At 39.3% G+C, this 288,358-nt stretch overlaps 1 protein-coding gene across 3 annotated transcripts; it reads right to left on the bottom strand.

The window, feature by feature from the left end:
- Positions 1-76,578: 76,578 nt before the first annotated feature.
- On the bottom strand, positions 76,579-285,385 carry SH3GL2 (SH3 domain containing GRB2 like 2, endophilin A1). Of its 3 annotated transcripts, none has more exons than XM_039475016.2 (9): positions 285,158-285,385; positions 122,555-122,623; positions 107,819-107,891; positions 88,104-88,247; positions 87,134-87,267; positions 85,098-85,256; positions 83,359-83,462; positions 80,205-80,335; positions 76,579-78,161 (listed from the first exon to the last, which is right to left on the bottom strand). In XM_039475016.2, exons 1-9 carry the CDS (start codon positions 285,200-285,202, stop codon positions 77,962-77,964), a joined length of 1,059 nt encoding a protein of 352 aa, XP_039330950.1. In that variant the 5' UTR covers positions 285,203-285,385; the 3' UTR covers positions 76,579-77,961. The 3 variants fall into 3 exon arrangements, with proteins under 3 accessions (XP_039330950.1, XP_074250993.1, XP_074250994.1); XM_074394892.1 differs by lacking the exon at positions 285,158-285,385 and adding an exon at positions 230,423-233,018; XM_074394893.1 differs by lacking the exon at positions 285,158-285,385 and adding an exon at positions 210,630-212,049.
- Positions 285,386-288,358: the final 2,973 nt, after the last annotated feature.

Below are 288,358 nucleotides of genomic sequence, written 5' to 3'. Positions count from 1 at the left end.
TGGTGTTGGCAAAGCTGCATTCATTCTAGAGGCTCTAAAGGAAAATCTCTCATCTTTCCCTTGCTTTTTTCAGTCTCTAAGCTGCCAGAACTCCTTTTCTCATAAGCACTCCACTCTCTGCATCTGTCACCACAGCTCTCTTTGACTGGTTCTTCTTCCTCCTTTCAGTTATAAAGGGCATCTGTGGCTACATTGGGCCCACCTGGATAATTCAGAATACTCACTCCGCCTCTATATTCTGATCTGAACTTAATCCCAGCTGCACAGTCTACTTTCAGCTGTGAAGATGTAGCAAAGATTTGATTTCCCTTCCTCGAATAAATAATTCGAAAGCTAGAGGGGGGAAATGAAACAGCTGTTTGCAGCCATTGGCCAACATGCGCAGCAGGATTCTGATCTCTAAGGAAAAGGAAAAAAGAAAGATGATTCCCACAATTAAGCTTACTTTCTGCTTGAAATCATATTGCAGGCCATGAAGGAAGGTGGGGGTCTCCCAAGCATGGCATGGCAGTTTTACTAACTTAAGGAGATAGAGAATCAGACTTCAGGAAGCCTAAAAGAGCTAAAAGTTGCAAGGAAGTTCAGGGACCCCTATGCAGAAAAATAGTTTCTGAAATCTGCATAAAGTCCTCTTAAGTCTTAGCTGAATACTAAGATCTTATGCAGAGGGTAGAAAATCAAGGGACTAGGTAAGCAGTAGCTCAGGAGTTATGAACTGAATGGTTTCCAGAGCTCACCTGGGGCTGAGCTGAAAAATGAATGTGATGTGATCACTCTGGAATGTACTAGATAATAACAAGTGGTCTAACATATGTATATTTACAGTCCAAGGAGTGGGAGAACAGGAGGCGTGAAAGAACACAAATTTTGGGAGAAATAATGGCTGAAATTTGTTCTGAATTTCAGGATAGAAAAAGCTCAATGAACCCAATGAAAAATATATATGAAACAAAAAATAAGAGGAGGTATTATATTCCTGACAAGATAAGACAGAAAGTCTTGACCACTTCAGGCATTCAGTAGAAACACCAGAAAGGCTATACTTTAGAAGGGGATTTAAATATCTGTAAAGTGTAGGATACTCTACAATCACCCTAATAAGTTTTAAAAAGTCTCAAGAGAATAAAAATGAACAGCAAACCAACACCAAAAGAAATGCCAGGACTCTTTAAAAGACGACAACAAAATCCAGACAGTTGATGACATAATATTCAAAAATTTCAGCATACAACAATATATTATCAAATATTCCAAAAGCAGGAAAATGCAGTTTATAACCAAGATAAAAATGTTTCAAAAGAAATGCATCAGCAAATGATGAAAATGATGAAATTGCAATCAAAGTTATTAAAACAACTATTTTAACTACATTCAAGTATTTAATAAAACACATGAACATAGTGAGGATATAAATGGAAAATATAAAAATAAACATAATGAGGATATAAATGGAAAATATAAAAATAAACCAAACAAAGTATCTAGGAAAAAAACCAACAATATCTTAAATGAAAAGGATTAAACCTTCTAAAAGAAAAGATTAGTAAAACTGAAGACACAGTAATACAAATTATCCAAATGAAGCAGAAATAGGGGTAAAAGACTGAAAAATTATTTGTGAGATAACAGCAAGAGGTCTAACATGTATTTCATAATCTGTGAAGGGGAGAACAGAAAGAGTGAAAGAATAAAAATTGTGGGAGACATAATGGCTGAAATTTGTTCCAAATTTGATGCTACAAAAATCTCAATGAGCCCAAAGAAAGCTATATACAAAACAAAAACGAAAAAAATAATTCAAGGTACAGTACATACTAATCACATTTCTTTTAAAAAGTCATGGAAGAGGCTGGATGCTGTAATCCCAGCACTTTAGGAGGCCTAGGTGGGTGGATCACATGAGGTCAGGAATTTGAGACCAGCCTGGCTGACGCGGCAAAACCCCATCTCTACTAAGAATACAAAAATAATTAGGCAGTATGGTGGCGCACACCTGTAGTCCCAGCTGCTCAGGAGGCTGAGGCAGGAGAATCGCTTTAACCTGGGAGGAGGAGGTTACAGTGAGTCGAGATCACACCACTGTATTCCAGCCTGGGCAACAGAGCAAGACTCCGTGTTTAAAAAAAAAAAAAAAAAGCATAAAAGAAAAATCTTAAAAGCAGAGAAAAAAAAGATGGCCATTGCTTAACATTACTTATGTGAAACTAAGGTAACACACATAATAGATTTCTTGGCAGTAACTATGAAGCCTAAAGACAAAGGAATAACATACTTAAAGTGCTTAAAGTTAAAAAGAAAACAACAAAAAAAAACTTATCAACCTCTAATTCCAAATCAAGGAAAAATTTCTAAAATAAGGAACAATATAGACTTTTTCAGACAAACAGAAAAACAGAGAGAATTCATTTCCAGTCAAAGCATGAGCACTCCAGTAATGCTATTTGAATAAATATTTTTAAACTTTCTATTTTATTTTACTTGAGATAAAGCAAAACTAGTAGAAATTTATTGTGAAATGTATGACATATGTACATTTAAAGTAAAAATAAGAAAAATGTATTATGAGTTTTATACTATATGACTTTAATAGCCAAAGTACTGACAATAGAAATGAGGATATATTGTGGTAAAGTTCTTTCTTTATAAATGAAATAGTGTAGTATCATTTTAAAATAGAAAGTGAAAATTTTAAGCGGAAGACTGTAAATCTAGAGAAACTATTAAAAACTAAATCAACAAGTTCTGGATAATGAGCTGTTAAGTGGTCATAAAATAAAATCATGAAAATTTCTCAATTAATTCAAAAGAAGGCAGAAAATGAGGAAAATCAAGGAAGAAAGAACAGATGTCACAAAAAATGAACAGCAAGATGGCTGACTTAAACCCAACCAGATCAATAATCACCTTAAGTGTGAATGAAGTAAACTACAATAAGTGGAGATTTTCATAATGAATAAAAAAGCAAGATTAACCCTATGTTATCTATTTAAAAAGACATGAATCTGGCTAGGCATGGTGGCTCACGCCTGTAATCCCAGCACTTTCAGAGGCCAATGCAGGCGGATCACCTGAGGTCAGGAGTTCGAGATCAGCCTGATCAACATGAAGAAACCCTGTCTCCACTAAAAATACAAAATAAAAATTTTTTTAAAAGCCAGGCATGGTCGTTCATGCCTGTAATCCCAGCTACTTGGGAGGCTGAGGCAGGAGAATCTGGGAGGCAGAGGTTGCGGTGAGCCAAGATTGTGCCATTGCACTCCAGCTTGGGTAATAAGAGTGAAACTCTGTCTCAAAAAAAAAAAAAATGAATCTTAATGTAAAGACACAAACCGGTTAAAAGTAGAAAGGGTGGAAAAAATATGCCACAGAAACACTAATCGTGATCATGACAGCAAACAGCTGTCTTACTGTTCTTTCTTGTTTTTTATATGAGGTGGTGCTGTGCAACAATTCCCAGAACAAAATGGGTCCAAGAAATGTGCATGTGACACTTCTGAACTGAAGAACCAAAGATGTTAACAGGTATGAGGCTGAGAGTACACAGGAGAGACAGGCATAGGTTTGTATTTTATTTGCTATGGAATGAAAGCTAAACAAAGCATTTTGAAGTTCAAAGCAGGGCTCTTTGCCTGTAGGTTGGGTCCCCTGTGAAGCAGTTTGACTTCTCATCTGTTTATGAAGCATGTGCAGTTTCAGGCCTCCTCCTCAGCAACAGAGAGCCTGTCCAAAAAGCGTTAACCAAGAATTAGAAAGAGCAGGCCAGGGACATTCTAAACAATGATTTCATACTCTGGGTTTATCCTGGGTTTCCCTGAGTTTCCAGGGTAACAATTTATCGTAAAGTCTTGGCATCTTTTGGGTTAAGCTATAGGGCAAAATCCTATAAAATTAGTAAAACAAAGATCTTCTGGGTCCTTGAGTGTATCAAGCAGGCCAAGACAAGGTTTGATCTGAGACTACATCTAGCTCCTCTATTCCTACACCCTCTGTGATTCTCCTGGGACGGAGAGGCAGTGGAATAGCAAAGATTCCACTGAATCTTCAGTGAAATCTTCAGTGATTCTGTTTCGTCACTGGGGACTGTCTAGTCGAGAGAGAAATAGAGGAAAAAGTCCTGATATTAATTCATCACTCTAGCAAGGATCATGATAAGAACCTGATCTGGAACTCTTAAGAACACTGGAATAAAAAGCATGGCCACTAGGAAAGTGTGTGCACGAGATCATCTAGGCCATCTGGAAGAAAGATACTTCAGTAGAAATACTGTTAATGCTCTCTTTAACTCCTCTCTCCACTCCTCAGTGGGTCTCAGAGATAAAGGCTCCTGAAAAAAGAAAGGCAGAAGAAATCTCTGCCAGCACCTGAGAGGGAGGTCCCTGGAAAATAAACTAGCTGTCCACAAGGCATAGAATTAATCAGTACATCTCAGAATAGAGATTCAATTAGGAATGCTAACTATGTATCCCAGACTGATAGTGCACGTAGACCCAGCTGCTAGGGATCCTCTCAAGAACACTTCAGTAGCAAGAGAGATATATAGATATCATCTCCTGACAAACTGTCAGCATATATATGTTCACAGTCATAAAGTGATATCCCAAAGCCAAATACTGTGAACTCTGCCACCCACCACAGGTGCTGTCATTGGTCATATTTAAGGTTCAACTTTCCTCTCTCTGTTAGTCCACACTGCGATGCCTCTCTTTCTGTTATTTCTGGAAGTGCTTACTTTTTGTAAGTACAAAGGCACTGAGAACTTTGAAAGTGCTATTTAAAAAGTTTCTGATGGTCATGGAAACAAAATTCAAAAGTAGAAAAAATGAAAATTGCCAAGAAAATGACAGGTGCCCACAGATACCTGGGAGGAAGGAGGAGCCATTCCTCTGCTTAAGTAATTTTGAAGGACAAAGAACAAATCATGCAGTGTGAAGGTCTCTAAGCAAAGTATAATAATCAGCAAGAAACAAGGAAAAGGAGGTGATGAAATATTTAGTCTTAGTATCATAAGTCTAGTAGCCTAAAGTTAATTCAGGAGAAGTCCAGGAGCATGTTGGAGAACTTAACTGTAAAAATCTGCTGCAGAAACTTGTTTTCAGTGCTTCTCATGGACTGCACAGCATCAAAGGGAGTGTTGTTGATTGTGGATACAGTAGCTGCTAAAGTATTCCGGATATAACCTGCAAAGATCATGAGGCAAGGTGGGGTGGGGTGTAGATAGAGAGTGGTCCTATTACATTAGAACTTCAAGATGGGCAGAACTGGTTTTACTTTTTCAAAAGAGGATGCTCAATAGAACATATATCAGCACAAAAGAAAATTACATGCCTAGTTTTAAACCTTTAATCATGAAGGACTTGGAAACAAATGGATCTAGAAACAGACTTTGAAAGCTGTGTAAACAGAGGTATTTGAAATGGATTAAAGCCACCTCGTGGTGCTCTAATTGAAGGGTCCTCATGGGGCCTGGCCCAATGCAGGGAAACATCGGTCCTGAACTGGGATGAGAACAGCAACAGTTCTCAGCAGACTGTTTGGTCCCCAGCGTTGCATGTGGCACGGCAGAGGAAACAGGGAGCAGCAGTCTCTTGGAACCGCAGGGAGATTTTAGAAAAGAACTGGAAAAACAACCACCACCACCTGTGTCTGTCCCATTTCTACTCAGGACAAAATGGGGATGGAATTGACAGAGGAGAAATCCCAGGGCCTTTATTATTCCACCTCACGGCTGCTGTGGTCAATAAAAAAGGGCTACTCCTCTACCATGCCTATGGAGGGAGTAGATTTAAAAGACTTTGATGTCTTGGCTTCCATAGATGTTCAAAAAGTACTTTTACTGATTGAATAATAGGTGTGTAGTGATGCCGCCAAGCGAGAATTCCTTGAACATAATTACTTAACTATGCTGAGTAGTAGAATTCCTTAGAGGAGAGAACCATCTTTGTTTAGACTTAGTGGGCTTATTTGGGAATGCAGTTAAGGACAAACTTAGATGGGTCTGAATTGAAACGTAAGATTAGCTAAACTGATCTCTATATAAATAAGTAAGAATTCGAGGGGAGGAGAATGAGGTGTAAGCTGAAGAGTCGAAGGGAGGTGAGCAGGAGAAAAGAAGGAAGAATGATGAATGAGTTGGAGACAAACAGCAACGTGGCAAAGCAAGTATTACAGTTCCAGAAATTATCCCAGTAAGAAAGATGTAAAGTTTCCATTTGATTTTTACATTGTGTAATCCTAGTCCCAAACTGTTAGTGAAGACTGCCATACAGTCAGTGCACTTTGGATAAGAAGGGATTAGGGCTGGGCATGGTGGCTCATGCCTGTGATGCCAGAACTTTGGGAGGCCAATACAGGAGGGTCCTTTGAAGCCAAGAATTCAACACTAGCATGGGCAACAAAGTGAGACTCCCCATATCTATACAAAACACTTTTAAAAAATAGAAAGGTGTAGCTGCACACACCTGCAATCGCAGCTACTTGGGAGCCTGAGGCTAGAGGATCACCGAAGCCCAAGAGTTTAAGTTTACAGTGAGCTATGATCATGCCACTGGCCACTGCACTTGTGTGTGAGCAACAGAGTGAGACCCTGTCTCTAAAGAAAAGAAAGAAGTGGGGGTGGGAGAGGGAAAGAAAGAGAGAGAAGGGGAAGGGAGGAAAGGGGAGGGAGGACTGGGCACAAGTGGAGATTGGGATTATGCCCAGTAGATGACATGGTGAAGGAAAACAACAGGAAGAAACAGCCAAGATGGCCCAGAGAATTCATTGCAAGTAATAATTAAGAGTCAGAGCACCAAGAGAAAGCTCCCTGCCCCAACACCAGACACACACACACACACACACACACACACACACACACACACACACCATCACTACCATCATCACCACCACCAAGAATCTCTAGATATGTTAGAAAAGACACCAGATATACCACTATATTTTTAATGGGCCTCATATTCATTGTTGCTTAAATCTTAAAGGGCAGAGAAGTCCAAGCAATTGGGGATCTTGGACACATCCAAGAACTAACATCTGAGTCTGCACTCTAAGCAGGCCACCCTGAACTCACACTGTCTCTAACAACAGCACAGTTCTGAATCCTAGGGCTTCCTTTTATTCTTCTTAATGACTTCCAGAGCACATCTCAAAGATGGGAAGAAAAGCCCCACAAGAAAAAAAATCAAGCAGATTGCAGGCCTTGATGTAGCCAACCTACCTCTATTAGAGCAATCCCTGGGCAATTTCCCTGGGAGCAAGGTTCATCGCTTCTAGTTCTTCTGGTAGAACCACTATGTATGCAAATATATTTACTTCTCATTTTCCACTGGCATGGGAATAGGATGTAGAAATCTCCAGCTACAAGTGTTGATATTTAGAGCTTATATTAAGTCAGACAATTTAAAATACCTAGAAGCTAAGGTAAGGGTGTGTTGTGTGTCTTAGAGATATCCAACTGTAAAGAACTCTGTTGTTAGAGACAAACTAAAGGAGGTTTCTAATGCTCATTCAGAGACCTGTAATTTGGTTTTGGTTTTTGTTTTTGGTTTTGGTTTTTGCTTAACTCTGATGAAATACAGAATTTAATACGGAATCTAACCAAGAGGGTTAAACCCTACAGCTTTGGTATTGTCTGTATTTTCTGATTAGAGTGTGCAGCTAGACTATTTGCACACTCAAAATCCATCATTAGATGTTCATACAACATCAGATTGACAGACTCTGTCATTGGGGACTGTTTCTTCAGCTTTTCTCCAAACAGCCTGTAACTCCCCTCTTCCTCATAAACTGTGGCCAAGAACTTTGTGTTATTATCTTAAGTCTTTTTCAACATGGCATCTTTTTGCGATAATAATTTTGCAAAGTAGCTCTCTTTTCACAATAAGTTGGTTCCTGAAAAGTGGTATACCCATTGGATTATTGGAAATCAAATATGTATTAGATATAATCAGGAAGCTTATCCCTTATGGAAACTCTAGCAAAAAACAAAGAATTTGTATAATATAAACAATAGTTCTTAATTCATTTGTTCTATAAGTTTGTATGGGAGCAGAGTTTCTTAAAGTCAGTGATGTGTGGGTCCTTTTAAATGTAATGTTATTTATTTTTTGCCATCAGATATTTATTTTAAAATTTCCTTTTATTTCTCCACCCTCAATTAGACTGGAAGTCTACAGTCCTACAGCAAATTTTAGCCACACTAGTGTCCCACTGGCACTTCCTGTCTTCATGAAATTACTTTCTAATTGGCTTAAATATAGAATAATTGTGTCACAAAAGAAAAATGCCCATTACCATTCAACCCAGCACTCTGGACTATTAACATTAACAAACAGGGAGGAGGGGTTGAGGAAGACTGACTTCCTCAAACTCCTAACCTAGGATTAAATGTGTGCTAATCTATCATTGTATCAGTCTGTAAAAGCATTCTGCTGCTGCCTCAGCCTTCACACTGCACAGAATCAGTTCATATATATTTCCCATTTGGGGTGTTGGGCAAAGTTCCATTGAGGTCTGGTCCAGGAAATTTCCCCCAGGGCCTTCAGGGTCATAAGTCCTGCAGGTTTATGATGGCTTGATTTTAACTTCTGACTACACTGGGCAAGATTTTACATACCTGATGATAGCAAGCCTCACTCTGGGCCAAAAAGCTCTGCAATCCAATTGGTGGTAAGTCCTGCTAATTCCCTAAAGCCTAGCAAGGAAGCTGAGAAAAAGGATAAAACACACACAAAAAATAGAATTGTTGCTAGGCATACGAAATCTGGCCCTCCGAAAGTGTTACAGGATTGACTTGAGAATATATACGCTTGTGAATTTTTATGTAGCGAGTGTGTCTTTTGAATTCTATGGCCATGCTGCCCTTGATGATGTGTCCCCTAAAATCACTTTGAAAACCTTGTGGAATCAAAGACCTGAATCATGAAAGTAATCACCAATAAGGAGGCATAGGACCAACAAACCTCCTTGACTTCTGACAACATGCTTGCTCCCTACCTTTTGTCAACCTGCTTACATCTTCTGTGGAGTTTCCTGATCATTCTCTCTCCTTCAAACCTACATAGTTCTCACAATTAAGTTAAAGATTATTAGATGTTTAGAAGTTTATTTTCTAGAAAATATTTTTGGGTGGGGTTTATAATTCTGGTTAATGATCTCAATCCTGTATTTCTTCTGCTTCCTAGGAAAGGAAGAAAAAGCACAAACAACTTCATTTATCATTATTTATTGTTTTCTTCCTTTTCTTCAACTTATATTTGGAGCCAAACATCAACCTATATAGATGAAGAGAGGCTCTGCTTGCAAAGAGAGCCAGAGTTCCCTAAAAGGAACTGCTTTACTCCAACATTCTGTCAAAATGTCACTTCTCCAACAGCCTTTTTCTTCTAGTTTAAACCTATAGCCACATTTATAATCACTAATGTTTTCCACATTTCTCTTAGAAAATGTAAGAATACGAGTTTTAATCAGTATGGAGACATGTTTTAATCACATCTGATGCAGCGTTTCACAGACATATTGTAGGACATGGTACAAGGGACTGTAGGCACCCTTCACCCACCAGAAGGGGTCCACAGACAGACTGACTCTGCTACCATCAGAGTTTTCTGTTGTTTTTGTTTCATATTATTTTTTCCTCTACATGCCTTCAGCATCGTTGTTAAATGTTTCACTTGTTAGCACCCTGGTGGTTATGATGATGGTATTTTAAAAACTCTTAGTTGAGTAATTAACAAATATTTCTTGAACTTTCATCAAGTGTTCAGCCTACGCTACAAGTTATAGAATATACGTAAGTCATGGAGGATATGTTTAATTCCCTCAAGAAAGTCACAATATAGATGAAGAAAGGGAGCTAACAGCATGCAACAATATCCAGCATACAAGGTAGTATATGACAAGGGTCAATAGTTCATCTCTGCTCAATGGTTCAGAACCTATTCTGGGTCCAATACCATTTTGATGTTCGCATGAATACGATGTAGCCTCTCCCGAGAAGATGCATATGGTTCACACAAAAAATATTTCATATTGATTCCAGAGGACAGAAAGGCAATGTATGAACTTTTGAAATCCATTCATGAACCCAGGAGCAGGCTACAGATCTCTCCCGTAGAGAACCGCAGATATTCAGAAGAGAAGAAGCTCAATTAATTCAGAAGGAAGTTAAAGGTGTTTTAGGGGAGGCATTGGAATATAAGGTTGACCTTTGATAATGAATGAGATTTAGGAAAAGGGAAATGACATTAATTTTTATGAGAGTCATAGTAGATAATTTGCATAGGATATCTCATTTAATCTGCAGAGCAATGCAGTAAAGAAGGCCCTGTGTCTCCATGCTACATATAAATAAATGGAGACTGGAAAAGTGCAAAAAACGGCCCCAAATTCCTCTTAGCTATTTAGTTCCTGAGTTGTACTGAAACTCACATCCATATGAAAACAGATCCCAAGCAATTTCCACTATATACCCCCTTGAAGAGGAGAGACAATAAATCTTCTATAATCAGATGAATATGTCCTCTAGTGTGCATACATAATCAGATGGAGACATTAGGTGTGGGAAGTAGTGGAAGAATTCTTTCTTTCCTAGTTTTCTAGGAAAATTAAATTAAATGAGGCCATGATTGAGACAGGCAGTCTTCTGTGATTATGTTACCTATTATACTACCTTGGAACTAAGAACATCTCGTAATAATAGGCATGTATTATGGTGAACCTTTATTCAGGTCATTATATGGTTTGTGTGGTTGAAAAGATTTTTTTTCAAATCTTTGCTCTGTCCCTACAATAGGGAAACACACCTTTATCCATTTTCACTAAACATGCCCATACTTTCTAGTAGGCAGAGTACACAACTTCACCCCATTGACTTTGGACTTGTGAATTAATTACTTTGACCAACAAACTGTGAATGGAAACGTCAGTGTGCCAGTTCTGAGCAGAAGCTTTCAAGAGGGGTGTTTTTTTCTCACTCATCCCAACGTTCTGCCCTCCTTCACAAGGACAAGCTGCTCCACAAAGGAAAGACTGTGGCTGCCCCTCTACCTGGATGATATGATGAGAAAACATATGGAGCCAATCTATAGTCCAGAGGCAACTCCAGCTGATCCCAAGCAAGACAATAGAGCTCCAGCTGACTTCCTGAACCATGAAAACTGTTTCAGGTGGTGAGTGGTTGAGATGTTGAGGTTGTCTGTTACCACAGAAAACCCCAACTTAAACTCATTCATCAAGCATGGCCTCAAGATTTTGAGACCAATCAAGAGTCTAAGTCTCACCAGAGAAACTCAAATGACATCAGGGGAAATTCCAGAATCAACCCAAAGTAACCCAGTTGCCTGAAATCAGGGACAAACAGGATTTTTGGCCTGATCATTTTCTTTCCTATCAGCATAAGGCTCAGCCTTCAGGGAGTCAGCAGGAGGCTAAATGCCATTTGCAGATTTAGCTCTTGGTGAGATGGTATTCACCAGAAATAAGCTCAAGAATCTGATTTGATTGTAGGTTTTTCCTTCTCTTCCTCATTATCTATGTGGAAGAGGGAAGTAAGATAGATATAAGACAGAAAAAAATACAAGACGATGAAAAGCACTTAGGCAGCCCACAATGCTGACAACCAGAGTGAATGAGAGCACGCTGTACTTTTAGAATCTACACATGCACACTGAAACAGGCATACACATTTTCTAGCTCCTACAAATGATTTCTGTGAGATCATCATTTCAATCATTGGCCACACAATCTCAATGCCAACCCTGAGAAGGACTAATTAGCATTCTCACATATGTAATTCTCTACTGAGAGTTGTGCAGATGATGGAGTATCAGTGAGCAGATACACTACCACCAACTTCTTATTAGTCCAACCCCAACACCTAATTACTTTAATGCATTTAAAAATCAATATGTGGCCTCAGCAAAAAAGACTTTTAAAGACATTTCAGTTGTTTTATTTGAGCCTGTCTCTTAGCCATCCATGCTGTTCTACTAAAATGTAATGAACCAGGCTTACAGTCTTTGCGTTCTGGAAAAAGAAAAGAACAAGAAGAACAAACAAACTTGCAAATTCCTTTTTATTCCACCCAACCAAACTCATCCTTTGGCCCTTTCTGAAATCACCAGTGTGCAGGGCAGTCCATCAAACTGAGTCTAGACTGACACTTGGTTAAAATCAAGTTTTGTAAAGCAAGCTGCTAGGACTCTGTGGATTTGGCTGCAGGACTTTGTTGGGCTTCAGCAACTCAAATGTTGGAGCCCAAGTCGTGTTCCAGTGCCAAACATTTGTCCACACGCTGTTCCCATGCAGCAAAGACTCAGCTCTGTCAACATCCTTGTGACTAGAGGAAGGCACTCCTCTTCCCATCCCACATGTGGGAAGTGTCCCCTGGTAATGAAGTCATAGTGGGCTGAGTGCACATGCCTGAAATGAGCTACAGCACCAATCCTCAGGAGAGACAGGGAAATTGGTCAACATCCCACAGCAACTGACCCTTGAGCAAGGAAAACACAATCTGCTCTTGGGGTTGCATGGCTTTTTCATTCAGGTGTTTCCAAGCTCTGCTATTGGATCATTACAATTTACAGAATCATTCCACACAAGGTGAACGGGTTAAAAGATCAGATGGTTTCATCAATGTAGTCTTTCTGTCAGTGCAGTCTCTGCAGACAATAAGGACTTTTGTTCCATGAAATCTAGTCCTCATTAGCCATCTCTCTGCCTTAGAGAACTAGTCCCAGCTGAATAGACTTTTCTTTCCTGTCATGTACATGATGCGTTATCTACAAGGATATCAACATAACCATGTTTTTAACTAAAAGCCTTTTTACTTTTAAGAAATGAAGACTCAGAGAAAGTTGGGTTTAAAAATGGCATCTGGCTTAGAGGCCCTTATTCATTCAATGTCTCTCAAAAAGCTAACAAACTACATATAAAGACACACAAAAAAATGAAAACTTATGCCACCACCCAAACAGGAACTAAATAATCTATTTTCAGAATCCAGGATCAATTTTTATTAGCTGCAAAGCTGGAAAAATGGGATTAAGAGCACAATCTAAGATCCTCTGTGCTATGACCACTCAAAATAGAGTTAGCTTCTCCCTGTCTCCCCCCACAATAGGCAGGAAGTAGGTAAAAAGCCCCTGCACCCTTTCAAAATCCAAGCTCTGGCTCAGAAATGCAACACAGACACTAACTGGATCCAGAGAGCCTCTCTCTAGGTGGGTGATACACCTTGAGGCCTGCTGCCATCCTTTAATCCATTCTTCATTCCCGCCCAGATCTCTCTTTTCTATATCCAGTCAGAAATGGGCATTCCAAGAAAGTGAATGGAAGGTACAATCCCCTTAAGTAAATCACAATAAGCGGGATTGCTTCTCAGAAGCCATCTTGGGAGCAGTACATGCTAAGGATTATAGCCTTCTAAGATTTCCACCAGGCTCAACGTCAGGCAATGGGAGTGAGGTGTGTTCAACTAACAGAGATTTCTCAGCCTAGGGTTTGACAATGGACCTGGAAACTGTGAACTGCTAACACACTGTTCAACTGCTCATCTAAAGAAGATCAAAAAGAACAGCAAACTTTGCCTTTGAAAAATATTGTATCCCTCCTTCTTTAAAAATAAGCAAGAGTGGAGAAGGCATAACATCAAAACTATTAAAACACCAGACCATTAAAAGAGACTCTAACACTAATGATTTACAAGATTAACGAAAGTTTGAAGACAATTTATTACAGCACCCAGAAGGAAAAGACAGAGGAACAAAAACCTCACTGAAAATAGGATAAAATGCTAAAGCACCAGGTAAGAGAAAATGAATGATAAGTAGGTAAGACACAAATTGCCATGAAACTAAACATCGAATGGCAGAATTTCAACCTGTATTAGAAATTAAGAAAAAACTGACACTAAGCAAAAACTGAATTAGTGTAAGACAGTATTATGTACCAGTGTTCAATTGCTATTTGTTGAATATACAGTAGAGAGGTCTATAATAATACTGATGGTGCTATGACCTCTCTGAAAATGCTTGGTTGTTCAGAGGAACTGATTGGAGGGAGAAATGAACTCTTCAGCAGCTACTGAAGAGTTCATTTCTCCCTCCAATCAGTTCCTCCCTCCAATCAGTTTGCAATTTCCTTTTGGTGAATGTTATATGAGTAGCTCACAGTGGAGGAGGGAGAATGTAAAGAAACAACCTGGCACATAAGTAGGACCCTAGAATTGACATGTACTTCTCTAACTAGTGAATCTCAGGTGCACCAAGACCAGGGCTGTGTTTCCCCAGACACAGGTGGAAATGAGGGGATACAGCAATGGGGGACTTATGTTGCACCAAGACAACAGATTTATCGAGGAATAGATAGCAGACCTCCTTAAAACTCTCTTGGCAAATAAATGGAGAGCCTACTTGGTGAGTCCCACTTTAATGGTCAGCGTGGAAAAACTTTGGGGATGTCGATGAACATCTGGAAAGTCAGCGAGAACAAGCAGCCTGCAACTACAACAGGCTGGAAGATGACACACGCCATGCTGTTAAGCATCTAAATTTAGTCCCTGGTTTCATGTTAGATATGTTTATATGTTTATTCTGAATTCCTTGTTATGCAGCTCCCACAAATCAAATCATGCTACGGTACACACTTAATTGGGGTTGAAATTCTTCCAAACATGTTTGGTGCTTGCTAGCTTCCTCTTTATTCGAGATTAATCAAAAGACATTGATGAAAATCTCCAGCACCAGCCATCTAAAAGGAAATGGATGAAGTGCTAAAACAAGAACACCCAATGGTAAGACCATAACAAATATCATCAATCAGACCACTGGCAGGCTGGCTACACCTCCAGCTGTGAGGCTGTCAGGGCTCATCATTTTGATAGGGCTAGGCAGGAGCAGAGGGTCAAAAGCAGTCTTCCCAAGAGAGCCAGCCACTGATTCATTGGTTGGTTCTTTTCCCCGTCAATTAAACTCCAGAACATGGACAATCAGGAGGCTGGAGCTATTGAGGTAGCCTCAACCTGGTTGGCTGCCCTGCATAGGAGAGAGGTTTTCGAGTTGGTTGGTGGGTGGCAGTTGTGTGGGCATGGGTGTGGTGAAGTGGAAAGAGGGCAAAGGACTTTGAAATCAGACTCATGGCCAATTCTGGTTTTGCCACTTAAGAGCTGTGTGATTTAATTTCCCTGAGCCTCTGCCTCTGTTTCTTCAACTGTAAAATGACGATATTAGTAAAATTAGCCTATTACCTTGCAGAGTTGTTGAGAGGAATAAATAATGAATAGGCACTTAGGATTGTAGTCAATATCAAAGCTCTCTGGAGGGATGAAGAGTTTGTGAGTGACAGCCTGGGGAACAGCCCAGCAAGTAAGTAGCTAATGAGAAGAAATGGCGGTGCTTACAGGATCAGAATACTAACTCCAACACAGTGAGGCTCAAATCCTGGCTTATCCTCTTGGAAGCTCTGTGAGCACACGAATGATCTTTAAGGCACCACAACACATGCACACACATATACTGTGCATACACACACAAACACATATAACAGACTGTCTCATCCATAAAGCAAAAATAACAGGAATACCTACATGGAAGAGTTGATGTAGAATTAAATGAGATCACATTTGCAAAGTGCTTTGTGTAATACCTGGCATATAGAGAGGACTCCACAAATTAGCTATGATATTTACAATGATTAGTACATGCAGCTTGTATATACTAATATATGACATATTTTATCCAACATATGAGTATGCAATAACGTAATATAATACAGGTTATAATATACAACATAATTATATGTAGTTTTTCCCATATATAATATGATGGTATTTATTTCCTATGAATTACAAGAGATACAAGCCTAAATTGTTGGTTTAGGAAATCTCCCACACATATTTGATGTTGGCTAACTTCTTTAAGTGGTTAAAATAACCATTAACTGTATGTAAGTATACAGACACATACATCTATTAGAGTGACTTTCCAAGAATCCTTGTTCATTTTTATCACTGAACACTTACTTGTGTCAGGAATGATGCTATGCACTTTGCATATATTATTTTAAATTAATCCTTACTCATCCTACTCATGGGGTCATTTTATCACAATAATATTATTATTAGACTCAGAGAGTATGTGTCTTGACATTATCCCACTTCCATCCCCTCGAATAAAATCCATGTGCTTGAAAATATTCCCGATGGTGGGATGAGCTTACTAATGATACCACGAGGGTATGGAATTTTTTTCAGAAATCATAAACTCAGTCGTGATCATATTGATGGTACCTGCGTGACACAAAACTACCTTTTAGGAAAAAGGAGACTTAGTTACAAAATGGTGTTGTGCGACTGCATAGTCCATGGAAACCTGATGAGGCCACCAGATCTGCCTGAGAAAATTCTCAGCAAGCTCAGAGGACAGGTGAGTGGCAAAACGCCCGAAGCCCTTATCCTAACTGGCCCCGAGCACCAGTCAGGGACCCCCTCACCCCCAACTGCAGAGAGGCAAGAATGCCACTGAAATTCAAGTTCTTGGCAACATCAATCTTAAGAAGGAAAAACTAACTCAATATTGCCTGAGTAGTCACCCAGGTCATCCAGGGAGAGGCTCAAACCGCAGTCAAGCGAATGATGAAGGCGAACTCGGAAAGGGAATCCAGAAGCCCAGATCTGATGGGCTTCTACTCGGCAAGCTCTGGCCAGAGGCAGCAGAGCAAGCCATGTGGGAGCTGGGATTGCTGCCTTTCCCATGGTTCTCTCTGAATTTTGAGGCCTCTGGACCTTTTCCAACATGCCCACAATTTAGTTATTTATGATCTCAAAAGACGTAAGTAATTCAAACATAGTTGGTACCGCAAAGCCCCACTATTGGATCAATCACCCAGATATAGTATGATTTTCTTATCATTTTATACACACACACACACACACACACACACACACACACACGAAAAGATTTGCAACATTTCTTCCTGGAACAATGTGAACATTTCTGTACTCTTTGACACTGATGATATTTTAGTTGTAAGTGAACAGGCACTTCTGTTTGAACAGAAATGTGAGTCCAAAGCATTATGTTCTTGTTCAACCATCATATAAATCCCATCATCACAAATCATTTAAGAGACTAAGACAAGGCCTGTCAAGTGGTTAAAATAATTGATAAAACTGGGATGAGACTAACGCCCGATAGGAATGATGCAATTATGTTCAAAGGAGAGCAATTCCAGTTTTGCACTGTCCAATGCCATGTTCAAACTTCTTGTAGAACGGGACCTGGACAGAGGCAGGACTGGAAAAGCAAAGGAGTAGGGGGCAAAAGCAGCAGAGGCGATGTGAGACAAAGAGAAGGCAGGTAGGGAGTTAAACAGAACCCAGGACAGCAGAGAATCTAGCTTGTTCCCTCCCCCTCACAAGCTGGAGCCCACCTCATTCTCCAGAAGCCCCTCTCCTGCTGCTCAGCATCCTAGAAGGAGCTACCCCATTCCTCAGCCAGCAAAATAACTGCCCCCACTAGTCCATCCTCTTAGGCCACATTTCCTCCTGACTTCACCTTCTCTTCAACTCACCCCTTCTATACAAGTCCAGGAATCAGGGAAAGGAAAAGGCCCTCTCAAAATACACATCAAGTTTAAGAGGTCAGCATTCTAAATGAAAAAGTTAAGCCCCTCTTGCAATCTATTACTGAAGACATTACGAGTTCTTCTGGAATTCACAGTAAGTGAAAAACATAAGGTTGGTGTAGCTCATACAAATTCTAACAAACATCCCTTCTATGCTAAAGAATCACAATCTTTGTTTCCTTAGAGGGCAGGTGATGCTCTCCCTGGCCCTGGGGAAGAAATTTTTAAAATACATTGGATTTCAGGTAAAACAGCAGAACAAATCCTGATTACAAAATGTTTTCCTCTGGTACTTAACAAAATGCATTAAAAATTTATAAACCAATAGTCAAAAACAGCTAAAAAAGGAAAAAGGATTAAACTTCATAATATAAATGTTAGGGAAAAGTCGGTGAAAAACAACAAAAGATTCCTTTGTGGCTTGCTTTCTAACCCCACCCTCTAGAAATCATAGTAAAGAAAGAAGAATAGACAAAATTCTGTGCTTCTTAGAAATATCTTCTAATTTGAAAAAAGCAGCCTGTGGGAGAGAGTGGGCAGCTCAGGAGAAAGTCAAGGAAAAGTCTTAAAGGGTAGAAAGGCTGTACATGCCTGAAGGACCCAAGGCTGAGGCAGGAAATGCTGCCTGGGCTCTGAGGTGGTTGGGGAACAGCACAAAATCACAGGAGTCAGGTATATTTCTGGAAAAGTGGAGCTTCCTGATACAAAGAATTAAGAAAACAAACCCCAAAAAGCCAGAGAATTCATGTCCCCTGACAAAGATTGTATTCAGCCCCCAGATAATCTCTTTTGCTTTCCCCAATCCTTACAGAAAAGTGAACAGAAATCTAAACTTATCCTCAAACTGTAGCTGAGAGAGGAAGAAAGAAGTAGGCTCAGAAAAAGAAGAAAGGGTGGCAAGGAGTATGTGGTCATAAACTCTCAGAGCAAAGAGAAGACTGGTTAGAGCCACCTATGTTATACATTAAATATAAACAGGGAGAGAAGAGGAATGGCAATTATGCAAACTTATTAGAAAAAAAAAAGAAAAAGACACAAAGCAACATAACAGACAAAAGAGAGATGCCAAACCTATTCTCAAGGAAAACCTGTGCCAAAAAAGCAGATCGATACTCCTTGGAAAAGCTTTAGGATACATTTTAAAAATATCTTAATTCTATATATGAGGATAATAAAACTATAGAATGAGTTGAAAACACATACTGTAAAAATAAGGAAATTAATTGATTACCAAAACAAGAGTATGCCATATCTAAGAAGTAATAGCAACAAACAAAATAGATATGTCTGAATTCATTAACTTAAAAGAAGACTTGAATTTATCACAGTGCATATAGATGAGAATGACAAAGTAATTACAGTAAATAGAGAAGAGATACTCTATATAGAGAATAGATCAAGAAAGGGTCCACCACTTCATAACCATTAGGTAGCTATTATTAAAACAAAAACAAAAAATAGAAGACAAGTACTGGTGAGAATATGGAGAAATTAGAACCTTTATGCAATGCTGGTTGGAATGCAAACTTGTGCAGCCACTGTGGATCATGTTATGGCAGTTCCTCAAAAAATAAAACATGATCCAGCAATTCTACTTTTGTGTATATACTCCAAAGAACTGACAGTGGAAACTCAAACAGATATGGGTGTACCCATGTTCATAGCAGCATTATTCACAATAGCCAAAAGACAGAAGCAACCCAAGCCCATTGACCTATAAAAGGATAAACAAAATGTGGTAATATATATACAGTGGAATATTAGCATTAAAAAGGAATGAAATTCTGACACACACTGCAACTGTAAATGAACCTTGAAAACATCATGTTAAGTGAAATAAGCTAGTCATAAAAGAACAACTATTGTCTGATTCCACTTGTGAGTTGCCTAAACTAGTTAAGTTCATAGACAGATAGTAAAATGGTGGTTGCTAAGGTGGGTGGAAGAAGGAACAGGGAGTTGTTTAATGAGTAGAGAGTTTCAGTTTTGCAAAATGAAAAGAGTTCTGGAAATGGTTGGTGGATATGGTTGCACAACAGTGTGAATATACTTAATGCTACTTAAATGTGCACTCTAAAATGGATAGAATGATAAAGTTTTTGGTCATGCTTCTTTTATCACAATTTTTAAAAATAGGAAACTCAAACAAATGATCCACTATGTGGAGAATTTACTGTCCTTGTAGTAGAGAATACAATAAATTAAACAGAAGAAAATATTCAAAGCTATAATAAAGGGAAATTCCATGAAATAAAAAATCTAGATAGAAAAAGCCTAAAAATTGATATTAATGATTCATGTATACACATATCCTGCTTTACTTACTGAAATTCAAACAAACAAATGAAGAATATATGAGGTATTCAGGCAAAAGGAAAAATTATGTATAAGGGAAAATCGTATCAGCCTGGCCTTTGAATTTTTCTATAAGCATCATTTAACTATTGTTATATTTCTTTTGATGCTGTCAAAACTCTAAGGTGAAAAAATTATAATTCAAGAATACTATGAACAGCCAAATTGGTATTCAAGTAGATAAGGGCTACAAGAAGGTATTCACAAATCTGAAAAACTCAAAACACAGCAACCGCGAACCCTACTGGAAAAATCACCTTGGATGATGAAATCTAGCTCATCAAGAGATAAATCAAGATAAATCATTCAGAAAAGGACAAGCAACAGTAGAGGAATTGGTGTTCAACATTAAATCCACTTAACTATAAAACTAGGACTAAACAATTGAAGAAACTGTGTTTATAGGACAGAAAATATATAGTTTTGTTAAGTTCCTACTTTGGATGCTGTAACAAACAAAACTTATATTCTACTGGCTTACAATAACAAACATTTTTATCTCGCTCACACATTAGATAAGGGCAGTGAATCAGTTGTGATTCTGTTGGGTTCAGCTCCACATATTTTCTTCTTGCTGAATCCAGACTGAACAAGTAGTCCCTTTTTAGAACATGCTATTTTCACTGTGGAGGGCTAAACCAAGAGTCCCACACCAAAGCAGATGCTCACAGAGAAACCTTTTGCTTAAGAGGCACACATTATATACAATCACAATCCATTGGCCAAAGTAGGTAACATAGCCAAGCCCAAAGTCACTGAGATGGGATTTTAATGAAATACGGGGACTTGAGGGAGGGTATGGGAGAGGAAGTATAAAAATAGGAATCTCATCTTTTTAATCAGGCAATCAATTAATAAAGTCCAATGGTATTTTTATAAAAATATATAAGGATTTTAACCTCCTAATGTTTTCCCTCTTAATTTTCAAAGATTCTTATACAAACTAGTATTTCTTCTGATAAAGAAGTAATGATATAAAGCATTGCAAATTCCTTTAGTTTTCGTTCTGCATTTTTTTCCTGTATTAAATATTAAATTCAAATAAAATTAAGTGTAATTTTTTTTTTTTTTTTGAGACAGAGTCTCACTCTGTTGCCCAGGCTGGAGTGCAATGGCGTGATCTTGGCTAACTGTAACATCTGTCTTCTGGGTTTAAGCTATTCTTCTGCCTCAGCTTCCAGAGTAGCTGGGATTACAGGTGCCCGCCACCACGCCCAGCAAATTTTGTGTGTGTGTATTTTTAGCAGAGGCAGGGTTTCACCATGCTGGCCAGGCTGGTCTCAAACTCCCAACCTCAGGAAATCCACCTACCTTGGCCTCCCAAAGTGCTGGGATTACAGGTGTGAGCCACTGTGCACAGCCAGTGTAATCTTTTTTTATTTAAATATAGCATATGTAGTATGATGCCCTTTTAATAAAATCCTATCTCTCTCTCTTCTCTCCATCCTTTTATCTGTGACTATCCATGGAGATATGTCTAGAATGAGGCTCACCAACTGTTAATATAGGTTATCTCTATGTGGTAGTATTTGTTGTGAAACTATCTTTGCTTTCTTCTTTGTTTATTGTTATTTACACACACACACACACACACACACATATATATATATGTGTAATATTATTGCACTTTAGGTTCTGGGGTACATGGGAAGAACATGCAAGATTGTTGCATAGGTACATACATGGCAATGTGGTTTGCTGCCTCTATTCCCATCACCTATATCTGACATTTCTCCCCATGTTATCCCTCCGCAACTCCCTACCCCCGACTGTCCCTCCCTTAGTCCCCCACAACAGACCCCAGTATGTGATGCTCCCCTCTCTATGTCCATGTGTTCTCATGGTTCAACACCCGCCTATGAGTGAGAACATGCAGTGTTTGATTTTCTGTTCATGTCAGTTTGCTGAGAATGATGGATTCCAGTTTCATCCATGTCCCTACAAAGGACAGGAACTCATTGTTTTTTACAGTTGCATAGTATTCCATGGTGTATATGTGCCACATTTTCCCTGTCCAGTCTATCATCGATGGGAATTTGGGTTGGTTCCAGGTCTTTGCTATTGTAAACAGTGCCACAATGAACATACGTGTGCATGTGTCTTTATCAGAGAATGATTTATAATCCTTTGGATATATACCCAGTAATGGGATTGCTGGGTCAAATAGAATTTCTATTTCTAGGTCCTTGAGGAATCGCCACACCTTCTTCCACAATGGTTGAACTAATTTACACTCCCACCAACAGTGTAAAAGTGTTCCTATTTCTCCACATCCTCTCCAGCATCTGTTGTCTCCAGGTGTTTTAATGATCGCCATTCTAACTGGCATGAGATGGTATCTCAATGTGGTTTTGATTTGCATTTCTCTAATGACTAGTGATGATGAGCATTTTTTCATATGTTTGATGGCCTCATAAAAGTCTTCTTTTGAAAAGTATCTGTTCACGTCCTTTGCCCACTGTTGAATGGGTTTGTTTGTTTTTTTTTCTTGTAAATCTGTTTTAGTTCTTTGTAGATTCTGGATATTAGCCCTTTGTTAGATGGGTAGATTGCAAAAATTTTTTCCCATTCTGTTGGTTGCTGGTTCACTCTAGTGATTGTTTCTTTTGCAGTGCAGAAGCTCTGGAATTTAATTAGATCCAATTTGTCTATTTTGGCTTCTGTTGCCAAATCTTTTCATGTTTTAGTCATGAAGTCCTTGCCTATGCCTATGTCCTGAATGGTTTTGCCTAGGTTTTCTTCTAGGGTTTTTATGATGTTAGGTCTTATGTGTAAGTCTTTAATCCATCTGGAGTTAATTTTAGTGTAAGGTGTCAGGAAGGGGTCCAGTTTCTGCTTTCTGCACTTGGCTAGCCAGTTTTCCCAACACCATTTATTAAACAGGGAATCCTTTCCCCATTGCTTGTTTTTGTCAGGTTTGTCAAAGCCCAGATGGTTGTAAATGTATGGTGTTGCCTCCAAGGACTCTGTTCTGTTCCATTAGTGTATATCTCTGTTTTGGTACCAGTATCATGATGTTTTGATTACTGTAGCCTTGTAGTATAGTTTGAAGTCCGGTAGCGTGATGCCTCCAGCTTTGTTCTTTTTGCTTAGAATTGACTTGGGTATGCAGGCTCTCTTTTGGTTCCATATGAAGTTTAAGGTGGTTTTTAATCAGTTTTGTGAAGAGGGTCATAGGTAGCTTGATGGGGATAGCGTTAAATCTATAAATTACTTTGGGCAATGTGGCCATTTTCACAATATTGATTCTTCCTAACCGGGATCATGGAATGTTTTTCCATCTGTTTGTGTCCTCTCTTATTTCCTTGAGCAGTGGTTTGTAGTTCTCCTTGAAGAGGTCCTTTACATCCTTTGTCAGTTTAATTCCTAGGTATTTTATTCTCTTTGTAGCAATTGTGAATGGCAATTTGTTCTTGATTTGGCTCTCTTTAAGTCTGTTATTGGTTTATAGGAATGCTTGTGATTTCTGCACATTGATTTTGTATCCCGAGACTTTGCTGAAGTTGCTTATGAGTTTCAGGAGATTTTGGGTAGAGATGACGGGGTCTTCTAAATATACAATCAGGTCACCTGCAAATAGAGAAAATTTGACTTCCTCCTTTCCTAAATGAATACCCTTTATTTCTTTTTCTTGCCTGATTGCTCTGGCTAGAACTTCCAATACTATATTGAATAGGAGTGGTGAGAGAGGGCATCCTTGTCTAGTGCCAGATTTCAAAGGGAATGCTTCCAGTTTTTGCTCATTCAATATGATATTGGCTGTGGGTTTGTCATAAATAGCTTTTATTATTTTGATGTATGTTCCATTGATACGTAGTTAATATATTGGGAGTTTTTAGCATAAAGGACTTCTGAATTTTGTTGAAGGCCTTCTCTTGGCATCTATTGAGATAATCATGTGGTTTTCGTCTTTGGTTCTGTTTATGTGGTGATTACGTTTATAGACTTGCACACGTTGAACCAACCTTTCATCCGTGAGATGAAGTGTACTTGATGGTAATAGATAAGCTTTTTGATGTGCTGTTGCAATCCGTCTGCCAGTATTGTTTTTTATTATTATAAGCATTTATCCGTTTTACAAATGAAATAAGTCACTGTTGTAAAATTGCAACAAAATGTCAAACATATGAATGTAGTGAGTCTTTATTTCATTTACTACTCAAAAAATCTAAAAATATTTTTAAATGTTTTAATTTAATATAATTTAATATCTCTCTCAGGCTTCCATAATTTTCAAGAATGTGTGCCATCATAACAGGAAAGCTATTTGTAGTGGGTGGGAGGGTGGAACATTTGATCCTCAACTCCTCTCTATGCTGGAGGTCCTGCCACAGCTGCTATTATTGTCGGCCTAAACTCATGTGTTGAAACATAATTGCTATTGTAACAATCTTAAGAGGTAGGGCCTTTAAGAGGCAATTAAGTCATGAAGGCAGAGCACTTAAAAATGGGATTAGGATGTTTATAAAGAGGCTTCATCTAGCATTTAGCCCTTTTTTGCTCTTCTTCCATGTGAGGATGCAGCAATAAAGCATCATATAGGAAGCCAGGAACTCTCACCAAACACTGAAGGCTGGCACCCTGATCTTGGACTTCCCAGACTTCATCATTTTGAGAATTAAATTTCTGGTTTTTACAAATTATCCAGTCTGTGATATTTGGTTATAGCAGCACAAACAAACAACAGCTTTCATTTATGTCCACATGGCCCCTGTAGTCTGGAGGCTTTCTCCTCTTTTACTCATTGCAGGCACACAGATTTCATCAGGGCTGACTGTGGCGTCATGTACCTAAATGCAGCAGGGAACAATTTCCTCCCTGGTCTCTTGACAGCTCCCTGGGATCTACTGTGGTTAATGATAGCATGAGGTCTGAGTCCCCTGTGGCCCCACTAATTGAAGACTAGGAAACTCCAAAACTGTGATAATAGCATCTCTCTGCCTCCAGCCTATACCCTAATTCTTGGGGACACCCCAGGGACAACTGAGAAAAAGGAAGCCTGCTCCGTTTCTTGAAGCAGAGAATAAAGTTACCATCTCAGGCTCTTGGATGATGCCCCCTCTCTCCTGAGCTTTGCCTCAGAGGCACCCAGGATAATTTTGTTAATGTGCTTAGGTGTTTGGAATACGTACTCAGGAAAGTTTTACATCCTATTGTAGCTCTTCTCTGTGGCTTGTTGAATGGAAGCAAAGGAAAGGAAAAAATCTACTTACAGGGAGGTAGGAGGAAACCCATATTGTTTTACCATATTAACACTGAGTTTTAAAACTCTGTGAGCTCAACCTAGAAAATAGTGTACCTGCCAGGTTACAGACTATTATCTTTGCTTTTGGAAAGGAGATGCTCACAGTTGATGATGAAGAGGTTGAGAGTTAGCATGATTTGCTTAAAGACTGTTCTCAGTTTACCTCCCAAAGAGGATCGCCCTTTCTCTTCTCCAACAGCCAAGTGCTCTTCAGACCAAGAGGATGCTAAGGAAGCGTCTGAGATACTGGCTAGGGGAGCAAGCAGGATATTCAAGCAGGCCAACAAGCAGATTTATGGCTAGTGAGATACTACAGCCAGCCAGGCTCCTCATTCAGAGAGAAGGCTAAAGGAAGAGAACAAAATCAACAACACAGCAGAAGGAGAAAAGGAAATGTGCTAATAAAGAGGTAGAAATTTTAAAAGGTTATTATGGATCTGAATTGAGGAAATCTTTCTGGACCAATAAGTGTACACGAATGCAGGGTAAGTCAAACAATTTCTAGGGCTTTCTTGAGATTTAAAGGTATACGTGCATAATGCATACAGGATGACTCATATGGTGTGTATAAAATTTTGAAAACACCTTCACATTCTACTGGCCCATTCATCATAGGTCCATTTAAAATGAAGAGAACATCTGCTCAAAAAACAAGTATACAAAATTGTCTTTGGAGAGCTTATATGCCACAGATGCCACATCTTCTAGCTTAAATACTTGGGATGTTTTCTGTATTCCTATAGGGAATCACTCCAGCAATATCACGTTTCCAAAACAAGTCGTAGTGGTGATGGTGTTTTTACCTTAGCTAAAACAGGAAAGATTATTTTTTTAAAAATCTCACAAGGAAACAAAGCTTAAAAATATGTAGGGATTTAGAAATATTATCAGAGAGGATCCTAAAGTTAATTTTATGCATTTGAAAGAAAAATCTTTGCTCAATTATGCCTGGGTACCTTATTAAAATGTATTTGTTCCATGTCATTCCAAAAGAATCTGACGCATGTGATATGTACAATGTATACAGTTGTGACATAAGCATTGGCAACCTCCCATAGATCTCTCTGTTTTCCTTGATATTCATCACCAGAAGTTCAAGTTTCCAAAACCACTAACCCCTGAAGACTTCTGCTGTTGTCTGAGAGAATACTATTGAAATTTATCTTACCAGTGACTTTAAGTCTTTTTTGAACATCAATATTAAATGCTTACTGGCTCAATTATTATTATTATTATTATTATTATTATTATTATTATTAGTTGAGACAGAGTTTCGCTCTTGTTGCCCAGACTGGAGTGCAGTGGCATGATCTCAGCTCACTGCAACCTCTGCTTCCCAGGTTCACATGATTCGCCTGCCTCAGCCTCCCAAGTAGCTGGCATTACAGGCGCCTGCCATCACACCCAGCTGTATTTTTAGTAGAGATGGGTTTCACCAATTATTTCTCAAGAATGAAATGAGGTGAAGTTTCTAATGCCTTTGAGAGAACTATTGCCTGGCAACTCCCTGGTCATCATTTCTGATCCTTGCCTTCCCAGCATTTCCCATGGGTTCAGAGCTAGATTGGTATTTAGTCTATCACCTGCTCTTAACCTCTCAGTAACTTCAAGCCAAAGGAATCTTACTCTGTCTCTTAGGACTAGCATTCAACTAAAGGAGTTTATAAAGCACCAAATGTTGACTTTTCTAAATAAATGTAGTCTTGAAGTAGGAGCTCATATATTTTATTTGGTAAATTATCACCAGGATTATTGGCTATTTTTAATTTCTTTTTTTTAGCACAGCTGTGGTTTGAATGTTTGTGTTCCTCCAAAATGTATGTTGAAAGTGATCCTCAATGCAATATTAGAAGGTGATTTGGTTATGAGGGCTCTGCCCTCATGAATGGGATTAGTGCCCTAATAAAAGGCCTGTTTTGCTTTTTTTTTTGGCCTTGTGCCAAGTGAGGACACAACATTCATCCTCTTGAGAGGACAGAGCAGCAAAATGCCATCTTATCAGACATGAATCTGCTGGCACCTTCTGGATGTCCCAGCCTTCAGAACTGTGAGAGCTGTGAGAGTCTGTTTTTTAACTGTGAGTTCTATTATTTCATCAATTGCCCGGTCTGTGGTATTTTGTCATAGCAGCAGCAACAGACAAAGACAAGTATTCTTTAAAGGGATTTGTCACAAACGTTGACATACTGTTTTATCTCTTATTTTATCTTTCATCCTAAAGATTATAAGTTATTAGAAGTATACTTCATACAATGATCTTAAGGAATTTTAGAAGAATTGATGCCCAAAGTAAATACATTGGGCAGAATAGAAGAACGTGGCTTACTAGATTGTTCCATGTTAGTCCTACGAAACCATTCCAGTTTTACCAGTGCTCCAAAAAGGATATGGGCCTTGGAGCTCACCTCAACATTTATAAAAGATTGGTACCAAGTTAAGAATTGTGATCTTTATGGAGCAGAAGATCCACACCTACCTGAATCTGCTCTTAAATACAATTGATTTTTAAATTAGACTCTTAGACTATAAATAAGGAACTTCCTCTGTTTCCATTTTGAAAAGAGTTCACATACTATGCTACAGAATTCCGATATTTCTTAGTCAACCCTAAATTGTTCATGGGTTTTATACCTACATAAGAATGAGAGAGCATTTCTTGGTACATAGCCGTTCAACCTCCTGAACACATTTTCTAATCAAATCCTCATGTTCTGTTCATAGATGTTCTTCATATCTGGGTGGGAACAATCTCCCCAAAGTTCAAGTCTGAGGTCACAGGCCTCTGTTGAAACCACAGGGACTGAGGGCCTGGCAGGAGTTGGGGGGATGAACGGGGAGAGCGGCAGGCATTCAGGGAGCTGGGCCGCCTTCCTGCCCCTGTGAATTCTGTGTGACAGCTGATACCACAGGGAGCTTTCTAAAGAATGAACAATGCTAGTTCCCCATATATACATCAGCTGCTGAGAATTTGCCATGATTCTTGATTGAGAATGAAACCATGGATCCACAAGTGTGTACAACTAATAGTAAAATTGGTTTTCCCAGGGGCTGGAGAAAGGAACACTGTAATTGGGAACACGGCAGGGATATATAAGATGAGCATTCTATGATGGAAAACATTAAACAGGAGGTTTTACAGTACGTAAAATCCAGCACAGTTTTTCTTTACGCTCCTTCATGGAGACAGAAATTGTTACATCATCCTCTCTGGGGACAAATCACCCATTGGGTAAAAAGAGCCACACCATGAATGAGGGGCAAGACCAGTTTCATCAACACAGATGTCTTTTTTGAACTAGTGAAAAGGGGAAAACGTCTTTTTTTCTTTTCAATAAAATATGCTTTGAGCTCTTTCAGTGGGTCATTTCTCTCTTGTAACTTGTATGGCCTAAATAGCACTGAATTCTCAGATTGTAGAAGGAATATTACCAAATGCAACCTTGATTCTCAAGGAGATATGGGACACTGACTTTGAAATAAAACAAGTGAGCAGAGTTCCCTTCCCAGCCCATAGGCAAGAGAGAGGCTTGGTAATGACGTTGGAGCCATTTGCAGGCAGGTGTGAGCCAGCTTCCCAATAGGGAAGTTCCACTTCAGAGACCCCAGCATCACACCTGGAACTAATTGCCCTCCTTTTTGGCAAATTCAGTAACTGGGCCAAAGATTAAATATACCTTGGAGACTGTACAGCCACTTCCGTCTCTAAGTGCCGTCAACCCCAGGGCAGGAAGGAGGAATGCTGGGGAGGTGGCCCAGAGAAAGGGCTGCCCCACAGGCCCCGCACCTGCATGAGACACACCAAACACCCGTCAGTATTCAAAGCACCAAAATTAAATGTCTGAGCATTAGGTTGATGATTTCTTTCAAGTTGTATTTTTCTGCATTTTTTCCTAGGAACATTCATTTCAAAAGGCATGTAGGTACACAAATACAAAATAATACTTTCAGTAACTGCATATTTCAGAGAAAGTTGCATGTAAAATAGAAAAATCATTTCATTAGGAAGGTGAGTTATTTTTAAATAACTTGGGGTATTTTCCATTTTAAAAAGATTACTGTCTTTTCCTTTCAATTTCTGTGAATAAAATTAATGTGTTTGTTAAAATTATATTCACTCATCATCTTTTCAATGAATATCTCCTCTGTGCCATGTGCTAGTCTTCCTTAAAGAGTCTGAGCATAGAAACAATACATGAGGAGACCTTGTCCACAAGGAACTTACTGTGTGATGGAAGAGATAGATTAATCAGGAGACAATTACAATGAAGTGTTATAATGACATCACTGTCAAAGGCAAACACAAGGCCCTATGTGGATCCAGAGAGGGCTGGGGCAGGAAGCAGTGGGAGCTGTGTGTTTTGTTTGTGCTGGAGTCCATGAAGAGTCTCAGCTCAGAATGGCCCCTCCCAGTCCATGCCCAGCTGTCTCTCTAGAATGTCCTGGTTCTTGAACCAGGTGAAGCAGGAGTTGTGTGGTGAAGGTGAAAGGGGTTGTGTGGCTATGAATAACTGGGAAGAGGGTAGGCAGAACTCTGAGTTTAAGAGAAAAGCTACTACAGATAAGGCTGTAGACACATGGAAGCCAAATTGTCAAGATCTAGGTATGTCATGCAAAAGAGGTTGGGTTTACCCTGAGGGAAAAATGGAAGACTTCGGAATTTTCTTTTTATTGCATTTTAAGTTTGGGGGTACATGTGAAGAACATGTAAGATTGTTGCATACGTACACACGTGACAGTGTGATTTGCTGCCTTCCTCCCCTTCACCTATATCTGGCATGTCTCCCCATGCTGACTTTGGAATTTTTTAAGTGCAGACAGTGTCATTAGTTGCTTTGTGTCTTGGAAACACCCTCTGGCTGCCGTGAAAGGATGATTTGGAAGGCGATGAACTTATCTCACAGAAAACAGGTATGAGGCTGAGCCACGGCTTGAAAGGTGATGTGGGTCTGAATGGGAATGAGGGCAGGGAGACTGGAGCTAAGTTAAGAGACATGAAATAGGTAGAAACTTAATTGAGTCCTACTGAATGGTGGGGAGAGGAAAAGGCCTAGGGTAAATCCCCAGTTTCTGGCGTGGTTTACCTGGGGTAGTTTAAAATACACTGTCTAACTTACCCACTCTCACAAAAGGAGATATCATTCATTCATTCATTCATCTATTCAACAAACATGTATTATGTGTGCTGGGCCCTGTCTGAGACACTGGAGATACAGCACTGAATAAAGCAGCAGAAATTCCTGGCCTTCTGAAGCGTATGTTCCATAGAGAGAGAAGAACAATAGCCAAATAGATTAAAATGTCAGATGGTGATAACTGCTAAGGAGAAGGGAGACAAATCAATTAAAAAGGATGGAGGGTAATGGAGGGGTGCTAGGTAACATAAAGTGGTCAGAGAAGGTGATACTTGAGCAGAGACCTGCAGAAAGAGAGGAGGAAAGTGCAGAGTTTTCCACACAGAGGGAGCTGCTATTGCAAAGGTTTGGAGGCTACAGCAAGGTTCCGTTGGAAAGAGTCCTTATCCACACAGGAGCAGTCACTGCCCAAGAGCACACCCTGTCTTCCTTGGAAGGTAGTATTGTATTCCTGTGACAAGGCCTGACTGGGATGGTCCTTCCCACCCTCCTCAAATGCTGTAATTCTCTCTGAAACAAATGTCTAAGACAAGTTAAAATAACTAATTGGGAAGCCATTAGACTGAGGGCAACTTCAATACCCTGGGTTTCTATGTGAGCAAACCAAAACCCAACTCAGCGGAATTGGTCATATTCTAGGAAAACAAAATTTAAACTTAACCAATCAGAAACCTCCCACTAACCTCTGACAATGGAATGATCATTCCACTGGAATGATCCAAATAAGGCTACTGCTCAACTGTAACCAATCAAATATTTTCTTTGCCTTGCTTCTTCGATCATGCTATAAAAGCTTCCTTCTCATGCTGTTAGAGGAGTCCTGGAAAAAAAAAAAAACACACACACACACTTCCAGTTCAGAGTTCCTCATTCAAGGATTGTTGTCATTCAAATAAACTCTAAAATTTTAATGTGCCAAAGTTTATCTTTCAACAGAGTTCAGAGAGCAAATTATCTTCTGCTTGTTGGGCAGGAGGACTTTCAAGTCATTGGAAAAAGCAAGGTTGTTAACACCAGGGAGTGGACCACGAAAAAGACTCCATCTACTCCTGCAAAATCCATGGTATTGGAAAGCTAGAACTGCATTTCCAAAATTATGATAGTAAGAGTAATCTGACATAGTTGACTACATCTTGTTTCTGACCTCCAAACTACCCTTGGTCATTCCTGAATGTGAGCCAAGCTAACTTTGTGAGGAAATTTAGTTTACAATTTAACTTAAAAACATAGATGATAATAGCTTCTCCCTAAAACGAACCCCCTTCTTGCTCAGGGACTGAAAACAACCTTTATAAGACTAATAAAAGGCCACAAAATTAGGAATGTTGGAGGCCCCAAGTTCTGTGAAGATATAGGTGTACCTTCTCTAATCCCATACTGCTCAGGAGTCATGTAGCCAGAGGTCACAAGATTCGTGTCTTCCCCAATTGCTCCTATAGATAACATCATTATTATAGAACCTAAGACTGGATTTTTGAGATACTTTTCAGACTGGCCCCACTTAGACTCAGGACTCAACTGATCCTATGACCCCACCCAAGGGTGTACGCAGCACATGAGACCCATTTTCCACACCTCTATGATTTTATACCATAAAATCATTGGTTAATCAGCAGCACTCATTCCTTAGTTTCTTGCCCACCAAGTTGTCCTAAAAAACCCTAGCCTCTCAGTTCTCAGAGAGGCTAAGCTGAGTAATAATTCCATCTCCTGCACAGCCAGTCTCATGTCAATTAAAGTCTTTCTTTACACAATCCCATGGTCTCTGTGCATTTAGTTTGTCTATGCAGCAGGTGGGAAGAACCCATCAGGTGATTATAAAGGCAGGATCAAAAGTGTGCTTAGGACAGAAAGAGGCCTGCCAGAGCCTAGAGAATCCCCATGCTGGCAGACCTTACCAGCCTTTAAAAACAAAGAGAGGGGGCAACATTTCCCAGATAAAGAGCAACCCCCTCAGCACCACCCACCACCCTGCAAAGTCACCTTCAGTTGGGAGCTAAAGAGGAATGTGTTGAGGGGCCAGCTCCCAGGGAAACAAAGAAGAAACTATAAAGGGTTAGATGGCAGATGCAAAGGGAACATCTGATGGTCTCTAAGTCTTTGGGCATGGGCAAGTTCACTTGAGAGAGGATGTAAGTAGAAAGACAGCCACAGACAGTACCCAGACAACAACAACATGAAAAGGGTGTGTACGGCTTGAGGAGCTCTGCTCTAGGTTGGCTGAGAGAAAGTAGGGAGGAACGAGGAAAGGCAGGAACAGAGCTTTAAGAAGCCAGGGGTCAACAGAAGCAGTGCTGCTGAGAGGTCAAGTGAGATGAGGCTGACACATGCCCACTGAATTTGCACATAAAAATGAAAGGAGCAAGAAGTGAGGAATGGATGGTGATTATGCTCTTCTTTCAGGAAACTCATGGAGGCTGGCCAGGAGTAGTGGCTCAAGCCTGTAATCCTAGCACTTTGGAAGGCTGAGATATTTGGATCCCCTGAGCCCAGAAGTTCAAGACAAGCCTGGGCAACATAGAGAGGCCTTGTCTCTCAAAAATCTTAAAAATTAGCTAGGCATGGTGGTGATGCTACTTGGGAGGCTGAGGTGGGAGGATCGCTTGAGCCCAGGAGGGAGAGGCTACAGTGAGCTGAGACACTGTTTTAAAAAAAAAAAGGAAAGAAAGGAGTTAGAGAGGAGAGCCAGAGGCAAGCCAGCTCTATGTGACTCCTCAAGGTCAAAACCAGTGGTGAGGGAGGGAGACAGGATGGAAATACTAGACAGTCTTGGGAAACTGAAGTACCTCCCAGGGTATCTCAGTTGCCATGGGCCAGCCAGAATAGAGAAAATACTTAGCCCATCTTCCATCCTCAGGGATCCAGACTGATGCAGGAGTCGCCATCTTGGATATTGCTGGGTGCTACTGCAGAGGAAAGAGGATTCTGGAGGATCATGCTCAGACAATTAGATGTTTAGCTTGACTCATCTAATTTTGGTGATTAGTTAACAAATCACATGGCCTCAGCCACCCATAATGGGGCCCAGGAGGTAATCCAGAGTTGGCACTGTTGGTTTAGCCACCCATAATGGGGCCCAGGAGGTAATCCAGAGTTGGCACTGTTGGTTAACAGTGCTAAAGATTACCACAGTTTCCATGGTAAGGGAAGTACATGTGCCAGCCAAAGGATTGGGTGGCTTAGGGAGAGGGCACAGCTAGGAACTAGATGAGGACAGAGGTGAGTGTCAGGGTCAACGATGCTGTGAGCTAAGGGAGCTGAGGCTGCAGGGGTGCTGGCAGAGGTGTAGGGGGAGATGGCAGCAGCAACAGCAGCTCCAGACACTTCAGCAGAGGGTGTAGAGAGCTGAGGCCCACAACACAGCCTGGGGGGACAAGACAGCCCAGAAACAGTCAAACAGTCCACAAAGAATGGAGGACACAGGCATGAGACCATCTCCCCTGGGCTAGGAAAGCCACTGGGAAGGTAGACTGAATTGAAAGAATTAAATTCAAAATTGACCACTTTTAAAACTGTAAGTGAGTAAGTTATCTTGAAGTGGCAAAAAATAAAAAGTAGCCATCAGAGGAAAAAGGGGAAATTGTGAGAAATCCTACGGCTATGGAGTAGTCAATAAAGAGAGGCTGCACCTCTAAGCACTGACCAGGACTCTTCTGCTATGATGGGAAGGAGGGGACAGAGATTAGCAACACCATCAATATCAGATCCTACACATGCAAAAGGCCTCTATTTTCTTTCTGAATGAAGAGACAAGGTCACCTGAGACTCTGCTCTGAAGGTCCAAACACCTGGAAATGTGATAGTGACCCAAGAGCCATAAATTAACCCTGAGTGATCTCTACATCAATGGGAACCAACACTGTCTGTACCTGTGTCCCCAAGGACAGGCATGCAGCATCCCGGGCCTTAACGGAATGGAGCACCAACTCTTGCTCAGACAGGACAAGCTACTTCAGTGATGGTCATGCATTCCTGGAGAGAAGTCAAAAAATGGACCCTTCCTCAGACAGGGGCAGAAGGAGGCAGCAAGGATTCCCTTCACATGGCTTTGACATCTGCAGTGAGGTCACATTGGTTTCCTGTATGTATCTGAAGCTAATGAATGAGGAGTGAACAGATATTGGAATCAGGCTGAGGTTCAAGTCTTGGCTCTTCCAGCTACCACTACATTACAACCGTTCTGAGTCAGTTTTCCCCCCTATAAAATGGGGAGAAGTGAGTCTCCCTGGAGTGTTTGAATGAGGACCAAATGAGATAATTCATGGAGACTCCCTGGCACATAGGAAACATTTGTAGACATGGGAAGCACTTGTAAAATATGAGTTTCCATGCCCATTTTTTGTCCACTGGTGACCTATCTCGACGTGCTGAGAGTTTACACCCTGACTTCATGATGTAAATTAATTTTTAGCAGTCCCAGTAAATCATTTGGAAAATCAAATCCAAAGGCATGTTGGACATGGCAGAAGTATAAATGTCATGTAATGAACTATACAGCTACCTTGAGCTTTGACCATCCCATCCTACCTCCACCCGCATCAAACCTATTCTGTGGCATCATATGGCAACAAGGGAGTAAAAGGCTGACAAGGAATTTTCTTTTGGAGCTCTGATCACTGCCCCTCAATCCAACAAGGAAAATTTTTAATTTTTTTTTTAATATATAGAGACAGAGTCTTACTCTGTCACCCAGGCTGAAGCGTAGTGGCACTATCATAGCTTACTGTAATCTGGAACTCCTGCACTCAAGCAATCCTCCTGCCTTTGCCTCCCAAGTAGCTGGGACTACAGGTATGCGCCACTGTGCCTGGTTAATTTATAAAAAGTACTTGTTGACATGAGGTCTCATTATGTTATTTAGACTGTTCTTGAACTCCTGGCCTCAAGTGATCTTCCCACTTTGGCCTCCCAAATCATTCAGATTACAGGCGTGAACCACCATGCCTGGCCAACAAAATTTTATTGAGTGACTAGTAGTCGGTAGTAGGAGATGTTTCTGCATTAGACATTATATATAAGAAACTAAATGACATAGAAAAAAATATTAATTTGCTAAAAGTAATATTCTGGTTATGTATATTATGTATATTAATTTTATAAAAGTAATATTCTGGTTATGTATATTATTCTGGTTATGTATTCTACTGACACATAACACACTTCCCAACACTTAGTTTCTTAAAACAATTTAGTTTTCTTTCTCATAGTTGTAGGGTTGAGGGACTCAGATGGGCAGTTCTCACCTCTGGTCTCTCATGGTCAGATTCAGGCTGGGGCTGGAGTCATCTGATGGGAAGGTACCAGGACAGCGAACGGCTAAACCAGCTGATGACTAGGTGAGCATACCCTGATGGGGCCTCTCCTTTCTCAGGGAAAATGATGGAATTATTTTGTTTAAAGCATGGGAATGCATTTCCCTAGAGGGTAACATTGGGAGATTTATAATAATCCTGACACTTACCCTGAAAGGAAGCAGGGTATGGGTCAGGGACAGGGCACAGCCTTCAGATGAGGCTGCCTCCAGTGGAGGCAGCAGGGCATAGCCATTAAGAAGATGGGCTTTGGAGATGAAGACCTTAGCGTCTATGGGCCACTTAGATACTCAGGCTGTGCAGCCTTGGGGCAGGTCCTCATCCTTTCTGAACTTCATTTTCTCACCTCCAAAATGGGGCTAATAATGCCTACCTTGCAGGGTATTTGTGGATTCTGAATAAGGTAATGGAGTGCAATGTTGTGTGTTTCGATGGGGTTTGTCAATTGTTCGATGTTGTCAGAAGGCAGCATTTTAGGGGTTGAGCCTAGATGCAACCCAAGAAATGAGAAATCCCAGTGCTAAGAAACGTGGTTGATTCTAGGATCTCCTACAATGGCTAGAATCAGACATTCCCTGTACTATTTTAAGCCAAGGCAGAAAAATACACTTTTGATGAGTAAACTTGCTTTTGAATACTTGTTTCTACCTGCATCAATGTCCTTGTAGGGTGTTCCCACCCCCGCAAAAAAAAAACTCTGGCTATGGCTTTTTCTGGTGTTTTGTACATGGGGGGATTTTATTGTTGTTGTTGATTTGTTTTGTTTTTACAGCGGTTGAAGCTTCTCTTCATTCTTGTATGTTTGGCTCCAGGGAAAAAGGAAGCTCAGATCACAGCATGCCGTAAGTGGGTGTGGTCTGGGAATGCCCACTGCTGGTCCTTTGTACACAGCACCTCTCCCAGAAACTGTCAGCTCTCTTGGTGACAGCTAAATACATGCTTTAGACATGTGTTAAAAATCAAGCCTACCAGGCCGGCTCAGATTTCACCCTACTGAACCATCTTCTGCGTCGGTCCTTAGGAAGAGGGCAACAACCTCAAATGTGGATTAAGTTGCTTCCAGGTAGAATTACAGGACAAGGGGGCTGGCTGGGGAAATGTTCTTATGATTTAAGGGTATCAGAGAGGACCTACTGCTTGAGTGCTTTAAGAAATAAAGAAATTGGCAAGTGTTTTGCTTTTTACTTTTAAAAAATATGTGTGAGGCCTTAAGAACTGGTTAAAAACTAGAAAGGCAGCAAGAATTTACATCTATGTCAATATTAATGCTGGGGGCGAGCCCTCCACCCAAGTGACAGGAAAGCATCCAGAACTAATTTGAGTCCCCAGGCAGATTTAGAAAATTACTATGCCTCAACAGGGGGTAGAACTGAATTTATCTGCCTTTGGCCCACTTTGGAAGATGATCTCTTCCCACTGCAAATAAACAAATAATGGAAAATTCAGGCCAGAGTTGGAGAGAGCCTGACTAGGTAATTTTAGCCATTGACACAGAGAATTTTTCTACTTACCAAGACCAAGGCTAAACCTGGAGTGGGCAGAGTTCCTCAGTATCTTCTGTGGTCAAATATGCAGCTTGGCAATTAATCAGGAGAGGAATGAGCACAGGATGCATCCTCTTCCGCCAGGACATGTCTCGGCCAGGCGCATCACAGCAGGGTCTGTTTGCTTATTTCTCCTCTGTGGAAAAGGCATTAAAAAAAGAGGACCAGCAAAAATCCTTGGCCGAATTTGGACTATGAGGTCAAGGAGTAAACTCATCAGCAAGCTTAAGTGGAAATAGACATTGAGGCAATCAATTACTCTGAAATAAGATACACTGAATATAAAAGAACTTAACAAATGCTTCTTGAAGCCCTATGTATTCAGCTGTTATTTCTAAACCTATCTTATTTAACCATATTTAGATTAAAATGCACTTCTCAAGGTAATTAACCCAATAATGTGAAAACTAAATAAAATGTAGGCAGCACTAGAAGTACAGGAACTAGAAAGAGGAAGGTAATGCTATTGCTCCCCCTGTGCTGTGGGTTCCAAACTCCACATTTTAAGAGGGAGTAGGGATGACCTGGGGCCTGTTAAAAGGAGAGAAACCAGGGTGATAGAAAGATGCAAAACCCTGTCATTTAGAGACTGTTCACGGACTAGGATTGCTTTGCCGGGGTGGGTAGGGATCAAGGGGCAAAGGGGCATGATATCCTTTTTAAAAACACGTAAAATCAATGATGTGATTTTAAATTTGTTGGTATAACAGTTGCAGGACTAAGTTACCATGGAATGGAGTGCCACAGTGGTAGTAAGTTCCCCTTCACAGGAAGGGCAGATGGTCCATTGACAGTGGCATGGTAGACATATTTGAGCACTGGATGAAATTGGATTGGGATGAGAGGGACTGAGAAACAGGATGGTGCAATGGTTACACCAAGAGCTCAGCTCCAGAAGTTGACACACTTGAGGGCCTTGCCCACTCATTTTCCCTGACTCTAAACACTCTTCTTAACTTGTCTGAGCTTCAGTTGCTTCACCAGGAAATGGAGATAACAGTCTGTCTCGTAAGGTTGTTTTGAGAAATAAACGCATTAATCCATATAGAGAGCTTCACGTTCTGCTTGGCTTGTAGTGTCTAATACAGGACATCTGTTCTTACCGTTAATTACAAGCTTTGTGGTTTTTATTACCCTGATAGTCAAGTGTAAACTTTTCCAAATTCTCTAGATTCAAGGAACCTAAGGGACAACACTTATGTTTCTAACCACAAGGTGGCAGACAGATTGTCACCTTAACTATTATACTCTGGGACAGAGCTTGGAGATAAGCGATGAGAAAGCAGTAACAGGATGAAAGGGGAAAAAGAAATGAACCTGGAGCTAGTGGGACCCTGGTGGGTCCCTGGTGAGAGCTGTGAAATCGGGCCATGGATTCAGAGATTTTACTGTGCTTTGACTTTTATATAATTACTTTTTTGGTTTGGCTTTTATGGGAATAAAATATCTTTTGAATAAATAAGAGTTTTCCTGAAAGCGGATGCTTACGGTGACTTTACTCCATGATAGCAAGACAAGCGGAAAAAGATGGCTAGAAAATGGGAGTGTGTGTTTACTGTCATGCAAGGAAGACACCAGACATAAATATGGCAACACCCTTCCCACCCATCCACAGCTGCCTCAGACTCAGGCTCACATCTACACGCAAGAAGATATAACCCACTCATATAGGCATCTGAGAGTTCTCTCTTGCCTGCTTTTTTCCCAAGCTTACCCCCTCCAGACTCCTAGGAAAATAAATATAAAAGGATAACTTTCCCCTGGGCGAGGACAGACATGGGACCGATGAGTGGATTCTAGTGCCACTTTGGCCACTTAAAGAGATATTTTGGTTTGGACAAGTCAGTCAGTCAGTGTTCTTATCTCCATGGTGAAGGGCATAACCTGGTCCTGATCCATCTCTAAGAGGCTCTTTCATCCTAATAATCTCTCACTCTCTAAAGCAGAGAAGACCTGTCTCTGAAGCCTAGCATCTAATCTTAGCTACCTGAATCATAGGCCACAATTCACACAAAAGCACCCCGATGCATAGAATGTTAGAACTGGAAGAAACTTCGGAAATTAAGTAGTCCTGCCCTTTTGCTTTATAGATGAAAAAATTGATAAGGGAATTTTACCAAGGACAGACAGTTAACTCAAGATTAGGCTGGGACTAGGGCTCAAGCCGTCAGAAATTCTGAGAATCATTCCCAAACATGTACATACACACATCCCACACCCCACACATAGTACCATTTTGAAGAGCATTGTTAAACATAATTTAGATTCCATAAAATTCATCCACTTTAATTATGCAATTTAAAAATTTTTAGTGAATTGACAGTTGTGAAACTATCTCCAAAATCCAATTTTAGCATATTTTTATTCCCCTATTATCTGCCTTTATAGATTTACTTTCATCAATACATTTACATAAATAGAATCATGCAATATGTAGTCCTTCCCACAATTTTAGAGGAAAAAGCAGTCAATCTTTAACCAATAAGTTATATGATGCTACTTACAGATTTTTCATGGAATTCCTCTATCAGGTTGAGAAAATTATTTTCCATTTCCAGTTTACTAAAAAATTTTATCATGAATGAGGGAATAGATTTTTGACAAATGTTTCTGTGCATCTATTCAGATGATCATGTGATTTTGCTCCTTATTCATATTATTATATTAATATGACATTACATTAATTGATTTTTACATAGTAAACCAACCTTCTATTACTAGGGGAAATCCTACTTTGCCATGGTGTATAATCATTTCATATGTTGCTGGATTCATTTTGCTAATGAGTCTATTTTCTATTTCTTCCTTAGTCAGTTTCATTAATTGGTATCATGCTATGAAGTATTTCATCTAAATTGACCAATTCGTTAGCTGAAAGTTGTTCATCATGTGCCTTATAATCCTCTTAATTTCTGTGAGATTAGTAGTGATGTCTCCTTTTTCATTTTCATTCTTTCTTTTCTCTTTTTTGGTCAATTTAGATCAGGTTTCTCAACCTCAGTACTATTGATATTTGGGCACAGTAATTTTAATATGGAGTGGTTGTCATACATTGTAGAATATTCAGGAGCATTTCTCACCTCTATCCACAAGTTGTCAGTCACACACACACACAAAGTATTACAATTAAAATTTCCTCCAGACATTGACAAAATATCCCTTGGGGGACAAAATCACCCCTGACTGAGAACTACTGGTGTATATCAGATTTTAATTTTGTTGGTCTTTTCAAATAATCAACTTTTGTTTTCCTTGATTTTACCAAATTTTCTGTTTTCAATTTCCTTAGTGCCTGCTCTAATCTTTATTAAATCCTACACTCTACTTGCTTTGGCCTTAATTTACCTTTTATTTCAGTTTCTTAAGGTGGAAGCTTTGGCTATTAATTTGGGATATGCAAGGTCATTTTATGACAAATTATATTTTGGACAACTTGGATTTTAGAAAACCTATCCTCTTAGCTAGAGGAAATGTTTATATGTTAAAAACTAGAAAGTAGTAAAGAAAAGCTTCCTACCCTCTCAAAACAAAACACTATGTAAAAGAAATAGCCACGGTGCCCTTCTAGCCGCTCTTACCTTTTAACCTAGTCTTCCTTAAATTACAGGAATCTTCAGCCTTTTCTTGAAGCTTCCTTCCCACCTCCCATCTACATCTGGATTTATGGTTCCTCTTTTCATTCACTCACACTGATAGATTAGCTAATCTGATTGAGCAACTATTACTGGCAATATAAGAGAATATTTTGACTTTATAACTATGCAATCTATCCATGTAACAAAATTCCTTTTAGGAAAATTAGAGTTTTTTTGTTTTTGTTTTTGTTTTGTTTTGTTTTGTTTTTTTGAGATGGAGTCTTGCTCTGTTGCCAGGCTGGAGTGCAATGGTGCAATATTGGCTCACTGCAACCTCTGCCTTCCGGGTTCAAATGATTCTCCTGCCTCAGCCTCCAGAGTAGCTAGGATTACAGGTGTGCACCACCACATCCAGCTAATTTTGTACTTTTAGTAGAGACAGATGGTCTTGATCTCTTGACCTCGTGATCCACCCACCTCAGCCTCCCAAAATGCTGGGATTACAGGCATGAGCCAGCCACTGTGCCCAGCCAGAAAGTTAGACTTTAAAACAAAGACATTTCCAAATCATGGAAGGACAGAGAAAATACAGCTGAACACACCAGAAAGGAAAACTTAATTTGGTCAGGCTGAGATCAAACCCCATTCCATGAGCCGGTGCTAAAGCTGGGATGAGACTACCCCTGGGAGTTAAAGGGAGAGATTCCTTAAGACTCCTTGGTTAGTATTAGAGCTGACCCCTGGAAACCAAATTTAGTGCATGAGCACCAAGATCATCAGGGCAGAGCTGACAACAGGAGACTGGACAAAAATGGGGAGCAGGGCAAAATATGAGCAACGCAAAAAGGAAAGAGGGTCTTGATATTTCCAGTTAGTTTGCAGGTTACCTTTCTGGGTTCACCAGGCATCTTGGCTATGTCAATGATCTGGTGGCCTTATTAATTACAGGAAATCTGGCCATCAGCATCAGCCTGTTCTGCTCGTGTGCTGTGCACAGGGCACAGGTGCCATGCCCTGTCTGCCTGTGAGGCACATGTATGCTCTGAACGGCCTAGCAAGAGGAAGGCAGGTCAGCCCTACATATCCTTCCTTGACTCCAGTTCCGCTCTCAATCTCTATCCTTGTCCCAGTCCCTTTACCAGTCTCAATTTACCTTCTATCCTCCTTCACCCTTTAGTTTCTCTCTCTCTGCTCAGACCTGGCTTCTCTCACATATTACATTACCCAGAGTTATAAGCAGAATTAATAAGTTCAGGGCTGTAAGAAATATTCCTTTCCCTCCTCACTCTCTGCTTCTTACGCAACACCAGTTCTTCCTATTGCAGGACAATCTGGGTGTGGTACACTGGTGTTTACAGTACAAGAACATATTGCAGCATTCCATAGCCACACAACTGGGAAAATGCTGAAATGGGAAAACTTGGGCTGGAGCTGAGATCCTGTGGCTACATTGTTCTAAGCCATGAAGCATGTGTATCAGTTGGAGAATGAGGAAGTTAAAGGGGAAAGTTAGCAGAAAGAGGTTTTCTAAAAAGAGGGAAAAGGGAACCCACACGGTGCTACCTGTGTGTGATAAGAGCTTTACATGCACAGTCCTATTCACTACACAGCGATGGTTCAGTGAACAGTGGACCACATTCGTGGCGGTGGTCCCGTAAGATTATGACAGAGCCGAGAAATTCCTTTTACCCACTGACGTCATAGGCATATGACATATTGCTATAATGCAATGGATTACTCACATGTTTGTAGTGACACTGGTGGAAACAAATCTACACTACCAGTCGCATAGAAGTATAGCATATACAATTATGTACAGTAAATAACAATAAAAAACTATGGTATTAGTTTATGTATTTCCTATACTATTGATTGTTATTTTGGAATATAATCCTTCTACTTATTAAAAAAAAAAAAGTCAACTTTAAAACAGTCCCAGGCAGGTCCTTCAGTGGGTATTCCAGAAGAAGGCATTGTCTACATAGGAGTGACAGCTCTGTGCATGTTACTGACCATGGAGACCTTCAGTGGGACAAAATGTAAAGCTGGAATACAGCGACACTGATGACCCTGACTCTGTGTGGATCTAGGTTAATTGTGTGTTTGTGTCTTAGTTTTCAACAAAAAAGTCTAAAAAGCAGGAAAAAAAAATAAAGAAAATAAAGAAAGAAAATAGTTTTGTACAGCTGGACAATGTGTTTTAAGCTAAGTGTTTTTACACAAGAGTCCAAAATTTTAAAAAATTAAAAGGTTTATAAAGAATGAAAGGTTATAATAAGCTAAAGTTAATTTATTATTGAAGAAAGCAAAGCTTTTAAAATAAATTTGTTGTAGCCTAAGGATACAATGTTTATAAAGTCTACCATTGTGTACAATAATGTCTTAGGCCTTCACATTCACTCACTACTCACTCACTGACTCACCCAGAGCGACTCCAGTCTCGTAAGCTTCATGGTAGTACCCTATACAGATGTACCATTTTTTATCTTTCATATATTTTTCTGTACCTTTTCTATGTTTACATACGTTTAGATGCACAGACAGCATTGTGCTACAGTTGCCTACAGTGTTCAGTACAGTCACATTCTGTGCAGGTTTGCAGTCTGGGAGCAATGGGCTATACCACAGAGCCTAGGTGTGTAGTAGGCTCTAGCATCTAGGTTTGTGTGAGTACACTCTAAGATGTTTGCACAATGATTAAATCACCCAAACTGCACTTCTCAGAACATGTCCCTGCCAAGGAACACATGACTGTATTGTCTAATTTAATCTTTGCAACTCTATCAAGGAGCTCTTACCTTCCCAATTTTACAAAGGATGAAAGTAAGGCCCATAGACCTTAAGTAGCTTGCTCACTATGAGTAAGTGGCAAAGTTGGAATTCTAACCCAGGACTGAATGACTCCAAAGCCTCCTCTTTTACCGCCAGACTGTTTTATACACCATTCAGTGGAGAAAATGATGGCTACCTCAGTAATCTCTCCAGTTTTTTTTTCTTTCTTTCTCTCTTTCTTTTCTTCTCCCTCCCTCTATCCCTTTCTCTCTTTCTCTCTCTCTCCTTCCTTCCTTCCTTTTCTTCCTTTCTTCCTTTCTCTCTCTCTCTCCTCTTTCTTTCTTTTTCTTTCTCTCTTTCTTTCAGGGTCTCACTCTGTTGCCCAGGCTGGAGTGCAGTGACATGATCTTGACTCATGTCCCATGACACAGACAGCCCTTAGGAGGTCCCGAGAACATGTGGTCAAGTCTTAGTTTTATACATTTTAGAAAGGAATGAGACATCAGTCAAATACATTTGATTTGGTAGTCTCAACTCCTACATTCCCATGATCCTCCTACCTCATCCATCCTCCCTCAAAACTAGGTCTACAGGCATAAGCCACCATATCTGGCTAATTTATTTGATTTTTTTTAATTATATTTTTTTATTTATTATTTATTTTATTTTTTTTTTTTGAGACGGAGTTTCGCTCTTGTTACCCAGGCTGGAGTGCAATGGCGCGATCTTGGCTCACCGCAACCTCCGCCTCCTGGGTTCAGACAATTCTCCTGCCTCAGCCTCCTGAGTAGCTGGGATCACAGGCACGCGCCACCATGCCCAGCTAATTTTTTGTATTTTTAGTAGAGACGGGGTTTCACCATGTTGACCAGGATAGTCTCGATCTCTTGACCTCGTGATTCACCCGCCTCGGCCTCCCAAAGTGCTGTGATTACAGGCGTGAGCCACCGCGCCCGGCTGATTTTTTTTTTTAATAGAGATGAGGTATCACTACCTTTCCCAGGTTGGTCTTGAATTCCTGGGCTCAAGTTATCCTCCCACCTCACCCATCCAAAGTGCTGGGATTACAGGCATAAGCCACCATGCCCAGCCTGTGATTAGTTTTCTTTTGTTTAACAATAGACTCTAAAGCAGAGAATTCTAGAAAGATGGCAGCTCAAATGTGTCCTGATTCTTCGGTCTCTTCTCTAACCAAGCTAACTTCCGAGTCAAGCACTGCCCTGCTGCAATTGTCAATGGTAAAGGTAGAGATCATGAGGTGTGCAGGACTTTGCCCACCTGGCCAGGTGCGAGCCTGGAAACAGCATTAGAGACCTTGAGGTAAAGGACTAGAATATATGTATTTAAGAGGAGAACTTAGTCCATTGCGATCCACGAATAAGCACCACCTCCCACCCCAACATCATTACAAAGGAAAAAACAACTAGGCCTAGATAAGCCAGCATCTCTGGCTCCCTGCTCCTGAGATGCTGAAGAAGAGCTGAAAAGGGGGACTTTTGTCTCTTTACTCCTAGAGTGGGAGAACACAAGAAAGGTAGGAAACAGAATGTTCCGATGCTGACACCTCAGTCAGCTTGACCTTGAGGAAGGGGCTAGATCATGAAGGCCATTGTATCTCATTCTAAGAAAATAATACTTTTTCCTATTGGCAATGAGTAGCCTCTGCTTTCTTAAAGGAGAAAAGGAGAGGAGTATCAAATAGAATTGTGCACGAAATAAAGATAGAGAAGTCAATTTGAAGTCTGGGAGAATATGGTGGCCCAAATTAAAACAGGGGCAATGGAGTGGACATAAGAGAATAGCATTAAGAGGCATTTAGCAAGCAGAATCCAGATATTCAGGCAAAAACATTGCCAGGTCTTGGTGGTGGATGAGACATGGGCAGCGAGGGCACTAGAGGCATCACGAATGAGCCTAGATACCTGGCTCATGCAGTTGGGTGTGTGGTAGTATCCTTCCCTAGGAAAAGCCCAGGAGGTAGAGAGGGTAATGATGAATTGGAGCACCCTAAGCCCAAGATATCCAGGAGATTTTCGTGGGCAGCTGGGAATACAACTCTGGTGCTCAACAGTAACCTGCAAGCAAAGTGGGCCCCTTAAGACAATTACTCTTACTGGCTGTGTGGCACTCTTCCTTGGCACACACTGGTCCCTGGGGAAGCCACATGTTTTCTAGCATCACTGATGCTGCCTGCTCCTCACTATACTTGAAGAAAGCTGAAATGGATGGCGTCTCCTTCTCCTGCCTCTCCTTTGTTTTGTTTCAAAGTTTTGGTGCCATCCTCACTTTCAGGAAGAGGGCCCTATTTCAGCCCTCAAGTTTGCAAGCCTGGTGGCTTACTCTCCATTCTTTTCATCAAGAACACAGACCTGCATTTGTTTAACACTTAATGAGCTTGTATCATGTGCCAGGCTTTGTGCCAAAGATCAGATACACAGAAATGCGAGAACATGCTTGTGCCTGCAAGGAACCCACAGTGAAGATACAGATATACACACAATCATAATGTGACACAATGATTAGGTCCACATAGACTTGGCTGATCAGTGAGATTTTGGAGAAAGAAAGGAAGGGAAGGAGGGCAAGCTTGTAGAAATCAGGGAAGGTGTCATAGAGGTGGCAGCCATTGGTCTGACACTGAAGAATGTATGAGAATCCACAGGATAAAGTAAGATGGAGCAGACAGAGCAGGTCTAAACAAAAGGCCTGTGAAAAGATCCGGGTATCAAAGGCCCTAGTATGTGGGAGAGTGGGTGGTTGCAGACAGCTTGGCGTGGCTGGGGTGTAATGTGCAAGGACAGGAGTGTTTGAGGTGGGCCTGTAGGGAGAGCAAGTGATCTGTGCAAGTGCTAAGCCTTGTATGGTGAAAGGCAATAGGGACAGACTTCCTCTCATTTGAAAGCTACAGCAGCTCATTAACAGCCTGGAGCAGGATAAACACAGCAGGGTAAATCACCATGGATGCTCAGGAAAAGGACATTTTGCTGGCTAGTTAGGCTGTCTGCAGCTAGAGCAAAACAACTATAGTCAAGGTCTGAGATTCCTGGGACAGTCCTGCCAGATGACAACCAGCATTGGCCCCAGATACCAGCACCAGCCTGAGCTGCAGACAGCCAGAGGACCTCCTCAGAGCAGTCACAAGGCTCAGGCTGAGATAAGAGTCGATTCGGCCCAATTTCCTAGCACTGGCCCAGCTGCCGTTCTTGCCTGAGAGTTAATTAACTTTAGTGGACATGGGCATGACCAGGATTCCAGGGGAAGCAGTATTCATGGCAAGAGCCACAAGGGCCGGCAGGACTCAAACAGGCACAGAAACCTTGGGTCCAGGCCTTGCAGAAACAGTTACAATGACCACAAGATGTGAGGAGAACATAGGGCAAAGAGAGAGGATGCAACAGCAGTGGGGGCCACAACACACCCCCCCATAAGTGGCAGATGGCACAGTATGGGCACATGCTTCCACAAGTATATCCTGTGAGCTTTTGGATTTGTTTATTGGTCATGCGTGTTTTTATGACTTCCATTTTGACTCTATGTTGGTACGGCTAGCAAGAAATCTTGTTGATATTCTCAAACTATTCAGAAAAGTTACCATATTTTATATGATCTAAGAAACCACATATTGTAGGAAGCATTATTATTTTTTGTAATACAACTACAGGAAAATACTGCTGAATAATTGTAAGATATAACCAATTGTAAGATATTTAGTTCTCATTATTCTTGTTTCCAAATATTTCCCTGTCTCCCTCCATACTGGATGTATGGTGGGGCTACATTTCCTGACTTCTTTGTGGATACATAAAGTCACATGCCTAACTTTGGCTGATGAGTTCTGCATAGAAGTGACCAACTAATTATGTACTTGTGAGTCTGAGACCTCCTAGATTCCTTTTACTAATTCACACAAAGTTACCAAAAGGGCTAGCGGCAGCAGTAGAAATGGTACATGAGATGCGTGACTTGCTAAGCTTACACAGAGAAATCAAGCCCTGAGCTGGAGTTAGCTCTGACAAGCCTACTTTGTGCTTCTGCTTTGCCTGCATCAGACAAGATCACGGTTTCTGAGATTAATGAAAAGTACTATCGTTCCAGCAAGGCATTTCAGGATCTCCAACTGGCTTCGACTAATGCAAATTTTTAAACAGAGATACGTGTTTTCAAATGAAATGATAACAAAGTACAACATTAAGACATAAAAAACATGCCAGAGTTATCCAGAGAAAACTTTCAGGGCTAGGAAAATAAAACTTGTATGTCATGTTAGTTACTCTCCCTGTCTACCATCACTCACTGTATTAGGTCTTCTTTTGCAGACTTGATATTTTAGAACATTTGGGAATTCATATGAGAGTACATGCTTTGACAGGAGACAAATTCTATCCTGAGATAGCCAGGAAAAGAGAGAGAGAGAACAGAATTTATGAATTTATGAGCTTTACTACCAGGGATTAAAGAGGCATAAGAGGCAGAGATACTCCCTAAACTAAGCACATAAGCAAACATTGGAAACATGGAACTCCACCCATATTGACCAATTTCATTTCTTAATGCCTCTGTCCCCATTTAAATAAAAAGAGGGAGGGTTTTGTACTTGTTAATCCATATAATTCCTAGAATGTCCTGATTTCAAATACCTTCCTTCGTTCTACCTGTAAGTGTATTCATGCTTGGGAGATCACCATGTTGTACTTTCCTAGCTTTTGGCTAGGAATGCATAGTTGCTGAAGGAATGGGTCGGAAAAGAGGGCTCTAGGGAGCTTGCATGCAATTTCGTAGCCACCAGGAGAAGAGATGTACTATGAAGATCGGAATAAGCAGGTAGAAGCTTCTTCCTGGAAAATAGGAGGCAGCACATGGGAGTGGCATGGGGTTGGAAAAGTGGACCCTGAGTCTTACTTAGCAAAAAGACCAAGAAACTTCCCTAGAAGTGAAGTGATAAAAGCACTGCTTCTAAGTGTCATTTGGGTGGGACTCAGTGGCTCATATCTGTAATCCCAGAACTTTAAGAGGCCAAGGCATGTGGATCGTTTGAGCCCAGGAGATCAAGACCAGCCTGGGCAACATGCTGAAACTCTGTTTCTATAAAAAATACCAAAAAAAAAAAAATAGCCAGATGTGGTGGCACAGGCCTATAGTCCAAGCTATTTGGGAGGCTGAGGCAAGAGGATTGTTTGAGTCTAGCAGATTGAGGCTACAGTGAACCATGTTGATGCCACTGCATTCCAGCCTGGGTGACAGAGCAAGACCCTGTCTCAAAAAAAAAAAAAAAAAAAAAAAAAAAAAAAAGTGTCATTGGAACATTCCAGTACAAATAAGCAAACCTAACCCCCAGATCTTAGTTTCTAAATACCATTTTCCCCTAAAAGGAATCAGGGTTCTTGAAGAACTGGCTGATTCCAGGAGTATAGCTGGGAAAGTACAAGATAAGCCTGGAACATCCTGCAACACTGAAAGCAAAGATGCACTCCAAGAGTGCAAGGACATGTCAGAAGCATAAGGGTCCAGTTGAAGGAACTCAACCTGGGACAATTTGAGCTTCAGAGTAAATATCAATAGTACAGATTATAGCTAATGGAATACATTAAAAATCCATGGGTCTTTAGTTCTGTAAATACACAAAGGAGAAAGAAGAGAAATCTCTTCCTTGCAGTAGGATGGTAACTATTAATAACAGATATAGAAGAAACAATGTAAATGAATGTAGGAATGACAGAATAAAAAAAGAATCACCATTTGACAACTGTTTGGATCCTACCCAGAAATATGCATTTCTTTTGCTATAAGGCATATTAGTGTGACAATTGGTAAAATTTGAATAGGTCTGTAGATTGGATAATAGCTGTATGAATGTTAATTTCCTGGTTTGGATAATTGTGCTGTAGTTATGTAAACTAATAACTGTTTTAGGCAAGAATCACCAATTGATGCTAAAACTAAGGGAAGGTGTGATAAGAAACAGAATTTTCACAGTCTGTATGTATCCCCCCCTCCGACCGCCCAGACTCTCGATAATTATAAGTGAAAAAAAAAAAGTAACTTTACAGTGTAGAAATCTCACTGACCCCACTTTAACAAAGTGTTCAAAGTTAACATAACCTATAATTAGCAATAGATAACATTTGCATTCTGTGATGATGCACTGAGAAAAAAAAAAAAAAAACACATTATTTCTGTGGTATTGCTTCCAAAAAGACATAACCTGAATCTAATCATGGGTAAGCACGATGGTTAATACTGAGTGTCATCTTGATTAGATTGAGGGACACAAAGTATTAATTGTGGGTGTGTCTGTGTCGGTGTTGCCAAAAGAGATTAACATTTTTGTCAGTGGGCTGGGGAAGGCAGATCCACCCTTAATCTGGTGGGTACCATCTAATCAGCTTCCAGTGAATATAAAGCAGGCAGAAAAATGTGAAAGGGAGAGATGGGCTTAGCCTCCCAGCCTACATCTTTCTCCCATACTAGGTGTTTCCTGACCTCAAACAACAGACTCCAAGTTCTTTAGTTTTGGGACTTGGACTGGCTTTCTTGCTCCTCAGCTTGCAGACAGCCTATGGTGGGACCTTGAGATTGTGTCAGTTAATACTTAATAAGCTCCTATATATATAGATATATATCCTATTATTTTTGTCCCTCTAAGAGAATCCTGACTAATACAGCAAGCATCATACAAATCCAAAATGAAAGACACTCAACAAATTAACTGGGCAAAAACCTTCAAAAATATCCAGGTCATGAAAAAGACTGAGGAACTTACAGGAGACTGAAGAGACATGAAAACTAAATGCATCATACAATTCTAGATTGGAGTCTACCCAGAAAAAAAAATATATTTTTCTTTTGTTATAAGGCATATTAGTGTGACAATGGGTGAAATTTGAATAGGTCTGTAGATTGAAAAATAGCTGTATGAATGTTAATTTCCTGGGTTTGATAATTGTGCTGTAGTTACGTAAAAGAATGCCCTTGTTTCAAGAAACATACAGAAGAATTTAGGCATAAAGAAGCATTATATCTTCAGGGTACTTTCAAATGATTCAGAGAAAGAGAATGAAAACTCATCTCTGTAAAATGTTAACATGTTGGAAATATGGGGTAAAGTCATGGGAATTCAAAATATTTTTCCAATCTTTCTGCAAATCTGAAATTATTTTAAAATAAAAGGTTTTTTTAAAGATTTTTCAAAAATTTAAAATAAGTAATTAAATTTAAAATGCCCGGGAGTTTTCACAAAAAAAAGAAGAAGAAGAAAAGAAAATGTTGCATGGAATCCCATACAGGGTGGATGGGGTAAAGCTGCGGGTAGGAAGAGATTTCTTTTCTTGTACCCACTGTAGGTCCAGAGTGGTGACTGCAGAGCCACATTTCCTATTTTCCTAATGTTTCTTGGCCTGATTTCATAATACCCACAGCCAGGAAATACTGGCTTTCCACCTCCACCCAAACAGGCACCCACACCTTCAAAGCCCAGATGGCACACTGGAATCATCTCTGAGCACCCCTTGAGATCATACTACCCAGACGGTGGAAAACCCAATACCTGCCTTTAACTAAAGGTCTTGATTATTTTGCTGATTGTGTCTCTTCTCCAGCTTTGTTCTTCTCTCTGCCCCCAAGAACCTAACCAAAATTTTACAAGGTTTCAATTTTGAAAAACCACACGCTACAGTGGGAAGAGCACTGAACTGAGAGTCTTACCTCTACCAGCAACTAGCTCTATGAGCTCGAGTAACTCACCTCTTGCATATATAAATTCACTCATCTCATACATAAATTCACTCATCTCATAAATAAAATCAAGAATTTGAACCGAATCTTAATAGTCTCTTTCACCACTAAAAAGTTGATAATTATTTTTTAAAAGATTCTTCTGACTTTAGATAGGTTGTATCACCATGAGAACAAACTTTTCCTTCTGAAGAGATGAGATCTTGCACTTGATTCTCAAGGTTGACCTAGGTTTGAGTTTATGACATTAACATTTGCTTTATGAAAGGGAAGGATTACAGCTAAGAGGCAACAATCTCACACCCAAGTTCTATTTTATACCAAACCCTGCCAGCTTTGCTATGTTTAGCTTAAACTATTTCAGGATGCACAACAGTTAATCACCTCCTCCAGTGAAAAATTAAAGAATAAAAAAAAATGCAAAAAAGTCCTACAATCACTCGTAAATGCTCCTGACTCCTCTCCTGTATGCCTCTCTCCCATATCCTTCATCTCTGAGATTTCTCTGCTCTCACCACAACAGTGTGCACATGAGCTGTTCCCCTGTGTCTGGAATGCTCAGTTATCTATTTCCCTTAGTCTTGGCTCAGATTCGGCAGCTACAAGTTGTCAAGGAGTTGAGAGAGAGAGAGAGAGAGAGAGAGAGAGAGAGAGAGAGAGAGAGAGAGAGAGACTGCCGAATCTGGCATGAAAGCAGGACCTGGGCACACACATTTTAGAATCATTATTTGGGCTTTGCCTTCTCCCTGGACTGTTCATCCGTGCTAACATCTTTGAGTCTTTTTCCCTAAGTCCCAAACTTCTAAAACATCATCTCATCTCTCAGTGACTATTAAGTACAACTCCATTTACTTTTTCAATTTTTCTCTAATCTGATTGTTCCTTTACTCAAAGAAAAAAATTCAAGTTAGAAAAATTTGTGCTCAATTTCCCTTGTGGGGCCAGATAAGTAAATACAATGGAAGTCTTATATGCTGGAGGAATGCAAGGAATCCCCAAGATGGGCACAGGCTGCCTGAGCTAAGAGTGCTTTTTATAACTGAAAACACAAGAGCAATGAGAGAGCGGTGCAAACTAGATAGACCTAGGGACCCCCTGGGCTCATGAAGTTTCTCTAAAAGAGAGGAGATAAAAGTATTTTAATTTCTCTAACATGTCAACTTTGTAAAATTATGAAAATAACAAAATATAAAAATGTCAAACACACAAAAAGCGAAAATATCAGTTTGAATACCCATAGCATTTTGCATATTTACTTTCTTATATTTTCATATGTATTTCCATATTTGCTTTAACATATTCTTGTGTTATGTGTGCATATGTGTGTGTATAGCATTATAAAATACTATATACGTATATATACTAAATATATATATACCAAATATTTTAATTTCTAAAAAATAAAGACATTTTGTGACTTAACATCAATAACATTATTACCCTTAAAGTTAACAAAAATTCCGTATCATGTAACATCCTGGTGTCTAGTCCACTGTCCCAATCATACAAAAAATGTGTTTTATAGTTGTTTTCTTCAGAATAGGTTGAATCAGAGCAAGCCAGTGGTCTAGCTGACAATACAACATTTTGCATTTATCTAATTGTTCCTCTTGGTCTCATCTAACTTATCTCTCTCCACTGTTTTTCTTTACCTTGGAGATTATACCTAAAGGCTTGGTTAGATTCAGGTTAAGATTTTTGGCAATCACTCTTCATAGGTGATGCTGATAGTTCACATTACAACATATCAGGAAGCATAAGAATGTCTGCTTGGGAAGCTAAATTTGACCACCTGGTAAAGTGCAGTCATTTCTGCTATAATGTCATGCATCCATTCACGAAAGCCACTGTGCTATGCAAAACTGCACATTATAGACTACAAGGCTTATGAGGAGAATTAGGTTAGGGGTCAAATATTCAAAAACTTTGCCAGTGACATGTACAAAAAAAAAAGATAGAAGATAGATACCTATTAAAAATAGCACAGTTTTACATATGGGAAGTGATTAAGAAATATATAAATACTACAACAAATAAGGCCCTTTACTTTGAAAAAGACCTGAAATTGGTTTGTGGAGTCAGGCATCAGAATTGTTGCAGCGTGTGAATTGCTGTGATGTGGTGAAAGGGAGGACCATCTGAAGTTGGTTGGAATTTCCAACACTAGATGTGGATGGGTGTGGCTTGCCACACAGGCAGTGAAATGGGGTAACTGGTAGATGATGTCTGAGGTGTGTACATGCGTGCACTTTGTACATTCCTACATGGCTTGGTTCAGTGGGTATAGTTTTCTGCACTTACCTAGTGCTTGCTGTGTACAAAGTTGTGCATAAATATATGTGAAAGTGTACTATGCTCAAAGTATATCAATTGCATTGCAAAGATTTACATTTCCAAACAGATCATATGACAACTGTCTGATTTTATAATTTACAGCTTGTCTCTTTTTTTCTCGATCAATTTAGCTTGATGTTTTATCAATTTTGGTGATATTGTCAAAGAATGAGCCTCTGGCTTCATTGACTTTTTTTTCTACTCTCTTTTTCTCTGGTTCATTTATTGCGCTTTTTGTCTTAATTATATCCTTTCCTCTTTTCCAAGATTTCTAAGGTGGAGGTTTAGATAATCAATTGTAGATCCTTTTTCTTTTCTAAGTTTTTAGAGGCATACATTTCTCATTAAATACTGCTTTAGCTGCATCTCACAAATCCGGATAGGTTATGTTTTCATGAGCACTGGGGTCAAAATACTTCCTAAGATTTTTCACATTTGCAAAGAAGGAGTAGACATGCCATTTCTATTCTTTCTGTTAAGTATAGCTAGAATTCCTGAACGTTACATATAAAATAAACATAAGAAAACTCTGATAAGCAAAGAGCAAAAGGCAGACAGACTAGGGACCTTAACACATGAGGGATGACACGGCTCCACAGTGATATCCATGAAGCAGAAGCTTTGTAAGGATCCTGAACTCCCACCTCTGCCCAGGAGTAATGAGGTGGAACCCACCCACTGCTGGGTATCCATGAAGGCCAACTGAGGAGCTTAGACTTTCATTCCCACCTGTGAGCAACAGGACATGCTTCTCTTTTCCTACTGGAGCAGTGTCAGAGGAAGCCTAATAAGCACAACAGACTGGTTAAGGAAGATCTGGTGTCTCATGATATAATACTGAAAATATTCAAGATTCAACTGAAAATCATTTATCATACCAAGAAGCAGGAAAATCTGAACTCGAACAAGAAAGACAATGATTAGATGTGTTAAAGCAAACTAAATACGGCCTGAGAAGGACTCCATACTTCTATATTTGAATCCTTGTGGATGAACTGCAACGTAACTTAACAGGTAGTCAAGATTGAAAACCTAACTTAGGAGTATGCACTCGTAACAACTGCTGAGTCTTGGCCAATCCCAGCAGCCACACTTCAACCACTCAGATACTGCTGAGTGTTCAAAACGTGTTCAAATAAGGCAAATACCAAACTGTAACCAATTTAGCTGTTTCTGTACCTCACTTCCGATTTCTGTACATCACTTTACTTTTTTATCTATAAATTTGTTCTGATCACAAAGCACCTCTGGAATCTGTCTGAATCTGCTGTGATTCTGGGGGCTACCTTATTCACAAATCATTCATTGCTGAATTAAACTCCTTTAAATTTAATTCGGCTGAAGTTTCCCTTTTAACAGATGTTAGAGTTATCTGACAACGACTTTAAACTGAAATCATAAAAATGCTTTGGAAGAGATTATGAATACTCCCAAAATAAATAAAAAAATGAAAAGTCTTTGCTCCCCCGGTGGTTGCAATGATTAGCCAGGTTTGGGTAGCCACAGTTTAAAACACATTTAATACATGTTCACTGCTTCAATAACTGTGCAACAACATTTTGCTGTTTCCACATGATTGAACCCTATAAAGCATATTTCATAAAAAACTATACCAAGTGCATTATGAATACAGCACCAACTATGGTAATAATTGGTTAGATGATATAAATTATCTTATTTACAAGAATGTAAGCTCAGGAACAACACCATGTTTATGAAAAAGTTGGATGAGGGCATAATTCTTTTTTGGTTATTTTCTGGTGGCATGTTTTGCTTCTTTGTCTCTGTTAGCTCCCACCACCCTGGCAGCACTGGGGACTTCCTAGATCATGGATTGGCTCAACAGGCTTCTTCACGTGAATGATGATCTCTTGCTTATAAAGCTTCTGCAGCACTCGGCCCATTCTCTTTCTTGGAATACTTTCCCTTGGGTTTTCTGCTTTTCCCTCTAAAGGGTAAATTTCAGAGTTCTGAGATTTCAGTGTGAGCCTGGGTAAACAGAGTTCAGCAAGTCTTTCCTTTTGCTGTGGGACCAGACCTTAGGCCACCTCACTCCAGGGGAGAGAGACTCTCAGAGCCCATGGGAGCTGGCTGAGCCAGACATTGGGTGAGGCTCCAGCAGGCTCTTTGCCCATCTTCATCCTCTCCTCCCTCAGATTTGGGGGATCACAGGTTGGGGCAACATGGGGCCTAAAGTTCCTGGGTGCCCTAACCACCTATAAATCTCTCTCCGCAAGATGCAAGTCCTACCGTTTCCTAGAAGCCTAGATGTTAAAGACTTGTAAATGGCATAGAAACCTTAGGCACCATAATTAAATCATTTAAATATAGTTACTTTTTTTTGAGATGGAGTCTGCTCTGTCACCCAGGCTGGCGTGCAGTGGCACCATCTTGGCTCATGCAACATCCACCTCCCAGGTTCAAGTGATGCTCCTGCCTCAGCCTTCTGAGTAGCTGGGACTACAGGTACATGCCACCATGCCCAGCTAATTTTTTGTATTTTTAGTAGAGAAGGTGTTTCACTGTGTTAGCCAGGATGGTCTCGATCTCCTGACCTTGAGATCCGCCCAACTCAGCCTCCCAAAGTGCTGGAATTACAGGCGTGAGCCATCACACTGCCCTTAAATATAGTTACTTTTAAAGCAACTTGTTATAGTAGCATAATTGCTAAGAGCTGAAAAATAGCTATAGACCAACATAATTTCACTCAAGCACATGCTAAAATATCTGAAGCATGATAAAATATTTTCATCATTTTGGAATCAAAAACACTCATTAAGTAATTTTTATAACTATCCTAGAAATAAGGTTTTTATATTTTTGTTTTTGCCAACAGAGGTCCCATTCAAGCACTCTCCATAGCCCATCTGTAGGAGTAAGTTACATGCAAGTTACTCGGGAAATACAAGGATGCTCATCATGAAAAGACACTTCTCCCAAGCTCTCTTCCTTTGGTTTTCATGCACACAGAGATTGGGTCTGAGTGTGGAAGCTATCTCTACAAACTTTCTGTTCTTGAATATTCTTACGTGTTTGCTTGTTTTGGGGTTTGCTTATTTGAAATTTAAATTGCCATTACAAGTGTTTCAATGGTGATGATAACAATGAATATAAGTTTATAATAAAGCAAAACAAATAAAAAACACACTGCTAACCTGCTTGTTCTTACTGAATTTCATATTGATGTACATGGTTCCACAAAAGAAATTCTTGCATGGTTCCTAAACATGCATTCCTTCATGCTGCCTTTGGCCTACCTATTCCCAGGCCTGAAAATCATGTAAACTTTGGATGAAAGAGTTGAATGAGAGGACAGTGGTGCTTTAGCCCTGAATCTGCAGAGTGTATTTAGAGCCCCAAGTCTTTGTCTCATGCCCACTGAAAGGGACTGTTAACCATGAATCTGATCTTTCCAGCCTCACTTGCATAGATAAGCAAATATTCTTAGCCTTCCACCTTTAAAATGTAGATTATGCTAGTGGTAAACTTTCTCAGAGATTACTGAAATACTTTTTAGAAAGCAGCATGTGGAATCCGCCTTCAGTGAAAGCGAGCCAAACCACAGCTTGATCCATTTATCTATTGATTCATTCACAAATTCATTCATTCATCAAGATTTATTGATAAATCAGCAGTCCAGGTTTTGAGTTAGGCTCTAGCAGTACGACAATGAATGACGCGTGCTTCTTTCTCCCAGATAGCTCACAATCGGGCAAGAGAGAGAAACACACAAACAACAAACCATAGTACAACACATCAACAGCAATAAAGAAAATGTTTCTGTTATACCTTCTCCCAATGCACGCATGCACACACACACACCCCAGATCAGTCAATATGAGCAAATATAGGCAAAACAGCTGGCAGCACGCCTTATGGAGAAGTTTTTTAGTGGTTTTGTGCTTTTCCACATTTCCTATGCTTTCTTGATTCTTAAATAAGAAACCTCACTCTGGTTTACCCTGGACACCTCTCTCATTCCAGGTCAGGTCTCACTTTCCCCAGAGTGGCCATTGAAGTGCTCCTGGTACCACAGATGTCATTTTTAACTTGCCCACTGGGAGCTTCCTTTGATAGCTGTCGCTGATTCTTGTCCATCCACCCCTATCTTCCCCTTCTGTAGTTGCTGAGAAAGGCTTCCTTTTACACCAGTTTGTGAGGCTCTTCATTAGGCTCCAGGACAGGCATATGCCCCTGGCTGTATTTTAATCTGCCCTCCTGAGGAATTTAGGTCCAAGTCTCCTGGGATCTTCCTGTAAGACACTAGAATGGTCCCACCTGTACCCAGTTTTACATTAAAAAATGTTTTTCCCCAGACCCTGAACTAGATCACACCATCCTGGCTGCCAGCAGGATGTCTCTGCCTGTTCAGAGCACTTCAGTCAGAAGCAGGCATTAATTATGGACCCCCACATTGTGTAAGAGTCTTAATCCAGGTTTCAAAGGGTCTGAAAGTATACTTATCTATCAATCAATCATCTAACTACATATATATATATATATATATATATATATATATATATATATTTGCTTTCCTTTTCTCTCATGAAAACAGTATTCTTTTACATCCCTGAGCTCCCATGGTAGCATTTAGATCAGCCTCTTCCCCCTGCAGATACAGGACCAAGCAGGTGTTTGTAGATGTTCCACCCTTCTGAGTCTAAAGCAGCATGAGAAGAACAAAGGAACAAAGGAGAATCAATAAAATTTCTTCTATCTGTAGCATTCTTAATTCAGAGCATATAGAATATCCTAGTGATCCTTGGAACTTTTCAGAGTTAAAGGAAAATGTTTCACTTGCTCTTTATTTTTATACCAGAACTCCGAAACCATTAAATTGCACAAGGGAGAAGGGGGAGGGTAAAACAAACTGAGTTCTTTATTTAGCACATATGTGAATAGAACCTTATGACTTGTTGAGCAAATTAATTACATTTCATCTTATTATCTAAAACATGTTACATCTACAAAACATGTTACATTAATGTCAGAAAGTGAGAAGCACTCTTGACAGGAGAGGAGGTAATTTGATTTATCCCCTGTGATGAATTGAGGCATAGCCCATGGTTTACAAAGTGAGGCATTCCCAGACCTCATCCTAGTGAAAAAGAACTTTTTTTTAGTCTTCTCAGAATTCTTATAGGAATCCTAACCATCAGGAGGTCCTTGAGAACCAGCAAAGGCAAAAACAAAATCATTGGGTCTTTACTCAGCGGACAATGCTTAAGTATGAATTATACCTCTGGTACATTACTAAGCCCTGAAACATTACAGAATGTAAGCAAAACTTGATCCTCATGTAGTCTCGAGTGGAAGACATATATTCATATTATTATACATAGGAAAGGCTTAAAGGAGTCCAGACACATTGAAATCCCTTTTCACAGCTTTAGTTATTAGCTTCTGCACTGTAACAGAGGCACACCAGGTTTGGTTTGGTTTTTAGATTCAGAGGGTACATGGGCAGGCTTGTTACGTGGGTATATTGCATGATGCTGAGGTTTGCGCTTCTCATGATCCTGTCACTGCCACAGTTGCCCAAGTAGTAAATGTAGTATCCAATAGATAGTTTTTCAACCCTTGCCTGCCCCCTTCCCCATTTTTGGAATGTTTAGTGCTCATTGTTCCTATTCTCTGTGTTCCTGCATACCCAGTGTTTAGCTCTCACTGACAGTGGGAAAATACAGTATCTATTTCTGTTCTGCCCTAATTAGCTTAGGATAATGGTGTGTGAGGTTTTGAAATTGGTATGACCTCACAGAGAGGAACTGACATGGGGAAGTGGTGTAAGATCTTACAGAGGAAGTGTTTTGAGCTGAGCATTGGAGGATCTGTAAGGAGTTTCCAAGGAGAAAAAGAAAGAGCATTTCCAACAGAAGCAACAGCACAGAGAAAAGCAAAGGCTTGAATTTATATTGTTACCAAAGGAATCCTGAGGGTGTCCATTGTCCATAGAAGAGAGGGTTGAAAAGATGGGATGGGAGAAGATGCAAATTTAAACAGCAATTGAGCCCAGATGATGAAGGACTTTAAAGTTCAGGCTTTATTCTGTACACAATGGGGGAAATTTCTTTTTTTTTTTTTTTTTTTTTTTTTTGAGATGGAGTCTCACTCGGTTGCCCAGGCTGAAGTGCAGTGGTGCAATCTCAGCTCACTGCAACCTCCATCTCCCAGGTTCAGGAGATTCTCCTGCCTCAGCCTCCTGAGTAGCTGGACTATAGGCATGTGCCACCATGCCCGGCTAATTTTTTATATTTTTAGTAGAAATGGGGTTTCACCACATCAGGATGGTCTCAATCTCCTGACTTTGTGATCCACCTGCCTTGGCCTCTCAAAGTGCTGGGATTACAGGCAGGAGCCACTGCGCCCAGTCCAAAATTTTTGAGAGGAAAAGTGATGTTATCAAACCTATGATTTCGAAAGATCACAACAGGAGCTTTTTAGAAAGAAGGACTGGGTAAGAGAGGTGGTGGGCGCAGGGGCTGCAATTAGGGGGCTCTTGTGAAAATGAGGAAGATAGGAGGAGGGTACCCAAAACGGAGAGCAAGAGAGAAGGTGAGAAACTCAGGAACACAGAAGGACAGACTTTTTCATTATGAACTGCTGCACAAATATTCTTCCCAAGGTATTGGGCATACTTTTTAATGAGGTTCATATCTATATACTGTGAGTTCCTTTTTGATGAAAGAAGCGACTGGACCTTAGGCTCTCTTCCTACTGGCTCCATTGCCTGGGGAGGCAGGTCTGTTTTTCTTTGCAGGCGCCACTGGGTGCAGCTCACTGAATTACAGGCACAGGACTTAAAAGTATTATAATCGCACTGATCAAGGGATTTTTGCCAACCTGTTCTAATAACAAATGCCATGCTGATGTTTCACTGCACTTTATCAGAAGGCACAGATCATGTTCTTTTCTGTGTTATAGAGATGAACATTAAAAAGGTGGCTTGCTTCAGCTAACAAAATAAAATGTTACCATTCCAGATAAAAGAGCAGGCAGCAGGGCATGAGAGAAAACAGAAGACACTGAACATATGGGAATGTCCCTGATGTGTGTGTAACGCCCACAGATCATCCAGACCTGACTGACAGCTGTCAATCAAGAGTGATGAAGGACATTTCCATTCTGCAGTCCTATCGTCTGAAATCAGAGATCCTCATGGCTAACGACAACATAAACAACAGTTGTTTGTTACTAGTTTTGCTGTTAGGGCACAGAAGAGTAAGACGGATGAACGATTTGGCCTGTGTAAATTGCATCCTCAGATAAGAAAGAAAAAATGCCAAGACTCTGGATTTGGGAACTCTCTTTCTCTCACACATTTTATATACTCTCTTGAAAATCCTGGCAACTCTATGTTTAAGAGCTTTCAAATGCAGCCTAATTTGACCACTGCGTGCCAACCTGCTACTGCCACTGTGGTCCAACAGTAGCAGGCCTCTGGCCTGCCCCCTGCACTGACTTCCTGGCTGGCCAGTTGTCCACTGGTGACCATCCCTTCTCACAGTCAGCAGGGTTTTCTTTTTAAGAAGTAAATCAGATCAAGCCACTCCCCTGCTCAAAGTCCTCCCATGGCCTCCCATCACATTGAGAAGAAAATCCCATTGTTGTTTTTGTTGTTGTTGTTGTTGTTGTTGTTGTTGTTGTTGTTGTTGTTGTTTTGAGACAGACTGTTGCTCTGTCGCCAGGCTGGAGTGCAGTGGTGCAATCTTGGCTCATTGCAAGAAAATCCCATTCTTTACGGGGATCCTCCAGCGTTTCCTCACCCATTCCTGCCACTTCCCCCATCTCTTTTCCCTCCACACCCCTCACACCCTTGCTTCAGTTCCTGGGGCCTCTCCGGAATCCCTCCAACTTGCCAGGCACTCTCCTGCCTTGGAACTTGACACTTGCTGAACCCTCTGTCTGGAACATTCTTCCCCCTATGGCACATACCTAAAACAGCACCCTCGCCATCCCTCTAACCCCTTCCTGTGTCTTACTTTTTCCCACAGGAGTTCCCTGTTGTTTCACTATACATCTGTTTATTTGGTTGTCTCTAGATTTTCTGTCATTCTATTACACATGTGTTTATTTAATTGTTTGTCTCCTTCCCTAGAAGGTAAGTTCCATGAAGTGAAAGATTTAATCAGCTTTATTTAGCCATTGCTATCCAGTGCCTAGAGTAATGCCACGTACACAGCAGCTTCTCAAGTATTTATCGAATGCAAGTAACACTGAATGAATGAGTGATTGATACGCTATCCTTATGTCCTAAACCAGACTCATTCCCCTCCAGTCCAGAGATAACACTCACCTTGGCCCCACAACATCCCAGGCCAGCCTGGCCTAAGCGATTTCCCACAAAGTGAGGAAATGAAACAGTGTTTGAACAAGTGAAAAGTTGGTACATTTTCAAGACACCAGATGATGCTCTTTGGACCACTTCAGCTGTTCTCAAGAACTCAGCAGCTGAAGCCACTCTTCCAAAGGAGGGGAACTTAAAGAGTACATCATTTTAGTAATAAACATCAGAGGATTCTGAACTTTTGCAATAACTCCAAATGACCTCAAAATACTCTATGGATACATGACATTATACAAAGTATAACTTTAAATAAGTAAGGCATGATTTCAATCTTTTGATGGAAAAAACTCAAATTTCTAAAATAACTATTGCATTATTTCAATCTTTTGATTAAAAAAATAAAACTCAGAACTTCTTTTGGAGAAAATAAAAGCTAGCTTACTGCTACAGGAATCAAACTATCGCTGAAAGGCATTCTAGCCAAAGGTCACAGTGCCCCCTACTGGCTATTGTTAGCTAACAAACCACGGGGGAAAAAAAGTGGCAGAGGAAGCTGCTTTATATTCAAATCAATTCATGGGATTATTAAAAAATATTTTAATCCCTGCAAAGAAAATAAATTGTGGCTATAACAGAGGGAAGGAGTCAGTCCCTGTTTTCAAGAGGGTTGAAGACTAGTATGAAGGAGAGAAATTTGGAATTACAGTAGAGTAGGATAAATGATGCAATCCAGAACACCAGATGGTCATTTCGTCCAGCATGCAGGGGTGTGGGCAATGCCTGAGCTGAGGATTGAAAGGGGACAGGAGTGAGCCAGGTGAAAGGAGGGGTGTGTACATGGGCAGTGACGTTTCAGGTGATGGAGCCACAGATGGAGAGGCATGGAGGTGAGAAAGCAGCTCAGGAATTGAAAGTTGTGACAATTACTTTTGGTTGCCTACTCACCAGCCTTCCCTCGACTTCTTTTCCCTCTGGTCTGCCTTCCTGTTGGTGGCTGAGTGTGGCAGGTACTGACTTTCCTGGCTGCTTTTATGGCTAGAAACAGCCCTGTGACCAAATTCTGGACAATGAGATATAAGGGAGTATTTGCTAGTGGGACGGCTGAGATAAAATTTCTTTGACGATAAAAGAGGAGACACCCATGAAGACGGCCCATCACGTCAATCTGCTTGTCAAAGTTGTCATGAAAAGAGGTGGTCCTTGTTGCTGCTGCAGCCTTCCGGTGAAGATGAATGGAAGCATCACTAACACTGTGAGGCCAGCGGTCCTTGATGACATTACAGAGCTGCTGAAATACACACCCCTGGAACCATCTATTTCTGGCCTTGTTGTTATGAAAAGAATAAATAACCCTTATGCCTTAAATCACTCCCAGTTATGTATTCTGTTATTTTTAGCTGAAGCTTACTCACTGATATGCTCACTTTCTATGATGTGAGGAACCAGTGTGAGGTTTAAGCAAGGATGTAACACAATGAAATTTGCATTTCAGAAAGGTCAGGCTGAAAACAAGCAGAGAATCAGTTGAAAGCAAGCAAGATAAAAGGGAAGAAGACCAAGCAGGATGCCTATAATGGTATTAGCGAGGATGGGGAAGAAAGACAGATATTAGGGTCTGATCTCAGAATAAAAGAAAAGGGAGAGATCTAAAAAAAATTTTTGAAAGTTAAATGGACAGGGTTTGGTCATTCATGTGGGAGCCAGAAGATGAGATGAAGGGAGGAGCCAAGAATGAATCCAAAGTTTGGGGCTTAAGTAATGAGGTAGGTGGATGGGTCACTTCTTGATATTCAGAATTGAAGAGGAGAATCAGATTTAGGATAGAATGGAAATGATGAATTGTCTTTACATATAGTGTTTTAAAAACCAAGAAGCTGAATTTCATATATGAAAATCAGATAATCTGAACTTAAGAGAAAGATTTTCAACGTATTAACAAGTACACAGTAATTGAAGTTATTGAAGTCGATCTGGTCACTCTTTGGGAAACATATATATATAGAGAGAGAGAGGGAAACAAGCTAAGAATGTGGAGAGGAACCCTCACAACGGCCAACACCCACAGACACACAGGAAGGAAAGCTACACAGACACACAGGACAGACAGACAGAAGAGCAGGGTGAGAAAGCAAAGAATGAAGCATCTCCAATGGCAAAGCAACAATGTTTCCAGAAGGAAACTTTGCACTTCAATGACATAGGGTCAGGAAAGGACACTTTGGTGCCCTTAACCAGGACAGTTATGTGGAGTGCTGAGTACAGAAACTGACGTCAGTTAAATTGGAGCGATGAAATGGCTATGCGCAATAGATGCTTCATTCAAGAAGACGGCTATGCAAGGAAGGAGAAAGATTGAGGGACACTTAGGGAAGGGTATCATTTCAAGATGGTGAAAGGTACCATTTCAAGATGTGGGATATTTGAATGTATTTACATATTGAAGAGTAAAACCAGCAGGAGGTGGATCTGAGAGGGGGGTGACAGGTGATAATTGACGGCATAAGATCCCTGAGATTTCAGGAGGGAGTTGTAGGCAAAAGCCTTGCAAACAAATTCAGATTGCAGTTCCTTCCAAAGCCACTTAATTACAATTCTTGGGGGGGAAATTCAATCCTACTCAACACTAGGGCTCTCCTACCTCCCAAGGATCATGCAAAGGTCCTAGCGTAGCATCAAAACATCTGGACGAGCACTCCAGTTGTTAACCAGTGATTATTACAGACGCTCACTCTTCCAGTCTAAGGGGCTCATCTGCTTTGGAGATACTGGGAGCCCATAGGCCTGGGAGCAAGTATCATAGGATTTATCACATACACAACCCAGCATCCCCCAGGATACTGCCATTGAGTCCACAATACAGGTCAGAATTCCCCTTTCCCCTCCACCTCCAGCCTCCTCCTAATACGCAGAAAATCATTCTACTCATATGGAGGCCTATCTGTGTCATTTTTTTGGACCCAAATACGCTTCCTCTCCACCGTAAAAGAAAAGGTAAAAGAAGGAGGTGAGGTGAAGGTGAAAGATGGTTTTGTGTTCTCCCAGAGATAAAATCTTGTAACCAAACTCCTTAATAAAAATATCATAGGGATATGTTTTCTCATGCGTGTACTAGTTTGAAAGACTTTGAAACATGGTATTGCCACCATGTAAGACTTGCATTGCTTAACATGAGCCGGAAAATGATACGATGTCATATTCTATCAGTTTCCAACTTCTACCAGCTGGATTTGGTGGCTTCATATTCATAAGCCCCAAATATGCAACTGTAATTCAATGTTGTTACCCCAAAACCAATCACCTCTGTGTGTCAGACGTTCTTTCTGAAGATGTCACTGTTCATCTTCAGGTGGGAAGAATAAAGTGAATCAGTTTTGGAAAGCAAAGTCAGCAAACCTCTTAAGATGTGTGGACAAGGGCCACTCATGTCTTCTTGCATTTAAACAAATGCTGGGTGTGAGGCAAGCAAGAATTCTCCCTGCTAAAGACCTAGGACCATCTAGTAGACCTGCATCATAAAATGTAAAAAATGCCAAATTTTTAAGAGAAAATGGGGAGACGGTGGTGTTAACTCATTTATAAAGAGGAGTCTTGCTCTTTACACAATTTGAACAGCCTCTGGCAATGTCCACGGAAGGGGGAGTTTGACTCCTGGAAAGGTGTATTCCAGACCTCCTGGTAGGAATGGCCCCATGGCAGAAATAATCGCATCTGGCTATCAGTGCATGGTGAAACTGAACATTACAATTAACAACTGGCTGAACTCAGATTAAGCACACAGACTCAAATTTAGCTTTCTGCAGAGCTCACCTGCATGAAGATCACACAGATTGGATGATACAGCCTTTCAGTCACTATGATAGTTTCCCCACCAGCTGGCATCCCACACTGCTTGGGTGAATGTTTAAACTTTGTTAAATAAATAGATCCTTGCTGCTAACCCTCCTGAGGCCTATTACATAGGGCTGTCCATGTGAGAAACAGCTTGCTCACACAAATCAATGCCTGAAGTTTGAAGCATCTGGCCCAGTGACTTCAATTTTAGGCTTATATTTGAAAGCGAAGTTTGATTTCTCTGTTCACATAGTGTAGCTCACGTGTTTGGAAGTTTCACAGGCCCATCAGCAGACGCCAGTGTCAGTGCCTCTGAAGAGAAACAGCCCATAGGTTTGAGAAGACCCCCAAGGACCTTCCAAAGATAATGGGGGAGGGGCGCTTCACAAAACAATTTGAACATGCCCTGCAATTTTTGGAAAATCTGTAGGGCCTTTTCTTGGAATTAGTAACAGTCAGCACTTACATATTACTTGCGTTAATTATAATTGAGTAACTTCATGTTCTTGTTCATTCAGAAAATAAAATAACCCCCTAGTACCTGGGCTGTGGTCCTCAAATCCTATCTTCTACTCAACGGAAACAAGACTCCTTGAAGAAATGGCCAATTCCAGTTCTCTGGTAAGAAATCTACCAGAGGAGCCTGGTATTTCTCACCTCACCAGAAAGCAAGGAAGTTTGGAGTGACACCTACGCTTGTATCCCAAGGACTTCAAATTCATCTTGAATGGATTCACACAAAGTAGGGACAAATTGAGTATCAAAGGATAACTCCAATGGATTAAAAACATATCCGTTATGTTTAGACAAATGAATTCTCAATCCTTTAAGAATATTTATTGATCACCATTGGAGATGGCAGTCAATTAACTATTTTAAAAACAAAAACAGAAAAAAGTCAAGGTTTTATTCTGTCTTTCCTCTATAGACTACACTGCTGAAAAAAGTATTAGACAACGAAAGTTTCCTTACTAGCAAATAAATCAAGAAATGATAAAATTAGAATGTCACTGCTTTGCAACTTCTAATGAATTAACACATCTAAGGAATGACCATCAACAGCTGCCAAAATCACACACACACACACACACACACACACACACACACACACAAATTATCAAAGATTAAATACCTCCTGATGGAAGCACTCACTAGTTAAGAGGTAGTCTTGCTAAAAACTCAAGGCACTTCCCTAGATCTAACTACCAAATCATTGGAAACAAAAAGCATATTAGGAACAAGTAAAATACCACCACAGGGATACAGTAAGCAAAATCCAGACTGCGGGAAACTCTATGGAATGAATGAGCTTGTATCTTCAATAAATTTCAAAAAAAAAAAAAAAGATGGAGAGGAAACTAACAGATTGAGTCTTAAAAGTCCTATCAACCCTTTCCCAAATAAAAGGAAATCACTGAGTCTCCATGTTTCTCATTGAGCATGGAGTGATTCTATTCCCCTTTAACCTCAAAGCCCCACAGTTTTCGCAAGACCTGACTACAACAATGCTTTCACTCTGATACATGCTAGTCCTCATGTCCTACCTCCTACCTTAATATTTCTCCTCCTACCTCCATGTTCTTGAGATCCCACCCCTCATTCCTGCCGATGCATTTATGTTAACTGAAGTTTTACTACTTGTTATCAGTCACATGAACCCTAAATCCACTACAACTCTGAAGTCACACACGATTTCTGGTTCTGGGGAGCTCAAGAGGATTGGAAAGGTGAAACTAGTGCTAAAAGCTGGTTCATTAGGGCTGGCCACAGAAGGAAATCTTACTCAAGGCTGTTGTCCAAAGCAGAAATAGTACAGCACATCTGAGCCACAATCCTTGAGGTCCAGCAAGGGAATCAAATATAAACATTAAGTCTAAGGGTAGATGAGATTATAAAACATAAATCAAACCAAGAGCCAGGAACCAGCTGGGACCTAGACTGGAGGGGAAAAGGTAAGAGATCAATTGAGAGAGCCTAAGATTGGATACAAGGAATAAAGTGGACATCAATTGATTTGTGTTTGTCCAGTATTCCACTTTGACCTGTGAGCTGCTATGTCTCCATCCCAAAGCCTTGGCCCTCCTCCTTGACAAGGGAGGGCAATGACTGACACTAGGACTACCATGGGGCCCTATCCACCTCACCATAGTGCTTGGACCATTGTGACTTGTCCAAGGATGGACACAGATCCAAGCAGGGCTAATCAGGCTTCTTCCATGAAATTTTCCTATTTGGATATTAAACAGAAAGGGCACCTTCCTTCTACCTTATGTATGAAGACTCAGGTCTATCAGCAATTATCTTTCCCATGATGTACAAAGAGTTGTCTGTGGCAGCAGAGAATTAAGCCGACACATCAAGAGGAATGGAAATAAGCACAGTTGAGAAAAAGAAACAGAAGAAAGAAAGTGGGCAGCAAGCTATAATGACATTGCTTGAGGCCCAAGATCCAGTCTTGCCCAAAGTGAGTTCCATCCTTTTGTTTACCAATTACATGAAACAACTCATTCCTTTGTTTTCGTTTTAGTGTGTGTTGTTAGGCTAGTGTCACAACCAAGATTTTCACTACTGTAATACATAGGACAGGTGGGCTCTATACCATTCCTAAGCTTCACGGGGTATGGTGCAATCACAACTCACTGCAGCCTCAACTTCCTGGGCTCAGGTGATTCTCCCATCTTGGTTCCCCAGGTAGCTGGGACTAGAGGCATGCACCACCACGCACACCCAGTTTTTTGTTTTGTTTTGTTTTGTTATTATTATTTTTTATTTTTTGGTAGAAACGAGGTTTCACCATGTTGCCCAGGCTGGTCTTGAACTTCTAGGCTCAAGTGATCTGCCTGCCTCAACCTCCCAAAGTACTTGGATTACAGGTGTGAGCCACCACACTCAGCCTCTACTTTCATTCTTTAAATCTCCAGTGGCTCCAACCGTATGAGCTTCTGCTCTTTCCCTAGTCTCTTGGTGAATGAATTTGAATTATTCTATACTGAATGCAGCCTCCAAATTTTAAAAAGACATACATTGTCACAGTTCAATGTTATGCTTGCTGAAAAGAGGTTCATGAAGAGTATTTTGAAAAATGCAATTCATTTTCCAATGACTTAAACTACCATTACAGAAATGTTTCATGGGGGAAGACTTTATAGCTGGAGTCAGAAGAGCTGATTCTAGTCCCAGAATCTGTGAACCTTGAAGTGGTTTTTCTTTATTAAATCACATGGCATCCCTATTCTAGTCTTGTATTATTTTAAACACTTCACCTCAACAACGTACCATAACACTTAAGTATTATATATTATTACCATACACTTAAGTATTATATATTAAGTATTATATCTCCAATTTACAATTAAAGAAATTAAGTATTACCATACACTTAAGTATTATATATTAAGTATTATATCTCCAATTTACAATTAAAGAAATTAAGGCACAGAGAGTTTAAATAATCTACCCAATGCAACAGAGCTAATAAATGGGAGGTAGCGAAAGTGATGTGTTTTGAATCCAGGGACTTGAATACCTCATCTGCAAAACAAGAGTTACTTGAAATGCTGTGTGCTAAGGTGCATGGAGAGTATGGGCTTTGGAGTCAGAAAAACTTGCCTAGAATTCTGAGCCTTAGGTTTTTTTTCCTATGACCACACCTTTCTCTTGGGTTTGTTGTGTAGATCAAATGAGATAAAATGGGTCTAGCAGCTATGAAAACACTTGGGAAAATCCCTCCTACTGTGAAACAAATGGGATTTGCAGATTATTGCCTGCAGCTGCAGAGCAGACTGTACTAGAAATCAAACTCAGAACTTGTTACAGAGGTAAAACTAGAAAGAAAATGGAGGCCAGGGATGGAGGCTCTTGCCTGTAATGCCAGCACTTTAGGAGGCCAAGGAAGGATGATTACTTGAGCCGAGGAGTTTGAGACCAGTCTGGGTAATATAGTGAGACTGTGTCTTTACAAAAGTTAGCTGTGCATGGTTGTGCATGCCTGCAGTCCCAGCGACTCAGGAGGCTGAGGTAGGAGGATCACTCGAGCCTTGGAGGCAGAGGTTTCAGTAAGTCAAGATTGTGGCACTGCAATCCAGCCTGGACGATACAGTGAGACCCTTGTTTCAAAAAAAAAAAGAAAGAAAGAAAGAAAGAAAGAAGGAAAAGAAGGAGGGGGATGGGAGGGGGAGAAGAAAGCAAAAGCAGCAGCAGAAGAAACAAGCAGCAACAGAAGCAGAAGAAAGATAAGGAGAAGGAGAGGAGGAAAGAAGGAAGAAGGAAAAGGACAAGGAGGAGGAGAAGAAGAGGAGGAGGAGGAGAATGAGAAGAACAAAGAAGGAGGAGGAGAAGAAAGAAGAAAGAAGAAGGAGAAGAAGACGAAGAAAGAAGAAGGGGGGGGAGGAAGAGGAAGCAGCAGCAGCAGCAAGAATGAATGGTCTCAACAGTTCTCTTATGCCAGGAGGAGGAAGAGTGGGACCCACAAACTGTCATGGACCTGTCTAGGTGTACAAGGCTCAGAGTCTTCAACTCTTGGATTTTCCTGAATCATCCCATCTAACACAGGCAAATCCTTCCTCTTTGCTAGAGGACAGCAGCCTCCCCTTGCTTGGAGACTCTACAAAGACTTCACCTAAGGTTCCTGCTTCCCAAGGTCAGCCCCTGTGGCCTTTGTGCTGATACAGTGACATAGCTACGTACACCCAGAGCAGAGAAACACAGCACCTGCTCTGGGGGAAACAGTCTATGCACTGCAGGAAGAGGAGGCTCGTACCTACTGGCAGAGACCAGGGGAAGACTTGTGGGAGTCTCAAGAGTGTTGAAATGGGGATGGGTGTGAGAAATTTAAGGCTGAATTGGAGAATTTATTGGCATGGGAGAACTCTCCTGTGACTCACTATTCAACACCTGGAGCTAGTCCTAATGTGTTGCTGGGATACCCCTTGAAACTTGGATATGGTGATAGCCTGAATTAAACAAAGTAGAGATGCTGGAACACCTTTCTAGAGTGGTAAGGATGTGCAGAGAGGATTCATGGAGGTGAGCACGTTAGTTGGGATATATTTCAAGATGGATAGCTAATGATGCCAGTACTATTTATCAACGAAACTACAACATTTTCCACTTAACTAAAATATCTCAATTTTTGTAATTTAAAACATTACTCACAAATTAGTGGTTGCCTGAAGATAGGGTAGAAGCAGGGTTGACTGCAAATGGGCACAACTGTTGGGGTGTGGAGATGTTTTAAACCGGAGTTTGGTGCTCTGTGCACGTTTAGACACACTTACCAAAAACCATTAACCTGTACATTTCAAATGGGCGAATGCTATGGTAGGTAAATTGCACCTAATAAAGCTTCCTTAAGCATATTCGTAAGAATACTGTTGTTTATCTTCGTAACTTTTACTAATGTCTCTGGATATGGCATTTTTCTAGAGCTGATGTCCAAGGTGAAATACGATGACCTGGACTTTTTCAGCTTAGCTTCAGAAAGCTGAGGTGAGACTGCAGAGCATCAGGCAGTTCAAAGAGTTTGCGTAATTCCTGTACTACAAGCATGCAGCCCTAAACTGCCAGTCACTTTCTAGGTAACTATGCCAGCTGATCCACAAGAAGAGCAGGAGCTTGGTTCTTTTCCCAAAGATCACATACTATTTACTGGATATCACTTTGACACTCATACTTGCTAAAAAGTCTTCATACTTGCTAAAAACATCGAACTTATTAAAGGAGCAATAGTTTAAGCAGCACACTATGTGAAAAAGAAAGATCTTAAATGCAGTTTATGTATATGATGACTATAAGCACCAGGCAAACTGGTTACATTTATAACTGATTAATTTTGGGGCAAGCCAGCAGAGGGCAATCTAGGCCCCATGGAAATACTTCAGGGAAAATGAAAGAACAACAATTTAAAAAGAACATAAAAGACAATATATAATTAGATGGCACCAAAATTTTGGTGACTGGGCATATTAAGTCAGTAAGTCTATGTTTCCTCAAACTCAAAACCACCTTCCTCCTCCCAACCCTATTTCATACATAGTAAATTCAGGTCTTTTTTTTTTTTCATTCCAGAAAAGAAAAATCAAGAGAAAAGCCTGTGTTACTGTTCCTGTCAGGGATTAACCTATGCATTCTGCAATACTGTTCACTTTTTCTTTTTACAGGAAGCACTTCTACTGCAACGCGAGAGGAAGCCGGTTCCTCATTTCCCCTTCTTGGTTACCAACTCACCTCTTAATTCTTCTTCCATGGCACTCACAAGTCAAAGAATTCCCAAATATGAAGGTGGGTTCTTCAGAGTGTGGCTTTGAAAGTTGCCTGCATAAGAACTGTGGGTGGGGCTGGATGCCTGTCACGCATGTGGATACTGGCCCTGTTCTAGCAAATGAAATCAGAATGTCTGGTGTCAGGACCCGGAAATCTGCATTTTAGCATGTATCCCTCAGGGTTCTGGTAGGAACTGAAGGGTGTGACCCACTGATCTAAATAAGAAAAGCAACAGCACTAAGAGTAGCCCAGCTGAGGAACAACGGGGGGCTAAACACAGACATACCTCTCTCCGATTCCCTCGCCGGGAAGTGGGCAGCAAAGCATAAAGGAATGACCAGGAAGAAGGTGGGAATTCCAAGTCAGCACAGACTCAGATCTAGTGCATCTTTAATGCTGTCAGCAAAGTTGGGAAAACACCAGGACGTCCTGAATTGGCAAGATCGCTCTGAGTGGAAACATGCGTCGATGTTACTGGATCAGTCAAGAAATGCGAATGTCTCAAAGCAAAAACAGTAAATAAGAAAGTCAGTGAGCAGTTGGATGCTTATTTATAAAAGTTTTTATATACTCAAGTGCTCCCCAAACTTGCCTGAATCTGATAGTTGCTTGGGAAGCTTGCCAAACAAAACAAAACAAAACAAAACAAAACAAAACAAAACAAAACCAAACCTGATGTTGACCCTCGAGGGCATGTTTAAGCAGCTACCGGGGGCACAACTCCAGCGGGACTTCTTGGGTCTGCAAAAAATGCCTGGATTTCCCTAAGCCAACATTCTCTACAAAAGTTTTATTCAGTGTGTGAGCCCAAAGAACATTTCAGTTGAAGAAAATGACTGAATAATAGGTCTATGTTTCCTGATCAAACGCTGGCTCTTCCTGAGTTTATTTGGTAGAGCAGCACTACTTCAAGTGTGGTCCAGGGACTGGCAACATCTGTACAGGGTGCTTGTTAGAAATGCACATTCTTGGGCCCTACTCCAGACACACTGAATGAGAACATCTGGAGATGGAGTCCAGGCACGTTTTAACAAGACCCAGGTGATTCTGGTGCCTATCAGTTTTAGATACCCTGTCAATTTTTCCCTCAATCTTTCCATGATAAATACTTCCTAGGCCCCTCTATGGGCGGTTCTGATTCTGAGCAGCTGTAATGAGAACCTGGAAATTCAATTTGTACAGTTATCTCCAGGTGACTCTTATTATCAAGTAAGCTTAGGAAACTCTAGGTGCCTTTTTGATTTCTTATCTCCATGAGTCCTGGAGGCAGATGTTTTGGTAAGAGATGCATATAAAAATCACCGACAGAGCTTTTTAAAAATGGCTTCTTTGGCCTTTTCCCAAACTAGCAAATCATCATATTCAGTTTCCTTTTCAAGAAGGTGGTACTGAGATGCTGTGCTCCATTCTTTTACTCCCAAAGCTGACAGCCTACTCCCCTGCTGTCAAGAATCACAGTTGTCTCCTGTTCTAAGTGGAAGGCTACCATCACTCAGGCATACGTGACAGCAGAGTAATATTCAACTGCCTAACCTGTAAGCGGTTAGCCTTCAATGGGCCCTTAAAAAACAGCTTTGTTCTTTTCCTTGACAGCTCCTTTAACCAAGGGGTTCATAACTAGTCCCCTAAAAGCTGGGTCTAGAAATTGCTGGTAAGGCCTTGCAGCACTGTAAGTCTTTTCCACCATCACCCGGAGTTCTGTCTGTCTCCTTCTTCAGCATAATGTCCCTCCTGCGTCACCTCTCCATCCCCGTGAGATGAAAGGCGGTCTTCATGTTTAGCAGTTCTTAATCTGACTAATGAAACACAGGCTTGTCCAGATACTGTTTCCTGAGATGTCAGTGAAAGAAAATAAAAGTGCCCACATACTAATAGTTTCATCCAGAACACTAGAAGCTATCTTGAAAATGAAGTGTTGGGCTAATCTCAATTTCCTAATCTATACAGATTAGGACTTGGCACATTCCAGAATATATATTATGTACTATACACAGCCCCAAGGAAATTTCCATTCTAGGTCATATTCTTATTGTCTACTGATTTATGACAAAGAGAAACTACATGAAAACAACGATACTCCTAGAGTTTTCTCTTTAAGATCTATTACATCTAGTAGACCTATTAGAAAAAGAAATGAAATGATTGCCCCACTGAATTTGTTAATCATTTTAGTTCAGTTTAATTCTGCTTCTGTTTCCACTTCAGACAGTTTGTCCCTATGATTCGACTTAGAAGAAAAAGTGTTTTAGGGCAAGTTCAACTTCTAGTGGTGGTCCACTGAGTCATTTCTGTACATAAGATTTTGCACTAAGGTATTAACGATACCTCAATAAAAATAAGGAATTCAAAGAGTACTGTATTTGGTGAGTGCATTAGTAGTGGTCTCCAAAAGACTTCCTTAAATAAAGAATAAGCTCTTCCTGAAATCTGTGGTCATGACACTTGTTTCATGTGACATTGACTCAGAATGAGATTACTGTATTTGGTGTGAGGTCTTGCTGTTTTCACTTTGAAGTTATGGAACTAACATTCAAAGGTACAGTTGATATGAGTGAATTACATTAAACCTAACGGAATGCTTTCGGTCCAAATGTGGTCGGATGCATGTATGTCTCTTTCTGGACTTACTATTCTGTATAGATCATCTATTCTCCTATCTTTGCATCAAAACCAAACTACCTTAATTACTGTAACTTTTTAATGTTTTATATCTAGAATGAGTTAGTCCTCCAGCTTTGTTCTTCTTTGAGAAAAAAACATCTTTTTGCTTTTCCACATAAATTTTACGACACGCTTAAAAGTTGAACTTGTGAATTCTCGAACACACAGATTTTTGGTTGAAATTGCACTTAATACACAACTACATTTGGGGGGAAAATAATACCTTTACAGGACTGAGTTTTCCAATCCAAAAACAGAGAATGTCTTTCAATTACTTTCTAAAATATGTTCCATAATTTTTTACGCAGAGATCATGTACAACCTTGCTAGATTTACGTTTTGATTTTTGATGCCTTTGTGAATGACATTTTTTAAATTACATTTTTCTGATTGCTATTGATATAAATAAATTAGATTTTTGTATATTCATCTTATATCTAGTGATCCTATTAAATTCATTGATTTTTTTAATAGTTTTCTCTTTAGATTATGATTTTCTACAATCACAATTGGTATTTCTTAAAATTGGTTTAGATAATTGATCTGTAATACTCTAGAACTCATACAGTTGGAAAAAATATTTTCATGTTAGACTAGTTCACATACAGAAATTTGATATGGTTTGGTTGTGTCCCCACCCAAATCTCATCTTCAACTGTAACTCCCACAATCGCCACATATTGTGGGAGGCAGCAGGTGAGTGGTAACTGGTAATTGAATCATGGGGGTGGGTTTTCCCATGCTGTTCCCATGATAGCAAACGTCTCATGAGATCTGATGGTTTTATAAAGGGCAGTTCCTCTGCACATGCTCTCTTGCCTGCCACCACGTGATATGTGCCTTTGCTCCTCCTTTGCCTTCTGCCATAATTGTGAGGGCCCCCAGCCATGCGGAACTGAGTCCATTAAGCCTCTTTCTTTATAAATTACCCAGTATTTATAAAATACCCAGTATTTTATACCCAATATACCCTGGGTATTTCTTTGTAGCAGTATGAAAACAGACTAATAGAAACTTAGTATATTTAATTACAACTATTCGCGTTAGATTAGAAAATCTAGACTACTGGCCTAGCATAAAATGATAGAAAGGGCCCCTAATACACAAAGAACAGGTTTATTTTATTGGAAACTCAGGAAATACATATTCTGTGTGCCCTGCTGCTCCCCTATTCCCACTTACACCCCAATAACATACATGAAGGGAAAACATTACTAGCTTTTTTTTTTTTTTTTGGAGACAGGGTTTCACTTTGTTGCCCAGACTGGAGTACGATGGCATCATCTCTGCTTACTGCAACCTCTGCCTCCCAGGTTCAAGTGATTCTCATGCCTCAACCTTCTGAGTAGCTGGGATTACAGGTGTGCACCACCACGCACAGCTAATTTTTGTATTTTTGGTAGAGACAAGGTTTCTTCATGTTGGCCAGGCTAGTCTCAAACTCCTGACCTCAGGCAATCCATCTGCCTCGGCCTCACAAAGTGCTGGTATTACAGATGTGAACCACAGAAATTGGCCTTATACTAGCTTTTGATCAAACTATATTTCCATGTATATTTCTTTATCTTCAATCATGAAAGAAAATAAAAGGCCAGTTGAAGAGATACATTTTATTTGCCCTTCCTACATTATATTCTTTAGATGTATCACTTCCAATGATATATCACTTAATATCTATGAGAACTAATTATCCTTACTTTCTTCTCTCCCAAATTCTCCTGGTTCCTGGGGTTACCAGAAAGGTCCCAGAGTCCAGGCTAGCTACCTCCTTGCTGCTGAAACTTTTCCTGTGTCTAAAGACATAGACAAGAAGTTGGAACCAGGTCTTATTTGGCTGCATGAGAAGCAATGGAGACTAAAACCAGCCCCCTTCCACCCATTGTTAGACCCAAAGAACTGACACAAAATGAAGAAGCGGAGCCTTTGGTTCTGTCTTCAGCAATATTTATTGGAAACAGCGATGCTTCCCATGGCGAGAGTTTATACAGTAAGCAGTAAGATTTGCCTTTCACTCCACACGATCCACTACTGCAGGTGGCACGTCGGAAGCAGCACATTAAACCTCTGAAAGAGTCTGTACAGCTAGATAAATAGAACTCTGGATACCTAACAGGACTTTCATGACTGATACAGATTAAAAAAAAAAAAACACCGATAAGCATACACACAGCACTGTACACACAAAATGAAGCTGATGGATAGAAGGGGCAGAAGTAAAAGTAGCAACTGAACTGGGAAAGAGTTTTGCATACGCAGCCACATACCTTAAACTGCTAAGCACAAAAATCATCTTTATTTGGTCCTCATTGAGGGCAGAATATGCACAAACGATGTTCAAAGAACACAAGGTAACAGTGGAAAGAAAAGGGAGTTACTGTTTCTCAGTCTATGGAATAGTGGAAAAATGGTTACTAGTGTTTTTCTCCTTGTGTCTCTGTGTCAAATGGATTCATGAAACACGTAATTCATAATAAAACAGAAATGAAGATACTTGTTCCCCCTTCCCTGTGCCCTTCAGAAATAGTCTAAATACATACATAGTTTCTGTACAGCAAGAAATTTTAGCTTGGATACCAGATTTCTTCCCAATTTCTCACAAAGGAGAATTTCCTCTTTTCAGCCCCTCTCACAATAATGCTGATTGTTAACTGTCTTACTGAAAAATAATTTAGAAGTACCGCTCTGGCTTTAATAGCAAGGAGGGAAGAAAACTGGCTATACCTCAGAAATAGCCATAAGTGTAAAGAACTGAGATGCCTGTTTGCAGAGAATGCTTTGAAACACTTTTCTATGGATGCATTAAGAGACAAATTCATTCAGATCAGGAGACAATTTGCTGGTGAGGGAAGGCTTTCTTTGACAATTCCATGACTCACGTATTTGGGAAGGGACACCGTGAAAGCAAAAGCTTTCTCTTCTTTGCATGGAGAAATGCAAAGAGACCTTCAGATGTCCCCTGGGTGATAGACAATATCTTCGGTGGGATGGTTTTTCTGTAGCGTGGCTCATGGTCATATTCTAAGAAACCACAGCCTCCTGAGAACTGTGTAAACAGCAGTTCTGTGACTACTGGCTGGTCTCAGATGATGTTTAAAAAGCACATGCCATGCCCACAGGCTAAGAGGATATCATCCATCACCATGACTCCTGTGGGAGCCCACAAGTCAACCAAAGACACTTGGTGGGGCTGGATGACGTGGACCACTGCGGCCTGCACTTGGGATGTGTTATAAGCAGCATTACCAAAGCAGTGGTTAACCGTAACTATCTGGGTCAAGAGGAGGTGAGCCAGCCAGCGTAACATCCTAATGGGGCAGGGCAACCAGAATTTCCACATAATTGATGGGGAAGAAGCCTGAATGGCCATGCAGCATCCCCTCATACCAGTTCTCATCAATTTGGTTAGTGAGTGTGATGATATCGCCCTCTTTAAATCCCAACTCCCCTTCATTTTCAGGTTCAAAGTCGTACAGAGCTCGGCAGCAGGGCTGATCCATTTGGACACCTGAGAGTAAGAGCAGGAGAGAAGAGAAGAACACAAGAGGATGAGGGGTATTTAACTCACAGAATCTGCTGCCTGCTGTACCCACCTGGCTTTCTGCTCCCTGGCTTTCCTCCCTCATTCCTCTTCCTGTTGAAGCTTCTTCTTGCTACCAGACCTCAGTGTCCACTGCATTGCGCATCTTGCCCTCTACTAGTCCTCAGAGGTTTTCTCGGACCTTTGGAAGTCGCTATATATTCCTGTTTGTTTCCAGTATGAAAAATGGTCACATCTATTCTTGTGATACATACAGGAAGTTCATTAAAGTCTGCCTTCATGATAATGTCCAGTAATAACAGGCATAATGACTTAAGAAGCATATAATGATGTAAGTTAATAACACAGCATGGCCAGAATTCTCTCATGTGAGCACTTTAAAATCTCTGCATATTTGAAAAAGTATGGTTAATTACATGGACAATGTTTTGCAATCTCAGAGTAACAGTTCGGTTATTACTCTTTAATATAACAATCCCAGCCTCTGGAAACTGCTGTAATGTAGTAAAAACAGAATAATATAAAACACCAAGTTGAAATTCTTTGCGACCTTGCACAAGGTACTTCACTCTGAGTTTCAGTGTCTGAAACTGGGTCTAACAGTAGGACTTACTACACATTACTACTGTGGCTATTAAATGAGGTTCTGTAAAAAAATCATAAAATTTATACTTGGTAAACTGTTGTATATATAAATACATGGAGTGCACTGGAGCTATGTCACATAAAAAATAATGTACTCTACCTTGAGTAAAATAATGAAGGATGAACTCACATCTTAAGAGGGATCTTTCCAAATGACCCAATGCATTAATATTACATGCACACACATGACGACAGAGACTCAGTCAAGCGCATACAGCTCCCATGCCGTCTAGGTGGCAGGAAAGGAAACAATGTAATTTATTTTTTTATTTTAGAGAGAGAAGCAAATTAATGAGTCTCCAGATGAAAAGTGAAACATATGATTGGTTTCCAGGCAGGGAGAAGCACAGCTATACACAATTTCTGTGACCAGTCCTGGTAGCCAGCTCCAGGAGCCATGGCTGCTTATGCCGTTCCCTGAAGCACTGAGCGCAAAGGACAGAGAGCGCCACCTGCTGGCTCAGACCTCACTTTTTCCCTTAATAAATCTCCTGAGAGCATGTTACAAAGTTTTCTACTTTAGAACATCAAGCAGGGAGGAAGCAGGAAAAATAAAAGCAAGCTCCCTGTCTCTAACATCCATATCCAGTATAAGACGGTTCCCACTTTGAACAAGCAAATGTGGAGGTTGACAATGTCTCCAGCACAGGCTGTTGTGTAATCTGTGTGTAGGGCGTGCAGAGCAAGCGTGACAAGGAAAAGGATGCTCTATTAGGTATGCATCGATATTCCTGAGATCAAAGGTCATCTAACTTTAATTATATCAACCTCCGTACAACAGCACGATAAACCGATCAGAGGTGAGGCATGGGAAAGGAAACCTAGCAAGTGTTGGGATTCAAAATACTTCCTTCCGCAAACATATTTAACCGCACACTTCTGTGACTCAAGAAATCCAGCTCATCAGCACATTTCTGGAGCCCCTTGCTGTCTGTGGGTTATATGTGAATGCATACAGGGACACGCTGCCCAAGGGTATTCATTCTTATACAGGCTGGATTCAGAGAGCACAGGCAGGAAAAAAGATAACACTCGTGGCGCCAAACTGACAAGGAAAGGTGATTTATGACCACAAAAGAGGCTCAGAATAAAATATGTTCACGTGTGCTGATGACTGAGGAAGAAAAAGGGATAGACAAAGAAAGTTTTATAGAGAAGAACTGAAAAGGAAGGAAAGAAAACGGTCAATAAAAAAAGACAAAAGGAATTCTTTAACAGAGTTTCTACCTGACAAACCACCCCATAAGAAATATATTACTGCATATTTCCTATGCAGCCAGATTGGATTGTTCCTACAATTTCTGGAAAAGTGCCAATGGATATGCCAAGGCCTGTGCAATACGATTTGCAGTCTCAGCTCCTTACCTGATGGTTTGGGAGTGCCTGTGTGGGAGAGACCCCCGTTGGGCTGAGTACTGTCTCCAGTTGGAAACTCCAGACTCATTCGTGGTTTAGGTTGATATTCTCTTCTAGGCTGAGATGAAGCCTGTCTTATTCTGCAATAAAAAGAAAAGTGGTGGGAAAGGTTATGTAGCCAGTTAAGAAGTAAAAACAAACATGAATACAAAGATTCAGGATATGCTTGGGTCACCCACCATTCTACCATGACGAAGTGTGGGAAATCAAAAAAGGACCCTCAGTTTTCTTGTATGTGTGTATCTGAGATTTTGGTGATACACACCTTTTTATGGGGCCATATCCTCACCTATCTTCATTCTCTCTCCCAATCCCTCACTTCCTCTTTTGTTTATTCAGGGTCCTTTGTGCAAATATGCACCGTGCTAGGTAACAGGAACACAAAAATGAATTAAGACACAGTTCTTGTACACAAAGGATAAATGTTTGAAGGGATGCATACCCTATTCTCCATGATATGACTATTATGCATTGAATGCCTGTATTAAAATGTGCCATGTGCCCCATAAATATATATACCTATGTATCCACATTTTTAAGTGTTTTACATTTATTTATTACTTTTACATTTACATCCTTCTTATATGGAAACATAAGGAATGCTTTTGTTATATAAAAGAATAATTCATGTGCAACAACTCAAGTTTTGGACAAATTACTTTTTCTGTCAGGGAAAACTAGGTCATCAGTGGTATCAGTAGCCATTGTAGTACATAAGAATTAAGTTCCCAGTGCTATATGCTCCAGGTAAACAGACACATTTATATAATTCCATGGACCATGTAGTTGGGATAAACCTGTATTTCATTATGAAAAGCAGAAGAAAATAGGATGAATTCTGGCATCAAGAAAATTAAGCTTAGTCTAAATGCATGGAGTAATTTTAAAACTTAAAATTCTACTATAGCATATTGTCAACAGAACAGGATTTAGTTACTGATTAGAAAGGATTGGTCTAGATTCTGATCTTTTCTTAAAATGTAGTCAGCTCAGTTATTCTCTCATGACAGTATTTAGCTCAGGCTCAAAACTCCATGTAACTGAATTCTGCAAAATCCAAATAAGCACAAAACAGATTGTTCTGTCAAGCTCTCAGAAACCAATACAGGCCCTAGACATCTATATTTCCAAACACTGAAATCTGTACTAAACTTTTGACTTACAAAACTATAAAATAATTAATGTGTATTGTTTTAAGCCAACAAGTTTGTGCCGTTTACTTGAAAGACACAAACAGATTATGTTCTGTAAGGGAGACAGAACACGAACAACTGATCACCATAAATTTTAGTAAGCACTGTCAGAGATATCTACAAAGTGTCACAGGAACACAGGGGTGTAGTTGCTGGTGAAGGTGGGAAGGAGACTACCTCTCCATAGGGAAGGTAGAGAAGGCTTAAGGAAAGAACTAGAAGATATACAGGAGTCGTTTCCAAATGAAAATGTGAAAGGAAGCTATTCCATGCAGAACATGAAAAGGTTTAGACAGAGGGAAGAAGGAAATATAGTGTGTGCTCTGAAGAGAATGTGCAGTTTGAGATATGGGGAAGAAGAGAAAAAGAGGGAAGACAGCAGGAAATTGGAAAGGTATGGCCAGTAAGTGTCTTCTACCCACCCCTAAATATTTTCCACAGTCTCAGGTATTCAATAAACAAAGTACCTAAGAGATTTGCAACGGAGAACAAGGGTTTAGGGTATGCTAACTGTAGAATGATATTGATTTTGAACATATTTCAGAGGGAAAAAAGGAAAGTGCTCCCTTCATGCTCAAGAGACATTAAAAGGCACATAACATTCCTTTAGTATTCTTAAGTACGTGGTTTTAAAACCTTTCTGGAGGCTTCAGCATTACATACATTTCCACAAGGGTGCACTGAAGGAAAATGCTCAATCAAACCATGAATCAAAGAAGATACTGAGACAAGATCAGCCAGACAAAAACAATGAAAATAGGTAATGTTTTCAGTGGTGTGAAATTGTATGACCAGAGTATTCATCATGCATTCAGCCATGTGATCCGCTAGCTATGGGAGTTTTACCTGGCCATGTAACCTAAGAAAAAAGCCTGCTGAGGTGACCCTTTGAGGTATATATGTTCAGCAAAATCATCCTGTTTAATCTGGCTAAATTAAAATAAGGCATAGATAACACAGGACCACCGGTATGTAGCCACACAGGTTGTGCCCCATGACCCCACAGAGCCGCACTCACATGGTAGTTCCTGCTGCTACCGCCCTGCTGTGAGGTGCATCTAAGGAGGTGAGAGCAGCTCTCTTTGATGGCAGAGGACTTGATCACCATTCAGAGAAACACAAGATGTAAAAATAAACAACTTTTTTTTTTTTGGAGACAGTTTTGCTCTTGTTGCCCAGGCTGGAATGCAATGGTGTGATCTCAGCTCACTGCAACCTCTGCCTCCTGGGATCAAGTGATTCTCCTGCCTCAGCCTCCCGAGTAGGTAGGATTACAGGCATGCATCACCACCGTCTAGCTAATTTTGTATTTTTAGTAGAGATGGGGTTTCTCCATATTAAGCTGGTCTCAAACTCCTGATCTCAGGTGATCTGCCCGTCTCAGCCTCCCCAAGTGCTGGGCTTAAGAGCGTGAGCCACCATGCCTAGCCAGAAACAGCCTTTCAAAGAGGTTATGGTTGGTTGTGAACTCCAGTCACACCACTGAGTAACCCTGGACTAGTTACTTCACCTCTCTTAGCCTCAGTTTACTCATCTGTTTGTTAGTCGAGGCTAAAAATACTTAGGTTACAGGGCTGTTATAAGATTGATGATGATATGTATCCAGTACCCACACGGGACATCTGCCCAGCAAATGGCATCCATTATCAGCAGTAGCATCCTGGTGTCCCACCTGTGGCAGCCAAAATATAATCCAACTATCGACCTCTCATAAACAGAAAATTAGATTCAACAGAACAATGCACAAGATAAAACAAAATCAAAACCAACAATACATAAGGTGCCTCTGCAGAAAAAGCAGGAATTCTGGCAGACGTTTGTCTTCAAATGTATTCTATGATTTCCATTTCTTTCTACATCATTTTATAGCAAGAAAATGCAAATGTGAAATGCACGGAACTGTAGAATACCTTTCTTCCAGCCTGACTGTGACTTGCTGCAGGATCTGGACTGCCTGCTTGTGGTATTCCAGCTGAGCTTGCACAAGTGCAGAGAGCTGGCTCACTTGTTCAATCTGCAGATGGATGGGAAAATCATGCCTTAGTTTCCACATCACCATCCTTAAGCAGCCACTACTGTTTCATACATACAGCAGAGCTGCCCTCAGCACACAGCCCCTGCTTGATGGTTCTGATGACTGTGTGATAAGCCAACTAAGATAGATAGTTCTGCAGGTTTCAAATCGATCAAGGATAAGAAAGCATCCTTATGCTTAGAACCATGCATATCAGTACCATGAGGAGAAGCAACATTAGTAATCCTCAGGAAGATCACATCGCTCTATAGAGTCTCATGCTTAACCACCATCTTGTATTTGGGATTTGACTTCTTTTACTGATTTCCTATGGGAAAGAAGGTATACTGGCCAAAGGACTCTTTGTTCCCTACATTTTTCATGCTGTTAATACTGGTCCTCTTAATAAAAATATGGTAATATCTCATATAACGCACCCGGAGAGGCGATATGGTATGAGAATCTTCTCTGCTCTCTGAGCCTCATCTATAATGTAGAAACGTTGAATCAAATGACATCTTGAGTTCATTTCTGCTCTAACATTCAAAGATTGATTTCTCTTGATTTTGTGTTTCACATTATGATCCGGCTGGGCAGCAGCCTCCAAGCCAACAGAGGCAGTGTTATCCCATGAATTTGGGGATGGGGAGGGGTGCTGGGTAGCAGGGAAGGAGCACTGTGATTTGGGTCACCCCTCATGCCCACAGTATTCCTCTCAAGGAGTTAGGTGGACACAGGTTGTTTTACATAAACACAAACCTACACTGTCTCCAGGTGGTAGGAAAGTCTGGATATGTTCAAATGCCTCCCCTGCCACAGTCAGGAGTAGGCAATGTGATAGTTAATTTTAGCTGTCAACTTGACTAGATTAAAGGATCCCCAGATAGGTGGCAAAGCATTATTTCTGGGTGTCTCTAAGAGTGTTTCCAGAGGAGACTGGCATTCACTCAGTAGGCTAAGGAAGAGCTGCCCTTCCCTATGCAGGTGAACACCATCCACTCAGCTCAGGACCCAGAGAGAACAAAAAGCAGAGGAAAGGCAAATTTGTTCTCTTTTTGTTCTAGGGAAGGGTACCCATATGCTCCTGCCCTTGGATATCACACCTCTAGGTTTTCTGGGCTGGGACTGGCACCAGTACTACTGATGCCTCGTGCTCCACAATGGCCTCTACTGAATTTATGCATAGATCATCAGAAATATTCTTTATCTTTCCATGTTGGTAAGTGAGATGTCCCCGACTTAACAATTCGTAGGTTTTACAACGGTGCAAAAGTGATATGCACTCAGTAGAAACTATACTTCTATTACCACACAACCACTCTGTTTTTGAATTTTAATGCACTATTCAATAAATTACATGATCTATTCAAGACTTTAACCCCATCATAAGTTAGGAAGAATCTGTACTTTAAGATTCATTAGCAGACAAGAATCTGGTTAAATCAAACTACAGAAAGGCAGAAAAAACTTTTCTATTTCTCAGTCTACTTTATTAAAATTATTTAAAGGACATAACTACTGAAGTTCTTATCATATGGTGTAATCAGATATTAATGCTTTAAGGGTTAGGCTCTTTAACACATTAATGCTGTGCCTTGATAATATTAAATTGAAAACCACAGGAGAGTCACTTACATCCATCTCCAAGAGATTGAACATGCTTGACTCAGCAATTTCCTTAGACTCATCAAACTTCTCTAGAGCTTGACGAAGCTCTTCATCTGGAATCTTGCCTTGTCGTTTCTTCTTATAATCAAAATCCAAGCGTCGACCCTCCAACTTCTTTAGATGATGCTGAAAAAGGCAAGGGCCAGGAACAAGCTTTGGAAGGGCTTATGGAAAAAGCTTATTTGCAACTCACTTCTCCATCACGTCCATTAACTTACAAATTAAGATAGGCTAAATTTTAAAGTACAATGTCACTGCAGAAAAAAAGAAACATGCATCAATGGGGCCAATGCTTTCAAAGGCTAAATATGGAGGACTATCTTTAAAAATAATTAAGAATAAAAGATAAATTGTAGGAATATGAGTGCCCTTTATTTTCTGGCCTTGTCGGGCCAAAGCCAAGCTGGACTAAGCCTTTCCAGCCCATGACAGAAACAGAGAAGAAGGTACATGCACTACACATGTCGAACGGACACACTCACAGGGCCCACAGTCCCCGTCTTCAAGAGATACGGTGTCTCATGAGAAGCCAGAGGAAAAACACTTTCCTTGAAATTGAGTGAGACATAAACGGCATTCTTGCTTTTACAATTATCCGTTCTGTTAGAATCATCCAAGTTGCTTATTACAAATAGGGATTTCCCGATCTTTTGAATCAATACCTAGGGCTGGGGCCTAGGAATCTACATCTTAACACTTGCCCCAGCTGACTGGTGGAGCTTTCAGGAAACCACTGATTTATTTTAAGCCTCTCACTTGACATATAATGAAACTCAAGAACAAAATCTCACTTGGAATGGACCTTAGACGGGATTATACCTAATGCTCCACACTGAGGTTCAATCCCCTCCTGCACCATCTCTAGCAGATGGCTGCCCAGGCTCTGCCCGTCACCTCTAGTGACCAGGTGGCAGAGTAGTTTTCCAAAGCTATAAAGTATTTTTCCCCCAATAGCTACAGTCTTTCACTACTAATGGATGAAGGAAAATGCTGGATTTTTCCTTGTTACTGGGTATGTATGGAGCAGAATGAAAGGAAATGAAAACAAAGTAGGGTGTGGTAAAAAAAAATGAAAAGGAGGAAGAATAATATTCTCGACCTTCCCTCACACTGTATCCCCTGCTCCCCATCCATGCCCTGATCCAAACTAAATCCTCATTTGGAAGGAAACTTCTTTTATAAACATTTGAACTTTACAGTCAGCTATAGGGTACTGCATTGGAGTCAGAGCTGTATTTTGGATTTAGGGTGAGTCTGCCACTTACTAACTCTATAATCTTGAGCAAATGGTACGTTAGAGGAGATTTAAGCTAGAATAAGGAGGAGGAGGCCTTAGTTCAAGTTATGGCAATCCATTTTATACCCAACAAAGTTAAGTTTCAAAAAAGCTCAACAAATATTTCTAAGATAAAAAAGTGAGCAAACATTCCACACTCAGAGACATATGAACTTTATTTATTAGAAATAGCTCAACTGTTCTACATGTTTTAGAAAAAGGATAGTTGGTATTCTTCCTCAATCCTAACAACCATTATGAAAATATTGATATAAAAACATATGCTTCCATCTAATTTGGGGCCTTGAAAAAAAAAATATATATATATATGCTTATAGAGTGATAGAATAACTATTTATTTAAGCCAACAGCTAGTACAACTAAAATTTTAGTGGGTGAAATCAGTCCAGCAAACCACAGAATAATTAATAAAACTATGTATTCTCAGGGAAAGAATATTATTCTCTGGAGAGTAAGTCTGAAAAAAGCTATTCAATATGAAAATCAGAGAAGTCAGAGACAACCCTCATGAGTGGGACAGTCTTATCAGGCTGAAAAGTATCACATTTCTGTTTTTTCTCATTTTGTCTTACTGAGTTGTTTTGTGATTTATGTGCCCAGAGCTGACAACACAAAGCGTAAGCTAAAAAATGTTTTCTAAAGAAAAAGGGCATCTGGGTCTGTATGATTTCAACTGCCCACTTTCCAGAAGATGCATTGTACGTACTTGAATTTCCCTAAGATCTTTGTCATGAAGATTCTGAAGAGGGTCAATGAAGTTCTGCTTCACTTCTATGTCCAAAGAGTCTTTGACCTCCGAGAGTTCCCGCATGGCCTCCCCCACCTCACCAAGCGCTGGGCCTAGGAGAGAACAAAGCTCTTCGATGTTACGGAATAAAGATGAAGTGCGCTCGCAGTAACAGGGCCCTTCAAAGATGAAAACCCAAAAGATTACCATTTGTCTTCTAAAGACAACAACAGACAAGAGAGAATAAGTATCTTCAGTTCACTCTAGGCAACAGACTCGATGCCCCCTACGAGGGTAAATATCTCTCATTGAGAATGTAACAGTTACTTTTTCCTTTCAAAAGAAATTTAGGAAGCCCCCTGCCGTCTCTTGTAAGTACCAGCTTTCCCTAACATGGGACAAGCTTAAGGCCGATGTATTTAGCAGAAACAAGTACCAGAAATAGCAAGGTTCAACCAGGAAGGAGATCCCATTATCACAAGGGGGTGAAAGCATAAGATGTTGGTTGTGGTAGTGTTGAGGGGACAGGGTGAAGGAATAAATCATGTCTCACCTTGGGCGGTAGAACTAGGTACTATATACAAGTAAGTGAAGATCTATGAAAAAGCCCAGGTGGCAGGGCCTTGAATCATGCTGACTGTGCCTGCTCACTCTGCTTCAGTACTCAGTGACTGCCAGAAACACCCAACAGAAAGTGCTGAGGAGGCATCTGCATATGTCAACCAAAGCTACTGTAAAGGCTAAGGTCTCAAGAGGGGAAGGGAGGAAGAAAACTTGTAAGATAATCACCTTAGAGCAGATGAAATAATTCTGAAAACAAATTTTTGGCCCATCCCAAATTAAAAATCAAAATATAAAATTATTTGACTGATTTCCTATAGAATTTCTTACCAGCACCAAAATCCCACAGACAAATGAAAGAATTATAATGTGAGGAATCACTTCTTACCAAAGTTGCAGTCATCTCCAAGCTCTCTTCCAAATTTGAGCATGGCCTCCGCCAGCAGTGCCTCTGCCTGAGGATAGCCAGGCCCCTTCTCCTGGCCACGGATTTTTGACATGGTGTTGATCATGCTGAGCTTAGCTCTGGAAGCTGAAGGTGAAGAGAGAACAAGCTTTCAGAGTAGGCGATGTGACACAGCAGGAACAGGGCCGGATGGAGGATCAGGTCTCAAAGCAGCCGACGCAGCAGCTCAGCTACTGATAAGTGTACCTTCAGTACCCTCCAGTGTTCTCTCCATAGTCAGTCGAATCAATCACTTTTTTAAAGCACTAAACTCTCCCTCTCCCTTAAGATATCATAATGAATTACAGGAATGCTGTTCTAGGTGAAGCAGGAGTACAGGCTCAAATTCTATCACTGTGTGCCCTTCCCCATCCTCCCTTCATTGTGGTGGCCCCTACAGTGACTCTGTGGAGCTGGGTGCTTCCATGGAGAGCTTTTAAGAAACTCCTGGATTATGTGATGATCTTTAAATTTTATTCTAGTTTCGTATTTCTATTCTAGGAGTCTAAGGATTGAAGTAAGGAACGAATAGTAAATTCTTGCGGAGTGAACTTGATGCCTTGTTTCACTTATACCATGTATGAAATAGAACTATTTTCAGAATCATTTCTCAACTAAGATCTGATGGTAAACAGACCCAAGAACAACAAAATACTGTGTTTATTAAAAAGATTTAATCGCTTCTCTAGCACATAACTAGAGAAAATCAGTTTTGTGCCTCAAAGAGAGCATTTCAATTTCTCTTTCTTTGCTTTTGTTTTTATAAAAGAAGTTGCCTAAAAAGCAATTCTAGTTTTAGTGGCAAAAACAGTTTTATTAAAAAATTGTTAAAGCCTATGATTTAATTGACACTAGGATACCTAGGTTCCTCAGGTTCATAATTAGTTAGGATTACATATTAACCTAGGACTACACCTCAAATCCCATTGTCATGGAAACCCCAGATAGAATCACAGCTTAAGGTACTTCCAGCATTCAGTGGCTGACACTTAATCTTGAACATTTATTTAACACAGGCTTTTATTTAAACTTTGAGTCTTAGAGGCATTGAATAGAGATGAGAAAAGTTATCAGGAGTGGACATCCTGTAACCCTGTTACAATGAGCAAGATAATTATGGCCCCCGTTTTCACAAAGGAGGGTAGAGTCTATTTTAAAATCAATTAGAGTGAAGTATATATACCAAGTGCCATGATAAGGGATTGTAGAGAGTCCCAGATATATGGCTCTGTCCTCGTCTGTTAGGGAGGGGCATTGCAAAGGATTCCTAGAGGGAAGTACCTTTAAACTTAGAACCAAATAGTATGTAGCAGTTAGTCAGGCTAACAACACATGTAAAGGCTGGTGGTGACTGGAAAAATACAAGATTCACTTATTTTCTCATATAAAAGGAATCTTACATTAAATCTGAAAAATAGAAAATGCAGGCTAGGTGTGGTGGCTCATGCTTGTCATCCCAGCACCTTGGGTACCCAAGGCAGGAGGATCATTTGAGGCCATGAGTTTGAGACCAGCAAGGCAACAGAGCAAGACCTCACTTCTACAGAAAAATTTAAAAGTTATCAGGATGTGGTGATACTCATCTGTAGTCTCAATTACTAGGGAGGCTGACATGGAAAGATTGCTCGAAGCCAGGAGTTTGAGGCTGTAGTGAGCTATGATGGTGCCACTGCACTCCAGCCTGGGTGACACAGCAAGACTCTGTCTCTTAAGAAAGAGAGACAGAGAGACAGAGAGACAGAGAGACAGAGAGAGAGAGAGAGAGAGAGAGACCCACAGAATCATTTTTTAAGGGGAAAATATCATTATTTTCTGCAGTAAGCCATATCTGAGATCCAGGAAGGACACAGTCCCTACCCTCAAGGTGCTCCAATACAGTGACAAGTAACATAGACAGGGGCAACAAACATAATACATATTATCATGGCTAATATGTACAGTATACTAGGGGGACACTGAAAAATGACAGCACAAATAAAAAGCAAACAGTGCAAATAAAATAAGCAAACACCAGGCAATAAAAAGTACAGAATGAATAGAAGGAAAGAAAGAACAGAGTAATGAAACTGCACTTGAGTTAATCCCTACAAATCCTATGAGGGTCATTTTACATTTATAAAAGAGCGTATTCCTTTTATAAAAGCTGGATGTGATAAGTGCTTATATCTTGACTCTATTAAGGTTTCCAGGTAAGTAATTCTAAATAGTTTAATACATTGTGGCTGATTTTCAAATTCATCATTTCGAATGTTGTTCAACTTTGAAGGACTTTATTCTTTTACCACTTAAGAATATCTTGGATATATTTTATACTTTCATGAGAAGAAAGAAGAAAGCCATTTTCTATTAGCATATCTACTTCAAATAACCAAAAAAAAAAAACCCTATTAATCCACATATTTGAAGAGACTAGCTCTTAAATTGGTTCAAAAATTTATTACATTTGTATTAATAATATTGAGTTAATGAAATTTTAATGTTATTAAAAATATCATCAGACCTCTGATTAACCATCTTTAAATGTTAACAGTTTTTTTTTTTTTTTTTAAACGGAGTTTCGCTCTTGTTACCCAGGCTGGAGTGCAATGGCGCAATCTCGGCTCACCGCAACCTCCACCTCCTGGGTTCAGGCAATTCTCCTGCCTCAGCCTCCTGAGTAGCTGGGATTACAGGCACGTGCCACCATGCCCAGCTAATTTTTTGTATTTTTAGTAGAGACGGGGTTTCACCATGTTGACCAGGATGGTCTCGATCTCTTGACCTCGTGATCCACCGGCCTCAGCCTCCCAAAGTGCTGGGATTACAGGCTTGAGCCACCGCACCCAGCTAACAGAATTATCTTTAAATGATTGTTTAAAGCAGTACTTTAAGACACTGAGAGTGAGCTTGGAAAATACAAATTAAAGCACTCAAATTCCTATTACATAGTCTCAGCCTGCATTGCTTTACCAAGTTGTATGCACCCGTAGAGATCTATGTCCTTTCTCTTCTAAATGAGCCCGACTCCTCTTTTTCAAACCTAGGCTGTATGACTCTACTTCTAGGTGATTCCCAGAAGGAAATTTATTGAGTAAACTGAAACAGCAGGAAGATGACCATAAAAGGCTGACCTATTCCCAAAAGGGCCCCACTGTTTTGTCCTCTGCTAAAATGAGCATTTTTTTTTACCTTAAAATTTATGCGATCTTTTAAAGAAGACAAAAGGGGGCAGCTGAGGCTCAGTCTTAACTCTCAACTCTAGAGCGTCATCAGTAGCATCCCTGACAAGCTTTCTAATTCTGGGAACAGCCAAAGGGAGCTATAAGCTCTGCTGAGAATAAAATGGAAGCTCTGCTAGCCCCGCCTGAGTTATTTTCCTCTGACCTAAAAGCAGTGCCCATATGAGTCACTGCCCGGTCTGTCTTACAGCTACTTATCTAGTGTGGCAACTAGCTGAGGATGCTGAAAAACTCGGTACTTCTGCTAAACCTTAGTTTTTAATATTTTTATTTCCTAATCTAAACAAACAGGAAAAACAGTAGAGTCCATTAAGAAGGCTTTCCATGAAAAACAGCAGAGTCCATTATAATGAATATTAGCTTTGAGCTCATACAGACATAGCCAAAAATCCAGGCTGTAAATCTTGCTACTTAGCTGTGAATCCCTGAGAAATCCCTCACGTGTAAGATTGTTACCAGTGGTCAAAGATAAAAACCAAAAACCAGCACAGAAAACATAACAGGCACTGGACACTGAGGAAAATATTCTTTCTTTCCCCCTTCCAGGCTCTCCTGTCTATGAGCGTGTGTTCTGGAATGCTCTACTGACAACCTGGTTGCACAGGAAACTGCACTGCCCAGAGTCCCTTTCCTTACACAGACAAAAGTCAGAACTGGTCCAAAGTAAGGCTGTGCAAGATTTAGGAGGTGAAGTTGAAGCAGTAGCCACAAGGCTGTCGATAGTTAGAGGGGATGACAGACAGATGCAGAGGTGCCAGTGGGTTCCAGTTTTTCCTTGCTCTTTTCTGCTGTGGGCTGAATAACTTCATTAAAACATTTTAATTTTTTATAAAATGCTTCCATACACATCGTTTTTTTCAAACCCTTAGGTAAAGCTGTCCTGTTCAAAAGCACCATGAGCTCCCACTGTGCTCTGGCATGGCACTTACAGGCTGCTGATACCATCTGATCACACCACTCACTCTGTGGTTTCACAGGATGGCTTGAGAGAGCAGGTCTTCTTGGCACCAGGCCTACTTTCCCCTCACACTAATTAAATGTTAAGGATTCCAAGGCTACCACTGGGTCTTTTCATTTTTCCTGACTCCATTTCATAAAGTACAGAAGAGCACAGTTCCACTTCTCCAGTAGGCTAAAAAGCTATATGGTTTGCCATCATTCACTCCAATCTTCCCTTAGGAATCTGACTCTTTGGAAGCACTTTATTTTCAAATTATGCCACGAAAATCTGCTTTATGTGAGGATGACAAAGAGTGGTCACAGGATCTCCCAGGATCAGAAAAGAGGCTCTTATTTCCCCAAAAAAAGAGAGCAAGCTAAATCATGAGCCCTACACCAAGGAGTTTAAAAAGATTAATTAATACTAATAAGTAGGTTATACTGGAAATAATGATGCATTCCCTACACAGAAAAAATGTGAAGTTTGATTTATTACAATTCAAAATCAAAGTTTATCACAAACGAGATTTCTGCCGTGCTGGAAACCAGCAGTCTGTGGAATGGAGATGCCCAGCACAAATCTGAACACAGGTTGGGGTTGCAGAGGCAGAGGGGCATGGAAATGAGTGCTCGTTGCTGGAAGGGCAGGGATGAGGGATGAGTCTGCCCTCTGCACCCCATTTTCTCCCCACCTTAGATGATTATGATAAGAGTACTTGGGGAAAAACCTTTTGTAACTCATTTTTTAAAAATTACAACCTGATTTAAACTGCTATATTCTCAAGAGTGGTTTCCTTCACTGTGAAATCTGAAATAAAAACATAGTGACAGGACATCTGTCTATCCCAACAGGGAAGAAGAAAATGCAAGCCCCCCCACCCTTGGTGTGAGTTGATGAATACAGTGGATGCACTTGGACAGAACAGGCAGCCACAGTACTCAAGTCACATCTTCGTGTTCTGACTGATGGGGGAACCCTAACGGCTTTAGCATCCATCAGGGAAGACCAAACACATGAAACATGGTTTCTGAAGCCTTTCACTGCTTTTCGTGACTTAATTTCTATGTCATCCCTAACTGTTGTATAGAAAACAAGCCTCATTGCCCAAAGAAGCAGAAATCTTGAGCAGTACAAATGCCAAATAATTTGTACTAGTATTCATAATTAATACTATCTGGTCTGAAAACTTAGAGCTCTGAAATATTGGAAAAACTGGAGCTCATAACCAGATTTCATCCTAGAGCTATCACTTCAGAAGTACCTACCTCTTATATAATTCGTATACATCATCCAGCCTTGCAAAACACAAGAGATGAGTTTTGTTTCTCCATTGTACAGATTAAAAAAAAACAAAGTACAGAAAAATGATGTAAGGTGCCCAAGGACAGGTACCAACAAGAAGCTGAGCCAGAATCTGAATCACAGCTTTTCTCAAAAGCTCTCTGTTCTCTCCTCAGATTCCCAGAAGGCTGCACTGGCTCTCATTGCTTTATTACATCTTCATTAAAAAAGGTCAAATTAAGACTTCTCAGCAGCAAAATGTAAAGCTTTAGCTATACTTACACTTCTTACGTGTTTAAAAATGCAGAGGTGATGAAGTATCATCATTTAGAAAGCAGGATGAGCCCATGTGAGTTAGGAGCCTGAAGATCGTTCCACCTGCATGACCTTGGACGAGCTTAACCTCTTAAACCTCTGCCTCCACACTCAACATAAGGAGATTGGCCTACTGAACTCTGTATTGCTTTCCCAATCTAAAAATCTCTGATACATGCATTAGAATCCCATAGAACAAGTGGATGAAGTCATTTACAAATTAGTAGATGGCATCTATGTCAGCATACACAGAGTTTTAATGTACATTTTCAAAACCAAAGAAACAGACTCCTTTGCAAAACCATCACTGAGATCAAAACCAGTAGGTCTTATTTTTAAACCCCCAAGAAAAATTTGATTATTTATAAAATCCTTCCTCTTTTTAAAATTTCTGCAACAATGTATACTACAGCCAGACCATGTCTTAGTATGAGTATGGGTCTGTGCAAAAACGAGAATTTAAAAAAATACATATCAAGCGAATAGCTCAAGAAAAACACAAAGGTAACTTATTCTCCCTTCTTGTAGAAAACTGTCAGATTTCATTAAGGATAATTAATTTCTAACTACATTTTTACACAAGCATTAAAATTCAGAGGACCAAAGTGACATTTAAATTAAAAAATATAATCTCCTTTTGAAGATAAAAAAAATCAGAAATGCCTTCTCCTATAACAGAATCTATTATCATCTCCTACCAATTAATGAGAGGATACATGGCATCAAAGGAATAACACAGGGCAGGGTTCAAAATATTGTGATGGTGAAACGAGGCAGTGTTGACAACCAAAGCAGGCACTAAATCAATATTAGTTTTTTTCTCTGTTTTTCCACTTTTGGAGAAAGTTACAGTTGACAGTTATTTCACTGAAATGGCAACCGACAGCTAAAAATACACTTGCCTCTTCAGCACCTATCAAAAGTCAATGATGTCTTTAATTGACGGAAAAAATTAAAAGTTTGTTCTTGGAAAAGATCAGCAAAATTGACAAACATTTAGCTAGATGAACTAAAAAAAAAAGAGGGAAAAGACACACATTACTAAAATCAGAAATAAAATGTGGAGAGATTCATCCTGCTTCTACATTAGTAAATGGGATTATTAAGAGAGTACTATGAGCAACTGTACACCAATGAATTGTATAACCTAAATGACAACCTCTTAGAAACACAAAACTTACCAGGACTAACTCACAAAGAAATACAACATCTGAACAGACCTATAATTAGTAAAAAGATTGAATCAGTAATCAAAAATCTTCCAATAAAGACAAGCTCAGGATCTGACGGCCTCACCAGTGACTTCTACTAAATATATGAAGAACTAACACCAACCGTCCTCAAACTTTTCCAAAAAATTAAAGAAGGAAAACTTCCCACTCATTCTATGAAGCATTATCTTGATATAAAGCCAAAGACACTATAAGACAACTAGAGACCAATATCTCTTATAATCATTGCTGTAAAAATCCTCAACGAAACACTAGCAAACCAAATTCAAAAGCCTGTTTTAAAAATTATACCAATAACCAAGCAGCATTTGTTCCTAAAATACAAGCATATGGTTCAATATACAAAAATGGATCCATCCAATACCTCACATTAACAAAATGAAGTTAAAAAAAAAACCCACACATACACATGATTATCTCCATTGATGCAGGAATAACTGCTGACTATTCAACACATTTTCATGATAAAAACACTCAATAAGCTAGGAACAGGAAGAAACTACCTCAACATGGTAAAAGTCATATATGAAAACCCCACAATGAACATCATACTAAATGGTGAAAGACAAAGCTTTTACTCTAAGATCAGAAACAAGACAATGATGGCCACTGTGACCACATCTATTCAACACAGTACTGAAAGTCCTAGTCAGGGAAATTAGGTAAGAGAAAGGAACCCAAATTGGATATAAACAAGCAAAATTATCTGTTTTCAGATGATATGATCTTACATGGAGAAAACTCTAAATATTTCCCACAAAAAGCTGTTAGAATAAATGAATTCAGCAAAGTAGCAGGACACAGAGTCAACACACAAGAATCAGTTGCATTTTTATACACTGACAATGAACAATCTGAAAAGGAAATTAAAAGGGTAATTCCATTTACAATAGTATCAAAAAGAATAAAATACTCAGGAATTAATTTATCCAAGGAGGTGAAAGACTTCAACAATGAAAACTACCACTGTCAAAAGAAATTTTAAAAGACATACATGAATGGAAATACATCCCATGTTCATGAACTCAAAGACTTAATATTATTAAGATATCAATATTATTAAAAGCAATCTGCAGATTGAATACAATCCCTATCAAAGTCTCAATAACATTTTTTTTGTAGGAATCCTAAAATTCATATGGAATCTCAAGGGACTCCAAAGAGCAAAAACAATCTTAAAAAGAACAAAGCTAGAAGACTCATAGCTCCTGATTTGAAAACTTACTACAAAGCTGTGGTAGTCAATACAGTGTGGTGCTGGCATAAAGACAGACAGACAGGCCAAGGGAACAGAGCAGAATGCCCAAAAATAAACCCTTGCATACACAGTCAAATGATTTTTGACAAAGGTACCAAGACCACTCATGAGAAATAATAGTCTTTTCAACCAATGGTGCTGGGAAAAATGGATCTATATGCAAAAGAATGAATTTGGACCCTTTTCTAATACTATATAAAAAATTAACTTCAAATACTTTAAAGACGTAACTGTTATATCTAAAACTCTAGAACTCTTAAAAGAAAACAGACAAAAGCCTCATGACACTGGATGTGGCAATGAACTCCTGGATATGATACCAAAGGCACAGGCAGCAACAAAAAAAATTAGTTAAGTTGGACTTCAAGAGAGTTTAAAAAAACTTGTGTGCATCAAAAGACACTGTACTGAGTAAAAGGCAACCCACAGAATGGGAGAAAATATTTGTAAATCATATCTGATAAAGGATTAACATCAGAATATATACAGAACTCCTAAAACAACTGTATTAATAAATGGGCAAAGACTTGAATAGATATTTCCCCAAAGAAGATATACAAATGGATAAAAAGCACATAAAAATATGCTCAACATCACTAATCATTAGGTCATTACAAATCAAAACTACAATCAGATACCACCTCACACTCATAGGATGGTAATCATAAAAAAAAAAAAAAAAAAAAAAAAAAAAACAGAAAATAATAAGTGTGGGCAAGGATGTAGAGTAACTGGAACCCTTGTGCACCACTAGTGAGAAAGTAAAATGGTGTGGAAAAGGGAACAGTGGTTCCTCAAAAATAAAAAACAGAATTCTTGTAAGTTCCAGCAATTCCATTTCTGGATATTTACTCAAAATAATTGAAAGCAGGGTTTCAGAAAGATATTTGTATACTCACGGTCATAGCAGCATTATTCACAACAGCTAACATGTGAAAGCAACTCAGCTGTCCATCAACAGATGAACCAATACCAAAAATGTAGTATTTACACACAATGAAATATTATTCAACCTTAAAAAAGGAAGGTGATTCTTATATACAGTATCACAAAAGTAAACCTTGAGGACATTATGTCAAATGAAACAAACCAGTCGCAAAAAGACAAATGTTTTATGATTCCACTTATATGAGGTGATTAGAATAATTAAAATCACGGAGCTAAAAAGAATGGTGGTATCCAGGGGCTGAAGTTGGAAAGGGGGAGCTATTACTTAATGGGGATAGAGTTTCACTTTAAAAGACAAAAAGAGTTATGGAGATGGACGGTGGTGGTGATTGTGCAACATTATGAATGTATTTAATAGCACTGAAATGTATACTTAAAAATAGTTAAGATCATTTCATGTTCTGTATATTTTACCATGATAAGTAAGAAAAAATAATAATTCTGAATTATTTTTACTAAATTTGTGAAGTCTAATACAGAGATTACAATTGTAATATGAGTATAAATCTTCAAATCACACTAAATAAGATTTGGGACTTAATACCTGCAACAAAATTTACATAATAAATAGCATCTTAGCAAGTACTTCATTTTGGCAACATGTGATGATTGCATATTATGGCCTGGTTTTCTTAGGTGAAGTCTCAGAGCATCTAAAGTCTGAACGGTGGCTCTCTGATGCTTCCTGCACTGATAGCAATGTGCTCTGCTGTTTTGCACACTAACAATTACTAAATGACACAAGAGTTATATTGTAATGAGAACTCAGGTAAATATCCTCAAATCTATGTTGTTTCTTTTGTAGTTGAATATTAGAAGAGACTGAGAAAAGGGAAGAGGAAGATTTTCCTACTAACTTATACAAATAGGCAACCCTAGCACTGGATCATGCTACTCTCAACACAATGTATTTATATAACACCTTTCTCCAAAGTGACAAAGCTCTTTTATTCCCCAAGTAGGAAGCAGCGGGGAGGGATTTTAAGACACTCTGCTGTAGTACACAGTAACAGACCTAAGAACTTGTGACATGGGGCAGCAAACATCTCCCAGCTCAAGATGAGGTGTTGCACAGTACCAACACAGGTCTCACAGCATGCCCTGGGAGGGCAGGCAACTGTCCCCTAGGGGCATAAAACAGTTTGTGCAATTTGAAAGATACACAACCCTCAGTGTACTAACATCATGAGTCTTTGCTTTCTCAGGTTTTCAGAGCACATAGAGGGTGGTGGTTGATACTATGACCTTAATGGAATAAGGGTCCTGCAGTGGGATTTTTCCCTAAAGGCCTTGCCCAGGGAGAAACTGCTGGGTTAGCAGCTCAGATACCCTAGGTTGAGCTGCAGTACCCTGGGAAAGGAAGGTGCATAACATTCTTGAGCCCCTACTAAGTGTCAGGCACTGAGCCAGTGTTCTTCACTATCATGTTTCAAAACACAAAGATATCTTCAGTCTTTGCTGGAACTGGACTGACCTACACTCCCTGCTAGGTTCAGGAGACCTCATCTTAAGCTGACATGATAGTGACAGGTGTTCCCAATCTACCTCCTGCTTCAATGAAAGGAAGTAGGGAGCCTAAAGCCACTGGGAAAATAGCCTGATGGCCCCAGCAGACAGCTATATGCTTGAAATAGGAGCTCTGGCTGGGAACAACCGCAGTCTATCAGTTTTCTACATAGAATAACAAAGTACCACAAACTCAATGGCTTCAACCAACAAACATGCATTATCCTGCAGTTTCCACAGGTAAGTCTGGGCATGCCTAAATTGAATCCTATGATCAGGGTCTCACAAGGCTGCAAACAATGTGTGAGCCAGGCTGCTTTGCTGTCTGGAGGACTGAGTAGGGACAAGTCTGCATCCAGGTTCACGTGGGTTCCTGTCTTTCTGAGTCCAGGCTGTTCACTTCCCTGTTGCAGTATGATGGAGAGCTCTGGCTTCCCACTGGCTGTTGGCTAGTGGCCACCCTTAGTTCTAGAGACCACCCCCAGTTTCTTGACATGTGGTCTTCTCCTTAGGGTGTCATAACATAGCATGTGCTTCTTCCAGACCAGGAAGGGAATGTCCCTTGTATCATTTGCTAAGAAAGTCTCACATAATATAGCATATTCATGGAAGTGATATGCCATCAATTTTGCCATATAATGTAATCAAATCAAGGCAGTAGTGAGTAGGTGATTTCGTTATCTCTGCCATGTTTACTGGTTTGTGGCAAGTCACAGGTTCCATCTACACTCAATGGGAAGGGATTATACAAGGGTGTGAATCTGTAGGAGTCACCCTGGAGTGTACTTGCCACACACACCAAGTCTGGAGGCATCTTTGTAGTTTAAGACTTTGTAGCATAAGACATTTTGTTTCAAAAACAGAATGTGCTTTGGAGATAGTAATATCTGAATAAAGATTCTAGCTCTTCTGTTGTATAACTTCAGGAAACCTGCTTAATCTACCTTGCAGCTTCAGTTTTCTCATCTGAAAATAGACACAACTATAATCTATGTGTATAAATATAAATGGTCTATTAATAGCTTCAGCCCAGTGATTTTATACACAAGAGTATGAACATCCATACTTTTCCCAAAGCAATTGTGAAATATATTAATTGTTTATGACACCAAATAGATACTACACAGAGGAACAGCTCTGATCCTGATCTGTAAAAGCCTGCAGATCATGACTCTTATCTGAAAAGTTAGCTACTGCTGTAAGACGGGGTTTGTATATGCTTAACATGATTTGATTCATTCATTAAACAAATTAATCAATTGCTAGCACCAAACTGTGCTAGGAACTGGGTATATGTAAAGAAGTAAAACAGACATGTTGTCTTCAATGACTAAGTTTACAATATACTGGAAGAGATAAACAGCATTCATTCAATAAGTATTTACTGAGGGCACTGTTTCCATTATTACAATTAGCGAACAAAACAGACAAGTCCTTACCCTTCTGGAGATTATGTTCTACATGAGAAATGTGAGTGATGGGAAAATAATAAACAAAAAGATAAATTTGAGTATAATTTCAAATGTTGACAGGAAACAATATAAAGAGGGACGAGGAGAAGCTATTTTCAATAGGGGGGCCAGGAAAGGATGGTGCAAGGAGATGGCATTTGACTAAAGGTGCAGTAAGGAGGAGCAGCAGACATTAGCAGGGGCTGGAGAAGAGTGTTCCAGGCAGAATAACACCTGTGCAAAGACCCTGAGGCAGGAACGAGGCTGAGAGTAATTCTCAGTAGAGTGGAAGCCAGTAGAGAGTTACAAGCAGAGGAGTGACAAGATGTGATTCACATCTTTAATGGATGGAACTGGCTGCTATGTGGAGAATGTAAAATAGGAGCATAATAATGGAAAAAGGCAGTATAGTGAACAAATCATAAGCTGCATAAAGTAAATACTATGAAAAGTGCAATAAAAGAATAGAATTGGGCTCTTTGCAGTGCAATAAAAGAACAGAATTGGGCTCTATGCTCAAGTCACTGCATTGTGGTGGCAGTGACAAGCTGAAGTGGTGCTAAGTGCTCTAAGAAAAGTAAAACAAGAAAAGGCTTAGGAAGTTATAAGCATTGATGTTTTAAACAAGATGGTCAGGAAATCTGCATAAATTGAGTGACATTTGAGCAGAGACCTGAGTGAAGGCTTTGAGAAGACATGGAGAGGAAGTGATTCAGGCAGAGGGGCTGGCCAGGCCCCATGAACAACGTGGCTGTGTGTTTCAGGAAGGCTGGCTCAGAAGGAGTGGGATGGAGATGGCCAGGAACATACGAATGAGTTCAGATCCTCAGGACTTTGCAACCCACATAAGTGCTTTCCATTTTAAATCGAAGTGAGCAACCTCTCAAGAGATCTGTGGAGGGGAACTCAAGTGATGTGAAGGTAGCATGAGAATACAAAACTGGAATAGACCTGATTTCGACTGGGCACTCAGTAGACACCTCTCAGAGGAGATATATAAGCTGAGAGAGGAGGGATGGTGAGAAGACAGCTGTCAAACAAGGGGAAGATGAGGGCCCATATTCCACCAGAAGAAGAGGGAACCGCGCTGCAAACTCCTGATACAGCAAAGAACTTGAGACACTGAAGAAACTAAAGGCTGTTGGGTGAACAAGAGGAAGAAGTAACTAGGAGAGACAGAGAGCACAGGGGCCACCACAGGCCAGATCTCAAAGCCCATGCTGAGGATTTAGGTATAGTACTTATTTGCAGTATTTAGGGACTATTAATGTGAGGTGCCATTAGCTTAATTCTCGATATATATGTACAGAGCATTTTAAATATATACTATATTTATTATTATTAAGAATCTTTTAAATAAGTTCTGGCTTTAGCATTCTTTGTTTAGACACACAGGGAACGAATACCATTAATCCACCAGTTCTAGGTGACTTAAAACTCTGAATTATTTGGTTTCTCAAGTATTTTAGGAACCTATTAATTTTCAATATTTCTCCCAAAGATGTAGAAGTAGAAAAAGCCTCCAGCCCTTCGATACATACAGTACATGAATTATCTCAGCCATCATCTGACTTACATTTTCTTTTTTGATATAGTTATTCTTGAAAGATCCTATTCCTTTGAAGCTTGACAATGTTTTCCTCACAACTGCTTTTGTATCTGTCCTTTATGCATTTTGATTCTTTTTCATTGTGAGGATTTGGAAATGAAAAAGATCTGGCTACTAGACTCAGCACACATTCCTTATTCTTTAAGTGAAGGATGGATATATTCCTTCATACACCTATTCAGCAGACATATTGAGGGCAAACAATGTACCACACATAATGCTAAGAACTCTGAAGGATGCGAAGATGAATACAGGTCATCCAGTACTGTAAGAAAAACAGCAAATTCAGGGTGTTGTGAGAGTAAGGATTTGGCTACATGAATGCCAAGTAATACATGTATTCATGTTCAGTTCCACAGTCACCAAATATAATCACTATATTTATTCATCTTTGGAAGACGATTAAGAACACAGCATGTGGGAAAAGAAGTACACTAATTTTGATAGAATATCTTTCCAGGGACTAATGGGACATGCTGAAACGAATACAGCTGGCTTTTATTTCCAAGGGCAATATTGTACAAATGAGATTTGAAATTATTAAAATATTCTAAATAGATATCAAATGACCCCAATTTAATAACCGAAATCTCAGAAATGCTGGAAAAATCTAGACCATCTAGGCATTCAAGAGAAAAGCATTTCCAAGAAGAAATAAATCCCTACTGTGTACAACATTTTTCACATTCAAGCTGCTTTTTATGTAAGCAGTTTGGAAATTTGTATTAGATGATCACATCAGGGTAAGAGTACCTTCTCAGTGCAAACTGAAAAAGTCTCTCTCATTACAAGGATGCTAAGGCTGGAAAGGGTACATGGTCCAACTATGTCTATAATTCTATTCAAGGGTCATGGAACAGACTTTCAGAAATGTTTTTTTTTTTTTTTAATCCAGAGCTTGAAAATATGTTAATTCTAAAGGAAGGGTCCATTTCTCTATTAAAAAAAAACCCACTGATAAACATAAACCAAGGAGGTAAACATGAAACATATATTGAACAGAAAGGCAAACTATCTAATGCTGTTCTATCTATTATGGGCACCACTGGCCACAGGGCGCTGCTGAGCACCTGAAATGTGGCGAGTCCAAACTGAAACCTGCTATAAGTATAAAATAGACACCGAAATTCAAAGTATGCAAAAAATATCAATACTTTTCAATATTGGTTAATATTTTGGATATAAGGGTTAAATAAAATATATTATTAAAGACAATATTACCTTTCTTTTTACTTTTGTAATGTGGTTTCTAGAAAATTCAAAATTACATATGTGGCCTGCATCCTATTTCTACTGGACAACACTGATTTAGTGCCTTTTGCTTCCCATAAGGCATCAGAATATGTAAAGAAAACTGACTTATATCTTCAATGATTTTTGCTCAGATATCATAAGAATCGACGCTTATAACCAGCAGAATCAACTTTGTGCACAGTGCTTTTTATATTCAAATTATTTCTTATCTAAGCAGCCTAGGACTCCGTACTGGTTTATGCTGTTCCACGTCAAGCCTGGATGAGTTTACAGCTGTCTGTCCTGCATTCTCAAAGGCGTCCTTCACAGGGCAGACCTTTAAGCCTGTGATCCCACTCACCCTTCCACATCTCATCAGTTAGCTGGACTTCCCAGGAGGAACTAGCTGTGAAGCCCTCTGGGCTCCTTGCTCAGACTGTCAGACTGTATGTAACTTACGCTAAGACTATGAAGTTCCAGATGGCGAGCCCCTAGACTTGGTCTCATTTCTACCCCACAGAATCTAGAATTGCTTTTTGCATAAAAGTAAATGCATGTGACAAATGCTGGTTACATATGAGTATCTGATGATTTAGGGAAAAGGAACAAATTTTCTTCCTACTCTTTGTATTACAGAAGTTTTACATTAGCCACTTTGTATTTTATATAGACTTATTTCCCAATAAGGTCACATTCCTTAGAACTTTAATTCCGGATGGACCTGAATTTGGGGAACACACTATTCAACCCACAACATCTACCTACAACAAAGCACAGTTCCATTACACTGAGGAAAACTGATGAGCTCCCACTGAGAATTTGTGTTACAACAGATTTTTAGTCTATTTTCATACTATAAATTCAATTGTTTTTATTTTAGATGGAGAAAAATGGTTATTTTTTTTTCTCCATCTAAAATAAAACAGAAGTGGTACATTAGCCACTGACAGTCAACTGTGCTTCATAATTCATTTATTCCAATACCCAAGTGGCTACTGGCTGCCTGGAACTGAGCTGGGGGCTGGGGACGTGGTGATTAAGACAGGTGCAGCACTGAACTCACAGGGGAGGAAAAGCAAAACCACAGGCATGGCATGTGCTCCACTGAAAAGCCGCTGGGACAGTGACAGGGGAACCTAATGTGGCTGGAGCTAAGGAAGGCTAATAAGTGACCTTTACACTGGTCTGGAGGGAGCTGTTAGCCTAGCACGGTGGTGGGGAAAGGACAGGCTGACCATACCGGGAGGGCCCCTTAAGCGATGTTAAAAATGCAAGTTAATCCTAACGGCATGAAAAGCTATGGGACGGTTTTATATAATATGATCAAATATGCTTTTTAAAAATATCATTCCGGAGATGGGCCAGAGTGGATGTGGGAGCTTCACAGAGCATAGCCCTGTATTCTTAACAGCTAAACAAAACTACTTTGGTCATCATTTCAATAGGAACTCAGTTTTAAGAATAGGAAAGATGTGTAAGCTCCACGCTCCTCAAGATATGAAAGCCAGCAAGCACCCTAGAGCAGTAATCTAATACAGGTGTACTCCCAGAGTACCCTCAAAGCATCACGCTCTACTGATTCCTCTGGCCTGGCCAGGTAAATTTGTTACCTGGCATCAGGCGCTGTCCTGACCAAGCCACATCTTGCTTATTCACAACCAGCACCCAGTATCCACACTGGTTGGCCCAGCTCTAGCAGTTCCCTGAAAGGCTGAGTGGGCAAACTGCATAAGTTTGAAGTTTGAAGATATTTTTTCTGCTCTCCTGTGCCCAAGGACTGTTCTCTGAGTGTTTGCCTAACTCTGAACTTGACCAGCTACCTGGCCTGGGCTCTTTGGCCAGTGTCTACTCTCAGGGCAAGAAGCTGGCAGAGGGATGAAATTGTACCTGCTGTAAACAATTAAATGCAGGTTGTTTAAATTCTGTGGAATGATCATACAAAACGGTGTTTTCTTCTGGAGTCTTTCGGGTAGTACTTATCCATATACATATGTAACCTGCCCATAAATAACTGCTTTTCTGAAACCAACCTGGAATCACCTGTAATGGCCTTCATTGTGCTCCTTAGTGGCAGATGTCCATTCAATTCTCCAATAGTCATAAAACCATTATATTGGCAGTCAATTAGCACATTCAGCATTGTATTAAAATAAGTCATTTCTAAACATTCAGATCTTCCTAATTACCTCTTCCTTTGATGTTTTTTATGAAAATAAAAATAAGACTCAATCCCACAATTTGTTTCCTTTCTGAATTTCTATTGTACCCACTCTGAAAGGGAAGGACCCTTTACACCTAAATGAAATGGAGCCTACCCTTCTCAGAGGCAGGAACGTGAAGTACAGAGATTTGGGAAGTAGTCAGACCTGAGTTCCAGTCCTGTCCTCAGCCCTTTCTAGGTGCATGGATGGGAAAGTTCCTTAAATTCCCTGACCTTTGTTTTTTCCTGAATAAAATGAGGCTGACCTACTGTATTAGTTTTCTAAGCTATCATTTCAAATGACCACAAACTGGGTAGCTTAAACAAAAGAACTAATTGCCTCACAGTTCAGGATGCTGGAAGTCTGAAATCAAGATGTTTGCAAAGTTGATTCCCTCTGGAGGCTCTGAGAGAATCCTTCCTTATGTCTTCCAGCTTGCGGTGGGGGCTCCCAGCATTTTTTGGCTCATGACAGGATAACTTCTACCTCTGCTCATTCTTCACATAACCTTCTTTTTTGTATTTCTCTGTGTCCTCTCATCTTCTCATAAGAACACCAGTCATTGGACACCAAACCCTAAATCTAGGAAGGGGACATCTCAAGATCCTATATCACTACTTACATCTGCAAAGACTTATTTCCAAATAAGTTCACATTCCTTAGAACTTTAGTTACAGATGGACCTGAATTTGGGGTCACATTATTTAACACATTATTCAACCCACTACACCTACCTACAACAGAGCACACAGTTCCATTATATTCAGGAAAACTGATGAGCTCCCACTGAGGATTTGTGTTACAATGAATTTTGAGTTTGTTTTCATACTATAAATTCTTCAATTGTTTGTATTTTATATGGAGAAAAATTGCTACTTTTAAAGATGAGGCAGTTCCTCGTATGCATAGCACCGCACTGAAAATGCATCAGTGCTCAGTAAATACCATATTCCTCCTCCCGTTCCCTTTATCTTAGCCCTGCAACTGTGAGTTACAAGTGCAATCCATGTGAAAATCCCAGGAAATCATGAAGTACTTCAAGGTTCTATGCAAAGATAAAGACCAGAACTTCTTGCTCCTATATAATGATTTCTTGTGGTGAAGCAGGGTGAGCAGTTCTCTTTCAGAAATTGACTTATGAGAGTTGTTTAAACACTAAGGAATAAATGTGCATCCAAGAGATCTTTGCATCTCTATGGAAAATACTGGTTAAAAAGAAGGTTTTGGGTAAATATTAGAATCTTGATTTTTGCTGTTCTTTGTCTAATTTGCTAAGCATTTGAAAATGTATGTAGTCTACTGTCAGTTAAATTCCTGGTTCCTATAGTTTACCACATTTTCTTCCATGTTTTCCTCCCTCACATAGGCTCATTTCTAACCTGTTTTATGAACACCAACAAGAGCAACAAAATCAGAAAGTTATTCCTACATAGTTTGCTCGTCCTCAACACAGTAGCTGTGCTGGTCATAGGTGAATAAGGACAGAAGGAAGCTGCAGCCAGCAGCAGCCGGTGTAGAGAGGGAGCCAGCACTTACTATGCACACAGCCACTTCCTCTCATCCCACACCGCCCCTTTTCTTTTCTCTAGCCCACTATTGTTCAGTATCCAGACTCACTGGGGCTGAAGCAGTTTCCTGCATCATCCCCTCTAGGACCATAAAAGACATGGAAACCCAACCTGAAACTTCCAAAGAAACTAATCTCAAGATTAAGGGATCTCTCAAATATTCACACATCTCACTTGAATACATCCAGCCTTGCTTCCAGTTTCCATGCCCTATGGTTAGGAACTGACACACAGAAACGGTAAGGAGGAGGCCTATGAAGTAGGCTGCTTTTCTTTGCTATACCTGATGACTACAGAGACTGGCCCAACTCTGCCTGGTCCTCTTATCAACATATAGCTCCATTATCTCTATTACCACCCCTTTCTCTTAGAGTATAACAAGTTAGCAGGTACAGATGCTGGTCTGTGATGTGCTTAGAGAAGAATAAGAATCAAGATCAATGCTCCAAAGACTTCAGTGATGCCCTATGAAGAAACCCTCTGTGTTTGATGAAAACTGTTCACCTCCCTACTTTTTTACATCTTCTGGGAATCATTATATCTTACTAAAAACTATCCTAATTTTCATCCTTAAGATCTCTTGAAAATTCAAGGTCAACTAATAACAGTTTAGAGCTACTCTGAGATTATGTGTCACCTGAGCTGTTTGCATACATTATTCGTTAAATACTCCACAGTCAGATAAAATACCACAGATCTTCCAGTTACTTCAACATGAGCTTTAAAAAGCCCTTCTCCCCAGTTAAAATGTGCTATCCGTGAAGTCAGTAACCTCTCAGAAAAGTGGACCGAGGAAGCAACACGAAAGGAAGAAACACACCAAACTTAAAATGTCTATCAAAGAGAAACTAACAGATTACCTGGAGGGATCCTTTGAACATATAAGATGATTCCTTACCTGGATTGGGTTGAAGGTATTCAATTGTTTTAGTCATTATTTCCATCACAGCCCTGCTGGTGACATCCACTTTCTGAAATGAGAAAATAAGTACTCTAAATGATAAAAATGGCGAGTTTCAGAACCTGGGTTTTTGCTTGAGTCTGTATACAATGGTGGGGAATGCAACAGATCCAGGACAAGTCCCGCGGTAGGTGAGGGAGGCTGAGGTGGAGCTAGATATCATGCTGACGCTGTATTTGGCAGTGGTCTACCAATAAGCAGAAAGCCTGTTTATTCAGAGAGGAAGCTGGTAGTTTCCTAAAATTTGTTCCAAAATACACTTCATTATCTTCTGGTAAAAATAAGATGAAAAAAATGAAACATATTTTGCCCCAGAGGCATTTATTGGATGCTTACAGTGGGTCAGGCATGGAGGCAGATTTCACTGCCCTCAATAATCATGCAGCATCAACTCTGCTTATTCAAGAAGGGGGGAGGTTTTTATTTAACTTCTGAAAACATCCTAAAAATAGAAAATCTTAAGCAAAGAATTCTAGTCTGTCCTTGAACTTTTGGTTAATTCTAAACAAAAATCTTGGTGCTAGAGTCTATCTTCAAATAATGTGGAATAGTCAGTGTTTGCCTTCAGCATTTCACCATGTTCTCTCTGTAAGGTCCCCTCCCCACTTGGAAGAGGTCATGGAAGCTGCTCGCTGAAGTTAGATCCCCTCTATCTCCATGAAATCCTTTTCCTATCGGCATGTGTGGTCCTCCTATTCACCCTACACAGTAAATTACGAGTGAGAATAATTGCATCCTCCTATTCAAGGTATGTGCATGTAATATATGACATAGGTATGAAAGTGATTACATTTTAATGTAGAAATTTAGGTATCAATTAAGTCCACTGGAGAAACTTTCTGTTTGTTCAAAGGCTCCCCCTTCAAATATTAGAAACTTTTTCATAACATACTCTATCTACATATAATATCAGCCTTGCAAAGAATAAGCCTCCTCCTGTTCCATAAATCACTCATTAAAAGATTTTATCTTTCAGTTGAGCTTTTTGATATTTAATAATTTCCCAATCCATGGCATTCATATTACTGTGTGTGTTTGCCATTACTAGGATTAAGAGAGGAAAACAAATTTTTTTCTTGTAATGTTATAACGATATAAAATTATCTTAAAAGAATGCAATTTCAAATGCGCCTGTCTACATATAAATCTTATACCATATCCTTTAGATTGATCCAAATTTCTAACATCTTTAAGATTGAGTGTGTACTAGGTAGTAATTAGCTTTAATGTGAATAGTGCCCCATCCACTCAAGTTGCGGAATGTCTTACGCCAGGGACAGATCACAGGTATGCATGGAACAAATATGCTGAAACTCCATTGTACGTGTATGATAGAAAGGCAAATGCAGTTCTCCTGCTGACTATGTGATGGGGATTAAGGAATTAGATGACAAATGTACCCAATATCCTGTAGTTATGATGAGAAGGAAAATCCTTCCAAAAGCCAAGGCTTCTAAAGAAGAGTGCCAAAGGAATTAAATTTTCCAGTGACCATTTGATATCCTGATGTCATCCGCTGTTAGGGGGCTGACCAATTTCTAAGTTTCCCCCACCTCTGTCCTTAATAACTATAACCATCATCATCATAAGCTGTTTTCTGTTTGTAAGAAACTGTTATAAGGACCGTAAATATCTTTGCACATTTAATGCTCATAAACTCTGTAATGGATATGAGAAAACAGACACAAAGGGGTTAAGAAACTACCCCAGTTCTGGCTCTAGGGTGTATGTTCTTAATGACCATCCTATACTAAAAAGGCAGGCAACAGAGGCATTTCCCAACCTGACAGAGATGCCAAGTCAAAACTGGAACGTGCTTCGTACCTTCCCCAATATGTGGCTAAGGACCTGGCAGTCGCCGGCCAAACAGGATCAGCGGAAAGGCACCTGCCAACCCCATATTCCGTTTTTGTTTTGAAACTCCTCAAAGTCTGTGGAAGCTTCATCCACAAGACTGTTCCATCCTGGGTCTCTCTGGACAGGAGGCTCTGCCATGCTGACCTGCTAGACCACATGCCCTCAGTTTTATGGGTTTCCCTACAGAGGCTGGTGCCCGCAGTGTCTATTTCACCTGGCCCACAGGGAGGTGAGCAAGGAAGGCTGTGAGAGTTAGTTCTCATTTGGCTACAGAACCCCCCTCCCTTTAAGATCTGTGTAGGGAGCCCAACTACTCATGTTCTGTAAACAGAAGTCACTAGCTTGGCTAAAGTCAGGGGTCTCAGGGAGGGCCCAGAGACCCTGGGAATACCAAAATTAAATTATTACATTTGGTCCCCAGGGCAGGATTCCATCTTAAGAGAGAAACAGAAATAAAAACTATTCCAGTGCCTCCTGTGACTTGTCTAAAGAAAGCGCTCATCTTATCCAGATGTTAACTAGTTTTGTGTCCATTGAGGGGGACTCCTTTAACACTTTTTGTTATCTAGTCCAGGTATCACTATAGAACAAATTCTACCTAAACCTGTTTGACTACAGCATAAAATAACCTTCACTTGAAATCCACCACCTCTGAAAACAACTAAACAACTATTCAATATAGTTATTTTTGTGTTTCATCATCAGGAAATATACCAAAGAGGGACCTAGTTTTGGCAAATTCATTCCTAGGCCCTTGCTACTGGCTGCTTCTCTCTCTCTCTCTCTCTCTCTCTCACTCTCTTTTGAGATAAGGTCTTACTCCATCACACAGGCTGGAGTGCGGTGGTGCGATCTCAGCTCACTGAAACCTCCACCTCTCAGGTTCAAGTGACTCTCCCTCCTCAGCTTCACGAGTAGCTGGGACTACAGGCACGCACCACCATGTCCGGCTAATTTTTGTACTTTTTGGTAGAGACAGGGTTTTGCCATGTTGGCCAGGCCGGTCTCAAATTCCTGGCCTCAAGTTATCCATCCACCTTGGCCCCTCAACGTTCTGGGAGTACAGGCACAAGCTACTGTGCCAGGCATGACTGCACTCTTACAGGTAATTACTTGATAGAGTTCATGGACGTTAAGAAGAAGAGACCAGGGAAGCATTCTGTTTAATGCTTTTATTTATTAAATGTCCACATCTGTGGCCTAGAGAAGGGAAAGGAGCTCTTTGAGTGTTGTTATAAGAAGAAAAGTAGTTCCCATGGTCATGAATCAGAGGCGTTCTTAAAAACGGTACCCGAAGAATTAAATTGCCCAATGATTAGTCACTATTTTGAGGTCATCTGCCAGTAGGAGGCTGACCAATTTCTAACTTTCCTCCACCTCTGTACTCAATAATAATGTCCAGGACTCTTTTGCTAAACAATACTATGTAAGCCAGAGGCAAGCTGAGACTTCTGAATGTGCCTTGTTATGCACTTGCTAGGGGAGGTATTTATATACCTAAACTGGTACTATCCAAGTACATATTCTGTTTATAACAGGCCTGATGAAATTAGCATAAAGAAGATTTCCACTTAAGTAATTGATTATAACCAGCAATTCTCATAAGCTCCCAGAATTGAGCTTATTCCCATTTGAGAACAGCACAATTTAACTTGAACTTATGACATGTAACTGTTATTTTCTTCAATGTCCAAAATTTCCAAGTATTACTTGAAATTAAGTTTTGATGCACCCTAAATTTTAAGAACGTCTCATCTTATAAGCTCCTGAGCCTCCATCTTCAACTAACCTTGCCTGGAATTGGGGTGAGGAGCCATTAGGGAAGGCTGTTTAAAGAAAGTGAAACAGGCTGAGTGTGGTGGCTCATGCCTGTAATCCCAGCACTTTGGGAGGCTGAGGCAGGCAGATCACCTGAGGTCAGGAGTTCAAGACCAGCCTGGCCAACATGGTGAACCCTCGTCTCTACTAAAAATAAAAAATTAGCCAGGTGTGGTGGCGTGTGCCTACAGCCCCAGCTACTCAAGAGGCAGGGGCAAGAGAATCACTTGAACCTGGAAGGCGGAGGTTGCAGTGAGCCAAGATCACACCACTGTACTATTGCATTCCAGCCTGGGTGAAAGAGTGAGACTCTGTCTCAAACACTGGGTGAAAGAGTGAGATTCTGTCTCAAAAAAAAAAAAAAAAGGAAAAAAAAAGAAAAAAGAAAGAAAGAAAGTAAAACTGCAGCTGGGCACAGTGGCTCACACCTGTAATCCCAGCACCTTGGGAGGCCAAGGCGGGTGGATCACGAAGTCAGGAGTTTGAGATCAGCCTGGCCAACATAGTGAAACCCCATTTCTATTAAAAATACAAAAATTAGCTGGGCATGGTGATGCACTCCCATAATCCCAGCTACCTGAGAGGCTGAGTCAGAAGAATTACTTGAACCTGAGAGGTGGAGGTTGCAGTGAACTGAGATCACAGCACTGTACTTCGGCCTGGGCAACAGAGCGAGACTCTGTGTCCAAAAAAAATAAATAATAAAACATTTTTAAAAAGTGAAACTGTAAATATATACAGATACAGATATGTTTTTTAGTTAATAAAACTTTTGTATGAAATAAGGTTTATTCAGAAGACAAAATTGTAGGCATGTACGTTTTCTTCTGGGTTTTTTCCTTTAATTTCTCAATACCAAGATTTTAGCAATTCTTAATACTCTGAAGTCAAGAAGTTCTTTCTCCCCTGTCTAGTCTTATAATTTACAACTTTGGGTAGAGAGAAAAATAGCTCCTTTAGCCTTTTTCACCCACCGTAACATTTTTCTTTTTCATGTTAAGTCTTGGGTTGGCGAGCTACGTCCGATTGGCCAAATTCAGGCCAATATTTGTTTCTACTTTTTTAAATGGTTGAAAAAAATTTGAAATGATGCTACTATCTTACTGTACAAAATAATTATTTAAATTTCAAATTCAAATCTCAGCATCCTTTAAGTTTGTTAGAAAACAGCCACACTCATTCATTTCAATGTTGCCAATGGATGCTTTTGTGTTTAAACAGCATTGGCAAGGAGTTGTAAGAGACCTCAGAGGCCCTCTGGCCCCCAAAACCTAAAGTACTTACAAAAAAATCTTGATCCCTGTGCCAGGTGCTAGCTTGACTAAGAATAATGCCATGCTCAATCTATAGATGATACTAAGTATTTCAGCAGCTGTCTCAGTCTTTAGAGACAACATGCTAGAGAACAGAAGGCATGGAACTGAACAGGATGGGGTTACTCCTCAAGAGGCATGTGAATAGTATCTTTTTTCCTTGAAGAAAATAAAAGTCGGTGTTTCCTGAACTTAGTGATAGGACTCGTGAAGAACACAGCATTATTTGTGGAGCAACAAAAGGACTGAAAGATATGATTTCATAGTATTAGATACCAGCAGAGTTTAAGAAAAACATAGACACCTTAAAGGGAGCACTGATAGTTTGTGAGATTAGTGATTACCAGTAAATACATGAATTAAGCCAGGCAGGGTGGCCCATGTCTGTTACCCCAGTGCTTTGTGAGGCCAAGACAGGAGGATTGCTTAAGGCCAGGAGTTCAAGTCCAGCCTGGGAAAAACAGTGAGACCCCATCTATACAAAAGACTTAAAAATCAGCCACAGAGATACAACAAAAAAGAAAACTTCAGGTCAAGGTCCCTGATGAACACTGATGCAAAAATCCTCAATAAAATGCTGGCAAATCAAACCCAGAGGCATGTCAAAAAGCTTATCCACCATTGTCAAATAGGCTTTATCCCTGAAATGCAAGGTTGGTTCAACATATGCAAATCAATAAATATGATTCATCACATAAACAGAACTAAAGACAAAAATCACATGATTATCTCAACAGATGCAAAAAAGGCTTTCAACAAAATTCGCCATCGATTCATGTTAAAAACTCCCAATGAACTGGTATTGAAGGAATGCACCTCAAAATTTTAACCCACATAGCCAACGTTATACTGAATGGGCAAAAGCTGGAAGCATTCCCCTGGAAAACCAGCACAGGACACGGATGTCCTTTCTCATCACTCCTATTCAACAACATTGGAGTTCCGGCCAGGGCAATCAGCCAAGAGAAGGAAATAAAGGGCATTCGAATAGGAAGAGAGGAAGTCAAACTATCCCGGTTTGCAGACAGCATGATCTTATGTCCAGAAAAACCCACAGTCTTAGCTGAAAAGCCTCTTGAGCTGACAAAAAAATACTTCAGCAAAGTATCAGGATACAAAATCAGTGTTCAAAAATCACTAGTATTCCTATATACCAAGAACAGTCGAATCAAGAGCCAAATCAAGAACAATCTCATTTACAATTGCCACGAAAAGAATAAAATACCTAGGAATACAGCTAACCAGGGAGATAAAAGATCTTTACAAGATGAAATACAAACACTGCTGAAAGAAATCAGAGATGATACAAACAAATGGAGAAACATTCCATGCTCATGAATAGGAAGACTCAATATAATTAAAATGGCCATATTGCCCAAAGCAATTTATGGATTCAATGCTATTCCTATTAGATTACCATTAAGATTCTTAGCAGAACTAGAAAAAACTATTTTATTTTATTGTTTTTTTTTTCTGGTAGGTAGGTTTTTTTGTTTTTGTTTTTGTTTTTTTTTTTTTAGAAAGAAAAAAGAATAATAAGAAAAAGAATAAAGAAGAGGAAGAAAGAGGAAGAGGGAGAAAGAATGGGGGTATTGCTTTATTGTCCGGGCTAGAATGCAGTCTAAATATGGGTATGCCTATAATTGTCCTTAATAATGGAGACATGAAAGAAAATGAGGGAAGAGAATAACAAACAAGGAGCCAACCAACATTTCGTTTAAACTTCTAAGTTGATATGATGTGGTACTGACAAGAGTGTATATTTTGTGTAAAGTGGAGAGTTCTATAAATGTTAATTACGTTTACTTGTTCCAGATCTGAGTTCAAGTCCTGGATATCATTGCTAATTTTCTGTCTCATTGATCTGTCTAGTATTAATGTTGAAGTCTCCCACTATTACTGTGTGGGAGTCTAAGTCTCTTAATAAGTCTTGTATGTCTGGGTATTCCTATAATGGGTGCATATATATTTAGGATCTTTAACTCTTCTTGTTGTTGCATTGATCCTTTTATCATTATATAATGTCCTTCTTTGCTTCTTTTGATCTTTGTTGCTTTACAGACTATTTTATCAGAGGCAAAAATTGTAACTTCTGCTTTTTATTTATTTATTTTTGCTCTCTGTTTGGTTGGTAAGTATCTCTCCATCCCTTGTTTTGAGTCTTTGTGAATCCTTGAATGTGAGATGGGTCTGGATGCAGCATACCGATGGGTTTTAGTTTTTTGTCCAAATTGCCTGTCTGTCTTTGAATTGGGGAATTTAGTCAATTTAAATTTAGAATTAATAATGATATATGTTAGTTTAATACTGCCATTTAATATTAGCTGGCTATTTTGCCCATTAGTTGATGTAAATTCTTCATTATATTGATGCTCTTTACTTTTTGGTATTTTTAGAAAGGCTGATACTGTTTGTTCATTTCTATGTATAGTGGTTCTTTCAGAAGCTCTTGTAAAGCAGGCCTGGTGGTGATGAATTCTCGGACTGCTTGCTTGTTCACAAAAAACTTTATTTTTCCTTCACTTATGAAGCTTAGTTTGGCTGGATGTGAAATTCTTGGTTGAAAGTTCTTTTCTTTAAGGATGTTGAATATTGGTCCCCACTCTCATTTTCTCTTTAAAACAGAAAAAAACGATTTTAAAATTCACGTGGAACCAAAAAAGAGTCTGAATAGCAAACACAATGCTATACAAAAAGAACAAAGCTGGAGGCATCAAGCTATCCGACTTCAAACTATACTACAAGGCTACAATAACCAAAACAGCATGGTACTGGTAAGACACACACACACACACACACACACACACACACACACGCATAGACCAATGGAGTAGAATAGAGATCTCAGAAATAAAACTTCACAACTACAATTAATCTAGTCTTTGACAAATCTGACAAAAAGCAAACAACAGGGAAAGGATTCCCTATTCAATAAACAGTGCAGGGATAACTGGCTGGCAATATGCAAAAGATTGAAACTGAACCCCTTCCTTATACCATATACACAAATTAACTCAAGATGGATTAAAGACTTAAATGTAAAACCTCAAACCAGAAAAACCTTGAAAGACAACCTAGGCAATCCCATTCAGGACATATGCATGGGCACACATTTTATGATCAAGACACCAAAAGCAATTGCAACAAAAGCAAAAATTAACAAATGGGATCTAATTACACCAAAGAGGTTCTACACAGCAAAAGAAACTACCAACAGAGTAAACAGACAAACTACAGAATGGGAGAATTTTTGAAAACTATGTATCCAACAAAGGTCTAATATCCAACATTGATAAGAAACTTAAACAAATTTACAAGAAAAAAAGCAAACAACCCATGAGCAGGTAAGCAAAGGACATGAATACTTTTAAAAAGAAGACATTTATGCAGCCAAGAACATATGAGAAAACACTCAACATCACTGATCATTAGAGAAACACAAATCAAATGAGATACCATCTCACCCCAATGAGAATGGCTATTAAAAAGTCAAAAAATAATAGATGTTGGCAAGGTTGTGGAGAAAAACGAATGCTTATACTCTGTTGGTGGGACTGTAAATTAGTTCCACCATTGTGGAAGACAGTGTGGTGATTCCTCAAAGTCCTAAAGACAGAATTACCATTTGACCCAGCAATCCCATTACTAGATATATACACAAAGGAATATGAATTGTTCTATTATAAAGGCACGTACACATGTATGTTCACTGCAGCACTATTCATAATAACAAAGATATGGAATCAACCAAAATGCCCATCAATGACAGACTGGATAAAGAAAATGTGGTATGTATACAACATGGAATACTCCGCAGTCATAAAGAAGAATGAGATCAGGTCCTTTTCAGGGACATGGATGGAGCTGGAGGCCATTATCTTTAGCAAACTAATGCAAGAAAAGACAACCAAATACCACATGTTCTCACTTATAAGTGGGATACAAATGATGACAACACATGGACACAGAGGAGAACAACACACATTGGACCCTGTTGGAGGGTGGAGGGTGGGTGAAAGGAGACACTCAGGAAAAATAAGTAATGAGTTATTATTTTTTTATCTTAACACCTAGATGATGAAATAATCTGTATAACAAACCTCAATGACACGTTTGCCTATGTAACAAACCTGCACATGTAACCTTGAACTTAAAAGTTTAAAAAAAGAAAGAAATTGGACTTCAAAGATCAAATAAATAATAAAAATAAAAGTTAGCCAGGCATGGTGTTATGTGCCTGTAGTCCTAGCCACTTGGGAGGCTGAGGCAGTAGGATCACTTGAGCCCAGAAGTTTGAGGTGATAGTGAGCTATGATTGAGCTACTATACTCCAGCCTGGACAACAGAGTGAGAACTCAATATCCAAATAAGTAAGTAAATAAATAAATTAGATAAGTAGATGAATTAATACCCACTTGAACATGAGGTAACTCACAGTGGTACATAAAGGAAATGTTAAAATGTCATACGAAAAACTAAAATCTTTTCAAATTCTTAACTTTTCTGTCACCAAAGTTAAGAAAATGCAACTATTAATAATGCATATACATCCACTTAAAATACTGAGACTCGTGAACAAGAACAGCTAAATAAACAATCACAGACACATGATGCAAACAGTGTCCTGGGAAGGTCTGTCTGGCAGTGCGATACAGGCTGGTCCAAGAGTGATGTTTTTAGTAGCCCCCTACTGACTCAGAAGAGTTAATGCATCTGTCCCCAAGCTGCCTTGATTTGAAACATTATCTTATGTATTCAGAAAGCCCAGCTAACAAACAACACGTTAGAAAACAAAAATAGGCAAGACTATTATGCTATGATTGCTCCAGTGTATTTTTCTGTTAGTTAATCTTCTTGGCCATTACCTTTAATGAATATAAGCTTGGATATATATTGCAAACGTGTAACTTAGAGGAAGCTTGTCATCACTGAATTTCAGACTAAGGACAAAGATGTCGTTAAAGCTCATCTTGTTTGGGGCTCTGGCCTTCCTTACATCCCCACACCAGTGGGGGCGTCTTAGCATGGTGCTCAATGCCTCCTCCTTTCCCATCACATCATGAAGGAGACATCCATGGGCACACTCAAGAATATGTGTTGCTCAGAGCATTCTGGCTGGAACTTTACTCCTTCTTCTCCCTCTTGAGAGACATCCCTGAATCCAAGTAAGAGTAACATCATTAAAAAGTGACATTATTAGTAACAAAGTACTAGCCACAGAACTCACAAGAGATGACTGGCGTGCCTCACATGATGGTGGGGAACTAGTGGGTCAGCCTGTATTCCAACATGGGTAGTGGGAAACAGGGGTTCAGACTGTGTTCAAGCACAAGCAGTGACAGGGAATTCCATCATTTCTGAGGCAAAAACAAACAAACACACCCACACAAACCCAGCTTTGATAGCCAAAAGCTTTTCTTCTATTGAGCCAGAATCTATCTCCCCATGGTTTCTACTCATTAATTCTAGCTCTACCACTAGGGCTGGATAGAATTGAATCCCTCTCCACCCAATGACTGAGTGTATGAAGATAATGACCGTGGACATTTACCTATTGGCCTTTCTCCACATCCAACTCTGCCAATAATCCTCTCTTATTCTCACATGGAATGGTATTCTTTCTCAACATCTTGCTCTCCTTAAAACTTGAGCTCCTCCTTAAAAAGAATCCCATTTTTATTAAAAGGCCTATAGACACACTTCTATCGCTAGGACATCTTCTGGTTTCAACAGAAGAGATTTCCCAGGATACTTTTCAGGCCACAAAAGAGATACTATATTCTTTGGCTTAGAATTATGCATTAACCATATAATCAGAGACAAGACAAATGTTCAGGATTTAGCTCAGACACCCTCTCTTCTAGGCAGCCTAATATATCCAGCCTGAGTTATGTCTTCCATGGGAATCCTCCCCAGGACACCAAGCACTATGTTCTGTAAGGCATTGATTCATTTATCTATTTTTTAAAAATCAAAACTGAAAGCCCCTGGAAGGTAGGGACAGTGCCTCAACATGGAGGCACTTTCCAAGTGAATTAATCAATGTAACTATACACACAACAAAAAAATCACACAATCATTGTAGCAACTGAGAGAAATTTGAGAAGGAATCAGAGGTTCTTCAAATTTCAGAACTTCTTCTTAACAAAAAAGAACCCTGTCACTTTTCAAAGAGCAAACCATCCAGTGTGTGCAACATAGTAAGACATTTAGCCTATGTTTAACAAAGCTTGTAAGTAACAGACAGCATTTTAAATGAAAACAGAAAGAATTCCATGCAAGGCACCTGAGAGAAATCATTATGGGCAGGGATCCTATAGAGACAGCCCAGCCGCAGGATTCCAGTCAACCAGCTCAGAGAGAGGTGGGCTGCAGAGCTAAGGGACACACAAGATGATTTTACTGCATCTCAGCGGGAGAGTGTCTGGGGCTGCTGATTAGAGAAACACCCCTAGGAAAACCCACTTCTCTCTCCCAGTAGTGTTGCTTGAAGCAAACCTCTAATTTATTTCATTTTGCTGTCTAATTGCACCTCCGAGAATACAGATGAACAAAGGTCTCTCTATCCCAAATGCCTGATGAGCAGAAAACCAACTATGGAAAGGCAATTCTTCTGTCTGCTTGGGAACACTGAGCTAAAACATTTGTGTGAATAATAAGTTAATAGTAGAGAAAAGATTTGAGAGTCTAAATCCAAAGCAAGTGCTTTCAATTACCATGGAAATCTTACACTATTCAAGTAAATTTAGCATGAGTGGAGGGTACAAAATATGCAATAAAGACACAGATGAAACAAAAGATATACAGAACTAAACAGAGTAAAACAATTTCCACACTGCACTGAAACCTAAATCTCTCAATTTACTCAGGTATAAACCCAAGTAAAGAGCCATGAGTGTGTTCTTCAATGAATCAGAAGTTTACTCTGTTGCAGGCATATCTGTATTTTGAAATAAAAGCTTCAGAAACATTTCCATAAATGAGGAGAAATAATCCTCATATCTTACTTTCAGACTCAAAAGAAGGTCTTTTGGTATTTGCCTGAAGTAAAATCCTTGCAGATTCTGTTTCAATTAGTTTGCAAAACTGGCATATATTTCTCACCAAAATAAATCTCCAAAGGTCTAATTAGTTGCTCAGTGATAAATTCTACTCAGTTTTCCAAATTTCCTATTCGTTTTAGTCTCATTCAAGAAACAGAAAGTTAGTTTGTCTCAGTTTAAACAATGAGCTGCCTAGCTTATTCCCTTTAGTCCTGGCAGATGCTAAAGCAAGAGTCAAATTCTGACTCTCGGTCGGTACTTAGTTCCAAATTCCTAAATACCTGCCTAATCTTTCATTAATTACACGACATTTAGCCACATGACATACTATAAACGCTCTCCTGGGTGCAGGGAAGAAGGAGCAGCAAAGGACAAGGAGGAACCAAGCAAGATTGGGTGAAGACAGATTGATTAATCTACCGGCTGCTCGAATGAAGGGCAAGGAACTCCAATTTTACCGGCAGTGGAAGAGTCAAAGTCAAGACATTCTGGGAATGCGTGTCAGTTCCTGGAGTCTCAGAGGCTGCAGAAGACGGATGGGTAAAATACTGTTTCCAGAACGATGGATATCAGTGGCTACCAGCTTTGCTTGAAGATCAGGTGGTATTTAGAACCACTCAGAGATGAGAAATAGGAACCCATGCGGACTTTGACCCAGCTGGAGCAGGTAGCTACCAGGCCTCAGCTGTAAGAGTCTGGCTTTCCAGACTTCAGAAGGCTGGGACTCAGAATTCCAATAAAAAATCTCCTCACCAGTGGGTACCAATTAGTGAGGCCTACCTCAAGAACTTAGCCAGAATGACCAGCTGGGTCAACACTATGCAGTGTCATTTCACAAGATCCAGCCTCTTGGCAATGTTATCTTTTTTTGGGGAACTCAACTGTTCCCTCTTGTCTGCTTGCATGCTGTTTTCTTTACCAGGCTCTGCTAACTCTTCCACATCTTCGACTTAACTATCAGTAAGGTTATCCCTGACAATGCAGAATGGGTGGGCTTATCTATCACCATGAGTTTTCATCCTTGCCATGCTGGTCATTACTTGTCCCAAGTTTGCCTTCCCCACTAGACTATGAACTTCATACACTCAGATACCTTGTCTATATCCTACCTCCTGGTTCATGGAAGACACAAAGAAAATATTTATTGAATTCATCAATAAACCATCAGGAGAATAAAAAGAGAAAGCACCAAAGTTTTTTGTTTTGTTTTGTTTTTGTTTTTGTTTTTTTTCCCCACACTACACTGATGTGTACCTAGGAATTTTTTGTTTGACTCTTCATGCCAACATAGCAAAAACAGCAAAACTGATGTAGGCTGTTGGATCTGATGTGGACTAAAAAAATATCCAGTCCCTAAAAACAACTCTGGTAGAGTCAAAATAAGAATAATAAATATTGCTTTGTTATAACAAAGTACAAAAGCAATATTCTTAAAAATGCTTAAATGTGGTTTCCAGGTACCACAGGTTTATAACAACCTCTTCTGTTCCAGTACAGGATTGGTACTCTCAAATCCATTACCCACCATGTACTTAAGACCTAAAATGTTTCTGTGCACAATGCAATATATGCCTTTAATCATAAGCCTAAACGTCACTTACTCTGAAGAGGGTCAAATTGAAAGAAAAGTAAAAGAGAAAATATGGCTAATGTCCCAAGAAAAATAAAATGAGATGTTTTGTCCACCACTTCTACCCTCACTTGCTGAGAACCTATCTTTTAAGCACAAAGCTAAATGGTGTACATCATTTTTAATCCTTAACTAAAGTTCCCCAAATGAGTATTAGTATTCCCATTTTACATTCTTTTAAAAAGGGGCTTTGCCCGGCGCAGTGGCTCATGCCTGTAATCCCAATACTTTGAGAGGCTAAGGTACGCGGATCACCTAAGGTCAAGAGTTTGAGACCACCCTGACCAACGTGGTGAAACTCCAGCTCTATCAAAAAGACAAAAAGTAGCCAGATGTGGTGGTGTGCGCCTGTAATCCCAGATATTCAGGAGGCTAAGGCAGGAGAATCGCTTGAACCCAAGAGGCAGAGGTTGAGCCAAGATCATGCCACTGCACTCCAGCTTGAGCAACAGAGCAAGACTCAGTCTCAAATAATAATAATAATAAAATTTTAAAAAGAGGCTCTGATCAGTAGATCGACTTTTGCAACACATGGTAGTAAGGTGAGTTTGGGCCAAGGTTGGACAGGCTCCAAAACTGTATTCTCTCCATTACAACTGGCTGCCTCTGGCCAATCATCCAGTCAGGAAGGTCCTTAAAGCCAGAAAGTGACTTAAACTCTCCCCAAAACACTGGGGATGTCATTCTGCACCCTCTTTTCTTCCCATCTCACCCTAATTCAAACATCAGCTCAACACTGTCCTTATTTTTCTTTAAATGATGATGAAACTCACCAGGAAAAGTGCATTGTGACCTTTCAACTTCATTGAGGTTTTGTTCTCAGGACAGTACAAAGGGAAGAGAGGACATTTTATGTTTAAAAATATACACAAAAAGAAGGGTACTTTTAAATAACAAAATGTATTCTCAGAGACCAGTGGAAAACATTTGCCTCTTCCCTTTTTCTATTTTTCTCTAATTATGGTAGACACTTTTACGTCAAAGGGAACACTACGCAGTAGTGAAGACTTACCCTTTCCATCTCTTTGAAGTCATCATCTAGCTTTGTTCCTTCAGCTCCTCCAACTTTCTCACTCACTTTCTGTAGAAAATAACCACAAAGGAGAATTATTATAAACAGTTTCTTTAAAAATATGTGTTAGAAATTGTAAGCACTTTCACAAATATCATCTAATGTAATCTCACAACCATTCTCTGACTCAGGTGGAGAGTCTCATTTTTACAGCAGCAAACTGTGGCTCAGAGGGGCTGATCAACTTACCAACGGCTATGCACCTGCTGAGTACAGAAGCAAGCACTCAAATTTGTTTCTTCCGATTTCAACCTCAGTGCTCCTTCTATCATATAAATAATTATGTAATTACCTAATCCTAACATTTTCCTCTTGAAAGTTCTATGGGGCAACAGCATCATACAACAATCACTTCCCCCTGATAATTCTCTCTAAAATGCTACCTATGTAGAAAATTGCCACTTCTTCAACCTAGTCCTAAATAGGCTATTGAACAGATAATCACAAAGATCTATCAAACTATTATGAAAAGAAAAAAGTCTCAGCCCAGCTAATCTTCAGATAAAAGGACATAGTCTGTCTCATAAAGCTGTCTACATCTTTATGTACATAAGACAAACCATATGGAAAGCTGTTGAGGGCATTTGTTTGCTACTTGATCATTTTCCATTAACACACATTTTATATTTATCAAATAACAAATGCAAATAGTCATTAACCACATGTAAAACTCATGTTCAAAAAAATTAGATACACTATTATATTCTGAAATAACGATTCAAATTAAGTCTAGTAAAAAAATATATGAAGGAATCACACAAAAGATACTCTGGTTTTATCAAAGACAGAAATACTAAATGTTAATTGCACAAGACTTTTTCATTCCCTTTAAAATACCCTAATTGTAAAGATAGATGTTTTTCCCTAAGTTGTCACTGTAATACATAAAGTTACTGAACACAGATATCAAAGTATGGTTTTTAATTTCCTTCAATAGCAGCTAGGTTGAGGGTCTTTGCAGAAGATTCCTACTATGACCAACCCAACGTCAAGCTCAGCAACAACCTGGATCACTTCCTTCCAAAGGGCCCCTGGATACCTGCTCCATCTCCTGGCCAGGAATGCTCTGTTATCTCCCTGTTGAGGTGCCTGAGCTGTGCTCCTTACTCACTCTGTCCTTCGCTCCCACTTCCTGCCTTCAGGAAAATCTTCAGAAAAGATCACTCTTGGGAAAGCCAAGAGTCAGAATTCCATCATCACTCTGGCCCTGCCTACCATTTGCCACTCATTTCACCCCATCAGTAGAATTAGGAGAAATACGGCACATGGAAGAGTATGGCATGGACTGACCCCTCCATTCCTTGACAGGTACACACAGTGGTGGTTATGAAAATGGCATAAGAATTATAACAACCTATGTCTGAACCTACATGGTATACAATAAATCCTACTTCCCATCTCTCACCAATAAAATGTATATCTGTTTACAGTATCCTGGTTTCTCCCATCAGTTTATTTAACTGTTATTTCATACTTTGAGAAAAAGCTGGCAATTATCCTTGACGTAATATAAGCTTAAGTAGATAAAGGGCAATGATTCAAAGTGAAAGGTTATTAAAAACATATTAACATCTTTAATTTATATCAATGACACATATTTTCACTTTCAATTTATCATTTAATATGTGTACCCCAAGAACTATATAGAACATATATTATTACTCCATTGCAGATGAGAAAATGAAGGCTGCATAAAGTAGGTTACTTGTTTATAGTGGACATCTTTAGCCAAGAACTATATAGAACATATATTATTACTCCATTGCAGATGAGAAAATGAAGGCTGCATAAAGTAGGTTACTTGTTTATAGTGGACATCTTTAGGAAGAAGTGGAAGCAGTTTTTCCAGGCCAACCCATAGGAATTTTTACATCCACCCAACAGCTTCGAGGAGCTGTCCATGGTTCTGGCCATCGCTGCCTGAAGTTCCATTAGACTCACAAGGCTAGCGGTGGACTCACTGTCTTAACACTTAATCTTTGATATCAGTCCTCTCACTTAACTTGTACCCTGAGTGATGCTGACTGATGACTCCCTACTTCAGTGGCTCATGCCTGTAATCCCAGCATTTTGGGAGCCTGAGGCAGGAAGATTGCTTGAGCCCAGGATTTCCAAGACCAGCCTGGGCAACATAGTAAAACTCTTTCCCTAAAAAAATAAAAATAAATTAGTTAAACATGGTGGTGTGCACCTGTGGTCCCAGTTACTCTGAGAGCTGAGGTGGACGAACTGCTTGAGCTCCAGAGATTGAGGCTGCAGTGAGCTGTGGCTGTCCCATTGCATTCCAGCCTGGTTAACAAGTGAGACTCAGTCCCCTGCTCAAACAAAAAAAACAAACGAAAAAACCTTTGTAGTGCCACTGACTTGACCAGCCTATTAAGGTTTAAGTTACAGAAAGTCACGAATAGAGGGGCCTTAAAGGTTATTAACATGTTTTCCCTATCACAAATCAACTTTTACTGTTACACTAATTTCCTATCTTTCATTCTGCTCAGTGACAGCAGTTTTAGCTCACATGTCACCCCCTTCTTGTGTCTTATTCTTCAAGTACATGGTTTACCATTAAATTTGGGCTAGGAAACTCTAATCCAGTTGAACTCCCACACAATAAAGAAATATTTTCTACAAAACCCCAAATCAATTGTTGTCATTATAAAGAGAATCATTATAGATAGACCTGATGTGACCTGAAACCTGTGATATTTAATGTCATTTTAAAAAAAACAGACACACAAGGAAACATGTAGCTTAGAGATGCCTTCATTTATAGAGAATCCTGGTAACCCTGTGTTAATCACATTTTGACCAACTCTAGACAATAAACTATCTCCCTTACCAAAAGCACAAAGGCCTATATCACACTTTTAATTCTATATTGTTAAATATAGAGTGATCTTAATTTCCCCTCTTCTGGCATTCGCCAACAGCTTAGCACCACAGTAGTTGGATCACTCTATCAAATGAGATACTTGGATCCCTCTGGCCATTAATAAGTCAGACCTAGTCTTAATAACACTCTGAGGTCAAGTCAACATTCCATTGGCTTTGGGATGTGTGTGTGTGTGTGTGTGTGTGTGTGTGTGTGTGTGTTCAAAAAAAAGAGAGAAAGGGAGAAATAGAGAGAAAGCAAGGTGGAGGGAGGAGTGCCTCAATGAGAATGAGAGCAAAAGAGAGCTTTTCTCTTTTCTATAAAAGCTGACATTTGAGCTGCTGAGAGAGTGACTTCACTGAATATAGCAAATGATGTTAGCAGTTGGATACTGATACTGGCCTGACTGGTTGGTTGATATAAAAATTTCTTACATAATTAGATTCCTTGGGGGAAAAGTAATATTAAAAATAACATCTATATTGTCCTTTGGGCTATTTTTCTAAGTCACAAAGGAGCTAAATATATCAAGGTCCTGAATTAAATGGTGGACTAAGTAACAACTGACTCATTCCTTAGGAGTATGGAAAACATTTTTTCTTCCTTTTCTTTATATAATGTTATTAAAATTTCCTTTTGTTTTATGCATAAGGATCAAGGTGAGGCACACAGGCTCGCTGAGTCCATCTAGCCATAATGAAGAGTTTTGTTTCTCCTTACCTGTTAACATTTATTTGGTGCTGTTATTTTTCCAGTGAGGTAATATCTGAAATTAAGACTTCACAATAGTGAGTATTTTCTGATGCCTTTTAGTATACTTTGACTAACATACTTGCCATTTGAAAAACTGTTCACCTATTTAAAAGTAAAAGGTATTTGAATCAAACAGAAAAGTACATGTGAGCCAATATGTTCCCTGTATCATCCAAAAAGCTACAAATAAACTCCTAAAAACAACTCTTCTTTACCATCTAAAAGCCTAAAAACATTGAGGATTCCAAACTTTTAATGGAACCCATTTAGTATAACACTGAGACTTTATACTTCTAATCTATTACATTTTCCATACACTCTGTATTCCAACCAAACTCATTTTCCTCTTACTCTTCACTGTCTTCCTCACAAGAGGTATTCAATAAAGATTTGTTGAACTTCACTGCAATGTAGTTTTGTGAATACTAATGTTAAGATGACTGCAAGGTAGCATAAAGCAAGGCAAATAACACCACCCACGTCACTCTGGGTGGCATTTCAAACAGCACAACTTTAAAAAAAAAACCAATCAACTCACATTTTAAATTAAAAGTCTTAATTTTAAGCCTGCAGTAGTGGGTGTCTCGTGCTATTTTTTCCCATATACCAAATAAGAAAAATGTCAAAGAGGGCCACCAGCCAGAGAAAGCTTAAATAAATGACCACTGTTTTCAGCCCAGAGGATGCTCTCTTGCTTTCCAATAATGACTCATCCTCCCCCTAGCTGTCACCTCTAGGCAGAAGACATTACATCCTCTAGGGGTGGCTCTGATTCTTCCCAGCATTGCATTTCATTTGCTAAAAGCTTAAATGCCTGCTATTGTACCTACAACTGACATTTATAAAGGTCTCCTTGAAAATCACATCATCAGTGAAATTCAACAGACTTAGGATCAAATTTATTCATAACTTCCAAAACTGCAAGTTTATTTACTCCTAATTTCCCTGATTTTGTTCAGCCACTATTCATCATGCAAAGCCAGGTTTCCTTACCAACCAACAAGTGTGCTGTTTGTCCCCTCTGCTTTGTATCTGAAACTATTTCCCTTTTCTACTCTTCAAATTCTACCAATTGCCAAAATGCCCATCCAGATGTCACCTTCTCCATCATCTGTTACTCCCAATCCAAGCAGGAAGTTATTGGACTTCCTTTCTACTCTTAATGAGACATCATCTGTTGGATTACCTGGAATGAACTACTTGAGTAAAATTGCTGAACATACTTGCTCATCTAAATTGTAAACTGCTAATGCCAGAGATCATATATCACATGCTCTTTTATTTGAAAATATCTGAGACTTCAGTAATTAACATAGTGCTTGAAGAGCAGAGCAGAAAATATTTATCTCAATGAATTATTATAAAACCAAAAATTGCATGTAAATTAAATAAGGACTCATAACTGTGAATTAGCATTGGTTCTGTTATCTCTTGAGTTTAATCTCCATCCCAAAGTATTATATCTTTTACTCTATCAACAATAGGTAAAGAATAAGAAAATTCAACAAACTATGTTGTATGACATTTTACTTATAGCCAAGGCTAAAGAAAATTCTATCTTCATTGTAACTATTCTGCATTCAACCACTGTATGACTTTTATTACAATTGCAATTAGTATTAATGAACTAATTATTTCCATTAATCCTGGTGCTATCTCAATACATATATTTTAGTTTATATATATATATGCACATGTGTGCATATATAAACACACACATATGTGGGAAAATGTGTTCTTGTGTATACCCACATACGTTTGATAGAAAATATACTTTTCCAAAATACTTTCTTGAAAAATCACTCCAAATATTTTTAAGTATGGTACCATTTGTTTACTCATATTAAAACAAAATTACTTTAGTTAGCATTCTATAAATTAAGTATGCATAGGTTTTAAGAGTAGAAATCAGAATTTATAAATATTCCTGCCCAATCTGCATTATGAAACAATCTATTAAAAACATGTGTGTACAAAGAAATGTCATTGACAATTCAGTAAATGAGAGCCATTTTAGGCAAGGGTTTTTAAAACTTGGATTTAGAGTCAAGAGACATGAATTCCAGTTATGGAAATGTAACCTAATAGTTGTGTGAAAAAAAAATGCATAACCTATTGCTGCCTCAATTTCTTCACCTGAGCAATGAAAACAAACATCATCCAACACTGGATTTTTTGAGAATTAGATGAGAAAATACGCATAAAAGCACACTGTCAACTATTAAAAAATCATAATTTAAATAAGGTATTATCATTCCTTAATAAGCAGTCTTTTTTTAAAAAATAAACAAGATGGAGGTTTCCTTTAATAGTATCACAATCCTAAAAATTTACAACATATTGCCAATAACAAGTTGAAAAACAATAAGCAGTCTTAAATGTAAGATGGAATTTAAAATTGTTTTCACACGTTTAGCAAATCTAAATGTAATTTAAGTACATTATTAAAGAACAACATTAATTAATGACAAGCTCTTAAGAAAGGTGTAATACTAGCCCTGTAGGACACCACTGTATTCTCAATATTTACAGAAAGGTATAAGCTCTGATAATAAATTTAAAAGCCCATCCTCTGACTCTATGCATAAGTTTTTTTTTATTCTTTGTTATTTAGGAAAGTACTGAAACATTAAAAAATACAATACTTGATGACATATCAAATATGTAGAGGGAAACAGGAGAGTCAAATTTCAGCAGTATTCCTTTGGCATTTGGCTAAATACACACAGATCTTGTTTTTCCAGATGGTGGTATCCCCATGTATAAAAGACAGGGTGGATTCACTTTAAGCAATATATGTCTCACACTATTCTTTCTCAGCTGTCATTAAGTTGGAATGCTTAAATGCCATGACGTTTTGAAAATGGATTTCAAAAAATATATATTTACTTGCCTATCCAGAAATTTAAGATTTTCTTTAAAAATGAGTAAAGACATTTTGTCTGTCTAAATTGAGATAATTTTCTTTATCACTATTAAGAAACTGTATATCTAAGAAAATTGGAAACGTTCCTTTTATGTAGTATAAAACCAGTGATGGTCCCATGAATTGGAAAGGATGAAGACTGATTTTCTTTGAATATCTAAAGCTAAAAACTTTAAAATGAGCTTGGGTGAGTTAAGTACTTGGCCTTTTTCCCATCTTCCAGCCTATTTTGTTCCTTGCCAAATACTTTATGGAAAATGCAGAAATTGATTTGTATGATGCTGTAATTGTTTCTGGTGTGGTTCGCTGGGGTTAAAAGTAATAACTTTCTCAGCCCCATTTCCCCAAAGTGAAAAATTCCCACAGACTGTAGGGTAAATTACTTCCTTCCTTCAAAAGGAGTTGGAAAAATTTATGATGGAGGGATCATGCAGAGCTTTTGGCTCCTTCCTGGAAAGACGGTTTATAACTACATACTACCTATAGGTTTCATTTGCAAGGTTTCCTGTTTTTGTCTTACAGAAAATTTTTTGAGCATATACAATGTGCTGAAAAATAACTGGCATTTCTCTATTTTTCAACTTCCCCAAATAATTTAGTTCATCATCAGATAAGGGGCAATTAAAGAGGGCAGTTCAGCAGCAGAGATGGTATTTCCATAAAGTTTTCCATCCCTAGCAATAGGAAAAAATCTGATACATCTTCATAGTCCACTCTAATAAGCCACTGAAGTTACACAAAATATAAAAAGACAGTATCTGCTAATAACAGAGCAGTAATTACTTTGGAATTTCTGAGCTGGTTACTAAGTGGTCTAGAATGTAATGCTTGATGACTCAGTTGATAAGGTCCAAGCAAAGTCAATCAGGACTTTCTCATTTGTTAAGAGAAACTTCCTGGCAAGCCCCTTTCTACTAACCAGTTTTGTGAATTGAAACTACAAACTACCCTGGGCCTGTTTCCTCATCCATAAAATGGGGCCAGAACAGGATGGACCTGGGTAATCAGGAGAGTTCTCAGATACGTTACAACTACAAATTTCATGCCTATTTCTGTGATGGTGAGTTTCATGCGTCAACTTTGCCAGTTGACAGTATCTAGTTAGTCAACCAAACTAATGCAATATCTGTGAAGGTATTTTGTGGAAATGGTTAACATCTACAATCTGTTGAAATCAAATAAAAAAGATTATCCTTCATAATGCAGATGGGCGTCATCTAATTGATGGAAAAGCCTTAAGAACAAAGCTAAGCTGACTCTGAGAAAGAAGAAATTCTGCCTCAAGACTGCAGCATCACCTTCTGACCAAGAGTTTCCAAGCCTGCTGACCAGACTTGCAAATTTCAGACTTGTCAGCACACCCGATTGCATGAGGCAATTCCTTGAAATAAAATTCTCTCTCTCTCTCTCTCTCTCTCTCTCTCTCTCTCTCCCTCTCTCTCTCTCTCTCCCCTCTCTCCCCCCTACAATTTCTACCTGCTGTAGTACTATTTATAGTACAACACAGGCAGACCGTGTATTAGGAAAGGGAGGAAAAGATAAAGTACTACGCAAGGTGCTTAAAGAGAAAATGCTATGGCACATTTTTTTTTCAGATTAGAATTATTTTTGTGCAAGTTCCATTCTTTAGATAAAAGAAACAAAAACATCTTGAGATTAAATCCACCAAATGAAATGAATACAGCAGCACTCAAATTGAATGCCTACTATGTACCAGGGACTTTGCAAGCACTGAAGGTTTTAAACGCAAGTAAAATAAGCACATGCTGTCTGGGAACCTGCAGTTTTGTTTCGATGATTGTATATATAAACAAATCATTTCAATACAATGGCGTACATATATTAACAAAAGTACAGAGTACCCTCATGGACAATTAGAACATAGTTGGGAGAGAAAGGGCTGGGGAAAGCTTCCTGGAGGCTGAGCTGATCTCAAAAGGAATAAGCCAGAAGAACAGACCTGGGATCAGGTAAGAAGCTTTATTACAAATAAATTTCTACATGACAAAAAGCAAACAAGCAACAAATGTGGCATACGCACAGGAGAATGCGTATACTTCAGCATTGCCAAATATCAGAGACTAAGGCCAGGAATGATGAGGATTGAGGCTTCAGGGGAAGGAAAGAATGAAATGGCAATGTGCCTTCTATGATATGCTAAAAACTAGAGATGTGAGTGTGTGTGTTTGTGTGGTGTGTGTGGTATGTGTGTGCATGCACACGTTTCTTTCTTTTTTTGAGACAGAGTCTCACTCTGTTGCCCAGGCTGGAGTGCAGTGGCATCATCTCAGTTCACGGGAGCCTCCTCCTCCTGGGTTTCAGCAATTCTCCTGCCTCAGCTTCCTGAGTAGCTTGGACTATAGGCACCCACCACCATGGCCAGGTAATTTTTGTATTTTAGGTAGAGATGAGGTTTCACCACGTTGGCCAGCCTGGTCTTGAACTCCTGACCTCAGGTGATCTGCCCACCTCAGCCCCCACAAAGTATTAGGATTACAGGCATGAGCCCTCATCCCTGGCTTCATGTTTCTTTCCTGAGCTCATTTGGAATCACTGCCCACTCCCACCTTTAGGCAACTGTAGGGGTTAGACCCCATAAGTGTCGAGGCAGGAGCCAGAAGTCTCAGCCTATTTCCATGTAAATAATGAAGAAGAAAGTAACTAGAAATATAACCATAGTAGTAATTAGTTATTCATAGCTGATCTTAGTTATTCATAGGTGATCATAATTCTTTTACTAATGCCTCTCCAGTTGGAAATGTGAACCTGAGGTGACACTGTGAACTGAAGGACCCTAAGGCAAGATGATTTAAGCCTCTGTCACTCCCTAGTAAAGGGTGATGGAGGGCATCTTGGCTGTGCGGCAGTGCCAGTGCTGGGAAAGCGCCCGCTGTTTAGCCAGCTAGGGACAGAGGCATCTAAGATGGCCAATCCGTCTCCCTCCCTGGAGGAGTTAGGAGAAAACTCTACTTCTCCAAGCTCTTGCTGTAGGCACGATGGCTGTAAGCCTGCAGACATCCAGGGGCTTAATTGCCTCTGTGTGATGCTGTGCTTCAGTGGTCACATTCCATGTCTACTGCCATGTTCCGCTTCTGCACCTGGTTTCTTTTTTCTTAGATGAGATAATCAGTAAAAGTAATGTAAATCTTAATGTCTTTGTTCTTTCTTGACAAGTATGGAAGAAGTGCTGACCCATTCTGCTCCTTCCCTCATCTCGGCTGCTAGAAATTCCTGAGCCCCCACCTGTATGACACATGATGTATTTGACCCTTTCACTGCCATGCCCTATCTACCCTGCCCCAGTCACCGACCACCAATGACATTCCCTACCTAACCTGTCCCAGTCACTGACCACCAATGACATTCCCTACCTACCCTGCCCCCAGCTTTGTGCTCAATAAAACTCAGAATGTGCGGACACTCAGGGCCACTGCTGGACTCCCCACTTTGGTTGGCATGGGCCCCTGGGCCCATACTTTCTTTTCTCTATCTCTGTGTCTTGTGCCTTTTATTTCTACAATTTCTTATGTCCACACCAGTAGAGAGGGCTTGCAAGGACCCTGCAGGGCTGGACAACTCAACTGCATTCCATTCCTCATAATTTTAACTTTTCTAGGATTTAAGTGAGATCATATAATATATAGTTTTAAATATCTGGCTTCTTTAACTTAGCCTAATGCATTTGAGTCTAATCAGTTCCTTTTTATTGGCTGAGTAGTATTTCATTGCATGACTATGTCACACTTTGTTTTTTATCCATTCACCAGTACATATTGCCTCCAGTTTGGGGGTTTTATAACTAACATTGCCACAAATATTTGCTTACAAGTTTGCACGAACATGTTTTCATTCCTATTGGAAAGAAATCTGGCAATGGAATTGCTGGGTCTTGTGGTAGATGTGTCGTTAATTTTTAAAGAAACTGCCAAAATATCTTCCATAGTGGCGTACCATAAATCCTTAGATTTTATCTTAGCATTGATGGGGAGCCATTAACAGGTTTTAAGCTGCGAAATGATATAGTTACATTAATTTTACATCATCTGATTATGGAGTGAGGACTGAGTTGGCAAAATTAAGACTGGAAATAAAGACACCAGTTAAAACACTACTGCAATCATCCAAGTGAACAGTTAGGGCTTGAATCAAGAACTATGGGAGTATACAAGGAATCAGTAAATATTTAAAACACAAAAAAGCAGGGGAGAGAGAAAGAGAGAGACAGAGAGACAGACAGACAGACACACACACACACACACACACACACACACACACACAGAGAGAGAGAGAGAAAGAGAGAGAGAGAGAGAGAGAGAGAGAGAGAGAGAGAGAGAGATCACTATATCTTTGTAAAACCGGAAGAGCAGATGCGACTCCTCAGGGAGAACATGCATCCAGAGTACAGCTATGAGTCAAAGAAGGAACCCTAAGCATCACCAAAAATTATTAAAGACTAGGCAGGAAAAGAACCAACAAAAGACCAAAACAAACAAACAAACAACACCAGAAAGTAAAGGAAGAATCTGGAAAGAAAGAGGTCTTCACAGTCAAGAAAGTTTCCCTAATGATTATAAGCAAGCCTAGAGAATGGGCAAGGAGGTAGCAGTAGGGTGTGGCTGAGATAAGCATTTCAGAGTCATCAGAATTAAAGTGTTTGATGGGTTCCAGCAGTGCAAACTGCTGTCTATGTGATGTAGATTAACACAATGGGCTTAAAGACAAAATAAGCAGTTCCAAAGTACACTAAGAATAAGATAATACGATCTACATCATTATATTTCTTTTTTTTCAGACACATATTTATTTATTCATTCATTTACTTTTTTCTTTTTAATTACACTTTAAGTTCTGGGATACATGTGCAGAATGTGCAGGTTTGTTACATAGATATACATGTGCCATGGTGGTTTGCTGCACCCATCAACCTGTCATCTACATTAGGTATTTCTCCTAATGCTATCTCTCCCCTGGCCCCCCACCCCCTGAAACGCCCCATTGTGTATGTTTCCCTCCCTGTGTCCATGTGTTCTCACTGTTCAACTCCCACTTATGAGTGAGAACATGTGGTGGTGTTTGGTTTTCTGTTCCTGTGTTAGTCTGCTGAGAACGATGGTTTCCAGCTTCATCCATGTCCCTGTAAAAGACATAAGCTCATCCTTTTCTAAGGCTGCATAGTACTCCGTGGTGTATATGTGCCATATTTTCTTTATCCAGTCTATCATTGATGGCCATTTGGGTTGGTTCCAAGCCTATGCTATTATGAATAGTGCTTCTCTGCTCACATCCTCATATTTTTGTGTACAATATTTCCCTCTCCCATCTCACTTTCTGCCTATAGAAATATCACTTGGAACCATAACAAATGCTCATTAAAAGGAGAGTAATTGATAGGGCACTAAGACTTGCGACAGGTTTTTTCCAGCCATTCAAGGTAAGCACTTCAGCTTCACAGAAAGCCAACATCAGGGGCACACTGCAAGCTGATGGATATTTGAAGATATTTAAGAGACTTCCTACACGTATTTCACACCTCTGTATAGTCAGTTCTCCATATAGCATTTTATGTCACCAAATGTGGCAGCCAAGCTCTATCCTGAGATAAATGTTCTTCCTTCGTAAGCCAAAGGAAGCTACTGGCACCATCCTCATAGATGCAATAATAAATCACACACTTTACCTTAGGTAACAATAAGGAAGAGATATGAAGAGGCTTCAGAGGTAGTCAGGAAAGTGGATGGACAACCAAGGGGCATGCAAAAAGAGACCCAAGACCTATCATCTTCTACAGAAAATTCACTGACTTCTCTATAGAGGAAATAAAAGTCCTGTTTAGTAACAAATTAGGAACAAAAATATAACCACACAAAACTCAGAAAGACAGATTCCTGTCTGAGGTATGAAATTTGAAAATTAATATCTGTAGACATTCTGTGATCCAAACCAAAAATTTTAAAAAGCCTCCTAGTGACAGGGAAGACACACATATCCATCTATTCATCCATCCACATATAAACACACAAACACATTTCATTTATAATCTTGGGCTGAATGCCTTGAATGCTAAGCAGCTCATCACTGCCTAAGAAGGCTATGCACTGACAGATGCTCCACTCTGCTTCCATCCTAAGCTGTGAGGTCTGCTGCCTGCACTGCAGCTGACTCCCTGCAGATACTCAGACCAGGCAGGCTCATGCTGAAGCAGACAAGACATTGTGGAGGATCCCCTACCACACAAATTCCTGCCTTGTTTTCGTCCCACAGTCTCAGGTATCAGAACTGTACCTGTTCTCTGCCCTCACAGGGTATAAGTATGTACCAGGAAAGGCTGTTGCAATAGATAAAACATATATGCAGAGTAACGTCACTGGATCCCACACCACCTACCTGCTGACTTAAGCCCTTTCTCACTATGCTTTCCATGTGTGGAAAGAGCTGCCAGCTTTATCTTCCCATTTCCTACTGCCCAATCAACTCTGTGCCAATAGAGTTGTCCCTCAGTGTATGCAGGGGATTGGTTCTAGAGCCCCTGTGTATACTAAAATCCTACATACCCAAGTCCCTCAGTTGGCCCTGTAGAACCCACATACACAAAAATGTAGCCCTCTGCATAGGCAGGGTTCACATGCCATTAATATTCTACATTCCATCCACATTTGGCTGAAAAAAATCCATGTATAAGTGGACCCCAAAGTTCAAACTGGTGTTGTTCAAGGGTTAACTGTAGTTATATGTCATACTCTTATATAAATACAAATCTTACACACAAATATATTTATATATACATATATATACATACACACACACACACACACACACACACACACACACACACACACATATATATATATATATATATATATATATATATATATATATATAAAGGAGCATTTTATAAGTAACAGGTAGCATTTTAAAAATAACAGGGACATTTCTGGATTTTCTATAGATTCAGGGTTGCTTACACTCATACATTACACTAAGGACAGGTGCCAAATAGTATTGCAGGATTCCAACCTGGCACTAATGGCTTCCTTTTCTTTCAAGTTTCTGCCTAGTGCTTTTTAAGCCATGTAGAAGACTTGTTCTCAAATGAGGTAACTATTTGTAGAGCTCTGATGAAAGTATGTCAAAAAATAAAATACAGAAAGGACACAGGAAACAATATTCTCCTTTTAATTCTGCTTAGGCTTAGTAATGTGCTAATGTCAGCATCTGCCAGTGAGTGGTAGGTAGTGAATACCAGGATTCTGAGAGGCTGTCCCCTTAGTTGTTCAAGTGATATCTGAGAGGAAGAGACAGAGAAATATTTAGAAAGAAAAAACTTTTAAGAGACTAGGTACCCCTTCTCATGATGTGGCAAAAGTGAAGCAAAATATGTACCAGGAAGGGAGCCCCAAAGCAGTGGTTTTTAAGTTACTTGTCCTTTAGCCCCGTAGTATAGGGCAAAGAAGAATACATTATTCTATAGAGGTGTAATGTATATCCCATAAAGTTCACCCATCTAAAGTATACAATCCAGTGATTTTTAGTCTACTTACAGAATTATGTAATCCTCACCATACTCGAATATTAGACAGCTTTTGTCATACCAAAAAGAATTTTTTTACCCATTAGCATTCACTGCCCACCCTTGATAATCACACATATACTTCTGTCTCTATGGATTTTCCTACTATGGGTATTTCATTTAAACAGAATCATATAATTATGTGGTGTTTGTTTCTGGCTTGTTTCACACAGCATAATGTTTTCCAGGTTCCTCATGTTGTGACACATATCACTGTGTCATTCCTTTTATGGCTGAATAATTTTCCATTGTATGGATATACCATATTTGGTTTACTCATTTAACTGTTGATGGACATTACGTGCTATTTACTAGGTTGCTAACTGTGGGCAAACTATCTTATCTTTTAACTTTCCTGCTATGTGGATAACTAAAAGCTACCTCATAGGGCAGTTATACATGAAGTTATGTGAAGATTCTACAATATAACTGAGTAACTGCTTTGTCAACTGTATATGAAAACTCACGGATATAGTGACAATAAACTTCTAAAATGCTTCTACCTGAGACAAACATGTGGCTAAAAAAGGAAACAGGGACACTTTCCAAAAATCCAGGTAAATTATGAGGGCAATTACTCTAAATGGCATCATTCCAGATGATCTTTAAAAACAAAATAAGGTGCCTGTGGGCACCTGTTATGGAGTAATGAATCTGAGACTTACATTTCAAAATGTAATTCTCTACTGTCAGTGCATTTTCTAGAAGGGACCTATATTAAGTTTTCTTATCAAATCAGCTCTTGTTGCCAGAGTTCTTTAGTACATTGGTTCACTGAGCTGGCAAGTAGAGGTTAAATAAGAGAATATGAGGAAAATACACATATTCATTAGCCTATGCAGTCTAGTTTTGTTTTGTTTTGGCAAAATGAAGGATTACATTTCTGATCTAGGGTGAGAGTTACAGGAAAGAGGACGTCTGGCCACCCATCAAAAGAGAGTCACTGCAGAAGTAAACTTGTGCTTTTAATGGGAACATATCACCCCATGGGTACATATTTGTGCTGAAGAGTGGGGAAAGCAGCAGTAGTGAGAACTGCTGAGGACATTCGGGGTGAGTAAACAGGTGTGCTATAGTCAGACAGCCAGGTGGTACAGAGAGAGCACTGAAACCCAGGTCCCCTGATTCCATACCCAGCCAAACTCCTGTTCCCAGGAAAAATCTATTTGGATTGGCTATAATCAACATGCAACTTCAGTGGGTAAAAATCCTTTGAATTTTTAAAAATTTGCTTCTCATAAGTGTTTACATTGCTAAAAGCTATTGGTAAACATTTTCTTGGAAATGAGCAAGAATTAATTAAAATCAATTAGGTTTTACTGTCCTTCAATAATAAATACATAACCTCCTTCCTTTACCTATAGGCCGATTGAATCGCACTGTCACTAGGCCAACTGTACGCTTCCCCATGAAGTCTTCTAAACCCCTCTGTGCTCCTATGGCCCCTGTGCCTAGCTGCTCAGCACTTGTTAGACAGTAGTTTACACTATCATTGTTTATATGAATGTCTCTCCACGTTTTTTGAGTTCCTGGAAGGCAACGATTTTGATCTTATTCATCCCTCTTTCCCAGTGTCCAGTGCAGGCCTGATAATATGCTCTGGAATGTATTCACAGACAAGGAGGCAGTGGAACAGTATACCAACCTCTGTACTAATGTGATCTGCTTATTCCTCCTTTAGCTTCCAATTTCTACTCAATTCTCTTTGATATAATTCCCTGAACCATCGCTGCATTTGTCTTTTTCTCTTTCCCAGCAAATACACCTTTTCCAGTGGCAAACTTTGAGGGGAAAAGGCAGTTACAGTAAACAGAGTAATAAGCAACAACTCTGGTCACCATTTCCAATGGCATCAACTTACACAGGTTCTTTTATATAGGGTAATATTAATGTGCTTGTATGATTGTTGGTGAGACTATGATGAAGTCAGAAAAAAGAGTGAAAGTGAATTGGCTTACTCAACAATCATATCATTTAAAACAATAATGATCAGACACAAGAGTCAAGTGTTGTCTTTTTCTGTTTTTTTTTTTTTAAAGATGGAGTCTCACTCTATTGCCAGGGGTGGAGTGCAGTGGCGTGATCTCAGCTCACTGCAGCCTCTGCCTCTTGGGTTCAAGCAATTCTCCTGCCACAGCCTCCTGTGTAGCTGTGATTATAGGCGTAGCCCACCACTATGCCCAGCTAATTTTTTGTATTTTTAGTAGAGACAATCTTTCACCATGTTGGCCAGGCTGGTCTCAAACTCCTGACCTCATGATTTGCCTGCCTCAGCCTCCCAAAGGGCTGAGATTATACACATGAGGCACTGTGCCCAGTCATGTTGCCTTTTTTATTGCTTGTTTCCCTACCACAGTATCTCCTCCTCTGCCATCACAGCTCAGAACCTGACTACCTTCTAATTTCTGCCACTTGTTCATTTAAAAATAGACACTGAATGTCTTTTGTGTCAGGGAGTGAGGATACTGTGAGGATGATGTGCAAAGGCCTGGGACTAAACAGGGGAAGCATGGCTCCTCCAAGAGATCGGCACTGATGAATATCAGAGAGGGAAGGAGAGAGCACTGAAGATGAAGCTGAAGACACTGGCAAAAGCCAGACCCTGCAAGCCTCTCTGGACCAAATAAATGCTTCCATCCTAAAAGCAATGAGGGAATCTATTAGTCAGCTTGGTCTATCATTAAAAAAAAAATACCAGAAACCAGGTAACTCCAACAACTGAAATTCACTTTCATGTGGTTCAAAAACTAGAAGCCCAAGATAAGGGTGCCAACATGGTTGGGTTTCGGTGAAGGCTCAATTCTTGGTTTGCATGCGGCTGCCTTTGCCTTCTCACTGTGTCCTCACATAAACTTTCCTCTGTGCTTGTGTCGAGAAAGATTTTCTCTCTAACCCACTCCCCGCGCCTCCCTCTCTCACTCTTCCTCTTTCTCTTCTTATAAGGGCACAAATTCCACCAACAGGGTCCTACTCTCATGAACTCATATAACCCTAAACACCTCCCAAAGGCCCCATCTCCAAATACCATAACACTAGGGGTTAGGGCTTCAACATATATTTGGGGGGCGGACACAAACATGCAGTCCACAGCAGGGAGAAACATAAGATTTATAATTTTAAAACATCACTCTGGATATACTTAGTGCAAAGCCACTCAGCCAAATAACTGCTTGGCATAACCAAAGGACACTGCTTTAGGAAAAGGTATCACTACTGACATAAGGGCTACGCCACATTTTGCTTTCATTTGCAGAACCACAGAATCGTGACTGTCGCAGGTCTCATGTGCACAAGCACATATGGCTCTCTCTGAAAGAAACTTTGCATGCCTCAAGTCCCAAATCTGCTAATAAAAACATCCTGTTCTCTAAGTAAGCTTAGAGAGCACTTATTTAAAATATTGTTTTTGTCCTTTTGTTTCGGTTCCTCTCCTTGCACAGCATATTAAAATCTCCGGTAAGGCTTAATTTTCTGAAGTCTAAGAGAAATTTTCCCAATGAATTATTTTATAGTTTCCTACAAATTTTGCCTCTTTGTTGAATTACCATCCGCATACATCATATTTAGAGCAACCTGGAGCTTGTTTGACCTGTCATTTAAAATTCAGAAGAGTAGCTTCAATAGATGCAGAAAAGGCCTTCAATAAAAATTCAACACCTCTTCAAGCTAAAAACACTCAATAAACTAGGTATTGATGGAACGTATCTCAAAATAATAAGAGCTATTTATGATAAGCCCACAGCCAATATCATACTGAATGGGCAAAAGCTGGAAGCATTCCCTTTGAAAACCAGCACAAGACAAGGATGCCCTCTCTCACCACTCCTATTCAACATAGTATTGGAAGTTCTGGAAACAGCAATCAGGCAAGAGAAAGAAATAAAGCATATTCAAATACAAAGAAAGGAAGTAAAACTGTCTCTGTTGGCAGATGACAATATTGCATATTTAGAAAACCCCATCGTCTCAGTCCAAAAACTCTTGACACTGCTAAGCAACTTCAACAAAGTCTCAGGATACAAAATCAATGTGTAAAAGTCATGAGCATTTCTATGTACCAATAATAGACAGAGAGCCAAATCATGAGTGAACTCCCATTCACAATTGCTACACAGAAAATAAAATATCCAGGAATATAACTTAGAAGGGATGTGAAGGACCTTTTCAATGAGAACTACAAACCACTGCTCAAGGAAATAGGAGAGGACACAAACAAATGGACGAGTACTCCATGCTCATGGATAGGAAGAATCAATGTCGTGAAAATGGCCGTACTGCCCAAAGTAATTTATAGATTGAATGCTATCTCCATCAAGGTACCATTGACTTTCTTCAAAGAATTAGAAAAAAAAACTACTTTAAATTCATATGGGACCAAAAAAGAGCCCATATAGCCAAGACAATCCTAAGCAAAAACAACAAAGCTGCAGCACCATGCCACCTGACTTCACACTATACTACAAGGCTACAGTAACCCAAAGAGCATGGTGCTGGTACCAAAACAGATGTATAAACCAATGGAACAGAACAGAGGCCTCAGGAATAATACATCTACAACCATCTGATCTTTGACAAACCTGACAAAAGCAATCAATGGGGAAAAGATTCCCTATGTAATAAATGGTGTTGAGAAAACTGGCTAGCCATGCACAGAAAACTGCAACTGGACCCCTTCCTTACACCTTATACAAAAATTAACTCAAGATGGATTAAAGATTTAAATGTAAGACCTAAAATCGAAAAACCCTAGAAGAAAACCTAGGTAATACCATGCAGGACATAGGCATGGGCAAAGACTTCATGACTAAAATGCCAAAAGCAATGGCAACAAAAGTCAAAATTGACAAATGGTATCTAATTAAACAAAAGAGCTGCTGCACAGCAAAAGAAACTATCATCAGAGTGATCAGGCAACCTACAAAATGAGAGAAAATGTTTGCAATCTATCCATCTGACAAAAGGCTAATATCCAGAATCTACAAGAAACTTAAACAAATTTACAAGAAAAAAACATCCCCATCAAAAAGTAGGCAAAGGATATGAACAGACACTTCTCAAAAGAAGACATTTATGCAGCCAACAAACACATGAAAAAAAAAGACTCATCATCACTGGTCATCAGAGAAATGCAAATCAAAACCAAATTGGGATACCATTGCATGCCAGTTAGAATGGCAATCATTAAAAAGTCCGAAAACAACAGATGCTGATGAAGATATGGAGAAATATGAACACTTTTACACTGTTGGTGGGAGTGTAAATTAGTTTAACCATTGTAGAAAACAGTGTGGTGATTCCTCAAGGATCTAGAACTAGAGATACCATTTGACCCAGCAATCCTATTACAGGATAGATACTCAAAGGATTATAAATCATTCTACTATTAAGAAACATACATATGTATGTTTACTGCAGCACTATTAACATTAGCAAAGACTAGGAACCAACCCAAATACCCATCAATGATAGACTGGGTAAAGAAAATATGGCACATAAACATCATGGAATACCTATACAGCCTTAAAAACAAATGAGTTCATGTTCTTTGTAAGCACATGAATGAAGCTGGAAACCATCATTCTCAGCAAACTAACACAGGAACAGAAACCAAACACCACCACAGGTTCTCACTCATAAGTAGGAGTTGAACAGTGAGAACACATGGACACAGGGAGGGGACATCACACACCAGGGCCTGTTGGGAGATCAGGGACAAGGGGAGCAATAGCATTAGGAGAAATAACCTAACGTAGATGATGGGTTGATGGGTGCAGCAAACCACCACAGCACATGTATACCTATGTAACAATTCAGCACATTCTGTACATGTATCCCAGAAATTAAAGTATAATCAAAATAAACAAAAAAATTTAAAAAAATAAAATTCAAGAGAGTATCTTTAAGTGGAAGGTTTTAGATACCATCATTCTTCTGGAAATGAAAGTTATATTATGAAGCACAAAATACGGGAGGAAAAACCACTTTTGATTTAATTACTGTGGTATATCATCTCTTCTATTAGTTAAATACATACACCCTTCCTTTATTTTCATTATGAATCGATTCTCCTCAGGATATGATGAACATGCCAAGGTAGAAACCAGATTTAGTCACCATAAGAGTCAAGTTCTTGAAGAATGAAAAGTCAAGGAGGAAGACTAATTTCACAAAGATATCTGGTGCATCATTTCAAACTCAAAAATGTAAATACCTAGCTTTTAAAAAGCAAACATTTTGCCATATTTGTTACTGATATTTTCAAATAAAGAAATAATGTATAACAAATACAATGAAAGCCCCTTTTATGCTCCCTGACTTCCCTGAGATAACTATTCTCCTCCCCAGTGGCAGTTTTATTCTTTTACTACCCACATGTCTGTCTTAGTCTGGAGTCCTCCAAAGCAGAGTCTGGAGTAAGGATAAGGGGACAGCAGATTATCTGAGTGATGGTTCCAGCAAGCAGAGGGAAGGAGCCAGAAGAGAGGGGCAGGGAAGGGAAAGGCAAGGTCAGTAAAGGGCTTATTCTGGAGCCAGTTACCAAGTTGGGCAAAATGGCTCAATCCTGCTCAGTCCCTGTGAGGGACCATGCAGAACATGCCTCAGCACTGTTCCTTAGATTAAGAGGAAGATATGGAAATCATCATCCACTGATTCACATTCCCATCGGTTGTGGTTGCCTCCAGTGTGTTAAGCCCTGATGTTTCACGCTGCCCCCAAGGGACAGCAGAAGTTCCAAGCCACATGAATAACTCCTAGGGCAGGAAAGTTAGAGGAGGCCTTGAGGGAGCTGTCCTCTGAGCTTGGGCTGGAGGGCATGACTCTGGGCACACAGATCATCTGTACAGCAGAAACCAGCAAACATTTTTAGTAAAGGAGCAAACAGAAATATTTTAAAACTTGAGGGTCAGGTAGAGTCTTTGCAACATGTTTTGGTTGTTTTCACACTTCTAAAATGTAAACATCATTCTTAGCTTGTGAGTTGTTCAAAAACAGCCCATGGGTCAGATTCAGCCTACATATTTTAGATTGCTGACACCTGTGTATGCTATCCATAAGCAACAAAAATGCATTTGCTGTTTTTTAACTCACATAAACAGTATATAATACCATACCATTTACAACTTTCTGTAACTTGTTACCCATCAAACTTACATATGTTGCTCTCTGTAGAGGTAGACTATTCATCTTAACTGATGCATCGTGTTCCACTCTTAAGACTATATTAACATTTATTTCTTCATTTCCCCACTGATGTACATCTGGGTTGTTTTATGTTTTTCACTATTACAAAAAGTACAGCAATAAGTGTGTCTCTATGACTGCCTCCTGCTCCTCATGAGTGAGAGTTTTCCCTGGAATCTATGCCTTGCAGTATAATTACTGTGTCTAGAGTGTGACTATATAATCTTCAACCTATTTTGTTACTGCTACATTTTTCCCCAAAAGAGTTAAACCAATTTACAGCCCTACCTGCAATTTACCAAAATTTCTGTTTCTCCGCATCTTCCCCAATATTTTGTCAGACTTTTTAATTTTTGCAAATCTGATAAATATAAGTTTATATTATATCATTTTTAAATGTCATATTCCTAACAGGTGGAATATCTTTAATGCTAATTGATCTTCTCTGAGTCCCTATTTTATAGCCTGCCTAGGCATATAATGCATCTATTTTTTGTTGTTGCTGCTACTGTTGTTTGTTCTGCTATTGTTTTGTCTCTTCTTATTCACGTGTTGCATAGTAGCTCCTCATACTCCTTTCATTTTCAAAAGTTCTAGCTCACTATGTTTATGCTGGGTCAGCAGAGTCGAAATCTACTTCCACAGCCAGCAAAGCTTCAGAGTGCACAAAGTCCCCACTGTTTGCATTGCTCTTTTTGAGTAAAAAATCAACATATCACTTGAAAAATATGGTATCCATCTATTCATTCATTCACAGACGTTTATTGAGTACTTACTATGAAGTAGAATTCGTAATACTACAGACTGGGAACATGAAGATATAAGAGGTCACAGCCTGATGAACACATTCAATCACAATGAAGGATTAGTCCATCAGAAAAGCTGAATGTCACTCCACTGGAGAAAAAGCCTTAACAAACCACACAAAGAAGGGGAGTCTTCTGGAACAGCAGTATGAGATTAGCAGATCCTCTCTTAGTGCAACCACTATTTACTTAACTGGTGAAAATTGTTTAAAACAAACTAAAGAAACATTTAAAGTTTCTGGAAATCTTACTAAGAGCATACGACAAGTGAAGAAACATCTCTTCAAGAAAATATACTAAATCTTGGTAAGAACAGCAAGAACCTGTGGCACTGGAGCTATGACTTGCTCCCACGCCCTCCCTACACCCCTACTGCCAGGTCTGTGTGATGGAAGCTTTGCTATGGGAAGATATGGCCAAGAACACAGGGTTTCCCACTCTCCCCAGCTCCTAGTCTAGGGCTAGAGTTTCACCTGAGGGGTCAGCTGCCAGTGCCTCTCACTACCTACTCAACCCCCAGCCATGTGCTGTGGATGCACAATTCCTGGCAGTTGCTTCTAAGAGGACTCCATCTCCTTTCCCCATTCAGTTCCCACTTGTACAGCAAGGCTGTGTGCCAAGAGCAAAGTCTGAGAATACGGAGGCCGCTAACACCCGAACTCCAGCTCACTCATATGGTGGAGATTCCACACCGAGAGAAGCAGGCTACAAAGCCCAGAGCCACCATCATATGATGGCACTTGTCTCCACTGTCTTCTCATAGTACACAGCGCTCACTTTGGGAGAAGCAGGTCACTGTTTCTGCCCAAAACTCTGGCTCAGTGCCACAGAGGTTCTGTGCAGGCAAAATGGCAGGACCTGAGGACAGAGGGAGCTGTGCCTTGCTGACTTTATTTGAAACAAAGAGAGGAGAAGTTCACGCCTAAGGGCATTGTCAAAAACAATGGAGATTTTGTTGACAAGCAATTATGCAGAGCCTGGTAGCTTCAGGATAACAGCAGCACAAAGTGAAATAGTGGACGAAGGAACCTGAGAGATACCAGAAGAGTGCTCTTGGAATCACACTTATCCCTAGGGGCTCAGAAGGCTGAGCACATGCCCTGGAATACACACACCTTTTACTTCTACTCGGGAATAAATAAAGTGGAACATGAACAGACTTGCAAAAAAATTCCCAAGTCATACACAGATCTATCAGCAAAATGCAAAAGACTTACTAACTTCAGGGGCTTAAGCACAACCTCTGACCAAATACTGGCTGAACATTAAGCTACTCTATCCTAGGGGTGACTCCAAGAAGGGAGTTAAAATAAAATCAAATCACATTCACCTGTCATGGTCTGGAAGACTGTATGCATGTTCATGCTGCACCCTCTCAGGAGAGAATGGAGAAAGAACCACTGACCTATTAGAGCCTGGTGGAACTCGGGACAAAAGTGTAAATTCCCTGAACTGTGAAAGCCACACATACATCCAACTGGCTAAGGTAGCTTAAGCATACACATTGATCAGTAAATGATTTAGGCAGAACCAGCGGTGACTCCTAGGAACTCATGCTAACAGATAAAAGCAAAGAAAAAAAATGTGAGCAGGGATATCAGAGGCCATGTAGAGTGGGAAAAATATTCTTCAAATAAATAATACAGCCAACTCACTAAACAAATAAACGAATGAGCAAATAACTTCAAGAAATTTTCCCCAGAAGAGGGAGAGGATCAATATCCAGAGATACTAGAGTATCTAAAATGTACAGGTTTCAACAAAGAATTATGAGACATTCAAACACATACACACTCATGTGCATGTGCACACATATCCACACCCCCACCCCAGGAAAATGTGACACATACATGCTGAGGAGGGGGGTGTGAAACAGGTAGTAGAAACTTTCTTTTCAGGGCCCAGAGGTTGAAATCAGCAGATACAGCTTGGCAGTAGTCATTATAAATATGTCCAAAGAACTAAGGAAAAACCATGCCTACAGAAGTAAAGTAAGGTATGATGACAATGTCTTATCAAATAAAGGATATAAATAAAAAGACAAATTATTTTTTAAAAGTGCCAAATGGGACTCTTGAAGTTGAAGAGTATAATAATTTGCATGAAAAATTCACAAGAAGGGCTAAGCACTTGATTTGCATGGGCAAAAGAAGGAAACGGCAAACCTGATGATACATGAAGGCAGTTAAGATGATCCAAAAAAAAGAGATGGAATAAAGAAGAAAAAGCAAACAGAGCCTCAGAAATGGGGGATCATGGTTAGCAAACTGACACTTTCATAATCCAGATACAAGGAGAGGAGACAGAAAAAGGATTAGAAAGAATAGTCAAAGATGGGCTGGGCATGGTAGTTCATGCCTGTAATCCAAGCACTTTGAAGGCCAAGGTGGGTGGATCACTAAGGTCAGGAGTTCAAGACTAGCCTGACCAACGTGGTGAAACCTCATCTTTAAAAAAAAAAAAAAAAAGAACATTCAAAGAAATCATAGCTAAAACTTTCCAAACTGATGAAAAATGCTAATCTACACTTTAAAGAAGCTCAATGAACTACAAGTTAGAAAAACTCAAAGAGAACTATACCAGACACTTCAAAATGTTGAAAGATAAACTTTTGAAATCAATAAGAGGAAAATTATGGATTTCATTATGTAATGATGGCATCAGAGTAAGATGAACAGATGACTTCTTATCTGTAACAATGGAGGCCAGACAACACTGGAATGACATGTTTGAAGTGCTGAAAGAAATCAGGAATGGCATGTACATTTTATTTTGGGAGAGACAAAAACCTTAAAAATTATTTGAGACAAGTCTTCATAGGTAGCAGAGATCCTCAGTCAAACAGAGGAAGAAAATGGAAGTGGCAGCAAGGAAATTCCCAGAGAGAGTCACGAAGAAAAAGATGTTGTTTGTCAAAAGACTTTATCTGAAACCCGCCTTTTCATTAAAGGTTAAATAGAGGCAATCCCTTCTGTTACACAGTTGAAAAGTTTAGGAGAAGTTAACAGGTTTTCATCTCAACAAATTATTGAGATACATTTCTCAACCACACCTGGCAGTGAACTACTCTATTTAAGTTCATGTATGAAAGATGTATGAAATCTTTTTTTCAGAAAAAAGTTGCTAAATTATTAACAGCTCAGAAACATGTACCATGTACATGATACTGAAGGCAACATAATATTATATTAATTACATAAAATAACCAGAGAACTTACTCATTCTAATTTTTTAATTGAAAATACAAGATACTGAAGTTTGGTAAACATAGTGAACATAGAAGAAACGTTAGAATGCTCCCTCACTTATTTTAAAAACATAAAAAATACATAAGGTGAGAATTTGACAGTGCATTATGAAAGCTTAGGTACAAATACAATGCATATAAAATCCACAAAGACCATTTATCTACACCAATGCAATAAGCTTGCACAAAAGAAAACAAAGAAAATTTGTTTTCTTTCTGTGACAGAAAACAAACTGTGAGTGTGTTTTAAATGTGCTTTGACTGTATAGCACTATTTATCTTTTACAATTCAAGTAAAATTACTAAGCAGGTACTGGCGATTTAGATACAAGGCATCTTTGAGAGAAAGGACCAGCAGTGAAGTTGAGATAATGAGCTGAAACAAAGAACCAGCTAATTCTATTTAGGGTGTCTTGGATATGCATCTCTCACTTGTATCTGCCACATCCTACCGGAATCCTAGTTGTTATAGTCAGACATGGACATAAATTACTGACAGAATAAAATGGCTAATTTGTGAAGAAAATAAGTGACAATGTATGTATAAGCCTTATCAGATGCTGAAGGAAGTGATCCAGAGGTATGAAAATTCTGGTGAGTTATTTGGTAAATAAAGGATTTTTTTAAAAAAACCATTTCACTGCACATTCATTGCCACACTCAATCACAAAAGGTTTAGAGTGCAAACATGCAATGGCTATTTCCAGTAGTTAATAAATTTTCATGAGTGCATGGAGAAACTATTTTCTCTTGAGTATTGAGGCATTAACTATATGTCTGTATCTGCAATAGTTTTCTGTATATGCAATATATTGCCACTACATATACAGAAAACTAACATTTTGTCTAAAAGTAGAGACCAGTAAAGCTTACTAAATAGAAGATTTTCATAATCATACTTGCCTTCTCTTGGCAAGCACAGAACAGATCTGAGGTTAACTTAAATAAAGAGAGGAAATCCAAAAAGCCACATTTCCTGGGTATTAATCCTGCCACTTCCTGGATATATCACCTTAAGCAGGTCTTTCACCTACTAAACATCTTCAGATTCCTCCAAAGTAGAGTCTACAAGTTGTACAAGTGGATATAGAAACTTAGAGAGACTGAATCCTTAGCTACTGTTAAGAAAATTATACATATGTCTTGGGCACCAGCCTAACTACCAAACTTACCTTGCCTCACTACTGATACTACTACAGGGTTCTCTCCAGAACTACCCCCGCCCTGCCCAACTCCATCTCATTGCCTAATTTTCCTATTAGTGGTTGTACTAGGGTTCTCCAGAGAATCAGAACCAATAAGAGATATAGATATACAGAAAAATGAGAGGGTATTTATTAGGGGAACTGACTCATGTGTTATGCAGGCTGGGAAAGCTGATGACTTGCTCTCTCCAAGCTGGAGAACCAGGAAAGCCAGTAGTATGGCCCAGCCCAACAATTCTTAAGGCCTGAGAACTCGGGATTCAAAGCTACAAACATAAAGTGAGGAACATGTACGTTAAGTGCATTCATGGATAACTGCCCATAAAAATATACTTTTTTCTTTACTTTAGCTGGAATGGCAATGGGAAATTTAAGAGAAATTTTCCAAGAAATTAACAAAAAAACTATACTGGTTAAGTAAAATATAGTATGGTATAGTCATTTAATGGAACACACAGCAACCATTTAAAATGATGGAAAATATATTCATCATATGTAGTAAAATGAAAAGGAATCAGGTTTAAAATAGTATGATCCTGTTAAAATATACATATAAAAAAGATTAACAGAAAACTAAGTCCTTATATATAAAAACTATATCTGGTGAGAGAATACAGATTGTTTAAATTCTTGTTTGTTTATACTTTTCACAATAAATATATATTACTTTTATAATCTTGAAATAAACCCTGAAATGGTCAAGTTCCATAGAAACCCCTGTATGTGGCCATTTCAAGGCTAATTTTCTCAACCACATTTGTGTGGGTGTGTCCACATCTAGGGGCCAAAACCAAAATCAAAAGCCAAGCAGTCAGTTTAACCAAGCTGCCAATCTCAGAGGGCCACACAGAGACTCAGGACTAAGTAGGTTAGCAAGAACAAGCCAGAAGAGAGTAAAAGAGTTCAGAAAACAGAGCAGTTGTGGCCTGAAATACTGACCTCATTTTGTTACCGGTCTATAAGGCTTCCCGTGTCTTATGTGCCACAAGTCGTACCCCGCTCCACAACACACTGCTACTCAATCCAATCGAAGTATTTCCTCTGGAAACACACTGGAGTGAACACTGCAGCAAACACTAATTGTCCACATTTATCAAATTTTGGTGGCTCACCTATGAAAAGGTCCTGGAGCAAAGGCACATCATGGCTCATAACTCAAGAACCACCAGTACAGACAGGTATGCTTCAATACCAAGACCATCAGGCCTTTTGAAAAGTTAAATTTAGAAAAGTAAGTGGTAAGCTCTTCATTTTTATTTCCTACATTTCCTTTTATCTTATTTCACCTTGTTAAATTGAGCTTAGCCTAAAACTGCCTCCTTACACAATTTAGGTTCAGCCTAAAGGTTCCTTAGCAGGTAGTGAACTGTAACCTAACTGGATGTGCAGACTGTAACCAATTCTTGTGCCAATCACCAGGTTTTAGCCAATAAAGGCTGCCAATGGTTCAAACCATGTTCAAATAAGGCAGACACTGAGTTGTAACCAATTCAGCTGTCTCAGTATCTCGTTTCTGTTTTCTGTACTTCACTTTCCCTTTTCTGTGCATAATTCTTCCTCAACCATGAGGCAGGCTGGAGCCTCTCTCAATGTATTCTGGTTCAGGAGCCACCTGATTTGCAAATCATTCTTTGCTCAATTAAACTCTGTTAAATTTAATTTGTCTAAGCTTCTTCCTTTAATAATCTAAGTATCGAAATTATGTTAGAAAGTAACTTTCTCCTTTTGTTCCCTCTTATCTGTAAAGAGGCAGAACATGATGCAGTTCATTCTCTTTGGGACAATTTTTTTGCTGCATCATGCTCCTGTACCAAGTTAATTTCTTTGGGAGAGGGGAAGCTGCTAAAACTAAAATTTTAGAATTAGGCAAAATAAACATCTTCCCTTATATTGATGAACTATTAATACTACTTAATTTAATTGTCACTGATGAGCTTGTGTATTTGTTTTGGTCAACTACAACTTTATAAACAGGTTGTTCAACACATCAAAAATAAACATGAGTTTTTTTCAATTAGTAAATAGAAATAAATTCTACTTATCAAAAATAATATACAATTTATAATTTATTATTAGATATATACAGGTGATACATGAAATAAAATGTGGAAATGATTCTTCACATAGTACCATAATTAAAATGCCAATAGCACAAGGGCATTAAAACTTCTTTTTTTTAAGACATGGTCTCACTTCGTTACTGAGGCTAGAGTACAGTGACACAGTCATAGCTAACTTCAGCTTCTAACTTCTGGGCTCAAGGGATCGATCCTCCTACCTCAGCCTCCCAGATAGCCGGGACCAAAGGTGCATGCCACCACACCCAGCTACATTTTTTTTTTTTTTATTTTTTGGTAGAGACAGGTTCTTATAATATTGCTGAGGCTAATATCAAACTCCTGGGCTTAAATCAAACCATCCTCCTGCCTTGGCCTCACAAAGTGCTGGGATCACAGGCATGAGCCACTGTGCCCAGCCCAAAACTTTCAAATGTACTGAGAAGGATGTGATATATCTGACTCCATTAGCTTAAGCAACTTTATACTCTAGACAAGATTCTGTTCCTTCTTCATATTTATAAGCTGCTCTGAATTTGGCAGATCATGAAAACATTGACTGGAATTAGGCCTGGCAGTTCCTAGAAACTGTCTATAAATAGTTAACTCAGATTTATCACTTTACAATGTTTTAAGTTTTAGAGTTCAGAATCTTTTTTTTTCAAAAGTTGAATTTCTTTTTTTATTTTATATATTTTTTAATTATACTTTTATGTTCTGGGGTACATGTGCATTATATAGGCATACATGTACCATTGTGATTTGCTGCATCCATCACCCCGTCATCTACATTAGGTATTTCTCCTAATGCTATCCCTCCCCTATTTTCCCACCCCCTGTTATCCCTCCCCTAATCCCCCACCCCCTGATTCTTATTTAGGTACCTTAACTACTTTTGAAAGAAGTCATACTTGGCACAATTAATGCTAAGAGAGGACTAAGTAATATTTGCTATGACTGTGGGAAGGCACTTGACATTCAATTGGTTTTCACAACAACCCTCCTGAAGAATAAGTAGATCGTATTATTCCAATTACATGCAGTGAGCTTAAAAGTAACACATTCGAGGTCAGACAGCTACCCTGACTAAACCAGACAGGCCACACTGAAGATTCTTGGAGACCAGAACCATTTTAACTCATCTTTTTGACACCTTGGGATTTAAATTACTGATAAAAAGTAAATCCTCAGAAGTTATAGTAGATGGTAGAATAAATACAGGGTAATAGGCAGAAGAAGAAGGAAAATTGATTGCCCTAATATTACAGGGTCGCTCCGTCTACCAGTGTTCCTCAAAGCAGGACCTACCTCAACCAGAAACATCCATAAAATAATTATAAGTACAGTGCAGCCTCCACTTTCCTGAACTGCTAAATAAAGAGTATTTGGAGGTGGAGTCTGGGAATTACCATTTACTTTTCAGACAGGGTCTCACTGTGTCACCCAGGCTGGAGTGTAGTGGCATTATCACAACTCACTGCAGCCTTGCTCTCCCCCGGGCTCAGGTGATCCTCCCACCTCAGCCCCCCAAGTAGCTGGGACTACAAAGGCATGCCACCGTGCCCAGCTAATTTTTGTGGGTTTTTGTTTTTTTTTTTTTTTTTTTTTTTTTTTTTTTTTTGATAGAGATGGGATTTTACCATGTTGCCCAGGCTGATCTCAAACTCCTGGGCTCAAGTGATCCGTCCGCGTTGGCCTCCCAAAGTGTGAAAATTACAGAAGTGAGCCCCTGCGCCTGGCCAGAATCTGTATTTTTAACATGATCTCCAACCATAAGAAATGCTGCCACACTGTGTACTTTCCCAAAGTCTGACTTTGGCACCATGTCACATCAGTATACAGTAGTTCTTAATTTTGTTAAATTGTTGACAATGTAATGAAATGCTTGATAAATCACGGTAAGTTCTAACACTGTGAGGGAGGATGAACTAGTGCTACAAAACCATGATATTGGAATCTTGTCACTGCTTTCTTCAGAAAATTGTTTTCTATTTCTCCGTATGGTAAATGCTAAAGTACTACAATTGCCATCTGGAGTTGTAAAGTCTTAAGCAATAAAGCATCAGTAGAGCTTTACAGTGTTCCTACTTTACAAGATTTGAATTCATGTGAGAATTCACTGGGTACAAGTTGTCTTTTATAACTTATTGTCATGTTTCCACCCTCTGTAGGCAACATCACACACTAAAATTTATTAATTATGTGGAACCCAGAGATTTCAAACAGAACCTTAATATTGAAAAGGTCAAAGCATAACAAACTCCAGAAAAAATAATGTGTATGGAGCAGCTGCTGGTACATCTTTGACTACTACTAATAATATCAAATATAATCAAACATACAGTCCTTTACAGCATATACAATACTTTTCACATAGTTGCATTAATTTCATCTATAAAATCCTATGAATTTCCCACCATGCCTGGCATATTTCTATTAGCAATTTTATCTCTTTGCTGTATCATTTAACTTCTCTTCCCCTGATTTGTCTGAGTCCCTGGAAGACAGAGATGGCATATTCTCTTCTGCATTCTAAGCATCTGGCATGATATCTGACTCATTAAAAGAAGGCACTCACAGACACAGGAATCATTTTAAAATAAATATTACTCTTTTTTTTTTCTGAGATGGAGTTTCACTCTTGTTGCCCAGGCTGGAGTGCAATGGTGCAATCTCGGCTCACCACAACCTCTGCCTCCTGGCTTCAAGTGATTCTCCTGCCTCAGCTTCCTGAGTAGCTGGGATTATAGGTATGTGCCACTATGCCTGGCTAATTTTTGTTATGTTTAGTACATACAGGGTTTCTCCATGTTGGTCAGGCTGGTCTTGAACTCCCGACCGCAGGTGATCCGACTGCCTCAGCCTCCGAAAGTGCTGGGATTACAGGTGTGAGCCACTATACCCAGCCAAATACATTTTATAGATAAGACAACTGAGGCTCACAGGTTTTTACTTTGGGAGATGACTTTGGAAGGAAGAGGGCAATAAGCCCTCAAGTAAGAGTGGGGCTACTGTGTGGAAAAAAGGATTAGACTCATTTCATATGACTTTGCTGGATAAATTTGGATGGAGGTTAGTAAGACACCAATTTCAGCTAATATGAAAAAGATGTTTCTAATGCTGAGAAATACCTAAAATAGGAAATGTGTTATTCAGAAGGGAGAGCTGCCCAACATGTGACAGCATAAAAGAGAGACTGTACAGAAAGCAATTTATACAGCACTGGAGGATCAGCTACATGACCTTCTGAGTAGGAGACTCCACAAGTCTGTCCCTTGAGACAGCTGGTAATTGGTAGAAACAGGATGAGACCTTCAGCTTTATATCACTGTTCCCACTGGACCATAACGAATGCCTTTAAAGATATAGATAGCTAGCAGGTTCTGATGAAACAAAAGCAGGCCATCAGTTCTGGGCAAAGTGGAATAAGAGGGACTGGGTTTACCCTCTTGCCTGAAACCAACCAACCAATCAACCATATATGTATGTATCTATATAAGAAACAACTATTTTCAAGAATGAGTATCAAGAAAATGTTTCCTGTTAGCAATCCCTGACTGACAGGAAACAAATGAGATGAGCCCTACAACTGTCCCAGTTTACTGCTTTGAGAGATTTTCCAGTTCATAATGCAAAGAGAGAGAACACAGGTAAAGAGAGTGAAGAAAGATCAGAATCAGAGGAGACCAAGGTGGCTAGCATTCATAGGACACAGTACCAGAGTGAACAGAGCTGCACTGAGAGAGAACCCAGGCTATCTATAAAAGGTTTCCTTTAACTATTCAGTAGAGTTCTGGTCAACACATGCGTGTGAGGAAACTAACCAAGACTGAGGAAAGAACCACCCCAAAAGAGTAGAGGGAATAGCACTCAGCACTCGGAATAGGGCCAGAAGAGTGCCTATTCCCACTGAACATACTGGAAAACCTTATAATTTACATGGAATTGAGTGGAGGATTCAGAGAGGTCTTAAATCAGTAGTGCAAAGCAAGATTCTTCAGCTATAAACTAAATGATGCTCTGGTCCATCCTAGCAAATATTAAAAGCAAGACCCAAAAGGAAAAAACTATTTCCATGTAATTTAGCTGTGTCCCAGAACAAAAAACAAGAATTTTTATAGAAAAATAAAAACATCCAGCACCCAGTCAGGCAAAATTCACAATATCATACAATTAAAGATTATTAGGCATTATAAAGAAGCAAAAAAAGTATGATCCATAATGAGAAAAACCAACCAATTAAGTCAAACTCAGAATGCCACAGATGACAGAATTGACAAGGATATTAAAATAATTATAATTACCTTCCATTTGGTCAAAAAGTTAGAGAAGTAGAATATATAAATACATACAAACAGAGACAGTCCCCAACCTATGATAGTTCAACTTAAGATTTTTCAACTTTACAACCGTGCAAAGGTGATACACATTCAGTAAAATCATACTTTGAACACCCATACAACCATTCTTCTTTTCACTTTCAGTACAGTATTCAATAAACTGCATGAGACATTAAAAACTATTTTATAAAATAGGCTTTGTGTTAGATGATTTTGCTCATCTGCAGGCTAATGTAAGGATTTTGAGCATGTTTAAGGTAGGCTAGGCTAAGCTATAATATTTGGTATATTAGATGTACTAAATGCATTATCAACTTATGATATTTTCAACTTATGATAGGTTTATCTGGACATAATGTGATGCCCATTACAAGTTGAGGAGCATCTGCATATACATACACATAAATATGAGGTATAATCCTCAGACACAAAAAATACAACGTCTGAGACAAATAATAAACTGATGGTATTAACCACAGGAGATCCTGCAGGAAAAGCCATTAGTGAAATTTAAAGCCTAGCAACAAAAGCATTCCAAACATGAAACACACAGAGAAAATGAAACAAAAAAAGAAAGAAAATAATCAGTGAGATAAGAGACAGTATCAAGTGAGCTAACAGATGAGTAAATGAAGTTCATGAGAGAGAGAGGAGTTGGAGAGGGGCAAGAAAGCATTTTGAAAAATTAATGGCTGAAAATGGCTAAACCTGAGTAAAACAACAACTGCTGAATCCAAGAAGCTCAATGAACCCTAAACACAAGAAACAATAAGAAAATTACATTAAAGGAAAGCATATTCATGACCAGCCTGGACAACAAAGCAAATTTGTGACCAACCTGGGCAACAAAGTAAGAACCCACCTAAAAAAAAAAAAAAAAAAAAAAGAAAGAAAGAAAGAAACCGTAATCAAATACTCAAAACCAGTGATAAAGAAAAACAAATCTTAAATACAGGTTAGAGGAAAAAAGACATATTACAGACAAAGGATGAGGAATATGAATACTGCATATGCAATACAAAACAAAAAGACTGTGGATAATATCTTTAAAGTACTAAAAAAAGAAAAAAAAATGTCTACTAAGAATTCTATGTCCAGTGAAAACAACTTTCAAAAACACAGGAAACATAAAGATTTATTTTCAGACATACAAAAGCTGGAATAATTCATCACTACAACAACCACATAATAAATAAATATTGAATAAAGTCTTTCAAGCAAAAAGAAAATGATACCAGATAAAAATCTGGATCTAAGTAAGAAATGAAAAGTATAGAAAATGTTACAGGTTATAGATGTTAGGTTTTTGTGTTAAAATTTATTAAAAGATAACTGACCATTCAAACAAAAAGAACAACTATGCACTCAGTGGTTTATAACACAGGTAAAAGTAAATATGTATATGACGACAGTAACATAAAGGCCGAGAGAGAGAGAAATGAAATATACAGCTCTAAGGTTTTGATGCGGTAAGGGTAGTAGTATTTATCACTTAAACTGTGCTAAGTTAAAGATGAATGCTATAGACCATTTAGGCACTGCCAACTACTAAAGTAGCAAAACAAATCGCTATGAACAATATAAGAACAAGGAAGATAAATCAGAATCATTAAAATACTCAATCCAAAAAGGGCAGAGAAAAACAAAGGACATGAAAAAAAGTAACAGATGAAAAGAAAACAAACAACAAGATAACTGGTTTAAATCTACATATAGGAATAATCATATTAACTGTAAATATTATAATATCAACAAAAAAGGCAAAAATTTTCAGGTTGGATAAAAGATAAAGACCCAACAATATTTGCTTACTACAAACCTACAAACACTTTAAACACAAAGACACTAATAGGTTAGGAAAAAGGTAATAGAATGGAAAAAGATACATATAGTAACACAAGTTAACACAAGTAAAAAATACAGCATAGTAAGGACAATTTCTAGGGATCAAAACCATCATTTCATACTAATAAAGGGCTCAATTAATCAAGATGATGTAACAATCCTCAGTATTTATGTCCCAATATTATTTCTTCCAATGCATGAAGAAAAAACACATAAAAATAGAAGTAGAAATAGACAAAAATCCTAAACTAAAATTGAAGATTTCAGTACCCTTTTCTCAATAATTAGAACAAATGGACAGAAAATTGTGAGACATGTAGTAGACCAGAACTATCCTATCAACCAAATTGGTTTTATTAACATTTGTAAAAGACTTCATCCAACAACAATGAAATATATACATTATTCTGTAGTGTTCATGAAACATGTATACAAGACAGGCAATATTCTCGACCATAAAATAATTCTCAATACATTTAAAAGGATTCAAGTTGGCCAGGTACGGTGGCTCATGACTGTAATCCCAGAACTTTGGGAGGCTGAGGTGGGCAGATCATGAGGTCAAGAGATCAAGACCATCCTGGCCAACATGATGAAACCCCGTCTCTACTAAAAATACAAAAATTAGCTGGGCATGGTGGCGTGCACCTGTAGTCCCAGCTACCCGGGAGGCTGAAGCAGGAGAACTGCTTGAAACCAGGGGGGCAGAGGTTGCAGTGAACGGAGATCCCGCCACTGCACTCCAGCCTGGCACCTGGTGGCAGAGCAAGACTCTGCTTCAAAAAAAAAAAGGATTCAAGTTATATAATGTATTTTCTCTAACCACAATGAAATTACATCAGAAATAAAAAACAGATCTCTAAAAAATCTCCAAATATGTATAAAGAAAACAATGTTCTTCTAAGTAATCTACTGGTTAATAAAGAAATCAAAAGAAAAATTAGAATGCATTTTGAGAAGAATGAAAATACAACAGAACTTGTGGGATGACACTACCATAGTACTTAAAAAGAAATTTATACCACCTAACATCTATGTTAGAAAAGAGGAAAGGTCTCAAATGAATGACCTTTAACAAACCAAAAAGTAACTTTACAAAGTAAGCAGAAGAAAGGAAATAATAAAGCTCAAAGCCAAAAAGTCAGTGAAATAAAAAAAAAGAAAAACAACAGAGAAAAGTCAATTATGCTGAAAGCAGGTTCTTTGAGAAGATCAATAAAATTGATAAATCTCTAGGCAAACATCACAGAAAAAAAAAGTATACGTAATAAATTATTGATATTACAAATGAGAGGATATCAACTACAGATTCTATAAATTTTAAAGGGATAAGTGGAGTTTATTCAAGGAATATACAGAAAGCTTAACCCTCAAAACATCAATCACCATATTGAAAAACACTAAAAAGGAAAACTACATGATCATCTCAACAGCATGTGACAAAATCTGACATCTATTTTTGAACAAAAAAAATCACTCAGTAAACAAAGAAGGGAAAGGAATGCCCTTAAACTTTAAAAAGGGCCTATAAGAGCATCACATACGGAGGTCTGTCGGGTTGGGGGGAATATGGAAGGGACAGTGAAGGGTAGGCAGTTGGGGAGGGATAACATAGGAAGAAATGCCAGATATGGGTGATGGGGATGGAGGCAGCAAACCACATTGCCATGTATGCATGTACCTATGTAACAATCCTGCATGTTCTTCACCTGTACCCCAGAACCTAAAATGAAATATATATATATGTGTGTGTATGTGTGTGTGTGTGTGTGTGTGTATATACATATATATATATACACACACACATATATATGAATTTAAGATATAAGATATAACCTCAGACAGGCGCAGTGGCCCACACCTGTAATCCCAGCACTTCAGGAGGCCAAGGTGGGCGGATCACAAGATCAAGAGATCAACACCATCCTGGCCAACATGGTAAAACCCCATCTCTACTAAAAATATGAAAATTAGCTAGGTGTGGTGGTGCATGCCTGTAGGCTGAGCTACTCAGGAGGTGAGGCAGGAGAATCACTTGAACCCGGGAGGAGGAGGTTGCAGGTGAGCCAAGATCCTGTCACTGCACTCCAGTGTGACAGACAGAGCAAGACTCTGTCTCAAAAAATATATATATCTACATCTATCTATCTATATCTATATCATACATACATATATATAATCCTCAATATTGGGGGATTGGAAAAAAAAACATACAGGCAACATCATCCTTAATGGTGAAAGACTGAATGCTACTTCTCTATGATCAGGAACACAGCAAAAATGTTCACAAGGATATTTACAATTACTATTTCTATTGAACATTGTAATCAAGGTTACAGGTAGTGAGATGGATGGATGGATGGATGGATGGTGGATGGATGGATGGATGGATATACAGATAGACAAATAGACAAAGTAAAGCCACAAAGGGAAACAAAAGGCATCCAGATTAAGAAGGAAAAAATAAAAACCAGATTTCTGTATAGAAGATCCAATGCGATCTACAAAAAGCTACTAGAACTAATAAGTGAGTTTAACAAGGTTGTGGGCTATAAGGCCGATATATAAAAACTGATTGTATTTCTACATACTAGTAATGAAGAATCATAAATTGACATAAAAATATCATAAAAATAGCATCAACAATATAAAATATTTAGGGATAAATGTGACAAAACATGTAAAAGGTCTGTACACTGAAAACAATAACACTGCTGAAAGAAATGTTAAAAGATTGAAATAAATGGAGAGATTACCTTGATCATGGGTCACAAGACTCAATATTGTGGTCTCAATTCTCTCCAAATTGATGTACAGATTCAACGCAATCCCAATCAAAATCTTATGGGGTGTGTGTGTGTGTGTGTGTGTGGGTGTGTGTATGTGTGTGTGTAGAAATTAACTGATTCTAAATCCATTTGAAAACATTGTGAAGGACACAGAAGAACAAAACAACTTAGAAGAATGTGATTTCAAGACTTAACATAAAGCTACTGTAATCAATGAGGTACTGGCATCAGAAAAGACAGATCGATACTACAGAATAAAGACTCTAGAAACAAATTTAGATATATAGGACAAATAACTGTTTTCAGAGATAGAAGACAATGCAGTGAAGAATGAACAGAGTTTTCAACAAATGATGCTAGAGAAATTGGATGCTCATATGCAAAAACAAAAAACATTCCATCCACACCTTTAGTAATACACAAAATTAGCACAAACTGATCACTGATCTACCTATAACACCTAACTATGAAACTTCTGAAATAAAAGATGAGAGAAAATCTTTGTAACCTTGGGTTAGGCAAAGATTTTTTTTATTTCTCAGGGTCACCACACTGTCATTTTATTAAATAGGTACAGTTTTCCCTATAATCTGTTATCTCACTTTTCATGATTTCAGTTACCCACAGTTAAGGTATTTTGAGAGAGAGAGAGAGAATGAATGTGCACAATCATATATCTCTTATTAAGTATACTATTATAACTGTTCTACTTTATTGTACATCTCCCACTGTACCTAATTTATAACTTAAATCTTACAGTAATGCAAATATGGGGGGAAACATAGCATAAATACAGCATTCGGTAATATCCATGGCTTCAGGCAAACACTGGGGGTTTTGGAACATAAAACTTGCAAATAAGGGAGGAGAGCTATACTATTGTTATCATACATCAAAGATGAGGATTGGCTTATTTCACTTGGTATAATGTCTATACGGTTTATCCCTATTGTAGGATGTGTCAAAATTTTATTCCTTGCAAAGGTTTTAATGATATGCCATTGCACATATGTATAACACATTTTGTTTATCCACTCAACTGTTGATAGACATTTGGGTTTTTCCACGTTTTGACTATTATGAATAATGTTCCTGTGAACATGTATGGACAGATATCTGCTCAAGTCTGTGCTTTCAGCTCTTTTGGGTCTATATTTAGAAGTAGAATTGCTGGATCATATAGTAGTTTATTGTTTTAATTTGTTGAAAAGTTCCTCTAGCCTCTCATTCCTAAATTGTAGTCCACAGTATCAACTTCTTAGAAGGAATATCTGACCATATCACTCCAAGACTTAAAATTCCTTAGTGGTCCCTGTATTAGTCAATTCTTATGCTGCTGTAAGGACATGCCCAAGGCTGGATAATTTATAAAGGAAAGAGGTTTAATTGACTCAGGTCTGCAGAGCTGGTGGAGCCTCAGGAAACGTCTAATCCTAACATAAGGGGATGCAAACACATCCTTCGCATGGCAGCAGCAGTAAGTGCAGAACAAAAGCAAGGAAAGCCTCTTATTAAAGCATCAGGTCTTGTGAGAACTCGCTCGCTATCCTGAGAACAGCATCATGGGGTAACTGCTCTCACTGGGTCCCTCCCATGACACATGGGGATTATATTTTGAATGGTAACTACAATTTAAGATGATATTTGGGTGGGGTTACAGCTAAACCCTATCAGTTTCCTGACTGATTTTAGGGTGAAACTCAGACTCTTCAACATAGCAGGTCCTTCCCAGACAATTCCACTCCTGCCCTAAGGACCACTCCTTCCTCTAAGGTTTCAAAGCACTTTGTACCTATAGGGCCTCTAGAAGCACCGCCCTCACTCTATTGTTAATGGTTTATATTTCTATCTCCCTCATTAGGCTATAAGCTACTTAAGAAAAGGATACATATTTTTACTTATCTTTGGATCTGCAGCACCCTTCAACAGTGCCTGGAACATACCAGGAACTCAATATATATTTGTTAAATGAATGTCAGTTTAGCTGTCCAAAATATAAAAATATTGTCATATTCTAAAATAAGCAAAATGACAGGGGAGACAGAATACATGTTAAATGTGTGTGTGTGTGTGTGTGTGTTTGTGTGTAATACAAATAGGTTAAACTATATATATATACACACACACAATGTATAATATTTATAATAGTATAATGAGAAAAGTTTTCTTTACATGTAACATGTAATAATTCACATGCTAGTTTCCATTTTCATTTGTAAGCTCCTTTAGGATACTCTACTAAGCACACTGGAAGAAAAGAAGCCAGTGATACACAGCCCACTTGCATGTTAGAGACAGTGCCAAAATCAGCTGAATATCAGGAGCACCCTCTCTCTGCTGAGGGGTATCACCCATTTGTGTATGGATCACGCCTTTGGTTTCATGGACTTGCCACACAAGAAATATGCTCTTACATCTGGGATTAGGAATTTGGTATGACTTCTTCAGTAAAGGCTTTAATATGCTTCTGTTTTCTATTCATAGTGATCTATTCCACCCATGACAAGATATTGTAAAGGAGTGACTTATCTTGCAAGTAATATACAAATGAACCAAGCTTCTTTCAGGCCAAATTCATTCTTTAAGGTCCCCAAATGAGTAAGCCCTGAGAAACATGTCAACCTGCAGAATCTAGAGAATCACAGATCAGCAGAAGGTCTGGTCTAAACATTTTACCTACATTAGAAACAAAAACAAATGTCTTGATAGGAATAAGAATCATGGCAGCAGAAAATAAACTGACAAGTAAAAGTACATGAAGACAACAAAATCAATTTCTGAATGGGGAGAAAAAATAATAGCTTGGTCACTTAGGACTCAGAATGAAAGATAATACATTGGTGCTGGAAATGGAATTCTAAAGTAAAACCTAACAAACCTGAAACTCAGTGGTTTAGTTCCAGTAAAATCTAAGATCCACGGTAATAAAGAACCTCAAATGCACTTCCAATTTCTTTAAACCTGAATCTCATAATCAGGTTGGATTTGCATAGCCTAATTTCTTAAATGGGGCCATGCAAACAGCCTTTAAATAGAACATTTTAAACTAATCTCAGAAGAGGACTGCTGTCACATAACAAATTTAAAGCACAACAAAAGGCATTATCTTAGCCACCTGAGGGCAAATGAAGTGGTCTTTACTTAAAGCCACTAGAGAGACCTGACCAAGTGTTCATGGTTAAAAACATTCAATTTATAAAAAGAAAATAATGCAATCATATGTATTTGTTAAATATATACTTGTTGATGAATTTCTAAGAAAGTCAAGCTCTAATGGTTTCATCTTCACATTTTGTTTTGAAAAGCCAAAATCAGAATATTTTCAAACTGGAATTGCTCTACTCTGGAGTCCCTAAATTACTGAAAGTAGTTTTCCTAGAAACACCTGATGTGAAAGAATGCTAAGAGTCAAACTAAAAAAATGAGATATATAAAGTGTGACAATCATTTAAGCTGAAACAAAATTCAGTTTCACTATCAAAACCAAACACATATACAAGTGAAACTGTAAAAAAACTGAAGGGATAAAAGAAAGAAGTGGAGATAGTGATGAGGATGTCAAGAAGTAGGCACAGAACCTGTGAAGAGCAATGATCAAGAGGGGAAGAAAGAGGCCAAGACCTTGGGAACAGTTCAGAATCTGGAGACAGACAGTTCCTCTATCCATCTCAGAGGCCCTCAGGGCAACACTGAATTGAAGGCTATTCATGATTGAGACACTGAAAGATAAGGACTTGCTTAATTATCTTTGTACACTTCATTTACAATGAGAACATGATGCATAAAATCTACATCCTTCCAAGAGGACAAGTGTGAACATGTGTCTGTAGGTCTCACCTTTTATTTGGATTTGGGAGGCACATGACGAGTAAACACACAAGATGAGTGTGAAACAGAGTATGTATATGAGGTTACTTTTTTTACTTGTCTGTGTTAGGACAGGATTTTTATTGTCAGTAGCAAGTGAAACAGGCTTATGTAAAGACGGTGCTTTAAATCTTAGATGTAAGGATTTAGGGGTTAAGGTCTAATAGCTGTAAAGTATCTGGTACCTACAACTTTCACTACCCTTTGCTAAGCCATATGCATATTTTCATCCAGAAAATGAGTTTTTCACATCAGTTAATGACTGAAGTGGAGTGTTTAATTCGAGCTTCTGTTCACAAATACAACAAGTTCACAAAAGGGACTGTTTGCATAGCACAAAGTTAGTACAGCATAGTAAAATACAGGTAGATGACAGAAAATGCTAGAAGGTGCCTTCAGCTTACCAATGTTCTGTCTGCATTTTTCCTTTGATTGCCCAGTTTTCAAACACATAAAGGATAGAGAAAGTTGACACTTGAAATTAAATACACCTAGAGGATAGCTGCTGAGATTACAAACATATTCTTTATGGCCGCAAAAGGAAGATTTAGAAGCAAGACGTGAGAACTAGTGGAAGATTTATTTCAGCTCAGATGTGATGGATGAGAATAGTAGTAGCTGATTTGTCACTTAATTCTCATGACAGCTTAATCAGATTACAATAAGGAAATGGAGAATCAGAGAGTCAAGGGTCTTGCCCAAGGCCACAGAGCCATGCGTGTTGCAGTCAGGATACAGAAATTTACCAGATTAAAAGCACAAGTTTCTCTTATCACTGTGGCTGCTCTCCTAGTTTTCTGATCTTCAGCATAGGTTAAGCAGGGATTGGCTGATCACTGGTTAGCAGTGTAAGGCTTTACACGTCAGTGCATAAATATACAAATTACCTAAAAATCACTTTTACTCTGAGATGCTACATTTCTCTGACCGAAGCACACTGCTTAAATTTCCTTCCAAATGCTTACTATTTATTTTGTTGAGGCAAAACCCAACAGTAGCTTTTTCTAGCCTTTCCTGACTCTTGTATGTGAGAAGCAGGATTCCATTTTTGTAAGGGTTATTATTCATTTTAATGGTATAAGATTAGTCTTAGATATCAGGAATACAGGGACCAGCAAGAAGGATCCAAGGACCCTAGGCAACTCACCTGTAAAATGTCTAAAGCTAGGAACAAAAAAAAGACACAAATCTTCCTTCATGAACAAAAACGTCCATTCACATAAAAGAAACTAAAATGAAGACATAAACAATATATGTCATATAATTTAACACAGGCAAGATTACATGTACTATATTCATTCATTTTTACAACAGAGATAAATGATCATAGAAGTTTACCATAGTAAGAAAATATAAGAGGAAAATAAAGCCAACTATGGATTTCTTTAGGAAAAGCAATTGCTCTCCTGCTGCATCTGGCAGAATCAAAAGGCTGGTACAACTGAGAGGACAGGGAAATTCATGAATAGGTATTAGCATCATAGTCAATGTGGAGAAAAATAGTTTACATTAAGAAAGCATAAAAATACATCCATGCCTACCATGCTTTACTCAAAACTTGAACACACATTCTAAGGAATAAAGATCATCAATTCAAAAAGGTCTGAAAGGAAGAAGTATGATCCCATGGAAAGGAAAAAGGCACTGGGATCCGGAGATGGGATTCAGGCCCTACCTAGTAGCCCTGGGCATGTCCCTTTGCCACTTCAGAATAAAAGCGCAAACTCTCAAATAACACAATTCTAAGTTTTACTTAGAATATACGACTTTGATCTCATACATTAGATACATAGACATTACTTTGACATCATTTACTAAAACTTTGTATATATTATTCTGATCAGTTTTTAGCCCTTATGTCTAAAATATTTTTTTATTAAATAAATTTTAAAACAAATTGGATGAAACCACCATGTTCTTTTTTTAAACTTTTTATTTTAGCATCATGGAGTACATAGGCAGGCTTTTTACATGGGTAAATTGCATGTTATGGGGGTTTGATGTATTTTATAACCCCGGTGACAGGCATAGTACCTAATAGGCAGTTTTACGATCCTCACCCTCCTCCCACTCTCCACTCTCAAGGAGGTCCCAGTGTCTATGGTTCCCTTCTTTGTGTCTATGTGTACCAAACATTTAGCTTCCACTTATACAAGAACATAAAGTATTTTGTTTTCTGTTCCTGTGTTCACTTATAATGGCCTCCAGCTCCATGCATGTTGCTGCAAAGGACATGATCTCATTCTTTTTACAGCTGCATAGTATTCCATGGTGTATATATACCATATTTTCTTTATCCAGTCCACTTAGGTTGAATCTACAACTTAAGTGGACTGAACATAATATATATGGTACATATTTTCTTTATCAAGTCCATTTAGGTTGATTCTACATCTTTACTATCGTGAAGACTGCTGTGCTGAACATATGTATGCATGTGCCTTTATGGCAGGACTTACATTTATTTAGGAATATACCCAATATGAGATTGCTGGGTTGAGTGGTAATTCCAGTTTGGAGTTCTTTAAGAAATTGCCACACAGCTTTCCATGATGGCTAAACTAACTTAATTTCCAGCAGCAATATATAAGCCTTCTCTTTTCTCTGCAATCTCACCGACATCTTTCATTGTTTGACTTTTTTATAACAATCATTCTGACTGGTATGAGATGGTATCTCATTGCCTTTTTAATTTGCATTTCTCTAATGATCAGTGATGTTAAGCATGTTTTTATATGCTTGTTTGGCCACATGTATGTCTTCTTTTGAAGTGTCTGCCTATGTCTTTTGCCCATTTTTTAATTCGGTTATTTGGTTTTTGCTTGTAAATTTAAGTTCCTTAAAAATTCTGTATATTAGATCTTTTTTTGCATGCATACTTTGCAAGTATTTTCTCCCATTCTGTAGGCTGTGTGTTTACTCTGTTGATAATTTACTCTGCTGTGCAGAAGATCTCTAGTTTATTTTGTCAATTTTTGTTTTTGGTGCAATTACTTTTGGCATTTTTGTCATGAAATCTTTGCCAAGTCCTATGTCCGCAGCGGTATGCCCTAGGTTACACAAAGAAATGGAAAAAGATTTTACGCTCACAGATAGAAAGAATCAATATTGTTAAAACAGTTATACTCTCCAAAGCAATTTACATATTTTGTACAAATGTACAAAAATCAATGGCATTTCCAGAATTTTTACAGCTTTAGGTTTTACATTTAAGTCTTTAATCCATCTGGAGTTAATTTTTTATATGATGAAGGAAGGGGTATAGTTTCAGTCTTCTGCATATGTACTAGCCAGTTATCCCAGCAATATTTACTGAATAAAGAGTACTTTCCCCTATTGCTTCTTTTTGTCAGCTTTGTCAAGATTAGATGGTTGTAGGTGTGTAGCTTTATTCCTATGCTCTCTATTCTGTTCCACTGGTATGTGTGTCTGCTTTTGTACTAGTACCAGGCTGTTTTGGTTACTGTCGCCTGTAACATAACTTGGGAGTCAGGTAGTGCGACGCCTCCAGCTTTGTCTTTTTAGCTTAGCTTTCTCTATTCAGGCTCTTTTTTGATTCCATAGGAGTTTTAAGTATTTTTTTTTTTAATTCTGTGAAGAATGTCATTGATAATTTGACAGGAATGGCACTGAATCTGTAAATTGCCTTGGAGAGTATAACTGTTTTAACAATATTGATTCTTCTATCTGTCACATAAAATAGTTTTCCATTTCTTTGTGTCATCTCTGATTTCTTTGAGTAGTGTTTGTAATTCTCGTTGTAGTGATCTTTCATCTCCCTAGTTAGCTGTTTTCCTGGGTGTTTTATTCTTTTTGTGGCTACTGTGAATGGAAGTGTGTTCTTGGTTTAGCTCTCAGCTTGGATGATGCTGGTGTATAGAAATGCCACTGATTTTTGTACATCAATTTTGTACTGAAATTTCACTGAAGTTGTTTATCAGATCAAGTTTTTTTGGCACAGGCTGTGTGATTTTTCCAGGTATAGAACCATATGGTCTACAAAGAGAGAGAGTTTGACTTCCTCTCTGCTTATTTGTATGGTTTTTCTTTCTCTGCTCTAACTAGGACCTCCAATACTACACTGAATAGCAGTGGAGAAATAGGGCATCTTTTCCTTCTAGTTTACCAGAGGAATGCTTTAACCATTCAGTATGATGCTGGCCATGGGCTTGTCATAAATGGTTCTTATTATTTTGAGGTGTATTCCTTTGATGTCTACTTTGTCGAGGGTTTTTAACATGGACAGATGCTGAATTTTATCAGAAGCCTTTTCTGCATCTATTGAGATGATCATGTGGTTTTTGTCTTTAGTTCTGTTTATGTGATGAATCACATTTATTGATTTACGCATGTTGAATCAACCTTGCATCCCAGTGACAAAGTATACTTGATCATAGTGCATTAGCTTTTTGATGTGCTACTGGATTTGGTTTGCTAGTATTTTCCTGAGGATTTTTGCATCTATGTTAATAAAGGATACTGGCCAGACATTTTCTTTTCTCACTGTGACTCTGCAAGGTTTTGGTATCAGGACGATGCTAGCCTCGCAGAATGAGTTGAGGAGGAGTCCCTCCTCCTCAAGTTTTTGGAAATGAAATTGCTATGTTATTCTAAACACACTAATTTTAATATACAAATTTGTGATTGCTACATCAAAATTCAACCTCTATCAATCTCATTATTGATGTCACATGCATTTTAAATATTTTTATGAAAAGAGATTCACTTAAGCTAGTTGTTTATTAAATATTTTTATTGTTTTTTTCCTGAGCCATACAATCCTTAAAATCATTCCTTACCCAAATAATGCAGCTCATTTTCATTTGACAAAGGCTGGGAAATTCTGGCGGCACACAGGCTACTACTACCTCCACATTTCATCTCTGTTCAATCTTCCTTCAAGAGCTTGAGGGTCTTGACAATGTCTGCCGTGTCTGCATCTTAAGGGATTTATTACAGACTGCTGGGCTGTCATCTGTCGCAGTCCTAAGCGATTTTTAAGGGCAGGATAAAGCAATGGGCTTCATTCAGGTCAGAGCAAGATCCAGGATTAGCAAAAGCATAATCAAGTAGCATAACCAGCAGACAGCAAGGCATTAACAGATTCAGGGGATTTGGAAAACTGAAAGGGGAAAGCATGTCAAAATTTAGTTTAATATAAGTTTTTGCAGCATATTCCTCTCTTTTAAACTTTTTAAAAACATTTCCGAAAACACAGAATGTGCCTTTTAGATATTTATGTAAGTGGGCATTATTTACTGGAAGACTAATTTTTCCTATGTCTTAAAAATGATTGTGAATATTAGGGAATCACTAATTTCCTAATTGCAATAATGGTATTTCAATGTGTTGAGGAAAAAAAGGACTGTTTTACAATCACAAGCAGATTTTTTTAGATGATATGATAAGCAAAGATTACCTTCAAAATAAACAAACTCAGTCATAAGTTTGTAATGGTTGAAAGGGAGATGGAAAAAAGAAGTTTCACTATGTTTTGCTCCTTGTTTTTCCATCTGTTTAAATTGTTCCATGACCCATTTCATGGGTGGTTTTTTGTTGTTGTTGTTGTTGTTGTTGTTTTTGCTGTGCAACATGATTTCTCTTTATATAGGTGCATATCCTGATTCTTTCCTTTATAGTTTCTGGGCTTGAGTTCATAATTAGAAAAGTTTCCATCAAATCAAAATTACTTTTAAATTTCTTCAGTGGTTTCTTCTAGTGATTTTTATGATTTCATTAATTAACATTTAAATTTTTATTTATTCAATTGGAAACTTTTCCTGGTCCTGCCAATGCGAATTACAGATCGAAGATGTGAATTATGGATCCAACCTTTTTCCCAAGAGGACTATTCATCTGTCCCAAAACCATTTATTGAATTATCTATTTTGCTTTACTGATTTGAAATCTACTTGTATCTTGTGTTAAACTATTAATCTGTTTCTTCATGAACCAGTAATACACTGTTTTAAATATCAAAGATTTTAAGTGTATTTTAACATATATTAGGGCTAGTTTTCCTTATTATTATTCTTTATGTTTTCCTGGGATATACTTAACTATTTTTCCATAAATTTATAATGAGCTTGTCTTACTAAAAATAGTACCTTTTGTATAAGTATCACATTACATTTATAGTTTAACTTAGAGAAAACCGACTTCTTTATGATTCTAGGTCTTTCCAATCACAAAAAGAACATGGTATGCTTTTCTGTTTCTTATGTCTTCTTCTAGGAAAAATTATACGTGTGGTATATTTATTTTTTAAAATAGAAAAATTATGCCATTTATACCTAGGAATTTTATCTTTGTTTAATGCTACTGCAAATGAGATCTTTCCTTCTACCATATCTTCTAATTGGTGGCTATTTGCATCTAAGTAGGCTATTTCCATATGCTAATATTTCTGCATGTTAAAATGAACATGCTTGCTGTTTGTCATATTGTTTCAATTGCTTCTATAAAGTTTTCTAAGTATACACATATCGGCCGGGCGCGGTGGCTCAAGCCTGTAATCCCAGCACTTTGGGAGGCCGAGGCGGGTGGATCACGAGGTCAAGAGATCGAGACCATCCTGGTCAACATGGTGAAACCCCGTCTCTACTAAAAATACTAAAAATTAGCTGGGCATGGTGGCGTGTGCCTGTAATCCCAGCTACTCAGGAGGCTGAGGCAGGAGAATTGCCTGAACCCAGGAGGCAGAGGTTGCGGTGAGCCGAGAGCGCGCCATCGCACTCCAGCCTGGGCAACAAGAGCGAAACTCCGTCTCAAAAAAAAAAAAAAAAGTATACACATATCATCCAATAACAGTAATTATTTTATTACCTCTTCCCAATTTCTATACCCATTCTTATGACTCACTTCCAACTTCTCCCCTCCTAGAGGCCCAGAATAATACACGATATACTCAAGTCCTACCCTCACCCTCTACCTGCTACCACCTCTCTCCCTCCCCCTGAAACAGCTCAGGTCTTTGGTTTCCCTCTTCATTTTAGGCTCCTGATAACACTTTCTGGTTAGCTCTGCTATGAATAAAAACATATTTTTGTTGTTTTATCCTTCATTTCTAAGTATTTCGTAGCAAGAACTTTTCAAGTTTTGTAGTCAGTCTGATTCTTCTGGGAAGGTTCTGTGTACAGATTTCTTCTGTGTATACAATGTTTATCCAGAAACCAGAGGGAAGATTCTCTGCTGGATTTGTGACTCCGTTTTCACTCCCCACCCTCTTTTCTTCTGTGGGGTCACTTTAAGCTGAAATCTATAGAATGACGAAAGGTTATAATTCATTTTGCCAATTGGGATTAAGGCCCAATATGAAATGAGTTGCCCAAGGGCAGGCATACTCCATACTAGCATGATGAAACACAGTGTAGAGGTCCATCCATCTCTCCAAGATAGGCTTTAAGATGGGTTCATCTGCTACTCTGATATGGTTCTATTTAGGTTGGTGCAAACATAATTGCAGTTTTTGTCAGTAAAATAACATGAAAAACTATTTATCTAACAATTCTTTATACCATATGTTTAAGTCCTCAGAGTTTGATTAAATATAAGAATAAGTGTTTTCTTTAGTCTGCAGAACATCTAGGAAACCATATAACTTTATTGCTGACAGGATTTTAACATAGGCCCTTTGTAACTTCTAGGAGACTTCAGAAATCAATCACAAGCACAGAATATAGAAATATTTCTAAAGAATAAGGGGAAATTATAAAAAAATGGAAAGACAAATGAATCTGGCTAAAGAACAAAAGACAATAAATGGTTATCTTCAGAAAACAACAAACATTCAGCAATTATTTCCAGCTAACCTAACCACAGGAATCCAGGCAACCAAGAGGCCAAACGGGAGACCTCCCGTTCTTCCAGAGTTCCATAGATTTTTCAGTTCACAACTGAGTCTTAGGATATTTTTTTAGAAAGTCTTAGCTTGCAGACTCTGAATTTATAGTTTTGCTACTGGGTAAGTCATACATACACGACAAAACATGGTGAAACGGTTAGAAGGCTGAGAAAAATCTGGCCATTCCTTCAAACATGGTAAGAGAACATGAGATAAATAAAATGGCTCACCCTCTGAATTTAAATGGGTCAGCATGACCAATTCAACATCAACTTAGGGAGAGGAAACAAGAAAAATAATAAATCCCTAGCAGATGGATCCTGAATACCAGAGGAACCCGAGTTCTCTAGAGATAATGTTGCCATGTGTATGACCATATGTTCTTCTTCTGAGATTGTGGTAGCCAGAACTATTTTCTTCTTCCACAGAGATCATCAGCAAGCATGACAAGGAGTGCACTCCAATGCATTCTCGGGAATGTAAACTGCTGCATCTATTCCAGAATGCAAACTTGCAATACAAGTAAAAAACTTAACAGGTAAAAAAAACTTAACAGGTAAACCTTTTGACACAGCAACATGACTCCTGAGCGTTAACTCTAAAAACACAGATAGAAGGTCAAAGACATATGTAAAGTGTTCATCATGACACTATTTATAACTAATATGGACTTAAGCATTTACCATGAGATGACTGGCTGAATAAATGATGGCACATATCATCAATGACATGTTATGTAACACAGAAAATGGATGATGCACTGAACTAATAGAGCTGTCCTTGTTCAAAGAGGCACGTGGTCATTGCTGGGAGCTCAAGCTCATATTTCACAGTAACATAAGCAAACATTATTGGACAGCCAAGAGGGGCTAGTGCTCAACAGTGGTGCCACATGGCCATAGGGTGAGGGTAGGGCAGGGATGGCAGCAGAAGATCAATAGTTGATAAGGCTCCTCTCTGCTTGAGAGCCGATTTCAGTCATATTCCTTTCTAGACTATACATACTTGTGGTGGTTGGGGTTAGCGGGGTGGCAAACTAGGCACAGGAGAGAATATCCCTGGAGCGTGATTCTGAAAGTCCTGTCAATCTGGCAAGCATGTATTTCAGTTGGATTTAATTTAGATTGGAAAAATATAAGCTGTGACTGCTTGTTTCCTTCACCTTGAATGTTTTTCATGCTGCTTGCACAGAACTCTAATAGTATCTTTACCAAATGACTGATAGTGACTCAATCATGCTTTCATATACAGAGGAATATTTCAGAGCATTTTGGCTCTTCCTCCCCATGTCTTCTTGTATTTGATTTTTTAATAATTTGAATATACATCTTTAGGGAAAGAACAAAAACTAAAAGAAAAAAATGAATAAACATCTTACTGCCCTTCAAGGTTAGAAATATCTGTACTTGCGACCTTCGCAGAACAGAAGTTCAGGCATAATTTAGTCCAACTCTTTTACATATGCAAAAACAAAGTCAGGTAATTTGTTAAGGGGCCTGTTCAACATCATTTTTCTCTATCTCTTTTAATCTCTTATTTCCTTTTCTCCTCAGTTGTGTATTACTCATTGACTTCAGCTCATGGAATTTTACCTCTTGATATTACATCCTATTTTCTTAGTTTATCTAAAGTCTAGAATTTAGAACCATCCCAATATAAACATATTCACAGAGATTTTAAAAAGTTCTTTCCAAGGATTTTCTTCTGTCTCTCTCCCACTCACCACAACAAGCCAGATATCCAGATACCCATCCATCAGCCACTCTATCTCTGTTATGTAATCCAAAAGTTAGAGCAGCCTGGAAAGCTACCATATGAAGCTGATATTAAAAGCAGTACTCACTGACAATATGGCTTGAACCATTTTATGAGTCAGAAATTCAGAGGCAGAAAGTGCCGTGTTTTAGACAAGACAACTGAAGCCTGGAGGTCTTAAGATGCTGACCAAAGTGACAGGTGACTGACTGCATCTGGACTTGAAGCCAAGACTCCAAAGTCTTCCTATCCAGGACTCCTTCTACTACCCATATGTTATATTCATCTTTCAGTTCTTCCAAAATTAGCAGGATCACCTCAGGAAGTACCCAGGACATGAAAGGCTGACAACAAATCCTAAAAGACCAGCTACAGAAAAAGATTAGGAATGGATAAGAACGGGCACACAGACAAAGGGAATGCAGGAAGTGAATATACCTTCTAAATTTTAACAGCCCATTTTCTAGATCCCAGAGATTCAATGGCAGTCTTGATCTTACTAATTCCTTTTAACCAACATCATGACAATAGAGCAAATGAGAAGACAAGAAGAATTGAGGAGGCACAACCCAGGCCAAGTCGTCAGGGAGACCTGGGTTACAATCCCAGCATTTTCTGCTTCTGCAAAACTATGAGACAGTTTAAGTGTTCCTTGGTCCATTCCAAGCTTAGGAGTCTAGAAGGCTGTTTGGGAGGCAATGATATGGTTTCAGTGACAAAGTTACACACTACAGGATGTCTAACGAAGTTGCTAATAGAGAAATTATTAAGACGAAAGACTAAAAATGTTGCTTTGCATTCTTCAGGTGATACTTAGAATGCATGAGCTAGGACTGGCCATGACACTGATTGGACCTCATATAGAAACGCATTTGAACTCATGCTCAAGCTGAAGGTGCAAAGCCAGCTACTAATTCGGAAGAAAGCAGATTATCTTTATGGCTGTTAGTAATCAATCTATCCAGCCCTGAGTGCCCAGTTTTCACAGCCCATGTGGCCTCTCTAGTACCCTGTGATGAGAGGCGGCTGACTTTTAAAGGGGAAATGTCAGCCCATGACAGTATCAAGGTTCCAACACTGGACTTAGTACATCCTCCCACAAGAGCATCCTTTATCTATAACAGGCAATGAGGCTTCTGCATGTTCAGTCTTTAAAAGTCACTCTAAAATAAGAACCAGTCCCAGAAAGTGAAGGAAGGTAAGAGGGTTATGGATATACTGTGCATGTGGAGAGCAATTTTGGTTTTAGCATCCACACAAAATGGGCTAAGAAAAATCAAAAAAAGGAAGGGATAATCCAAAGCCATGTGATATTGTTTGGCTGTATCCCCAGCCAAATTCTACATTTAATTGTAGTTCCCTTAATCCCCTTGTGTCACAGGAGGGACTGAATAAGAGGCAATGGGATCATGGGAGAGGTTCCCAATGCTGTTTTCATGATAGTGAGTGAGTTCTCATGAGATCTGATGGTTTTATAAGGGGTTTCCCCACTCCGCTTGGCACTTCTCTTTCTTGCCACTCTGTGAAGAAGGTGCCTTTCTTCCCCTTCACCTTTTGCCATGCCTGTAAGTTCCCCGAGACCTCCCCAGCCATATGAAACTGAGAGTCAGTTAAACCTCTTCTTCACAGAGTACCCAGTCTAAGGTATTTCTCCATAGCAGTGTGAAAATGGACTAACACATCATAAGAGAATGGCTTTGTTTATAAAACTGTTTTATTCACAGTCAATTAGCTTCAAGGCACAAGCATAAATCTGAAATACTCATTATAAAATACAAACTAACAGTAATTTGTATTTTTAAATATTCTTCTTTGAGTTTTAAAGCCAGTTTTTTAACATGTTCTCTTTAAAAGGGGAAAAATATTCTCTTTATTTCAGTAGTGTGGTCCTCCCTGAGTCCTCCAGCTGCCCCCAATTAAACGGACTGCAGAACTGGAGAGGACTCATGTATGACAGAGGGCCTTCACTGAAGGGATGAGAAAGGAGAGGGTCGGGGAAGCTGTGATTTGTGTCAGCTTGCAGGACAACTCAGACAACAACACGGCCTGAACTAGAACTATCAGGTCTGCCTTCTTTTGGTCTAGTTATTTCCCCCATGATGTCAAGAAGCCTTTTAAAAATGCAACATCAGTATAAAGAGGCCTCTGTGACTTACTAAGGTCAGATCTAAGAAATGACCCCAACATTCCCTACCCATTTTCTTCAGATAAAATACCATCCTCCAATTTCAGAGACATCAAGATTTTTTTTTCACAATGTTTCTATTAAAAACAAAATCTGAATAGATTTTCCTGTGCTTATTCCTGCCAAGAAGTAATCCACTCCTAGCTCTCCGCATAATAGCTACCCTGACTGAAAAAAGAGGTTGTGATTATGTAATGGCCATCCGACCCGCTACCACCCAGGAGCATCAATAGAGAAAGGGCTTTTTATAGAGAAGGTCAAAAGGCCCCAGGCGAGCACAGAGGGAGTGCAGATACCTCCTGGTTACCTCCTCAAAGGTTCCATCTGAGGAGTATTTTGAGATCTAAGCAATTGCATTTGTTTCCCTGAGATTATGTGACACCGAAAACCTTACTGACTCAGGGAAAATAATCCAATTACTCCTTACGTGTGCAGAGCAGAGAAGCTAGGTAAAGTTTCTAACCTCCTGGAAACAAAAATCTTCAATATTTGCTGACACCTCAGGCATCTACTCCACTGTGCATCAAGCAGAGGCGAGCTTGCAGGATCTCGAGTTCCTCTCCAATGCTTGCACATGTGCCTGTCATCCTAAGAAGGTGGAAGAATCACATTTCACTTTGAGAAAATGAAAATATCTTGGTAAGATGTTGAGCTAAGGGATACCAATAAACACTCCATAATTTTCACCCACTGAGCAAAGCCAGAAAAAGCAGCCAGGGGAGAGAATGGGATGACATTTCTTATTAACTGTTTTTTAATTATTTTCTTCTCTTGTATTCCTTCCAGTAACTTTTGCAGTGCCTCTTTCCTTTCTAGTAATCTCAGGCTACTTTTATATTCTTTCCTATTTATTCATTTTACAGCATTTTATAATTTTCACTAGATTTCTTCACATTTCAACATTGTGACTGCTGTGTAATGTATCACCAAAGTGGGCTGCTGCCTCCCCGACTCCATTCCCTACAGAAAAAATAAAAGTAAAAAAAAAAACCTCTAGTCTGTAAGCCCCCATTTGTGAAGGTTTTAGTAGACTCTATAAATGTGAAGTTTGGTATTTAACTCAATTATTTAAATACTCCAGAGCGATACATTTAGGAAATCACTATTCCCATTTTACTGGCACATGGAAAATTTAGAAAAAATAATGGTTTTTCTCACTTTATTTAAAGGTGAATATGTTCATTTGCAACATTCACACCCTCAACTTAAAACATTCACACCCTCAAATATTTGCTTGCTTTTCCCTGTCTTCAGCTCTACTATTGCACTGGAAGCGGGGAAATGATGACATTTTGGATATTGAACTCTGAAGGCTACATGACAGCTAATCCTGTCAGCAGCTTCAGGTATATCATGTATAGTATACAGCAAATCCAGCGATCTGGGTATTATAGAAAGTAATTATAATAGTTGCTTTTACAACAGAACAGTTGAGAAATACCCCAGAGAAAAAGAACTAACCCTTTCTTATTAGCATTAAAAAATAGGCAATCAACACCAGACTCCTGGTATAATCCAAGCTTTGTTCTCTCTGTCTCTCTCTCTCTCTCTCTCCACACACACACACACACACACACACACACACACACACACTCCCCTCCCCCATCGGCTCAGATACTTCGTTATAGTAGTCTAAGAACAGACTAACACAGAAAATTGGTCTCTGACTTCCTCACCAGGGTTTTTTATTTCTGAATAATATGAATGTTTCCAACTAGCAAAGCGAGGAAAGCACTGCCACTAAAAATCTTGAAAAATGTTATTAGGCATGGATGAAAGTGGGAAAACAAAATCTAGCATACACTTTGCATAAATTCAGATCACTAATAAGTTTCCTCCTCTCCACTATACATTCAGTAATAAATTCTTCTATCAATATAAATTAAATTATTACCATGATGAAAGCTCTAACCAAGACAGGGGTGGTTACGATGACTCCAAATATACTGATGTTCAATGTCTATCCTGAGAGCAAAATGGGACTCCTCTTCCATCAACAACCTTTCCAGGCATTTGGTTCACTGCTTGCTTGATTCAACCAGCAGAGAACTGGAGTTCTTAGCAACTTCAGTTCTCGTACAATATCATCTAGGAAAATAATTACAAATTTTCAGGTAGCAATTCTGTTGTCCTTTTTTATGTGTATAGAAAGGTTTTTGTATAAAATGGCAGAATAAAAGGCAGCCTTTCTTTTTATCTGTGTATGTGTGTCCATGTCTGAAGAAACTTGACACCATTCACATTTCCGCAAACAAAATTAAGCAAAAACATTCTATCCCTATTTTACACAGAAGTAATGGCAACTCCTAGAAAGTAGAAGTTGGATATCTAGTTCATCTCTGTTTCTTCATCCAACTAACACAACCAAAAGAGCATCCATTAAGCTTCCTAATGATAGGATATCTGTTGCAGAAGGAACACTCAAGTACTTGCCAATGGAGAAAATATCACCAGCAACCAAAAGGCTCAAAAGAAGGACCCCGATTCACGTGTCCAAACATAACATTTTCTGCTCAAAAACAGATATTCAGTAAATTTCCAAAACCTACTATCAATATTAGTATACATGCAAGTTCCCAACATTTAAAAATATATATAGTTTTCTTTTCAATGGACAATACAGTGGCATGGCTCAAAAAACCAAAGCAGTATTTGATATGGTTTGGCTGTGTCCCCACCCAAATCTCAACTTAAACTGAATCTTCCAAAATTCCCACATGTTGTGGGAGGGACCCAGGGAGAGGTAACTGAATCATGGGGGTCAATCTTTCCCATGCTATTCTCATGACAGTGAGTAAGTCTCATGAGATCTGGTAGTTGTATCAAGGGTTTCCACTTTAGCTTCTTCCTCATTTTTCTCTTGCCACTGCCATGTAAGAAGTGCCTTTTACCTCCCACCATGATTCTGAGGCCTCCCAGCCCTCTTTTTGCTCCCAGTTTCAGGTATGTCTTTATCAGCACTGTGAAAGCAAACTAATACAGCAATAAAAAGTATACAGTGAAAAATATTTCTTACTCACCTCTGCCTCTAGCTGCCCTATTTTCTCCAAGTAATTTTTATTTTTCAGATGGTGACTCACTCTGTCATCCAGGTTGGAGTGCAGTGGCCCAATCTCGGCTCACTGTAAGCTCCATCTCTCGGGTTTAAGCTATTCTCCTGCCTCAGCCTCCGGAGTAGCTGCGACTACAGGCATGCACCACCGCACCCAGCTAATTTTTTTATTTTTAGTAGAGATGGGTTTTTACCATATTGACCAGGCTGGTCTTGAACTCCTGACCTCAAGTAATCCACCCACCTTGGCCTCTCAAAGTGCTGGAATTACAGGTGTGAGCCACCATGCCTGGCCTCTCCAAGTAATATTTACAAGCAAGCACATTTAATAGTTTCTTGAATATCTTTCCAGGGTTTCTTTAGGCAAAATAAAAGCAAATAAAAATACCATTATATATCACTCCTTCTTCTTACACAAAAACTCAAATAAGCATATTCTGCACCTTGCTGTCCTCCATGTCCATATATAGCAAGCCCCCTCTACTTTTTTAACATCTTGTATATTTCATTACATAGATGTACCATCCCTTAGTCTATCTTTTATTAATATACACTTATTTGGTCTCTTACCAACACTCTACCATTTCAAAAATGTTGTATTTAATAAATTTGCACATAGGTTATGTCACACATAAGAAAATATACTTCAGAAATGAATTCTGAGAAATAGACTGCATTTGTAACTTAGATAGATATTGCCAAATTAGGTGCTACTCTTCCCTGTCTTCTGTTGGCTGAAAATACTCTTCAGTATGTACTCTGAAAGAACATCAGGCAGTTTATGTGGAACATACAGTACTTTATAATAACTGTGAAAAGTGTACAAAACCATTAATTTTAAAGTCAAAATCAAATACTGACAAGATAAAGAGCAATGTTCCTGGAAAAAGAACGAGGAAATCTATAATCTGTATTGTTACTGAATAGTACAAGTTTGTTTTTAATAAAATACCAACTGTGTTAGTGTAAAATCTCTGACTGCAAATCCTATCAATTTTTGGAGAGCTACAACAGCAAATTAAAGAGAAAGCAACTCAATTTGTAGATTTTTTAAAATTCCAGTCTTATTTCATATGCTCAATAAACTGACTGTTTTGGTTTCAACATGCAGGAGTCATATGCAAATCAACTAAATATCAGGCTTAGAATGTTACAAACTCTGACAAAAATCAATTATATAGGGATTTGTTTGTAAGCTGTCCAAAAAATTAAGGTTAGCAAGAAATGTCCTAAGTACATTTCTTTATGTAATATATTACTATCTAATTTTCTATTACCTGTCCAACAAATTTAAAAAGAAGTAAACAAAACACATCTTTGCAATGTTTTTATTAATAACTGTGGCAATATTTTCTAACTGATAGGTAAAATAAAAGTAGAATTAGGGTTAGTAGAAATTAAAAGACCAATTAAGGTCTCAAAAGAGAAAGATGAAAACTGGCAAAAAGCTATAGAGTAACAACTGGAACAGGAAATAAGCACTGAAAAATATCTGGTCACCCTTTGGCAGAGTAAAGTGAAAAACGCAAACATTAAATGGCAGAAAATCTAGCCTATGGCACCTGCTGAGACCAATTCATCATTAACTTTACCCTAGCATGCTAAGGTTCTTATTGGTTATGAAGGGTTTCGAAAGTCTCTGTTTGAGAAAGCATGTCCCTTTTTCCACAGGAGGACGTTATTTAAAAGTATACTAATATTTGCCACCACTTTGGTAGTAAGGTTTTGAAGGCTAAGTAAATAGAAGTCTATTTACTTCTAGCTAATCACTATGTCTGTAATCCATTCTGGCAAGATCCTCTAGGTAGACAAGAGGACTCTGGGTTAAACTTCATGAACAAATTCCCTGGCTTTCCAGAGGGTAAATAATGATTCTTGTGATATGAGGACTATGTATTTCCATTATGAGTTCTTTAGTCTTTGTATTTTATTCACACAGGTGCCCCTAGTACCCGGCAATTTTCATGTTATTCTTAATAAATGTGAGGGACTGGGAAAGAAGGGAGAGAGAGTAAGTCTCCCATTAGGCAGACTGCCACACGTAAGCCACAGTGCACATTTATACTGCTGGGCTTAGCTGGCCACAGGAGCTCGGTGAGCCTCATCAACATAATTTTTTAGCAGGATGAGGTGAGATCCTATGGGATTTCTAGGTTAGGGCCGTGCCTTTTAAAAATGGGAGTGATGTCTTCAAGTCTAAAGAGGACATGTGGTATGGGGGAAACCAAAACCAAAGCCAAACAGACCAAAATCAAGGGACCTGCAGCACGAAGTTCAGATAGTGGTTAGGGAGGAAAAGCTTGGAGCAATCCATAAAAAACAAAGTCAGACTTATTCAACTTTTTATGCCTGAGGCCTCTCCCGGGGGAACACTGAATGCAGTGAAAGGACAGGTGAAAAGCAGAAACAAACATTTTATCCCATAAACACTATTGAGCAGTCACTTCTTTTTGCTAGGCACAGGGTACAGACATAAATCAGAGGCTAGGATTGGCAATCTAGAAGGTAAACAAAGTCTCATACATGGACAAAAAGACATAGCAGAGAACAATCTTTCCAAGAGTCACACAGAATGTACAGTAAGCATGCAGAGGAAAGGAAGGAGGCAGAATTTGACAATTCTTTCATTCACATATTTACTCAGTGCTATCTACCACTTGCATGGAATTGTTCTAGTTGCTACAGACAGAGGAACAAACAGAATTAACAAAGCCCCTGACTTCATGTGCCTAATTTCTATTGGGTTAAGAAGTTTAAATAAATAATTTCAGGGACTAAGTATTATGAAGACAAAGAACATAGGTTTTGTTTTTATAGGCTTCAGGAGATACTATTAGAAGCCGTATAATAACTAGGTGGTATTTGCCCAAAGACCTAACTGAAATAAACAATATACATGAAGATTCAGGCAAAGCAAATGGCAAATGAAAGGTAGGAACAACAAACTTGCATGTTCAAGGGACAGCAACCAGGCCAGAGTAGCTGAGACAGTGCTAAGGAGGAGGAGCTAAGATATGCAATTAAAGAAAGATGAAGAGGCCAGATCATATGGGGCCTTGTAGGCCATGGTGAGGACACTCAAAAGGATGGGTCATGTGTACTGGGCTTTAAAATGTATGTGTCCTCTCTAATTAGCACTGTATATTAGTATGGCATATTTGTTCCAATCAATGAGTCAATATTGATACATTATTATGAACTAAAGCACACAGTTTATTCAGATTTGCTTCTTTCTTACCTAGTGGGCTTTTTTTGATGGAGTCTTGCTCTGTCACCAGGCTGGAGTGCAGTGGTATGATCTCGGCTCACTGCAAATCTCCAACTCCCCAGTTCAAGCAATTCTCCTGCCTCAGCCTCCTGAGTAGCTGGTATTACAGGCACACGCCACCACACTCAGCTAATTTCTGTATTTTTAATAGAGATGGGGTTTCACTATGTTGGCCTGGATGGTCTCGATCTCCTGACCTTGTGATCTGTTCATCGTGGCCTCCCAAAGTGCTGGGATTACAGGTGTGAGCCACTGAGCCTGACATCCTAGCAGCCTTTTTTTCTGTTATGGGATCTCATTCTGGTGGTCAAGTATTTAGTTTTCGTATCTCATTAGGTTCCTTTGGTTTGACAGTTTCTCAAACTTTTCTTAGTTTTTGGTAACCCTGAAAGTTTTGAGGAGTACTGATCAGGTATATTATACGATGACCCACTATTTGGGGTTTTCTTGGTGTTTCTTTCTCATGATGAAACTACAGGTGGTGTTTGAGGGAGGAAGACCACAGAGGCAAAGTGCCATTTTCATCACATCATGTTATGGGAACACACTATCAATATGATTTATCACTGTTGATGATGTGGACCTTGATCACCTGGCTGGGGTAGTGTGTGTGGGTTTCTCCACTGTAAAGTGATCTCCCGTTGCACCCACTCTCCATCCTTAATGCTTCAATTCAAAGTCTCTATGAGCATCTCACACTTAAAGAGTAGGCCAGTATGCTAAGACAGAGTGCATAGTTTGGAACTCCTCTGCACGGGAAATACGTGTCTTTTCTCCTATTTATTACTTTATCCCATCATTTACTTCCATCAGTATGAACTCATAGATTCAGGTTATGATCCAATACTATGTTATTTATTTTTCTGTTCAAATTTTTCTCTCTTTGGCCATTAGGAAGTCTTTGAGTTGGCTTCTGTGTCCCTTTGACATACTCCCATCAACATGTTCTCTGGGGTTTTTATTCTTTGGCACCTCTTTCCTTTCTCACACTACCAAATGCTCCAGGCTCATCTTGCATGGTTCCTGCCCCAGTACTAGAATCAGCCATTTCTCCAAGGTGCCCTGGTTCTCCACTATTGGAGAATGGCATTGGAAACCAGAGCAGAGCACTAGGTGTGCTCACGATCTCTGTTATTTTTTCACATTGGATCTTACTTTCCTTTGTCTTCTCCTGCTTTAAATAACGTATCCAGGGTTTCACCTGTAAAAGAGTATGTTACTTCTCTTATATCTAATATTCTCCTTTCACCCAATTTCCAACCCAAACTGCTTTTTTCCCACTGTTGATCAAAGCAAGCTACAGAAAATAATACATAGACAGAAAATTTCTCTCCACAAGGCAATTCTACTGGTTGAAAAATTTGGCCAAAAAAGCTGCCACATTATGATGTTGAATCTCCCATAAAATTGAAATCAGTGGTTAGAACCAGATAATCTTGGTACCACTTGATATATAACTAAGCAGCATAACAAATTCAAAACAAGTTCAGAGTTATTTTAACTTTATCAGTAGACAGGGGCTGGAACAGATGAACTTAGGTGAATGCAGGGAGCAGAAAGCTAATACACGCACTAGAAAAGCAGCTACTACCAAACTGAACTATGCAACACAATCTTCGTCCTTGCCTTTTAAAGGCTAGAGCATTACAGAAACATACTGTCAAGCATCTCTTAAATGCATTTTGTTACATAACAGAACTGGCTGTAGGCAGCAATCCTTGCCACAGTCTCAAATATGGAAATTACTTCCTAAATTATCTGCCCCAAATAATAAGTGGGCTTTGAGACACTTTCTTCATACTTCCTTGAGATTCACGTCATTGTTTCTCTCTAGTTTAACAAGCATGATTTTTAAAGTCAGCAAACTAATATTTTCAGAGGACAAAGATAAATCCTCGATTTAAACTTTATCACCAGGATAGAGAAAAATCATTTTCTGGAGGGACATGATTTTCCATTTAACTATATATATGCTATAGTTTGTTTTTAACATTCTGATTTTTATCATTAGAACTTCAGGACTCTACTATGAAGAACATACTTTTTAACTCAACTACTCTGTATGTCTGCAGTTGTGTTTACAATTTAACTTTTTTTTTGCTGCACTTAAAAACCTTGTTTTCTAACCTACGTACCCTGTTACAGGCAGAGTCAAAAACTGTCTCAGTGTCACCATTTAGCTTATTCCTCCTCCAATATCTGCAGCAATATTGTACTGCAATGACTTTTAGGGTCTCATGTTCTCACAAAATCCCAAAATACTACTATTCACTCGCAGATGAAGTCATCATAGGGAACTGCAAACTTTCAATACATTGTACCAATTCTGTTAATCAGATAATTTCAATGAAAAGATAACTGCTTAAGTAAAATGGATTGAAAACACTCAAAATAAATTTAAATGGTTCTAAATGATGAAATGATTATTTAAAAAAAAACTTGAAGCATACACTAAATATGTGAGAGAGCATATTTAAAGGCTTAGAATGTTTTAATGCAGGTTTACAACTTCAATTCTATCACCAGCTTATGTAATGTGCAGCTTCAATCTGGGATCATTCTTATCACCATACTAAAAATACAAATAATCAAAATGTAGTAATTCCATTGTTTTGCAAAGATTCCATTGTCCATCTTGCCACAATTCTAATAATGGGTTCTGTGATGGTTAGTTTTATGAGTCAACCTGGCTAGGCAACAGTATCCAGTTATTCAATTAATCACGAACCTAGGTGTTGTTTGTGAAGGTATTTTGTAGATATGCTTAAAATCTACATTCAGCAACTTTAAGGAGATTATTGTCAATAATGTGGGGGGACCTCATCCAGTCAACTGAAAGGCCTCAAAAGCAAGCGTTAATATTTTCCCTGAAGAAGAAACTCAGCCTCAAGACTGTAGCATCAACCCCTGCCTGAGGGGCTTTCATAGAAACATGTCCTATGAATTTTGTACTTGTCAGTACCCAAGATCACAGGAGTCAACTCCTTAAAACAAATCTCTTGATATCCATCCATTCATAAATATACATGTACCCTTAGACATACACATACACACCTGTACATCCTACTGGTTCTGTTTCTCTAGAAAACTTTGGCTGATACAGGTATCAAGTACATTACCTTTAAGAGCCATCAACACTACACCATTTACTAGTCTTAACACAAACATCAAAGACAAATTCATAAATTGAGACACATAGCTCATTTATGGCAGTTGTCAGTTCAGATCAATGTGGTTGAGACCAGAGCCTTATCTTCATTTCCATTGATATGTAAATGTTGGCAGTGTAATGAAGAGTAATAAGGTCACTTATGTTTGCTTTTTTTCATTTTGAAGAATATTTTGCAGGACATAAGATTCTGGGTTGACAGTTAATTCTGTCAGCACTATAATCTTGCCTAACTTTGATGAGAAGTCTGCTTTGTCTCATCTTTGTTCTTCTGTATATAACATGTTTTCTCATCTGGTTGCCTTTAAAATTTTGTTTTTTTTTAATCAGTGTGAATGTGGTATGTCTGACCATGTGTGTGAGGTGGGTTTCATTCTGCTTATTGAGCTTCTTGGATTTGTTATTTGGTATGTGTCATTAGTTCTGGAAAATTTTGTACTATTATCTCTTCAAATATTTTTTTGTATTGCAGTATTTTTTTTTACCATACTAGTCACTCTCTTCTCATTCTGGGAATCTAATTACATATACATTAGAATTTCTGATATTGTACTAAAGCTATTAGGGGCTCATATTTTGGGTTTGTCACACCCTCTTTTCTCTTTGTGTTTCAGATTTCCCATAAATCTCTTCTGACCAATCTTCAAATATACTGATTACTTCTTCGACTGCATCAATTCTACCAATAAGGCATCAAAAGCATCTTCCATCTCTAAGTTTTTCATTTCTAGCATTTTCATTTTATTCTTCTTTGCAATTTCAACTTTTCTACTGAAATTTCTCGTCTGTACATGAACATACATTGCCTACTTTTCCCACTAGAATCTTTAATATATTGATCTTAGTAATTTAAAATTATCTGACAGTTCTAACATCTGGATCATATCTGAGTCTGGTTCTACAGATTGCTTTGTTTCTTTTATGTGTGCCGTTTTACCTGACTTTTTGTGCATCTTGGTAATTTTTGGTTAAAAGCCAGCCATCTTATGTAGAACTGTAAAGCAGGCATCCCCAGACTTTTTACACAGGGGGCCAGTTCACTGTCCCTCAGATCATTGGAGGGCCACCACATACTGTGCTCCTCTCACTGACCATCAATGAAAGAGGTGCCCCTTGCTGAAGTGTGGTGGGGGGCCAGATAAATGGCCTCAGAGGGCCGCCTGCTGTAGAGACTGAGGTATATAGTATTTATGCCTAGAAATGAACACGTCTCTCATGTTGCTAGTCTTAAGTGTGGGGAGTTGATTTAATTTAGTCAAGAGTTGAGAGCTGAATTTGGGCTTACTACCTTCTGCACATCACAGGTTTCACATCTCTTTAGCATTGTCTTGTTCTTTAGGTGGGGTGGTTTGCCACAGTGTGTTTCTCAGTATCTGCTTCACCCTCAGTTTTAGGTCTTCCCTTTGTGCCTGTACCTTAGGGAGGAGGGTCTCTTTCCATGTTCTCCCCACTCTCCCAGCAGTAAACTGTCAGTATTTGTTACTCTGAGTTTAGCAGCCTGGTGTGTGTGGAGAGAAAGTATTCTTTGTTCTGGTTCAACTTCAGTCTTAAGCAGGATCTGTGTGCCTGGGTATAGAGGCAGGACATTCCAAGTGATCTACCTCCTCCCACAATGTTAGGAGATCTCTAGTAGTCCCAGTGGATAATATTTCTTTGATCCTCCTCCAAATGTACAGCAATTTTCCTGTTCCTTTGCCCTAGCTGAACTAGGTTTTCACCTGTCCCCTGAACATAGAGTTTGTTGCCCTTCCCCCAGGAATTTAAGTTTTTTTGTTCCATAATAGAGATGGGGTTAGAGAAGAAGGATCCAGAGGGCTTCATACCTTCCTTGAAGTGGTTGCTGTTTGCCTCCCTCAAGGCCAGCCCCATAAGAACGGCATTCTTCCATCACTTGCCTTGCCCCCAGTCTTCTCCATGAGCACAAGGTGAGGTGTGTGGAGAACTGCCTGCATGTGATTGAATTCTCCTTGCATCTGTAGTTTCCACGCCTATATACATTCAGCTTTTAGAACTTAAAATGTAATCGAGTTTTTTTCTTACTAGCTTTTATGACATCAGCATCAGCATTTACCCCAGCTAAGTAAACGTCTTGTCCTATCTACCTGGAGACTCATGCCCTTTCGTTAGATTTCAGGATAGTTAGTTGTTCCATGACAGAAATTCTCTGATGAGACCAATAAAAGTTGTCATTTTGTATATTATCTGGATGTTTTACTAAAGCATGGAGACCACACTCTTACCAGCTTTCTACACACCAGCATAAGCCTGTTCATAGAAGGCTTCTTGTTTGTTTTTGGTTTCAATAATAAAAAAGTTTATGAAGTTTAAAATATATAAATACACATACATCATGCTAACTTGCAAACTAGAAGAATGTGAGGAAGTGCTCAGGATGCTAGTTAAAATGCTTCCTCTTAGAATTTATCCAAACTTAATGGGGTTTTCAAAAGAGAAACAGATCTTGTGTGCTGTTTAAGCCCATGTTTTCTTTTTTTAAAGAAAAATTTGCTTTAAGTTCCAGCATAAATATGCAGAATGTGCAGGTCTGTTACATAGGAATACATGTGCCATAGTAGTCTGCTCTACCTACTGACCCAACGGCTAAGTTCCCTCCCCTCGCCTCCACCCCAATAGGCCCTCATGTGTGCTGTTCTCCTCCCTGTGTCCTTGTGTTCCAATGTTCAACTCTAACTTACGAGTGATAACATGTTGTGTTTGGTTTTCTGTTCCTGTGCTAGTTTGCTGAGAATGATGGCTTCTGGCTTCATCCATGTCCATGAAAAGGACATGATCTCAATCCTTTTTAAAGCTGCATAGTATTCCATGGTGTATATGTACCATGTTTTCTTTATCCAGTCTATCACTGATGGGCATTTCGGTTGGTTCCATTTGGGTTGACTTTGTTATTGTAAATGGTACTGTAATAAACATATCCATGCATGTGTCTTTAGGGTAGAATGATATATATTCCTTTGGGTATATACCCAGTAACAGGATTGCTGGGTCAAATGGTAGTTGATCTTTGAGGAATCCTCATACGGTCTTCCACAGTGGTTGAACTAATTTACATTCTCCCCAACAGTGTAAAAGCATTCCTATTTCTCCACAGCCTCGCGTCTATTGTTTCTTGATTTTTTAATAATCACCATTCTGACTGGCTTATGATGGTATCTAACTGTAGTTTTGATTTGCATTTCTGTAATGATCAGTGATGCTGAACTTTTTAAAATATGTTTGTTGGCCACATAAATGTCTTCTTTTGAGAAATGTGTCTTCATATCCTTTGCCAACTTTTTGATGGGGTTGTTTTTTTCTTATAAATTTGTTTAAGTTCCTTGTAAATTCTGGATATTACACCTTTGTCAGATGGGTAGATTACAAAAATTTTCTCCCATTCCATAGGTTGCCTGTTCAATCTGATGATAGTTTCTTTTGCTGTGCAGAAGCTCTTTAGTTTAATTAGATCCCATTTGTCAATTCTGGCTATTGTTGCCACTGCTTTTGGCATTTTTGTCATGAAATCTTTGCCCGTGCCTATGTCCTGAATGGTACGTAGGCACCTATGTTTCTTCTACAGTTTTTATGGTTTTGCATTTTATATTTAAGTATTTAACCCATCTTAAGTTAATTTTTGTATAAGGTGTAAGGAAGGGGTCCAGTTTCAGTTTTCCACATTTTAAGCTCATGTTTTCTTAATTCAGAGTCAGTGGGCTCACTGGTGACATATGACCATGCTACAGGAAACCCTAACACAGATTTACAAATGTGCCTGTATTTTTGCAGGTAAATCAAGAGACAGGGGAAAATACAATGAGGACACAGAAAAAGAGAATATAAAAAAGACATTAATTGGTAATATTGCAAAGCACCATTCACTACTGTACAGGCTTCCAATCCCCATACTGATTAGACTTAAGTCTTCTGTTGTTGTTGTTGTTGCTGTTGTTGTTGTTGTTGTTGTTTTGCCACCTACCTCTTCTCTTTAGTTCTATGCTTAAAGGTAATACATTTCCTAAAAATTATTTCTAAGCTTCTTCCTATGTTTCCCCATTTTAATACAGATGCTTTTTGATTCTTTAAAAGCTTCTAGAAGCATCAGTAGCTAAAAATTTTGGTTTGAGTTGTGTAGAATAATCATTCATTCATTTAACGCATAAGGGGAATGTTGTGGACCCCCAAATAAGCTTGTTTGAAGGCTATAAAATACTAAATTTTCACTGATAGTATTTGAAAGCATCCACTCTAAAATGAGCCATCCCTTCATGATGTCAGAGTACAGTATCACCAGGAAAATTATCCAATCTACATAGTACGTAAAGTATGTCAAAGATAAGCCAAAAACAAGATTATACAGTGAATGTAAACATAAGAATGGATAAAAAGGAGAAAATAATGAACAGTCTTCCATGTTTGCTTATATGACTACAGTTGTATCTTTTCAGAAAAAAAAAGTTTTTAAAATCTTCACAGAGACCCAGTCAAAATATAAATGTGGGTTCTCTCATGACAGATCTTTCTCAACCTCTCAGTCCACAGGTGTGACCACAGGCAATGACGGAGGAAGACATCACCAAATGGCCCCATGAGGGGCAGGCTGTGATCTCCTCTGAGCAGACCTAGTACTGAAGTGTCTTCCATTAGTCTCTCCAGAGGGGAACCAAGATGAAGGAATTTAAGGCATATCTGACACAGAGAGCAGACAACCCAATAAGAGGGCAGAAGGCAGAATTATGGAGAAGAAAAAAATAATATGAAAAGATAAAAAGGACAAAAATAAACTAACTTTTAAGAGAAAGATGCGAAAGCAACATGGAGAAGCATCTGTTATGTCTCAGACCTTCTTAGCCACAAGCCTTTCATCAGTGAACACAATACCAGCATTCTTGTTTTAAGAAGACAAAACTGAGTTGTGAAAACTATATTGAGGCTATGTAGCAAAATGCCACTTTTAGGGATGCATGATCATGTATTAAGGAAAAATATGTAACAATATTAAATATTTGTGATATACTTTTTTTTTTAGACAGTCTTGTTCTGTCAACCAAGCTGAAATGTAGTGGCACAGTCTCTGCTCACTGCGACATCCTCATCCCAGGTTCAAGTGATTCTCCTGCCTCATCATCCCAAGTAGCTGAGATTACAGGCATCTGACACCATGCCCAGCTAATTTTAGTGTGTGTGTGGTTTTTGTTGTTTTGTTTGTTTGTTTGTTTGAGGCAGAGTTTTGCTCTTGTTACCCAGGCTAGAGTGCAATGGCACAATCTTGGCTCACAGCAACCTCTGCCTCCCAGATTCAAGTGATTCTCCTGCCTCAGCCTCCCACAGTGCTGGGATGACAGGCATGAGCCACCAAGCCCAGCCAATTTTAGTATTTTTAGTAGAGATGGGTTTTCACCATGTTGGCCAGGCTGGTCTTGAACTCCGGATCTCAAATGATTCACCCACATCGGCCTCCCAAAGTGTTGCCATTAAGGCATGAGCCACTGAGTCCAGCCTGTGATATACTTTCTATAGTTTGGGCAAAAATAATTCTTTCCATTCTAGATGCATAAATATTTTTATAGCAAAGTTGAGGAGACAGAAAGAAAAAAGACAAAGGAATGGACACTAAAGACTAAGATCAAAAATTAAGATTGACAGCAGGGATTTATATTTTTCAGATACTGCGCAGGGCAGTTTTAAAATGAGAATGTATCTCTTCTTCTAGCCAAATCTTTTGCTTTCTCTCACTCTCCAGCCCCCTTTGGTTATGTACAACTTCTAAGAACTCCAGGAAAAGAGTCATCCGTGGAACAAACCCAGTATGCAAGAAGGGCATTAACATTTTTATCTGTATATTGCTGACAACAAATAACAGTTCTAGATACAGAATGTCTACATCCTTAAGGCACCTTTTCTTACTCTTCCCTTTCTTGCAGAGCAAATAAATTTGAAGTTCTAGGAGCAAATAGCCTCTGTACAATTTAAAGAGTTCTGTAAACGATAGTCTTTTCAGAAAGATACTGATATTACACAATTGCCTGTAATATTCACATACAAAGGAATTTCTTTAGGTTTAAAGGCAGGCCCCAAATTATGTCTCAATTAAATTTGGTAATGTTATTTTAGTTATCAGTGCACAGTACTATTTTATCTCAAGAAAGATGTTCAGAGTATTAGGCAAATGACTTTTACTTTTCTGTATACTTGATTTATTTAAAAAAAAATCACCCCTTATGTCCTGATTAAACATCTGCCAAATATTAACAATCTGGTATGTGCTATGAGATATATAAATGTTTATTGCAGGCCAGGTACGATGGCTCATATCTGTAATCCCAGCACTTTGGGAGGCCGAGGCAGGCGGATCACAAGGTCAAGAGATCAAGACCATCCTGGCCAACATGGTGAAACCCTGTCTCTACTAAAAATACAAAAAATTAGCTGGGTATGGTGGTGCCTGCCTGTAGTCCCAGCTAGTCAGTAAGCTGAGGCAGGAGAATCGAACCTGGAAAGCGGAGGTTGCAGTGAGCCAAGATCACATGATGGCACTTCTGGTTTATTGCAGTGTCTCCTAAGTGTAAGAGAAAGATGAGCTCCCAATGTGGCCTTCTAAGGAAGGAAATAAGACATACAAAGTTTAGAGCATGTGAGATGACTAGCACAGAGAAATAACACAATGTACAAAAAAATGTTCAAAAAGTAGAGAAGTCAATTCAGTTCTAGTAAGGTATACTGTGCTGACAACAACAAACTATCACATTCCTCCCATTCCTGAATGCACACTCCTTGGCAATGTGACTTGGCAGCTCCTCCCATCCAGATAAACTCTATTCCCCACCCCTTGAATCTGAGCTGGTCTGGCCAATGTAAGTCTACATTGACCAAGAGAATGTTACTGGACTGCCACTGTACACTTTCTGGGCCTGGGCCTCTAAAGGCCTTGCAACTTTCACCCTGAGTCTCTTGCTGCTCTGAGATTGCCATGGCAAGAAACCCTGGCTGAGGATGAGAGGGAGGCAGAGTTGACAGCCAGCAACAAATTGCCAGAAATTCTAGACCTTCTACTTTCAGTTGGGCCACAAGATGAATGAAGACCCACGAGTGACAAGACAAAAAGAAGAACCATCCAGCTGAGCCCAACTCAATCAAGAGTCCATGATTTTTCAACAAAATCATGAACAAATAAAATGTTTGTTGTTTTGGCCAGGTGTAGCAGCTCACACCTGTAATCCCAAAATTTTGGGAGGCCAAGGCAGGTAGATTGTTTGAAGTCAGGAATTCAAGACAGCCTGGGCAATATGGTGAAACCCTGCCTCTACTAAAAATACAAAAATTAGCCAGGTATGTTGGCCCACACCTGTAGTCCCAGCTGTTAAATTCATCAGGCAGGAGAATCACTTGAACCCAAGAGGTAGAGATTTCGGTGAGCTGAGATCATGCCATTGCACTCCAGCCTGGGCAACAGAGACTTCATCTTTAAAAAAAAAAAAATCTCACACACACACACACACACACACACACACACACACACGCACACACACACACACACTATTTCTTGTTTTAAGCTGCTGAGTTTTGGGGTGATCTGCTTTGTAGCAATGTATACTCAAGATAAATACAAAGAACATGCTACTAACTCTCATTGCCATTACAAATAAAAGGCAAAGACATTTCTTGCCACAATTATGCAGTTAATTCTGCATACCTCCATAAAGAAGTGCACAGATCAATTCACAATGATTTCAAGAGCCACACAGGGAAAGAGAGACACAAAGAGAAACAAAACACACACCCTCTACTCAAGGAGCTCAAAGATGAATTCAATGATGTGGACAAGGATTTACCATAGAGATATATACAGGATGCCCTATGGAGACCCTAGGGATCAGTCAACTGACATAATCTGGGATGAAAGCAGATGGGTGAGCAAAAGAAATCATTGCTCTAGGAAACCCAGAGCAACGTCTTGAAAGCAAAAGAATTAAAAGAGACACAGGGGTAAGAAAAAAAAAAGCACAGTTGCAGGTAAGGATGTTTGAAACATCATGGTGATTTCGGGGAACTAAAAGGAGTTCTGAATTGCTGTATTCTACAGTATGTTTGGGGAATGGCAAGACATCAAGATGGAGAAGTAGCCAAGAGTGAGATCATGGCAGACTAGTAGGTCTAGCCGAAGAACTTAGACTTTATGCTGCTGGTGACCAAGCATCATCCAAGTGTTTAAAGGTGAGCAATGTGGTCAGAAATGTGTTTCTAAAAATAAAAAAAAAAAATCATGGTTGTAGTATAAAAGGTGGACTTGAGCAGGCAAAGATAAGGGACAGGGAGATGAGTCAAGGTCAAAGTGAAGGCCAGGTGTGGTGGCTCAAGCATGTAATCCCAGCACTTTGAGAGGCAGGCAGATCGCTTGAGCCTGCATTCAGGACCAGCCTGGGCAACATGGTAAAACTCCATCTCTACAAAAAAAAATTTAAAAATCAGTCAGGGATCGTGGTGCATGCCTGTAGTCCCAGCTACCTGCATTGGAAGGCTGAAGTGGGAGGATTGCTTGAGCCCAGGAGGTCAAGGCTGCAGTGAGCCATAATCGCACCACTGCATTCCAGCAGCCTGGGTAACAAAGTGAGATTGCCTAAAAAAAGTTAAATAAATGAAAGGTCAAGGTGAGAGACTATAAGAGTAGAAGAGAGTGAAGACTTACTGGGGAGGACTAGTGAGGCAGAATTAACAGACCACGGCAAATAGCCACATGTAAGGGTAACAGGGCAAGAAATCAAAGAGCCCAGTGATATTCCCAAATACAACCCAAGACAGGACAGAGCAGAGCAGGTAGAGTAGTCTTCTCTGGAGGAGCAGACAGATTAAGAGATGAATTCCTTTTAGACATTTTGAGTTGGACCTATGAATGAATGTCCGGCATGTGTTACAACATGAAAATCTAATTCTGAAACAGAATGAGGCTTGAAGGTATCGTTCGGAAGTCATACATAGAAGTACAAGAGTTAGAACCACAAGTATGGATGAAATCACCTATGGAAAGCTTCCGAAATGAAAAGAAAGATATTTATATCAAAGAGGTCTAGAAGTGAAAGTTATTTACAGGGTTTGATGAATATATAGAGTGTGTTACTCCCCCCATATCTTTTATAAAATCAATCACTCCTTAGGTCCTCTGTTTTGGGTGGAGAGGGTGCACGGCTCCCAGAAAGAGGGGGAAAAACCATGGCTCTGAGCTCATGTGTCTCCTGAAAGATCACAGATCAAAATCCTAACACTCACTAAACTAAAGCTTGAAAATTAAATGCTTACTTAAGTCCAAATAATTTTCAAGATCTATGTGCATGCCAGAGATTATCTGGGTTCCTTTTCTAAGAGAATTCAGCCACCCTATTCTCTAACCTGAGCATAATGAGCTTAGGTCAAGAAGCTTGGAATTCAGCTGACTATAATGGTTGTTCTACTCTCTGCTCAATCAATTATTTACATTTAGGGCATCTTAACATTAAGCAAGTGGTACACGGATCTAATACTGTGTGTTTGGTTGCTTAGAAACCAAGATTTCTAAAATTGTTCCTTCTCTGCTCCTAATTTTAACTATTGCCAAACCACACTACATACATATCTGTATGCACCATTTTAATTAAACATAAAATAAGCAAATTCAAAGTCAACATCTTAAGAATCTTTAAACAATTGTATTTATCTCACATTACAGAGTAGATTTAGGTCAAAAGAAAACATCAAGTTGCAGAGGCCAGTTTCCAATTCAGTTTCATGTAACACACTGGGCTCTGACATTCATCAGCGGGTAACCCCTAGTCAATTCTACTTTGACTTAAATGGAATTAATTTACTGGTACAGTTTCATTTGTCAAGGTATGAGTATAATTTCTGGCAAAGTAACACAATTATTATGAGATGAGACAAACTTAAAGAAATACTGATTCAACCAAAGTCCTTAACTCAAGGAAATCAAGTCTTTGGTTGTTGTCTCAAGGCAACCAAGATGTCATTATCAGTTATAAAGACATTATTCAATTTGTGAAATTAAATTTCAGCTTTAATTCACAGTTTTAACACAGTTACTTGTGTGTAGAACAGAGGCACAATTCTGCAAAGGTTATTCAAAGGCTTCTGAAAGGCAACGGCTTTTTTCTTTCTTGTTTTTTGCTTTTACAATTTCTTAAATTTTGGGGGTACATAGATGTATATATTTACGGGGTACATAAGATGTTTTGATGCAGGCATACAATGCATGAGAATCATATCATGGAAAATAGAATATCCATCCACTCAAGCATTTATCCTTTGTGATATAATCAATCTAACTATACTCTTTTGGTTATTTTTAAATGTACCGTTAAATTATTATTGACCACACTCCCCTTGTTGTGCTATTGCCCCGTGACCTTTTCCTCACCCTGCCACACATTACCCTTCCTAATCTCTAGTAACCCTTTGCTTCTTAAATATAGAATTTTCGAAAATACATTTAACTTTTCTTTAAAAAAATTCCTATGTAAAACAGAATCCATTTTACTGCCTAGCAAATGTAGTTGGAAGCAAAGAAATCTTACGAATAAATGAATAATTCAATAAATGAATGACTTAATTTTCTATCTCCTTTCAGTACTAAGATTTAAAAGTCTGTTAGATACAAGCATCATATACCTTGTTTCTTTAGCAGTACAGACATAATGACACCTGTCCGACGCAATCATTCAAATATAGCATCAATCATAACACCCAGCAATCTTCCCAGAGGCACTCCATAAGCCATTCTAATAAAGACTAGTAGTCCTCAAAATGTGGTCCCCAGGCCAGCAGCCTCAGCATCACCAAGTGCTGCAGAAATGCAAATAATCAAGCCCCACTCCGTACCTACTGAATTAGAGGATTTGGGGCTGAGGCCGAGCAATCTGTGTTTTAATAAGCCTTCCAGGTGATTCTGCTATCTTAAAATAATGGCACTTGCATACACATCAGTGAATCTGTCACTAACATTTGAGAATCACTGATGTATATGCAAGTGCCATTATTGTAAGTAGATTAAGAAAAAATAAGAATAAAAAGTTTGTAATTTTAGTTTCCTAAAAATAATAATTGAAAAATTTAGAAAAGGTGCAAACAAATGTGACATACTAAAATGGCAATTTGCCAGCCAAGTTGGACTAAAGATAGTCAAGAGCTGAAGTTGAGAAAGTAATGAAAATGCTACTTTGTCCATCTGCAATCCTATCAGCAGTATAAATTAGACAAAAAGATATCGTTGGCATAATACAACCGTTTTGTGTAAAGGCTTGCAAAATGCTTGACAAGAAAAGCTCTTAGGGGTTATTGGCCCCACCAGATATTAAAACATACTGAAAAGCCCCTATAATTAAAACAGTTTTACAGTTTGTTATATAACTAAACATGCCATTATCATGATACAGGAGATAGAAAAAACTATTCAGGCAGATAGTAAGGGCAAAGCATCCTTGGCATAACTTCCCTTCTAACAAAAAGCAGCCCAAGAAATCACTCAGTTTCTAACAAAGAGTAGCCTGGAAGATCAAGCTGGGGGATGCCAGCAACTGCACGGATAGAAAGGACTACCTGGGGCCGGGTATATATACCTCTCCTTTTTTAGCACATGCACAGTAAGAAATGAATAAGCAACATGGAGTAGCTCAGGCTGAGGACCTGTCTGTATAATAAAAGATTGGAGTAGGGGCTTCCAGAGATTTGCACCCTATGTAGATGACACACCTGGTCCTAACTGGTTTTTCCCCTGCTATGTTCAGATACCACCTCCCCACTAGCTTGTCTGTAAAAATTCCTGCATTTCATCACAGGATGCCAACCCTTTTTCTGGGACCCCTCTCTGTAGCAGAGAGCTGTTCTTTTTCCTTCTCCTATTAAATTTCTGCTCTAAACTTCACCCTTGGTGTGTCCACCTTTTTGTTTCCTTGGCTATGAGACGAAGAACTCTAAATGTCACTCCAGAAAACAAGGCCACTTCAATACAATCACCTTCATAAGCATTTATCTCAGAGGAATGTGGAAGACTTATGTTCACATAAAAACCTGTATATGAATGATCATTGGCAGCTTTATTCATGAGCACAAACCCAGAACCAACCCTGGTGTCCTTCAAAAACTAAGTGATTATACAAATTGGTGCATCCATACCATACACTACTACTCAATAATAAATATGCAACAATTTGAGTACATCTCCAAGAAACTGCACTGAGTAAAGATTTTGTAAACCAACCCCTAAGAATTATATACTGTGTAATTCTGCTTTTGTAATGCCATTAAAATGACAAAATTATATAAATGGAGAATGGGTTAGTGGTTGCCAGAGACTAGGGAGGATGAAAGAGGAAATGGGTATGGTTATAAAAGGGCAACATGAGTGATCCTTACAGTCATGAAACTACTCTATATTTTGACTGTGGTGGTGAATACTTGAACCTATATATGTGACAGAATGGCACAGAAGTAAATACACACATATATACACAGATGAGTTCAAAAGTAAACTGCAAAAAATCTGTAGACTATTATCAATGTCAATATCCTGGTTTTGATACTGTACTACAGTTTTTCAAGGTGTCATCACTGGGGAAAACTGGAAAAGGTTACAGAAAATCTCTGTGTTATTTCTTACAACTGTGTATGAATCTAAAACTAGCACAAAATAAAATTTTTAATTAAAAATCACAGTACTGCCGGGTGCGGTGGCTCACACCTGTAATTCCAGCACTTTGGGAGGCCGAGGTGGGTGGATCACGAGGTCAAGAAATCGAGACCATCCTGGTCAACATGGTGAAACCCTGTCTCTACTAAAAATAAAAAAAATTAGCTGGGCATGGTGGCGCGTGCCTGTAATCCCAGCTACTCAGGAGGCTGAGGCAGGAGAATTGCCTGAACCCAGGAGGCAGAGGTTGCAGTGAGCCAAGATTGTGCCACTGCACTCCAGCCTGGGTAACAAGAGCGAAACTCCATCTCAAAAAAAAAAAAAAAAAAAATCACAGTATTACATAAACAGAGAGAGAAACAGACTTGAAAGTCCAAAAATGGACAAATATACATATGCAAATTTAGTATATGCTACAGGTGGCACCTGAAATCATTAAGCAAAATTTACTTTTAATAAATGATTCTGGCCAGGCATGGTGATTCACCCCTATAATCACTGTCCTTTGGGATGCCAAGGCAGGGGTACTGCTTGAACCCAGGAGTTTGAGACTAGCATAGACAACATAGCCAAATCTCATCTCTTAAATATTTTTACAACTACCTGGGCATGGCGGTACGCATCGGTAGACCTGGATCCTCAGGAGGCTGAGGCAGGAGGATAGCTGGAGTCCAGGACTTTGAGGTTGCAGTGAACTATCATTATGCCACTGCACTACAGCCTGAGTGATAAAATGAGACCCTCTCTCTAAAGTAATAAAATCAAATAAATGGTTCTGAGACAAAAGAACAGGCATTTTGAAAACGACATCATTACTAAGAGAAAACATGGCTGAAGTCCTCCGTAACTTAAGTACAGAAGAAAACTTTCTCTGACTCAAAATTAAGATAAGGAAAATGTTGATAAATTCCACTACAAAAAAATTCAAACTTGAGCATGGCCAAAAAAAAAAAAAACAAAAACAAAAACAAACCACGAGCAAATCCAAAAGACAAACGGCAAATCCATAAATTTATGGGTAACTGATTATTGACAGACAAGTACACCAAGAATATTCAGTGGAGAACAGTCGTTTCAAAAACTGGTGATAGGACACTGGTTATCCACATAAAAAAAGAATAAAGCTAGACACCTATCATATACTTTATACAAAATTAACTTACAGTACATTTAAAACTTAAATGTAAGAGCTAAAACTATAAAGGTCTTAGAAGAAACATAGTCATTAGTCTTTGTAAACTTCAATTAAGCAGTGGCTTCTTAGACATGAAGCAAAGCAAAAACAAAAACCCTGGCAAGTTGGACCTCATGAAAACTTTGTGTTTCAAAGATCATCATCAAGAACACAAAAAGACAACCCACAGAATGGGAGAAAATATTTGCAGCTCATCTATCTGACACGAGACTAGTATTCAGAATATATAAACTCAACAATAAAAAGAACTCAATATTTAAAATGGGCGAAGGATCTAAAGAAGACATTTCTCTAACAAAAACATACAAATGACCAATATGCACATGAAGAGATGCTCAAAGTCCTTACTCTTAAGAGAAACACAAATGAAATCACAATAAGATACCAATGCACAGCCAGTAAGATGGTTATAGTCAAAAGGACAATACAATGGCAAGTATTGATAGAGATGTGGAGAAATGGAAACTCTCAGGTACTGCTAAAATTTTAAAATGATACAACTGCATTGGAAAACAGTCTGGCAGTGCCTCAAGAGTCTAAACATAAATTTACCATATGACTTGACAGTTCCATCCCGAGGTATATACAAAAGAAATGAAAACTTTTGTCCACAAAAAAACGTGCACACAAGGGTTCATGTTAGCATTATTCTTAACAGACAAAAAGTGGAAACATTCTAAATGTTTATCAACTGATCAAAATGTTGTATATCCACATAATACAATATTATTCGGCCATAAAAACAAATGTTGTACTAATGCATCTATAACGTATATGAATATTGAAAACATTATGCTAAGAGAAAGAAGCCAGGCATAAAAAATAAAAAATAAAAAAAACAGTAATTAAATCCAGAGATACAGAAAGTCTGGTGATTGTCAGGGGATTTGTGAATGGAGGAGAGTAGGTGCCAATGGGTATGGGGTTTCTTTTTAGAAGATGAAAATGTTCTAGAATTAGATGGTGGTGATGCTGTACAACCTCGTGAACATGCTAAATACCAATGAACTGTACATGTTTAAAGGATTATTGTTATGGTATGTGAATTACATCCTATTCAAAAAGAACAAATGACAAGCTAGAAAAAAAATATTTGTTGCAACATGTATCACAGTTAAAAAGCCAGTAGCACTAATAATATACCAAGAATGTTTACATGAGAAAAAAAGTCAAAAAAACACCATTTAAAAAACAGCTAAAAGACACAGACAATTCACAAAAAAAGACCTAAAAATTGTATTTATCATGTGGAAACTCTTGAACTTAACAAATAATAAAAGCAAATAAAATCTGTGCTGCAATACCATTTCTCATGTTTCAGCTGAGCAAAAAATTAAAACTTCTGACAACACATCCTGTTTACAAGGCTGTGAAGAAATAGGTCCTCTCATAACCTGGCTTGTGCAAATTAAAAATGGTACAGCCTTTATGGAGGGGAATTTGACAATATCTAACAAAAGTTCTTATATTTACCTTTTGACTTAGCAATATTATTTTCAAAAATTTAACCAAAATATTCATCTCCAACATTATAAACATATATGTGCACTAGGTTATCCACTACAGTGTTTCTGATGGCAAACTACTGGAAACAACTGAAATGTTAACATTTAGAAAACTGGGTGAATAGGCTGTTAGGACGAATAAGAATGATCTCTATAAACTGATTTAAAAAAAGCAAACTTCACACACAACACACACACACACATACACACACACACACACGCAAATGTTACCTTTGTGTATGACAGAGTGGGAAAAGAAAACACATGAATCTGCTTGTTTTTGCAAAAGCAATATAAGAAGGATAAACCAAAAACTAATGACACTGGTTACCTACAAGTAACAGGAACTAGAGTGGGAGCTGCATAAACAGAGCAGAGAAACTGAAAGAATTAGAGTCATAATGTTTCTGGGGACATCTTTCATTTTTGAAACCATATTGTTTCATATATCCAAATAAAATAAAAAAGCATGGGTGAAAGAATGCTAAATGGAACACAACAGAAACATATGAACCTTACTGTATTTCAAATAAAGAACGCAGAAACATAGAAGAGAGGAAGAAATGAACTAACCCAGGTAACTTCTGAATGCAGTGCTTTCACTACATACCCTCAGTCTAAAGACACAAAGAACCCATATGTGAACACTGAACTCCAGCCATTAGGTTACTTTTTCAGGGTGCTGTAAGAGTAGAAATTTTAAATATACTTTTTTTGTTAGAATTGAGCAAATAAGTAGGTATATTAATAATAATAAAGCCTCGTTTCTTAGGTGGTGGAGTTACAAATCTGGAAAGGAAGAACACTGCAATGAACCCTGTGGTACTAGACTGAAACTGAAGGTATCAGTATGAAGTCATGGTTTTTCATGTTTAGACGGACAAGTAAACTGATGGATAGATGAACAGAGAGATAAATATTCATTTGTGTGTGTGTATTTCTTCCCCTTGCTTTGAACACCAAGAAGACCTAAAAGTTATGACATCCTGGTAGCAATAAGCACATCTAGCACCAAGAACTAAACACCACTCTCTACTAAAAAGAATCAGGGGTGTTAGAGTACTGGCTGATTCCAAGGAAGGAGCAGAAAAAGTACAAGTGATGTACAACATAAAGAATGATGATGACATTGTTCTCTAAGCTGAAGGGGCTCCTACTGGCCAGATTTGTAACAATTTCAGCATCAGTAAATGTTGACAGTAATAATTTACAACATTGCATAAGAATGTAAGAGAACACGGTAAATGTCAATGAATAAATAAGCAAACAAATACCTGAATAGTATTATGAAGAAATAGCAGACAAATCTGTTAAGATACATTCCACAAAATAATTTGCCTGTACTCATCAAAAACATCAAGGTCATGAAAGAAAAAAGTAAAGACGAAAAATGATTAAAGATTAAAAGAAACTTAAGACACAATAATTAAACACAATGCATATAGATGGGTCCTAGACCCAGTGGAGGAAAGAAGTGCTATAAAAGTTATTACTGGGACAACTGATAAAACTTAAGTTCAGACAGTGGACAGGATATTAAAAGCTTTTTTAATCACTGTACTAAGGATATATAAGAAAATGTCCTTATTCTTGGGGTACATGCATTGAAACAGTTAAGGGTTAGTTTATAATAACTCTTAAATGGTTCAGAGAAAAACAGCTTGTGTACAACGGAGAAATAACTAATGATAAAGTCAGTGAAGCAAACAGATGAACACTGGTGAATCAGGGTAAAGAGTATACATGGAAGTATTTTATGCTACTCAGAGAACATTTATGTAAGTTTGATATCATTTTGAAATTAAAAGTTACTTTAAAAGTGTCAATTTCTTTAAAATATAATCAAAGCAAATAAATTTATTTTTTCAAACAAAGCAACTCTTTTTAAACATTCCCTTGTGGTTTGAATAAATCTCCCCCTAAAATATCACTGTCTTCTAGAACAGTTGAGTGAACTAAAAAGGGGAAAAAGCAGGGTGAGGAAAGAAAGATTATACATGCAAGTGGTTGAAAAATATTCCCTGACTCCCTCCAAAATATATTTCTGAATATTCTATACAATTACCTATTTCTATATTATAAAATATTTCTATATATTTCTATATATTATAGAAATACATAGTCACATAGAAAATTCAGAAGTACATTTTGTAGAGCCAATATCACTTTTTTGTCAAATAAATTTTTCATAAGTTTGATATTAATTTTTTAATATGTAATGTATTTAAATAAAAAACTTTGCCTTTTTCAAAGTTCTTCACTGTCTGACAACCATGTGAGCTCAAGATCATCATAGCTCTCATTTTTAAAGTGCAAAAAACTAAAGCAAAGAGGTATAAAGTTGTGAATGCATCTCCGAGTGAGAAATGCAAAGCAACCTACGAACTGAGCATTCCAGAAGCCTGATCCAATGTCCACATTACAATCACCTTGCTTTGATTTTGTTTCATACCAAAACGTTTCTGGATACTGTGTATGTGGTAAGACAAATAATAAAAGGAAGCCTGCTTTGCTAACATCTATTCATGGGAATTCATTTTTACCCAAAATTTCATAGAAAAATAATTTCCATGTTTTAATTAGAGATTTGAGCCTCACAGCATTTCAACTGTTCCTTTAGTAGCCAGCAACTTCATTTTAGGCATACTGAATTAAAGCTTTGAGATTGGATACAGTAAAGCTAAAACTGAAAACTATTTCCACAGGATATGTATTTTTAAAAAATATAACTACCACCACCACATTTTTATGTTTCAGTATTCTTCTCCCTTGGTATTACTTTACGTAAAACTGCCACTGGTGGTGACAGTAACCAAGAAATGGAGACTAGAGAAGTGTCTCTCTCTATAACAGAAAAGAAAAAAGGACAGAAAGTTGACAAATGAAGTGACAAGTCTTTAATTCATGTGATTCCAACAGGTACTTTTCAGTTTAATCTGAAAAGAGGTTTATTTTTTGCTTTTTTCCTGTGGCTTATCTCAGTTTCTAAGTCAAGTTCAACAACTGGCAGCAGCTTCACTTTAATTACAGATCTGTTAACAATAAATCTGCAGTGCTGAAGCATGGATTAAATTATCCCACAGTAAATTTATATCAGCCTTGACATCTCTATGAGGGATAATTCTCCAGAACCATTAATAATAGTGCAATTAGCAAGTAGCTATGAAACAGATTAGAGTCATAGAACAACAACAAATCCATATTTCAGAACTCTGAGTGGTCACGTTTTCAATATGATAATAAATTACTAGTTGTTTGATTTACAAAATTATTAAAACCCAGATACATATTTTGTAAAATTAATCAGAGTATATGTGTTAAAATTTCAGTCTAACAGAACGCATATTGGCCAAACCAATAGAGGGAAAATAATAAAAAAAAATTTTTAATCTTAATAAATAGAAGGAAATCAGATTAAAAGGAAAGCATTAATAAACAGTAAAAAAAAAAAAAAACTAATAAAAAAAACTGAAGGATATAAATCCCAACAATCATCACAGTCAATGTAACTGTTTTATACTAAAATCAACAACTAAAAGATCAATTCTCAGCTGGGGTATTTTTCCAGCCATATGTTATTTAAGAGAGACACATTTATTTAAAAGAACTTGATGGCTTTACTCTAGAAAATGAAGAACAGAGAAATAAAATGTGACTTTTCAAGAATGACTGCTTTGTTAAGACCCAAAGCCTGAAGATATTTTTTGTCACTTAACATCTTTCCTTCTCTACTAGAATATATCTCCCACAAAAGGTTTATTTAAAAAGCACTTGGTTGGTGGGTCTGGCTCACGCCTGTAATCCCAGCACTTTGGGAGGCTGAGGCGGGTGGATCATGAGGTCAGGAGTTCAAGACCAGCCTTGCCAACAAGGTGAAACCCCATCTCTACTAAAAATACAAAAAATTAGCTGGGTATGGTGGTGCCCGCCTGTAGTCCCAGCTACTCCGGAGGCTGAGGCAGGAGAATCACTTGAACCCGGAAGATGGAGGCTGCCGTAAGCGAAGATCATGCTACTATATTCCAGCCTGGGCAACAAGAGCAAAACTCTGCCTCCCAAAAAAAAAAAAAAAAAAAAAAAAAGGACTGATCAAAAAACTGAAAGTACAGATTTTTACATGTGCTACTGTGAAATGTGAAAACAAGTTAATTCTGCAAGCTAACATGCGAAAAGAGAGGGTGAAACGTGAGTCTGTACCTGACTGAAAGAGTCACTAAATACTAGAAATCTAACCTAATCCGGCTCATTGTATAAAGAAGGCACTGGAGCCTCTAGTATTCAAGCTTGTTCAATAATAAGGAGGCCAAAGGCATGACAGTATTTCTGCAAACCCTGAAGAGCTAATGGTGACAGATTCTGCCACTGAATTCATGGGAAATCATAGGATGAGAACATTTTCCACTGCATGAAGCTGACCAGTCTCTTACTACAGCTTCTTCACCTTCCTTCCATTTTAAGGCATGATTTAAAAATAAGGGCAACCAACCATGTTCCACAAGCAGCCCTGCAATTATCTGAAGACCTAATATCAGGCAAACATTAACTCTTCCCTTTACTAGGCTACACTATGCTCACTACTCTGGGTCACACAAGGTTAGACACAGATGTACATTTTGAAAACTTAATTGTAAAAAATCATCTCATCATGGGTCCAAACATCCCACTCTCAGCAACAGATAGAACTACTAAATAGAAAATTAGTAAAGATACAGAAGAACTGAATAAGACATCAACCAGTAGTATCTAATTGACATTCACAGAACACAAAGAATGCACATTCTTACCAAGCACTCATGGAATATTCAGCAAGATACACTTCTTACTGGACAGTTAAGGGTCATTTTTAAAACCCAACAAATTTAAAAGAACAAAACTGTACCAAGTGTATTCTCCAGCCCTGACAAATCAAATGTAAAAGACAAAAACAAAACAAAAACAAAAAAAAACCCAGAAATTATTAACCAAAAGACAGCAGTAAAATCATCCCATCACCACCATCCAACATACCTATGAGAGAAGTATTATAACACACTTTTTCATATCCAATGAAAGCAAGGCTCATTAGGTTATGTTACATAAGTATTATGTGATAACATTAAAGTTTACATTCAGGACTATCTGATTCTAAAGTCTGTAGTTTCCACTGTACTATGATACCTTTCAACAAACAGAACTTCCAATCCAGCAGCCTGCAAACCTCTGATCACACTCTATTAGTTAAAAAAAGATTACAACTGTACCCCAAGTGAATGTTTTGTTTTATGCATGTAGTACCATCCCACTATGTAATTCAACACACATACAAATTGAAAAGTTGCTTATCTAAATAAACATAAATGGAAATCCTAATATTTTCTTTATGTGACACAGTAATGGCCATGTATATCACTTGAGGTTGAACATTTCATCTAAAACCCTAGCTCTTTTTCACGTGTTAAGATATTTCCTTCTTCATCTTTACTTGTTCAGTTGGTTTTTTCATGCCAGATTACACCATTGTATACATATCTTTTTTCAGCTTTGGTTCGCTGCTCCATTCTATCAAGATGTCTTGCCATCTGAGTCTGTCATCCATCATATGACTATCATATCCAGCTTCACAAAAGCTCCTAAATTGATATCCCTGCCCTTATAGCTTTATCAAAATCAATAGAGAAATATCAACAGCAGTGGGCTAAAAGATTTAATTCTTCAGTTTTCTAGATTGGTACTAGCCAACAATGCTGAACAATTTATTTATTTATTTATTTATTTTTTGAGCTGGAGTCTCACTCTGTTGCCCAGGCTGGAGTGCAGTGGCACAATGTCAGCTCACTGCAACCTCCACCTCCCAGGTTCAAGCAATTCTCCTGCTTCAGCTTTCTGAATAGCTGGGATTACAGGTGCCTGCCACCATGCCCAGCTAATCCTTATATTTTTAATAAAGACTGGGTTTCACCATGTTGGCCAGGCTGGTCTCGAACTCCTGACCTCAAGTGATCTGCCCACCTTGGCCTCCCAAAGTGCTAAGATTACAAGGGTGGGCCATGTGCCCGGCATGAACATTAATTTTAAGCCACTTTCTAATTAATCTAACTGTTCTTACAATCTGTACTTCACTATTTTATTTTATAGACTAAGTTTTATTTCAAACGCCCCCACGGAAGTTTGTGAGTGGTTATGTATCACTCTTCAGACAAGTTCAATACTGGAAGAAACGCTGAGAATCAGCAAGTCCAAATCCTCTAGTGCCTCTAGAAAAACACTGAGCCTTGGAGGAGTTAGTGGTTTTCTGAGATAACAGAGCCCACTGAGACAGAACCTTCTAGTTCAGGGCTAAAATCATCTGGATTTAAACCGGCAGTTCTGTGGAAAACTGGAGAACACGTCCCACCCAAGGAAATCCACAGGCACACAGCTTGAGGAGTCAGGCAGCCAGAGGTACAGGCATAAGGTTGCCAGATATTCCAATTTCTGAAATCCAGATTATTACAGTGGAATCATCTGATGCTTAAGTGTTAGAAACCATTTCAAATTTAACACAGCCCTGGCAAAAGAAAGCACATGTGAATGGCAAACCCACTTAACGTATGCCAGACATTTATGCCCAGGATTTTAATGGATGAGGCAACCATAACTTCAGAAGACAAAATAAAGTTGTCCACATAGCCAACACGTGATGAAGTCATAATCCAAGCCTGTTTACTTGATACTTCCACTATACTTACAACTACCCTCACAGGCAGTTACCATTATCCATGTTTACAGGCTGGGAAAAGTAATCTCAGACATTAGTAAATTCTAGACAAAAGTCTTATCAAGAACCCAGTTATATGAAAATTAAAATATTTGTCTTCCCATTTTAATGGTGATGAAGTGCCCTCAAGCAGTGAGTCTTAAACTAGAAGATACTTCCCGACTTCCCAAAACTTCCCAATTATTTTTTGTTCAGCTTGAAAATCATCAAGATTCTTGTGCCTCTAAAGTGAACCAATTTCAACTTTTATGAAACAACACTAATTCTGAACCATATCTAATGAAATAATCAGTAAACTCTGAGAGGAAACACATTTCTATTATACCACCAGTTTCTAACTCCAGTTCCAGAGAGGATGTAAATACAACATTGAGTTACAAGGATGAAGAATTCTCTCCCTGAACCTAAATGAGACAGTCTAGAGATTAATTATTTTCCTAACCTCCACAAATTCATTAACATCTCTCCAACCCAGGCATACAAGAGAATACATTGGTGTGAAACACACACACACACACACACACACACACACACACACACACACACACACAGAGAGACACCACTTACTTCAATGGCTGACATTCCAAGGACAATTCTATGACACTGGCCCCGACACCTACAAGGCTACTTAGAAACGGCTCTGCCAGCCATCATCCTATAGCAGCACCATCTACTGCTGAGCCAACAAATGGAACTGAATTCTCCCAGGAACACAGACACAGCCGAAGACCAAAGGGAACCAAAGCGTTGTCTGAGATGGAGAAGACAGCCAAATGGATTTTCTGCATAACATGGGATCCCAATGTAAATACAGGAAGGGACCTTAGTGGCCACTTAGCTCACTCCCATCTGCCCTTTCCCATTCTTCCTCTGCACTCTATACTGTCTCCCCGGCTTCCCAGTTCTATCTCCAGCTAATTCCCTAGGAAGTACCACTAGCAAGAAATCTTCCATCACCTTCTTCTCCCATTAAATGTTACTTGAGCCTTCAGCTACTTTCTTGCTCAGAAGATAATTTCATAACTGAATCCCTATTTAAGTGTTAAATGATTTAATCAGTTCCCTCTCCAGGGATAGCTACAATTCAAGCAGGTCCTAACAATAGAAAGATTTAATCCTAAGGACTCATTTTTCAGAGCAGACTTTCTGGTACCCTGGTAGAGCAAGCAGTGGTGATTTCCAGGGACATCTTGGGGATTCAGTGCACACACCGCCCGCTCTCATTTCCAACAGTTCTCCTCCCAATAAATACACCGCAAAGCGCCTGCTATGCAAATGCAGCTTCAAGTTGCCCTCGAATAAGCATGTAGTTTAAGTTTAAAATTGCTAAGGGATATCTCACAATGTTATTTGATGATTTAAATGAGCTTTTGTATTAAAATGCCTAGCACTGTGCCTGGCACATATAGTACATGTTTATTATTAAGCAGTATTATCTGTTACTATTTTTCATTAATTGCGACTATAAATCCATTTTCTTTCACACATAACAATGTGATGACTCAGAGGAATTCAGATGAAATAAAGCTTTTTGCTAGATATTCTAAGGAGGCAGGAAAATAAAACGTCACTAGAAGATATCAAACCAACAAGAAGCACCATAATTTGCTACTAAAACAGACACCAGAAATGGCTACTCAGCTTGCTGTAGTTCTCTAAACAAAACAGATCTGAAACAGTAGCTACCCAAGAGGGACAATGGCAGATGCTCCAGACTGGGGCTTTTAATTAACAACTTATTAACGACTGTCAAAAAGGCAGCATCTTAATCACCGATCATTAAACTGACTTTCTGCAACTAGAGAAGAGTGTATGATTTGAATGCCAGAAAGAGGCATTTCCAGACTATTCAACAAACAGTGTGAGCTAACGGTCAGCACCTGCTCACCTAGTGAGTTCCTACCTGCAGTGGATCAGTTAATCCAATTCTAGATGCTCATCTACAATCGTCCAACCACATAAAGTTTTCATCATGTCATCAAAATTACACGGAACCTTAATGTTCAGGGCACCACAAAATGAGTATCGTGAAAATCTTCCACCAAGGTAACAGAGAGGTAGGGTCAACCACTTCTGCTATAAGAATATTAAAATAATAGCCAGTATTTACTGTATGCCAGACACTGTTTTAAGAGCTTTACATATTTTAACTCATTTAATCTTCACAATTACCATTTGTCAGAACAACTATTATTATCCCCCTCTTACAGATAATAAATCCAGAGCATAGGGAGGTTAAATAACCTCAAATCACACAGTAAGAGCCACAAATACTAATGATTAGGTTGTATACATTTTCCCTATTTACAAAGCTCATTCAGGCACATTATCTCAACTAGTCCTCATAACTGCCTGGGGAGGCAAGGTATTTTTTCTACTTTCCCTATTTATAGAGAGGAAACAGACTTGGAAAGGTAAATGACTTGCTTAAAGGAGTAAGTAATTTGAGAGAATAATATCAAAATCCAAGTCAACCTCATCACCCTGCCCATGTTTGTAGTACAACCACACTACTGCCAAGACCAGAGAGCTCATATCTACATGGTGTCGAGGGAAGGGAGACCTAAATGACAATCTGCCCCAAACTTCTCTCTTCTCTTGCCTATCATACTCCAGATTTTACAACAGGTCATGTGCATGTACATCTATAACAGCATTCACTACAGTAAATTAAAATTGTTCATGTATCTCTTTCTCCTACTAGAGAAGCAGCTCTTGAAAAGCAGGTATCTGTTATTCACTACTCAATATAAAGTGCCCGGCAACTAACCAGTAGGCACAAAAAAGAGTTAAACTAAAATAGTAGTTCAGTGTGTATAAGCTTTTCAGGCTACATTTCTCTTTGAGGCGAGTGACTAAAAAGTATTTCACAACTGTTCCTAGGAACAGCTGTATTTCATGGGGAATTTAGGAATTTTTATGTCCACAGTGTCAGAGAGCACTTTTGTTCAAGAATATTTCATTTACATTCCACCCAATTACGTTTTTTCTGAAATTCATTAAATGAAATTACTTTTTAAAGCTTCACCATAGCCGGGCACAGTGGCTCAAGCCTGTAATCCCAGCACTTTGGGAGGCTGAGGTGGGTGGATCACGAGGTCAACAGATCGAGACCATCCTGGTCAACATGGTGAAACCCCGTCTCTACTAAAAATACAAAAAATTAGCAGGGCATGGTGGCGCGTACCTGTAATACCAGCTACTCAGGAGGCTGAGGCAGGAGAATTGCCTGAACCCAGGAGGCAGAGGTTGCGGTGAGCCGAGATCACGTCATTGCACTCCAGCCTGGGTAACAAGAGCAAAAAAAATTCCGCCTCAAAAAAAAAAAAAACAAAAATTTCACCATAAGAATGTTTTTTAAGTGTTTCTGGATTTTTAATCCCATTTTCCTAACCTAAATTGTGTATACTTTAACTTGTCAAGTAATCACATGTATAATTTAAACAAATGAGAATCCCATAGAAAAGCCTTTTTTAATAAGCATAAAAGATATTCAAAACATGTTCCTCAATAGATTTGAATGTAAATTTAACAGTTACCACTGGCAGTTATTTCTTCTTTGCAAAACTTCTTTGCATAAACAGAATTAAGATGAAACATACCAATCGCAGGCATATAAAGGCATATACTTTAATAATTTATTATTTGTGATATTATAAATGCAACAGATAATTTTCATCAAGGAACTATAGGCAAGGTTATCCATATTACTTGCAATCTACAAAGCACTGCCACGGAATATTTTTTCAACTATGGAATTCTCACCTCCAGTAAAAACAAAAAAAATAAATTTTTAACAAGCTTACAATTTCATAAAGCAACTATTGATTTTACGATATATTAATCTTCTGGAGAATATTACATATTAAAAAATATTAATATATGCCAGAATCTATCTATCCTTAGGTAAATTTCTTAGTGCAAATCAGTCTACCAAAGTAATTAAAATTAAAAAATACCAACAGAAATTATAAATAATATTGTGTACTGATCCATCAACACAACTTACATAGAAAATAAAAAAACTAGAGTATTGCTTAAGTAACCGATAAATCAATTATAAAAAGTCAATATAAGCCAATCCAAGAGACCGATTTCTAACTCTTTTAGCTTTCACTCCAAAAATGATTTCAGGAGGCTAAAAAATACAGAATTTAAGAGATGAGCCAACTTCCACAAACCTAATTTTGACTTAAAATTTGCCCAGGTTGGCTTTAAAAACACTTTTCTTCCAGATCACCAAGTGCAGATCCCTGTGCAAAGTGACCTAGACCCACCTCTAACCTCCTCTTGGAATGTATCAGGCTGGTTCCAGATGAAGGCAAGCATGCAGGGATGGGTATGGTAACCCTCAGAGAGCAAAAGGTTCAGACTACAGGGACTGGACATGTCCAACGTGCTCAAAAAAACATGCATAAGGCTAGAAGGCCAGAGGGGGTGAAACCAGAAGACGAGAATAGCAAGTACATCAGAAAATGTGAAAAATAAAGAAAAGGTTCTTCCACCACCATTTAAAAACATTTATTTTTAAATTGTATGTTTAAATAATACATTTGGGATTTTAAAAATGCTTATTGATAATATGCAATGTAATAAAAATTTATTCTTAATTTACTTTGAAAATTAACTATTCAGACTCAAATTCTAATAGTGTATAAATCTATCTTATAAAACATATTGTGAAACAGTAAGTCATGTTGCGTATTTTATTAGAACGGACTCAGCGCATATTATCACTTCCCAAGCTATATGAGCAGGGGGCAGGGATGGAGAGCCAGTGATCATAGTAAAACATCCAATTTCCTTACCAGTTGGGCACAGGAAGAGGGAGGGACAAAAGACAGCATGTGTGCTCCTTGCCATCCTTATGTTGTTATTTGAGAAAGGAAGTACTAAATGAATTCAAAAAGACAAGACAATGGAACACCTAGGTATTTATTTGAGCAGAAATTGCAGTCTTCTCACCTGCTGGATTGTGAATTTTCTTTTTTTCCTTACAGATTTCCACTTACGGACCCTGGCTTGAAGCCCTTAAGGCAGGCGTCCCCAAACTTTTTATACAGGGGGCCAGTTCACTGTCCCTCAGACCCTTGGAGGGTCGCCACATACTGTGCTCCTCTCACCGACCACCAATGAAAGAGGTGCCCCTTCCTGCAGTGCGGCAGGGGGCCAGATAAATGGCCTCAGGGGGCCGCATGCGGCCCACGGGTGGTAGTTTGGGGAAGCCTGCCTTAAGGTGTCTGAAGCATTTCTAGAGGAAAAGGAAAATTCATACTGATCTAATTCTTCCTCATCACCTCTCTCTGCTGAGGAATTTTTCATGGAAAAGCAAAGACCTATTTGATCTATGAACAACTGCAGAACACCAAACTATATGGTTTCTTCTGGGACCTATTTAATCTCACTGCACAGCTCCCATCACATCCTCCTGGAGCAGCATGACATTGTCATTAAAGGTAACAATTTAGATGGAAAATATCTACATGTTACCAGATGCTGGTTATTTTTTTTGTACTATTACCTCATTTCCTCTATGTATTTTCATCCTATGGCACCTTTGCAGTTGGGTATTACACTTCCGTCACATAATAATGTGTTCTCATTCCCACCAGCATGATATTTCTTCTTCACACTAGCTACTGGCTAATACAGTCAGTGATAATTAAACTCATTTTATCTGCAAATTTATTTTTATTATTTTTTCTAAACATCGATTTTCTTGTATAAGATTCCTAAATGTTATATAGATAGATGATAGACAGAGATATAATTTTCATCATTAAATTCTATTCATTCTGAGCCCTAATCTATGCTTTCAGACTAGTCTTACTGACAGGCATATTGGCTCAGGGACAGAGTTCTCCTATCAATAAATCAAAACTCTCACAGTCTAGCCAACAGGCAGCATTCATACCTATGGCTACATTTTCAACGACTGCTTATTCATTTATTTAATTAACAAATCTTCACTGAACACACACAAAAAATATGACAATGCCCTTCCTTCGAGGAGTGCATTTATTTAGGGGAAGCAGCACAGAAAACCATAGGGTAATATGTTATAATCACCACAGTAAAGCGATATTATGAATGATACATGAGCTAAGACAGAGAAAGGATGATTGAGGCTTCAGAAGAACAGGAGGGGTCAGCGGAGAGCAGAAGGAACAGACAAAGTATTAGTTTTTCCAATCTTGTTTTCTTCTTCTAACTGGGAAAGATTCTCATCTGACTCTGGATTTCTTGCCCTCCCCCAGTCTGTGGCTGTGTCCTTGTCTTGACACCTCCTAGAAGCTAGCTGTTAACAAGAGTAGAGGGTAAAGTCAAAGCTTAAAATGTAGAAGGAATAATGATAGGATAGCTGCCGTGTAAATACAGCATACAACTGGTCTTCCCAGGATTTCAAAGAAAATCTGCCTAGTAATTTCTTTCGTTACAGATGTGATGTTTTCTACCTGTTTGAAGCCAGGTCACCACATACCCTCTGCCTGAGCCCCTTGTTAATATCTCCCTGAATGTTTACCAAAGCAGTATCTGTCTTCTTTAATAGGACTGACCCAACTCAGCCACCCTCAAACTGAACTGCTTTCACCCTTCAGGCTTCTGTGTAAAAGTTAAGTTCCTCCGAGCAATAAATCACTTAAATACACAAGGAAATGGTCTCATTCACAAGGCAAGGAGCTCTCATGGCCTAAATACCTTTTAAAGCCCCTTTCTCTTCATACTGCCACACTGGCAACACTTGAACTTTGGAAGGGACAGCAGCAGGCGCTAACTGCAGAGGAATTAAAGATGAGTCCAGAGAAAAGTATGAGGAAACTGAGCAGCATAAGCACCGCCAGTAAAAGACAACGGCTCAAACAACCTACACAGTATCTGAGAAAACCAGGCCCAAACTCTCTCCAGATGGCACCTAAAAGAAAGAAAGAATGAGATATAAGATAAAAAATCCGGAGGCTAGAAGTATTAGGAATCTCAAAAGAATAAAGAAAAGTAAACAGATGGGAGAAAGCATTGAAGAAATAACAATCAAATATTTCCCAGAACCAAGGGAGAAAAAAAAGACATCTGATTTACAGAGTTTCCATCAGAAGATAGAAAAGAAAATAGCAATGCAAGTAAGAGAAAACAGGTATGATAAACAGAAGGCAGAAAATGAGACTGTGAAAATAAGCCAGATAGAAGAGTAACCATGATGAAAGTATTATAAATGGATGAACCTTAATACCAAAAGACAAGACTTTCAGATTGGACTTTTGAGAAAACCATGATTCAACCAGTCAACATTAAGAGTATGGAAAATATTATGTCAGATTGAGATAAAATGGAAGGAATCCCTTGCAGCAATTTTATTATCAGAAGAGTAAAACTGCAGCCAAAACATCACAAAGGACCAAGAGGAAATTTATCTACTTTTGTAGGAATTCACCTACAGGAAATGCTGTAGAACAAAAATACATCAATCACAGAGGTATAAGTAGCTGAAAATACGACATCAAAATATATAAACAAACAAGTAACAGATCTACTAGAATAACAAATTCAACTATTTTATTGGATAATTCAGTATGTTTCTCGCAAGAACTGATAGAAAATTTCCATCAATTATTAATAATATAGGTTGAGCATCGCTAATCTGAATATCTGAAATCTAAAATGCTTCAATGGGCATTTCCTTTGAGTGTCATGTTGGTATTCAAAGGTTTCAGATTTTGGAGTATTTTGGATTTTACAGTTTTGGATTAGGGATACTCACTCTAATACAGACATAATATCAAGACACCCATCTCAGAAATGAGAGAGAAAATGTAAATATACTAATTAATAGTGCTGTGACATAGAATAGCTGTTCTTCTGAAGCACTCATGGAATAGTCACAGAACTTGATCACTCCATGGGCCGAAATTGAAGCCTCAAAAAATTACAAAAACTCCACCAGAGTATGTTCTTACCTCAATACAATAAGGGTAGAAACAATAAGAAAGATGACTAAATGAGACTGTACATATCTGAAATCTAAAATAAAAACCTACATATGTAAAAATAATAATGAATAATGATTTAAAGAAGAAATGAGGGAAACTATAAAATCCTTAAAGCATAATGAGAAGGGATGAACTCATGCCAAAATTTATGGCATGCACCTTAAACAATAATAATGGGAAATTCTGAGCTTAAAATGTCTGCTATGGAAAATAATGACATAAAATTAGCTGATAACTAAATTTACCAAAGGGGACAAGTCCAAGAGAATAAAGCCAGAAATGAGAATGCAGAAAATAAATACGTAAGCAGAACTCAACGAACTGAAAAAAAAAAAAAAATCAAACAATTCATCACTCAGAATGATTAATGAACCATAAGTGGTATTTTGAAAAGATTAATAATTTGGAAGAGTCTCAGGTAAGATTGACAAGAGATAGGAGGCAATGATTTGGCAAAGATCCCTGACTCCCACCGTAAGTGAAAGCAAACCCTAAGCAGTTTAAAGACAGAATAAAAACAGAGGAAAAATAACTACTGAAGTAATAAGTGAGAAAACAGACAGAATAAGAATTTAAAACAAGTTAAGCAACATCAATAGAAAAGATGAGGAAATACTGGAAATATGAAAATGACATCTTGAAAGTGCTGAAGGGGGAAAAAGTCATCCTAGAATTGTTTAGCAACCACAAATCTCTTTCAAAATAAAAAACAAAATAAAGACTTCCGTAAATAGACAAAAGCAGAAAGAATTTATCACCCACAAACTGCTAAAACAAAGCGATATAGCTAATAAGGTAATGGAGAACTATTATAGAATTCTGCAAAGTTATCAAATATAAAACCAATATACATAAAATGAAGAGTATTCCCCTGTAATAATCAGGAAAAAAGGAAAACACTGCACTAATTGTAAGAGCAACAGAAACAATATATCTTGGAATTAACCAAACAAAGATCACACAAGATCCTCAAGGAGAAAATGTCAAAACTTTAAAGGACATTTAAAATTTCCTGAATAAATAGAGAAGATGCTTGTGGATGAAATGAATCAACATTCTAAATGTGTCAAATTTCCCTAAAATTAATTTATAGTTTCAGAGAATTTCCTATAACATCCCATCAGGAATTTGAGGAAGATTAACAAACTAAATCTAAAAATACACACGGAGAAAAAAAGAAAATTAATGGCTTGGACATAGTTTCAAGAAAATAAAGCAAAAGCTGAAAGCTTCTCCTGCCAGATATTAAAGTTATGTCTTAGGAATTAAGAACAGTAAAAACTAATGAAAAAACAATCAAAAGCAAAGCTAAGAAACAGGTGTTCTATGTCTCTCTCTCACACACATCACACATACATGTGTGCACATGTGCAAAGATACACACATACAAACAAGAAAAAACGGGAGAATCAGAGAAAAGGTCTAGTTTCAATGAAATGGCACCAGAATTCAGCCCTGGGAAAATTCTTAAGGTTCTAGCACTAGGACAGAGGGTGACCAGTGATGGGGAGAAAACAGGTATTCCATAAAGCAATACACTCTAGTAATGCAGCAGAAGGCAGGCTGAAAATGCTCTAACAAGAATTATCATGAGCAGTCTCACATGTTAATTAATATGTTCCCAATAGGAAAGAGTATATAACGGATTCAGGTCTGCTTTATCTATCATACCACCATTAACACGATTTCTAAAATAATATGCTTCAGCCATAAAAACCTCAAGTGGGTATCACCTCAAATAGTCTTCAACCAATCTATAAGAATATGGGCAGGGTGTGGTGGCTCACGCCTGTAATCCCAGCACTTTGGGAGGACCAGGCGGGTGGATCACAAGGTCAAGAGATGGATACCATCCTGGACAACATGGTGAAACCCTGTCTCTACTAAAAATACAAAAAATTAGCCAGGCATGGTGGCACATGCCTGTAATCCCAGCTACTTGGGTGGCTGAGGCAGAAGAATCGCTTGAACTCAGGAGGGAGAGGTTTCAGTGAACCAAGATTGCACCATTGCACTCCAGCCTGGGCAATAAGAGCAAAACTCCGTCTCAAAAAAAAAAAAAAAGAAGAACATGATTATTAAGGCTTGAGAAAGAGATAGTATCATGTTATTTTGTGTACTTCAAACTGCTACAAGGACGTAATTTATTTCTAGTAAGTAAAATCCTGGCAATATCACATTTCACTTATGTTTCATTATATCAAACACAACGTGCAATATTTTTTTCCATAACTAAGTTGGGAATCTGAATGTAGATAGCATCATCTTAACTGCTGTTCTTAAGTGAAAATTCTAATGAGAGCTGGTGTGATGTCAACTCTACTCTCTCCAGGGAAGATGTCCTTGTTGGAATATCAGAAATGTGTAGAACACTAAATAAAAAGTGGTGGTTATGAATGCTTTTCTTTTTAGATTAATTAATTTAAAGTTGAGTCATTCTACATTTTTTTTTCCAGATAGAACACCTGGATATACTAAACACCATTTTGGTACAGACCTGTTAAAACTGTGAACTGTGATTTTTCTTCCTCACTTCTGTTACAATAGGTGTATAACAAATTGGTTTGACATGTTATTCTGCCAAAATTCAGGCATAGCAAGAAAAACCACTGAGACTTCTGAGAAAAAGAATATTATATATTTTTATTCAAAATAACTAAAAACATTCACAATTTTCCTCAAACCTGAAATGAGACCTTATATATGTATTTACTAAAAATAATTTTTTTGACTCATTTACCATCAGCCTAATAAAGCAAACTCACTAATAAGTTAAATGGGCACATAGTAAACTATTTTTTTTCCATTTAAAATAGAAAACATAAGTTTTGTGGCATTTCCAAATGTACTTTCAAATATCCTACTGTCTTATCATCGATTTATCTTTATCATACAATTATTATTTTTTTCATTTAAATTACACGGAAAACAGAGATCTAATCAAATCAGAATGCAGTATTTGTAAGCTAATGTGAGCGGTTTAATTCAAAACATGGGTTTTAATTGTGCCTTTAAAAATGTACGCAATATGCCCCTGAGAGTAAGCATGGCAATCCACAGGCCCTCTGCCACAGCAGTATGCCAGCCCTGGCCTCGGAGATGCTGGCTGCTGCGGAGAGGTGTTTGCTGAGTAACTATTTATTGTTTCTTACTCCTTTGATTTGTATGTAATTTTGGAGCTTATTTAATAAAAAGTGCCAAACATTTAATAATTGAAAAACAAAAATTTATGCGATAGGCCAGGCATGGTGGCTCGTGCCTGTATTCCCAGCACTTTGGGAGGCCAAGGCAAGCGGTTCACTTAAGGTCACGAGTTCAAGATCAGCCTAGCCAACATGGCAAAACCCTGCCTCTACTAAAAATACAAAAAAATTAGCCAGGCATTGTGGTGCATGCTTGTGATTCCAGCTACTTGGGAGGCTGAAGCACAAGAATCACTTGAACCCGGGAGGCACAGGTTGCAGTGAGCTGAGATTATGTCGCTGTCCAGCCTGGATGACAGAGGGAGACTCTTTCTCAAAACAACAATGAAAAATGTACAGTACAGGATCTTATGATGAATCCTTGAGTTAAGAGAAAAAGGAAGAAAAGCTCACATTGACAGATTTATTTTTATACACACGCACTCACACACAGTATCATTGTGGAGATAGAGTTCTATTGAGAGGCAGTAAGTTCCTTGATGGAACAGGCTCTTTGCATATAGATTTCACTGTTGTAATTTTAGGGGAAAAATGACTGATATGATGATGAGTCTACAGAACTTTGTTTCCAGGTTGACAGATGTAACCTACACTGTCATCTCTTTCCAGAAGTCGTTTTCATCATTTTCAACCTGAATGAACCAAACATTATCACAGGAAACTCTTTTGAACATTTCACACAGACTTAAGAAAATATTTGAGACCTGCCAACACAAAAATTTAGAATCCTAAGCAGCTACTGGAAAGAAGCCAATGATTCATTTTCTGAGATGTTTTGATTCTGTCAAGTCACTACCTCAGTACATTTTAGAAGATAAATGTATTAAAGAAATAAGGACAACAAGAAAATATTCCACGGGAACTCTCCTTTTTCAGTGTCTAAAGAATTAACTTACCAATGTTGAGAAATAGACCCTGGATGTTTTTGAGTGAGTTAACTCAGTATACTGGGTTTCCAAAAGATAGACAAGACCAAATTTCTTTGCCTGGCCTTGAAGATCTGTAAAGATTTAGCCACAAATTACTTTCCAATCCAGCTTTCTACTCTTCCTATGTACCTTTGTGTAGCTAAACTGACTACTTAACAGCCTTAATCTCATCTCAGCGCCTTTACACATGCATTCCCCTAATTTTGACCATGTTCTTTTCCCCCAAGCACAGATCTCTCTATATACAGTGGACTCCTTGAACAACATGGGGATGAGGGATGGGAATCTCCTTGTGTAGTTGCAAATCCACATATAATTTTTGACCTTTCCAAAGCTTAACTACTAATAGCCTACTGTTAACTGGAAGCCTTACCGATAACAGAGTTATTAACACATTTTGTAACCTGTATCTATTATATATTGTATTCTTAGAATAAACTACAGAAAAGAAAATATTATTAAGAAATCATAAGGAAAAGATTATACATTTACTGCCCACTAAGTGGAACTGTATCATCATAAAGATCTTCACCCTCATCTTCGTGTTGAGTAGGCTGAGGTGAAGGAGGAAGGTGGAGAGATTGGCCTCACTGTCTCAAGGGTGGCAGAGGTGGAAGTAAATATGCATATAAGTGGACCCACACAGTTGAAACCCATGTTGCTCAAGGTTCAACTGTAAAAATTCTGTCAACTTTCATGGTCCAATTTAAAGGATGCCTCTTTGAGTTGGTTAGTGCTTACATACCATGCTCCATGCTAAATCCTTTATGTGTATTATTTATTTTAATCTTACAATCTCTCTTACATAGTGGCCACACTAATTACTACCATCAAGTAGTAATGGTAGCACTCTGCAGTACCAGATGTTTTATAGCACCCACTTTATTTAATCTTTGCAACAAGCTAGTTTGTTACCCTCACTTTCAGGCGAGAAGGGTAAGGCTTTATATGTTAGAGACATAAGAACAACAGCTTTGTGGTCTTAATTTAAATCCCAGTTCCACCATTAGCATCTTTGCATCTTCCTAAAGCATCAGTTGCCCCAATTGGTTTGGGGGGGTGGCGTACAGAGAGAGAGGGGGAGGAACGGGGAGGGGGGGGGAGAGAGAGAGAGAGAGAGAGAGAGAGAGAGAGAGAGAGAGAGAGAGAGAAACTAACAAGAGCTCTCTCACAGGGCTGTTTCAGCACTAACTGAAATCATCCACCTCTAACACAGCATCTGGCATACAATGTGACCTTGCCTAGTGTTAACTATTATTCATTTTAGTCTTTCCCACAATATCTAGCATAGTGTTTTGCACACTGAAGCAACAGAAATATATTAGTGATGACAGAATATACCATCATTTCCTAAAATAAATTTTTACAAGTCAATTTAGACATGTAATCTGCATCCTGTTAACTTCACAGCATTAGAAAAGAATTTTGAGTGCCACAGAGCTGCTATAGCCAGACTGTCTCTCTAGATTCCTCCTCTCTGGCCAGGGCATCTCTGAAAGAAAGGCAGCAGACCCAGTCAGGGGCTTATAGATCAAATTCCTATCTCCCTGGGACAGAATACCTGGGGGAAGGATTGGCTGTGGGTGGAGCTTCAGCAGACTTAAACATAACATTCCTGCCTGCCAGCTCTGAAGAGAGCAGCAGATCTCCCAGCACAGTGCTAGAGCTCTGCTAAGGGAGAGAATGCCTCCTCAAGTGGGTCCCTGACTCCCATGCCTCCTGATGGGGAGACACTTCCCAGCAGGGGTCAACAGACAACTCATACAGGAGAGCTCCAGCTGGCAACTGGTGGGTGCCACTGCAGGACGAAGCTTCCAGAGGAAGGAACAGGCAACAATCTTTGCTGTTCTACAGCCTCCGCTGGTGATATCCAGGCAAACAGGGTCTAGAGTGGACCCCCAGCAAACTCCAGCAGTCCTGAACTGGGGCCTGATTATTAGAAGGAAAATTAACAAACAGAAATCAATAGCATCAACAACAACAAAAAAGATGATCGTGCAAAAACTCCATCTGAAGTTCACCAAAGCAAAGACCAAAGGTAGATAAATCCACAAAGATGAGGAAAATCAGCGCGAAAAGGCTGAAAATTCCAAAAATAAGAAGGCCTCTTCTCCTCCAAAGGATCATAACTCCTTGCCAGCAAGGGAGCAAAACTGGACAGAGAATGAGTTTGACAAACTGACATAAGTAGGCTTCAGATGGTGGGTAATAACAAACTCCTCCACATTCTAACCCAATGCAAAGAAGATAAAAACCTTGATTAAAAAGAGGAATTGCTAACCAGAATAACCAGTTTAGAGAAGAACATAAATGACCTGATGGAGCTGAAACACACAGCACAAGAACTTTGTGAAGCATACCCAAGTATCAACAGCCGAATTGATTAAGCAGAAGGAAGAATATCAGAGATTGAAGATCAACTTAATGAAATAAAACATGAAGACAAGATTAGAGAAAGAAAAAATGAAAAGGATTGAACAAAGCCTCCAAGAAATATGGGACTATGTGTAAAGACCAAATCCGTGTTTGATCAGTGTACCTGAAAGTGATGGGGAGAATGGAAGTAAGTTGGAAAAGACACTTTAGGATATCATCCAGGAGAACTTCTCCACCCTATCAAGACAGGCCGACATTCAAATGCAGGAAATAGAGAGACCACTACAAAGAAACTCCTCGAGAAGAGCAACCCCAAGACACATAATCGTCAGATTCACAAGGTTGAAAAGAAGGAAAAAATGTTAAGGACAGCCAGAGAGAAAGGTCTGGCTACCCACAAAGGGAAGCCCATAAGACTAATAGCAGATTTCTCTGCAGAAACCCTACAAGCCAGAATAGAGTGGGGGCCAATATTTAACACTCTTAAAGAAAAGAATTTTTAACCCAGACTTTTATATCCAGCCAAACTAAGCTTCATAAGCAAAGGAGAAATAAAATCCTTTACAGACAAGCAAATGCTGAGAGATTCTGTAACCACTGTCACCACCAGGGCTGTGTTACAAGAGATCCTGAAGGAAGCACTAAATATAGAAAGGAAAAACTGGTACCAGCCACTGCAAAAACAAACCAAACTATAAAGACCATCGATAATAAAGAAACTGCATCAACTAATGGATAATATAACCAGCTAGCATCATAATGACAGGATCAAATTCACACTTAATATTACCTTAAACGTAAACAGGCTAAATGCCCCCAGTTAAAAGGCACAGACTGGCATATTGGATAGAGAGTCAAGATCCATCAATGTCAATGTGCTGTATTCAGGAGACCCATCTCAAGTGCAAAGACATACATAGGCTCAAAATAAAGGCACAGAGGAAGATGTATCAAGAAAACAGAAAGCAAAAAAAAAAAAAAAAAAAAAAGCAGGGGTTGCAATTCTAGTCTCTGATAAAACAGACTTTAAACCAGCAAAGACCAAAAAATTCTGTGTTAATGACCTAACATGTGCAAGCACTTAGCACAGTGCCTGTCATACAGTTAGTACTACATAACTGTCATCTCCCCCATATTTACTTTATAGATAGATAAAATGGATGATAGACATCACTTACTTGTTTGAGGGCAAAATCCACTAGCAGCTCTCAATAAAGTGTGGTCCCATCACCAGCGGCATCAACCTCACCTGGGAACTTGCTAGGCATGAAAATTCTCAGGCCTACTTAAATCAAAAACTCTGGAGGTGGGATCCAACAATGTAACTCTCACAAAATCCCCGTGATTCAAATGTCCATTAAAAGTTCCAGAACCTGGGAAATGGAGAGATGTCAGACACCACCACTCCCTCTCCCAGTCTGAAGGGATCAGCTTATAAGACATTAAGGAGTTGCTGGTAGGACCCTCTGCTGAAAAGAAGTTGGCAACTTAGCTGAGGGGAGGCCCACCTACCTGTTGATAGTAGCTCCAAGTGCAGAGTGACCACAGTGCAGGCTGGTGGTACGGCCTGAGCCCACAAGGCAAGAAGTCCTTGTTCTGCATGTCCCCCAAGCCCTCAAAGAGGAAGACTGTGGTGGCAGTGTCTCATTCTTTAAGTCTCAGCTGATATACCATTTCTCAAAGGGGCACTCTCTCACCACCCTATCCAAAATAGTTTTCCATCACCCCCGACCAGTCTCCACCTCATCATTTGATTTTCCTCACGACACTTCACAACAATGCTTTCATTCAATTGTTGATGTTTTTGTCTATCTCTACTGCTTAACTAACATCCAGTTAGATCAACCCAAAATGTATCTGTTTTGTTGGTTTATATACCTCTAGCACTCAGCGCAGGGCCTGGAATACAGCAGGAATCCAATAAATATCTGGACAATGGATAAATAAATGTCTACCAAAATAAGGACTTTTCTTGATACTGACTTGAAAATGAGAAATAAGAAATTTTTAAGGGCCTCTCTAAGATATCTTGAAAAACATCAGTCCTATGAAATCAGTGTTTTAAGATCAAAAGGTGAGCTGAATGGAGGAATACATATCAAGTGTTTGATTGAGTTTATCAGTAATCATGATATTATGCTAGGAACTTCATTACGTGCTACAATTCCATAAAGCACCCACTTAGGTTGTTCTGAGTATGTTAATAACTTCTGAGGTTTTTATCCCACTCTTACTGGTGAGGAGGCTAAGGCTCAGAGAGGACAAGACACCTGCCTAAAGGCACATGGCTAACAAACAAAAGAAACAGGATTCAAACCACACTGTGCATCCAAAGATAATGTTGTTGCCACTATTTCCCTGTCCTGAGGAAGCCCAGGGTGGAATTCTGTTTTCTATATAAATTTATTCATTCAAAAATGTTATAACACAGTTCCTAGGTACAGGAGCTCCCAACTAAGAACACAGACATAAAAGCAGTAACAAACGGCACAAGTGCTACAAGTGAGCTGTAAGCAGCGGTTTGTGAGAATTCAGACAATGTCCCCAGAGTTCCAAAGCAGCCTCTTATGTGAGACTGGGAATTTAAGAATACTCTCTTTGGGCCTGAATCTGATGGCCATATCCCAACCACTTCCATTTTCATTACACTTACTCATATAATAATCTTCATTAATAAAATATGTGGCTAAGGCGCTTTGGTCTTAACTTTGGGCTGAAATAGAACATGCCCTGAATTCATCATTAAATGTTTGTGCTCCTGTCCCAAAGCTATCAAACCGAGATGCCACCATTTACGGCAAACTTCACTCAACAACTTCAGTTCTTCTCAGAACAGAAGAGAGCATCTGGGCGATAAATACTTCATGCACTAGGTTCAGCTTTAATATTCTTTTCCCTTCCAGGCAAGTGGCAGGTTAGAGCAAGTATCCTACAATAAGCAAACTGTAAGAAAACTTAGCAGTAACAACGCATCCACAAATGAAGGGACTGAAAACCTTTTTATGCTAGTGTCCAACACAGTAGGATCATTGCAATGAATTTTAAACCATAAAGAAAACCACCCAGGAAAAGCAATGCAGGCAATTGTTGTAACAATAAACACAGAGCTGGCCTTAATTTTGATTTGGGCATTAAAGATTAAATCAAGGATTAGATAACTTGTGTCAGTTCAGTGGACACAGAGTAACAAGATTTGAATTAAATGCCCACTTAAAATCGTTTCCCAGAATAACTTAAATATTCAAGTTGATATATAAGGGTGACGATTATTAACTCTATGGCTAATAAACTTTCACAATGGGAAAATTATCTTCCTGGACCAAAAGAAAATGATACCTAATTTCCTTCAACAGTATCAAAATGGCAACACTGTTGGAAGTTGTATTGTGGCACAATGAAGAAGGTCATTTTGTAGAGCTATGATCAACATGGAGAATGGAATGATGGATCAGCTAATGCCATGCTGTTATACATTATAAGGTTTCCTTACACAGTTTAGCAGAAAGGGCAATATAATATTGTTTGGAAAGCACCTGCTTATTTGTCCACACACTGAGAAACTCCAACATCTAACACCTGTTAATATTTTATGAGAAGCACGGCAAGGAAATATAAGATAACCAAACTTTGTGCCTAGAAAGCGAAGCTTCAGTGTGGCTGTACTTGAATACCTTGGCAGGTCTTGGGCCCACATACAGCTTAGACACTGCATTCGGGACCTCTTGGTTACCTGCTGCCTTGACCAGACTGATAAATGGAGGTTAGAGAAAACAGAAACTGCTGTTATGTGGCTTTTATCCTTCCAAACCTTCTAGTAATACTCCTCAACTTGAGTTGGAAGCAACCAGGAAATCCTCAAAGAGCCTTAAGATGTCCACTCATTTTTCTCCCTTGTTCCTGAACCCCTAGGGGCATCATAGCTGACTCCAAGAGACATTCCAAGGAGATAACATAGACCAGATTTCCCAGTTGTATATACTCAGAGCAGGCACCTGCTTTTCAGCTTAAATAGGTGCTCTGTGAAGTCAAGAACAGTGCATCCCCACCCCCAGAATGCAGGTGCCATATATCTTTTAGGCATATAACTCTGAATTAAATTGAGCTTTTACAGATAAAGCAGTTCAAACCCAGGCCTCCTGAATGAGCCATCCAGGTGCCACACCTTTCTTTTTCACTTTATTCCAGCAAGAAATGCTCAAATCGTCTTTGAAGGTCTCTAAGAACTTGTATGGAATCAGTCTAAATGCCCATCAATGATAAGACTGGATAAAGAAAATATGGTACATACATGTCATGGAATACTATGCAGCCATTAAAAAAAGAATGGGACCATGTCCTTTGCAGGGACATGGATGCAGCTACATCCTTAGCAAACTAATGTAGGAACGGAAAGCCAAATACCACATGTTCTTACTTATAAGTGGGCACTAAATGATGGGAACACATGGACACATAGAGGGGAACAAGATGCACTGGGGCCTATAGGAGGGTGGAGGGTGGGAACAGGAAGAGGATCCAGGAAAAATAACTAATGGGTACTAGGCTGAATACCTGGGTGATGAAGTAATATGTACAACAAACCCCAATGACATACATTTACCTATGTAACAAACCTGCACATCCTGCCCATGTATTCCTGAACTTAAAAACAAACAGCAGGCCAGGCGTGGTGGCTCATGCCTATAATCCCAGCACTTTGGGAGGCTGAGGTGGGCAGATCACAAGGTCAAGAGATCCTGGCTAACACAGTGAAACCCCGTCTCTACTAAAAATGCAAAAACTTAGCTGGGCATGGTGGCATGCACCTGTAGTCCCAGCTACTTGGGAGGCTGAGGCAGGAGAATTGCCTGAATCCAGCAGGCGGAGGTTGCAGTGAGCCAAGATTGCACCACTGCACTCCAGCCTGGGCAACAGAGGGAGACTCCGTCTCAAAAAAAAAAAAAAAAAAAAAAAAAAGAAAAGAAAAGAAAAAGAAAAAAGGTTAAAAACAAGCAAGAGGATTGCTCAAATAACTACTTGCATCACAAGTACTGGCACTGAATCCTATGCTTCCCCACAGAAGTTTCTATCACATTATAGCATCAGGATGCTTACCCTTCCCTATCCAGGGCCCTGCCACAAGCTCCAAGAGCCAGAGATCATGTATGTATTATGTGTTTCTGTAATTTCCGGGCCAAAAGAGTGTTTGCTCAAAAGCTGCTGGCTGACTGAGGTATCCAAACTCATCTTCTCTGCTCCTTTCACTGAAGACATATGAAGGAAATTAACAAACCATAAATCAGCCAAGTCATGGGTTAAGAAAAGAAAGGATGAGAAAGCTAAACTAACCTTGGTTTTTAAGCCTTAAAGAACACCTAGAAGTACTTAGATGATCTGCCCAAGTCATAAAATGTAGTAGTAGAACCCAGAACACGAAGCTAAAACTCTAGTGGGTGACAATGACTGAGGTATGGTACTAGGCATAGGTAGAAAAGAGGTATATATTTCAGGGAGTCTGGAAACACCCCACTTTCAAATATCTTTACTTCCCCAATGGCCAATGCCTTTTATTTCATTATCAGAGAAGACAAAAAGCAAAATCTGTTGTGGAGTTTTGGGTTATTTCTATTCTCTTTCTTGTGGTTTTCCGTATTTTTCTGATTTCTCATAGTTAGAAGGAATACTCACCATCTTCACAGCTACCCTGAGGGCATTTTGCAGTCTCCACTGTACAGAAGAGGCTACTCCCTTCAAGAGCCCACAGTCCCAAAACCAGCCAGGATTCCACATCAGGAATCCGAGTCCAGAACCAGCATTCTCTACTTCTGCGCTCTATTGCTTTATTCAAGGTATACACAACTAAGCTGAAGGTTTTTGTGAGCAGGAAGACGGACATAGTCATTTGAGATACAAATCAGGGCACTGAAGAAAGTGCAGGAAGGGGTTGTTGCCAAAGAACACTGAAGGTGCGCTTGCATAACTCAAAACTTTCAGCTTCCTAAAGGACTCAGATACTTAGAAATCTTCTTTCCACTGAAGATACACCTACTCCCCAAAAATACTTCAGAAAATACTCCATGGACATAGAGCAAAGTGGGCACAGTGTTCATTTCAGCTTCAGAAGATACAGAGACAAAATCTTACTGTTTCCAACCTTTATTTCCCAGAATTTTAAACAGACTGTCAAATCCTCTTCATTCAATTTTGCTTCACAGACCTAGAATCTTACATATATGATTTGCAAAAATAACTTCAAAACTCTACTACAAATGTGCTAAAACACTAAAGAACATGTTGTTGCAAAAAAAGAAAAAGAAATGGCTTTACTTTCACCATAACTTATTACAGCTATTTACACTTTCTTATATTATTTTGACCATATGCAAAAATTTTAGTACATTTGTACAGTACCTAGATCATTTCATATCCTGCTTTTTCATTTAATACATGTTAAGCAGTTACCCATGCTTTTACATGGAAGACTTTTTAACATCATTGGCAGCAGTGCAGCCATTGAAAGTAGTATTCTCCCACATCAGAGAAGCACATCAATGGACTGGCCTTGCAGTAACACCAAGTGATTTCTAGTTCACTCCTGCCAAGAAGGGCAGGTACCCACACTCATCATATAGTCTCATTCTACTGGCATTCCCACATGGCTGTGAAATAGAAGTTCCCTTCCAGATTGCCCAGTTCCCCTACTGAGGGCATACTCCCTTAAGAAACAAGACCTATTCCAGAAGGTACTGAAAAGCCTCAGTTGGCAAAGTGAAAGGCAATGTGGAAGACCAATGATGGCTGGCCCAGGAGAGGAAAAGTCAAGGCTGGTAGGTTGCAGGCTCCAAGTGATAGTTCATTAATACTGGCAGCTCCTCTAGAGAACTCAGAACTCCAAACTACTTTTGTCCTCAGGCTAATACTCTCCTTTTTTCATAAAAACTTGTTTCAGCAATAAATATCAAGGAATAAAACACAAAAATCAGTTACCCATTTGAAACAAAACTGGACTAATTCAATTTAATTAGCAGAAGCCCCTGACAGAATCTTTTTCAGAAAGGCTCCAAACAGCAGGGACACAAGGAGAGCACAAAATATTCAGGATGCGTTAAGAACATCTATGCACTAATGCCAAAAGCTTGCCTGTCACTCGTGCTCTGGTTGGTTAGAACAAAAACTATTTCTTTTTTTTTTTTTTTTTTTTTTTTTTTTTTTGAGACGGAGTTTCACTCTTGTTACCCAGGCTGGAGTGCAATGGCGCGATCTCGGCTCACCGCAACCTCCGCCTCCTGGGTTCAGGCAATTCTCCTGCCTCAGCCTCCTGAGTAGCTGGGATTACAGGCACGCGCCACCATGCCCAGCTAATTTTTTGCACTTTTAGTAGAGACGGGGTTTCACCATGTTGACCAGGATGGTCTCGATCTCTCGACCTCGTGATCCACCCGCCTCGGCCTCCCAAAGTGCTGGGATTACAGGCTTGAGCCACCGCGCCCGGCGCGAACAAAAACTATTTCTAAAAGTATAAACAGAATATTATTTCAGGGCCGTAAAAATAACTGTGACCCAGAAATTCCAAATTTAAAGTCCAAATTTAAGGATGCAATCATTAAAAGAAAAACATAGGCAAAAATATGTTCCCTACAACATCATCTACGATTTCGAGTAAGTGGATGGAATTTTAATTCTAAGAATATAGGCATTCTCACAATAAATCACCTGGGTAACCTTTATGTAGAAATGACAGTGACGATTGTATAGTATATGAGAAAATGAAAACAATGACACATGATAAAAATCAAAAATCAAAATAATTACTGTAGTTCCAGTAAGTGCTTTGTAGCTGCATCAGCAAGTATGGAAACAACATACAAAACTAAAAACAGTTGTGTTAGAGATTGTGCATTGTTTTATTATTTTTCTCTACTGCCATGGATAGGCTGTTTCTTAAAACAAAAAACCAACTTGTTTGTAATATTTTACGTTAATTTTTGGCACTAAGATTGAATAATTTTTTAAATTCAAGGACAATTTTAATCTAGCATTAGAGCAAATGGCATTCACTAATTAATTTTTGCCAAGAAAATTAAGACTTTTAACATGCCCAGAAAGGAACTGTCAGATAAATCTCAAAACCATAACAAAGTATTGACATTTTTTAGGTCAATTTCAAAAATGTAAACATAAGCATGTAAGCAAGGAGCAGCTCTGAAGTTATAAATAAGCCAACTGTTTACTTTTCAAAGTGAGGCTCCTCCAGCTATGGATTGGGAGATTGAAAGCCTCATTTTCCGAAAAAGTATAGGAAATTGTTAAGTTTGCAGAAGATGATGGAAAGTGGGGAGAATAAAGGATATTTTAAAGCCTCACTGAACCCAAAATATTATGCCTGGGGGTGGTATTCAAAACATTTAGCCCTTCAAAGCACTGACTCGCCAACACTGACATCCAACCCAGCTGATGTGAACATCCAGTATGATGGGCTTTGCTTCCCCCAGGATAGAAACTACTTACCTACAAATTCAGTCCTTATAGTTTCCATCTACAGAACTGCCAGAAGTCTTGCCTGGTGGATTTACATTAAAGCCCAGAAAAGAACAACACAACAAACAGCAGCAGGAACAGTTGTTAGAATGGCCAAGGTTCACTAAATACACCCTACGTCTGAGTAACAGAGGATGTGAGAACACTACACTGTTATTTTTATTTTAACCACATGCTTGCTATGAAAGCAAGAACCGCACCTTCGAAACAAACTCTCCTCTCAACATCCCTTCATAGAGGGATGGATGAGAGAAAACATCGAACAATGTTTCCTTGAACCCTTGGAAACTGCTCTGCTGATGAAACAAGTCTACAAATGTGAAACATACAAACTTAACATTAGGTTGGTGCAAAAGTAATTGTGGTTTTTGCCTCTGTAGAGTCACCATCTCTATGCTATAACTCAAATTAAAACTAGAGTATCAAGCAATCACTGCATGTATAGGCTCTGGACACTTGTTAAAATGCTATCAGATATCACATATTGAATCTATTGCTAGTTATGTCTCTTTCCTATCATCCTAATTGGATTCTTATGTGGAACACTCAAATTCCTAAACAGAGTTCTAATCTTCTATAGTCATTATAGGAGAAAAGGGCCTGGGTGAGGGAATTTTTTACAGTTCCTGCCCCACCTTGCCCCTCAAACAGCAGGCAAGAGACTGAGCCTCAGATCCAAGCTACTGCCTCCAACTCCCCCAACCTCTTCTGCCAAATGGGATTTGGAGACTCAAAAGGCTACATTATTGCATAATAAACAGGAGATATTTGAGTTCCAGAATAACTGTTAGGTAGCAATAATTTCCTTAATCAGTGCATCTTTGGCCTGCCCTAGTCTCTGGTCCCACTGGTGTTATGTGACTATCACAAAAGTCTTAAGACAACAAGAAAAAGTGAAAAGTCACAGCATGTGCCTTTTGCTTTTTAATCACCTACAACATTCTGCCCTTCCTATTCAGTCTACTTGACAGCCCTCCCAGCATTGAAACGTGTGATCACCTGCAAAATTCCACCAAAGGGAGTGCTGTGTGTGTAACACAAGGTCAAAAACACTTAAGTACAACCAGAGCTGTCAATAACCAATTTAGAGTCAATAACAGTCACAAGAATATTGTTTTTTGGAAGACCATCATGAAATGAAAGGCAGTATGTTAGCAATTTGTGAATGAAAAATTATTTCCATCACCTTATTATCAGAAATATTCATTCATTCAATAAATATTTCAGAGTCTTCATTATAAAAAGTTGGTAAAGGTATCATATAGCTTTCTAATTAACTACCACAAATCCAGCAACTCATGTGCTGACTTATTGCTCAAAAATATTCATTGAATTCTAATTATATGTTAGATTCTAAGAACATGAACAGAAGTATAACCCTGATTTCCAAAAACAGTGATTCTGAGGCCAGTTTAAATTTGAGAGTCACTTGCAAACTATGAGGGTTTTTATGTCTGTCCCCAAGAGATTTGGCTCCAGTAAGAATGCACATTAACCAGAAATATGCCACTTTTTCAAGCACCTCCATGTGATTCCATTGTAGGTGGCCTGGGAATCACATTTCAAACAGTGTGTTATAGAAGCCAAAATATACACAGAAAAAAATAGGTGCTGAAAATTTCAAAGTCCAAATCCAGGGCATGAACAGTACTACAGAACTTCCTGGACTGAGACACCCAGACATAGGTGTTGTTGGGCCTTGTTAATAGCCCATCAATGCAAAGTGAAACCTGCATAAACAGGAAACAAATAGGCTTAAGGCAATCTGAAAATGTTCTTTAAATATAAAACAAGAGAATCTGTGAAAAATGGCAAGAATATAGTGCTAAGTCACCAAAAATCGATATCCTGGTTCTTTAAATCTCATTTTCCCCAAAGTATCCCTTAGAACCACCAAAGCTTCATGAATCTAACAGACATGATCTCACAATTTTAGGAAATAGACTTGCATACTATATTTCATTTCTATCATGAAATAATAATTTATTGAACTTAAAACACTGGAAATTTCCTACAATCACTTTGTTTAATAACTACAGAATCTAATGGCCACAAAGACCTGTGACTAGGTCCAGATCACATACTCCATAGAAGGCAGAACTGGGGCTAGAACTCAGGTCTCCTGCCTCCCAGCCATCCAATCTCCATGCAGTCCTCATACTATAAAGGTCAACATCCGAATTCATCTAAGTTCTCTGCAAAGGCCACATCTTGAACTCTAATGCAGTTTTGTTCTGTTTGACAGACAGAAGGTATCGGGAAAAACAAGGTAATTTAACTTTCTAGAAATTAATTAAAACATGGATTTTTATAAACAGTTGGTATTATATATCACTACATGCTGTGCTAGGGTGAGTGTTACTTCTAAAAATACTAAAGCTTCTCTGATGGAATTGGATCCAATATCAATTTTTGGCTGGCAACATATACAAAGCCTTGCTTCACACCAAAGATCTATAAAAGGGCAGCTGGCAGGATTTCACCCGTTAATACTTAGTGCCCAATATACAATTCTCCCTTGAGCTAGACAAAATCTACCCAGAACTGTTTGCTTGAAATTACAGCCACGCATAAAAAAAAAAAAAAAAACTACCCATTTAAAAAAAAAAAAAAAAAAAAAAAAAGCCTCCAAGCCAGCTGCTGAGGCATCTAGCTCTAAATGTATGCTCTTACTCTATTTCTCTTACCTTAACATCTGTCAAAATCAAAATGTCTGAAGCCAGCAAATAAAGCCATATTTCACTTGGTAGACTCGGATTTATGGAAACTTACACAAATAGATAAATGTGCATGCACACACACAGACCCAAAATATCGTTATCTGGGCATCTCCAGAACTAGAGATGCATTTTTAAGCTTGGCACTGCGTTTAAGAAACAGATTAATCTTCCTACTCTACTTCCAGCCAATCAATATATTCTATTTCTATTGGAGGCACGTATACAGAAGTAAGGAGGTACAGAGAAGAGTTAGATACTTCGTGAATGCCCATGTGCCAGTTACAATGCTAAATGTTTGATCCATTTTGGCTCATTTAAGATACAGTCTGTTACTCTGAATGAGTAATCGTGTTTCAAAGAAGAAACCGAGACTCGGGGTAATTTCACCATGATCTCACAGTCATGTCTCAGGTATTTAATGTTTTGTACCTTACACTGCAAAAAAAGAGAAATCACTCCTGTGACCCAAAAGAACTTAGAGCTCTGAGGTCTCTGTGAACTCACCATCACAACCACTCTGCACTCTATAACAGTAGAAAAGTAAGAAGTCTCAGACATGAAGAGGTTAAAACACAACAGAAAGGAGGCTAAAGCCAAATCTTCCCAGACCACTGTTGTACTGAGTCACTAGAGCAGTAAAAATAAACAATCCCCATGGTTTGTGTACAAAGAGCCACACGGCCTCTTTGGGTGCCAGGTGTCTTTTCAGCTAATGCCATCTGGAACCTCTATCTCAGGAGGTTTACCTAGGTTTTATCATTTGTCTACACAGTTATAACACAGGGATGAAGGGGCAGAGTAGGATAACAAACACCTTTTTGAAATGCCATCAGAGCATAGCCACAACGGTTTATTTTTTATTATATTCATAGCATTTCATACAGATTACACTCTCAGAATTAAAATTTTTCATGCCAATGTGACCACATTAAAAATACCATGTAATGATGATTAATTATTATTTGTGATTTTAAAAGTCAAATAACAGATGAGGTCTGCTTGCTAACACTTCATGTCTGTTACTTTCCTTCTCCAGCTGAGCCACTGTAGGCATGAAGGCCACAGTTTCAGGCCTTTACTTCCAGAAGAGCTCTGGGGTGGGCCAGGAATGAAGAACCCAGCAAAGCGATCAGGGATCCAGCACCTTCAGAGAGCTCTGTCATTATTCCCCAAAGATCAAGCTAGTTCTCTGCCTCATAGGAAGGTGAGCTATAGGTGAGCTCCGGGCACTATCTAGGCTTTGGAGCAAGATATGACACTGCAGGATGAACAAATGGGAACAGGAAAGGATGGTGTCTCATTGCTGAGTGCTAAGAAAAATGGCAGCTGATGTTTGTACTCCTTGAGTGTACTGAAAGAACTCTGGCTTTGGAATCTAGCAGATTGTACTGGGACCCAATTCTTCGATTTAGTAACTTAAACATGTTATTCAGTCTTTGGCACCTGCATTACAGGGCAGTAATGACAATCAGATGAGAAGTACATCTTTCATACAACCAGAGCCTGATACAAAGTGGAGGTTAAAGATTATCCTGGCTCAGACCTGCTCAGGGAACCAGTAATGGGAGGAGGCGAAGCAGGGCCAGCACCCACATTTTGCAGTTAGAAAGGAGACTATTTTCAAGGTCTCCTCTTCCTCGATTCTTTCACAAATTAAAGTGTTCGGACATCTATGAGAGACACAGGAGGCAAAGTCATTCCTCCAAAGGAATGTGAAGAAGACATATGGAGGCCAGGCTTTGTAGAGAGTCTCAAATGTGTACAAGAATCTGCAGAAAGCTATGGAAGCCATTCCTACAAAGAATACATTCATGCAAACATATAACATTTTGCATTTAATTTCAGGGAGTCCACAGATCCCTACGCACTCCTGAGTCAATGGCCTTCGATTTACAGGTAAAGGTTACCTGATAGGTCTTGAAGTCACTGCACTAGACTCCCATTGTTTTACTCTTTAAAAAAAATAAAAAAATCATTACTGCCATTCGAAAACTCCATAAGCATGAAGATTTTAACAAAATAACAAAAACAAAAATAGAGCAGGAAATAAAAGGGAGATGAGAACACAGACCAATTAGGACCTTATTGAAACCAAACATCCAGCCTAGCGAGGATTCTAGAAGGGGCAGCTGTGTGGTCCTCTAACCTCAGACTGGCTTCTCAACTGTCCTTCACAAAGGTCCCTGGTTCCCTCACAACATGCTCCTGCCATTCCCAAACACTGCCTCCGGTCAGAGCAATCTGAAAGCACTCACCTGGGCTCATATCCCCTTGACATATGGAGGCAATAAACGAAGCAGGTGCCAGGTGGAGGTCAGACCCATCCCGGACCCACACCTGCCGAGGCACAAACATGGGCTCCTGCAGGCTCCATCTGCTGTGTCCTGCAGCCAGAGCCTCCCTCTGGAAACCAAAACCAAGAGCCAAATGGACACCTCCCCAGCCCCGCAAGACAGTCCATCAGCCCAGGTAGGGAAGATGAGATGAGGAAGTCTGAAATAAAGGACAAGAAAAAGAAAACAGCTTTTCTGCTCTGCTTCGTCAACCACAGGCAGTGAGACTGATACCGTCACACAGTTTTCTCTAATTGCCTTGAGGTAAGCCTGGGGTTTAGGACACACATCCTGGGACAGGTTCCCCATGAAGACACGAAGTGACTCAGCCTCTCTTTAACACTGAAAAATGATACCCGCAATATGTGAAGCTTCAGACAGGAAGCTGATTAAGAAGGAAGAAATCTACCCTACCTCCTACCCCCACCAATTCCTGTACCTAAGCCCCTTCTAAAGGGCTCACATTTCTTCTTCAGTTTTTGAATGACTAAGACAAGAAGAAAGCACAGAGTGAGAAGCAGAAGTGCCGAGCTGAAGTTCTGGTTCTGCCACTTACTAGCTCCTTGTTACTTACTAAGGAAAAGAGACTAACCTTCTCCATTGGAAACTTACTCTCTTTGCCTTGTTTCCTTGTCTATAAAACGGAATTGATCTCTGCCCGATTATCATACAAGGTATTGTCCAGAGGATCCCATGAAATGAGAAAAGTAGGAATGTATTTTAAATAGCTCCGAACTGGTAAGAGTGTCAGAAATCATCAGGTGACTTGCAAGTTAGGGGCAATGAAAGGAGGTGGACTTAAAAAAGGAACCGTGGGTTGCCACAGTAATGATTCTGCTCATTCCACCCAGCAATACAAAGTGGGGCTTCTGGACCAGGATTCAATCAACAACAGATGTGGACTGTGTGGCCTCTGCAGACTGCTCACCCCAAGGGAGCCAGAATACCCTCCACTCACCGCCTCCCGCTGCCCTTTCACAGAGGACGAGCCAATGTTAAAGGGGCACCTACAGAGTGTGGTGATTCAAAAAGACAACAAAAAATGCAAGAATGAGACAGTGCCAAAATGTGCATGTTCATTAAAATGCAGGCCAGCCCCCTCCAAAAAAGTACGGCCAGAGGGAAAGGGATACAATCTGTCAGGCCAACTCTAGCCAAGGACTACAAACAAACTAAATAACAAGGACAATTTTCATCTCATACTCTGAACATATATTCTTCATTTAACAATTGCAAATCAAAGTTGTTCTTCAGTACCCCAAGATTTCCACTTGACCCAACATCTACCATGAAATGCACAGTTCCCAAAGCCTGGGCCGAACACTTCACACAGCAGAAAGGGTCACAGAAAATACAGACCAGACTGCCTGTACCCTTTCTCCACTAAAAGGAACTGGGGCTTCTCAAAGGAATGGATTGCTCCAGGGCTAAAGCATACACAAGATGAGCCTGATCATATCGTTATGCCAGAAAGTGAAAAATTTGTCAAAAGTAAGTGATGGGAACATGCCACATAGACACAGAAGCCAGTTTGAAGGGGCCCCCACTGGCCAACTCAAATTTGATTCAGGGCTCACATTGAGTGCTGTGGTAAATTATGAACCAATGGAAAATGGGAACTCATGAGTGCACCCTAATAAAAAATAAATAAATGGAAATGATGTAAGACTCTTGCTTAGAGTAGAATGTTAAATGTTGAATGGTAAACATGGCAAGAGCACAGAGATGGAAAACCATGTTTGCACACCTATCACTGTTAAGACTGAACTCAGAAATAATCATCATGGATGCTAAACCTTGCATTGATTTTGAGGAGAAGGAGGTCTACATGACTTTACGTTAGCTCCCCACAGACTACTTATTGCAAGGGAAGAAAAAGAAAACAATAATTATATAGTCGAGAAACTAGACAACACTGTGATGGGATGTTCAAAATCACCACCACCAATGGGCACTAGGTGCCTGCAGATTTGACATCCTGTCAAGGACATACCACTACACAATATCCCAACTGAGACTGCATTACCCTGAATCTAATCATGAGGTAGTAACAACCCCAAACTGAGAACCACTGCATTTTTAAGGGGTGGGATGCAGTCTTAAACAGTGTCAATGTCATTAAGAGAAAAGCCAAGGCTGTGCAAATGTTTCAGATTAAAAGAAACAAGTGAATGAAAGAAAATCAAGTATTTGACCCCAGATTAGAACCTGTATGAGAGAAAAAAATTATTAAAAATGTCATTGGGTTAACTGGTTAATTGGAATATGAATATTAGATATGATTTTTTAAATTGCATCAATGTTAAATTTACTCAAGTTAATAATAGTGCTGTGGTTATAGAAGAGAATATCCCAATTCTTAGGAAATATTTAGTATTTAGAAGGGCTATGATATGTATTTTTTTGAGAAAAAAATGCATCATATTTCCTGCTTTTTCTTTTCCAAGAGATGTTGAGAAGGCATGATATATTAATATATCCTCCAAATGGTTCAGAAAAAAAATATATGGGGGCTGTAGGGAGGGGGAAATTATAAAGTAAATAGGGTTAAATATAAGAAAAGGTGAATTCGATAAATAAAGGAACAGGTGTTCTTTGTAATTTTTTTCCATAAATTTGAAGTGATTCCCAAATAAAAAGCAAATGCAAGCAAAACACACTGAACCTTCATTCTCCGATTACATTCTTCTTGAAACATTGTCTGGTCTTAACTTTCAGAACATCAATCTCTTCTGGATTTCCTACTTTATCTCTGACTTGTCCTTCACAGGCAACTTTCTTAATTCATTTCCTAAGATTGAGAGGTCATTTTGTTCTCAGTCTACACACTACTCTATATAGAACCTAACTCCATTTCAACTGTATATGTATACAACACGTAGGGCCATATATCCAGCAACTCTACTTTCTGAACCTCTCCAGCTAGCTTCCCACAAGCTTCTCCTATGGATGGGACACAGCTTCTACATCTGTGAACATTCAGACCTATTGTGGGGACCTTAAACACCAGAGACTAACCTCTCATCCCTCACCCTTACCACTAAGGGGCTCAGTCAGATGGAAGGGCAAGGGGAAAGAACATAACCAGGGCTTTATTTCATACTTCCAAATAGCAAACTAAAGGAGAAGGAATGCTTAAATAAATAAATAAATAAAAGGCAAGAACTAAGAAAAGAGCAGGCATAATTTCATTCTGCCATATTACAGCAAGCATAGTTCTTACTCTCAAAAACTGCAGCAGGGGACTGGCAGTCTTTAAGTCTTGGTTTTCATCCCCCAAGCACATAACCTGCCAAAGGAGTGACCAAAAGGTCAGGCTCAGGATTCATTATTCTATACTTACCATGGCTGTCTCTGGCCTTCCTCATTTTGAAATTAAGGACATTGAGAATACCTACGTACCAGCCCACTTTCTTGGAGATAAGACAAGTCAAGGGTCACATGAGGAAACCACAGGTACTGTTTAATCTCAATTAATAGTCTTCCACATTTTTTTATTGGTGTCACTTTTTTTTGTCTTTATAGAGGTATAAAAAGAACAAAATTGAGGACACCTATGATGAACCATGAGTATCCCACAGGTGGGGTTAAATCTTGAAACAGGAGATTTGTTGCTCACAAGTTCCTGGATACCCAGTTCTAGTGTCCCTATTACTATGGAAGCATTTTTAATCATGCTGCCTCTTAAGAGATCCTCCCCTTTGAAGAATGCTACTGAAATTACTACCCTGCCCCTGGCAGGTTTCTGACTAAAAACTGGAAGCTGTCCTCCCATTTAGACACTGCAGATGGCTTATTTGCATATGACGATTCTCCTAGTTGATGACTGTTTGGGGGAATTATGGGACGAAGCAGATGGGTGGACAACCATTTTTTAAATTTATCACTCTAGCAAGTAACCAGACTAATAAATAATCCCTAAATAATAAATTTTCAAAACAACTCCTAATGCATATTCATTAGAAGATTACAAGCAATTATTTATGAATGCAGAAATTTCCAAATGACAAATAGGGAAACAGTCTCATTCTGATTTTCCCAAAATTTATGTTTGGGAATAATCAAAGGAAGACAGATCTCCTGGCTCTGGAGGCAGAAATTAGCAACCTAAAGAACATTACAGAAACTAGGAACATTCATTGTGGAAAGCTGAGGTGGAAAAATTACAGAAATTAAGGGTTGTGGAGCAACATCTTTATTGGGCAAAGTAGAAAAAGTCCAAAACTGCAACAATTATGGCATAATACCAGTTCAAAAGAGTTATCCTAGTTTTATTCCCAAATCACCAGATAATTTAAAGTAAAATTTGTTTTTGTCCTGAATGATCCATGTAATGGCTTTAACTCTCCACCACTTACACCATGGAGGCAGGCAACCTGCACACGGAAGGAAAGGCATCTTTTGATGAGTTGTAGTGCCCTCACAGCCATCAGCCAGGTTTCAGCACACAGACTTCATCTCAAACAACTTGAAGTATCATCCTGGCATCAGTACTTTAAACAGAGTTGAAGAAATTGATCCTGATTTCCCCTCTCTTATCTGATTATATTTGTAAAACTTCTTGGCAATATTCTGTATGAATCAGGCATTGATTATAATAACATAAAGACCCAGGATACAAAGTCATCATATGATTGTGAACATAGGATATGTTACAAGAAGCAGGAAGTAAATGAAGGTGCCACAAAACTCATCAGGACAATTCAACTCAATGACCTTATAAAAAGAGGTCTTACATGTAGTTGGCAACATAAATTAGTACAGTCTTTCCAGAAAGTAATTTTGTGATATGCATGATTCACTAATTGTAGTTCAGCTATATCTCCAAAGAAATAATCCTGCATATCAAAACTGTTTTATGCATAAAGACATTCATTATAAAATCATCTACAATGAAGAAAAATGGCAATAATCTATACATTCACAGATTATTGATAATGCAAATGACAATACTACATTAGCAAGCTGTCTATAGGCATAAAAATTAGTCTTTAAAAGGTCATTAATATGACACAAATTTTACATGTTTAATACATGAAAATCACAGCAATCAACTGCACTTTGTCAACATCTTTAAATGCTAAAACACTTTCTCATGCACTACACATTATAAGTATTTAAAGAAACTCATTTTCGGTAAGTAAACTACCAGGGCATATTTGGAGAGCTTCAAGGCTATTGACTCCAAATATTTTGGAGACAATGTCGTTCTGCTTCCCTCCATCTTTCAGAACCCTCCGACGTAACCAATCCAAAAAATCCTCCTCATTCCTTCCTGCTGTTCCTAGGCTCACTGAAGGGCCCCAACATCTAGCAGGTTGCTCACGCTAAGATACCTAGGCCTTGCCCTTGACTTCTCCCTCTCTCTCCACATTCAATCACCATGTCTGATAAATTCTACCCTGAAAAATCTTTCTGATCCCTCCATTTCTCTCCAGTCCCACTGTTCAATTGCTGGACCAATTTGCTGGTGGCAAAAGCCACCAGTTTCTCATGCCCAGAGTACATCACCAACCCTCTTCTGTCTGCCCCTCCAAACTACCAGAGTCAGTGTTTGCCTTGGTTAGTAGCTGCATGTCTGCAAGCCCATTACTTATCATCTCTGTGCTTCAGTCTCATCAGTTAAACGAATACAATAATAGCATCTACCTCATAGGGTTGTTGGGAGTAATACATGAACTATTATACATAAGCTATTAAAATAGTGTCTGACACCTAAAAGGTACTGTGTTAAGTATTCGCTATCTTTCTTTTCACAAACTTGCTCCTTACTGGATCCCCAATATAAAATGCAGTGTATGGTGAATAGCAGATACTCCATAAATATTTACTGAATGGTTGTTTTAGGCAAATACTGATCACATTCCAGTAAGATTCAGGTCAGAGTATCTCTTAATGCTGCATTATCCTTATTTCTACCAGTTCTTCATAACAATGTAAAATGAAGCCTTGATTTAACTCCATGGGTTGAACTGAAAATAAAATAGCTCTAAAATTGAATTTTTTGACATACAATATTTTATAAAATCAGTTATTCCAACTTGTTTCCTGACCAATTAAAAACATCATACTAAATTTCCAGTCATCTATCTGATTTTCTCAGAAAACTGTAAGATAATACATCACAGAATTATAACTCAAGGGGAAAAGCATTTAAGATTCTTTGCTGATGACAATGAATTCTAATGAGAGAATAAAGTGGTAAATTTGACAGTATATATATGAAGAGTCTATTAAAAAGTTGCTTTACAATGTTCTCTAAAGAGATAATTAGAGATATGGATAAATATTTATATATAAATGTGTTCATGTCAATTTTCTATTGTGAAAAAATGGACAAAGCCTAAATGCCCAACAAGAAAAGAATGTTTAAATAATTTAAGGTTCACTAACCTATTCTTATAAATAGGTAAGCAGCCATTCAACCATCAGATTTTAGAAAATATTTAAAATGGGAAATTCTCAAATACATTGAGTAGAGGAGGCTGAAAGAAGGCTATAGGGAAATACACCCAGGTATACACAGCAGCCCTTTCCAGCTATTGAGATTATGAATCAATTTTTTCTCTGAGCCAGAGTTCAAAGCCCAGCTCTGCCATCAACTAGGGGATCTTGAGCAAGTTACTTTGTAAAGAAGGTATAATGGGATTCAGAAGATTAAATTCATTACTGCATATAAATTGCTGAGAATAGTATCTGGCACACAGTAAGTACCATACAGTTGGTTGATAATATTACTACTTTTTTGTATCTAAACTCTTCACAATGATCTTATGTCATTTTTAGAATTTAAAAAAATCAACAAACATTACTAAAAGCTCTGAATTATTAAAAATAAGTCTAATTTGGCAAAAATTTAGTTCAATATATAAGTTCCCAGTCTCTTCTCTGAAACTTCTGAGGACCAAAGTGTTTCCAAGTACAGAATGTTACAGACTTTAGGCCAGGCGCGGTGGCTCACACCTGTGATCCCAGCACTTAGGGAGGCCAAGGTGGGTGGATGACAAGGTCAGAAAATTGAGACCCCTGGTCAATATGGCGAAACCCCATCTCTCCTAAAATACAAAAAAAAAAAATTAGCTGGGCATGGTGGCGTGTACCTGTAGTCCTAGCTACTCAGGAGACTGAGGCAGGGGAATTGCTTGAACCTGGGTAGTGGAGGATGCCATGAGCTGAGATTGTGCCACTGCACTACAGCCTGGCCAACAGAACAAGACTTCGGCTCAAAAAAAAAAAAAAGAAAAAAGAAAAGAAAAGAGAAAGAGAAAGAAAAAGAAAGGAAGGAAAGAAGGAAGGGAGGGAGGGACGGAGGAAGGGAGGGAGGGGACGAAGGAGGCAGGAGGCAGGAAGGAAGGAAAGTTGCAGACTTTAGAAGAGTGATACTATGTGTTTACTATTTTAAACTCCAAGCCAGGTCTAGGCCAGCACCCTACAGTCAAGCACATTAACATTCACACAGAATCAGGTAGATCAAGACTGTAAATACCTTTCTGGCAACACAGGCAAGGTTTTACTGCTGACTGAATTATGAAGAAACTTCACATTTTCCATCATTTTTCTAAACTTCCGAACTATGAATAAGGTGTCATGGGTTTACTATTATCAAATGCTGGCATCATGGTGGCAGCATCAGTCCAGAATGGCACATGGCTGACTTATGCCCCTCTCCATGTATGAAGAAAAAAAGAGTAACAATTTCCTAACTCTCCAACCCTGGTAGAATCCCATTAGAGAAGGTTATACTAATGGAGGTACTACTGACATTTTTGACCAGCTAATTCTTTACTGCAGTATTTTGTCCTGTGCACTGCAAGATGTTTAGCAGCATCCCTGATCTCTAGGTACCAGATGCTGGTAGCACCTTTCCAGTCATGGTAACCAAAAATGTCTCCAGACACTGCCAAATGTCCCCTTCAGCAAGGGAGCAAAATCATCCCTGGTTGAGAACCAATGCAAACTGGAGGAAAAAAACGATTGCTTTCCTCTCCCTAATCTACAACAGAACTCCAAACTGCAACTTCTGCTTCAGTGCTGCTTATTTCAGAAAGCCTTACAACTCTCCTTCACCCATTTCTATTCCCCAAACCCTAGCCAAAATGAACTTCTTGATTTTTGTCCCAAAATAAAACACAATTTTACAACTCAAGTCTTTAGCTGGAGACTGGGCTCCACCCAAAATATCTGATCCCACCTTCTCTCATGCTCACAAACAGAAAATGGTCCTAATATGCAACTTTCCAAATACACTATATCTCACTTTAAGCAGCAGGACCAGAGGTGAACAAGCTACAGATGTCAAGAAACTTGACTCCAAAAGCAATTCGTCAGCTGAAAAATCAAACAGCTAGTTTTCAGGATCTATGAAACTGTGAGACAGGGAGTCATCACACAGGTCAGCATTTCCCAAACTTTTTTTTTCCCCAGAAACTGTCTTGAATGATATTAACAGGCATATGCAAGTATGTGATGATACTCAAGTAAGCTTTGGTAGTTTGTTGTTGTTGTTAAAACCACATGAGCACATTAAGCCTTTAAGATGCTAGTTATTTTATGAAGCTCCAAGGAATAATCAAGGACACTGCATTTCCCAAATTTATTTGGCCATGAAACCCCATTTTCCTTCTGCTCCAATGATGTCTATTTCCCTGATGAGAGTTCCAAGGAGCACCAGCCTGGGAAACAATGACAGAGACCTAACTTTCAGGGACAATCCTAAAACCATCTTTCAGCTATTGGTTTCCACTTGTTTCTTGACAAACCTATGTATGTGTACAACTTTATATACTGCAACATTGTTCAAAGGAGCAAACTGGAAACATTTTAAGTGTCCATCAACAGCATATTGCTTAAATAAATCATGGCATAATATGATAATATAACTGAATACTAACCAACTATGAAACAATAAGGAAGTTCTTGGTGTACTGAAATAGAATAATCTACATAGTACATGAAGTAAAAACAACCAGACAGACCCAGAATATTATATCATGGATGCTAGCATTTGTGTAAGAAAGGAAGGAAGAGAGACAGCGAAAAAGAACACGCACTAATTTGCAAGAACTATCTTTAGGAAAACATGGTAACAGTAACAATGGTTGCCTCTGGGAAGGAAACTAGCTAGGGGAAGGAGAATTCAGACATCACTGTCTAACCTTTTATACTATGCCGACTGTATTATATATTCAGAAACAAAGTAAAAAATAAGTGCAGAAACTAACAGTCTCTTTGCCATAAAAATCAGTGCAATGGCACGATCTCGGCTCACCGCAACCTCCGCCTTCTGGGTTCAGGCAATTCTCCTGCCTCAGCCTCCTGAGTAGCTGGGATTACAGGCACGCGCCACCATGCCCAGCTAATTTTTTGTATTTTTAGTAGAGACGGGGTTTCACCATGTTGACCAGGATGGTCTCGATCTCTTGACCTCGTGATCCACCCGTCTCAGCCTCCCAAAGTGCTGGGATTACAGGCTTGAGCCACTGCGCCCGGCTCAATAACAGGCTATATTAATGAAAAGGAAAAATAAGGAACTTACTATATTCAGTGATACAATTTTGAAAGTTGATACCTTCTTGATTTTTTAATTATAAAGGAGAAAATACTTTTTAATAAGGCAGTAACATGATTTGTTCCCCTGCATGATTTCAAGAGATTTGTAATCTAGTTATTTGCTTTGCTATATCATTTGTAACTTCCTCTGACTCTCAGACCCCCAGACCTCTCCCCCTTTCTTTACCACTTCAATATTGTAAAAATAAAAATACCACCCCACAAAAAGTACATCACCTTCTTTTATTAGTTCAGTGCAGATTTATCCTTATTGATTTTAATTCTTTTAAGTACCAAGAGAAGCAATTAGCCAGAGTTGAAGTTATACCCATACATTATGTTTTACCCCCAATGGAAAAAAATGCAGTTGCTAAGTTCTGGAAAACAGGTCACTGACTCACTATATTACAAAAGTCATCATGCCTCTTTCCTAGCCTTGTATTTCTTTTATAAACAAATCTGAAAGTTTCCTAATTTATCTTTTTTTTTCCAGGAACATAAGTGCTTCATCCACTGTGTGATACAGCCTTACACAAACAGCTTAGTAAAGATATTTTCCTTAAAACATGAAGGCTGATGTAGAGTAAGTGTTAATGATGGGTAGGAAACTCCACCTTACTGATCAAAGGGCCTCATTAATAAAGGTGACCTGGAGAAAGCTGAATGCAGGTTGCCTCTGAATCTCAGTTCCCAGAAACATCTCTCAGAGTCCTGCCACTGACCACAAACTTTAACTTTTTTCTTATTCAAAGAACAACAAACTATCATGCAGGAGAAAAAGTGAAATGGAACAAAAACATTTTAAGCTGCTAGAGAAAATTATCAGCTGATTAAAATGATTATACTATTTTTTGACTGATTTCTAGAAGGTTAGCATTAAAAATTTTTCTATAGAAAATAAATACAGAATTATGTTAATGAGATCTTTGTAATTAAGTAGTGTTTGGGGTTTTTTTTTCCTTTAACTTTTGTTCTAAGTTTTTCACAATGAATATGTATTAATGAGGAGAAATGTTTAAATCAGGAGAAAACGACAAATGAAAATAATACACTTTTTTTTTTTTTTTTTTTTTTTTTTGAGACAGAGTCTCACTCTGTCATCCAAGCTGGAGTGCAGTGGTGTTACCTCAGCCTCTGCAACCTCCGCCTCCCAGGTTCAAGTGATTCTCCTGCCTCAGCCTCCCAAGGAGCTGGGACTACAGGTGTGTGCCACCACACCCCGCTAATTTTTTGTATGTTTAGTAGAGATGGGGTTTCACCATGTTAGTCAGGATGGTCCAGATCTCCTGACCTTGTGATCCAACCCGTATCAGCCTCCCAAAGTGCTGGGATTACAGGCATGAGCCACTGCGCCCAGCCAAGAATATCCATCTTAAAACACCCAATTTATTCACAGAAAATATAGGTAGGCTATCATATGGATTTATCTGAGAATTGCTAAAAATCCCAGTAAACACTTCATGCAAAACAAACTCCAGGCAGGTCCACATCTCACCCTGCTAAGGGGTGCTCACCAGGAAGTCAGCCTTCGATTTCACCAAACTGTGCAATAAACACTCATCAAAAAGTCCTACCAGTAACTTAACACCAGTAGGCAGCACACAGCCCAAGTGTCCACAGGAGTTGGGAGGAGCCTAAGAACAGAGGACTCTCAGAGCAGAAAGGACAAGCTCACTCTAATCAGGGTGTCATTGGCATCTGGGTACCTCTGTGGTTCCTGGAGGCCATAGAATTTTGCCCTTATTCCTGGAAATGCTATCACAGAGCCTTTTGGGTATGGGGAAATTTGAGTCTGTGAGAGGACTTTGTATTTTTGCCTTATGCTAGCGTTTCCATGAGCCACATCAGCCTTTAACATCTGCCCCTTTAAAGAATACGGCGGAGACACAACAAAGACAAACTTCACTTGGTAGAAAAGGATAGCAGCCTCCCCAGCCCACCTCTCGGCTGTAGAACTTTATAAAATATGACCTTCCTGGGCCTCAGTTTCTCTGTTTATGAAGCAGTGATGGTTAATAACAATAATAGTAATACACAGCTCACAAAGTTGTCATACTACACAAGAATATACATTGCATTTCTGTAACACTCTCTGACACACAGGAAATTCTCAGGGGATGTTGGGTCCCTGCCTTTTTCCCCCGAGTTTGCCCTACTAGAGAAAATTGCTATGCTGTCCCAATTCCAGTGCCACTAGATCTGACACAGATCTTTAGTGGGCCAGTCCACCCTGCTCCCTGAAACCCAGCCAAGTTAATTCCCTTGACATAAGGGCTCAATCCAATCTTTCCTATTTCCTCCAAAAGAGGGATCTGGCTGGCCTAACCATTTAATTTCCACGTCTAAAAGGTGCAAGGATTTTTTATTTTTCCTCTTTACAGAAACCATGCATGTTCCCTGTCACACACACATACAATACACCTATGCACAATGGCAACTTTGTTAGGACTGAGAAAGAACAGAATGCTTGTGATTTACTGAGAATGATCAGCAATTTACAGCACCTAGAAACAGTAAACAGAGAAAGAAGACGGAAAAAAAGAAGATGGAGGAGATAGAAAAAAAAGATGGAAAAAAAGAACTTTCCATCCCAAAGAAATCTGTGAAGAAAGCATGTCCCCTCAAGTTGAAAAGATAGATAAATGGCATTTTTCCCAGAGCCTTCTCAAACAGAGCCAAATAACTGAGTCGTCCTGCCAAAGAGGGAGAAGGAGACAAGAGTATAAAGGAGACACAAAACCCTTTAGAAAGTGACCACACAAGATCTCCAGTATTGTTGTCATTCATTTGATTTACCAGGCAGCCTGCCAAATAAGGCACTGGTAATTTAATGGCATTGAGATGAGGTTAGTCAGCAAGGAGGTAAGAGGAAAAAGGAAAGCTTTTTGTGTTGCTAAAACCAGAATCAGAATTTCCAAATGTCCATGTGCCATAGTCAAAGCAGGGAAATGCTAAAGTGACTTTTGTGCAGGCTGGAGCATCTTGCTGGCCATTCCTCTCCTGTCACCTGAGATGAGCATTATAAAATGATCACCAGACAGCCCAAGAACCAAACCAAGATTGTCTCCAAGCAGTAAGGTATTTTACACAAAAAACTTCTTAAAACGTCTTTATGTATCTAGAGGAAAACACATTTGTGCTTTATTTTATAAATAACAATCTCAGAGCTTAGCACTGACACCGAGGGAAATAATTCTATCTTCCTCTGGGGTTTTTAAAATTACCAAACATTCAGAATTGCAGGGAACAGACTGCTTAGGGGAGGGACAATATGTGATTTCTTGCCAAAAATACTGCCATTGTTGTTATTTATCTAAACACAATATTTTGCCATTTTAATATTCAGCAACATCAGCCGGATAATTTATAAAGCATGCACAGTTTTCAGCAGAGCGTGGATGGCACACCACTGCTTTTACAGAAAAAGTGATTGAAAAGTAACTAACCAAAACTTTACAAATGGAAAATACTTACATCTTACTTCTTCAATTGAATGCATTTAATAATCACTATCAGTTTTCAGATTCTAGAGTATGTAGCATCAGAAAAGCAATGGTCACACTAAGACATTACTCTTGTTGAATATTATTGTACAACAAAAGACTGTTTTTAACACAGCCTAAGGACATCAAAGTCTTAGCTTCATCAAAACTAAGGATAAAGGCAAAATTTCTGTATTCTTGCTCAAAATAAAGACAAAAAAATGACAGCAGTAAAAAGGAATGAAGCATTGATACATGCTACAAGATGATGAACTGTGAAAAAATTCAGACACAAAAGACCACATATATGATTTCATTCACACAAGAAATGATCAGAACGGACAAATCCAATAGACAGAGGCAGAAGTACATTAGTGATTATCAGGGCTTCTCAGAAGCAGGGTAAGCATTGCGGAAAAACGGTGAGTGGCTGCTTATGGGTATGGGGTTTCTTTCCAGGTCCAAAAATGTTTCAAAATTAATTTAAATAGTTATGGTTGCACAAGACTGTGAATACACTTAAAACTAATAATAAGTGGTTTACTTTAAACAGCACAGTTTCAATAGGTGAACTGCATGGTATGTGAATTATATCTCAGTGAGCCGCTTTTTCAAGTAAAATAAGAACACACTCCCACACTTAACACACCCACACATGAAATGCATCCTCCCAGTCTCTCACACATACACATACGTGCCCCTTCCTCTCCTCACCTTATTCTCAATTATGCAATTTCTGATCCTCTGTATTTTAGTAGAGCTGCATTTTGCAAACTTAATATACCTAAGAATCACCTGACAACCTTGTTTAAGAGCAATTGATTCCTTGGGTCTGAGATTCTGCACTTCAATCAAGCTCCCAGATGTGGTAAGGTTAAGAAGTCTCTGTCGGTCTCACACAAAAAGACTGTATCACATAGATGGATTCATAACATATTCTAAGTGCTAAAAGCTGACCAGAGCTACTACCACATATTCACCACAAGCCACACTCAGGAGCACTCTTGGGAAGAGTTTTTCCTCCCTGTTCCTCCTCTGCACAGAACTAGAAAGAGAGAACAGACGGGCAATGCCAGCCTTGAATAGCAGGCCTTTCCCCTCACAGACAGGTCACAGGCTTGCCGTCTATGCTAGCTCTGCTGCTGGGCAACCTTCCCCCAGGCACCTCCTCTCTCTCAGAATTTCCCCATATGTACAACGAGTCCCAATATAATTAGCTACTGACTTCACAAAGTCATTTTCAGGGTGAAAGAAGATGATGCACACAAAAAGAGCGTACAGTACCACAAAGTACTGTATTACTTTACAGTGGCAGAGAGTGTTGAGATAGGCAAGTCGTCATTACGATTCCCATGATCAACACAAAAGACAAGAGGAGTTCAGTGGACGTTGGGCGGGCAAGTCCTGATGTCTCCCATTGGCACTGAAGGCAGAGCCCAAGGCAATGATCACCTCTAATCTCCTGCTGTCAGGGCATAGCAAAGGCAAGGCCAGTTCCCACAGCAGGAACACTGCAGTGACTAAAGTTAACCAGACATTCTCTGAGAAGTGTTAAAAGCTTTCGTCCATGTCTTAGGGATCCACCAGCTTCTTGCAAAAACAGCAATGTGAGATCATGAACTTAATAATGAGGAGCCTCGGTTACCAGTCACAGAGTCTCAGATACGTGCCATATTCAAGTCACACACATCTCAAACACACCACTGCGATGACATGAAAAGTCAAGGTCTCTGATTATGCTGTAGCCAGAAGGAACTGAAGCCAATAAAGTTCTAAATGAGCTTCTCTTCCTATTAAATTGTAGTGCCCCAAGGATACATGAAAATTTATTTCACTGTAGAATATATTTTAGCTTCCAGGAACGAGTTCAACCAAAAGCAAAAATGAAAAAAAAAAAAAAAGTTTTATATGTTTATCATGCACCCACATTTACCCTATGAGATAACTTGGAAGTTACTTCATGATCATGAAAACTATTTAGAGTTACTCAAAGTGCATAGTTCCCTGTAGTAAAATAATTGTTAAGTTTTATGAAATAAAAAAGACCAATAAAGGATACTTCTTATTTGCAAGGTTATTACTGTATGACAATTACTCTATGAACAATAAAATTAAAGAAGTTCTTTACATCTTTCATGAAATAAAATGTCAAAATGAGTAATTCTTAGAGAAATATAAAAATATCCAGTTAATTGTCAATTGAAAAAAAGAACTTTCACTAAGAAGAAATGAGAGTTTTCTTTAACACCCTGGCATTAGTATCTTCTCTTTATTCAGACTATAATTTTTTAACTATATTAATTTTATTGTAGGGAGCCTATAACCTTAAGAATAAGATGACTAAATATACTCAGTATTCACCAAAAAAGTACCCAATAATATAAGAGAACTCTCATTTTGAGGGAGCACTGCTCTATTTTTATCACAATTCAATTTCTGGGTGAGCAAACTAGTTTACAGGAGAAGATAAGGTTAGCTTTTATTTAAAAAAAAAAAAAAAAACTTTAGAAAACTTGCTATACTTTTTAGAACAGTTTTCCTTAATAATTTTGTGTTAAACTTGTTCGTCAAAAAAAGGAAAATGAAAAAAGTTCAACATTATTCAGCCAGGGATCCTTATACTCTGATTTTTTAAGTATATGTTTTACAGTTGAGTGTTTCTCCAGAATTATAAAGTTCCCATTGCATGTGCACTTGCCAGTGTTAAACAATGATCTTGGCTGGGTGTGGTGGCTCACACCTGTAATCCCAGCACTTTGTGAGGCTGAGGCAGGCAGATCACAAGGTCAGGATTTCGAGACCAGCTGGCCAATATGGTGAAACCCTACCTCTATTAAAAATACAAAAAACTAGGCAGGCATGTCAGCGGGCACCTGTAGTCCCAGCTACTCTGGAGGCTGAGGCAGAAGAATCGCTTGAACCTGGGAGGTGAAGTTTGCAGTGAGCCGAGACGGTGCCACTGCACTCCAGCCTGAGTGACAGAGCAAGATTTCGTCTCAAAACAAAACAAACAAAGAAAAAAACTTAGTCATTCCAAGTATGTATCAACCACTTAAACCAGCCTAACAGCCGAACATCAGCTTTTTCTGTCTCTCACTAAACTGTAAACTCCTTGAGAATATAAACACACCTTTAATGCCCCTAATGCCCTAGAGCAGGTGCCTGTTAGACACAACACAGTGTTCCCTGAATACATAAAGAGGATCTGAGCCCTACACTCACACACAGCTCTTATCTTTAGGAAGCTCACTTGTTATCACATCCACAAACTGGGTAATTGATTAAAATGAGGAAAAGAAATGAAGCTGACTTTGGAGAAGATGGAACTTGCCCACAGTTGCATGGCTAGAATAAAGCTGGGCCTCCATTCAAACCCAGACTGACAGAGTTAAAACTGTACACACGGGATACTACAATGCACTGACCAATTTAGGAACAATAGGATTTGGTGGTACCAAGGAGTCTGCCCCTAACTTAGCAAATGAGTCCTGGAGCTGTACACATTTGTCTAAAAATGTTCTCCTGCAAGAGGGCCAATCGTGTGGAGCTCTCAAGGGTGGCAAAATGATTATGAGAGCCCAGATGTGGTATGATTTGTGTGGCTTACAAGGATTACCCAACATACTCTCCATTATCAATGAGAGCCTAGATGCCATGAGCTGGGGAGCACATGCCCTTCTCAAGGGGCAGCCCCTGCTCAGCCGTCACTTTGCGGTATGATCTGCAACTTTCTTCCAGAGAACAAATGTTTGCCCATCTTCTCAATAAATTCTCCCAAACCACATCAAGTACAAATCTAGAGGTTTCACACTCTATGCTCACAAACTTGATGTAACCTAAAGATCAGTTTTAATGACCCGCAGATTTTTTTAAACCTTTAATTAGCTGCTCTTCTAGAGATCAGTCATACTGGGCTCACCTTCGCATTGGCTGCAGCTGCAGGGAGGTGGCCCCATGGAGAGCGCTCCTGCTTACCACAGCCCATTTGGACTCCACTCCTCTATTCTACCTGCCTTGCTTATGCAGGCATATGATTTGCAACCCCTGTACTTGTCATAGTTTTATGGGTACAGAGACGATGACCCAAAAAGTGCTCAATGGATTTGCTTAAACACAAGAGCATCTTTGCTCTTTCCTTAAGTCTCAAACTTCCTTTGCAAAATATCCAGAAAAACAGTTCTGTCTTAACTATTTATTTGGTGCCTGGGCTGTAAAACCCTGACTACCTGGGTTCAAACTCTAACTGTACCTCTTACAGACTGTGATCTTGGGCAAGCTATCACATCTCTGCACATCCTCATCTAGAAACGAGGATGCCATAAAGAACTACTTCATCAGGCTGTGAGAATTATTGTTTATTAAGTGCTCAGTAATGTGGGTTACTAACATTGTCACTTGCTGGACAAAGCAGAGCCAGGACCGTGCCTCTATTAGCTCTGGATCCCCCATTCACCCAATGGTGTGACACAGTAGCAGCAGATGCTGGGATCACTGAAAGAGCGGATCACTTCTAAGTGAAAGTGCTCCTGGATCTCTAGCCACCAAAACAGAGCTGTTTTACTCAAACATTTTTTTTACATGGTAAATGAAATGCAGCCACCTCCATGAAATTTTGTGTTTACATTCAATAAAACTAAAAGGGATTGATTAAATTGTGTTTCCACTTGAATGTTACTGAATAATCATTCATGTTTTCCCCTACCTAATTTCAACCTCAAAGCCAGTCCATAACTTCCTTGTTTTTAACCTTGAGGAATAAGTTTATTAGCTTTCTTGAAACATTTATGTAAGGAGAGACAGACAGTGAAGAATCATGAAAGCATCTGCAACTCTCAAATCTCAGGGCTCTGTTCCTGATAATACCCTGCCTAGAGAATGTCAAAGCAGCTTAAGAATAACTGTGTTTAATCCATCAACACGTTGTCACTTCACTTGAAAAAGGATGAGTCAAAAACCAAAATACTTGTTGCTTCCAATCTTTGTGGATGAGGAATAGACAAATCTGTTCATTGTGTTTAAAAAGTTTCCATGAACAGATTTCTACAATAAGATTTGACCATTAAGAGGAAAGCTTACAAATTCTAAATTCAAAGAGAGATTTTATTCCTAAATATCCAGCTTCCTCAGTTGTTGATATACAAGGCAAATCATCCCCCCAAACACAAGGATCCCATTTTCATTTGAACAGATTGAAGGTGAAGAAAAATCTTGAATTTCTTCACTATAATAAACATTTTATACAATTGTATGTCTAGCACCAAGCACAAACATGTTATATAATTGCACGTCTAGCACCAAGCACAAGCACAGGAAAACATTCCATAAATCATGAAATGAACAGTATTTAACCCATTCATTTGAATGATCAGTTTATGATGGTAGTGTCATATCATTATTTTCATTTAATTTCCATGTAGGCGATTCTGCTATGGATGAAACAAACACAATGAAAAAGGACAAGCTCTTGGAGCCTGCTGGAATTTTTCGATGTTCAAAATTTCAAGAGAAAGTCAAAAATACAATTGCAGACCATATAGTATGATGTGAATATACACAGAATGTGAACAGTGAAACCTGTAAAAAATACTTTGGAAAAGGACTTAATATGGTTTTTTCCACTTAATTGTTCAGCCAAATACAGCCATATGTTGACATTCTGGTCAACAATGGCCCAAATACATGATGGTAGTCCCATAAGATTACAAGACTTGAAAAATTCACTTAGTTATGCCATAATCGATTAGGTGATTTCATCACCACTCACTCACCGACTCACCCACAAGGAACTTCCAGTCCTATAAGCCCCATTCATGGTAAGTGCCCCATACAGGTATATTATTTTTAATCATTCATACCATATTTTTACTGTATCTTTTCTACATTTAAATATGTTTCAATACATAAATGCTTATGATGGTGTTATAACTACCTACAGCATTCAGTACAGTAACATGCTGTACAGGTTCCTAACCTTGGAGCAATGGACTACATCATATATCCTGGGTCTGCAGCAGGCTACACCATCTAGGTCTGTGTGAGTATACTCTAGGATGTTCATACAATGATGAAATCACCTAATGATGCATTTCTCAGAACATATCCCCTTGTTATGTGATGCATGACTGTGTGTCATAATTTTAAGGAACTGTCATAAAGTAGTCCTTTCCTCAGACACACAAACTCCCTCGATAACAGCCCTTATGAGAATAGGAGAAAAAAAGGGCTTCAGCTGGTAAACCTGCTCCTCTAAATTACCGTGTGTTTGTAGGAGGAACTGTATCTTTCAGAGGAAATCACAAGTGGGGTCTTGCTTTCTACCAATGACCCTCTATTTCTAAATTACCGCCTCACTGCTAGACAAGAAGCTGCCTGAACAAAGAGTGAAGCTAGTGAAGATACATCTTGAATCTTATAATTTTGTTTATTGGTTGTGGTAGTTTTCCGCATTGCAAGACATGGAACAACTAACATTAAGTCTCTCCTTTCCTCTCCTAATGAAGCAAAAGGAAACAGAAAACAGAAGGTAGCAGGCAGCTCAGATAGTGGGAGGATATCAAGCTCTCACTTCACCAGAAAACATCAAGTAAATCTGATAAAAACTTTTAAAACTGATTTTAGCTTTTGCTTCCTAGATCAGATCTCTCATGATGGCTACAAAGAAGAAATCGAACTGGTAACAGAGGTGGACCATCAACGCAAGATTCGCATCTTCCATATCAATCGAAAAGGAAGACAGAGGCTAGCCAATCTTTTGAATAGACTAATGGTTCCCAAACCAGCTGCATGTTGGTAACACTTGGGAAGCTTCTGGTTTTACTGGCCTTGGGAGGGGTGGGGTCTGAGCATTCTGTTAAAACTCACCCAAGTGAAGCTAACTGAGCAGTCAGGGTTGAGAAGGGTAGAATGATACTACTTGAAAAAATATATAAGCCATTAGTGAAAGGGATCAAGTGCTCAAGCACAGAAATGTTAAGAGTTCATTAAAAAAAAAAATGTTGATTTTGATGAAACTATCAGTTCAGTTACGGCCTGGGCCCCACACAGGTGACTATGCCCACACCCATACAGGAAGCCATGTCTACTGTATGCTGTGACACCAACATTTTAAAAGTCCTTCTGGAATCTCTTGGCTTGAATGTCCACGATATTGAGAGGGTCTTCAGGAATGTAATAGACTATGACAAATCTCACAACCACAAATTTTATGGCATGCAGTTTATTAGACGTTTTTCACAAATCTGAAAACATGTACACCAAAACACATTTAAATAATACGCAATACACTTGCAATGTTGGCACCAGACTCCCACACTGAGAAGCTGCCGGGGCTAAGAGAGAAACACCTCTGCTTGTTTTTTTCTAACTCTCAGGTACTCGGACTGGATACTGAAAGTGCTGAGCCCCTGCATGCCAGGAGTATTTTATTCCCCTTTATATTTCTAGTCTCTTAACCCCATCATATATTGGCTCTCAATACCTCAATACATGCTTGCTAGATAAATTTTTCTTGAGCACAAATGACCTCCCTGGTCATCTCAATTTTGGATAAAGTCTTCCTCTGGAAGTGGGTAAGGCTGAGGTAGTAAAAAACAGCCAGCAAGACGAGGAGTCAGTAGTGAGGGAATGTTTACTACCTGGGATCAGAAACAAAAGTATCTGTAGCCTACTGCAGTAGCTCGTGTCTGCAATCCCAGTAGTTTGGAGGCCAAGGCAAGAGGATCATTTGAGGCCAGGAGTTCAAGACAAGCCTGGGCAACACAGAAAGACCCTATCTTTACAAAAAAAAATTTTCCAAAAAAATTAGCTGGGCATGGTGGTGAATGCCTGTAGTCCCAGCTACACGGGAGGGTGAGATGGGAGGATCTCTCGAGCCCAGGAGGTGGGACTGTAGTGATCCATGACTGGGCCTCTGCATTCCAATCCGGGACACAAAGACTCCATCTCAAAAAAAAAAAAAAAAAAAAAGTGACTTGTGAAAGAACACTAATACCTCTGTCCCTGACTCAAACTATACCAGGCTCTACCTAAAGGTCCCCAACCTACTTTTAGAAACAACTGACCTAGAGAAGTCCAGTGACCCCTTTGTCCGGAGGCCCTAGAAAGCGGGCCTAGAAGAACATATCTCCACCCCTAGCCCATGGTCAGAGCTGGGCATGCCTGTTGTCAGCACCACCCTTGAAGACCATGCCCTGGCAGACGCCAGCCCTCCAGGCTGCAGTGACCTCATCTTACCAACTAAAACTGACCTGGATTATCATTCACCACATGCTCTGTCAGGAACTCCACTCTCTCCCTTCACAAGCACCACACCAAAAAAGGCACTTCATCCATCCTTACTTCATGCACTGGGTAACAAGGGGAAATTAAGCAGCATGGCTAAGGACAGAGGACTAACAAGTAATTGCCACTGAGCCTCAACCTCAAGACATCTGTCCCTAAAGCCTCTTTGCAGCACATGCCAGTAACAGCAGCAATAACAAAGCAATGATAACAAGCAGCTAAGGTTCATATGTCACTTATTGAATGAAAACAGGATGCTAAATGCCTAATATGCATTAGCTCAGATAACCCCCATAACAGCCTCACAGGGCACTGACATTATTCCTATTTTATACATTCAGAAACAGGTTTAGAAAAGTTAACTGTCTGTGGCCGGGCATGGTGGCTCACACCTGTAATCCCATCACTTTGGAAGGCTGAGGCAGGTGGATCATGACAATCAGGACTTCGAGACCAGCCTGACCAACATGGTGAAACCCTATATCCACTAAAAATACAAAAATTAGCCAGGCGTAGTGGTGTGTGTGTGTAATCCCAGCTACTCAGGAGACTGAGGCAGGAGAATCATTTGAACCCAGGAGGTGGTGAGCCGAGATAGCACCACTGCACTCCAGCCTGGGCAACAGAGCGAGATTCTGTCTCAAAAAAAAAAAAAAAAAGAAAAGAAAAGAAAAGTTAACCATCTGTGTGGACTTGGCAAGTAAGCAGCAGAGCAGAGTGCCTACTACCCAGGCAGTAGAGTCAGTGCCCAGCTCTTGCTACACTTTGCACAGACTCTCCAGGAAACTGAAGGAAAGCCCATGCAGGAGGTAGTAAATACCTCACTTCCAAGACCCAGTTTTCTTTCTTTTTTTTTTCTTTTTTTTTTAAGATGGGGTTTCACCATGATGGCCAGGCTGGTCTTGAACTCGTGACCTCAGGTGATCCACCCACCTCAGCCTCCCAAAGTGCTAGGATTACAGGTGTGAGCCACCACGCCCGGCATGAGACCCAGTTTTCTCACCTATGAAAGTGTTGGAGCAGACGACAGGTCAAAGGTCCCTTCCCACCCATAGTTTTGCAACAAGCATAGGACCAGGACAGCCATACTCCACCATGAACAGAAGCTAAAAATAAACCAGTGGAGACTGACTCACCCTTTTTTTTCTATTTTTTAATTTTTAATTGTAGTATAATATATGTAACATAAAATTTGCCATCTTAACTTGTAAATGTATAGTTCAGTGGCATAAGTGTATTCATGCTTTATGTAACCATCACCACCATCCATCTCCAGAACTTTGATCTCCCCCAACTGACACTCTGTACCTGTTACACAACTAACCAGCTGCCCTCCCCTCTCAACCACCATTATACTTTCTGTCTATGAATTTGACTGCTCTTGGTACCTCATAAAGGGGATCACAGAGGATCTGTCTTTTTATTCCTGTGCTGTTTAACTTAGCATAATGTCCTTACAGCTCATCCATGGTGCAGCATGCAGCCGGATCTACCATATTGTGTTTATTTATCTCTCCATACTTGGGTTGCTTGCACCTTCTCACTATTGTCAATAACGCTGCCATGAACACTGGCATTCAAATAATTCTGGATTTTTAATAAGGCAGAATTGATTGAATTTATGTTCAAAAACATATTTTAATATATCTGGGAATTTCTCATAAACAAAACTCTGTTTTCTGAAATTAAGGTGACCTCTCTAAGCACAGGCCTAAAGACTCAGTGCCTCATCCTCAGAATCAGTCCCACAGAACACGCACACACAGCACTGTTCCCTTACTAGGTTCAAGCTCCTGTTATAAATGTGGCTCTCTGCCTATGATTAAAGAATAGGGTAAAAACACACTACTTAAGGAAATTAAGCTCCAAGTAAAGCACCATAATGAAGAAGATTTAAATGAACTTTGCAGGGGATTTAAGATGGATTTTTCTTGATACCACATCAATGTCTAGAATAATTGTAGGATTTCTTTTAACCATCTGCAGTTAATTTAAACATTTAAAAAAGGAACGTTTCAGCGATAGAAGTCCTTGTTATTCTCACCTACAAGAAATGTTTCCATTTTGGTGCATGTGTTTCCTACCTTATTCCCTCACTCCATCTTTCCCAATAATGGAGAAAAAAAGAGGAAAATTTGACAATCAACTGACTTATAGCATTTTGTTTATAATCCTTCTTTTGCAAATCAATAATATTGAAGTTTTTTATAGTGCTAGGTCTACATGGGATCAGGCCACTCCTCATTCAAGGGGTCAAGAGTCACCTGGAAAATCTGATCTGTGGTGACAGCCATTAGACCTGCCAATCTCCTAGAGACGAGGGTGAAAGAGGCAAGGTGGTTGGTGGCCTCTGCATTCGGATATGATATAAAACACTTAAAAAGAGGAAAACAAAAGTCTTTTTTAAAACTGTTCAAAACAAAAGAGCTCAGACAACAACAATTAAATCGACAGTCAAATGACTGGGTTTTCACGGGAGATGGGAGTCCAGCAGTTATCATTACTTTCACCTTTTGGAAAGACTCAAATCCAATACAGCCCAACAGCCCCATTTCAAGCTGTGGTCCCACAAATAAAGACCATTTCTGTCTCTCTCTACTCTAATCCTGAAGAAAGTGTTGAAATACCACGAACATCCTGCCTTGGGTCCAAAGCAGAACTTTAAAGACATCTGATTGTCACTCTTCAGGCTTTTCCTCTTTTAAGTCATAGAGCCCAATAAATAGAGCTGTTTCTGTGGTTTTCAGAAGGTGGGAGAGACAGTCTGGAAGGAAGAATTAAGTCTCATGAAGTTAAACCAGAAGGCTTTCTGCAAAGCCCTTGAAATGCTTTCCATATGTGAATGATCTACAACATTCCCAGCCCAAAGTACAATTCATGACTCCCAAACTTGACCATTTCTATTTCATAACTACCAGAATTGTAGTAACTTTTAAGTATTTGGCAGCATCAAATCCACCACAGACTGATGAAGATTTCCCACCGCTAGGATTCTCCTCCCCAGTGACCATATCCCAAGTTTGGGGGGTTAGGATCCTACAAGTCACCCAAATAAAATGGCACCAACTCAAAATGGCCTAAAAATTACTTCAGCTCTATTTAAGCATTCCAGAGAACTTGAAAATTAACAGTGTTACTGAACCACTCAATGGCTTCCTCTGCTATCCCTAAAAAGTAAAAAACTTTAACTACCGTAATGGTTTCTTTCAATACATAACCTCACCTGTCCTGAAGCTTACATGGGAAGATGATTCGATTTTTATGACTAAAAAACGATGTTTTACAAAGGACAAAAGGAAATTATGCATACAGTTACTAAATAAACACACTCCTATAAATCTAGAGAAACAAATTGCAGGGGCACACACAAACACAGTTAATCCAGCCTTTCATCCTTTAAAGAAAAATCACCAAAAAAGGAAACATGAGTCATGAATTACACTCAAGTATTTCATGGAAAGCAGCAAGCTGCTTCTAGATCTAAAAATATCCTCTGAACATTAAGCCCTGTGTTTATTTTTTCCACCTTCCACCCAACTTGCTGGGTGTCCTTTAGTAAAAAAAAAAATTGGTTCCAACTTAAAAAAAAAAAAAAGATATCTCTTAAGACAACCTGGGCTTCAGCAACCAAAAATAAATGACCACATGCAAGTGAGGCAAAGCCACCACCTGACCTATTAGGTGAAGACACCAATCACTTCAATAAAGCTGTAGAAACACCACCACACATGAGGCACCTGGGGAAACGCTTGGTAATACACATACAAAATGGTTAAGAATGCTGAGGGACACACTAAGGGAGGGGATCACAGTGGTTGTCACTGAGCTAATGGAAAAGAAGAAAAATTGCAGAAAAAAATTTAGAGATCCATTAACTACTGCAGCTCCCACACTCATTAAGATCACCATATCCTAAATTCTAAACTCTAAATTCACATGGCATTTTTCTCCTAGGTAAATAACTTATTTCTTTCTCCCCTCTGCTCTGCCTTCCAATTTCTCACCTCAGACAATGAGTAAAGAGTTTGTGAAAATACCAAACATGTCCTCACACTGTGGATGAGCAAGAAACTAATCTTTAACATTCATTCCCCACAAAACCCAAAGTAGTGCTACATATACACTGAACCAGTTAGTGTGTTGAATATTAAATACTGTTTGTAGTTCTGAAATCAGCATACCCCCAGCAACTAAAGGGCAACAGATACCTTAAACGAGGATAGAAATAGCAATCCATAAATATATCATTAGGAACATTATGCAGCTGAATGATCCCTGTCTACAGTGTGTGTAGGGATGCTCCATAATTAATGCTTTATTGAAACAGTTCTCTGAAGATCTGACTGAGAAAAGATGAGAATCAGAGCCAGCTGTGCTGTTTAATAGTTTCTCTGAGAAAGGCGTGTGTGGAGGTGGATTATTTGAAATTCTCCCTTCAACATTACACTCCTGTCTTTGACATCTTTCTTTCTCCTTTGTCTTAGTTTCTCTATCTTTTAAGGCTGACGAACATAGGACATTTAATTAATAACCAAAGATTTTAAGAACACTGATGCTTAAGAGGCTGTGTTTCTATCAAACATTGATCCAGGTCATCCAGGAAGGCTTTGTGCTGTAGAATAAACACAAGCATTCATGAAATTTTAATGAAAATACTTCTGCACCCATGGACTTTCTTTGTGTTTAAACTGCTGTTCGGTACCCTGAATGTTTCAAACATCCCTACTACAGTGGCTAGGAAAGCCAAACGCAGGGAGAGCATGTATAGTAACCCAAAATAAGTATTATAAGAATTTAAACATAAAATGACAGAATGTCCTAATTTTTTATTTCATAAGCAAAATAACTGTTCAGATTAGAAAGAAAAAAGATACACAGTCCTAGATATTTACTACCATTTCCTGGATAGGTTTATTATCAATAGGTGTATGTTCTGTGTTTATATTTTTTAAAGGAAACAACATCAAAAAATTTTTAAGAAAAAGAAAACGTTTGAAAGGTCACATCTAGAGATAATTACTAACATTGTGACCCTAGTTCCAAATCACCACCCATCCACAAGTACATACACAGGCCATGCCCACAATTTTACATATGGATTCATGCTACAAATACCTGGCCAGAATCTGTCCCCCAACCCTAAGCATGTCAAGGAAAGGTTGCCATATGAATATAGATCACATCATTTGCCTAACAGAACTCCATCATATGACTGGACTAATATTTCACTACCATTAACACAGTAATACATTTTGACAATACATCCTTGCACATCCCCAATTATCCTACTTGTGATAAATTCCAAGAAGTGCCTTAATCAAAGGGAATCTGCATATTGACACATATTGCCTAACTGGATCCCAGAAAGAAGAACCTGCAGGAAATACAGTGCCATTTGGCTCTGTACCATTGCCAAGGCTGGGTTTTGTACATTTTATTTTTTAGTTGTATGCTGCAAATCTTAATCTCATTAGTCACTTCAACCATTTTTAGGATGCTTTTGCTACTCAGCCGTTCTTCATTTTTACATAGCAAAAATTCACCAGACTTCATCCATAGTGCATAGTCTCTGCATGATATGTTATGTTTAGAAAATATTCTCCAGCTCCAAAGAAACCATATCTTCCTTTTACAGTCTTTTACCTTCATATTTTCCAACTACTGAAAATTTATTATAAGGTGTGACAACAAGGATTCAAGTTTATTTCTCAAATGGATAGCTAACTATCCAAATGCCATTTACTAAATAATCTATTTTTTACAGTGATTTTAAATATTGCCTTTATTGTGTACCAAATCACCACAATGTACCACTTACTTCTGGACTTTCATTTTGTTGCATTGACTGACTAAATTATTAAACGATTCATTTAAAGTCTATTCCAACATCGAAAGGATAGACTGCCAGTGTCAAACTCTGCCTCCACCATTAATACTGTCTATTATTTTGGATGAGGCACTACACTTCTCTGTGCCTTAGTTTCTTCATCAGTAAAATGGACATAATGGTAACTATCCCAGGAGATCAACAGAGACTTGATCCCTCCCTTCAGAAATTTAGAGACCAACTGAAGGAGACAGGCATTTAATCAAATGGCCGTAAAATTAATACACAATCACAAACCATGGTGAGTGTAATAAAAGGAACCTGATCCAACCTAGTAGGTCAGAGAAAGGGGTTCCAATAAGTAACATCTGAATTAAGGTCTATAAGGATGGGTGGAAGTGAACTAGCCCCAGGATGACATGAAGTGGGCAGGTGGGAGACTGGGCTCAGATCCCTCCACCAGCAACTCCGCAAAGGGCTGGTTTCTTCTAACCCTCAATTTCTCAGTTTAAAGACACATCCTCAGGGAAACACTGCATGATCACACACTTCTGTGAGACACAGTTACGGTCTTTGGTAAGAAAGATAATAATGTAAATCATATCATACAGTCTTATTTAACAGAAACTATTCCAGCTGGAGATGTTCCATAACCCCAGCTTTGGTAAGACATGAGAAGCAGTTCTTTTTCCTCAAAGCTATCCCCTCTGCATATGAATGTAAAGTGTCTGTGCCACCATCATCTGCTCTTTTTTTATGTGCAAATAGCAGTACCCTGTTCACTTTTCAAATGAAGCTGGTAAGCGCTTCCCCAGCTGTACCTCATAAACAACCTTAACCTTTCTACATACTGAAAAGAACACGGCCTCTCTCCACAACATGTCAGGTATGACCTCCATGTGAGGGTGCCCTAGCACTGTTCTTGGTTGTACTTGTGACAAATTCTAATTATATGTTTACGGGTCTCTTTCCCACACTGCACTGCCAGTTCCAAGGGGCAGGGAATGAGTATTTTACGCATCTCCCTATACCTAAAACTCAGCACAGAGACTGGCAGGTAATTGACAAATGCCTACTGTTTGTAAGAAACATGGATGACCAGAGCATAGAGAGCAGCAAACTGGCCCTAACCCAACGTGGAGAGGCCAGGGTCAGATCAGGCAGGCCCTTGCAACTCTCCAAGGAGAGTTTTTAAATCAAAATAATTTATAGAGTAGCTTATTAATGGATAGTTCCATAATCTGAAAAGAAAAACATAGAAATCAAACAAACTCACACCTCCCTTTCTATAAGCAATGTCCAACTGTGAAATAAGTCTCTTGTAAAACCCTCACTCTTAAGAGAACCACCTAAGAAGCACATAATACAGAATACATGTGTAACAAAGTTCCATTACGCTACTTCTACCTTCATTCAAAAATCATTGTTACATAGTGATTTATTATTTTTAAATGTTGAGATCTAAAACCACTTTAAAAAGACCAATGCCTGAAGTTTTGCAGCAAATAAAAGCATCAATTTGGTATACACTTCAGCAGATCACTACACAAGAAAACAAGTCTCTTAAGGCAAAGTCTCAACTGTTTCTCAACTTAGAAGTTAATATTGTCCCTAGAAACATCACAAGATGCTGCAAAGGCTAGAAAAGCAAGCTGTTCTCTATAAATGATTTCACATAAATTATTTGACTCAGAGGTCAAAGCACTTGCCATTGAAGCCAACAAAGAGTGGCAGGCCCCAGAGAAAGCCAGGTCATCCATTAAGGTATGCTTGTGCCCAGCAATCCGCCACCCTCAGCACACCAGTGGATCTTTCCAGACGTGTCCTCTCTGGGAGATAGGCAACTGTGGCCTGCCCATCTCATTACTCAGGCTGTGTTTCATGGTAGTGTTTTTGGGTTTTTTTTTTTTTTCCATTTTGATCTATTTTGTTTGGGTTGGTGAGAAGAGTATATTATTTTACCATTTACAGTTTCCTAAACTTTGTATTTTCTGTCTTCAAAACAGAAGCCTACCAGAGGCTATTAACAATGTTCTGCATTCAAGTTCAAAGGGGATCACTGGGAATGTCTCCTATCACAGGTATCACCCCCTCGTTTCATTCTTTTTTGCTAGAATGGCACTGCCTACAGGTTTTTTTGCTGAGAATCTAAGAAGTGTCAGATGCCCAGGAGACTCCGGCCTAAGGGTTGGAGAATGAGGCTGAGCAGCTCACACCAAATTGTCAAGAACATCTTACAGGTATACTCCTCCACACTATACATGTCTTAGCTGCCCTCCTTCCCTTTACAAAAACACTGTGTCAACGCCATGACACTATTTTTCCTACGGATAAGACTAGGGAACGAAAAAAAAAAATTCATTTAAAATAAATGCCAGCAGAAGTTATTAGTAGCTGTTTATTTATAATGTTTCTACACTTCTCCTTGGTGAAACTGGAAAGGTAGCCATGCATTCAGAAGAAACCCAAGCAGCACAACTGAATTCAGGGATCTGTGGAGGACAAGGCAGGTGTTCCAATAGTTTTAAGCTAGATGGCTAATGAAGCAAACTGACATCTATTTATAGTTCTAGAACAGGCGTCCCCAAACTACGGCCTGCAGGCCGCATGCGGCCCCCTGAGGCCATTTATCTGGCCCCCTGCCGCACTTCAGGAACCGGCACCTCTTTCAATGGTGGTCAGTGAGCGGAGCACAGTATGTGGCGGTCCTCCAACGGTCTGAGGGGCAGTGAACTGGCCCCCTGTGTAAAAAGTTTGGGGACGCCTGTTCTAGAACTTGGCTAGAAACTGGGTTTGCTCCTAGTCCCCATTATGACTCCTAAAATTATTAGATTCCTTGTTTTCAATTTATCCTAAGAAAGTGGGGTTACAAGTAAAGATGATGGAGTGGAAAGATAATTTTGTAATAGATCAAATTACCAAAGATAAGAAAGAAAAGGTAGAAACACTAACTGCTCACCCATAAACCCAATGACCAGGAATAATCACTGTTCAAATGTTCATTTAAAAAATCATCTTATTGTTTGGGAGGCCGAGGTGAGTAGATCACGAGGTCAGGAGCTCAAGACTGGCCTGGCCAATATGGTGAAAGCCATCTCTCCTAAAAATACAAAAATTAGCCAAGCACAGTGGCAGGCACCTGTAATCCCAGCTACGCAAGAGGCTGAGGCAGAAGAATCGCTTGAACCTAGCGGGTGGAAGTTGCAGTGAGCAGAGATCGTGCCACTACACTCCAGTCTGGGTAACAGCAGTGAGACTCCCTCTCAAAAAAATAAAATAAATAAATAAACAATCTTATTATAGCGACATAGCATAGGGCCTTGTCTATAAATTCTCAGTGCATTTTAGCTACTATCATAGCTGTATTTTTACAATATTGGGCTTATTACATATAGCATATCTGCTTCATGGAAAGCTTTTTTCATTTGAGCAATACTCATATTTCCCTACTACAATAAATATTGCCTTATGGATAAAATAGCTGTAGAGATCTCATAATACTGACATATTACTTCCTTATCCCTTATTTAAGTTGTTTCCCATTTTTCATCACAATAACTACTACAGTAAACAATCTTGTACATAAGTTGTACATACATATACATTTATTGTCTGTGAATAGTTCCCTAAAAACAGAATTACAGGGAAGAGAACTACTGATCTCCGGAAGTGTTTTGACAGTTTAGACTTCCATCATAAATGAGGACCCATGTTCTTATGCTCTTGCTAACCCAGAATGTTATTATCCTTTTCATCTCTGCCAATATAAACAGTGAAAAATGTCAGATATTGCTGTTTGATTTCCTTAATTTTTGCATTCGTATCTTGGCCACTTGTTCTTTCAAATACTGCCTTTCCATATTCTTGTCTAATTCTTCTACTAAAGTCTTCATATCTTCGTCTTAGTGATTACTAAGAGCTTTTAGATATATCTTGGTTTGATGTGTTAAGGTGACAACAGGATTCATGGCTAAAAACTACGGGCAGTTACTGGCTCTGAAATGAAGTGGTCTGGTTTCAATCCTGACTCTGCCACTGAAGCTGTATAAGCTTGGGCAACTTACTTCACCTCCGTGCTTCCATTTCCTCATCTGCAAAATGGGGATATAATAATGCTCACCGGGTTGCTGTGAGTAATACATGAGTTAAAATAGTGCCGAGGCATGCTAGCCATTTTCATAATGAAGGAAGTTTTTTTTAAACTTTCAAACTTACAATTTTATTAGGGTGTGTTTTAAGTTCTACATTAACTTTTAGAAATATGTGATGTATTTTAAGCAGAAATAAATACATCAAAAATATGTGCATAGGACACCCTCTTTAAATATACATGAGGATAAATAGGAAGAAACAGGATATTATTGAATTATTCATTCAATAATTATCAATTAAATGCCCACTACAGGCTAGGAACTGGGAACATAATGAATTATAGAAAGGCAGGCTCCCTCTCTTTATACCAAGCACTACACTTCAGAGATACAACAGGTAATTTTGTTTTTTTCTTTTTTCTTTTACTTTAAGTTCCAGAATACCTGCGCAGAACATGCACGTCTGTTACATAGGTATACATATGCCATGGTGGTTTGCTCCACCTGTGAACCCATCACCTAGGTTTTAAGCCCCAAATGCATTAGCTATTTGTCCTAACGCTCTCCCTCCCCTTGCTCCCCGCCCCCCCACAGGCCCTAGCGTGTGTTGTTCCCCTCCCACAACAGGCAATTTTCATTGCACATGGAAGGACCTTTAACTCACACTAAATGAGGGAAGGGTAACCTTTCTGAGAAAATATCAAGCTGATAACTTAAAGTAGAGATTAATCAAATACAAAGTGGAAGGAAGGGAATTTCCACAGAGAGGGAACAGCATGGTGCAAATGCTTGAAAGCCAGGGAGCACTGTGTGGGAGAACAGCGAGACGTCAGGGTAACTAACACAGCCACAGCTCAGAGCACATACAGGGTGTGAGAGTAGGTCACTGGCCAGGACACAGATGACACTTCAGACTTCTCAACAGGACCTTGAAAGGACTTATCCTGGGAGCCATAAGGAGCCACTGAAGAATTTTAAGCAGAAGAACAATGCTAGATTTGCTCTTTAGAAAGTTCACTATAGCCATACTAGATAATGAACCAGAGGGGAATGAGACCAGAAGCATAAAATGTCAGAACCTAAAACCATGCCCAAGACCATATTACCTCAGCTGTGCAACTGAGAAAATGCCGTGTGAGGAGGAAGAGGTTGAGAGCAAGTGACCAGTGACTGGTCTGGGGTCTCACAAGTGCTCAGAATGGAAAAACTAGGAGATCTGAAGTCTCTGAGCTTCTAATTCTGGGCTCTTATTGATCTTGTGCTACACAAGATGCTCCAGCCTGCACAAAAGTCACTTTAGCATTTCTCCTTTGTCTTAGTTTCTCTATCTTTTAAGGCTGACGAACATAGGACATTTAATTAATAACCAAAGATTTTAAGAACACTGATGCTTAAGAGGCTGTGTTTCTATCAAACATTGATCCAGGTCATCCAGGAAGGCTTTGTGCTGTAGAATAAACACAAGCATTCATGAAATTTTAATGAAAATACTTCTGCACCCATGGACTTTTTTTGTGTTTAAACTGCTGTTCGGTACCCTGAATGTTTCAAACATCCCTACTACAGTGGCTAGGAAAGCCAAACGCAGGGAGAGCATGTATAGTAACCCAAAATAAGTATTATAAGAATTTAAACATAAAATGACAGAATGTCCTAATTTTTTATTTCATAAGCAAAATAACTGTTCAGATTAGAAAGAAAAAAGATACACAGTCCTAGATATTTACTACCATTTCCTGGATAGGTTTATTATCAATAGGTGTATGTTCTGTGTTTATATTTTTTAAAGGAAACAACATCAAAAAATTTTTAAGAAAAAGAAAACGTTTGAAAGGTCACATCTAGAGATAATTACTAACATTGTGACCCTAGTTCCAAATCACCACCCATCCACAAGTACATACACAGGCCATGCCCACAATTTTACATATGGATTCATGCTACAAATACCTGGCCAGAATCTGTCCCCCAACCCTAAGCATGTCAAGGAAAGGTTGCCATATGAATATAGATCACATCATTTGCCTAACAGAACTCCATCATATGACTGGACTAATATTTCACTACCATTAACACAGTAATACATTTTGGCAATACATCCTTGCACATCCCCAATTATCCTACTTGTGATAAATTCCAAGAAGTGCCTTAATCAAAGGGAATCTGCATATTGACACATATTGCCTAACTGGATCCCAGAAAGAAGAACCTGCAGGAAATACAGTGCCATTTGGCTCTGTACCATTGCCAAGGCTGGGTTTTGTACATTTTATTTTTTAGTTGTATGCTGCAAATCTTAATCTCATTAGTCACTTCAACCATTTTTAGGATGCTTTTGCTACTCAGCCGTTCTTCATTTTTACATAGCAAGTGACCAGTGACTGGTCTGGGGTCTCACAAGTGCTCAGAATGGAAAAACTAGGAGATCTGAAGTCTCTGAGCTTCTAATTCTGGGCTCTTATTGATCTTGTGCTACACAGTCTGATGATGGATGGTGTTGCACCATTTTCCAAACTGTCTCAAGAGCTTCTCTTAAATAACATGTCTACCTCCTTTCTGAACATCAGGCACAGAACAGATGACTCATTGTTGCTCTAAAAAATGACCTTCCTTTTTCTAAAATATAATTAAATACCGCATTATGGGCAGAAAACCTTAGTGGTCAGAAAAAAGTCAACCATTTCCATAGGCAAATTATGTATGGGAAGGAGCATGTTTTGAACAAGACAGTTGGTACAGACTTGTGTCCTTGTAAGGATGTAGCAAAAAAGCAAACTCAGTTTCTCTTACATATATCTCAAAATACCCAACACAGACTACTTCTGTGACCACTGGTCACCAGAATGTGTGGGGATTCCTCCCTACCAGCAACCCATTCTGCAGATGATTCTCCACTGGACACCAGCTGAGCATTCTCTAATTCAATTCAATTCTGAAACTACGTGGAGATAGCATCAGATCCCACAGGTTGAGGGCTCAGTCCCACAACTGGCTTCAGATGCCGGTCACAGACACAGTCCTGTGCTTCTGACCTACCAGTTGTAAATCAGGGTTCCCACAACTCGCTGCTGTGGCTCAATTAATCTGCCAGAGCAGCCTACAGAACTTAGGGAAACACTTACTTACGTTTAGCCATTTATTAGAAAGGTATTACGAAGGATACAGATGAACAGCCAGATGGAAGGAAGCATGGGTCAAGGTATGGGAGAAGCAGCCTGGAGCTTCTATACCCTCTTCAGGCACACCCTCCTTCGGGAACCTCCATGTGCTCAGCTGTCTGAAAACCCTCCCAAACCCTGTGATGTTGAGTTTTTATGGAGGCTTCATTACATAGGCATGACTGAGTAAATCACTAGCCTTTGGTGATCTGCTTAACCTTCACCCCCTTTCCCCTCTAAGGATCCTGGAGGACAGGGCTGGAAGTCCCAACCTTCGAAGCATACCTTGGTCTTTCTGGTGAAAAGCCCCCAACCTGAAGCTATAGGAGCCCCCAGCCACTGGTCATCTCATAACAGAGAAAAGACAGTTACCACTCTGGTGATCCCACGGGTTTTGTAAATGTTTTTCTGTGAGGAAACAGGGAGACCAAATACATATTTCACAATATCACCGTCCTCAAGAACACTGAATCCCCAAATTAAAATACTCATTTCATTCTTCTTCCATTCTAATTCAATGAAGGAGGAAATCTCAAGGTATTGTTAGGATATCTACCACTTGTTTGTTAATCTCGTTTCAACAATGGCAGAATAAACCTCAAGCTCACAGATTTACTCAGGCAAAAGTATCCAGGACTTAAATTTGTTTTGTATGATGATTGATAGTGATTTTTCCATTTAAGAAAGTGATTCAATGATTTTAAAATGAGTCAGTGTGATGATTAATTTTATGTGTCAACTTAACTGGGTTACGGGATACCCAGATAGCTGGTAAAATATTTCTGAGTGTGTCCGCCAGGGTGTTTCCAGAAGAGATTAGCAGCATCTGAATCAGTAGACTGAGCAAGGAAGACCTGAGAGCAGCTGCCATCCAATCACTTGAGGGCCTGGGAAGAACAAAAAGCAAAGCTTGCTCTTCCTTATTTAGCAAAACTTGCATCTTCTCCTGCCCTTTGCCTTTAGAACTCCAGATTCTTGAGCCCTCGGATTTGGGACTTACACCAGCAGCCCCCAGGTCCTCAGGCCTTTGGACTTAAAGACTGTATTACACCACCGGCTTTCCTGGTTCTCCACCTTGTAAAAAGCATACTGCAGGATTTAGTCTCCATCACATGAGCCAATTCCCATCATAAATTCGTCTCATATATCTAGGTATCATATTGGTTCTGTTTTGCTGGAAAATCCTAATGCAGTCAGCAAACATGAATACAGATGGACAAAATGTCAAGAAGATATAACTGAATGATATACTTAGGAAACAGTCAAATTATTCCACCTTAATCACATGGAAAGATCCTACAGAAAATGCCTACATTCACTTGAATCATACACAGCAACAACCACTGGACACAGTTTTATTGGACATTATGAGCTTAGTAATGTTCCAGGTTTTCCATCAGTAATTCCATCTTGGGCTACTTACAGCATGTTAAACTGCTGATGAACTTGGAAACCCAAAAAGGAACTGTGGAAAACATTACTTCACAAACAACCGTGCTCTCAGCACTACACAGTACAAGTAAAACTGATCCTAATCTTTACAAACACTCTGTATAAAGGTTTTTCCTGACTAACTGACACAAATGTACCCTTCTACTACTGATTGAAGACTTCTTTATTCAATACACCAATGAAATAATGTGACAAGTAATTTATGGAATCTAAATAAGTTCTTACAAATAGTTCCAGTGCCCCTCTCACTGACTGCTACCCAGGTTGCAACCCCCATTCCTGCGTAAATGCAAATTTACCTCTTAGCAGTTGTCCTTTTTTAGAAAGCGGAGGAGGGGTGACAACACTAAGCATTTAGGTAGTTTGGATATTATAAAGGGCAAACTGGTATATATCACATAATATCAGAATAACTCACTGCTTCATAAAAGTGGAGGAGGTAATAGTCATCGACGAAGGAAAACAATTGATACAGTGATTTTATGATAAGTTTTCTGTTTAAGACATGTCCTTTCATGTAAGGTAATATTTTGGTGAAAATGTATCAAAATGCTTTAAATCCGTATGTCTTCAAACACAGAAAGTAGCTGAAAGAGCTTGTAAAAAATGAACTAAACATTAGCCAGGTGCAATGGCTCATGCCTATAATCCCAGCACTTTGGGAGGCCGAGGCAGGCATATCGCTTGAGTCCAGGAGTGTAATACCAGCCTGGGCAACATAGCAAGACCCCGTCTCTACAAAAACTACAAAAATTAGCCAGGAGTGGTGACGTGAGCCTGTAGTCCCAGCTACCTGGGAGGCTGAGGAGGGAGGCTTGGGCCTAGGAGGAGGAGGAGGCTGCAGTGAGCCATGATCACGCCACTGCGACACAGTGAGACCCTGTCTCAGAAACAAAACAAAAATAAATTAAACACATCTTAATGATCATAAAAATACCTGTTGAACGATTTAAGTCATGTAAAGAATGACATCTTTCTAGCTTTTCTTGGAGCCAGGAAAAAGGAGCTTCTAGAACACGGGGATGATGAGCACTATAGACATCTCTGGAAAATTTGGACTGAATTCAAGATGACTATAATGGCAAATGAGTGAAAAACCCAAAGATTTTAGAATTATGAGCTTCAAAGGGCCCAAAATACATAAAGCATAACGGATGAGGAGAACGGAAAAGAAACAACTTTATGTTTGTTAAACTTCATTAAAAAGTGAAACGGGAGACAGAACTCAAGTGCAAAGTTAAGCACAGGAAGTAGAAGATCTCTGGTTAACAGGCTAGCAATATTCATCAGTAAACTCTTAACGACGGTATTGATGAACAGCTCCAGAAAACACTTCCTTTAGCCAGTGTATTAGACAATGATGATGTGGAATGGCCACAGCAAAGGGTCTGTAGGTCCTTCTTGCCCAGATGCAGCCACTTAACCAGCAAAATAATGAATGGTATAAATGCAACTATCAAGCCACTGTACACAACATTAACTCAACAGAAAGAAGCACATTAGGGTCACCTCAGTGAGCAGTACATGCAGAAAATGACAACGGAAGTGAGAGGTGTGTCCACCCTGTAATCAATTTCTACAGGACACCTCCCCTTCAGCTTGCTCAGACATAAAACCAGGCCACAATATTCTCTCCCTGACCAAGCTGTTCAACTGACACCACGTCCCTAAAATATATCTCAGAGTTCCAGACCTCATGCTTTCCAAATTATGTCTGGCACTTCCTTTAGCCAGTGTACCTAAAAAACCATTCAGGGCTAAGGATCCATGAATCACATCAAAGAACACAGGGCTAACACATCACAGAAAATGGCCCACATGCTACGGGGCCCACGACCACCCTCACCCCTGCTGCTTATACCACAACATAATTCAGGTGTGCTACACAAATCTGCAATCCTCAGCAGCTTAATGAACAACTTCAAAATACCACGTAGCCATCTGATGTGCCTGTACTAAGTAAGGGCATTTCACTGTCTGTGTTGGCATCAGCCTTCCCTAAGCACAAAAACAGATGCAAGGTTAACAGCCAACTCTTCTACTCTCACTGAAATCCCTGCCACACTGTCAGAGACTAAGAATTCAAAAACTTCTTTGCAGATCTATAGTCTCTCCATTCCAAGGTTTGTGAAGCTGTCACTGTTCTATCAGCCCACCAAGCTAACAAGCTACCTAGCAAGTACTTAACAGTGCCACTGTTTAAAACTGATCAGCCAAGAAAAAAAAAAAAAAACACCTGATCAGGGGCCACAGAAATAAACTTGTGCCTCACGAAAGAAAAACATCTAAATATCAAAATGGTCAGGCCAGGGGTGATGGCTCACACCTGTAATCCCAGCACTTAGGGAGACCAAGGCAAGCGAATCCCTGAGGTCAGGAGCTCGAGACCAGCCTGACCAACATGAAGAAACCCCATCTCTACTAAAATTACAAAATTGGCTGGGTGTAGTGGCACATGCCTGTAATCCCAGCTACTCAGGAGGCTGAGGCAGGAGAATCACTTGAACCCGGGAGGCAGAGGTTGCTGTGAGCCAAGACAGTGCATTTGCACTCTTGGGCAACAAGAGTGGGAAGAAAAAAAAAAAAAAGCCCAAGCACTGTAGGAAAAAAACCCTATAAAATATAATAAAAAGGCATATGGGCCAGGTATACTGGCACATGCCTGCAGTCCCAGCTACTCTGGAGGCTGAGGTGGGAGGACTGCTCAGGCCCAGGAGATTGAGGTTGCAGTGGGCTGTGACTGAGCCACTACGCTCCAGCCTTGGTGACAGAGTGAAACACTGTCTCAAAAGTCACATGGAACATATTGAGCCTTATGTAATAAGAAAAGACTTATTCAGCAAACTAGACTTAAAATTCTTAAAATCCATACGTGCATATATATGTTGTGTATGTGCAAATGGACATGCACATATACATACATTTACAAGCTCTCCAATAAGTTAATAAACAGACACACAATGAATTAATTATAGACATAAGAAATAAGAAAAACTGCTAGCTTTTTAACCAAAAACCCACTTTTACATCCTGGGCACATAGCTAGGCTACACTTGCCTTCTTCCTTTTCTCTTGGGTGTGCCATAGAGGGACCATGTTACAAGTTCCAGCCAACCAAACATAAACAATACCCATTTATTATCTTATAATTCTATAAACCAGAAGTCAGGGCCAGCTTATTCGAGCTCCCTGTTTAGGGCCTCACAAGGCCAAAATCAACGCACTGCCTAGACTGATCTATTATTTGGAAGCTTGGGGGGAAAATTCCCTTCCCCTCAGATTCGTGGCAGAGTCCAATTCTTTAAGGCTATGGGTCGAAGGTCCCTATTTTCCCTGCTGGCTGTCATCCAAGAGCCGATCTCTGCTCCTAGAGGCTGCCTGCATTCCTACTCACAGGACCTCTTCCTCTTTAAAGCAACAACAGCACGTCCAGTCTTGCTCACACTTCCCAGTCTCTCTGATTTTTTCCTTCCACTACCAGCCAGAGAAAATATCCTGCTTTTTCAGGACTCATGGGATTAGATTAAATCCAATCATCTAGTCTTCCCTTTTGTCTTATAAAGTTAAACTCTCAGGAATGATATCTTTCCAAGTTGAATGTTGTACCCACACAAAGGGGAGGAGACTACACAAGACCAAGAGTCACTGAGAGTCATAGCATTCTGTCTACTACATTCCTTTCCAGGCCTGGCTTATGAATATCTCTCATGCTTGTTAAAACATACTCTTTCCCTTTGGCAACCTTGAAAACCATGTGCTACAGATGGCAGAACCCATCCAGGGTCATCCTGATTCTCTGAAGCAAATAACGGGAAATATAAATGAAAAGGACTTTGAGCAACAAAGTACCATTAAGACTTCTTGGTTAAGCCAGAGTACCAGGTGCTAAGTTCAGAGTAACATAGCCAAGTCTACTGGTTTAAAATTAGGTCTAAAAAAGAATTTCCATCATAGAAATTGGCAAATGAAACTGACAAGAAGAAAACATATATCAGAAGCCGATTAAGTTGAAGTTTTTCTGTTTCTTGTTGTTGTTGTTGCTGCTTCTGAGACAGTGTTGTTGTTTCTGAGACAGGGGGTTGCAGGAGGAGGAGCTTGGCAGGGTCTCCACCAGGGAGGAGTGGAAGACCAGGTAGCTCAGCAGCAAGGTCACCTTGTAGGCAATGCGCTCGATGGTCCAGAGGGGCAGCAGCCCCCTGCACACATCAGCCAACAGCAGCGCCTCCGCAGGCACCAAGAGAGCAATGATGGACTTGAGTGCAGTGTTCTTCAGGCTCAGCTGGAAGGGGAAAAAGCCAGGGCCTTGCAGGGAGAGGAGGGAGGTGGGCAGCAGGGGTATGGGGCCCAGCCTCTGGCCTTGCCTCCTCACGGCCACCGCCTCCAGCAGCCCTCTGTCAGCCTCCTCCCGACTGGACTCACCGTCACTTTGAAGCAGGGCACCACCTGATGGGGTGGGACTTGGGTCTTCAGGTCATAAACTGCATATTCCCTCTGAACACTCACAATCTCGTTCACCGCGTGGGCCTGGAACTCTAATTCCATCACTGAGGGTAGGAATGAGAACTGTGAACTAGGAGGGAGAGATCCCTGCTGCCAAGTCTGGGGGCAGCACACGAGCCCAGGGGGACGGAGACTTCTGATGGCTTCTGGCAGGGACAGACTTGGAGACAAAGCCGATCCATAGAAGGGCTTCCCAAACCTTGTTTCGCAACATCCCAAATTGTCTCCAGTTAAAGGAGGGCCTTTATCAGATTGGTAGATGAGCTTTCATTGTAAAAATAAAAGTACTTTGCACCACTTCAAAAAAAAAAAAAAGCTACTGCCCAGGCTGCAGTATGGTGTTGCAATCTGGCTCACTGCAACCTCTGCCTCCAAGGTTCAAGAAATTCTCATGCCTCAGCCTCCCAAGTAGCTGGAACTACAGGCATGCACCACCATGCCTGGCTAATTTTTGTGGTTTTAGTAAAGAAGGGCCTTTGCCATGTTGGCCAGGGTGGTCTCAAACTCCTCAGCCCACCTCAGCCTCCCAAAGTGCCAGGATTATAGGTGCAAGCCACCGTGCATGGCCAGAAACCTATTAAGTTTCTAAAGAAATTCCATTACTCAAATCAATCATGAGTAGTTAAAAGCCTGTGACTGTAAAACAATCCTCAAATTTAAATAAACAGGAAGTTGACTGAAAAAGTTATGCAGTTCCCAAAGGGGGCACATTTCCTCTCGCCCTTCTTAGATCTGGCCAAATATGTATAAGAACAAAAGAGTTCTTCCCAGATTGCAGAGCCAGATTGTATAACCAAGGAACTTGCTCCGCTGCCGGGCAGGGGACTTCACAATGTCCCCCTGCAGGATGCCATCACTGTTATGGACAATAGCTGTCCTGACTCCCATTCTCTCCTTTCCTCACTGGGAGTGTTCACTATGGACATTATTTTCTGTACTTTTTTTTTTTTTTTTGAGACACTCTTGCTCTGTTGTCCAGGCTGGAGTGCAATACCATGATCTCGGCTCACTGCAGCCTCTACCTCCCAGGTTCAAGGTATTCTCTTGCCTCAGCCTCCTGAGTAGCTAAGATTACAGATGCAAACCACCATGCCTGGCTATTTTTTATCTTTTTAGTAGAGACAGGGTTTTGCCATGTTGGCCAGGCTGGTTCAAACTCCCCAAGTGATCCACCTGCCTTGGCCTCCCAAAGTGCTGGGATTGCAGGCATGAGCTATGGAGCCCAGCCGATACCCTGTACACTTAAAAACACAGGCTGACTATCTGCTTTATGTTTCGTTCAAGTATTATTCCGTGATATAATTTGGCTGTGTCACCACCCAAATCTCATCTTAAACTGTAGTTCCCATAATCCCCATGTGTCATGGGAGGGAGCTGGTAGGAGGTAATTGAATCATGGGGGTAGGTACCTCCATGCTGTTCTTGTGACAGTGAGTGAATTCTCATGAGATCTGATGGTGTTATAAGGGGCTTTTCCCCCACTTCGCTCTGTACTTCTTGCTGCCATCATGTAAAGAACATGTTTGATCCCCCTTCCACTATGATTGTAAGTTTCCTGAGGCCTCCCCAGCCATGCAGAACTGTGAGTCAATTAAGCCTCTTTCCTTTATAAACTACCCAGTCTCGGGTATGTCTTTATTAGCAGCGTAAGAACAGACTAATACATACCTTGATATTGAGGTATCTCTTAGCATTACAATAGGTCAGTTTCAACTATAAAAAAGGTATTTCATATATATATACATATAAAAAATTCAAAAAAAGCCAGAAAACACTGCCTAGAGGTCTTTCAGTGTCCTAAGTATCCAGCAAACCTCCACGGAACTGTGGTTTTTTCACAGTATAATAGACAGCTTCTCCATATTCATCTATACTATCTACAATTTGACTCAGGGGATGGGGGAGGGAGATTAGGGCATGGCAACTACAACATCATATTTGCAATTGAGAAGTTGTACTAAATGTAAAACCTTCAAAAATAATGAAGTTACTTCCTAAAGCATTTGTCATCAGCTAATGATTTAGTACAGCATGAAAGCATTTTGTCGGTACAATGCAAAAGACTTGGCAGGGTCTCACAATCACGGTATTTTAATAAGTATAGCTATAGCTCTCTTCTTAGTCTTTATTATTCATCACATACCATGTACATCATTCTTAAGCTTTTGGGCTCCTTAAGTGCTTAGGGAAACAAAGAAATTCTAAACCAAAAACACCGAGAACGGTTGTATTACCAAGTTTCAAAGCTTCATATGTTGTCTCCTACTGTCTCAACATTCATTCCCACATACACTAACTGTGCACACCCCACCCCAGTAACCAGGTGCACAAGTGTGATAAAGTTGTCCCCACCACAAGTTCACCTCTCTGCCTTCTTCTGACCATGGCCTACCAATGCACCAATGCAAACGCATCACATGCACCAAAATGCTCCAATGAAACCCCCTCCCACCTTTTCCTGCAAACTGCACCAAGATCACTAGTAAAGGAATTTGCCCACAGTCCTTGCTCTCTCCACTCCCACCTGTTTCCCAACTGCTTAGCTGATCCTGCTCTCAGGGCCATCACCTCCACCCAATATGTGCCCCCTCCTATTCTCCTATACAGTGATTCCGCCATTCTAAGACCTGTGAGTATAATAAACTTTGTTTTCTTGAGCTTCTTCTGTGTCCCCTCTTGTGGCTACACCTCACTGACCATTACCTAAAAGAATACAGCATAAGGTACAAAGGATTAAAGAACAAAAAGGGGAAAGGGAGGCCAAAAACTCCAACTTCTGCCTGGGTGCAGTGGCTCATGCCTGTAATCCCAACACTTTGGGAGGCCAAGGTGGGCAGATCACCTTAAGTCACGAGTTCGAGACCAACCTGACCAACGTGGAGAAATCCTGTCTCTACTAAAAATACAAAATTAGCTGGGCGTAGTGGCACATGCCTGTAATCTCAGATAATTGGGAGGCTGAGGCAGGAGAATCACTTGAACCCAGGAGGCAGATGTTGCAGTGAGCAAAGATCATGCCATTGCACTCCAGCCTGAACAAGAGTAAAAGCCTATCTCAAAAAAAAAAAAATCCACTGACATCTTCCCCACTTAGTATCTTCCCTATCTGGCCTTAAATTCAGAAGGACTGCTCATCCCTAGAAAGCCCCACCAGGTAGCCACTTTGAAGTCTGAAACAGTTCTTAAACTCCATCTCCTCACCTAATTCTCATGATTCATTTGTCAGTGTGTCCCACCCTTCTCTCTCCTCTGCCTCAAGCTACTCCTCTGAAGAAAGCCCGGGTTGCTTGATGCCCTGAGACTCTGTGTGCAGCACAAGAGGCTTGGCAGAATGGAATCTGCTCTACAAGCTTCAGCTCCCCTCCCCTGAATATTAAACCTCTTCCTTCCACAATGTCATCTGTCCTCAAAGCAGTCACCATTTGCCCCAACCAAGTCTTGCCATTTTCTAGCATACTTCTAATTAATTTGCAGGCTACTTAAAATTTTCCAAGTACACTGAAACAAAAATTCATATAAACTCAATTTAAAACATTAAAGAATCACTATAGGGGAAAAAGCTTGCAAAAATATAACTTGTTTCAACAACAAAAACTTCAACCAAGAGGACTCTCAGGCTAGAGGGAAATCATTTTCAATCACCACTTTCTTTTCATATCCCCATAGGCCCATGAGCTAGTATATCATCATATCAATGACTTAAAGTTCTTTAATAACATTTTGTTTTACATGGTTAAATTGATCCTTATTATGCAAGCATGGCACTCTTACAAGCATTATCTTCATTCAATCCTGACACCTCTGGAAAGGTTTTTTATATTTGATTGCTGCTAAAATTAACGCAGAGAAGGCTGCATTTTGATTACGGATCCTAAAGCCCAGTAACAGAACTGTTGGAGTGAGGGTATTGTAAGAAACACCCATTTTCTCCTGATGACATGATCAATTCTTTTCTTGAGACAGACTCTCACTCTGTTGCCCAAGTTGGAGTGCAGTGGCAGTATCTCAGCTCACCGCAACCTCTGCCTCCTGCCTCAAAAAGGTTTTACATTTAGTACAACTTCTAAATTGCAAACATGATGTTGCAGTTGCTCTGCCCTAATCTCCCTCCCCCATCCTGAGTCGAATTGTTGATAGTATAGATGAATATGGAGAAGCTGTCTGTAATGCTTGTGAAGAACACACAGTTCCATGGAGGTTTGCTTGGATACTCAGGACCTCTAGGCAGTGTTTTCTGGCTTTTTTTTTTTTTTTTTTTTTTTTTTGAAGCGATTTTCCTGCCTCAGCATCCTGGGTTGCTAGGATTACAGGCACCTGCCACCACATCTGGCTAATCTTTTTGTATTTTTAGTAGAGATAAGGTTTTGCCACACTAGGCAAGCAGGTTTTGAACTCCTGACCTCAAGGGATCCTCCTGACCCAGCTTCCCAAAGTGCTGGGATTACAGGCATGAGCCACCACATTCTGCCATATTTTTACTTTTTGAGGGGAGGGACAGCAATTAGGGATTTATTTAAGAAGCTGGTGATAGGCTAACGACATTCTCCCTCAGAAAAATGCATGTACAAAACATGACTTACAATTTTATAAAATATATAGGCCCCTAGCAGCCTATTATAGACACTGGCTAAGAATCTGAAAGGGTACAGGTGTGGAAATCCTGGGTCAAGCAACAAGCCACAGCCAAGATTTTAAAGGCAGCCAAGAGTTGACTGCTTAGAGGCAATTAAGAAACTGAGAATCTCTCTGAGATAAAGTCATAACTATTTAATCCAATACTTTTAAGTTTCGCATCTCACCAAATCAACAAATGCATGATTTACGTAATGGTCTCCCGAGCAAAGCATCTATGTTATATAAAATACAGCATTCTGAATGAGGAAATTAGGTAAAACAAAAGGACACGAAACACAAACATAATGAAATTTTCCCCATTAAGGAATCCAAGTGTCACAAATAAACACATACCAGACAGTATCATGAAACCCAGCCTACCCAAATTAATTTTATCATTTTAAAAAACACCACAAAACGCAGTTTATAATAGGTATATTTCTGTCTCGGTCTACTAATAAAATACCTTACAATGAGTAACTTATAAATACAGTCTGGGAGGTTAGGAAGTCCAAGATGAAGACACCAGCAGATTGTGTGCCTGGTGAGGGCCCACCCTATGCTTCAAAGATGTTCCCTTGTTGCTAAACTCTCACACAGTGGAAGGGGACAGAGTGACCCCTTCAACCTTTTTTGAGAGCACTAATCCCATTCATGACTTAATCATGAGAGCCCCTGTGACTTAATCACCTCCTAAAGGCCCATCTCTCAATACTGTCATTGGTAGTCAAGTTTCAACATACGTAGTTTAGGGGGACACATTCAGACCTTAGCAATACGCTAACAAACTCATTAAAAAAGAAGAAAGTGTATCTTTTCGAATGTAATAGAAAATTCTATGTTATTTACAGACTGAATTGTCCTCTTAGATGCTGAATCAAATATAGAATACGGTGGTTAATCTTTTTATGCAAATAATGACTGACCTATGGATTGACCTGTGCCCCTCCCAAAATTCATATTAAAGTCCTAATTACGATAGCTCAGAATGCAATCTTACTTGGAAATAGGGGCATTACAGATAATAATTCCTTAAGATGAAGTGATAGTGGAGTGGGATGGGCTTGCCCAATCCTATGTGATTGGGGTCCTTATAAAATGAGGAAATTTGGACACTCAGAGACACAGGGAGAATGCCATGTGAGCATGCAGGCAGAGTGACATATCTACAAGCCAAGGAAGGCCAAAGATAACCAACAAAGCACCAGAGCTAAGAAAGCCTGGAATAGATCCCACCTCATACCTTCAGAGGGCTCATGGCCCTACTGGCACCTGGGTCTCAGACTTCAAGCGTGCTTATCTCAAGAAGTGGGAGACAACACATTTATGTTGTTGAAACCACTCAGTTTGTAGCACATTGTAACAGCAGTTCCAGCACACTCATAAAATGACTTAATATATTTTACTTTATAATAGACTTTTACATGTTATTATAAAGCAAAATGTGTATACACCATATGCATGATAAGAGTGAATTTTTTAAAGTGCAGATTTTGTAGAAGCTTCATATTCATTGGAAACAGCTATTTTTACCTAAGCTGCTGCCAGTTTAAAACAAATGAAAAAAAATTGACATGACTTTTGTAAAATGAAATCTCAATATGAATAAAACTCACTAAAAGTAGAGTAACACACATTTGCCCTTTATCGCAGTAAAAAAAATACTTTATGCTAATTATATAGTAAATTATATCTTTATGAGCAATTAAGTAATGAAGTATATGAAAAGAGGATCAATTTTTGCTATATTTATATATTTTCATGCCAAAAGGATTTTTCTCCTCTAATAAGTTTTACTTGGCACAAGCATTTTTTTAACTTCAAATTGTAAATATATTGAAAATAACTGTCAGCAACAAGGTAGAAATAATCAATTCAAATATAAGACAACATTTGTGACACATTTAATCAGAAACTCCAAGTACAAACAGTAAAGTATACTGTTTTATTAATATAAATATCATCCCTTACTAACACAAGCAAAAACAGGTCAATTCCATAGAAAGAAACCTTTGCCTGAACAGGCGCCTTCCACTTATAAAACCAGGCTGGGTGTGGTGGCTCACGAATGTAATCCCAGCACTTTGGGAGGCTGAGGGCATATCACCTGAGGTCAGGAGTTCAGGACCAGCCTGGTTAACATGGCTAAATGCTGTCTCTACTAAAAATACAAAAATTTGCTGGACATGGTGGTAGGCATCTGTAATCCTAGCTACTCTGGAGGTTGAGGCAGGAGAACTGCTTGAACCCGGGAGGTGGAGGTTGCAGTGAGCTGAGATGGCATCATTGCACTCCAGCCTGGGTGACAACAGCAAAACTCTGTCTCAAAAAATAAATAAATAAACCTAGGCTATATCACCCAGCAAGTCAGTTCTCAAAAGGAAGTAATTCTGGGTCTGAAGTTTCCTCTGCAGATTACATCAGGTTCATGGACCTGCATGGAAATAAATGGCTACAAAAGTAGGACATGACTATTTCTTTAATTTTTTTTGTCACATGCAAACCATAACACAGGCTTTACATACTCTTCTAAATATACACATAGGCAAAGAACAGTTAGCTGTGCCTTAGGCTTTCTAGGAGTGTGCCACACTAAGCTATGGATAAGAGATTACATGCTACTTCACCTTTCAAATAAAAGGCTTTTCAGTAAAAGAAAGACAATGATGGTGATTCCGCATTTGGATTCAGTGTGATAAATAGAAACCATATCGCATCACATGCTTACCTTCTCCAATCTTTTAAGTTCTTTCCTAACAGAGTTCAAATTATTTTTTCTACACTTTAGAGCTACATGGAACTTCAAGATTTAGCTGAAATGGAGCCCTCTGACTATTTTTGGAAAAACTAAAAGGTCTAGCTTGGGTAACTTCCATAGCATAAAGGATAGTATTTTATACTAATAAAATTATACTTAATGTCAATAACTATCATCTATTGGACACTTTTTACATGTGTCCTACACGCTCATTTCTCTTCACCTCAACCCTGAGAAATGGATATCATCATCACTTAACAAGGACAGATTCAGAAGTTAAATAACTCTCTCAAGGTCAGAGGCAGCAGAGGCAGGATTCAAACCTTAGCCCTTCCCACTCCAAAGCCAAGACTCCTAATTGCCTTTGAGGGCACTAAGCTTTGCGAAAGAAATCTTTAGGATCAAAGTGGAAAAAATATATCATGTTGGTAAATCCAGGGTCCAAGTATGCTACAGAGAAGTGACCAGCAGAGAAATCAAAAAGGTTAGTAATATTGAAGAAGTTATGCCAGAGAATTCCTGGGCAGCACACATGCTTGGTTCTGTGAACGTGAAAGAACTTGAAATATACAGTTATTCGAAGCCTTCCAAACTACATCAACAAACAAAGCACTTACATTCACAAACATGTCTGGTGGAGTGGTCACAGAAAACTCCAATTATAATAGAAAAGCAAGAATAATGACATTAAGAAACATTTTTACAGAACGTCTTACTTTTCTTAATTACCTAAGTTGACAGATATAATTGATTCTATAAAGGCAAGTCTATGGGGACGAAGATGATACACACGTGTGCAAACACACACACATGATGTGAATTTCATGCTGCATCTGCCACCCTAAGTTAACCAAGGTTCTGTAAAACATAACCCTCATCTTTTCTGGATGTGGTTTATAACGGGGCTGCCATTGTGGTAGCCTAGGAAAAACCTCATTACTTCTGAGAAATTATGAGAAAGCTCATTAATTAAGGCTAACAGATGAAAAAATATTTAACACTAAATTATGAAAAACATTTCAAGGTAAGCCATCAAAACCCTTGGCTAGAGATCCCGTAAATTTGAACCTATTTCAGAAGGATAAAAAATTAGTAATGACAACACATTATGTAAGAAATAGGTCACAGCATAAGTACTCGCTTATTTGTCCCTATGTAAAATTCTTGGAGTCCAGTGATTTTAATTGTTAGAATCTAGGTTAATTTGTTTTATTGCAATCACAGCGTACTAATCCCATAAAGAACAATGGGTACATCTAAGATGTCAAAGGTGCATTAAAAACTATTTAAAATACAGGATGATTTTAAATCTTCAACAATTTGGTTACCCTAAGGCTGCAAAACCCAAGGGAAATATTTAAGACCCTCAGACTGCTGGTCGTGCCCTGGCCTCAGAGGAGTTCACGACCGAGTTCTCCAGGAAAAAGTTAATGTACGCGGGGCCCTAAGAGAAGCCCCCAGCCTCCCATTCCTCTGGAGCCTGCGGGCGGCGGGGAAGGAGGGTTCTGACCACCCGGGAAGAGAGAGGAGCGCAGACCGCCGGCCACCGCTCGTGCCGACACATCCCGGGACAGCCGGGCGCACCGACTCCCAAGGTCACCCGGGAAGAGGCGACTTTACATAATCTCCCGCCGCGCCGCCCGGGCACCTGCGCGCCGCGGCAGCAATGCAGCCCCAGACCCCTTCCCGCAGCGCGGGCGCGAGGTGGTGCGGGGGCGGCCGGCGGCGCTACCAGGCGGGACGCCGGGGACGGGCAGCGCGCACCGAGCCGGGGGCGGGGAACCGAGGACGGACGCCCAGCGCGGGGATGCCCCGAGCCGCCGCCGCTGCGGGCGAGACGCGGTGCCGGGGTCCCCGAGCTGCCGCCGGACGGCCAGCGCCGAGCGCGCCCTCCGCAGCTTCGCCCCGGACTGCGCGGGACGCACCTGCCGCGCTCCTTACCTGAGTGGCTTTGTGGAACTGCTTCTTGAGCCCGGCCACCGACATGGTGCAGGAGGCCGCGCGGGCGGCTGCGGTGCGCGGGGAGGCGGCGGCGGAGCGGGACCGGAGAGCCGGCGGGGCGGCGCGCTCTCCTGGCCGCCGCTGGTCGTGCCGCCGCCGGAGCTGTGGGCGCGAGGGCGCGGAGCCGAGCGGGGCACGGGCTCGTGCGGAGAGACACTCTGACGTCAAGGGCGGGTGATGCGGCCTCTTAAAGGGGACGCGGGAAGCCCCGCCCCAAGCGCGGAGACGCCCGGGCAGGTGCCGTGGCGCGCGGTACCTGGGCGCGGGCGCCCGCTGCGGGGCTGTGGCTCAGCGGCACCCGCGGGCGTATCCCTGGGCAGCGGGCCGAGGACGTCCTCCTGTCCCGGGGCTGATGGTTGTGTCCCCGCGGGCTGCGGACGGGTCGCTGCAGATTGTTAGCCCACGCACCCGCACAATTCGGGGGACTTGCGGGGCTTCCAGGTAGCCGTGGCGGCGCTGCCTGCAGACGGCCCTCCTGCCCTTTGAGCCCGGCCTCTCTGCAGCCTCAGCCTGAAAAGGAGTGGCCTTCTATCTGGACTAAGGACTAAGTCATTGCTCCTTTGGTGCCTTGCTCTGCCTGGTTGGTCACAGAAAACATTTCTCTGCCCTGGTTTCGATATCCCTATCATACATTAGGAAAGCCACACACACTTTTCCTCCGATCTGATACAATTTAACAACTTAAAAAGAACAGGAGCCCTTAAGCCTGGACAGATAAATAGAAGTCTTAATACAAAAATAGCATTTAGTCCTCTGGTTACAGAAATTTAAAAGCCCAAATATGAACTTGTTTAACACCAAGTTATGGTTAACACCAAATGCTTGTGAATTTAGGGTTTCCGATCTGATAAAAATCAAAATATAATGTGCAAAAGCACGATACTAAGTTATATACAGATACTTCATATGTAACCAAGGAGGTATGGCTGGCTAAAGTGAAACTGATAGAATCAGATGACTTGGGAGCAGAGCAGCACTAAATGCCTTCTGTGCTCTGGTACTTAACCACGTCTGAATTTTCTAAGTCTGAGGAGCTGGTGGGAAAGAAGTTGGACACTGTCCCCATATGTGGACCACAGTGACAAGAAGGAGAAGCCAGAAGGACAGAAGTCAAGATAGAAGAAATTGCCAAGGATAGGTAGAGACAACAAGGCAGAATGGGAATACTAGAAATACTGGACTCATGTCTCCACAACTCCTGCTGCCTGACAGGAACCACAGACCCACCCCCACTCTTTGAGACACTGCTGCTTAGGCACAGAGTGAACATCTGATGCAAAAGGGTTCTATCCATCCGGTAGAGCTACCAGTCATGGTCGTTCTTGATGATGTGAACTGACAAACACAAAGGCAGAGTCAAGCAGTGGTGGGCACTGGAGCAGTAGAGCGCATGGACTAGGGACACAGCTGCAGAGAGAGGCAAATGAAACGAGCTATTCTCCGGTGTGGTAGCCCTTACCACTGTTCATATACCTTTCCCTACCTGGCAGAATTTCACTTTCCAAACCTCTTGTTAAGTGGAGGTATGGTTACAGGTTTTGACTAGAGGTTTAGGAGGAAAAGTGACTGTCACTTCTGCAGAAGTGGCATGAGATGTGGGTATGAGATGCAAAGCTCTCTTTTCCTCTGCCACAATATTTTAGAAAGCTGTGGTATTTCAGCCAGGATCCAGAGTGAGACTAAAGCAGGCCAGAGTCCCCAGCTGACATTCAATGGGCATGTAGCATCAGTAGGAAACCTGAGTAATGTTAATTCACTGAGGCTCTGGTTGTTAGGAATAAACTTTTTCTCTCTGTTTCCAATTTTTAAAAGTTTGCCCAGCTGGGCACAGTGGCCCATGCCTGTAATCCCAGCACTTTGGGAGGCCACAGCAGGCAGATCACCTGAGGTCAGGAGTTCAAGACCAGCCTAACCAATGTGGAGAAACCCCAGCTCTACTAAAAAGTACAAAATTAGCTGGGTGTGGTGGTGCATACCTGTAATTCCGGCTACTCCAGAGGCTAAGGCAGGATAATCGCTTGAACACTGGAGACAGAGGTTGCGGTGAGCCTAGATAGCACCATTGCACTCCAGCCTGGGCAACAAAAGCAAAACTTTATCTCAAAAAAAAAAAAAGGTGCCCACTAGTTGCATAATAGAAAACAGTATTTTATAGTTAATTTTTACTACCACGTCTCTGATATGAACAATGGAACATTTCATAAGATAGGCCTGGTTGAAGCTACCAAAAGATAGAGCAATTGATCTACAAAGTGGAAGGGCCTGGGATAGATATGAGTGCTGCTCTCTAATCATGAAAGTTATGAAATGGGGGCCTGAATCACCTCCTTGGAACTTTGAATACTTAACTGAGCCCTACATTATACAAAAGCCAGTTTCTATCTTTCCCTGATTCTTCATCCACCAACTTAGAAGTCTCATGCTGCTAAACTTCAAAGAAACTACCTTGGGAGAAAAAACTATTTAAGGACATTATATCCTTTGGAAACCATTGTTCAGTCTCCCAGGCATCCTCTGCATCTCATCTGATCTGATTTGGCCATGTCTCCACCCAAACCTCATCCCGAATTTTAAGTCTCAACAATTCCCATGTGTCCTGAGAGGAACCCAGTGGGAGTGATTGAATTATGGTAGTGGGTCTTTCCTACACTGTTCTTGTGATAATGAATCAGTCTCATGAGATCTGATGGTTTTAAAAACGGGAGTTTCCCTGCACAAGCTCTCTTCTCTTGTCTGCTGCCACGTGAGATGTGCCTGTCACCTTCTGCTATAATTGTGAGGCTTCCCCAGCCATGTGGAACTGTGAGTCCAATTTCTTTTGTAAATTGTCCAGTCTCGGGTACCTCCTTATTAGCAGCATGAAAACGGACAAATACCTCATCTAAGTCCAGCATTTATATTGAAGTCCACAATTTATGCCTATAAAGACCTTTGAGATGTCACCTTTGAAGAAATTTGTTAAGCTCCTCCAACTAGCAAGCAGCACGGCAGGAGATGTTGGGATTGAGAAGGGGAGGTATCAAGACATGTATGGGCTGGACCTTGAATCCCAAGGGGTTTTCAGACCAGTAATTTGAAAAAAAAATCTTCCTATGAACATGTACTGTTACTTGAATACAGAGAAACAAATACCCCAGACAC

This window comes from Saimiri boliviensis, chromosome 2, assembly GCF_048565385.1.
Source record: "Saimiri boliviensis isolate mSaiBol1 chromosome 2, mSaiBol1.pri, whole genome shotgun sequence".
NCBI classification, from domain to species: domain Eukaryota; kingdom Metazoa; phylum Chordata; class Mammalia; order Primates; family Cebidae; genus Saimiri; species Saimiri boliviensis.
Note: the sequence above shows the minus strand (reverse complement) of the source record. Positions and strands in the feature narration are given on the sequence as shown.

Bases quoted from the DNA above. Each gene is read 5' to 3' on its own strand.
- SH3GL2 (XM_039475016.2), bottom strand. From the start codon at position 285,202: ATGTCGGTGGCCGGGCTCAAGAAGCAGTTCCACAAAGCCACTCAG. The intron at 122,624-285,157 runs GTAAGGAGCGCG...TATTTTCTACAG, and splicing joins AGTTCCACAAAGCCACTCAG to AAAGTGAGTGAGAAAGTTGG. The intron at 83,463-85,097 runs GTAAGTGACTCT...ATCCATCTGCAG, and splicing joins TCAATCTCTTGGAGATGGAT to ATTGAACAAGTGAGCCAGCT.